Below are 288,358 nucleotides of genomic sequence, written 5' to 3'. Positions count from 1 at the left end.
ATTTTTAAACGGGTTCAGATTTAATATCTGAATTTGTGGCAATATGTGGTCTTTGTTCTCACATTCATGGCAAATTCAGATTTTCTTTAAACTGCCTTTGTACAAAAAGGCCTCACCCCGTTCGCCTTACCTCCTCCCACCCGCTCCCAGCCGCCAAGCCAGGCATTAACCCAGGCCTTCTCCCAACTTTGCAGAATCAACCCTGTCAGTCTCAGTTCACGCTTGCCCTTCTTATCGCGAGATGAAGCGACGTGATTTAACTACAAAGCACTCTATTGTATGGGAGGCCGATTCCTTTCAGGCCCACTTGTCACCGCGAAAAGGGTTGGTTCGTGGGGCAGGTCGGACTAGAAAGGGAACTTCCTTTCACCTCACCAAAGCACTGTAAAATAAATCAGCTTCGCCAAAGAAGTGGCCGACGGGCGAAGGAGGGCAAAGAAGGGCAAAGTGTGCCCGGTGACCCAAGAAAAAGGACCCGCTTAGGAGTTTAGCTTATTTTAAGTAGACTCGGGCACTAATTGTATCAGTACGGAGCCAAAGCAAGGTTAGCAGGAGAGACTAACGAGCCTGGGAGCCCGTCAAGGCTCTCTCTCCTCTCTCTCCCCGGACCCCACTTTTTGGCCCGGCCGCTTAGGCTCCCTCTTTCGCCTGCTGGGTTCCCACCTCCTGTCATTGAGCGCTTTAGCAATAGGTCTCGCTAACTTGAGAAAGAGGAGGTGGTGGTGGAGGAGGATTAGGCCTAGCGAGGGAAAGGCATCCTCGCCTGCAAATCCCCAGGCAAAGAGCTTGTTATCCGCTGCCCGGGTGAGGCTCTCCGTAATCATCATTTCCCCCAGCAAGCAAAGGGGGGGGAAATGTTAATAGGTCTGTCACTAGCAATAGGGAGCCGGGAACGAGCCGGCAATTGTGGCAGGGCGCGGGGGGGGGGGCAATTTAAGCGCGCCGAGAGGGAAGGAAACGAAAGCAGCCAATTTGTAGAACCTGCGCCTCGTCAGGGCCGCTCGGGGCCTCCACGTTTGGTTTCTGATTGGGAAGTGGCGGGAGGGGGGGGGAATACAAGAAGACCGTCGGACAGGAGCGGGGGGGGAGGACGAGAAGGAGGCGGCCCGGGGTCAGGATAACAACCCTAGAGCAGTTGCGGGAGGGAGGAAGGGAGAGAGTGGTGCGCTGGTCAGAGAAAGGCCGCTGCTGGATGGACGGGCAACCCTCCTTCCCTCCTTGGAGGAGGATACTCCGGCTGTAAAGAGAAGGAAATCCTCTCAGGCGAGGTCTCGGCTGATGCCTTTTCCATTGGGAACCGGCACACCTCTTTGCTGGGGTCGAGACATCCCGGAAGCCAGGTCCCTCCGGAGGCGATCTTCTGCGACGGGGCGGCAGGCGAAAGAAGGGCGGCGGGTGCAGCTTAGGTGCGGCAGGATCAGTCAAAGGGGGCCAGGCTTCCCCACCACCACCACCCCCAAACGCCCAAATCTCGGTGCGTCCCTGGCTCGCTCCCCCTCGACAGCGTTCACCACCCTGCTTGACGTCAGAAGAAACAGTGAAGATCTCCCGCAGGAAAAAGCCTAAAAGCTCCCTGCTCGGCCAGCGCATACCTGACTGGTGGGCTCTCGGACAGAAGCAAGGCGGGGCCAGGCGCTGCAGGGCCACGAGAGGGAGCGAAAGGGAAAGGCCTCCTGAGCGCCCACCCGCCGCCCTCCTCACGCAGGGCTCCGCGAGCGGAGTCTATATGGGACCCCTGGAGTAGAGCTAGAGCGCTCTGAGCTGAGGCGAACCAATCTTTTCTTGGCTGGGAATAAATATCGCCGGCGAACGAGAAGATCGAGACACACGGTAAGCGCTTCTCGGGCCAGGCGGGCGCAGAGAACGGACTGAAGGGAGAACTGCGGGATTCCGCCGCAACCTCCGGGGAAGTTGGATTTGTCCACTAGTTGTTTGGGGTTCTTGGAACAGCTCTCGTTTGCCCCCGCGCCGTGCCCGATCCTAGCCCTTGTATCCCCTCCCTATCCCTACTTAAGCTCCCTCTCCTAACCTCACAGGGCAGTGCTCGAACCTCACTGGTTTATGGGGTGCGGAGACTTGTGAGGGGGGTTGTTCACTGTTTTTTTTTTCTTCTTGTCATACTTCAAGAGGGTCTCCGAGGCTAGAACTAGTCCGCGACCAGCAGAAATTCTCCTTTAAACCCCTCCGAGAGGAGTTGCTCAGCCCGTCTAGTCGCCCCAGAGCTTGGCAACCTCCTCCCCAGTGAAAGGAGCTACGGATCGGCTGGGCAACCCGGTCTGCACGCCGCCCTCCTCTCCCTTCCCTTGCCTCAGCACTTTTCCCCCTCACTCCAAGTCGCCGTCGTCCCCGCGGCTTCCCTAATTGCAGCCTGGGCTTAGCCTTGAAGTTGCAAGTCCTTGACATCTTTATACCTTGTATAAATTCTCGAAGGTTCCTGCGCTTCGTCAAACCTGACAAATATACCCGAAAAATATAATTCCAAGGGGGTTACCTCATTTTGCATAAGGCGAAGTCTGAAATCAAACCAGAACGCCTTTGCTTAGGGGAGACTCTGGATGGGGCTGTCTAGCGTCAAGGTTGTGAAGAACAATTTTATTCCCTGCTGCTCCCGCTGGATCAGCGTGACAAGGAGCACGCTAGGACGTCGCTAATAAATGTTATATTTATATGGAATTCTATTTTCTTTTACCGCAACCACTACTTGATCTTGGAGTATGGGATTATGTATATTTCTAACACACATTCAAGTATTTTTCAGTGGGAAAAGTTTAATCTAATATTTCACAGGTGTGTTTTTCTAGAAGTTATGACAATCGAAATGATTTTCTTGCAATGTTTTTGCCAGATTCCGATAATTTGCTCAATGTTGATTTTTATAAGCCAAATAAAATATAACATGTATTAACCCCAAATGGAAATAAAGAAGAAAGTTCAACTCTTGTAAAGACCATTTTAATAAAGAGAAATTAATCTTTGTTTACATTACTTAATAGGAAACATCATTTTAATTAAAAAATACAAAGTCTCAGGTAAACTTTAAAGTTAATAAAAAATATTTATTTATATGGAGGAAATCAAACTTTCCTTATTTAAATTAAAAGTCTAATTAGAAATTATGGTACTAATAAGAACAGAAATAAGTTGATTCCAGAATTCAAAGTTTGACAGATATTGCTGTCATGTTAAAATACTGTTCCTTATAATAAAAATTCCTCTTAGTTTGGCTTTTTGGATGCTACATATAGTTTAAGACAGAATACTTATATTTAAGCAGATTTAGATTTAAATCATTCTCTTTAACTTAAAACATACACATGTTGATAGTACAACTTGGCATTATTTCGATGGATCCGTATTTGTTTGTTTAGGAATACAGATTTACTTGGAAGTAAATCCCATTTCTACCAAGGGTACTTGCTTTTTAACAAACATATGTTTCAAATTGGAGTGCCAATCCCACAATCAGTTTAAATCCAAACAAAACTCTGGCTTAAATGGACTGTGGATTTAAAATACTTCTTTCCTTGAAATAAAACAAGTACACAAGCAATTATTGTATCCAATCAACAATTGACATGTTTCTTTGGAATAGGACAGTTTACTCCCCAACCCACTCCCCAAAGCTGTATATCTCAATATGTGCCCTTCTGTGACACAGTTTTCAATCTGTTCATGTTGATCTAAAACTAGCACATACGCTGACAGTATATGACATTAATCTTTACACTGGAAGAAGGGGAACACTTTCATATCAATGCACTGAGACATATAATGTTTCCAAAATTGATTTTAAGATAAACTGGAATCTGCTGTTATAATATTAGCTTTTTCTGCCTGCCTTTGGCATTATATAATATTTACAGTTTTTAGTTTCAATTGTTCACTTTTGCTTTATTTTATATTTTCTGACTATCACCTAGTTCAGAATTACCCCATTAGGTTCCCATAGTATGCAAGTTTTCTGGAAAGCTGTTCTAATTCCTGCTCCATTAATACTCCATTAGGTCCTGGGGGAAATCCAGGAATTTTCTACTCTTTGGGACCTAAGGTTGACAAATAATTGAAAATGAGAATTTAATTGTAGGTAGCATTGATATAATTCTCAAAATATACCCCTTCCGAATAAAGTGAGAATAGGTCTGCAGATTTGCTAGTGCCTGTGGGGGATTTCTCTGTGACAAAGATTTAAAAGGAGTTGCTGGTAAGAGACTTGCCACAGCCGTTTTAAAACAGGATATTGGCCTCCCGTTTCATTAACAGCACTGGCTTTCCTTGCCAGATAAATCTTGGGCAGAACCCTTCCACATCCCCTTGTCTTCCGCCAAATCGAACTGAACCCGATAGACATCAGAGGGACAACTGAGCCGTTTTTTGTTTAGGACAGCTGGCTCCCTCATAGCTGGAGAAAGATGGTTGTTTCGGCTATGAACAAATGGCCTAAGAAGGACTTAAATTCAGCAATAAAAATGGAGAGTGCCCCCCCCAATCTTAAAATGTACTTTATTGAATGTTGGCTTTTTCAGGGTATTTCAGTTAAAAAGGAATCTTTGAGACATAGCCTCCTTTTTTTAAAAAAAAAGTGGGGTTTTTGGCGTTTATATTATTATTTCTGGCAAAGCAAACACTATAAAATAGTTAATTTAATCACGGTGTGTTTTGTTGTTCACAGAGTTTGTGCCATGGAGCTCGGTCGGTCCAAAAGTATCACTCCCTATGCGGATTTAGGTAAGAAGATGGGGCATTTTCGCAGTTGGGCGGAGTGGGGCAAAGGGATTTCGAAGTATAAGAGCCGCGATTCCTTTCGTGCCCTAATAAAACTCAGACGTGATTCAAATTCGTTGCTTATATTTGCTTCCAGTCTCCCGATTCCACAGGCCGGTGTCAGCGGCTGAGTACCCCGGCTCTTCCTCCGCTTCCCCAGTCCTTTAGCGAGTGATTACCTATATTAAGATCAAGCGGGGTTTTTTTTACAATGCAACCACAGAAACGAGTGGGGTAGAAGCAACCCTGGTTTTTGTCACAGTTTTGGCTTTCCGGGGCTGTTGCTTCCGTGACTGGAGGCGCCCAAGTGACACACCGGGTCTAATGACCCGGGTCAGGCGATCTGAAAAGAGCTTATTTATCTCAAGGGAAATGCATGTTAGTTGGGATTTATCGGTGGTGCGACCCAGTTTGCAGTGCCCTCTGGGCTGGGTGACCCTGCCTGGGAAATGAAGTTTCCAGTTTTTTCCCCCACGAAGGGCAAAATCCGGCGAAGTCCGAATCAGATTGGTTAGCGGAAACGCCCACTGGACTGCCGCGGATTTGGGGTTAATTAAGCCGATTTTCTCGGTAAATCGCCTAGCTTAGTTGCCCAGTGCCTGAGTTAGATTTGTGTTTGTGCTTGTTTTCGTTTAAATGATTGTTTTCTTTGAGGCGACGTTTTTACTCGGAGGCCATACAGCTTAGGTTTGGGGAAATGTCTATCATTGACCTTTATGAGTTTTTATCTTGAGTTTTCTCCCGATCAGAAACTTGTTTTCTCAAGTTCTTTTTATATAACGTCTTAAGTTTTTCTCCTCCCCACAAAATTGAGCCGGTTCGGGACGAAGCTTAATTATTTATCTGCTTGGGGCAGGAAATACGCTGGCTCTCCCAAACCTCGAATTTACCCTCAGCATATTAAAACACTGGGCATTATTAGAAGACTTCAGCTATTCAGGAAATGTCCCTTAAGAGAGAACTTCTTCCCCACTCCCACCCAACTCCGAATATGCCAACAATTGAGAGGCTGCTCGAATTAAACATGTATAAGGAGGATGGTTGGAAGGTGTGGGGGAGGGAGAAAGCGTGGAGATGGTGGAGGGGATGGAGAGATAGTCCCAAAGGGGACATATAATCTCTGGAGGTCCTGTTGCCTTTCTTTTCAGCCTGGGAAAGGGCCCTAACGAAAAGGAAAGGCTGGCTCTTCGGCCTTTGATTACACTGGATCAGAGAGAGACTGTTAATTCAACACATACCCCCTACGCCCACAAAGGCGCTCCAAGTTCAGAGATGCCCCGAGTAACCTGAGCAGCCCGCTTAACAAACTCTCTGCCCCCTTTTCTCCATGCATGCAATTAATCTAAAAGGCATGCTCTCCGTGGGGGAAAGCCAGGAATTCTCCAGGGCCCCCGATCCTGCTGTCCTTCTTTCCCCACTCTCCCGGGGTTTTTCTGCCTCTCCTTCCCACCCCTTCGCTCCAGAAGCCCCTTCGCCTCTGCGGATCGAGAATACGCATCTCTGGCTCAGCCAAGTACCGCTGTTGGCCCTGGAGTGGTGGATAGGAAATTGCCTGTGTGGAACCAAGGCAAGAACTACATGGGGTTCGGTTTCATTTGCATGGAATTCACATTAAACCCTGTTCACGTGATTACTTTCTCATGTATGCAATTATTTCTTCCTTCGGCTCCATTACAGATTGCGTGGTCCCAAGTCTGGGAGGTCCCTGAAAACCATGCCCAAAATAGACCAATAAAGCTGATCTGAGCAAACGGGTTGGCTGCTGTGGCCCTAAGGCTGTGCTTTTCATTGAAGACTAGTTGGTTGGTGTCTTTTAGGGAGACTCTTGGCTCCATGGAATCCTCTGCAAACAGGAGCAAGTAGACCCAAAAAGGTAGCCTCGTAATCCGAAGCTAAGTTTTTAAGCAGGTTAAAACCAAATTCGGAAGGATTTGATGCCAACAAGCTTTGCCATCAATTGGTACCCTCCACGGAGGGTTTGGTCTTATTTTTCCACTGAGTGGAAAGGTGTCCTTTGCTTTCCTTCTGATAATAATTCTTCATTTCTATGTCAGCAATTTATAGCATCACCTTGACATTGTTCTGGCATTGCGTCAATGGTGCCTTCTGCTTAATACCATTTCCTAGGTGTCCCATTAAAAGGGGGGTTCAGGTTTGTAGTGTTAATCCTATTTGAGATCATTTCCAAATTGTCCAAGAGGGAAGTGGAAGGCTATTATGTTAGGCCTGTTTGCCCATATTTAAACTTGGACTTTTCTTTGAAGCAACTTCTAGCCTACTGAATGGGACGTCAGCAAATGATTTTACCAAATTGCACCCCATATATCTATCTATACAGCTGCTGCTGCCTTCTAGGTATTTTGTGCTTCAACTTCTCTCATGCTCAGCCAACATAGCTGATGGGCATGATGGGAACTAATGCCCATCCCAAGAACTCCCAAGTCCGTACACACAGTTGTTCTTCCGCATTTCAGACCGGATTCTGGAATATTTTCCAACTCACCTAGGAAATTTCAGTAATTGGACCTTTTGATTAGCTCACTTTCCTGTTGCTAAGTCTTACTGGGAGAAGAATAACCCCTTAGATGTTTTCTCATCTTCTCTTTGTTTTCTGTCTTTAAAAAAAACGAATGAGCGGTCCAGGCCTCTGTGGGTCTTTTCCCCCAACTTTTCGCCCTGGCCACCCTCCTTCGGGTTTTTTCGTCGGAGCGCTCTGGAAATGGCACTGGGCGGGACCTTAGGATGTTCACGGTTGCTTAGTCTCCCGGTAGAAACTGACCGCTGTAAAGGTAAAGGTGTCGCTGGTTACCTTCTTTTGAGGAGCCTTTCTGTTTGTTTGCTTGCTTGCTTGTTTGTTTGTTTTGAGACTTCCTGGTCTAACCGGGAGGTCCCTATCCAAGCGCTAGTTAGGACTGAGTGGCTGAGATCACTCAAGAGCTCTCTGGCTTCAAGTGAAGGCGGATCAGCGCAGCCGGCCGTTTGTCCTTCGAAAATAAGCTTTGGGGTGCCGTTTGTCTTAAACTTCCCATTTCTTAGCCCTTGTTGTTTCTGTTAGACACCCTTCCCCCCAGACCTTTTTCGGGGCTGCGAGTGTATTATTAAAAATCTCTTTCTCTCCCCACCCCCCGTCCCTTCGGACCAGACCTAAATGGAAGACTCTACATGTTCGGGGTTGCTCCTCTTTCCAGCCACGCTTCCTCAGGACTTCCTCCCGCTTTCCTTGATATTCCTGCAAGAGAAAAGGAGGAAAGCTCCCGGCTTGTGATGCGGGGAGGTAGGGTGCTGAAGGGCTCCTGACCTCACCGAAAGCGGGAAGGTTGGAAGGTGCTCCTTTAGATCCATTTTGTTCTTTAATCGTTGCTGATCTGACCCTCTTCGGCTAGCAACGGCACCTGGACTGCTGAGTGGACCAGAGGATGCCCCCTTTCCCTCCTTCCCTGCCTCCGGAAGCGCGCCTTCTAAAAGTCGGGGGCTTCCAAGCTTCACTGGAGGAGTTGAACTCCTGGGCTGGAAAGAGGGCGGGCCAGTCGCCAGTGCGATCCAAAGCCTTGGCGCTCCCACAAGAAGCCCGGCACCGTGGTTGCCTTCCCCGGGTGATTTTGCCCAGCCATGGTGAGCAGGCTCTACAGCGGGTGTGGACCGTGCAAGCAGCCGAGGGGAAGCCAGGCCAAACTCAGTCAAAAGGAGCCCTACTGGCTCTGGAATCACCACCGCTGCTTTTCTGGCAAGCGGCTTCGACGGAGAGCCGCCAAGGATCACTTTCGGGTCGGTCGCCGTGGGCCTCGGAAAGCTCTTCCGCTTGGCTCTTCCCAGTACGCCTGAAGGGAAAAGTCCTGGCTGCCTGCCTGCGCTGACGGCGATCGCTTGGACGGGACCCCCTCCAGCTCCCGCCGTCTCGCAGGCCAAGATCCTCGGGGCGGGGCGGTCAGCTTTGAGCCGCTTTGGGAGGAACCGGGCTCCGAGAGCAACGGCCACCCGCGCCGAGCGGGCTGCCTGCCCTAAGGAGCCTCGCCACGAAAACGCGTTTAGTCTGCGTGTTCCTTGGAGGTGGTGGCGCGGGGGGTTCTACCGTCTAATCCCACCTAAAGGCTTCATTTTGCAAATCTACTTCCCGGGCCCCGGAGAGAATAGAAAGAATGGGAGTAGTTAAGGTGGCAGTTTGATGGGAGGAGGGGGCGATTTGTCTTTGTGCCCTGCTGGAGGTGCAGACGCTCGCAGAAGTGGTTCATTTTTGCCCCGCTTGGAGTGGCGACTTGGCAAAGGCCGCTTTTCCTCTTCGTTCAATGCTTTATTTTCACGGGGCTGTCTTAAGTTTCAGGGGCCTGTTTTGAGTTTGTATGCACGAGGGCGTGCACAGATGCCATGCCTTTAATCAATTTCATTACAGTGTGTCCTATCTATCAAAGTAAAGATGGGTGGGTGGAGTTTGCAACATTAATTTAGCGTGTTGTGTGTGTTCTGCTAATACTGCAGAATTCGCACATGCACAAACCTACGCATTATGATAAGCTATAATATAAGTATGCAAGTGTGGATACATAGATAATGGAAACAAGGATAGTTTGTGGAAGGTATGGAAAGGAATTGGAACTGATATATACATATACTGATTTTAGCTATGTTTCCTTTCTCTAAACCTTAATTAGTCTGGTTGCTTATCCCAAATGAATAGTGTGGTGGGCATGTATGTAAGTCCTATATGAAGAACTCTAAACAGAATGTGAATAACTGAGTAAACTACCCAAAGCAATGAATTCACATTCCATGCCTTTAACCCAACTGGAATTTGGTAGATTTAAATATCAATAGTGTGATTGAACAGGAGACTATCAGTGCACTATGAAGTGTGTGTGTGTGTTGTATGTATACATTGTGTATATTAAGTGTGTGTATACACATACATATATATTGTGTGTGTATGTATGTGTATGTAAATATATGCATGCAAGCAGGTAAGAAATCTACAAAAATTAGCAGTGTGCAGTATTATAAGATTCCTGAGGATAAACATGAATACTATGGAAGGGTTTCTCACTTTCCCCACAGATTAAGACAATGAGTGATTACATGTGGTTATATAAAATAGACATGAAATTTGATGTTAGGGCCCTAAAACCTAGGGGGAAAGACATGAAGAATGACCTCAATAAATCCATTGCTAATGAAAGAAGTGCAACGCAATCCTAAACAAATTTACAAGGAAGCAACCCCCCTCCACTTGCATTAAAGAGGACCTATGTCTGCATAAACAGTTCTCTGTCCATGCTAGGATACATATCCACCTGTGGCAGTAGATCAGTCCCAACTTTTATATATAGGTGTAAAATCTGCCGGTGTTTTTTGTTCAAGACCTTCTAAAATATTTTACTCTGATATCAAAAGCCATAATGTTTGGAGATCTTTTATTGCGAGAAATAGATCTCAGTTACAACTGGAGCCACTATCTAGAACATTCAAAAGAATGCCAATTCAACGTAAGTGCCATTAAAGTTGCGGAGGATAAGGCCTGTTAAGTTTGAATATAAGGCCGGGGTCAAAAGATTTTCTCTCTTCTTTTTCTTGAATGTCCACTGCTATGACCATTGTAGTAAGAAGATACTTGGGGTAGGGTCCATTTTAATTGCAGACTTGCTCATTTGTTTTGCTGGTGGAATGTTGTGGAAGGCGGCTTCTAGCGACAACATTGAAAAACCAACAGGCATCTTCTACAATATGGTATGCTCCAGCTGTTTTGAACTACCACCACCATTTTCCTGGCAAGCAAGGCTATGGTGTTATATTCCGAGCAGGTATCATTTTGGGAGAAGCCGAATTAAAGTTTAAGAAAAGCTCTTAAGAGTGAAGACCCTGTGCATGTAGATTTTGTCACTTCTTGGATATTTTTCCCTTTTACTGCATGTTTCCTTCTCTCTCCAGCCTCCACCTTTTTAGCTGCACCCTTGAAGAAAGTATTGTGCATTCATTAAGCCAATGACTTGTCCCATTGCGGATTTTTAGATAGAACTTATCTTTTCTCCACAAGATAGAAAATAGCCATTGTTCTTTTCTTGTTGTCTGCAAGAGGCTGATGGGCAAATCGTCATTCTATGCCGCACAGGGATTCATTGTCCTCTGATAAAATAGTTACATATTTCCCATAGAAATCCCGGTGTCACTTTGTGTTGTCAAAAGGCACACAATGAAGTCCAGCTCAGGAGCCTGCCATAGAAGGGGGAGCAAACCTTCCTTCCATGATAAGAAGTCAAAGCCCTTTCTCATAGCTTCTCAGATGCCCTTTACTCTAGGCCAATCTTCTTTAAGTTGGCGCCTTTCAGTTATCTTGGATTACAACTCCCATAGTCCACTAACCACTGATTATGCCGGCTGGGGCACAGGAGGGAATTGCAGGCTTGCCCATCTCAAGGGCACAAAATAACACTTGGCAAAGTTGCAACTGAAGACTTTTTTTAAAAAAGACTTTCACTTGTGTGGAATAAAATCTGCAAGTTTGCACCAAAGCCCTTCCCTCCAAGCCAGATCAATTTCATTATCAACTTGGATATTGGTATATCTGCATGACAGCATTCCTTCAGTGATGGTCCTACTGGCCCTTGCAATGGAGCCTCCTCTATCCCATCCAGTTAAGACTTTGTCTTCTAGAGACCATGCCACCATGTAAAGTGGGGGGGGGAGGAGCACATAGAATGGCTTATTAAATTCCTTTAAGAAGAGCATAACATGAAGCAATAAAGAAGCAATCATCTCAAAAGAGAGTCCACCGCCTTTGTTTGTTTGTTTTTAATTAGCTGTTCATTATAATAGGCTTCAGCATTAGTTAGGAAATGGCATCATTTACAAGTTAACAATTCTCTATAATTTATCAGTGAAATATGAGCTTCTGTAGCATTAATAAAGCTGTACAAAACCAGCCCAGGCAGGGAGTCTAGTGGTGCCCTACCAGGGAAGTGAATTGCTTAAGATGGTCATTTTCTTATGAAGATGCAGATGCAGATACAGATACAGATAAACGCAAGGATAAAACATGTTCACCACAACCCTGCTGTTTTTAAGCCTCCTTTGCTCCCACAACTGGTATGCATGCGTGAAAGATAGACACATTGCATCAGAGTTGTTCTTTCTTCCCTTTTTTTTTTAAAGTGACTGATACTAGATAAAGTTAGATTTGCAACCACACATTAGTCTCTTCTGTGTTTGTTGGGAACAGATGGTTTTTATCTGGATCACTCTGTTTGAGTGCTCATCCAGGCCCATTTTTATTCCCATGGAATGGTAGACATTTCAGACTGGCTTGTCATATTTTAACCTTGTTTCCTGAAGGGAGGGAGGAGAAAATCTGACCGATTGTTAATGTAGGTAGAAGTTTTACTGAACTTCTACCAGGTACAGATTGGTTTAGCTGTTGTTTTTTAATAGCAAGATTTCCAAAGTTCAAAATTGCCCAACCCAAGCAATTACATTTAAAAGTTTGTGGTTTTTCTCTGCTCTCTATTAATCAATTAATACAAATGTTCTGTCCATTCTAAACATTCGTTAAGGTTTAATTGAATGTAACAATTTAGTTAATTTACTTTAAACTCAGATTTCAGTTTGAGCTGAATGATCCAGAATAATAAATGATCCACTATTGGTTCTTTGTAGATGTCCCTTGTTTTATAGATTATAGAATATTTATACTCTATCATCTTTATAAATATACCACTTGAGAAATGACATAGATATATCACAACGTTGTGAACATTAGATAAAGGAAATTCTATGACCTTTACTCATAAATAATTGCATGCAAATGTAACCAATTACATGAGTGAATATATATGGCAGCCTTCTGTAGAATATATTTCCAGTAAGCATAAGTATAGGATCAGAAGAATGTAAAATTTGTTTCATAGATTGTTATATAAAATTGTGTTCTTAAGTAACATTTTTTAAATTGTCTACAGACAAATTTCACTTCAGGCAATAGAAGCTGTATCAGTCTCATAAAATCTCATTTTTAAAACACGAGGTTTACAGAAATGCGCATTAATCATTTGGGTCAAGGGAAAGATGCCTGCTATAAAATGGTCTGAGCCTGAGGTAATACTTATGAGGCAAGTAAATAGTTAAAAACAAGTCAGAATAATGGGGATTTTTCTGTAGGAATTCCATGGGTATACCTTAAATGCAAACTAACCCCAGCTTTCATGAAAAAGTATGGAATTGCATTAACCTTTGTATGGATCTGACCCACGAATCAGTTAAAGGGAACTGAATGAATGCTGATGAATCCGTTTTGAACCATACAAAAAGATACTGAAAGGTTGTAGGCATTAACTTGAGCAAGAAGATTCCTGGTGAAGTTTGACGTTTACACTTTTATCAAATCAGATTACAATTATTTATGATGGTGATAGTAGCGATGAGGATGAAGGAAAAGAAGGGGGATGCAGATTGCTGGCTCCGTGCCTACTGTTAGTACGATATTAATGCAGGATCTCCTCGGTTCTCAGTGCGCTCCCTGAAAGGCAGAAAAGTTACGTCCACCAACACACATTTTCGAGTGATCGAACCCGGTCCCGGCTGTTCACTTGAAAATAACCCCGCGATCTCCAATCACCTAATCCCCCCCCCCAAAAAAAAACTCCATTTCGTCCTATGTCTTTTAGTCTACAACACATGTTCGCTTAACTCTAAGACTCGCTAAGTTCGACCCGGTGACTTTTGAGCAGAAATGAACAAACCTATGCGGCGCTAGGATCTTTTCTTTGTTTAATGGAGTGGGAACTCAAGGCTGGATTGGGACAGGACGGGATGGGACAGGACAGGAGGGGCCGAGGTTGAAATATCTCCTGGCTTTGTGTGCCTACAATAAAAGCTTGAACGGGAAGAGAACGGCTTCCAAAATACAACCAACCTTAAGAAGGAGATCTGGAAGCCGGGCGCGGTCCTGGTGTTTATTCTGGGGGAAGGGGAGACAAATTGTGGAAGACCCGCAAAGTTACTTTGATTTTTGTACCAAACGCAATCTTGCAGACCTCTCATTTCCCCTCCTTTCTCCCCGTCGATTTAATCCATCTTTCCCAGGCCCGGCATCATCAGTTGTCGCTGCTCCCAGCAACTTCCACCTACCATCATCCTGCACCCCTTCTAAGAAGAGTCCCAAGGACTGTGGCGGGCGTTCTCCCAGATTTATCTCTTCTGGCCCCGCCCCCCAACACACTACCTGCCTTTGAACGAGGGCTCTTAACAAGCCACCATCAGCCTCAGAGAGCAAAAGCAGGAGGGCAATCTTAAAGCACGGTCGTATGAATCTTCCCTTCCAAGCGGAAGGTGACCGGCCAGCCCTACTCGAGCTTTCCTATCGGTGGTCGTTTTATTTGCTGGCGCTCCAGGATGCGGAGCCCTAGGGCGACCGGTGGAGGCTAGCGGGTGATGTCCCGCTCCCGATTAAATGACCCATCACATGAACCGTCGGGTCTCTCCGGGCACAGTTATTAAGGAGGAGGGAGGAATCCATGCATTTGGGGTTCAAGCAGACACAATTTAATCATCCATGTTCCTCATGCTAGATGAAGTCGTTAATCCAACCTGCGATCTTTGTTTTCTTCTTCGTAAGACGAAATAATAAGTGGTTTTACTAGCGTCGATTTAGAATCAAAATAATATGTCTAATTCCTTTCAATCAGCCTTTCCTAATATGGCACTAAATTCTAAAGCAATATGTTGGGATTCTGGGAACTGTAATCCAACTTCAGGCAAGCACTACCGGCATATTAAGGAAAATGTTTAAGAAATCTACACTCACTGCACAATCATAGTGAGTGATTACACCGGGTGCCATCCCCAATTATGCAAAGCGACTTGGATCTTAGCACAAGCAACAGCTATTTGCAAGCCAGTTGAGCCAACCTTCTCTCTAAATTATTGGGATATTTCATTGATTGATTGATTGATTGATTGATTGATTGATTGATTGATTTTGGTGCCATCAAGTCAGAGTTGACTCCTGGTAACTGTCTTGGCTAGTCCTTGCAGTTCTTTCTATAAAATGCATTGTTCTAAACTCTAGTCTATAACTTCATCAGAGTGATCCAATATCCCATATGGAGAGATGGTGCAGATATTAAATGATAAATGTAACATACAGGGTTCTTTTCTTCCAGAAGATCCATGGAACTGCAGGTACACAGCTTCTCAAGAACACATGCATAGACCAAGCATCTTCAAGATGAAATGAGGTTGGGAAAAGTAGGAATGTGGGGAAAATATAGAGTCCAACTGGATACCTGGGTTTAAAGTGCAGCCAACCTCTTCCCAAAGCCTTAAATCCTTATCTCTATGGAGCTCACATAAAACCTAAGAAATGTTTCGAACAGCACTGTTCAGGCATGGCATTGCTTCAGATGCCACTGAAGCCAAGCCAGAATGTTCATAGCAGAAATTGTATTGGGGGAAGAGGAGAAATGCTTTGAAACAGGAAGAATTAAGATAAATTTAAGTTACCACTGCTGTTAATTAGGAATGAGACAAAGGCAATGTCACAGTAAGGATATGTCACATTAGAAAATTTACTGCAACCTGTTAATGCCATAGGTAGGGGATATGCTTGGTAGGGGAGAAGGAATATTGATTGTGTTGACAATTGAAGTTTGTTTCTGCATGGTGAATTCAGTGAAAACTTAATGACTGCTGTGCTCTTGTTGTTTAGCTTGGAACATTTCTCCAAGCCACAAACCTGAGGCTATATCAGGAGACTGAACCACGGATCTATCTGTGTACGTACATGTGAGTGTGTGTGTGCACGCACACACACATGTGTTCTAGCAGTAGAAAAGGCTGCATAACTTTGAAAAGGAAAAGGAGAGAAAGGGAGTCCTGCTGCACAGTAGTAGCAGCAACAAAAACCCACAATATAATGCACATAGTGAAAAGGGCAGTGTTCACGCTTGAGCTACTTTGCAATTAACAAAACACAAATATTACAGGCTAAAATTACAAACTTAGCAGCAGCAAGAGTTACTTGGGGATCTTTAGGCACCAAAAGAAGCTGTGCATAGAATTCTTTCTGTCCATCTAGGAAATGGTCTAAAAAGAAGTATTAGTAGTGCCTTACAAATATCCCAGTAAAAATTACCCTCAAGCAAAACATGAGCACCTGATTCAATATCATCTTTGTCCTTGGAAAAAGAGGATAACTGATGGATCCATTTAGAAGGCATCGGGAGGAGAAACAGAAGCTAGGTACCAACTCAGAACCCATTTGGGGCACAGTTGTCTGAACCATTTGGTAGTGTAACCTCTAAATTGAACTAGCTAGCATCACATTTCGCTTGACTACCCAGCATCCTGTTATGGTGGGGAAATGGATAGGCAAGAAAAGTCAATAAAGGGGAAACAAGGACAAATCTTTTTTTTCCCACTTCAGAAAAGTCTTGTCCATCTTACAGTAATGAGAGTATAATAGTAAAGCTAGTAGCACTTTTATGCAATTGTATCTCAGCCCCACCTATATCTATGTACATTCTGTACTTTGGCTTTGAGGCTTTGGTGTCAATTGTCTTCTAATTTCACATAGAGGATTATTAGGATTTAAGTTGCTGTTAATTCTCATTGATCCTAATTTTAATAATCAGCTTTTGCAAGCTTGTTCTTCCTTGATCAGATAGCCTTTTCATGAAATCTAGAGAATCCCTACGAAGTAATATACTGAACAGATCATATCTAGTCTATCTTCCAGTATTAATTCTGAGATCATTAATGCAAAATCAGAGCAATCAGAGTGGTTGGTAGCCTCTCAGAAAAGGAAGTAACTAAAGCAAACATGAATAATGAAGGGTATGCATATCTCATCTCCCACACTTCCTTTTATCTTTATTCTAACTTGACCCAGTGGTCATTGGGTCATTCATGGGTCCTTATAGAGCATAATGCCCCAAATGGTGCATCCCTCCACTTCTCCTAAAATGGTCAGCCATTAGGTTTAAAGAACTAGAATCGATTTTCGTGAGAATAAGATTCCTTTATCTTTACAGTGTAAACATATAATTACAAAGGATAACTACTCTTTTTTTTCTCCCACAATCTTTTCATGATTGTCAAAAACTGAAGACAACTTTTTGATCAAGTGGTAGAAGAGGTTAAAGTAATAGTAAATATGTAAACATACTAAATTAGTTTATATTGAGTCACATAGATAACTGATCACACTCAGTATTTCCGCTCAAACCTTCCCTTACCTAGGAGCTAAAAGGGGGGTTGGACTTAAATCCACCATTGGCCATGCTGGCTGAAGGAACATGAAAGTTGAAGCCTACCACATTGTGCTGGACCTAAAGTCAGGGGAAGCTGGTCTATTTTAGCTTTTCCAATTGTGCCACCCAAGATCTGTTTTTACCTGCTAAAGAATGAATATACTTAAAGCTTTGGAGTTCACCTGAACTTTTTGTCATGCTGAATGGCATGATACCAGAGGGAAATGGTTCAGTCATGTTGAGGAAGCCAAAGTTGCAATAGTCCATACTTCAGATCAAGTGTAACTTTTTCATAATACTCAACAACTCTGTGTGTGTGTGTGCATGCACGTGTTTGTGTGCATGCGCGCATGCGTGCTTCCTCCCCACCCCTATTGTGTATAATTCAAAATGATAGAGAGTTCCTTCAACTTCCAACTTCATGGTGTGATTCTTGTAATATAAGAAATATATTATATGGGAGCCGTGGCGGCGCAGTGGTTAGAATGCTGTATTGCAGGCTAATTATGCTGACTGCCAACTGTCAGCAGTTCAAGTCTTACCTCTCAAGGGTGTCTCAGCCTTCCCTCCTTCTGAGGTCAGACCCAGATTGTCAGGGACAATATGCTGACTCTGTAAACCACTTAGAAGCAGTATATAAGTCTAAGTGCTATTTCGATCCCTACATTAACTACCATTACTTGGGAATAATTGTTGAGAGAATCATTTCCTCCTTCTTCTGCACGTAATATTGATTTTCTCCCCACCAAAATAATTCCAGGCAGCCTTGCAGACCGCACTAGTAACTGAGGAAATCTTCAATAGTTAGGCCCTTTGTTTTATTTCACTAAAACAATCTTTCCTCTTCAAAAACAAAACAAAGCAAAAACCAAAACAAAACAAAACAACCCATACATTCAGACTGCAGACTTGAATTACAAGTATTGTAAAGTAAAGCTCTCTGAGCTCAGTGCCATTTGCTCTTAAATAAACCACTTTAGGCTTATTTTGTTTGCAAAAATGCCTGAATTGATACTTGACACTAACATAATGTGTTGTTTCGCTTTAAAAAAAATGCTTCCCTTTCTTTTACATTGGCACTCTGATAATAATGATTCTTGTCTCCAAGATTGAACTTCAAAGTCAGTTTCACTGTGGTCACAAGCAACATCTTTATTTCAAATCAGGTCTGAATGACCACTCCTCCAATCATAGCTGTTTCTTAATCTGTTGCCCTGCAGATACATTGACCTAGATTACACATTATCTGCAATAAACATCACTGAAAACCATTACAGGAGCCCTGCTTGAAGAGTGTACTGTATCTAAATCTACGCTTGTTGTAAGATATAGTGCCCCCCCCCCCACACACACACCTTTTGACTCTGTGCTTGGGTGAAGTTTAGTACTGAGATTTACAAAAATTCTTTAAAAAAGCAAATCCAGAACCAACTGCTCAACCCTCTCTCATATACATCCTGATGAACCTGTTTCTTACCTGGCAGCCAGACCTGAGAGTGGCAAAGTAGCATAAGAGACTTGTGGTTGCTGGGTCCTCCTACACCACATTGACTAGGTGGAGCAAATCTTTTCATCTGGCTCTTCTGATCCCTAGACTAGAACCCTCTCAAGGCTGTTTCCTTCCTTTCAGGGCCTTTCTGGTCCCCAACAGTCCCTGTAGCCTTCTCCTTGGCTCACCTTCTCCCTGGCTCCATGTTTCCTTCCATCGTCCACAGCCCAGGCTGCCACTGGCCCTGCAATCTGCTTCTCCCCCAAAGGAACAGGTGAGCCAGGCCACTTTTGCAGCCTGGAGTTAAGAGAAAGAAACAGAAGGCAGGTACAGCTTGATTCTCCCAGGTAGTCCTGGGGATCTCAGTGTTTATGTTTCCTGGAAAGACCATGCTTAGAACCGGCATTTAGAGCCGTGGTGGTGTAGTGGTTAGAGTGCAGTACTGCAGGCTACTTCTGCTGACTGCCGACTGCCAGCAGTTTGGCAGTTCAAGTCCCACTCATCCTTCTATCCTTCTAAGATCTGTAAAATGAGGAGCCAGATTGTTGGAGGCAATATGCTAACTCTATAAACCACTTAGAGGGCTGTAAAAGCACTATGAGATGATATATAAGTTTAAGTGCTATTGCTCTTTAGGTATTTTCTGTTCTAAATGGAAAACATGGTGAGTGAAAAGTAAGAAGAATTAAAGTTCCTTCTTTCCAACGTGGGAGGGGAGGATGGCAAGGAAGCAAGACAGTTGCCCTCAAAGCTGTAACCCAGAGATAGGAAATTTGTCTCTCCCGGATAGCAGCTCCTGGGAAGTAGCTTCAACAATAACAAGAGACTCACCGTTTTGTTTTCCCTGCTGGTTAAAGCTGGCACACATAAAAAGGGCACACTGAACCTGCTTAGGGACATTTTTGTTACTTTGCTATTAAGACTGATACAAAAGCAAATGATAGAACTGCAACTTGGCACAGATGAGCCCCAACATGTCTCTTCCCAAGAGAGCCCCATTCATTGCAATGGGACCTTCTCCAAGAAAAGGGGATATATGACAATGGCTTGATCCTGTGTTTACCGGCCTGGAAGGCATCGGCCAATGCAAGCTGGAGAACATCTGTTTTCTAAAGGCCTTTGGACATTTGGTCTGCTGGCCAAGATACAAGTGTTCATGAAAACAGCAGCATCCTCTGAGGAGAGGAAAGGGAGAGGAAGTCTGTCTGAATGTTAGGAGAAGGTTGAGCAACTTTGTTGTGCCTCGAAACTTTGTACTGGGCTTCCCCACCCACCCACCCCCAACTTGCTGCTTTTCTGGTTTCTAAAATCCAAAAAGCCTTTGGTGTCCTCTGCTGCATTCCCAAATGACATTTCAGAAAAGTTATTCACTGTAGCGGTTAGAGAACCACAGGCTTAATTTGTGATACAGTTAGGTAACAGGTTTGCCCTCCCCCCCACCTTCCTCTTTAAAAGCAAAGGGTGATTACTTCAGGTATTTCTTAAGTAACAAGGCAGCTATATTGGAGTGGGGGCTCTGCTCCATTTATTGAGAGGAGCCTCTACATACCCCAAAGACTAGCCCTGACTGTTGGCATGAAAGGTAGTTAATGTAAGGTAGAACCCTAACTAGGTTCCTGAAATAATCCATTTTCTGGATTTCCTCAATATAGTAAGCCACTCCTAAAATAACACTTACAAAATAAAACCAAAAAAAACTAAAGAAGAATCTAACCCTAATCCAGCTTCATTGGTTGCATTGAAAACAGCCATTGTAAAGTCGGGGTCTTTCAGGAAAAGTGTGATGAGGCTGTGCTAACCTTGTGTCCCAATCTTCAGTCTTTCTTTGATGTATTTCCCACTTATTCGCTTGGGGGAGGGGGTTAATAGAGGAGGTCTAATAAGACCAGGGTGAAATGACTGGACTTTGGGAGTTTGTTTAATCGAAACTGACGTTGGGTGGTTGGTTTGTTGATTATTTGAGTACTTCAGTCAGAGGAATCGTTTCTTCTCCTCCTCCACGGTGGTTTTCCTTGTCTCTGAGCTCAATATAGACAAACATTAGGCAGCGTTGAAGTTCAGAGGTCATCTTTTGGAGCCTAAACATGGATGGGGGTGTATGTGAGTGGGGATAGAAGATAGAGAGGGAGGGAGGAGGGGAGAGAGAATGCAGAAGCTGCCAGGAATAAGATCTCGGTAGTGGGGCAAGATCTTCCTGGTGCTTTATCAAAAGGGCAAAGTGAGTGAGGTAGAAATTCTGCGTCCCATTGCCTTGCCAGGTGTCACTACTGGAAGTGGTGGTTGACCAACATCTAAAGAGCTTCAGGTTCTCTCTCCCCACCCCCTCCCTGGATTAATGCTCTTTGCCCGTCGCTGCAGCACAGTTCCGAGTCGAGTTCGACTTAACGCTGTATTTATTTACAGTTTAAACTTTAAAGGGGCTTCTCAGATCGCTCAGAAAGTCTGGATTTGAATTGCTGGACCTTAATGCGCAGGAATGACTGTCAGAGGAAATTGGGGGGGGGGGGTAATTCCTTCACTCGATCGGTTGGAGGGGAATCCAGTTTCCGAGACGAACTCTGGGGGAACACTGTGGAACCACCTTTGACAGTTGGTAGCGGAGTGTGGTCCTGGCAATAGTTTTCCTTGGATTTCTCCCCGTGGGAAAGCGCAGGGTGGAGGGAGCCTACAAAGGCTGCTGGTTTGGGAGTTACGGTGGGGGTCTAACCAGAGCGGTTGCGGCGGTGCTACTGGATTTCGGCAGGGTAAAGCAAAGGACCCCGAAGCGGGCCATGTAGGAGCCTAGAGGGCTAGGCGACAGAGAGAAGGCTGTGTTCTTAGGCTGTGGATCGGCTCTAAACTGCGCTCTCCAAAAAGCCATTTGTTTTGCGGTGTGCGCGAGAAAAATCAACCCGGCTGCCCTCCATCCTGAGCCCAGAGAGGATGCTGCAGAAGCTCAAGGAAAGAATGGGATGAACAGAATTTGTCTTCTCCAGAAAAGAGCCCTCACTTTTCCCTGTCTCTTTGTAAAATTCCATCAGTAGTATTTCTCCAACCCAGAAATGGGGTCTGAACATGACACCATCCCAGGTCCAGAAGAGGCAGATAAGAGAAATTCGCCCGACCTTCGCGGAATCTTTTCGTCTGTTTTGCCCGTGCAAAACTGGGTTGTAATTCACATTTTTTAAAACTCGGGGGGAGGGGGGATGACCCTAAGGTTTGCCCCTGTCCGGCAGCCTTGGAACTCGAGTTCTTCAGAGCCATCGCTCCCTGGAGAATTGCAGCCAAGTGCTCCAGCCTTGGAAAGGAAAAAAGACCCCCCAGAACAAAAATGGTCGTGTGTCCACTCCCTGCCCAATAAGCCCGTTAAGAGAAAGCTTCCAGCAAGCTCGGAACGTTTGGTCTTTCCTGCTAATTAATGTATTTGGTGCTGGATAACACATGATAAAGAAATTAGTAGTGCAATGGCAATTGCTGAAGGGCTGCTCTGTAATTTAAGATCCACCGATAGGAGCTACGTTCATTTCGCTTAATATGAATTCAATCCAAAAGCTACGTTCACAGAACTTGCTGTACCAAGACAAGACATGCACTTCCTTATTGTTATTTAGAAATGCTTCAATGAATCTTGCCATTGTGGTTGATGAGTCATAATTTACGGCATAGGTTCTTGTGGAATGAATTTGTCAGCTGTGATTTATTCACTAAACCACAGTTCAAAAGAAGCCTTGGCTTAATAAGATGTGTGAACTGAACCTCTGAAGGCGTCTTCCTTGAGGCGGTTCGAGAGGCAACGGTTGTGGACCATCCAAGCAGTTGTGAAACTGCGGTGGGGGTTTTCTTTAAAACAGCATTTTAAACAGTTGCCATCGGTTTACTAATGGGCCTTGTGTGCTGTTTTCATTAGCTCCCCCCTCAAAGACATTTCTGTATGTCATCATCCGAAATGGATATAGATATAGATATATAGGTGGGGTGGGGGTGGGGGGTGGGGGTGTAAAGTATAAATAACATGATAAATCAGACTTATTCTTCAATACCTACTCTAATACCTACTCTAATGCCCCGTTTTCTTGGTGGTGGGCAGAAAGCCTGATCCGATGCACTCTTCGCGGTATTTCTATACCGGCGATTTAGAGCGCTCTACAGTGGCGACAGAACAATAATGAAGAGAGGAGATGTCTCATCCCACAGCGTAGCTGGCGGGGTCTTCCTGAGGCTCCCATCCACCTTGCAGGTAGCCGGAGAAGGCAAGAGATGTGCCCAGGCGCCAATGCTCCCGACCGGCTTCTTGCAAAGATGGGAACCGTAAAGGCGGTGAGGTCGGTTTATATGGTCGGTCTTCGCCGGTGCTGTCATAAGGCAGCGGCGGCGTTCCAAGCCTGACCCCGTTCTCCCCCCCACGGAGAGAAGGAAAGGGAAGGTGGCTTGGCATGGCTTTGAGAGGCACGCGGCTTACTGTGCTGCGCCCTGGCCGGGTCTAAACCCCAGGGCTTCTTCCCCCCGCCCTCCAGGCTGAATTGAACGCGAAACCAGGACGCAGTGGCCAGAAGATAAGCCGCCCCTCTCGCCCCCGCGAACAAGTTGAAGAATATGCAAGCAGCTTCCTTACAGAAGGGTGGAAGGTCAGGCCGGAGACCAACGCTTTGGGCTGGAGTCCACACCCACAGCTCACCCCCCCACACACACACACCAGTAGTGCGAAACCCAAAGCGGAGAGGAGGATCTGTGTTGATCTACCCAGGACAGAGGAGGAAAACGGCTCCGAAGACCTGAGCTCTCCTCCTGAAGCTGTCGGTCCTGTGGCCGAGGGGTCAGGCAGCTTTCGCTTTGGCACGACGCTACCTAAATATCCCAAAAGTTTGTGGCGAAACTTTGGAAGGTAGGCGAGGGTGGCAAGTGAATGGCAAAAGCAGCCTAAAATAGCAGCTAGTCGGTTTTAGAGGAAATTCCGCGGGGATCCATAGTTGGAATTTGCACGTTTGGGAGCGTTGTTTATGAACGCGGCAAAATCCCATTTACTTCGACGGATTTGTCGCATCGTCACCAGATTTATAGAGTTGAAAAAAATCTCATTTAAGCACAGGGTCCTCTGTTACCCAGATGAGATTTCAAAAGGAGATGTGGCGGCTGTTCACTAAGACCGTCAATCATATTAACGGCGGAGGCACCTTACTTAGTTGTTTATAATGATACCTAAAAAACTCCTGTGTTTTTTTTTAAACCAAAAAACAAAATAATAGACGCAGTTCCACCTTGGTTTGAAGAAAATATTCCAGTTGGACTCAGAGAAGCCAAGGGATGTGGTTAAAGCGCTGAGGCCTAAAAGTCTCGATTTCCCTGTCCAAAGACATCAGGCAGGGATCCATGAAAACAAATTATTCTCAATCTATCGTACTATATTATATTTCCTCTCCCCAAACTCAGAACTACGGGGAAATTTCCCTGAGCCAGCATTTGCGGGCCACCAGAAAATTAGCAGAAGGCAAAAGGGGAGATCTACTCTGGGCTGTTCAAATGTTTGAAAGGTTTTTTCCTCTCCTAAAATTGGGAGAAGCATTCAAGAGGCATTGTTAGTTACACACACACACACACACACACACACACACACACACACACACACACCTTGTAGCTTTTCAAACAGAATACATCCCGCTTACAGTACTCCCTGGCAGTTTGCTTCTAAGCTCTGATGTAGTTTATAAATTGCACGCCTAACTCAAAAATCGGTCGCATTAAATTTACTAAAAGGCTCTCCGAAGTCAACCCTGTTGACCGGAACCAAAAATCCTTCTGATTAAATGTGGAAGGACTTGGCTGACTTATTCGAAATCTGAGTACACGTGCAGTCACTGGAAGAGTTGATTTTTTGCTTGCTTCTTCGGGAACGTGTCCTATGGTCATGGTCTTTTAGTAAATGCATTTAGGATTGCACTCTGCCTGAGTCACCTAGCTGAACAGCGGACTAGAAGGTCGACCTTGCACAGAATTCGCTGCAATTAAGCCTCATCAATCCCAGAAGTGACATACATCCTGAGCCTGGAGACTTTCCACAGCAACCACTGGGGACGCTTCTCTATATAGGACGTAGATGGATACAAATTGCTTTTTCTGGCTAAAATCCGCCGGGAGGAATAGACGTGTGAATGATCGCTCCGGTAAGACGGATTTCCATAGAAACCCTTCTCGAGTAAGCGATCTCCTCCTCCTCCCCCCCCCAACTCCCCCATTCGGGTGATTTTAATGACAGAAGTCCCCTTGCCTGAAGCGGACCTTGGAATGAACTACACCGTCTGGAGGGCGGAGGGGGGAGAGAAGCCAAGAGAGAGGGGGAATCAAACTGGCTTTGGGGAGAAGAGCTTTGTTCTGAAACTCGGCTTTTTAGCTTGGGGGAGAAGCGAGCCGCAAGGGAAAGAGAAGCCGACGCGGAGCGGGAGCGGTCTCTTGAACCAATGCGCGAAGCCCATCCTCGGGAACTCTCGCTCGCAGGGACCGAGAGCTCGCAGGAGGCTCCTTTAGGCGAAGGAGAGAGCCCAGTGGACGAGATCTAGGACGGGAAGATTTTGAACTTTCCTAGGCGGGTGGGGGCGGGGAGAGAAGGGAGGGAGGAGGGAGGGAGGAAAGGAAGAAAGAAGGGGCGGAGTCTTGCTTCAACTTTCAGGCGTTCGTTCCAGGGCAGGTCACTTGAATCTCGGCCACCCCAAGCGACTCGCCTGGTTTCCTCGCCCCCCCCCCCGCGCGCTACCTAGAAGGGGGGCGCCGTGGCTCTTTTTTTCCCGGGAAGTCGGACCGCTAGGAAACTCGGCGGTGCCTGCCCTACAGTCAAGCCACGCCGAATCTTAGTGGATTTAAAAAGTAAATTTAAAAAAATAATATCAATAGAGCGGACTTCGGTGGAACCCTCCTCGGCAGCCTCTCGCTGTCATTCTCTTTAGCTTGGTAGTTTCTCTTTCTCTTCTTAGTTTGTATGAACATAAAACGCTGCAAGGCGAGGGCACGCAGACTAAAAAAGGGCAGGCGCGCAAGGCTACGACTCAGCCTCCTTCTTGCTTATGGATTCCTTTAAAGGTGGGATGAATCTGGAAAGGCTTCCCGACAACCTGAGAACCCCGCAGGCGTCCCACGACATGGCTTCCAGCTTCCATTTGCAGAGATCTTCCGAAGGCAGAGAACCGATCGAGAACTCGGCCAGCGAATCTTCGGACACCGAAGTCCCAGGTAAACCCACAGTTTGGGGCGGTGGGGGGGGGGCACGGTTTACAGGAAGTAAGCAGAAAAGATCCCCCCCCGCCTGCCCTCTTCCATCCCTACCGACGAGGCCGCGATCAGGCGAGAGGATCCGCATTCAGAAGAGAAGCAGGGCACCCCAGAACCCCTTAGTTTCGGTATGGGAACGGGGAGGGGTGGTGAGATTCATCGGGCCCTCTCGGCTGTGCCGGAGTTTGCGCTCAAGTTTCCAAGGCTATCTGGCACTGTTTATTCTTTCTTCCCCCAAAATAAGCAGCTTCTGGGTTTCTTTGAGAGCCCTTCCATTCGGGCACCGGGTTTTCCAACTCACGGCACGTCAGGTTTGGGTTTATTTTCCAGTCTGGATAGCCTAGTAGACGTGGTAAAGGGATCTCTCTGTAGGGCCGGGGGAGAACACCCATTAAAACTCAGGCAGGGAAGAAAGAAAGAAAAAAGGTGGAGGAGAAAGGAAGGAACGTTTCCAGGCCCTGTCCAGGGAATGCGCAAACATCTTATTCCGCCCGGCGTTGCTTTTAATCCGTGATGTCTTTGTAGAGGAGAGGCACATTAAGGAGACGAGGTTGTGTAAAAGGATACCGGCTGCAACTTCCCTCCGTCAGCCCTATTTGGCGGTGAACGAGCGTCAGTTGCCAACCCCAAAGTAACGCTGTGCTGTGCTAGTTGTGCTGCCCAACGTTGGCAATACACGAAAAATAAGAAGTAGTTCTCTTGAATTTCAGGGCAAAGGAGGGGGTTGCAAAATGCCCCCCCCCGCCGCCGCCAAATGCAAGCGCCCAGTCGCGCTCCTTGCTTGAGAAAGTTACCCCGAGTGCTCCGCGGCTCAAATCTTGGGAAAGTTAACTCCCTATAAAATTGAGTAAGAGCAACGCCTCGATGACAGACTGTAATCTCAGGGTGAATCCTTAACACTTCTCCTTTCCCAACAACTATGTTGTGGCCGGCAACCTAAAACACCCAAGATCGCCGTGTGCCTTATTAGTGGACTCTTTGGCACTCGCGTTTTAGTGACGGCACCTCGAGTCTAGAGAGGCGTTCGGAGAAATTAGCAGCTATTTCTTTGGGAAAGGGATTAACTTTCAAATTAGTGGGCAGAAGAGTAGAATCTAATTATCGAACTCCGGAGAATTTCTGCATTTTAATGCGACAGTTGTTCTTAAGGGAAAATAATGGCATATCCGAATAATTCTGGCCGAGTTCAACCAAAATGAAATAAATTTAAGACGCAACCCTTCAAGTCCATCCTACTATTTATTGCGGAATTTAGGCTTGTGCTACCCTGGGACCAGCCCCTGGTAACGTTTAGGTATTTGGTTGCATCGGTTGGAGAAACAATTTTCCCAAGCCAGAGAGGAAAGAGTGAAGAGACACAGTTCCTAGATACAGTTACAGGAAAGATTAAACAGGAGCCTGGGAATTAGAACAACAATAGGGCAAGTCCAATTGCTGTGAAAAACACTTTTGCCTTTAGATTTCCTCTGAAATAAATTTTAGGCTTCTTAACAAGGCCACAGATAAATGAGGGAACGCTGGTAGAAGCGGCCCAGCGAAAAAGCAGCTAGAAGCGGCCCAGCAAAAAAGCAGCTGTTCCCAGAGTGGTTTGCAAATGGCAGGACCACCACAGCTGGATGTGTAAGTTGAGGCCCTTATGGTTGTGCCAGGCTTTAGTCCTAATGGTGAAAAGGGTCCGAGCAAGCAGCTCCTTCCCTGTTTAGGCCCACCGCAGCTTAGCTTTCACTTCTTGCCTGTGGAAAACAGTGCAAAGCCCATCAAACTGGTGGGAGCAGCGTCTAGGCCTGGGGGAGACAGCAGCTTTTTGGAGGAGCAGGGGTGAGGGGAGATCCCATTGGCGAAGGAAGGTTAAAGCTCACTGCCACCCTTGAGGACTGATAGGGATGTAAAGTTGTTTGGGGGCCCCCAGTCTCCCCCACTCTTCCCCCTCCCCAGGTGCAGCCTTAAGAAAAGCCAAGGCCACCAAACGGTCCAAAGCTGAGCCCTCTTTTGTGGCCTTGCTGGGAAAAAGGTGAGAGGTGTACACAGGCCTAGGACAGGCCCTGGTGGATAGGGAGGAAAAGGGGCCTAGCTTGAAATGGACTAGTTTCCTTAGGCAGCACCCAGGCCTTGTGGGTTTTGTGAACTGCTTCCCTACCAAGACAGCCTTCCTGTCTGAACTGCATTGAAAAAAAACTTCACTTTTCCTGATCTATTTGTCCTTTGGAAGCTGCCAGTGGCCTGGGCACTGACAAATCTCTCTGATCAGAGTCCTCCGAGAAGAATATCAAATCCAGACCTTTAAAATGAGGAGAGATTGTAGAGCGCGCATTTAGGTTTTCAGTGTACAGAGCAGGCTCCCAAGTCGATTCATACCGTGAAGTTAGCTAATATCTTATGGGATGGGTGGGTGTCCTGTTCACCACCACCACCAAGAAGCAGCTTGTTATACAAGGATCAATGTGAATTTAATCTTGCCGGTGCCTGCACGTGCTCCTTGTCCATTTTTCTTTCTTTCAAGAAGCATAAATAATTTCTACATTTTTATGTGGCATCTGATCTTGCCGAAATTAAGCCATTGAGCTCCTTGCTCTTTTCAGTAAGAAAGGCAAAGTACTTTTGTAATCCGCTGAAATCAGGGGAACATAAAGGGCTTATTTTTGGATGGATCCTGTCTGCAAATTGACTTTTCAATATAAAAAGGATGTATAAATATTAATGTGGGAGGGTGTAGGTCTGTTTAAGCATATAAATATAGTAGATGCATATGATAATAAGGAGACTTTCTTAAATGTCTGTAGAAGGAGGAAGAAAAAGATAATACTCTCTAAAAATCCCTCTCACTTTCCAGAAATACACGACTGAGACCCACAATTCCTTTACTACACACTTTAATCTGAGTCATGCATTTTATTTTAAGCAGACTATTAAAGAAAGCAATCAACGTGGATTATTAGCCAGGTCAACTGCAGATCCCTCCACAGAATCTTCTGTGTAGTTCCAATTACAATGTATTCAAACTGCAAATTTGATACACATCTGCAAGTTTCCAATACTCTTTTGAAATACTTACATAATATCAATTTAGAAATTTATGGCACATCTAGAATCATGTGAAGATGAATGACTGTTGCTTCCATCTCTCCACCACATTGCAGCCTGAATTACTTCAGTGACTGTTGCACAAGCAATGTAATTATAAGTATTTGGACCAAGAAGACTCTGCCTTAATCAACACAGGAAGCATTTCCAGGTTCATTAGACTTATTAGAATTATGGGCTATAAATTGGCCAGTTTGAATATAATTTAGTTATCAAAGTATTAGCATAAAGGGACATTTAGCTGAATTGCCGAGGTGTTCAATTGAATACCAAGCCTTTTCCAAAGTGGAGGTTCCCCTGAATTCAGCTACACTTTCTTCAGTAGTCATGGATCTAGGCCTTAGAATGGTAGAATTATCCTTTTTGTATTGACTCCTGATCACTGGGTGGGCAGATCCCTGCAGTTTCTTGGCAAGATTTGGAAAGTGGTTTTCCACAGCCTCCTTCCTAGGACCGAGAGGGATTAACTGACCCAAGGTCACTTAGCTGGCTTCCTGCCCAAGACAAGACTAGAACTCACAATTTCCTGGTTTCCAGTCTATATCAAACTGACTGTCAGAAGAATATCTCTGAAGAATACCCTTATGTTCTCTAAATATTCACTTCAGTTCCACAAATAATAAATTGCACCCATATTCTTAACTATATCTCATCCTTCCAGAGCATAGTGGGAGAAACCTTCAGTCCATTTAAAATGTGGGTATATGCTGGGAACTAATGTGAATTAGTTTGTATCTGGAAACTGCCATGCATTTTAAAAATAGGAGCGCCCTCACATTTCTTGCACTGAAGCCTATAAAACTTGGGGCTTGAGTGAATCCCGATTTCTTCCCTCTCCGATGTACCTGAATGGATCAATGCCAATTGGCATGCCACTTCCAACTTGTACAAACTTTTATGCTTTCTAGAGAACTTTGTGTACAAATGTGATTTTTGTATTTTTGAACAGAAATAAATCCACATTTTCAAACTATCCTTATCTCAATAGTTCAAACAAAAATGTTTTCTTAATGTTATGTCATTTTAATTAAATATAAAAAAGGATCCTTGAAAACTTATCCTGAAAGTAGAAATTCCAAATTCCCAAGCTATAGAACTGCTCCTGTCCTTTTCTTTCCACTCCTTCAGTTTAAGGGGGGTGGGGGTGGAGTTGTTGTCTAAGTAGTTATAGAGTAGTAGTGGAAGAAGTGTACATCGTATCTTTTGTAAATTTAAGTCCTCAGCATAAAAGAAAAATGCCCCAAGATAATCAAAATGAGCAGCGAACTTCTTTGCTTTTTGAGAGAACAAATGTAGATTTGTAAATGAAATTTTTCATTTTCATCTCGATTTTTCTATTACACATAAAAGCATAATTTTTAAAAAGTTTTTTTTTCTCTCCTGTATTCCATAGCTTGTTTTCTAGCTTTCTGAGTCTTCTATGCAGAACAGCACAGGTCATTTCTGACCCTTGTTTTTGAAGTTTGTAGTGACAAACCCTTCGGTTCTCCAAACTTTTTGAAACAGAGGAGCGAGCGGTGTGTAATTTACGGGAGATTCGGGTTACAGACTTTCGTATTAATCAGCTTGTTTGCAGGGGGGGGGGGACGGTTGCTCGCGCTGTCTTGGGTTAAAAGGCCTGGCGGGAGTCCTTTGATTTTTCTTTGCAATACTCCTATTAATCGCACCCCAACCGATCCTTATTGTGGTCTCGATCTCCTCGGCCCTTTTTCCTTTTCTCTTTGTAGAAAAGGAGCCAAGCGGCGCGCAGAAAAGCGAGGAAGGGAGCGCGGACGACCCGGCAAAGAAGAAGAAGCAGAGACGCCAAAGGACTCATTTTACCAGCCAGCAACTGCAGGAACTGGAGGCCACTTTCCAGAGAAACCGCTACCCGGACATGAGCATGAGGGAGGAGATCGCGGTGTGGACCAACCTCACGGAGCCCAGAGTCAGGGTGAGCCACCTCCGCGGTCGCCTCTCCAAAGCTTTCCTTCCTCTCCCCCTCCCTCTTGCCCGCTGTCTGCAGACCACGCAAAGGTCCCTCCTTAGAGCTTATCATTCCCTCGCAGTCCTCAGCAGCCTTTCCCGGGTTGAGCGGGCCTTGCCTGGGAGCCGTGCCCATCCCGTTCCACTGGGCAACCCCTCAGTAAGCTGGGTCTCGGAACCAGGAAAGCCAGGGGGGAAATTTGGTGGGAGCCAAAGAGCTCCGAAGCTTAATTGCAGCCGTTTCCCTCCGTCCGTAGAAGGTGCGGAACGTGTGAAGGGCGAATAGCCCCGCGCGGGAGGGATCTTGGCGCGGAGGCAATCCGCGGACTCGATCTTTGCACGCGAGTAGAAGGCGAGCCGTCTTTGCAGCCCTGTCCTTTGCAGCAGCGGGGCTAAGAGCCACTGGGCCGTGTTTGAAGGGGGCCGGAGGGACCCCAGGCCTGATGGAGGCCTGATCGGGGAAAGCGTGTAGGCCACGCAACTTCTCCCTCGCTTTGCAGACACCGCTTTGCAAAGCAAGTTCTCAGTTCTGGAAAAGCCCACAGAAGGAAATAAAACCAACAAGTATGTGAGCAAAAGTAAGGGGTAACACACAGACAGACGCACACACCCCGCTTGGCAACATGTATATTATCAGGCCTCCATTAGGGCGCAAGCAAGAGCGTATTGAATTGCTGCCTAAATTCGGGCGTCTCCCTGTATTTTATTGGAAGAATCTCATATCGTGGAGGTTTGCTTAACAACCAGGGTCTCTCAAGTGTGACTCTGTCTGAAGCCACTTTCTTTGAATTAAGCTCAAGGACTACCGATGCCTCCCCGTTGTTTTCCAGTACATAAACGTATACAGAAAAGGCTGCAAAGCTGGGAGCTACTTTAAACACACACACACACACAAACACACAAACCGAATTAAATCCAGGTTTAATCTCTGTTTAGAGGGGAGCCGCTGAAATCAGTAAACCGAACTGTCTGTCCACACAAGCTAAATCTCCTTGATTTCGCTGGGTGTCCTTTCTTAAATAGGATTATTTCTTGATTAGTTGTTGGAGGCTTTATTATTTGTTGGGTCCAACCCTTTGGACGCTCATTAAAAAGATCCGTCAAAGGAAGGGACGCTCAACACGTGCTCCTAAATCTCGCCTGCGCAATTCCGTGGAGGGGTCAGTCCTAAGTGCCGCTGTCTCTTCAAAGCGGACCTTCGGCAGAACTGAGCGGCGCATCCAAATCGGGCTTAATTTTTTCTCGGGAGAATGCCTCTAAGCTCCTCCGCCTCCAGCAGTTTTCAAAAGCCTGGGGATAAACGGATCTTGAACGGCAATCTTAATCGCAATTCCTGATAGGAAAAGATGCGGTTTTTTTCAAATGGCTTGAAATGCAATCTCTCCCGCCTTCCCTCTATCTTGAAGGGAACGCCTTGCTAAGAAAACACTAACAGAGTCACACAAGCCTTTTTGCTTATTTATTCATTTATTTATTTGGTGGCCTGGGAAAAGCAGGATTTTCCCCAAATAGACAAAAGTCGCCCAAGATTTACTGTTTCCTCTGGGCTGATTATAAATGCAGCCATTTCATAACAACAGCCATTCTAGTTCATCTTGGGGTGGAAGGAAAGAGGATACAAGCCTTCTGGGTGGATGGGCTTTGTGAGTGCGCTCTTTTTCACAGGAAGGCTGTTGCTAGTTGTGAAGTCGAGTCCGACCCATCGACCCATCATGAACATATGGATGATGTTCCTCCAGGCCTTCCTGTCCTCTACCATTCTCTGGAGTCCATTCAAGCTCACTCCTGCTGCTTTAGTGACTCCATCCAGCCACCTCATTCTCTGTCATCCCCTTCTTCTTTTGCCCTCAATCATTCCCAGCATGAGGCTCTTCTCCAGTGAGTCCTTCCTTCTCATTAGGTTGCCAAAGTATTTGAGTTTCATCTTCAGGATCTGGCCTTCTAAAGAGCAGTTAGAGTTGACCTTCTCTAGGACTGACTGGGTTTGATCGTCTTGCAGTCCAAGGGACTCACAGGAGTCTTCTCCAGCACCATAGTTCAAAGGCCTCAATTCTTTTGCTCAATTCTTTGGTGCTTTACAGGAAGGGGAAAATGTGTAAAATCCCCAGATTTCCACCCCCCCAAAGCCGGATGAAGGAGGAAACTGTTTTGGTCCCATTTCTTACTTCTGGAAACTGACAATGAAGCTTTGGGAAAGCAAATGTGTTTCTCCCCTGATTTCTATAGCCTTTGATAGCTTTCTATTGGTTCTAACCATAAATGGGAAATTAAGGGAGAAGTGTGAATAGGAAAAGGTTAAATAAACAGCTATGTCTGAGCCGGAGGTAAATGGGCCAGGTAACATGAAAACGGTCAGAAAGAACTAGAAAAAAAACCAAAATTCCCATCATGACTGAAGGGTTGACCTATCAATGGAGCTATAATAGCAAGGCTTTAAAAGCTTTGAACCCCTGGACAAGGCCAATTGTGTAGCTGTAAAACAAATGCAAGTATTGGGGTTGATTTGACAGGCAGAGTCAGTCCCTCCCCCTTCCCCCACTCACCTCTCTCTCTCACACACACACACAGACACACACACACACGCGTGTGCGCGCACACACACACACACACACAGGGCAGTTACCCAGCCACTTCTAAGCACTTTAGCAGATGTCCTCTGAGGTCAGTAGGGCTTAATTTCAAAAGAATTGTATCTAGTTCTGGAATGAAAAAAAAAAATCAGTTAGCAGGTTAAGTTGCAATCTTATTCATGGTGACACTGAATAGCAATCCCATGTTTAATGAAAATTTTACTCTACAGAGTAGCAATCAGTGCGCCTTTAACAGCATACATTGTAAAGGCAGGAACAGACAAATTCTATTACAATCACAGAAAAGCTGGTCATACATGTATAAGCAGGTTTCTGCAACATGCTCCATTAAACTCTATTTCTTTGAAATTGAATGTTTTGTTCACATCTAATCATTCGGATTTGTGTATTGACGTGCATGCAACTGTGAATAATACAATAAACCATGATAAAACAAACCACAATTTACTGTGTCTGAGATGGATATAAACCCGATAATTTGGGCAGAATTGTGCCCAATAATGGAAGTAAATCATAGTGAATCGGAAGGTTTTAGTACGTTACTTTCAGAGAGCTGTATTAATTTATCTATCTGTACAAGTGTAAGAACTGGACCAACTGTTTAAAAATAACCAAGAAAGATTAATTAAATAATATTAGGGGAGGGGAAGGAGAGACAGGTATTTGGAATGATATTTAGCTACTTCTTAACAATGATACACTGAACATTTTAATACTAACAGCCAGTTATTATATATGAATTTTTGTCCCCCCTCAATTCATGCCAAGCTGAGTTTATACAACAATACATCGCTGCAATGCAATGTAATGTATTTGAACAATTGCTGGGTAATAGATTTTGTTAAAATCAATAGACCCTCCAAATAACAGACAAGGGAAAGTTTAAATTCATCAGAGGATGGGATTGTTTGAGATTCCAAAATCAGTTAAGGGTTTCCAGATAGATATGGCTGCTTGAGCTGATTGTCAGGGATTTCCTGCCTTCAATGGCAGGAATTGCTTGAGTTTGTTTCAAGGGATCCAGTGTCAGAAATAACCTGCAAGACAAACAGGATTGACATTTTATTAGTCATTCTCTTTGCTTGTTTTGCATGCTGGATTCTTGGTTTATTGGTTTTGGGTCTCCTTCCCTCAACTTCATAGTTTGCTTTATGCTTTCAGGAGCGTGAATGAATCCTACACTCCTGAAGGTGTGGGTGTATTTAATTCCTATTGAGTTGCTGAATGCAGTTGTTCTTGATTTAATAGGTTCTAAAATGGAGATTACCCTAAAGGTATGACAATATTCCAGAGATAAAAAGTTATTGAGGATTCCCAATAATTTATTGGGCCCCACAGGAAAAAAGATCTACTGAAGTGTTATCCAAGATCAGCCTAGTGTTAGCTTTTTTATATATACCATAGATCTTATTAGATTTGAAGGGAAATCAGAGCTTTATCATGTCCACTAAGATTGTCGTTGACATCTATTTAAAATCGATATATGAGCCTCACATTTCACCCCCAAATGGGATCTACTGAAACTTAGCTTTGCCAAGAAGGCCTTTTCAACCCACCCACCCCCAAATGCTAGCAGGAAAACAGAGACTTAAGTGGCTTAAGGCATCAGGCTGCAGGGAAATCAAGAGGTTCCTCATTATTATCGTCTGCAAAGTAGAACCTTAGCTTCTTCCTGTGTCTTTCAAGATCCACCAAGTTCCATAAAGTTTTTTTCTCCTCCTGAAAAAGACAGCCTTGGCTTTCAATCTTGCAGCTGCTTACTGGGAGGAAATTAGTGGGATCTCAGGATTTGCCCAGCACTTTCCTGAAACTTTGAGGACAGAAGTCGTATCAAAGCAGTTCTTCCATACCTCTATTCTATGTATTTTCTTTTCTGCACTGTTTCTGTACCTTGAAGTCAGCAGAGAAATCTGAAATGCTAAGTTTAGCTTTATATTTCAGCTGATTAGTTATGCTGCCTTAAAGGAAAAATAGTAAACTATCAGATCCTTTCAAAGCCTAAATTAATTCCTCTTTTAACATAGCCTTAGGGCTGCCCCTTAATTAAACATTTTGAAAATTGCCTGGAAAAGTGCTTTTGTGATAAAAGACGGGGTGGGTGGGTGGGTGGGATGACTTAGTATGCTGAAATAAATTTTACGTACATTGAAAGTCAAAGAAATAAAAAATACACTTCTAATCACATTTGCTCTCAACATCAGTAAGAAATTCCCATTTGGTGTACATCCCTAGAGATACACTTCCCCGAAAATTGCAGCAATTCAATTTTTTTTGTTAATTTTGGCAGAATTCAGCCAAAGTTTGTATAATAAAGTGCAACTGATGCCATTTGGCCCATTCTGTCCATCCCCAAATTATTCAGCATATGATCTAATTAATTGCTAGAGAGTTAAAATCCTGCTGTGTATATTTTGTTTTTTCTCTGATGTACCATGATGCCTAATGAGTTTGCCCTGTAAGGAAGGAGCACTTCATACAAAGTTATTGACCCTAAGCATTTAATGTGGAGGCCGGGCTTGGCTTCAGTAGGGAAGGATTGCTTCCAAATTAAAGTAGGATGTTAGATATCTTCAAGCAGAAGGGTAGGCAGCCATCTGGTTGAGATGCTTTAATTTAGATTCCTTCACCAAGAGGTTCAATCCAATAGTCTACATTCCCTCCTTCAGCCCCTCCCCCATTGTTTATAAAGTAGGGGAAAATCAGTGAATTACTCCATTTCCTTCCAAATCTTAGCTCAAACTCTTCTGTAGTTGTATTTTTCTGAAACTTTGATTCAGCCAAATATGCTAAGAAGACTTTGTTTGAAAATATCTAGAGGCAGCATTAAAATGTTTAGCCTCAGTTTTGGAAAATCCCTAATGTCTGGAAATACTTTATGAGAAGTGCATTTCAAGCTGCTTTTTGGCTTTTTCCACATTTTTTTCTTCTAGGCCTAGCAGTTTCAGCTAATTCTTCCTCCCCAACTCCTCCTCTTGATCTTTCTTGTTGAAACTTGCATTTTTTGCTTTCATTTGGTTAAACCTTTCCCCAAACTAGCAAGCATGTTTGACCTGCAAGGAACTTTCTAAAACAGGAGACAGAATAGGTATCCAGAATCCTGTGAGCGTAGACTAACCTTAGTTGGGTTTCGGAATTACATAGCCAATTAAATAGCCCTTGCTTTGTTTTTGAGAGCCGATTTGGTGTTGTGTTTAAGGCATCAGACTAGAGACTGGATGGCCATGAATTCTAGTCCTGCCTTAGACAGAAAGCCCACTGAGTCACTTTGCGCCAGTCACTTCCTCTCAGCCCTAGGAAGGACAAACTACCTCTCAAAAACTTTGCCAAGGAAACTGCGGGGACTTGTCCAGGGAGTTTCTGAGAACTGGACATGATTCAATAGAGGAAGGGGGGAGTTGCAGAATTACAGGGCCACTGCTTTGTTTTTGAAAGTGCCTTTAGGGGGAAAAAAGTAGTTAGATTCCCAGTTTGGCTGGTTTTTTGCACCTGCTTGCCTTAGTTGGTAGCCAACTCCTATCAAAATCCTAACCTACCAATAATGCAGGCAGTTCCACTGGCCACGTCTTCCAGGAATCTCGTAGCTAAGGCCTACTGCTCTTAGAAGAGGTGGAACTACTGAGATTGCAACTGTGTCCTGCCTCAAGTTATGAATGAGATACTCTTGGGGGGGGTGTTTGAATCCCTGGATTTTTCATGAAAACAAATTAAAAGCCTTTCCTAAAAGATTATTTTCCCAAAGATTGCATCAGCTTCTCTCCTGTCTTAGACCTCCCCCACCCCAGGGCATCTAAACTGATTCCCTTTTTCTAGCAGCAGAACTGTAAACATTGAAAACATTTAGTGTAAAAGAAGATGCCACTTTGCCTCTGTGCTTACCTTTGGGATACTTGTCCCATCCATTTCTAATTTCCAGAAATAAGGAATTTTTGTTTGTTTTTTTAAAGTTGGATAAAGCCACCAGGATCAGTCTGAGAACAGCAATTTGAGCAAGAGGTTTGGCCAGAAAGTGGTTAATGGGAGGGAAACAAGTAAATGAAATCCAGAGGTCTTGAACACGAAACAAAGGAGATGCCAAGTCAAGGCAGCAATCTGTAAGCAGGGATTTCTCAAGGCCCCAATCGCAAAATGAAAAGGCCATCTCAGAGAGAAATGCCAGCTATTCATCTAACTAAATGCTATCTGGGACAATCTTTATCTGCTTTGGAGATAAAAGGGCAACTATTGAAAACATTGCTAAGATGTCTTTTTCCAGGACAGCCTGTTAAAAACAGGGGTTTTCTTTAAGGTGAGAATTTCTTTCATGGCAAGTTGCTTTTCATGGTGGCAAGTTGTTTTTCAAGACTGGAACAGTTTATCCCCACTTTAAAAACTATCCTCTTAAAAGTGTTAATTCTTATTAATATCAATATTAAAATATATCCCTTTGTTTTCAATCACACAGGACCAGGCATGTATAAGCTGTGATGGCAACAAATACCCCAAATAGGCAATTAGAATGATTTGCAGTCTTTCTTACTAGTGCAAAAGTGCAGATTTCTCATAGCTTACAATAAAGAAGTTCCAGAATGTTGCATAGTATGAGGCTGAAAAGAAATAGGAAGATTGGTATCTTTTTCCTATTGACTCCCCAAAAGCAGACTGAAATATTAATTAATATGCCTGTTTAATGTATTGAGTAATGAATAAGTTGATCTGATTGCAATCAGAGTTTTGCTTATAGCTCTCTCAGCCCAATTCATGTCACAGGGTTGTTGTTGTGGGGAAAATAAAAGGAGGATATTTTGGATATGTTTGCCACCTTGAGTTTATCATAAAAATAATAAAGGCAGGAAATAAAAAGATAAATAAATAGATAAGCCGAGGTGGTACAGTGGTTAGAGTGCAGCACTGCAGGCTACTTCAGCTGACTGCAGTTCTGCAGTTTGGCTGTTCAAATCTCACTGGCTCAAGGTTGACTCAGCCTTCCATCCTTCCGAGGGGGGTAAAATGAGGACCCGGATTGTTGTTGGGGGCCATATGCTGACTCTGTAAACCGCTTAGAGAGGGCTGAAAGCCCTATGAAGCGGTATATAAGTCTAACTGCTATTGCTAGATAAATAAATAAATATCTCCTCCAGAAAGAGTAAAATCTGGACTTTAAGATATCCAGTAATAAATAAACTGATCAGAGGTGTTGAGCAACAATTCCTTGTTGCTACAGGACCTTTTAGGAGAAAGCATCAGAGGGGTGAGTTGGCTGAAGAGACAATAGAAATCTAGACCCAGGGAAAGAATGGTGCAACAGAATACAAAATCAATGCAACAAACTTATCCCTTATGTTTACACCAGTCCACCTATCCTTTAAATCCCCATCTCTATGGATATTTTTTTAAGGTAATCTAGCATATCAGTAGATGTTTTCAGGTAAACTTTACACACCAAACCTAATTTAAATCTCAAGAGGCTGAACTCCAGAATGTATTTTCAGTCCTAGATCTTAACTTACATGAGAACAAAGATGCCCAGAATGGCCTTAGATTAGCTACATTGCCTTACATTAGCAGAACCAACTTTGTGTATGGTAAAAAGAGAAAGAATGGCTATTCAACAGATATGCAATTTAGTTTGGCACCTTTTCTTTCAGAAAGAAAAATAATGCTGAACAACTTTTCCATTAGGTTCCCTTCCCTTCCAAATTATTGTACCATATTCAATTTTGAGAAAAGATCCAGCAGTGGATTCTTTAACTAGCCAACTGAGACAGTTCTGAATCATGTAGATCGTAGATCTGGAATCGCTAGCCCCTGGGCTAGTGGGCAGCCATGGAATCTTGAGAACTGGGGGCAAAGAATACTGTCTTTGTTTACTCTTCCCCAAAGCCTCCTTCAAAAGATTGTCTTTTTCTTGAGCAGCATTTCCAAATGGGCTGCAGCTGCTGACCATTTTTATTTTGTATACAGATAGGAGAAGCATTCTTAGAAATTAAGGCATACTGGAGATGGACAATTTACTTTGCAAAATGTCAGCTGTCAATGTGATGGTTGATTTTTAGTGACCACAGATAGATTTTCTCCAGTGATCTATCCCTGACCTGGTCCTTCGGCTCTTCCTAGTGTATATTCTTTGCTACTGTAACAGACTCTAACCATCTTGAAACTAGCTATCCTCTTCTTCTTTTTCTTAATTAGATTAAAGTAACAATAATTAAAACTAAAGAGGAAGGGTGACTGTGCTATCGGCTGTGTGGGCCCTTTGGAGCCCAAATGCCATGATGGGCCCCCCAGTTCTGGTTGGAATCTTTAATCAGATCATTAATTGAGGGATTGCTCTCAGTTTCTTGCCGCAGGAACCTTGTTTTTCTTGGAACCCTTCACTGTGTCATGAAAGCGTGCCATTTGAACACACAAATTCCCATTTCGTGACTTTGCTCTATGTGTCTGAGCTTGAAGGGATCTTCCAGATCTCCCTGCACCCATGAAAATGCAGCCCTGGTCACTCAAAGCTTTATTCATTTCAACACTGCAACTTAGGGCAGGTGGGTACAAAAACAACCACATACAAAATTGTCCAATAACCATAGCGGATGATTTCCCAGCATTTTTCTCTTGCGTCCTATAGGAAAGGTAAAATCTCCCTCAACATCACTCCACTGGTGAATCAGATAGTTTCCTTACCAATATTACTGCACTGAAATTATGTGCCTTTGCCTTCTGAATCTAGGAGGTTTTTCCAACTTCCCAGTCTAGCCCACCTCTTTAGATGTCCTTGGGGGGGGGGGGGGAAGTGTCATTTCCAAGAACTAACCAGGTCCAGCCTTGCTTAGCTTCCTTAGGTCCTCCAGATTGTATAATGGCTTTTTCAGAGCTGAAATGACAAGGTGTCTGTCCCAGTAAGACTTCCTACCTTAGATGTCCTCAGGTTGTGTTCTAATAGACAGACACTTCTCAGGATGATGGGGCAGAGCAGGGACCACCTTGGAGAAATACTCACACTAAGCTTGCCAGGTTTCACCTGGAGGGACTTCAGGGTGGACCGTGGGCGGGCTCTCCCCCCTCTCCTCTTTACCTTAGGCAGACAGGTGCTCATTTTAGGCAGGGACACCCCCCCCTCCTCCACACACACACCATTAATGTCTGCGTCGCGAGCGTCATGTCTGCAGTTTCTAAGCCTCCGGGCCCCATTTTTTTGTGTGTCTTTTCTCGCCCCCTTCCCCCTCAGGTCTGGTTCAAGAACCGTCGCGCGAAGTGGCGGAAGCGGGAACGCAACCAGCAGATGGACCTTTGCAAGAACGGCTACGTGCCGCAGTTCAGCGGCCTGATGCAGCCTTACGAGGACGTCTACCCGGGCTACCCGTCCAACTACTGGCACGCCAAGAGCCTGGCGCCGGCGCCGCTCTCCTCCAAGAGCTTCACGTTCTTCAACTCCATGAGCCCGCTGTCGTCGGCCCAGTCCATGTTCTCGGCGCCCAGCACGCTGCCCTCCATGAGCATGCCTTCCTCCATGGGGCCTTCGGCCGTGCCCGGCGTGGCCAACTCCGGCCTCAACAACCTGAGCGGCTCGTCCCTCAACACGGCCATGTCGACCCCCGCCTGTCCCTACGGCCCGCCGGGCTCCCCTTACAGCGTCTACAGGGACACTTGCAACTCCAGCTTGGCCAGCCTGAGGCTGAAGTCCAAGCAGCACTCGAACTTCGGCTACGGAAGCCTGCAGAGCCCCGGCTCCACTCTCAACGCCTGCCAGTACAACAGCTGACCAGCCTCGTCCGCCTCCTGACAAGGGACCGCGGCTGCGCTCAGGGGCAGGGAAACGCGCCGGAGGAGGAATGGGGAAGAGCGGGCAGACGGACGGACGGAGGAGCCGTGGCTGGGGCGGAGGGAGAAAGAGAGAGAGAGACGGGCCCGATCGGACCTAAAACACAGGGATGAGTTGCAATGTTTTTTTTTTAATTTTCTCCTCTGGATGATGCGGGTTTTGTATGCGTGTTTACTTGAACTTGCACAGGACTTTCCTTCCTAACAATCGTCCACTTTATACGACCAGAAGATGCGGTAACGATGGAGAGGTGTGTGTGTGTGTGTGCGCGCGCGCGCGTGTATGGGGGAAGGAGGGGGGAGAGGGACGGAACAGTGACGTTGCTGAGGAGCTCCGAGCGCCCTTCGGGTGGGTGGGGGTTCCCTTCGGGGAGGAAAGGAGGCGTGGCTCCGGGTTCGCCCCTTTCGGGCTGGGCGTGCCGGGGATCGTTCGACGGGAGTGGGAGGGGTCGCCGGTGCAAAGCGGAAGGACGGATCCCTCCGAGCCAACGCCGCAGCCGCGGGGCGAACCCGCTTCTCCGAGGCGCTCTATTTATCTTCGCTTTTCCCTTTGCGCTTCGCCGTTGAATAGGCGGCGGTTCTCCAGTGCGTTTGACTCTCGACGGGATTTTGTTTCTCAAGCTGGAAGCGTCTTTCGGGGGGGGGGGATCCTACCGTCCGCAGCAGTTCGCGGCTGAAAAGGTTCCTTTTCCTACCTCTTCATTCTCTACCGAGCCTGCAGTACGGAATCCCTCTAGTCTCTCTTCACACAAAAAAGGACCTTTTATAGGGGACCCTCCCCCCTTCTTTCCTTTCAGAGTCTTATCCTGATAATCAAATTATCGTCCGTCCTTATTTAAAGGGGTTTTTTTTATTTAAAAAATTTAAAAAAGGGGATTCTCGTAGAGAATCATAGGGGAAATTATTAAGAAAGAAAGAAAAAAAGACAGAAAAGGAGCGTTGGAAAATACTGCATCTCAAATAAAGGAGAGGAAGTGACCTCGTGGATGGGTAAAATAAATTTGGGGTGGGGGATTAAATTACTTTGCTCTCCAGCTTTGGATTTAGATGAATCAATACAAGTAAGGAACCCAAACAAGAAATCTTTAAAAAGATGTTATGTGTTAAGTGTAGATAATACTTAAAAGGATTTTTTTTGTTGGAATTTTTTTAAAAAATATGAAAATGATAGATATGATCTTTAAATATTAATACGCATACAAAACACATATGAAGTTTTCTCGCAGACATTCTTGTTGCTTCTTCCTGTTGATACTTATTACCTGTAGATGACAAAGAAACATAATATAAAATGCACAAGGTACTTCTTTCCCAGTGTATCCCCACCTGTGGTAACCGTTACGCTGGATGTTTCAATAATGCTGTTGTGGAGGATGCAGTATATATATTGTTTTATAAGTTATGTTTTCGTGATTTTTTTGAAAATTAAGAGCATGGGAATAAAAAAAACTTCTTGAACCTCTTCGTCTTCCTTTATATTTACATTACTGTCTAGATCACCCTTCCTCAATTTAGGACTCCACAGATGTGTTCAGATTATAATTCCTATCATCCACAGCCTATATATTCATGATGGTTGAAGACACTTGGGTTCCCAGCATATTTATTTATTTTATTTTGTTAGTTTGTCAAACATATAAAGGATAGCAGGTATAAGTATGAACATGGACATGAATAAAGGATATATATTTTATATCTTCCACTTGATGGAAGTTCCTTATTGATCTAATTTAAAAACACACAAAACATTTTTGATAATATTTTTCAATGATACTTTAAAGCTATAATTTGATACTTTCAACACATTCAGACCTAAAGAGACCCCAAACAGTAAACATTACAGTGAGACCAGTTAAACAGAAATAAAATGATAGTGTTCATCAAGTAAAATGATAGTTCACCAAGTAAAACACTGTCACTTCTTATTTTTATATTAAAATTGTATGTGTTGTCCATCTCTGGCTGTCAAGTAACTTTCATAGTGAATACACCTACTTGCAGTTGAAACCCATAGATTTAATTATGAGGTTGGATGCCAGAATACTGATTTATCTCCTCAAGCATTTTCCCTCCAAACTCAGCATGGGGAGGATCCAGCTTCAAAGAAGGAAATCCAGCATTTGTCTCTGGAATGAACTTTCTATTCTCAATAGTTTGACAGCCCCAAAAGAAAAGTAGGGAAAGATGAAGCAGAGATATTCCAGGGCAAATGGCTCTCCAGGTCCATTTTGGCATGCCTCAGATTATGCCACCTGACCAGATTTTTAGCAGAAGACCATGCAGTAGCTCCACTGACTGTGTATGTAGATTTTCAAAGTTTCACATCTAACTCTCATGAGTAAATTTAGAAGAAATTGGAAAAAAGAACTTGTCATAGATTGTTAACTGGTTAAAAGCTGAAAATAGATGAAGGAAATATTTTTTTCAAAGCTGAAAGAAGTAGTATTTTTCAAGGATTAGTGGGCTTCTTAACCAGAAGTTATTTTAACATGGCTGAGCACTGAGATGGCCAGGTTTAAAGATAATACAAAATATTCAGATTAGTAAAAACCAAAAGGATCTGTGTAAAAATGTATAGTCAACTATACAACAAGCATACCACACACACACACACACCTATCAAACCCTAATTTCATGTTTTTTTACCTATGAACACCTGATAGTAAGACTTTCATAATCTTGATTTAATCACACAACATAATTTAAATTTTAATCACAATTATGATTTAATTTTTTTGTTGGATCTTCTTAAGTGTATTTTCAGAAAAAGTTCAATCAGTATGCAACTAATTTTAATTTCCTCTATTTAATAGACTTTCAGAATCCCCTTCAGATATTTGTGTATTATTACTGGTAAAAAATTCATACCAATAGAATGGAATATTCTAGCTCAGGGTTGAACTTGGAAAGGGGGGGAGAGTCCTTGGTGCTCTCTGAGCTTGGTGTGTGTGTGTGTATGTGTGTGTGTGTGAGAGAGAGAGAGAAGTTTATTTATTCCCAGGTGAAAAACCCATAGCAAGATTTATTCCGCATGTTCACTGAACTGTGCTTGACAAGTACTGGAATTCCTAATGAAAGAAAGAAAGAAAATACTCATGTTTTTAAATTCATGTAAATCAGAATGTAAATTAGAATGTTATTCTCAAGGGAGTTGCCTGTGTCTTGATACTGAGCATGCTTATTTGGGAGTACACAACCTTATGCCATAGAGAAAAGAAAATAGTTTAAAAGTTCAAATAAGAAACTAAACCCTTGCAGCCATGCACATCCATGATTGGTCATCCTCCAATTATTAATAAGGTGAGAAGATGAGGAAGGAAGAAAAGGAGGAGAAAACGCCAGGATGACCAATGGCAGCCAAGCGATTCAGTCAGAGCTAGAGGAGAAGGGGTCAACCATCAAGGCCCCAATCATCTGAGAGATCCAAAACAATGCCTGCTTTTTTTTTTGGCTACCCTTTTCCATCTCTGCCCAACCTTTGAAACAACACATTTGCAATGCATTGAATAGATTATATCTGTGGGTTATTTTGTTTCAAACAATATATTTTTTTGCAGAGGATCTTGGTCCAAGGTTGCTGTCTTAGAGCAGACCCTTCGCAATATTGCCTTTCCAATCTTTCCACAAGGCCCATGAAATAGGTGTGATTGTTATTTCTGAAGGGTGTTTGAGACCGGTGGAGAAACAAAGGGAGAATCCTTTCCATGCTTCCCATTAGCCCACTCTTAAACCTTACATGTCCAGGCTTCTTTTCTCCCTGGGGAGTTCTAAATGCGTTTCTTGGGATACACCCAACTGAGTCAGCATGTTTTTGCAGGCATCCTTTGGCATGCTGCACTTTCTCCCCTTCTGCTGAGGAAGGCTGCCGTTTGGCTGGTGAAGGTTTCTGGGAAGGCGTTGAAGTAGGATTCTATTTTAGGGCGGTGAGTGATATGTTTGCAAATAATAATAACTTGGTTCCATGAACAACGAGAATCCACCTTGAAGCAGAGAGAAAGTTAAGAAAAGTATTCTGGTTAGGTTAACAGATGTGTTAAGATAACAGAATACAGAAAGGAAGGAGGAAGTCTTCAGAAACAACCTGGGAATTCAAAAGAGCAGAACTGGAAGCAGCATCCATTTTTACCCTTTAAGCAGAAGAAAATAAAAGCACAAAGTCATGAGGAATGTGAGCAAGCGTAAGCAGCAACAATAAAGTTTTCTTTCTGAACAAAATCAATTACAAAGAGGAAGACTGCCAAAGAACTATTATAGTCCTTTTTAGACCACCCAGGTGTAAGAGAAGGACTTAAACAACACTCAGAATAAAAAGTGAATTCTTTTACTTCCACAAAAGATGCTTCTTATTTTTCAATTAAAGACCTAAATAGGTTGCTCACAAAATAGCCTGCATTTACAGCTCTCTCCTTGGTTTAACATGCAAAAACCTTTTTGTATGCAGAGGAAATGCTAATGTTATGCAAGAGACAATTAAACAAAAGACCAATGAGAAGGTCTCTAGCGTCTCAAATAACTACTTGAATTCTGTACCAAACTATGATTGCAAACATATCTGGCTAATATTTGTCCTATTCTACAAAAATAAAATATTTTCAAGAAAAAAAAAGTCACATGTCAACATGTGATCTGGAATTTATATTGTAGATGAAGTGAATGGTTAATTCCTTTCAAAAATGCCTGACTTGGAAGTCTTGTGGTTTTTTGCTAAATATTTGTGCTGATGGACAGCTAGTGCTAAGACAGAAAATGCTGCCCATATTTTAGTGTATATCTCTCTCTATTTTGCGTCCTTCCACATGTACATTTATCTGGGTTCTCCATTCACACAGATAGGAGTGTTAAGGAACACTGACTTAATCTTGAATATTTCAGTCAATATGTTATCCTTGAGTTTTCCCACGAAGCACTGAAAAGTTGTTTTAGCAAAAAATAAAACAGAACTGCAGTAAATGTCTGATAAATCAGCAAGGAACCAAAGAGAATGGAACACTTTATGGCAGATTGGTTTAGATCCATTCTAAAGTCCATTTTTATTCCCAGAGCAATTTATATATTCAGTAACATACATGCTATTTATACATACAATTTATAACAGCACTTAAAACCAAATAGGGCAAAATTATTGAAAATCAATAATCCTAAAATAAAAAATGATCCAGCAGTGAGAGAATGGATAACAAATAGTGAATGATTATGTAATCCTATACTTTTTATTTCTATAGAAGTAAATTCAATAGTGCGGGATATTTCTTGTGGGAAATGATCTTGTGGCTTCATCTTCGGTTTATTGTTGAGGATTGTGTTGAGAATAAAATATATGACAAAATAGATTTTCTTTAATTTTAGCAAGTTGGACTGACTTTTTAACTACCTGTCCTTTACATAAAGAAACTTTTTAAAAATGAAATCTTCATATATTTTGTAGATTTTAACTACTTGCTATCTAAGACATCGCAACATTTTGCTGGTAAAAAAAAAGAGATAGAAGCAAGTCTTCTTGAACAAGTTGTGATCTTTTGTTTTGGATCCTTCTGTCTCTCTAAAACAAAAACAATTTCCTGCTTATCCAGTAGGCTTTTATAAAAACAAACATATTATAAGAATTGCTAATTTGGAAGCCCAAAGTACATGGAGTATATCTAAGTGCACATCTACGTTACATTTATCTAAATTGCAGAGTATATCTGCAATAATAACATAAGCTTTGTGGAACTGCTGCTACTAAATATAAATATAAATTAATCATTTTTATCACCGGAGGACAGTTTTCTTCTACCAAAACTCTTGCTTATAATGAAACAAGAAGAAAAGAATATTGGCAGCTTTCAATGGATATCTTTGCACAATTTTATAGACACACAAGTGGGTACCTGATCTATTTGGAAAAAATTAGGTATTCCCAACTTGAGGTGCTGTAGCATCTTTCTGAGCATGCAACCAGGATGGGAGACCCCCTAGCGGAAACTGGAGGAGGACTTAGCTATTAAGAGACAGTTAATAAGAGACATTGATTTACAACAATAAGGGGAAAGGACAGGCTTAATAAAAAAAATAGTGTTATGATACAGGATATAGTAAAATAAAGGAGGGATAATGATGACAACCTATATACATATATATGAGTATAATATAAGGAAACTAGATGAAAATTGCCAACAGCGATTTGGAAAGGAGGATTAGAAAAGTCTGTTATTAAATATTATGGATGTTTAGCTAGAATAGAACATAAGGATTCAGTGTTATTGGAGGATTTTAGAAATATTAAATGAAATGCCAGTACGTGGTTATGTATTACATTTTGGTATATTTTATGATGAAGGACGTTTAAATAATTATAGTCAAATATAACTGGAGGTATAAGGGTGACATGTATAAATATTTGAGTTAAAATATTTGAGTCAATATGAATTATGTTTGATGACTGTGGAAGAGATGCACGAAAACCTTTTATAACCAACTGATACACTTTCTACAGTATGTAGGGAAGGAAGATTTTATGTGTTGCATTTGTTTTGGAAAAAAAATAGTGTTAACTCTTCATATGAAGAAACTTATATTTATATTTAAACCTTCACATTTTAGCAGAAGAATGAACCTCACTATATACAAAACAAATTTATTTCCTTGCAGATGAATGTATCTTCTATGGTTAATAGAAGAAAAGAGTTACAATTCCACCTCTGTCAAGTCTACAACATCAAATTATCATATAAATCATAAAAAATAATTACCTAACTTCTCATTAAAAAAAAAACCATTTAACCAAGAAACTATATTAATCAAATGACTGAAGGGGGCAGCAAATCAGGAAGGAATACCATAAACTACTTCAGCGTCTATCACATTGCTTGCCCTGGCATACTTCTTATGGAACCTCAACATAACTGTTATGAAATCCCAGTGTGAAGGCCACAGAGGCCTCTATGCCTGCAAATCTTTGTTTATGGCTCAATACTATTGTGGCTCAATGGGCCTTGCTGTGCACAACCCAGGCCAGGTAAGCTGATATGGAGGTGGTATTCAGCAGGTTCTGACCAGTTCTGGAGAACTGGTAGCAGAAATTTTGAGAACTGGTAAATACCACCTCTGACTGGCCCCGCCCCCATCTATTCTCTGCCTCCCAAGTCCCAGCTGATTGTGAGGAAATGGAGATTTTGGAGTATCCTTCCTCTGCCATGCCCACCAAGACATGCCACACCCACCAAGCCACGCCCACAGAACTGGTAGTAAAAAAAATTTAATCCCACCAGTGGGTTGATAACATTTTTTTTACTTGGCGCTTTGCAAATCAGAAATGAAAAGTCATTTTTGTCAAAAATACATATGTGGCTGGAAAATATGATAAAACAGCACATTGATTTAAAACCAGAAATATTTTTGTTGGGAACTTTACCTGAAACCAATAGTAAGGGGAATGCATATCTAATTATTCATATCTTATTATTCATTATTCAGTATTAACTGCAGCTAGAATTGTATTCACACAAAACTGGAAAAATGAAAAGCTCCCCTATTGATGAGTATGTGATTATGAAAATATTAGAATGAGCAGAAATGAAATAGATTAACCCTTGCAATTAAAGAGAAAGGACAAACTGAATATGACATGACATAGGAACGAAAGTTAGAAATAGGGGAATAAAAGAAGAAGATCAGCAAAATATAGAAAATATGTTAAGAGAGAGACGTAAACATTATTATTATTATTAATTTTAATACTACTACTATTATATTCTTATTAGAAGGTATGTTAAGAGGGAGAAATGAGTATATTTATAAAGTTTATCATTAGTATTGTAAAATCAGAGAATTAATAGTAATGTAATGAATACTGAGAATATTAATGTAATGAATACTGAGAATTAATATTAATGTAATGAATACTGGATGGATGGAATCACTGAAGCAGTAGGCGTGAGCTTAAATGGACTGCAGAGAATGGTAGAGGACAGGAAGGCCTGGAGCAATGTTGTCCATGGGGACATGACTTCGCAACTAACAACAACAATGAATACTGTTGTAAATTTTGATTATTACTGCACAAAGATATTTGTATCCAGACGACACATTGTTTAATGGAAGATGATATTATTAAACTAAAAAAAAAGTATAAAAAAAGAAAAGAAATGAAAAGTAATTATCAGAAAATTCCCTTTCCAAAACTGAACTTCTCACTGAAAACCTACAAAGAGCATTTGTGAGCATCACTGCAGCTGAAAAAACATTGTTTAAAGGGAAACCAAAACTAATTCCATTTTAATGATATACATTCATTTATTTATTAAGTTTGTGAGCTGTCCATCTCTGAAAAGTTCCTCTGGGCGGCTTACAATTAAAAGCATACACGCAAAAATATTTTGCAAAATTAAATACAGAGGCAAGAATGAAAAAGGCAAGATTGGTATGGCGGTAGCATCTTCTCAGTTTAAACCACCAGCAACCTTCAGACTGAATGTTTCCATCAGGACCCCAGGCTAACTGGCAGAGCCAGGTTTTAACACCTTTTTGAAAGGCCGGAAGGGTGGAGGCAGACCTCACCTCATATATTACACTTTATTATAAATAATAGAGCCGAGGTGGCACAGTGGTTAGGGTGCAGTACTGCAGGCCACTTCAGCTGACTGTTATCTGCAGTTCAGCGGTTCAAATCTCACCGGCTCAAGGTTGACTCAGCCTTCCATCCTTCCGAGGTGGGTGAAATGAGGACCCAGACTGTGGGGGCGGTATGCTGACTCTGTAAACCGTTTAGAGAGGGCTGAAAGCCCTATGAAGCGGTATATAAGTCTAACTGCTATTGCTATTGCTATAATAATATAGCATGGTAAGTAACAGTGACTCAATCCAAAACAGATGTAGAATGGAAAAAATAGTCCTTTCTATTGTTGCTTTGTAAAGGTTAAGAACTTCTGTCACTCCATGCTGAATTATAATATGGAGCAAAACTTAAGTATTTACCTGTGATTATACTTTCTCCTACACAAGCAGAAAGTCTTTACTGAACACTCCTAAACACACTCTTTGCTTACTCAGTAGTCTCCAAAGGATGTGAAACATTCTGCAGATACAGTTTAAGGGCACTGATTTTAAAAAAGAATACTGTGGACCAAACACCTCTGGAAACAGGAAAAGAAACATCTGGTGAGAGAAGGTTTGGCTGCTCACTGTACCAATTCAAAATCTATTTATGCTTCTATTTTCAAATTATATAAATGAAATAGACTTTACTGATTAAAACAAGACTCAGTGAAGTTATGTTATATCCTAGTTGGCAAATAGTGGGTGAAAAAAAGAATCTGATAATTTCAAAACAGCTTGTGATTCTAACATATAAACCAAGGTTTACTCATTCAATTTTTGAAAATTTAATTACATGGTGATTTTGCGAGCAAAAATGGTGTTTAACAAACAACACTGAGAAAGCAGTTCCTACACATGCTTTATATCTGTCCAGTAACAGAAATATCTTTGGCTGCTCCAAAACATCTTTCACATGCCTAGAAGGCATCAAATTGCCTTGAGATATAGATAGAAGATAGATGATGGATGAACAAATGGACGGACAGACAGATGGATAGATGATAGATAATTATATAAAATCTTTCTCTTTTAAAAAAAACTAAAAATCACTTACATTTAAGACAGTTGAAAAATAACACAGTTGCAGTTGCAACTGTGTCACTTTCTTGTTTTACAGTTTTGAAGAAAGTGTCAGCCAGATGTTTAAACTGGATTTGGCATTTTTATCCCCCTAGCAAGTCCTTCCCAAGTTGTTGTTTGATGGTATTAAATGATGTAAGCGTTTCCGAGTAAAGCTAACTTTTGCACTTGACTAATGGTGATTTTATCAGTGCCAATGGTGATTATCATTATGATGGTGAGAGGTTTAGACTGGATTTGGCATTTTTCTCCACCTCTCCAATCATTATTATTATTATCTCTTTGATCCTTACATTCTTTAATTTTCGCTCCTTTCTATTTTTTAAATTACTTGCTTCTTGCTTTATTTATTTATTTGGCCTCAAGTCAGATCTTACACTTTTGAGTTTGAATATGATTTTGGTTTTGGTTTTCTAATTAAAATAGCCAGTTCTTCTGCAACCACTACTGCTGTACAGTAGTCAAGCAGATTGGTCTATTTGATAGGTGTTATTTTAATCCTTTACATGCTTTATTATAGGCACCACATCTTTTTAGGGCACTCCTTTCAATGGTGGCACTCTTTGTCTATTTACTGGTAATCTGCATATGCCATAAACTTCTCTGGTTATTTAAGAAATATTTAAATTAATGGTAATAATAATAAAGTAAAGAAATAATTAAATTAAGAAATATTAATTTCTTGTCAGTTCACATGTTTCAGCGCTGACCAATAATGCTACTGTTAATACTCTTCTAAGTTATCATTTATATATCTCAGTTATCATTTGTATATTACATATCAGTTATTTCCTTTATATTTCCATCATTTTGTGTGGGTAATCTATGGTTAGATTCAAAGTTTAAGACTGATAGAAACTTAATAATTGAAGTCCTAACCAAGGGCCTAAAATTATTAAGATAGTGTCTAAGAATATAGGCAGTTGCAAGTAGGTTTGTTGGTTTGTTTTTTTAATAGGATATTCAGGTCAGATAAGTTCAATGTTTCCAGCTTTCAAGGAAGTCTTTTAGATAGTGCTCCCAGGGCTTTAGTCACAATTGGATAACAAGGGATTTATTTTTCCATAAGCATTCAACTTTGGTATGCAAGTTCCAATATTTCGTATTTGTTTCCAATTCTTTTTCCTCAATCCTAGTCTCACTAGGAATAGTAACATCAATAAACCAGAGAGTCTTCTTTTATGAAACTGTTATATCTGACATGTTATGAACCAGAGACCTGTTTGTTTGGATCTTAAAGTCCAAAATAATCTTAACCCACTGATTCTCTAAAACCTTCTCGACTTAATATCTCTTGATATTTTTACTACTTTTAAATCCGCACCTCCAGCAAAAATTTTCAGTGAGTAATTTTGGTGATTTGGTCACGATGCTACTTGCAGCAGTTTGTAGCTTGCTGCAGATACTGATCAAATAATCAATTGTTTCATCCTTTTCACTACAACTATGCTGTTGTTCACTACATGTTGAATTTTTGCTCCATGCAATTGGCTGGTAAAACTTCTTGAGAATGTGACATGAAACATCCTTGATTAGGAGTCTTATTCATGTGACATTCTGGTGAGAGAAGTTCCCTAAGGATGGGCTCCATCATGAGTCCAAAAGCTTGGAATACTCTGGTCTTCTGGACTCTGAAAATCTCTGGTCCCGGTGACTCATCCAGATTGGATCCTGCAATTTCAAGTATGTTTGCATTTCAACAATTAGTTTTGTGTCTCTTATTTAGTCTTTATCAAAAACCCTATTGTTAAAAAAAAATACTTCCATCTGACTATCTTAAAGTTATTCCCTGATTTCTAAAATGCTACAGGTGGTTGAAAAAGGAGAAGCAATGATTCTTAGCTTTTTGCTTTTTACAACTTCTCTTAATCAGAAAAAGAATTCCATGTGAACAGTTCTGGGCCAATGCCACAATATACACTTCAATGAAAATCACACACTGAGTAAAAAATACGGACAATCTATCTCAGTGTCTATATATGGCAATAGTTGGTGCCAGAAATTTCAGAACAATTATGAAATAATCCATTCCCATTCACTCATCCCTTTGACAAAGCAGAGACTTCCAAATACTTGAGTATGAAATTGCATCCCACAGTCATGTTGGCTCTCAGCCACTAAAACATTTAATCACTATGAATTTGTTTAAATCTGTGTTGAATTGAATGATACAGCCTTAACAACATGCTTTGAAAGTAGGTTCCAGAAGTGCTTACATGACCTAATTATTTTAAACTTGATACTTATTCATGTCATCATGTTCACCCTGGTCCTTGATTTATAGTAGGGGAGAAACAAGAGTTCTTCATTCATGTCTTCCCTACTATTTTTGATCTTTTATGACTGTACTACATGGTTGAAATCTGATGCCTTTTCAAGTGACAGACTGTCAAATTTTCTGTGATGAAGACTCCATGTAAAAGAACTGCTGAAACATGAAATCCAGCTCTATCTCTTTTTATTTTGCACTCTGTTAATAAACTAATCAGGACATCCTGCATGTATCCAATAATCCAACCTCAGTACTTAAGATTTGCCAGCAGTTTTCAAGTTATATTTAAAGGTAATGCAAATGTAAAAGCACAATCCTGATAAGAATGCTCAATATTTTTTTAAATTAAAAGCTACATTACCATGTGCCAAATAAAACAATAGAAAATATTACAGTATTACCTTTTAATTTGTTTTACAAATTTTTATATTCTTGAGAACCTTATATATTACCACTAATCTAAGGACTTAAGGTTGCAGCTCTATAATTATCCACTGAATTAAACAAAGCTTTACTTGTGATAGATGTGTATAGGATTGCATTAATATTGTGCAAACCTTTGCATGTTTAATTTCGAAAGGACTTACTTCCTTTAGTAAATAAGTATTTCACATGTGATGAAGCTTGATTTACAATGCTTTCTTATCACTTAATGAGTCAAGAGATGGCACTAGAAAGTCAGGGAATAAGACCACAGTGGATGACCAGCAGAGTAAGTCAAATTTTCCCCTACTTAAAAATATATTGGAAGGATCATGCAATTTGTGCCAACAACAGCACATATATAGAAATCTCCCTCCCCCTCCCCCCTTTCTCATAATATTGGAAACATTGAGGAATGAACCTCTAATTCTGATTTTCCCCAGCTGTTATTTTTCAAGGAATTATAAGGTACATTGAAAGTGTTCTCTGATTTGGCTCTTAAAATCAAATATACCGAGAATGGTAATGCTACTTCAATCATCTCTAAACACATGAAAACAAAGTTCTTCAAATATTTCATCCAAAGCTCAATATCTGCCGCATAAGATGGCTTTTGAAAAGTGGTTGAAAAGTTTGTGGTCCCTATAGATCTCAATATTGTCATCATCATTCCTTGTCTGGGAGAAGGATACATGGAACTTAAAAGGATTGATTGTTAAATAGAAAAGTAGAGTCATCTCAATTTTTTCTATTGCATAAATAGAAACTGGGGGGAAATCATGCATACATACATTCAGAAAATAAAGTTGGGAAAGCATCTTTTAATTAATGCAAAACCTCAGTTTTCCAAAGTACATTCAGTTTCAAATTAATCCTCAGAATCAGAACCTATGTAACTTGTGCCTACACAAATAGCAATCATACACCTGTGTAAAGTATTACTGGGGTTGCTAGATTGTGGCAGCACTTTTTAAAAAATATAGAAAGTTATTTTTTTAAAGTTCATAGAACATTGCCACCATATCTCAGGGTGCTATTAAAAAGCAAGCTAACAAGAAAATATACCCAGCAACACATAGTCTACCAAATCCTTTGTAAAAATAAAGGAGAATATTTGTGGCTTATGCATTGAAATTTTGAGTCCTTGGTGCTCTCTGAGCTTGTTTGTTTTCTTGCAGACATTGCATTAACCAACTAAGTCAATGCCTGGAACACACTACCTGATTCGCTCTACAGGGGGCAGCCCTTGAAGAGCATTCGGAGACTTCAGCTTGTCCAGAATGCAGCTGTGCGAGCGATTGTGGGTGCACCCTGGTACACCCACGTTACACCTATCCTCCGCGAGCTGCACTGGCTGCCTATTGGTCTTCGGATACGCTTCAAGGTGCTAGTTGTCACTTATAAAGCCCTTCATGGTATTGGACCTGGGTACTTGAGAGGCCGCCTGCTGCCAATTACCTCCAACAGACCTATCAGATCCCACAGATTAGGCCTCCTCCGAATTCCATCTACTGGCCAATGCCGCCTGGCTACCACCCGGAGGAGGGCCTTCTCTGTGGCTGCTCCAGCCCTCTGGAACGAGCTCCCCGTGGAGATTCGGACTATCACCACCTTTCAGGCTTTCCGCAAAGCCCTTAAAACCTGGCTGTTCCGACAGGCCTGGGGCTGATGAGTTCCCCGCCCCCGCTCGAATTGTGTGGTTGTTGATCGTTTTTTAAATTGTTGTAGTTGTTTGTCCATTGTCTCTCCTTCTGTTTGTATTCCCCTCCCCTTACTTTGGTTTGTGAGCCGCCCTGAGTCCCTCTGGGAATAGGGCGGCATAGAAGTGCAATAAAATCAAAATCAAATCAATCAATTCCGTTGTTAGTTCCTCAAACCCCCATATCTTTAACCTTCAATTGTCCACTGTGGACCTCACATGTTTCCTAAGAGGTCCCTAAGTGGGCTTGCATAAGCACACCAGCCTGCCTACCATCCCTGTCCTACTACCCCCATTGATATGTACACATTTTATGTGTTCATGGCCATATTATACTTATATATATCCATCTATTTGTACCAATCTCATGCGATAATGTCCATGTCTATACTAACACCTGTTACCTTGTACATGTAGACAAATAAATAAATAAAACAGATAACATCATCAGTGTTAGTGGCCAAGGGCCCCACCTTTGTAAAAAGATCCTTTCAATCTTGTCCTTGGAAAAACACTCAAATTATGTAATGCGTTGTTTTTCTCTCTTTCATGGTTACAAGAAGGAGATATCGACAGGCAAAACCCTCTTCCTGGGCTAATTCTTTCAGTCCTGGGAACATCAGAGGAAGAAGGATGGATGATGTGGGAAAGTTAAGGATCCACTATAGCAATAGCAATAGCAGTTAGACTTATATACCACTTCATAGGGCTTTCAGCGCTCTCTAAGCGGTTTACAGAGTCAGCATATTGCCCCCAACAACAATCCGGGTCCTCATTTTACCCACCTCGGAAGGATGGAAGGCTGAGTCAACCCTGAGCCGGTGAGATTTGAACAGCCAAACTGCAGAACTGCAGTCAGCTGAAGTAGCTTGCAGTGCTGCATTTAACCACTGCGCCACCTCGGCTCTTCACTAGATGCAATATCCACATAGGGGTAAAGATATAAGTATTCTTACCACAAACATTGTTCCCGCTAGTATCCTGGTCTAGTAGGAACCACTGAGAAAGTGAAAAACGTAACAAAGGACCCATTACAATTCTCTGCACAGACCTTGGAGAAATTATACTTTTTAAAAAGTGGACTGACCGTGTCCTATTCTTAGAGTAAGCACTGGGTCCTGACAACTCTGATGATTCTATTTCACCATCGCGTATTAAATGAGGGAAATGTTGTTCTACATCCAAACAGAGCTTCCATACGTATTCACGATTTATGAAACAGAGGTAGACTAAGTAGTTAGGAAAATCCCCTTTTGAAAACAACATCCCTTATAAGCTTGCCTTTCTGTTTATGTATGATGGAACTGGTCTTCAAATTTATGCAAATCCACGGCTACCTTCTTGAGGTGAGAGGTCTTAGAAGGTCTTTGCTATATGGGATGTTGTAACGGCTTTCCTTTTGCCCAAGGAGCAGGGGTAGTAAAATAAACATTGATACCTCCTACCAATGAGGGTCCAATATACATTAAAAAGTCACTTTCTTCCCACCAGTAACATGTACTGCTTGATGTTGTTCAGTGCTGCTTTAATAACGAACAGAGTTACTATTTGGGAAAACCTACAGGCTTTTGTTATTGCATGACTCCTTCTCCAGTGTACCAATAAACCCACTACAAAAGAACATGCCTTCTGAAGTGATAGTGTTTGAAATGTAGAGTTCTGTTTACGCAGAGCACAAAATAATAGTTCTGGTCTAGAATCCACCAAAATCTATGGCAAACGTCCCATTTCTGAAGCCATTCATTTTTTTTTTGAAAAGTCAAACAGAAGGAAGAACATATGTTCTAATTTCTATCCTGTATCAAACAGATAAGATATATTATTATTTATATAATAATATATATTATTATATATATAATATATATATTTACAGTATATTATTTTGGAACAGACTGCATCCACTGGTGCTCCTACCTCTTCCAAGGGCAATGTGTACAAAACAAAGATTCTTTTTAGTAAACATAAAGAAACCCCCATCTCTTCAGACCACACTTAATATGAAAGGAGTTCACAAAACAATGTAGTCTAATTACAGTTTGGAACTTCAGATGTTGTTTTAATTAACATCTTTTCATGAAGCCATATAGTTTTGCTCTAGATGAAGATTTCAATTTTCTGTTGAATTAGCATACAAGATATACTAATTTTCTGAACATCTTTGAGCTAATGAGTCTCTCAGAAGGGACCAAAGCAGGCTCCCAATTTAGGGCTTTGTCTTCATCCCTATCATATCCCTGAAAATCTTCTCCAAAGGGTCATACAGATACTTTGGAATTTTGTGGGAAGTGTGAAAAGCTGCAGAAATATGGAAAATTTATGAGCTTGACAAATAGAAAAAGCAATTACTTCAATGGAAGGGCACCTTTGAATTCGCTCATGGAACATAATCCATATGTTCATGTTAATGTGATAGTACATTTTTAGAGTCAAGAAATATGAGACATCTGGAATCTGATTTTTTTTTATCAAGTGATCAGATTATTTGATCCTGAGGAGACTCTGAAAGTATATTTTGATTTCAGCAAAGAATTTGATAATATTTGCCACGAAAACCAAAGATAGAGGATGGCAAAATGTGGTCTATGCTACCAATTGATGGATGCAAAATTGTTTGAATGTGTCCATGTCAAGCTGGAATGAATTGTCAAATACACAAAGCTGAGCTCTGAGTTCTTCAACATTCATTTTTAAGTTACTTCAATGAGGAGCTGGAAAACATGCTTATCAAATGTGTGGATGACAGAAATCTATGGAGGGTAGAGCCACACTTAAGAGGACAGCAGAGGTGGGTTCCTACCAGTTCGCACCTATTCAGTAGAACCAGTTCGTCAAATTTACCGAACCGGTTAGAAGAGGTTCCACCAGTGGACCCAGAAAGCAGGCCACACCTACAGAAGAGGTTCCACAATTTTTTGAAACCCACCACTGGTTCTTGGATATGATTATTCTACACTATCATGCTTATATTTATAAAATTCAGTGCCTCTGTGAAAGGTAAGGATGACTACTGCGTTTGTGGTGCAATCAGAACATTGCGTGTGTTGAAGTTGTTTTAACGCAAACCAAAGATGCCTTTTAAAAAACAAGTTTACATCATATCCTTATGCATGCCAGTGCTATGTGAGAGGTGATTTAAGGTGGTTCTGAGAAGTGTCGTCGGCATCTTCATATCCGGTCACATGGGCGGCAAGCCACTCCCATCCAGTCACATGGGCGGCAAGCCACTCCCACAAAGGAGGCCACACCCACAGAGTAGGTTCGAACAATTTTTGAAACCCACCACTGAAGGACAGCATTCCAATTCAAGAGAGTCTCAAGAAGTTGGAACAGAAAACAATAAGATAAATTTCAATAGAGAAATATGTAAAGTCCTTTGTTCAGATAGGAAATGTCATAGCAATGAATACAGGATGGGGAATATCTATGGGGCAGCAAGCTCATGCAAAATGATCTGCCTGTCTTGGTGAGTTACAAGTTGAGCATAAACCAAGAGAGTGATGCATTTGACACTCTCATCCCAAATATAATCTTGGCTACAGTATCAAAAGAGAATTATAGTGTCAAGAGCAAATGTGGAAATTTTAGAAAGTATGTAGGCAATCTAGTAAGGGGCCTGACATCATCCATGTCTTCAGTTACCCAAATGGCTGTCATGTGGGAAATTGGATCTGTATTCCAATTGGACCTGTTCAATGACATGTGATAACAGAGGAAATAAAGTATTTAAATTATGAGAAAGCAGATTACAACTGGACAATTGGAAAATTTTCAAAATAGAAAGATCTATTCAACAATTGAACAGACTATCTCAAGAAGTGGTGGTCTGTCCTTCAGTGGAAGTATTTTTTTAAAGAAAAGGATGGATGTAATTAACCAGTAGCTTTCTGTTCTCACCAAAGGTGGTATAGATAATCTCTAAGGTATCTTCCAACTTTCTCATGCTGCAATTCTATGAGAAAGCATCTGGTGTATATTATAACCTAACTATTTTAGAACATAGAATGACAGGATTTTGGACATTAGATCAGAGCTGTGATTGATCTTGCCACATTTCCAAATAGGAACAGCTCCATTTCCAAAAATGTGAGTGGAGCTTTTGCAAACTTTATTTCGACTTCCAGTGTGCCACAAGCATGCTGTTTTCATTCCAGAGATGAACAACTAAAAGTTCAGCTTTGTGTATGAGTATTTTTGTGTCTCCTTTGAAGAGTGAGACCTTTCCATTTGAAAGTGTCATAAAACTGAGAATAAACTCTAAAAGCTTTCAGATCAGTGAAGTATTAAGAGGCAAACCAGATCAGGGAAGAATAGATTTATCACATGACACTGTTGCTGATTCAGTAGAACAACACTAAGAAGAAGAAAAACAAAGAATAACATGTAAAGTTCCAATAATTTGCCAATGTTTGGAGCAAAAGCCTTTGAGAAACACTTAGAGAAGGATCATAAATTTGTCTTAAGATATACCTAAAGATCTCTGAGCTCACAACACACATTGCTGCATAGAGTTCCCAGGCAGAAAGATGCATTAAAATGTCCTTACCAATCAGGTTGAAGCCCACCTCAATTTGACTAATAAAAGCAGAAACAGAAACCAGAAACCAGCAACTCCTTGTCAACAGCAACAAAAGATGGCCACTTAGTGAAAATCTCAAAGCTGTCTATTGTTTGATAGATGACCCTGAGAGACTCCTAGTTAGTGTAATTAAGTGAGTTGGACTGGGGGGGGGGGGCTTGACTTAAATTTGAGGGGAGAGAGAGAGAGAGAGAGAGAGAGAGAGAGAGAGAGAGAGAGAGAGAGAGAGAGAGAGAGAGAGAGAGAGAGAGAGAGAGAGATTAAATTTAATCTTGTAGGATTATGGGGAGGACTTTTAGGGGCTCCTTTCTAGGGCAAAAACAAAGCAAAGCAGCTGGGAGGGATTAGGCCAAGCTGCATTTCCAAAGTGATTTAATTTAGCTCCAGTGAGACATTGTACCTGAATGGTACTCAAAGAAAATTTTGAAACGAAATAAAAAGGTACAAGCACTGTCCTTCAGTGGAAGTATATTTAACAAAAGGATGAATTCAGCTTGCTTTTACAATCTCTTCCCTCCCCACCCAAAAAAATAAAATAAAAGATAAGAATATTGACATGACTGCATTAAGGTCTTAAAGCTCTTAAGTTATGTTTCAAAGGGTCACCCACCAGTTATCAGATGGTTTTCTATTTTTGTTTTGCATAAATACAAAAACTACAAAAAGAGATGAAAGCTCTCATGTATTGTGTGATCAAAAAGGGAAGGAAATACGCCCCTTACTAGATTCCTGTGACAGTCAATATTGTTTTCCATTGGGTCAATAGGAAAACAAGCAAAGAAATAACTTCATGGTAGTCTAGTAAACAGATTGCAAGGGAGTAAGTTCCCTTCCTTTCCTCCCTTACCAGCTGCTTGGTTAATAATCATGACAATGGGCACTTCCTCACAGCATGAGGAATATGCTGTTCTTTCTGTCCTTGAATGGGTAGACATGTACGTCAACATAATTTGCCCTGCCCTCAAAGCTAAGCTTTATAGTTTCTCAGCAATGAGGCTGGGGAGGGGGGAACTTTCTCAGGATTTAATTTTCAGGCAGTCATGCTCCCACCCAGAGTCACCTACCAGCAGAAAAAGCAACCACCATTGGCCGCTTCCCTTCTTGATCGTGTCAACAATGATACAGTCCGGCAGCTGATGGGGACTGGATAAATAAGAGAAAATGCAGGAAAGCCACCTACAGTAGTATGACCATATTTTATAAGCAGCATCCCCCACTGTTACCTGCATCACATACCACTTTAAGATTGATGGAAAACACCCTCATGGAAAACCAAAGCAAAGATGGGAAGACACAATTGACACGGACATGAAAACCATCCAGTTGCTGTGCTTTATTGAATGAAATGGCATTTGTTGGTCTAAAAAGCAGACTTTGAACCACTGGGGAAATGCTAGGATAAAGTAGAAGCCAGTTTAGTGATTTCACCAGTCTAGAAAGCAGGAGTTCTAGTTCCACCTTAGTCATGAAAGCCAACTGGATGACCCTGGGCCAGTCCGTCTCTCTCTCTCAGCTCAACTCACTCATACGATTTTTGTAGGGAAAATAGGAGGAGGAAAGTGTGTTAGATAAGTTCACAACCTCAAATTATTTGCAAAAATAATAAAGGAAACAAATAAAGAAATAAATAATGTGAGGTGAGATAAGGTGAGATTGGAGAATTCTACAAGTATTCTCCCTTTGGCCCCCTATGGCTTTCTATGCTCATCAGTCAATCACCTAGATTTCTCTCCTTATTGGCCTTCCAGATCAGCAGTCCTTTTTTAGAAAACTAAAAGAAAAAACAAAAAGCATGACATCATTTGGGATAGATCAGGTCACAATTCTCTTCTGCTTCAGCTGTGTCCCCTCATAGGCCCCATCAAATCAAGCAGATTTTATTCAATTGTAGGACAATTCTGGTGTACTGGAAGCCTTTTATCATATATATGGCAAATAAATACAGAGTTCAGTGCAAGGCAAGAGGATAGAAGATTGCTATTCCTATGCTAAATAAAAATGTATTCCAGAAGACACATAAATCTCATATATATGGCTGAGATGCTGGCTATGTGTCTGTTGTTCTTGTGTGTTGTAATGACCTGGGTGGTGGGTGGGGCTCATTTGTTTTTTTTATATAATTTTTTTATTAGTTTTATTACAGAAAAAACACAAAAAGAAAAGCATCATCTTTCATTACATCTTGTAGAAAGCGTATCCATTGGTCACAAGTACATTTCGTGTGTTCTGTCCACAATCACATATATTCCATTCAATTTAAATTGTATATATTAAAAATTTATATATTTTACTATCACCATACCACAATTTTCATTTAGTTAAGATTCAAAGACACAGCCACCTGCTGGCATTTTTCTCTCCTCTTCTCTCCACAAACGCAAAAAGCAACCATCTCTAAACAACAATCTATCAATATGTGTTAACAAAATGACCATTTGAAGTCTAAGACAATCTAAAGGGAAAAGGAAAAATGTTGACATTTCTAGTTAATAATCACCAAAGTATATGTTAACCTTCCCTTTTGTTTTTATAGTTGAAAGACAGAAAAAAACCCAATTGTTTGCCATTTCTAATCCAAATTAAAATGTCTAGTTGATAATCTCCAAGATATGCATTAACATTCCCTTTTATTATTGTAATTAGAGAAAGACAGAGAAGAAAAGAAAACAATTGTTTGCTATTTACGTCACATCACCTCTTATTCTAATCCAAATTATTTATAGCTTCATAACAAGGTCTGAAACACAAATTAATAGGCTTTATCATACCACCAAAACTCAGTTGCAATTTGTGGCCTGGTTATTTATCCTAATTAATTAAGGTTATCCTTTCATTATTAATATCATGATATATTATATGTTAGCAACTAAACATTCAATGATAATCTATAAGAGTCTACAAAATACTAAATTATTAACCATCAAAAGTTAGCTAATTTTTATCAATTGGCATTATCAGCCAGTGTCTTTCCAGTAGCAAAATAATCCTTTCTCTCTCCCCAGCAGTTGTGTCATTTCACTTATTAGAAGCTTTTCAGAGTTTAACATTTCTCTCCGCACTCTGTAGCTTAAAGGATCTCTCATGTAGTTTCATTGCTCTTTAATTGTTATTAACGTAGGCTTAGCTTTGGTTATCAAACTTGTTTCTGGATATATTTGTCTTCTTAGTTCCATCTTTTTCATTCTTTTTTTCCCTCCTGCATCTTGAAGTTGAAAGAAAGGCTCCATGTTGTCAAAAACACTTTTCCAGCTTCCCTTCTTTTCACTTTCGCTCGTATTTAGTCCACTGATGGATTCATCTGACATCTTATCTTTATTTTCTATGTTTCCATTCTCTTATTTGATCTCTGGGGCCCCAACCCTTTCCTCTTTAACTGTAGCATCCCATAAACTGTCCCATTTCTTGTCAAATCTCTCAAATCCTTCTGCAATATTTTGAAATCCAGCCAGGATGTTTTGGATTATTAGATTTTCTTCCTCTGAATATTGATCCATTTTTCAAAATGCAAAGAAATATAAAGGAAAAAAAATAGGAAAAGGAATCTGCCACTCTAGCCTGTCAAAATTTTAGGAAATGTGTCTGTATTTATTTTGAATCTTAAACACCAGTTCTTTCAAAGTTTTTAAAGTAGGAAGGTTTTTATTCTTGCTTGTCTTTTCCATCTCTTGCCACAATATTTACCAGAAGCACTAACAAAAACAGGTTTCGTGCTTTGAGTCTTATCAAGTATTATAAGCAAATTCCAAACCCTTCCATTGCAAGGTCAGTGAAACCAAGTGAAGCAGAACAAAGGATACATTGTATTCAAAATAGAAACAAAGTTCAGACTTTGGCTTCCAGGTGGCAGATTCAATAATTAGTCAATTGTTTGTTTGTTTTTTGCTTTCCCTTAAATATATTTCATATAGTTTTAACCAATAAAAGAAAAAATTTGTTGAAGTAAGAGAAGAAATTTAATTTAGCCAACAAAAAAAATTAGGGTAGTAAAAAAGAAAAAAATAGAAAAAAAAGATCAGTCCATAGACTACAAGCAGGGAGACAGGAAATGTTGCAATTACTTCAATCCACAAAACATTGTTACTAACTAGAGCAGGAAATCTTCTAGTAGTAGTCCAATAAGTGTCAAAATCGCCGCTTTATTCTTACTTTGGGGACTAGTTATTATTATTATTATTTTTTAAGTTTCTTAACACGGATCTTCTGAAAGTAAAAAAAAGAAAAAAAAACCTCACCAGATGGAACGCTTTCGCTTCGTCTCTTCCTTCAGGAGCCGTCTCCGACTATGCCAGCCTAGGGGCTGCCTCTTTGTCCTCAGTTGGAAGCACTACCCTTGGGTCAAACAGGGACTTTGCAATGTCCCTGTGACCAGCAAGGCTTTGGCTTCCCTGTCACCATCTCTTCAGGACAGTTTAGGTCCTACCGGACTGTCCAAAGACAAAAGTTTCATCGACGGACCCGGACTGTCGGGTCCGTGCGATGTGTCGTCACAACGTTGGCTCCTCCCTCCCGGGGGGGGGGGGCTCATTTGTTGACTAGGGCTGGTTTCCAGATGTCTGGTAGGCAGGAGGTATCATCACGTTTATTCAGGTTGTGGGGGTGTTTTTCTATTTCGATGGCTTCCATAACTGTTCTCTTGTTGAAGTGTTTAGTTTTGGAGATTAATTTGGTTCCTTCAAAATCAATTTCATGTCCTGTTGCTTTAAAGTGCTGGAAAAGGGAGGAAGTTTTTTCTTTTTTTCCGAAAGCACTAACCAACTTGAAGAAAGACAACAACATAATCATTCTCCCAGCAGACAAAGGTAATGCCACAATGGTGATGAACACGTCTGACTACCAAGCCAAACTATCCAAAGTACTCCAAGACCCTGCTTAAAAACCTCTAAACACAGACCCCACCACCTACCTGGAAAAAACCACCAAATCCAAAATAAAAGCTTCTCCCATCAGTGAAGAGATCCAGCAAAGAATCATCCCCAGAGAGAAATCATCCAGATGCCCCAAGCTCTATGGCCTCCCCAAGATACACAAAGAAGGAACACCACTCAGACTCATGGTCAGCTCCATAGGCTCACCTCTACAGAATCTTGCCAAATTCCTCGCCAAACAACTTCAACCCTACACAGAATCCACTCCTTACACTTACAAAACTTCATAGAAATAATAAAGAAACAAAACCTACAACCCAGCGACCTACTTGTGAGCTTCGATGTCATATCCCTCTTCACTCAAGTGCCTATAAAAGAAGCCTTGACAGCTAACCAGAAGAAATACAACCCCCCTAAGCACATCCTGGACCTGACCAACCACTGCCTAACCAACACATACTTCATCCATAATGGACAAAGATACAAACAGATAGAAGGAGCACCCAAGGGATCACCCCTCTCACCCGTCATCGCAAACTTATACATGGAACATTTTGAAACTAACGCCTTAGATAAATCTGAACACAAACACAAAGTCTCGCTTAGATATGTAGATGACACTTTCATAATCTGGTCACAAGGGTAAGAAAAACAGGAAAACTTCCTCACACATCTCAACAGCCTACACCCCAAAATACAATTCACTATGGAAATAGAAGCAAACAACCAACGTCCCTTTCTGGACATCTTAATCTACAAAAAACCCAATGGCTCCCTAGGACACACCATCTACTGGAAAAAAACACATACCAACCGCTACTTAAATGCACAATCCCATCACCACCCTGCACAGATCAACTCTGTAGTCAAGACCCTCATCTCCAGAACCAAATGCCTAGCCAAAAAAGACCACCTGAAAACTGAATTACACACTCCCACAAACATATTAATCTCCAACGGATTCCAAAGAAAAACAATTACCAACGTAATCCAAAAGGAGACATCCCCCAAGAACCAAGACACAGAACAGAGCAATGGCATCGCCCTCCTCCCTTACATCAAAGGCACCATGGATAAAATCAGCAAAATTCTCCACAAGCACAATATCAAGACCATCTTCAGCACTGACCAAAAAATAGCCAACATCTTAGGAAACCCCAAAGACAAGATCCAGCTAGAAAACCAAGGAGTCTATGAAATACCATGCAAAATCTGCCCTACCACATGCATTGGACAAACTAATAGGAAAATAAACGCACACTTGCAGAACACAAGAATGCAGTCAGAAAAAAAAAGAAAAAACTTCCTCCCTTTTCCAGCACCTTAAAGCAACAGGACATGAAATTGATTTTGAAGGAACCAAATTAATCTCCAAAACTAAATACTTCAAGAAGAGAATAATTATGAAAGCCATTGAAATAGAAAAACACCCCCACAACATGAATAAACGTGATGATACCTCCTGCCTACCAGACATCTGGAAACCAGCCCTAGTCAACAAATGAGCCCCACCCACCACCCAGGTCATTACAACACAAAAGAACAACGGACACACAGCCAGCACCTCAGCCACACAGGATGATACGAAACAGCCAACCAATTTAAACACATCAACTCCATCTACCAATCAGAATGCAACTACACAGCCAATCAACCCACTTACAGCAACAAAGCCAGCACTCCACATACACCCACCAAGATTCATAGAGAGACAGCGGCTCCAACCATGCTTTACTCACATAAGCATGAAGTCGAAAACACCAGCCTGAAGATGGCGAGTGGGACGTCGCCGGAATGTTGCCAAGACAATCTTAATCTTATATGGGAAAAGACCCAAATACAACAAGACAAGCATACCTACACCCGTGAAAATCTACGAAAACACACATACACATACACACACACACATACACCTGTATGTATGAATGTATGGATGTATGGCTGTATGGATGTTTGGATGTATGGATGTATGGATGTTTGGATGTATGGATGTATGGATGTTTGGATGTATGGATGTATGGATGTATGGATGTATGGATGTATGGATGTATGGATGTATGGATGTATGGATGTTTGGATGTATGGATGTATGGATGTATGGATGTATGGATGTATGGATGTATGGATGGCTAGATAGATAGATAGATAGATAGATAGATAGATAGATAGATAGATAGATAGATAGATAGATAGATAGATAGATAGATAGATATAAAACCTTGTTCTGACATCTAGGAAGGAACTCACAGGAAGAATGGCATATCTCTTTCCTGCTTCCTATACAGTCCCTCCCAACTTCTACAAACCTATCAGTCAGATTTTTTTCCCCACGCTCATCAGTCTCCTGGAATTCAGCAGTCCTGTTTAGAATGACCCATGCTTTTCTAGGGAAGATGTGGCAGAAATTGGTTATCAGGTTAATGGGATGAGATAGAAGCCAAGGTAGTATTCAGCCAGTTTGGACCAATTCAGGCAAACTGGTAGTGGAAATTTTGAGTAGTTCGGAGAACTGGCAAATATCATGGGCCCTCCCTCCCATCCCCATCATTTCCTGTCCTATATTCCTTTGTTTTTAGCTCACCTGGTTCGTGTGGCAGAATGGATTGCCACACTTTAGCTGAGCTAAAAAACAGCTCAGGGCTGCATCAATGGCTGTCTTTGAGTGCTGTGCACACACGCAAAGTGCTCTCTAATACAACCAGTAGGAAAAGATTTGGGATCCCACCACTGGATAGAAGGTATCTGGAAAATAAAACCATTCATATTTGCTGGCTGCCAGATGCCAGTTGAATAAATCTGATGAAGATGACCGAGGCAATCCAAGGACAACAAACATAAATTAATCCCGTTAATAAGGTCATCTAAGTCCTCGGCTTTACCACTTATGGATTGCATCTTTGCCCTACCTTTGCCCTACCTGCTGGTTAATGAAAGCTGCCAGGGAAGCTACCAAAAGTTGGATAAGAAGTGTGGTTAATGCTTTCTTGGGAGAGATGTTGGTATTGCCTGTCTTGAAGAAGAAGAAAAAACCATCATTCACCCTACTGTTCTAAATAGGCATTGTCTTATCTTCTTTATATTCCTGGCGAATGTTGCGAAAAAGTCTTGGGATTGTCATTTCATAGAATTCTGGCTGAAACAGATTACCTGGACCTTTTTTAATCAGGGTTCAGGCAAGGTCATGGAACTGACATTTCAGGCAGGATTAAGATATGGATAAAGCAACCTTCCTGCTTTTTTTCTGAACCATCTTAGAGAATTGAGAATGAGAGGCATGAGAAATTTGGAGTATTCGCCTTCTCCCTAAGTAGGCACTTGATAGATCAATAGCTTTCAAGAGGAGAGGCTGAATCCTTGGGCTCTCCATTGTGAGATGGCTAAAGGCTCAAACTTTTTCCTACTCCTGTTTAACATCTATAGGAAGTCACAAAGAGAGATCATCTATTAGAATTGGCTCATAACTATCAAGATCCCATCTCTATACACGAAGGCTGTTAAGATATGGATGAGGAGAAACAGTATTAGTTTTTTTGTATTTTGTATTTGTGTATTTGTGTTTATTTGTATGCCGCCCTTTTCCCTGGGGGGACTCAGGGCGGCTCACAATCCAAAGGAAGGGGGGGAAACAAACTTTTACATATAAGACAGTACATGATTAAAACGCAACATTCATACCATTCGGGAGGGTTACAATCTTTAGCCCCAGGCCTGAAGGGATAGCCAGATTCTAAGGGCTGTGCGGAAGGCCTGGAGGGTGGTGAGGGTACGAAGCTCCACGGGGAGATCGTTCCATTGGGTCGGGGCTACCACCGAGAAGGCTCTCCTCCGCATGGTGGCCAGTCGGCATTGGCCAGCGGATGGAACTCGGAGGATGCCTAAACAATGAGATCTAATGGGTCGTGTGGAGGTGATCGGCAGTAGGCGGTCTCTCAAGTACCCAGATCCACTACCATGAAGGGCTTTATAGGTGGCAAGTAGCACCTTGAAGCGTATCCGGAGATCGACAGGTAGCCAGCGCAGCTCGCGGAGGATAGGTGTTATGTGGGTGAAGCGAGGTACACCCACAATCGCTTGCGCGGCTGCATTCTGGACTAGCTGAAGTCGCCAAATACTCCTCAAGGGCAGCCCCATGTAGAGCACATTGTAGTACTCCAGCCTAGAGGTCACAAGGGCACGAGTGACTGTTGTGAGAGCCTCCCGGTTCAGGTAGGGGCACAACTGGTGCACCAGGCGAACCTGGGCAAATGCCCCCCCTAGTCACAGCTGACAAATGGTGTTCGAAAGTCAGCTGTGGGTCCAGGAGGACTCCCAAGCTGCGGACCCTGTCTGAGGGGTATAATGTTTGACCCCCCAGCCTGAGAGATGGAATATTCGCCAAATTGGCGGGAGGGAAACACAACAGCCACTCGGTCTTATCCGGGTTGAGCACGAGTTTGTTAGCCCTCATCCAGTCCCTAACAGCTTCAAGTCCCTGGTTCATCACGTCCACCGCTTCATTGAGTTGGCACGGGGCGGACAGATACAGCTGGGTATCGTCTGCATACTGGTGGTATTTTATCCCGTGCCGCCGAATGATCTCGCCCAGCGGTTTCATGTAGATGTTGAAAAGTAGGGGAGACAGGACCGAACCCTGCGGCACCCCATATGTTAGGGGCCTAGGGTTCGATCTCTGCCCCCCAACTAACACCAACTGCGACCTGTCCGAGAGGTAAGGGGAGAACCACTGTAGAACAGTGCCTCCCACCCCCACCTCTCGCAGTCGTCGCAGAAGGATACCATGGTCGATGGTATCGAAAGCCGCTGAGAGGTCAAGGAGAACCAGGATGGAGGCATGGCCTCGATCCCTGGCTCTCCAGAGGTCATCGGTCAATGCGACCGAAGTGGTTTCTGTGCTGTAGCCAGGTCTGAAGCCGGACTGGAATGGGTCAAGATAGCTGGTTTCCTCCAAGGCCCGCTGGAGCTGAAAGGCCACCACCTTCTCAACAACCTTCCCCACAAAGGGGAGGTTGGAGACTGGACGGTAATTGTTAAGAACGGCTGGATCCACAGATGGTTTCTTCAGGAGGGGTCTCACCACCGCCGCTTTAAGTGCGGGGGGAAAGACTCCCTCCCGAAGGGAGGTGGTAACAACCGCCTGGATCCAGCCCCGTGTCACCTCCCTGCTGTTGACAACCAGCCAGGAGGGGCATGGGTCCAGTACACATGTGGAGGCACTCACAGCTCTCATGGCCTTGTCCACGTCCCCAGGGGCAACATCCTGAAACTCAACCCAGCGATGGTCTGCCAGATTATCCCCTTGTGCCTCAGCTGGATCTGCAGGATCGGAGTCCAACTCCGACCGAAACCGAGCAACTTTGTCCGCCAAGAACTGGACGTACTCTTCAGCCCTACCCTGCAAGGGGTCCCCTGTATCCCTCCTATTTAGGAGGGAATGGGTTATCCTAAACAGGGCGGCTGGGCGCGACTCGGCGGAGGCAATCAAGGTGGCAATATAAGATCTTTTACTTTAGTTTAGTTTTTATTTGTCTTGTATGCCGCCCACTCCCGAAGGACTCCGGGCGGCTCACAATAGACAAGGGAAGGGGGAAGACTAGACAAAGACAAAACTTTAAAAACAAAACTGCAACATTCACAATTTCCGCGGGGCTGGATGTTTCACAGGCCTGCTGGAGCAGCCAGGACTTGGTGGCTTTGCGGAAAGCCGGGAGGGTCGTAAGGGTCCGGATCTCAACAGGGAGATCATTCCAGAGGGCTGGAGCTGCAACAGAGAAGGCTCTCCCCCGGGGGGTCGCCAGCCGACATTGGCTGGCGGATGGAATCCGGAGGAGACCTAACCTGTGAGATCTAACCGGTCTATGGGAGGTAATCAGCAGGAGGCAGTCTCTCAGGTACCCAGGTCAGGATACAAAAAAAAAACCTTGATTTCAATAGAATTTCATGTTTGGTCCTAGATAAGATTGCACTTCAGTACAGTTCCGTAATTTGTGAGGTCAGCCTGGTATGTTCATATCACACCTCTAGTGTACTTTTTGAATTGCATTGGTTTACAGTAGATTTCCAGACCTTGGTTGATCACTCTCTCTCTCTCATCCCTAGGAAGCAAGCAATGACAAAGCACTTCTGAAATCTTACCAAAAAACCACAAGGACTTATTCAGGCAGTTGTCAGGAATCAACAGACTCAAAGGCACACATATATACACACACGACTTAGTACCTAAGTACAGTATCTTCAAGATTGCCTTGCCCAAATGAAATCTGCCCATCTGGTGTAATCCAGTTGGTATTTGTCATGAACCCAGACCCCCTGAGAATGTTGTCAACACAGACCTTAAGGACAAGCCTTCTCTATGGCTTCCCCCAATCGTCTTTTGAAAAGTATACCTCTATCCCTGCTCTTGTTCCACAAAAGAATCACGACCTTACTTGCTAGATAGTGGGTGGTTTCTGAAAGAACTGTGCTAGATTATAAAAAGAATTGCATGAATAGTATGATAAGAGATTATTTGATTGTGTGCTATTTTATTCCGGTATTTTTCTTGTTGCTGTTTTTTTAACCATATTGTTGAACTGAAGAGTTATTGCAGCACTCCTAGTAAGTAAACAAAAGAATAGCATAGCATAGCATAGCATAGCATAGCATAGCATAGCATAGCATAGAATAGAATAGAATAGAATAGAATAGAATAGAATAGAATAGAATAGAATAGAATAGAATAGAATAGAATAGAATAGAATTCTTTATTGGCCAAGTGTGGTTGGACACACAAGGAATTTGTCTTTGGTGCAACACAGAAAAGGCTGTGTAAGTCAGGAGTCTAGTCTTTCGCAAACCAGATCAAAATACCCACAGAGGGCAGTACTCAATAATAAGGTGGGAGGTGGAATGGTCATTTGTAGTGCAAATCCAAATAGACAGAAGTGCAAGAGACCCCCCCTGTCCATGTTATACATACACAGCCTTGACACTGTGGCGTCATACATTGTTTATGTAGGAAGTATGGGTACAAGTTAACAGACGAGCAAAATTTATTTAAAATTTGCAGAACAGCTAAATATTACTACTGTTGCAGCAAATTGGGGAATGGGGTGCAGATGACATCATGAGAATGTGCCCTTTATCAAGTCCATTCCTTTATTAAGTTCAAACAAGTCCTTTATCAAGCTCATCAGACTAGGAGGATGAGCCCCTTAGCCAAGTCCTATGGAATTTTAGTGCAATAGAATTCCATTGGCCACCTCCTAGACCATTAAGCCCAAGCAAAGTATGAACATAAAGTATATTTGGCAAATGAAATTCCAGCCTCCTCTAGGAAGACAGCAGTGGAGAGGAGTAGGATTGGTTGGGCTGGTTAAATAATGTTGCAATGTCATTTCACTAATAGGCTTTCTTTCTAATATATAAAGAAATAGAAAAACCAATGAAGCCTTGCCAAGTTTCCTCATTTATCCTTAGATTAAGTTACTTTGCTGCACTGGTTTCTTCATCACTTCATTCTCATAGTCTGTTGTTCACTACAGACCTTGGAAAATGGGACATTTGATCAGATGTCTTCTCTCATTCAGTGCCTCATTAGGCACAAATTGCAGCGCTGATACTGACCCTGGCTAAGGAAGTGTTGACACCTGTGGTTTACCCATGTGTCAAAAAATATTTGGCAGCCATTCTCAGCCCTTATGTTGTCAGAAAGCAGAGACTTTCTGTGGTGAGATTTTCAGTGCCAGCATAGTCTGAATATAAAGGCAGCAACTGATATATTTTCTAAACCACTGTAGTAGCCTACAGATAGTCCTTGGGAGAGTTATGATGTAATGCTGAGGAAGAGCAATATAGTGAGCATTTGGCCACACAATTACCAGGAGTAGAATCCACCTAACTGGAACCATAACTAACTAAATGTGTTAGTGTACTTAATACCTTCTTTCTCCATCCCCCTATTCAAGAATGTCAAAACCACACTTGCTTAGAGAGGGTTGTGCCTTTCAGACCTGATACTTAATACCTAGCAGCTGGCTCCTGGCTAATAGCAGGACAAAATTTAGGAAGTTAACATGTGGAAACAATCCCAGCTAGAGTGAACAAGGAGGGGGAAAACCCATTGGAACTAGTTAATCAAGCTTTGTATAGGATCCTTTGGAATGGGAAGAGGAAAAACTACATTGTCTGTTAATCCGCTGAAGGATTTTTTGCCATATTATCATCTCTTGACTGTCTCCTGAAATTACGAAATCCTTAGAATGAGATGAGATTAGCACTGCCTGATGAATTAGATTTCAGATCTCTATTTTATGAGGTTAAAATGCAGTCCTGTATTTAACTTGCTAAGGGGAGAGAGAAAGTTCACACGGAGACATTGATTTGCACTTTACCAAGTCACATAATATAATAGTGACCACAAGGGAAAATTAACTGGAAAATCTCTTCTAATTTTCTTTCGTCTATATTTTTTATAACCCTAACTATCCCTATTCTATACATTTTAAAAATTGGTCACTGTAATCAGTGTTTTTCAAGATAAAATTATTCCTTTCATACGCAACTCTTTCAAACTTTTGCCCGAGAAAGCAGTGCTAGCAGTACTATTTCTTAAAAGTTTATTGTCGCAATTCAGTGGCCTAATTTCTGAAGCAGTAGAGATCCAAAAACAATAACAGTAACAGAGTTGGAAGGGACCTTGGAGGTCATCTAGTCCAACCCCCAGCTCAAACAGGAGACCTGTACTAGGGATTCAAACCACCGAATTGCCGATCTTTCTGATCAACAATCTCAGTGTCTTAGTCACTGCACCACCTAGTTAGATTCAAGGAGTCTGAGAAACTCCATACAGCTCTCAAATTGTATGACGTTCACCCTCCTTTTCTAAGAATCACTAAAAATATATTGTTTTACCCCTGCTGAAATTAAAAGCAAAACGTTTAGTCTTGAACCACATCAAGTCCAAAATTATGAAATATAATCTGATCAATAGTACATAAAATGTTTACTTTAATTTAAATTCAGTCACGTCTACAACTAACAATATTGAGCAGTCTTCATTTACCAAGTCTAACGTAACCCCAGGTTAAACCTGGAAAATCATTAACATTTCTTTGAAACTCACATGTAATTTAATTTTAGGGAAGAAGTTTTCTTTAATGAATCAAAACATGATAGTAAATCTGAATTTTGAATGGTTCCATGAAGCATTCATGTCTCTTAGTTTTTAAGCATGCCAACCAACACCTATTTAGAATACTCATGTAGGTTGTTGTCAACACATTTAAACATGCTAATTTAACCTCAGATATAATCTAACATCGCTTCTCTGAATGTAGTCACTCTCCCAATGGGGGGCTTACCTAACACTTTTTATAGGCTTATAGAAGCCTTCCTATAGGATTATACTATAGCCTACTATGAGTATTCGTTTTAGGAGTTTCCATACAAATATCTCTAGCTGGCTGAAGAATAAAATGCATGTAAGATTTATGTGGGTAATTCCTGCCCAAATTGTTTGCCAAAATGTAAAACAATAGGTGAAGAGCACTAGGCTATTGGTTATTTCAGAATACCTTTTCTCAATTCTTTCTTATTTTTGTCTTATTTGCAGAATTGCAAAGAGCCTTCCACATAATTTTTTTGTGTTTTATTGTAGCACCTATACCAGTAAACGGTTCCACCACAAAACCGCGTTCAACTAAAGGGCGCTCAACGAAACCACATAGCTGATGTCATCACAGCGCAACAACAGCGCGGAGAAAAAAGCACGCTGTAAACGCTAAACCTAAAATTAACCCCTAAACCTAAACCTAAACCTAACCCTAATCCTAACCCTTAACCTAACCCTAAACCTAACCCTAACCCTTAACCTAACCCTAACCCTTAACCTAACCCTAACCCTTCTTTCTCCGCGCTCGCTGTTGTTGCCCTGTTGATGATGCCCTGGACCTGAAAATTAATGCTTCTTGATTTAGCTTCTATTCTTTGTACTTAAATCTACTACAACATGTTAAAGTATCTCCAGGGATCTTAATATAAATGTTACCTAATTTCCCACAATTTCTGTTTTTCACTTACCCAAAAATGTATACGTTTCACTGGAGGGAGTAAGAAGGATTGAATAAATAGGTAGAATTTATATTTTTAGAACGAGAAAATGAAATTTTCCTAATCTTGGCAAGAACCTAACTTCAACCAAAATCATTTTTTAATCTGATAAGAGCCATTGTGCAAGTTTACAGTCCACTCCAATAGTTGATATGTGGACTGGAAACTTGCACTTGCACAACATACAAAATATACATAATGTTCAAATTTGGCCATACATTTTATATGGAAGCAATTCAAATCTATAGTTTTTCACAAGCAATATGTCTACAATATATGGAAATAGGATCTGTATCTCAATCATCCGTCCATCCATCCATCCATCACTATCTATTTATCTTTATCAGATGCTTCATAATTGGCATTCTTCTAAAAATAATCACAAATCCTCTACACAAATGTAAATATAGTTCTATCAGTTCAGTTCAAGGGAACTATTTGTTTATGTTGAACATCACCATTGTCTTCATCAAAACAGCCAAACCTATTCATAAAGAAATAACATTAAAATTCTATGAAAGTAAGTTAACTGGACTTTGCCTGAAGGCCAAGTAAGATAACAGAAGAAACATACTTCAATAATGGGGAGATGTTTAAAAAATGGGACATGGTAGGATAACTTGTTTGACAAGCATTGTGTTGGTGAAGTAACTAAGATCAAGGGCAAAGGGTAAAAACTTCAAAGAAGGAGATCAGATATGGTAGTTTCAAGGTACATTTAAGCAACTTTAATTCTATTTACAGAGTACTATGGTAATAAGAGATACTAGCTCTTGATTGCAAATACCCAGATGATAATTAGATCAAGAGCCACCGTGGGGCAGTGGTTAGAGTGCAGTACTGCAGGCTACTTCTACTGATTTCTCCATCCATAGTACATTTTAAACAGTAAGACAAAACAACTTCGATGAGTGCTTCCACATAACAGAATAACAGAGTTGGAAGGAACCTTGGTAAGGGCTTCTAGCAATAAAGAATCAGCAGCTATGATGCTTGTTAAATATGTTAACAGAAACATTATTACTTGGAGGGGGGAAGCATTCTTAAGGGAAACAAGTAAATTAGACCTGGTTGCTGTTGTGACTCAGCAGAAGTTTACTGTGAGTTGAGTCGGGATGAAGGAATAACAATGCAGCTGGCGCTCGTTAGTGTGGTCTTCTGGAGATAAAAGGATTGATGGTGCCACGGGCTGGTGGCAGAAGTCAAAGTTCATCGTTCATTGGTCGTGGTTTGTTTGTGAGAGAGACTTGGATAAGTGATTTGCTTTCTGTAACCCTGATTCAAAGAGACACTTGGAGAAGTGATTTGCTTTCTTTCTGAACACCTGGTTCTGCCGTAAGAGATCTTTGTTTTTGCATTCTGTTATCTTCTTGCCAGAGACTTTATTTATGTTTAATTTTGGGCTCGCAGCCAGCGGAAGCCAGGATTGATAAAGTTATTTCCTTTTAAGTCTGTCTGCCTGTTGTCTGTTAACGAGCGAAGGAGGGGGTTCAGAACAGATTGACTTCTACCAAAACAAGCCTCCATTTGATTAATTATGGAGCAATTAATTGCTGAAAATAGGCAAATGGCTCAACAGATATTGGTGTTGGCAGACCAAATTACAGAGCTGCAGAGAGCTGCAACCCCACCCCCCCAGCCAAGGAGGAAGTGCCCAGTAGCCATGCCAGATAAATATGATGGGAGTCTGGCCATGTTTGCCATGTTTCTGGGACAATGCCAGCTGTTCCTGAGTCTGAGAGTGGAGGACTTTCCCACTGACTGGACGAAGGTGGGATTCATTATCAGTTTGCTCTCAGGCACAGCTGCCCGTTGGGCTACCCCCTTGTTAACTCAGCCGAGCCCTTTGTTGGATGACTTCCAGGGCTTTTGTCAGTACTTTAAATGGATGTTTGATGATCCTATCAAGGGGGAAACATCAGCTAGAAGTCTGAAGTCACTGCAACAGGGGAGTGGTTCATTGCAGGACTATGTTAGTGAATTCAGGCTGCATAGCCAGGATTCCACATGGAATCAACCAGCTCTAATGGACACGTTCCAGGATGGATTATCTGAGGCCTTGCAGGATGAACTGGCGAGGGTGGACAGGCCACCGACGTTCGACGCGTTGGTCCACTTGTGCCTCCAGATAGACGCCCGGCTGCAGAGGCGAAGGCCTCGGCATGCATTCCAGGAGACCACCAGCATGCCGGTTCAGCAAGGGACTGCAGTGGACTGGGAGGAGCCCATAGAGTTGGGTGCTGTCAGACCTAGAGTGTCACATACTGAGATGGACAGACGACGTGCTGAGGGATTGTGCTTCTACTGTGGGGATCTTGGACACCTGGCAGGGAGTTGCCCCAAGAAGAACAGAAGGGTTGAGCGGACTGCAGCCGTCCCTCAGCAACGCACTATCATGTCAGACAACCAGCACGTTTGTGCGGCCGTGATACCCTGTTCGCACAAGGTAGCGTGCATTTGGGGTGTGTGGAATCCCAGGGCGGATGCCCTGCCTAGTAAAGTAGAGAACTCTGAACCTGCAAGCTCGCTTCCATCTCAGACTGTTGCATCCTGCGCTGCCGTTTGTCATCCCGTGAGCATGCAGTCTCTGATACGGGATGCGCAGCGGGGTGACGATTGGGTGGAGTGACGAAAGGCGGAAGTAGGGCCGGCATCCCCATGGACTTTGGAAGGGGATCTTTTGAAGTATCAGGGCCGGCTCTATGTTCCCGTAGGGCACATCCGTCGACGGGTGCTCTCGCAGGTTCATGGCGCTTCTGCATTGAGACATTGGGGGTTTTTCAGGACGTTGCGCCTGGCTTCCCATCAATTTTGGTGGCCCCATCTGAGAAATGACATGCGGAAGTGCGTGGAGTCATGTGCCCAGTGCCAATGGGACAGGTCTGCAAGGAGAGCTCCGCCAAGATTCCAGCCTTTGTCAACCCCGGTCCCCGCAGCACTGGACTTTGTTTCTAGGTTCCCGGCGGGGTACCAGTGTCTTGGACTGTGTTCCGTGGAGGCCGTCACCAACCCTTCTGTGCCGCACCCAGATCGTCGGAACCGGGGGAAGGGCCCTGCGAGAGGGGAGTGTGTGGTGGCTTGGCAGGAGTTGGTGGAGCTGCCGCCAAACTCCAATGGTGAGTGGTCATATGAGTTGGCCTTGGAGGAGGTTGAGAACCATGGACAGGGTGTTAGGGCTCAGCCGGAGCTGTTGGAGTGGCCGTCAACCTCCGAGAGTACGGGGGCTGGTGGGTCGGCCTTGCAGAGGGTGAAGGACCCTGGACAGGGTGTTAGGGCTCGGCCAAAGCTGTTAGAGCTGCCGTCAACCTCCGACAGTAGAGGGGCTGGTGGGTCAGCCTTACAGAGGGTGGAGGACCCTGGATGGGGTGTCGATGCCGTGAAGGGTGGAAGGAGACATGGTGGCCACTGGATACATAGGGAGTTCCGGCTCAAGGGGACTATTCCTGCGGAGGTTTGGGACTCATGAAAAAGGCACCACAGGAAATGAGTGCGGACCATCTTGTGGACAAGCCATTCCGACTGCATCCAGATCATCGGAACCCGGGGAAAGGGCCCTGCGGTGGGGGATAGTGTTGTGACTCAGCAGAAGTTTGCTGTGAGTTGAGTCGGGATGAAGGAATAACAATGCAGCTGGGGCTCATTAGTGTGGTCTTCTGGAGCTGCATTAAAACTCTAACGGTTGGGTTGGCAATATATAAATCATGTAACAATGCTATACCCGTTTCTTTAAATCATACTGTAAAATGTGATTGGTTGCTGTTTTCCTCAATCGGCCTGTTTGTTAGATGCTGGAGTGATCTGATCTGAGTGTTTTGGAAACTGGCTGTTAGAAAGTGCCATGAGCTATTGTAGGTTTTGCAACTGCTAGCAAACTTTGAGTAGCAGACTGTTTGTATGATTATGGACTATGTTATTTGGATTAACCCTTAACTGAAAGACGTTGATGACTGACTGTCTTATCCGTGTTTGACGTGGACTGTTTGATGGACTCTGATACCTCTATTTCCACGAAAATAAAAGCCTATTTAAACTGCAGTGTCTCTGTATGCTGGTTTGTGTGTTCTCCAACACAACCCTCACAACGCTTCTCTGAACGCACTTGTTCTCCCAACGGGGAGCTTACTTAACAACTTACTTTTGCTCTTTAGTGAAAAGTTGACAGTAAGAACTCCAAGAAACTAAAATAAAGAAATAATGCACCATGTTACAGTAGGCAAGTTTCAATGGCCTATACTAGTGATGGCAACCCTTTTTGGCACTGAGTGCCCAAACCAGAACACACATGTATGTGTGCATGCCAGAGTGCTGGAAACCCAAAGATCAGCTGGCCAGCATGCACATGCTTTTTTGGGTTGTTTTTGGCCATTTTGGGGCCATTTTCCGGCTGTTTGGGGGCATTTTGGGGCCAAACTGCCCCAAAATGGCCTGAAACATCCTGAAAAAGGGCCCCAAAAAAGTCTGAAAATGGCCTGTTCTTTGGCCATTTTTGGCGCCATTTTCAGGCTGTTTTCTGGTGGTTCAGCACCTGTGAAGACCAGCTGCCAACAGCGTGTGTGCCCACAGAGAAGGCTGTGTGTTCCATAGGTTTGCCATCACGGGGCCTATACCAATTTATGCATTCCAAGCCTTAAGTTTCTACTTGATTCTCCATGATTATATGCATAATATTATTATATTATATTATATGTGTAATATTATTTACTTTAGAGTACAGCTGAAGTAAGAAACTAAGAAAGATGTTCTTAATGATGGCCTCTGACCTTCTATCCAGTATCTTCCTATGTGTGCAGCAATGAACTATATGTGTTTAATGGGAGTTTATTGTAAAGGCAAGGGATGTATAAAGAAATGACAATTTTAGGGTGTTTGCCACAATGCACTCTTGAGGGAAATTTGTCCAGCATCTGTCCTTGAGATTGCTCAGGTCAGTTCCTAAGAATTTCTCCCTGAGTTGTTGTCTAAGGAGGATTCTCTGCTGGGCTCCATATCTAAGTAAGGTTCTTCCCTGTAATTGCTTGCTATGAGATAGTTTCATGGGGCTTTTTAAGCCGCACTGACTCCCAATGGGCTTCCAAGTGTGATTCAAGGTGTGGTTATTACCTATAAAGCTCACTATGGGCAGAGTTGGGGTATTTTGGGGACTACCTGCCTTTAATTGTTTCTCCTTGCCCAGGCAGAACTGAGAGGATGGGAAAACTCTGGGCCTTTTCTCCTAAGCAATATTGTCTTCCTGGAGGCAGGAGTCATTCCTTCTCTATTGCAAAACCTGACCTGTGGAACAGCACTCTTCCAGCGATCCAAATGACCCAACCTGTTAGCCCTTGGGTAAAGCTTTGAAGATCTGGCTATTCTCCAAATCATTTGGCAGGTAGGTAGAGCAATCTCTGTTGGTTGATTAGTTTTTCTTGTACCCTTTGTACTTGCAATGATTTAATATTTAGATTGCCGGTTTTCCTTATTAGTTTTGATTTTTCTATGCTGCCCAGAGCTATTGCCGTGAGATATACTCATAACTAGGTATATAAATCATTTAAATAAATTAAAAAAATACTATAAGAAAGTTTGTGATCAGGACCAGCTGATACAGTAAAAAAATGGCTGATGAACTGGCTTTTTGAATATGGTCTTAAGGCAGTGGTGGTATTCAGCCAGTTCGCACCACTTCAGGAGAAACTTTCTGAGCAGTTTGGTGAATTGCTCAGAAATCACTAGGGCAGAGAACAGGTTGTTAAATTATTTGAATCCCACCACTGTCTTAAGGCATACTAAAAGTTTAAGGACAATGCCACTCGCTTGCCTTGTGTGGTGAGGTAGAAAGGACTTCAGTGGTAGGAGTAGAGCAATTTATATTGGCTTACTTCTCTATTGACTTTGGGACTGGAGAGCAGAGTTTTAATGCAGCCATGTCTAATTTACTTGTTTCCGTTAAGAATGCTTCCCCCACCCCAAGTAATAATGTTTCTGCAACATATTTAGCAAGCATCACAGCTGCTGATTCTTTATTGCTGTTCAGATATGAATGCTTTGATACAGATATGAAGTTCCCTGATTGGTTTTCTCTTCATTGAATTCATTGATAGAGCAGGAGCCAAATGTCATATAGATGTCTTTTAAATGTATATGTTTGAAATGAATGGGAATTTAAGTGATTCTGAGAGCATGCAGAGGAGCAGGCTCCAATATTAAAACTACTGTGTTTTTCATGTATTTCCTTTTTTCTCTTTTTAAGAACAGATTAGATAACCATTTGACAGAAATAGTGTAGAGTTTCCTGCCCAAGCATGAGATTTGACTAGAAGCCCTTACCAAGGTTACTTCCAACTCTGTTATTCTGTTATGTGGAAGCTCTCATTGAAGTTGTTTTGTTTTACTATTTAAAATCTAGTATTAATGGAAAAGTCAGTAGGTTTTCCCCTACATTCAGGTATGAATTTAGGATTTTTTTTAAAAAACTGACAGTGAGAACAATTAACCAGTGGAATGGCTTGCCTTCAGTAGTTGTGGATGTTCCATCACTGGAGGTTTTTAATAAAAAACAGGACAGCTATTTGTCTGGCATGATATAGGGTCTCCTGTTTGAGTAGGGGGTTGGATTAGAAGACCTCCAAGAAGACCTCCAAGGTCCCTTCCAATTCTATTATTCTATTATCATTGTGTTTTTTTTCATCTCTCCTGTCAGACATCCATGGATTTCTTTCAGATGAATTATTCTCTGATAAAAACTGAGAATTTAGAACCATTACATGTGAAGACTGCAGTCTTTGTTTCAGTATATCCACTGTCACTCACTTCACAAAACGTTTTCCTTGTTACAAAGCCCACATTTTGGACCATAGGTGTCAAACTCGATTGTGTCACATGACATATCGTGACCTATCATTACTTTTTTGCCTTTGCGGAGCTGGGGTAGGAGTAGCCTACGTGTGATGCATTTGGCCCGTAGGCTGTCAGTTTGACAGGCCTGTAATTTAGACTTGCTGGAGTCCTAAATGCTTTTTTAATGGTTACCCTAGCACAGTTCATTAACTCAGAAACAGGAACTAAGACAAAGTCCCAGGTTATATCTTCTGCAAATGTATCCCTTGATCCATTGCAGCTCTTCATCTAAATTTTTTAACAAATCATGAACTGATTTCATGATCCTCTCTAAGTGAGTATTTTCTAAGATGGAAGACAGTGTAGGCTATACTTAAGGAACGATCTCTTGAAGTAAAAATGCCATTTAGATGTCCTGTAAAAAAAAAACTGCTTTTTTCACTTTTTATTCATTGTTTTATTTTAGTGTTCTATATCTGTGAGATCAATAATGATTGATAGCATTCAACTCAAAAGCCTTTTTAAAATGCTACTTTAAAAACCATGTACCAGAGATTCGTGTCTTTCAAGCTTCAAAAACCATTGGTGGAAGTTCTCTTTGATACAATATACTGGTTGTTATCAAAATGGAAGTAGATAAAATATAAAAATCAAGTAGGCAAACAAGCAAGAAAAATAAATACATTTCTCAAGGCCTATGCTAGGGTTACCAGATGTCCAGCAAAAGAAGGACCTGTGTCCTTCTTTTATCCTCATGCCCCCCATTTTATAGGCATAGGCTAAAAATCAAATATTGCCAGGCTTTATCAGTATCCTGTGGGGTTTGTGGAACTGTTTTCAAAACAGTAGTAATTGAAACTCTTGTGCATTCTAACCTTGTAAATTGTCTGCTTCTTTCTTTCTCTCATGTTGTCAAGCTCCAGGGAAATTGGGAAATCCAGGCAGTTCAAATGAGTATAAAGTTGTATTGCAAACTTAAGCTTTCTCTTAAGAACCTGAGGTACTAACTGTAGATAAGAATCAAAGGAATTCAAGGTGGAGTGGATTTAGATCTCTTGTGGGCATGCAAGGACTCATGACTGATAATGCATTTGACCCCTCACTCAGGCTCAGCCTGGTCATATCCTACACATCTGTTGACAAAAACAACAGCATAAATTTACATTGTATACTTTATTTCCTGATTCTATGAATTAGCTTCAATCAAGTCTCTTCAAATCTATAATCTCTGTAGTCTATAAATCAGATTCCCCCTCATAATTTTCTATGGAGAAATTTGAAGAGTGACATCATCAATTCTAAATACAGGAGGGAGGGAGGGAGGGAGGGAGGGAGGGAGGGAGGGAGAGAGAGAGAGAGAGAGAGAGAGAGAGAGAGAGAATTTTAAGTTATCAAGTTTTGAAAAACATTGGATTATATCAACTTTTTTTTTCATCCATGCTGTTAGCCATTTTCATTCTCCATCCATCAAATCGTTCCCTTTATGCTACAAGGACTCACATGGTGTCTTCTGTTCTGCTGCTGTTATATAAATAAAAGGATTAAACCTTAATCATCAAAAGGGCCCCGCCCTGTGGGATTTTTCCATGCTAATTGCCCACAATATTGTTTCCAGAGACTCTGGAAAGTTTTTGTATCCTTTTGATATATATATAATGTATTTTTTTCCTGTTTTTCTTTGTCTTTTTCTTCTTTTTTTGCCTTTCCCCTTTGCTTTGCTAGTCAACTGCCTTTGTTTGGTTTTGTGTATTTTTTCTGATGTTTTATAAATAAATATCAAGTTACATAAATGTTGCTACCTGTTCTGAATATCGTGTGTGCTTGCTCTGATCTCTAGATATAGGGAATATAGGATCAAATGGGAGTATGCTGTATGCAATATAATTTGGAAATTATCCACAAAAATTGCCTGACACTATTGAAATATTTTAAGTTCTTGAAGTAATTAATAAAGTTTCCTCAGGTTTTTTTCTTTTGATATCAATTATTAAATCTCTCTGAAACTTGTAAGCATGTACTTTGTCTTAGGATGCTTGAAATTAAAAATATTATGCAAGATTTGAATGTTTCTTACTAGCTCTGTTTCCAAAAGGCTAGTCTCCGATTGTACTTTGAACAGCCAATAATAACCTTTTTAAATATATACATTTTTAAAAAGGTTATTATTGGCTGTTCAAAGTACAATTCATGTGTGATATTTGATACCCTTTAAAGCAAATATTTTCCAAATTGCCTTCTTTTTCCCTTTGGCACTTAAAAGTACTTTTCTTTTTGTTTTGTGTTTTGCTTTTGCAAGCACAAATTAACTAGAAGATTTCTTAGTTTAATCAAATCATGATAACAACTCCATATAAAATTGGCCATTGGAACGGAAAGTGTCAGAGTTTGCCATATACTTTGATTTTTTTTTTTAAAAAACTGAGACATCATTAAATCTTTACTATTACACAAAGTGCTTTCAAGGAAAACTCATTGGTATCAGTAACTAACAAGTAATACCAGTTAGTTTACAGACCTATTAATGCAATCTTTTAAAATCTGGGGCCCTTGAAATATTGGGGCCAACTCCCATATTTTCATAACACTTGGAAAAAAGGCAAATACATCAGAAGATCACGAGACTAGGGAAGACTGCATTGATGCAATGAGATGTCAGGTTGTTATTAATACCTCATTCTACTATCAGAAGGCTTCCGACAACTTAAATAAGTCACATCAACCTCACATATCAAAAGAACTTGAGGCTGAGAATCTGTAGAATATTTGCTTTATCCTCTGCCTGGGTGACAGGGAGAAGATTTTTTTTTCTGTATAAGGGAGGCACTTTGTGGATAAGACTTTCTCAGTAGAACTGGTTTCAAAGTTTTTGTGAAATACTCATATCTGAGTGTGTGAATTTGTACATGTGTGTAATAAGCCCAAATTTCTGAACAGTAGGAATTTTTGCAGGCATAGTCTTTTACACAGGCATTGATTTATAACTAAATTATAAACAAGTTCAGTTCCCCACTAAGAACTTAAAAATCTTAAGACAATTAAAAAACAACAACACACCACTAATCTATCTCTTAATATAGTGGTTCTTAAACTGTTTGACCCAATGACCAAATACATACTTTATCTTCCAAAGTTCTGGGTGCTCCATTGTTGGGGGTTTTCAAGGAAAGACTGGACAGATATTTGTCAGCTTTTGTCAGAAAGTAGATACAGAAGCTAAAAAATGAAAAACCTTAAAAATATAGCTATTTTTTCCCAGATAAATAATGGTTATTACGGATAAGTATGGGCCACAGCTTCTTCAGACTCTGCTTCAGAATCAGTAAAAGTGTCCAGTTTACTGGACAGCCATTGGATTATTCCTACTAGTTCTCTTGGGGACCAAATCCTGCCTTATCAACAGTACTTTGTGAGCCCCAAGAAATAAGAAGCTCAGGTCAATGACCAAATTTTCTGGCAGGGAACACAGCAAGACTACTGTATCAACAGCTCAGTTGCAACCGAGCAGCTTAATAAGCAAGGATCTTGCTATTCTCTTCCCAGTTTGCAACATTTTTTTAAATTTTATTTTATTATCACACCGTTATTATTTTTTTTAAGTAACTCAAGGTCTTCTCCTTACGTCTTCTTCCTATTTTCCCCATTACAACAACCCTGCGAAATGAATTGGGTTAAGAAAGAATAACTGGCCCAAAATCACGCAAATGACTTCCATGCTTAAGGCAGGATTAGAACTCACAATCTCCCAGTTTCTAGCCTAGGTGCTTTAACTATTAATCATGGCCCTATTTCATTGCATGCTTTTTCCTTATTAGTAGGGCAGAGGATTTGTTTCTATCTAGGTTCACCCCCTTTGAGTATGGTTCTTTATCTAAACTTTTGCTCCTGTAGTTCTAAGATGTGAGAGACAGATCAGATAGAGCCTATTGTTCAACCTCACGCTTCTAATATTTTGACCTCAGTGAGTAGATATTCTCCTCCCTCATAAACATCTCTTTACTGCACCTTCTGATTTCTCTTGATTCCATCCTATTCCCCAGAGACTCTGTTCTTCCTCCAAGAACTCACCCCAGGTAATAAGAGTTGGAGAATGATAAGACATTATACCAATTTGCATGTCATCCATGGTCCAAGGTTTTACAATTCCCATTGCTGATTGTGCTTCTATTGTTTATAGTTTCTACCAAACTTCAGTCAGGAGTTGAATTTTTCAGCATGAGGAGTAGAGCCTTCTACATTGTGAAGGTACACGTCTAGCAGTTCTAATGTTAGGGATTCTTTATAATTGAGTTTTTAAAACACTCGTGATATTATTTTTGTTCTATCAAACATAGTTGCCTCTGGTTAACAACCTATTTGATTAAATTAAACCTTTTTAACTACATTCCAAATAAATTCTAAGGCTATGTGTGAATCTGATGCCCAGCTTTTGAAGTTTAAAAATTAACCTATAGAAAGATATCAATCTGGTCTAGGAATTACTTTCATAGTTGGAATGTCAATTTTTATGATGAATTCCCCTCCATCTGGTCATTTACTCAAATAAGTATCATGAATACCGTACAGCACCAGGATTTACCAGATGAAAAACACTTTGGATGATAGTCCTGAAGCATTTAGTGATGTCCACTTAGCAATATAACTAAGGTACAGGAGAACGGAAGATTTGCCAGAGAGATGTCAAACATTGAATCTGAGAAGGAGTACCCTGTTATGATATGATTGCCCCACTGTGTTTGGAGTGGAAAGTGAAAACCATTTTTTCTCCCTAGCTGCAATTTTCAAAATACGCCTGACTCATTTTGATTATTGCACTAATTTTGCTTTTGCTTTTACTCTGTGGTGGGTTAGTTTAGATTTAATGCTTTATTTTGTTTTCATTGTGTGTTTTCATTATGCAGCGCAGCAATGCCTTAAGTAAATTATAATTCTTCATTTTTTTAAAAAAAAAATGCTTCATTCACATATCCTAGTCTAGAATACAAAGAGAATGGCTTGAGGACTATTTGGAATAAGGTTAAGGGGAAGGGAGAGCCTCAGTCGATCTATTTGTAGCTGAAGAAATATGAACACCCTACCCTACCCTGCTGATTGAATGGCCATCTGTTACAAGTATTTGTGCACACCTTGATCGGAAGACTCAGAACCAGTTTTACTAGTCTATTGCACAGCAAGTTCTTTCACTTCTAAGTCTGTAGCTAATTACTTCCAAAGTTGGCAAGATTAATGTTGATTTTCGTCCATCTACTTTTCAAAGTGTTTGGAGGAAGACTAGGAAGAGATATGATAGCACTCTTCCAATATTTAAGAAAGTGATTACATAGGATAAGTGCTTGCTCTTTGCTGCCCAAGAACACAAGACTAAGGGCTCATTTCTAAGGCCCCATTAATGTACATTCTGCCAGGAGCCTGCCGGAAAGTCTCCGGGCACATTTTTCATTGCTGTTACCAACTTTTTTTGGGCTTAGACAACTTAGAACTATGCTGCCTTCAGTCTGACCTGAGCGTTATCTGCTACAACGTCCTACCTGTCAATGACTACTTCACCTTCAACCACAACAATACACAAGCACACAATAGATACAAACTCAAGGTAAACTGTTCCAAACTCGATGCCAAAAAATATGACTTCAGCAACATAGTGGCCAATATCTGGAATGCACTACCCGACTCTGTAGTTTCATCCCCAAACCCCCATAATTTTAACTTTAAACTGTCTACTGTTGACCTCACCCCATTCCTAAGAGGTCTGCTGCCTGGAATACAGCGGTGGCGGGGGCTCTAAACCGGATTGCGCCTTTGCGACCACTCCGAGGCAGCAGATCCAGGAGGGCCCCTTGGTTCACCGAGGAACTCCGGGAGATGAAGCGCCAAAAGAGACGCCTAGAGCGCCGCTGGAGGGCCAGTAAATCTGAGTCAGACCGAGCACTGATGAGAGCCTTTATCAGAGCCTATCTCGTGGCAATACGGGCAGCAAAATGTTCGCATTTTGCCGCCCTTATTGCATCCGCTGAATCGTGCCCAGCTGCCTTGTTTAGAATAACCTGCTCCCTCTTGAAAGGGAGGGATGCGGATGACCCTTTACAAGGTAGAGCTGAGGAATTTGTTCAGTATTTAACGGATAAAGTCACTCAGATTTGGACAGAGCTGGACTCCAATTGCATGGTACCAGCCGAGGTACCAGGGGAAGGTCTTGAACGTATTTCATGGATTGAGTTTCAACCTGCTTCTCCTGAGGAAGTGGACAAGGCCATGGGAGCGGTGAGTGCCTCCACTTGTATACTGGACCCGTGCCCCTCCTGGCTGGTCTCGGCCAGCAGGGAGGTGACACGTGGCTGGATCCGGACAATAGTGAACACCTCTTTCTGGGAGGGAATTTTCCCGCTCTTCCTAAAGGATGTGGTGGTGAGACCCCTCCTGAAGAAACCATCTCTGGACCCAGCCATTTTGAGCAACTATCATCCAGTCTCCAACCTTCCCTTTGTTGGGAAGGTTGTTGAGAAAGTGGTGGCCTCTCAACTCCAATGGTCCTTGGATGAAACCGATTATCTAGATTCCTTTCAGTCGGGTTTCAGGCCTGGTTACAGCACGGAAACTGCTTTGGTCGCACTGATCGATGATCTCTGGCGAGCCAGGGATAGGGTCACCCCTCTATCCTTGTGCTCCCTGACCTCTCAGCGGCCTTCGATACCATCGACCATGGTATCCTTCTGCGACGGTTAGAGAGGTGGGAGTGGGAGGCACCGTCCTTCGGTGGTTCTCCTCCTACCTCTCGGACAGGTCGGTGTTGGTCGGAGGGCAGAGGTCGATCCCAAGGCCCCTCAATTACGGAGTGCCGCAGGGTTCGGTCCTGTCCCCCCTCCTATTTAACATCTACATGAAGCCACTGGGTGAGATCATATGCCAGCACGGGATTAAGTACCACCAATATGCGGACGATACGCAGTTGTACCTGTCCGCCCCGTGCCAACTCAGTGAAGCAGTAGAAGTGATGTGCCAGTGCCTGGAGGCTGTTAGGGTCTGGATGGGAGTAAACAAGTTGGCATTCAATCCAGACAAGACCGAGTGGCTACTGATGTTCCCTCCCAAAGATTGGCCAAGTTTTCCATTTCTCAGGCTGGGGGGTGAAATTATACGCCCCTCAGAGAGGGTTCGCAATTTGGGAGTCCTCCTGGATCCCCAGCTGACTTTAGAACACCATTTGTCGGCTGTGACCAGGGGGACCTTTGCCCAGGTTCGCCTGGTGCACCAATTGCGACCCTACCTGGATCGGGAGGCCCTTCAGACAGTCATTCATGCCCTTGTGACCTCAAGACTGGATTACTGTAACGTGCTCTACATGGGGCTGCCCTTGAAGAGTGTTCGAAGACTTCAGCTGGTCCAGAACACAGCCGCGCGAGCGATTGTGGGTGCACCCAGGTACACCCACGTCACACCTATCCTCCGCGAGCTACACTGGTTACCCATTAGTCTCCGGACCCGCTTCAAGGTGCTGGTCGTTACCTATAAAGCCCTACATGGCATCGGACCTGGGTACCTGAGAGACCACCTCCTGCCGATTACCTCCCATAGACCGATTAGATCTCACAGGTTAGGTCTTCTCTGGATTCCATCTGCCAGCCAATGTCGGCTGGCGACTCCCCGGGGGAGAGCCTTCTCTGTCGCAGCTCCAGCCCTCTGGAACGACCTCCCCGTGGAAATCCGGCCCCTTACTACCCTCCCAGCCTTCCGCAAAGCCATTAAGTCCTGGCTGCTCCAGCAGGCCGGGGGGCTTTCGAAATATCCAGCCCCACGGAAACTGTGACTGTTGTGGATTTTAAAGTATTGTTTTGTTTATTTATCCCCTCCCTTGTTTATTGTAAGCCGCCTGGAGTCCTTCGGGAGTGGGCGGCATACAAGACAAATAAAACTAAACTAAAATAAACTAATCTATAAGGGGCATGCATAAGTGCACCAACGTGCCTACCCGTCCTACTGTTCCCACTTATTCATATCCATTTCCTGTATTCATAATCATGTTTATACTTATGTCTGTTATCTTATACATGCTTGACAAAATAAATAAACAAAAATAAATAAATAAACTGAGTCTATTCTGTCTCAGTAACAAGACTAACAGGCAGTGGTAGACTTAATGTTTTACTGCAAGTTATGAAAACAGATCAGTAGATTCCTTTGGCTTTCTTCCACTTCCACCAAGCTTTACCTACCTGCAGGAAAATCACCCACCAACCACTAGAAGACAAGACTGTAGGTGAGTGTCCTGAGGGGTGGTATAGCCCATTGCCAGGTTGCCTAACACATTGCAGGCACCAACCTCTCTCTGCTCTCCTCCACACCTGTGATCTGGCCCTTCAGGCCATTTTTGTGGTGACAAGTTACCTCATCTTTCAAAAGATTATTGGACTGCCCAACTGACAGTTCCGAAACACAAAGGATGGCACAAGCGAAGCATCTCTCCTGCTTCATCATACATCCCTCCTCTGTGCTGATTAATCTGATGCAGAGGAGAAATACAGAGTGGAATAGAAGGACATGGCTGAGAATGAGCAAGTCTTGTCTTTGATTCTGCTGCAAAGGAATTGCAGAGCTGGTACTGAGTGGCTACAGTGAGTGAAGCGGAAAGTAGAGCAGGACCACGCAGAACAGTGATAAGTAAAAACAATAAGAAGCATGATCATGTTACACTTTTTGATGACAAAAGATATGAAAAGCACTTATTGGTGTATTACAACAAAAGATACTTGGCGGCCAAAATGTCCTTGAGCAATCATGTCCAAGACAAAAGATTTGTTGGTAGAAGCAGACCAGTGGAGAAGGTTGAGTTGACTAACCAATGCCATGAGGACATATCATTTTGACCTGTTTAGTGAGGTTTATTCATCTCATGATTATTGGATGTCAGAATGAGCTCTAATGAGTTGTCTAAACAGTAAGATAGATTATTTAATTAAAAGAGCAGTTTAAACAGGTAAATTGATAGGAATTTTGTGAAGGATTGAGGATGGGCTACATTTCTTGCACTGAATAAAGCAGGAATGGGCAACTATGCAAAGGGACCATACTTGGCCTTCTGGAGTTGAATGTTGGATGAATTTTCAAATAATCATTGATGGTGGACACAAGCCTATTTGAATGGTGCTCCTGTACAAAGCTTCCACCTCTGCATATTTGTAAATTCATAATAGGGCAAAGCATAACTGATTTGACTTAAGTATACTTAAGTATGTTTAATGTTGCTTAATCTAATAAGAGGTTTTTTTGGATCCCATAAAGATTAATGTACTTTTCTTGCAACCATCTTCTGCAATGTGTTCCTTGGGATAATTGACAGTATTTCATCAGTATTTATGGTTAGCTTTATTTTTACAAGGTAGATTTCATTTATTATAATGGTGAGAAAGAGAGTAGGTGTTTGATAGGCATCAAATGAAACAGATTGGGAAGATAGTGAGGAACAATTTTAATAGAAGTGCTTATTCATATTTCCAAAAAAAAAAACCAGTTGCACTGTTTTTAAACAGTAGTAAAATTCTTCAGAACATTTGATTTTACTGATTAATTTATTATATTAATTTCTCAACCAATTAAATTAATCTCAAATTATTCCTTAATTTTCTAAACAAACATGTCATACTGACAATTGTTTAAAAAAACTATACCTGATGTTACTTTTTCTTCAGTAATTGTTATTTTTATATCTATTTTGGCAAATATGCATTTTATATTTATTATTAGTCTGATTCCGGACAATCCATAACAAACTCAGAGAATTCTTGTTCTTATCTATACTTAAACACTGATTTTTCAAATTAAACCAAAATGTTAATATTTTACTTTAACTTTTATTGTCACTCCAAATGCTAAATTAATTCCTTAAAAAGTTGCTGGTGCATTTTTAAATAAAATAAGTGTCTGAAGAAATTAGTTTACTTCTTTCAATATTCTGTTTGTCTCAGATGCTTTCCATTTTCTTTTGAGTTTTGTGCTGCTTTTGTGCATATTCAGTTTTACAGCCATGCTCATCTTGTTAATCCATTGTTTCAACTGCTTTCTTAAAAGTTTTAAAATTGTACCTGTCTAAAAAAGGAACTGATGTGATGACAGCTCAGTAGTTCATAATGAGTTGAGAATTTTTGTGAGATGCTTCATTTTCTTGCTCCATTCTTTCTTACATCAATCCATTATCATGACAGTTTTTCACCTTACAGCAGAAAACAGCCCTGCCAATTGTATGATTGATTGGAAACCAGTACTGATCTCCAGTTCTTCACAATCCTCATCTCTCTATCTGCACATTTATATTTCAGCAGGTCCATATTTGTCTTTTTTTTACAGCCACCATCACTGCTAATTTGAAATCAATCTGCAATCATCTATTATTCCAAGTTTTTTTCAACAACACCAAGCAGGCGCTCCAATTTCTACTTATGCATTTGATTATCTCTTTTCCTAAAAGAAGAATTTTGTAATTGTTTCTTAATTTCAGTCCATTGCTCTAATCCATCAGGGTCAATTTGAATTTTCATTCTGTTTCCTAAGGTATTGGATTTTTTTTGCCAGCTGCAAATTTGATAAGAATTTTTTCCCCATCATTGTAGTTACTAAAAAATATTGAAGAGCAAAGGGCCAATACAGAATCTTCTGGTACTTTGCTACATATCTCTTTCTAGTTTGAAGCATCTTTAATGAACACTCTTTCATTTCTCAATACCAATGACAAGGCAACTTTCCATAATTTGAAGTAAAATTAAAAATAATGGGGTAATGTAATGTATTGTAACTCCTAAAATAGGCATATCACAATTACAAAAAAAAAAAAACAACGCACTTGAAATACCAGTTCAAAATTTTTTTTTTCAGCCCGTATTCTAGTACCACTCATCTGCCCAAAATGGTCAAGTATGACTTTTGATCATCAGAAGATTGTCCTTATGCACTGTTACCACCACCTGCTTTGAATCATTTTCACATCATCAATTCTTCAGGAACCCTCAAAAGTTATAAAGTTTCAGACAATCTGTTCACAACTTCCTTTAACAGCCTAGGATGCAATTCATCAGCTCCTTGGAAATTTAAATCATTCAAAATAAGGAGATTAATCTCTAATCATGCTTCTAACAATCGCAGGCTTTAGTCCTGTCCTTGTCTTCATAATTTATTTGAGGGACACACACTTACCTGCTGGAGAAGACAGAACCAAATAGTAGCTCCACGTTTTCTTTTTACCTATTGGCATGTTGCTGTCTTCATTGCACAGTTTGTATACCTAGCTTTATGTCTCATATTTACTTTGAATATATATGAATATGGCCTTTTCATTTTGAGCACTCTTCACTGATTTCTCTTTATTTTGAACTTTAGCCTTCCTGACATTCAATAAAGAGTAATAATTGAGACACTGGAATAAAAGATACTAGAAGAGCTTCTAAATTTGGGGCATCCAGAGTTACATTGAAAAATTATATTTGTAATAAGTAGGAAAACCAATTCTGCATTTGAATGTAGGTTATTCTTTGCAAATGTAGCCAAGCACTTGATTCCTTGAGCCAAGCTGAACTAGATATGTAGTTTTCTTGACAGCAATAAAATACATAGCTTGCCATTGCCTTCTTCCAGAATGTTTTATTGTTTTCTAATCCACTCTCCATCCCTGGGATTTTCTGGTGGTCTCCCATCCAAGTTATAACCACTTCCAACTTTACTTAGCTTTTCTGAGATTACTCAAGGTGAGGAGCATGCTGCCATCTACTGTACAGCTAACATACAATCCATATTGGGTCTAATGTAGAATAGTCACATACTATTAGAATTAATGCTCTATGAAATATATCTACAATAGAACTATATGCAAAGAAGGGTATCTTCGATGTTTCTGACAGTGAGGATCTCAACTCAAATGATTTACTATTGCAAACCAACTTTTAATGTGAGTTCTATTCCTTGAAATATTTGCAGCATGATAAATGAACTTGTTCCGTTAATTTATTTTTTAATAGTATGTTTCTCTGTTAGAAAGTGTCAATAAGTATCCTTTATGGCATCATTTTTCAAATGTTTAAGTGTCTAGAATCAGATACTATTTCGGTCTGTTTCAAATTTATTTTACTGCTAAAAAAAAAAACAGCAGCTGACCCAGACTAACCACTTTCTATTAAACAAGACATTTTTCAAGTGTTTCTTTATGTAATATTATATACCAATCCAGTATATATAATCACAAAGGACTTCACAGCTATAATGTAAAAATATGTGAGCCAGAAAATTCAACACCAACTGTGAGAATCCTTTCTGTTCCTTTAGGAGTAGAATTTAATCTGCATAGTTCTTAAAAGAATTTCAAGAGCTGATGATTTATTTCTCCATTCTATTACATATAAAGTATTAGTCCTTTTTCATTCTTTGGCAATAATTAAGGAATGGTGTGTGCTCAACACCTAATGGTACATTCTCTGTGAATGAGCAATGCCCTATGACCAGAATAATGGACTTGACTATTAAAAAGGTCATAGCAGACAGTCTGGCTTGAATTTCTCTTGGCATTCATCAACTTTGGGAAGTTTCATTTAAATACCAATTCCAACTCTTCTCTCACATGAAGAATAAGAACACTTTCAAGTAGACAGATATGTATGTGTATATGTGTACACAGATCTATTATGGTATTTTTGTATGTGTGTGTGTATGGGATAGATAGATAGATAGATAGATAGGTAGGTAGGTAGGTAGGTAGGTAGGTAGGTAGGTAGGTAGATAGATAGATAGATAGATAGATAGATAGATAGATAGATAGATAGATAGATAGATAGATAGATGAGAGAGAGAGAGATATACCATAGATAGATGATATATATATAGATAGATAGATAGATAGATAGATAGATAGTAGATAGATAGATAGATAGATAGATAGATAGATAGATTAGATAGATAGATAGATAGATAGATAGATAGATAGATAGATAGATAGATAGATAGATAGATAGATAGATAGATATAAAATGCATCTGTGTATGTATGTGTATGCTTTGCCATAAACCTATGAAAAATGAAGGAAATATCACCACCACCACCAAGATACATTAGCAAAGTAGTCGTATTATGTTTGCATTTTTCCAAAAAAAAAGGAACAAAATCAAAAATATCTTAGAGCATGGGAGTTTTGCATTAATCTGACCAGTTCTAAAACTTCAGTTTATATTCTTCTTTATTTTTCAAATGCAAAGAAAATATTTTTGGCACATTAATGACAGTAGATGTCCTACATTACTTTGGGAACAATGAACTACCTAGATTTTCCCCTAAAGCACTGCAGAGATTGCAAAGTCTTTTCATGGAATGGTATAGCAGGGTAGAAAAAATGGCAACAATTTCATAGTAGAGATCTTGCAGCCTGAAATTAAACATATACAATCATTGTATCAGTATTGAAAGGCAAAAAATAAAGCCAGGTTCATTGATTATCAGGACAACATAGAAATATTCCACTCAGCACTATATTCAATACGCAGCAAATGACTCTGAAAGTCATTTGGCTGTGACATCTCTAAACACATTCCTTAACTACAGTGTTCAGGGTAACTATTTCAGATGCTTTAAAAAGAATGCTTTCTACTTGGTTTTAGAATTGAGGACAGTGAAGCATTTGATCATTGCTGAATATTAGCATGTGAATAGGATCTAAATCCCAGACTCTATTTAAGAAAAGTTACACACTTGTATACAGTGGCATCCTGACGATCAAGGGATGCCAAATAGAGGTCAATGAATGGCAGGCTGGCACAGAAGTCTTCCAAGACCATAGGATCTGAATGAAGCAGGCTCTTTTTAAAGCTTTCCACCATTTCATCAAAAGTTTTGTACTCAGTTGATTTCTAGGGTGAAAAGAGAGGTGTGGAGGTTAATTACTCATTCAGAACTCATTCAGAAGCCAGTTTTGGTTTTACGGAACCAAAAGTCACTTCTCCAAATAGCCACAATGGAAAGTATGGAGTGGGTCATCAGATTTAGAATTTGCCTCATGAATAACCTCTTAAATATTTACAAATTTTGTCCAGTCTCAATCTTTAAGGTTGGTCCCCTCAAGTTATGCTGTGCTATCTCAACATGGAGAGGAAAGGGTGTTCCTGTGGGAGGGATGAGAAGAACATTGGGAATGTAAGTTAAGTATCTGTAATGACAGTAGGCTTATCCAAGGCATGAAGGTCATCCCAGTTCCCTAGCTAAAGCAAATAGACACCTACAGCATATGGGGCAGCAGCAACATAGAAAGATGATATAGGTGGATTTTAGTGACAATGGCAAATGCTTCATTTCAGACTGAGGTGGGATGGGGAGAGCCAAGAGCCAAGACAGTGGTGAACCATTCCTGTATTTTACCAAGAAAACCACATCAATGAAGTGATTGACAAGATAATGCCAGAGGATGGGTTCCCTCAGATCAGATGGCACTCAAACTGATATTGAGGAACAGCTGAGAACTTTCAGAATACCAATGATGTTTATGATTATAACCAATTCAATTGTATTTATTTTGTACAATGACAATAAAGACTATACTATGATGCGACTGGATTAAAGCTTTTGAAATGTCTGGTTGCTGATGTTGCCCTGACGAAAAGACATCCCAAAGCATAATTTCAGCAAAAACAGGGAACATAAGATGTGTGAACATGAGAAAGCTCAATCTAGTGAAAAATGAGATGAATCAACTCCAACTAATGAAGACTTATCTATTGAAAAACATTATATAAAATACAATTCCTACCTGCAGATTGAACAATTCAAATATTTCTTCCTGTTGCCTTTTTATGATGGCCTGCTTCTTTGCAATCAAAGTAATTTGCCTTTCTTCTTTCAGTTTTTCCTCATATTGCTCAGTTGAGTGCTACATAAATCAAAGGATGTTGAGACAAAGGCCCCACTTGGTTCTAACTTCCTACTAGGAATGGCCCCACTGGCTGGAGATGATAGAACAAACTACACAGCAGAAGTGACCAGTTGGAGCAATTCATTTCCCACAATCTACAACCATACTGGTTAAGCCAATTCTGAGTAACAGTAGTTTAAAATCAACTGCTGCATTGGCCAATGGCCATGTCTCAAATGATAAATTGTTTACACTTTGCAGCTTTAAGGAACTTCTCTCCATTGTGTACTCTCTCTCCTCCCACTTCCTCAGTTTCTAGGTTACCTAGCTTATCATTTTCACACTTTTAACTTGTGTCTTCAAAGCACCATCTAAGCCAGGGGTATCAAATTGGCAGCCCGCAGACCAGATGCATCATGCGCAGGCCATGCCCACCCCAGTTCCGTGAAGGAAAAGAACATCACAAAAAGTCATGTGAGGGCAACATGACGCTGCGAGTTTGACACCTATGATCTAAGCACTCTGAAATTATAACATCGTTTCTGATTACAGGTAGTGCTTTTAATGACCTCAACTGAGACTTGCAATTTGGTTGTTAAGTGAAACAATCCCTAAGTGAAATTGCAATTGTACTTAAAATCTTGCTTCAGCTGTCCTTTACATAACTGCTGCACATTGTAAATGTGAGGATTGGTCATGGAGTTATTTTCTCATAATCATTATAATGGTGAATAGTCACCAAATGAATTGGTCAATAAACAAGGATTATCTTTTTATGCTTTTCAGTTAGTGTGGTCTCCTAGTGACTGCTTGGACAAGTCCCTATAGTTTTCTTGCCAAGATTTATTGGAAGTGGTTTTGCCATGGTCTCTTTCCTGGGGCTGAGAGAGAGGGACTGGCCCAAGTTCACCCAGATGGCTTTGTGTTGAAGATGAGATTAGAAATCACTGTCTCACTGGTTTCTAGCCTGATGCATTAACATTACACCAAACTGATTGTATAAACAAGGTTTACTTGTACTATTAGTTTGACACAATTATGTTTGAATGACTGTAAATGACACTGTAATTTACCAATGGGAAACAACCTCTGAAATGACTTACTGTTAGTGGATAAAACTTATCCAATCTCATACAAAGTTTAAAACACAGTGTTTTCATTCAGATTTGAGATTCAAAAATCTGAAAAACCAATAAATGGCTGTGTGATTGTGTGTGTGTACACACACATATATACTGCATATAAAAATATATGATTTTTCGTACTTATTTATTAGATTTGTTTGCTATTCATCTAGCTTTGAGATGAATCTAATTCTTTGTTCCTATTTACTGGTTGTCTGAAGTTCTACAGTCCAGGTCTGGTAGACCTAACAAACACTTTTCAGCTAAGATAAACCAGAATCAAGGAAGGTATTATATACAGTCCACGTTATGTTAAAAAGCTCAAAATTAAAAATATAGAAAAATGAAAATGAACAGATTAAAGTTCAGTAACCCTGCAATAGTTGACACTATTTTTATACCCAATGTCAATTTCTAATAATTGGATTTCAGTAGAAATTTTAAAATGCCATATAAATGTCACTTACCTGGATATCCATAATGACAACTCCAATAAACATATTGAAAAATACAAAAATCCTAGCAGAATGAATACTATTGTGAATGTTCGGCTTGTAACAAACTTTTTATTATCCAATTCTTCCTGTAAGTCTGTCCATCCATCAACCTGAAATTTATCAATTCAACATTACAATCTAAAGATACCTTTTGTCAAACATCTGATAAATTATTTCTCTAGTCCAGAGATGGAACACTATGGCCCCTTTATGACTTTATGAAGTCATAAAGTCAGGAATTCTGCGAGTTAAAGTCAAATAATAAAAGGGCTATAGTTCCTTCACCCGTTGTGGCCCAATGCATTTCCTCTCCCCCGCCCCCAATACACAAACAAACTTAAGCAGGTATAAATGAACTACACTTGTTCATAAGTAACAAAAAATATCAATCTGGTCATAAAAACGTTGCATACATTTCACTGTACTATTGCATCTATGCCAGTTCAGTCATTTTGGTGTTTGTTGTATCTGTTATGCCCTATTGTGTTAAAAAAAAAAAGATTAAGCACGATAAGGGCTACAGTATTAAGCAGAAGTTGGGGAACATGACAAAGTAGAAAACTTCCCATGCTACGAGTGCTTGCAGGAAGCAGGCCAAAAAGTCAAGATGGTGGCTACAACCAAAATATCTCAAAGCATGTAAAAAGGGGGTACAGCTTGGGAGCTATCTTGATGTTTTTGTCCTCCTGGTCTATGTCCCACTTTGGGGCCTTCTATTAACATGGGATTGATCCTTCTGAAAAGAAAAGAGGGTTCCACCACAAAACCGCGGATGACAAAATCGCAGTCGACGAAAGCGCGCATTTGACGTCATCACAGCGCGACGAAAACATCGGGCTGTGATCGAAAAATGTAAAAATAAAGCGAAAACCTTACCCTAACCCCCCCAAACCTAACCCTAAACCTAACCCTAAACCTAACCCTTAACCTAACCCTAAATCTAACCCTAAACCTAACCGTTAACGTAACGCTAAACCTAACGCTAACCCTTAACCTAACGCTAAACGTAACCCTAACGCTCTAAACCTAACCCTAACCCTTAACCTAACCCTAACCCTAACCCTAACCCTTACCTTTATGTGAATCAGCTTGCTTTAATTTAATTTTTATTTCAATTTTTATTTTTTTCATCGCGCTGTGATGACGTCAAATGCGCGCTTTCATCGATCGCGCTTTTGTGGACCGCGGTTTTGACGGGTCACGGAAAAGAGTAGACTAAATCAATTTGGCCTGATCCATAGAGATCATGGTTACTCCTACATGGGTATTAGTGTGCTCAATCTACACATGCTGAAAAGCACCATTTTTTCAAGCCAAACTCATAATGTTCACTAAGGCTACTTAGACATTAGGATGATACTTGCAGGGGAGTATCTTTTTGCAACGCAAATTAAATCAAATAGTTCTAGCAACTACACCAGCTTGATTTAATCCTAAAAAAGCAATTAGTGGCATTATAGTCTGAATTTTCAGTGAAACAAGAAATTCCGTAATAGGTTCTCAAAGTATGAATTGTGAGCCACTGAAGCATCAGAAGTAACTTAGAGAAGGGTCACATTTTTTTTTAAAAAAAAAAAGCCTAATCATGCAAGATAGGCAAAGTTTGAGCAGTGTCAAAGCTCACCCTGGGCTTTGGACCTTGTTTATCTATGTAAGTCCACAAAGCTCGAGATTAAAATTTAGTTCTTGAAAAATGGCTTAAATCAAAGCAAACAGGATTGGAAAAACTACTAAATGCAATCCTGACAAGTTAATAACCTTGATCTAAATAAACAAGGTCTTGCCCTTTGTTTCCCCTTTTATAAAAACTCAGATGCTCTGTACTCCCTCTAGTTGTATTCCAAATTTTGTCTATCTAGGTTCATTTTGCTGGACAACTAGCCTGGAGAAACTAAGTCTTCAATTTCGGTTCCAATTATAAAACAATAACGTTAGTTTAGCAGAGTTGACTATCATGTGAAATGCATGAAAATTACCGTTACTAAGCTGAAGAGTGTAAAAAAGGCAGCTGCTAAGCTGCCCCAGTTCCGTGGATCTCCATGTTCATAGTCTCCATACAAACCATGTCCCAGAATAGCAAAGATAAACATTAGCAAGAACAATAAGACAAGGACATAGATTACATTTTTCACAGTCTGGCCCATAGCTGCCAATAGATTCTGTAGAAGGGAGGAACAAAAGGAAGAAAAATCAAGTGAATACAATTTATGTGCTTTTATGTCGATCTCTTCCAACCTGATGGTCTCCAGGTGTGTGAGGACAACCATTTTCAGAGCTGCTAGCCACCTCTGGAGGGCACCAGGACAGGAAAGATGATTTGCAGCTAGCCCTTCGTTTAGGAACATTCATTTAGTGACTGTTTGAAGTTATGATGGTGCTAAAAAGTGACTTATAACCAGTCATTGCATGAACAACTGTGGCAGCATCCCTGTGGTTAGGTAATAATGTGCTGAGCAATTGGCAGGTATTCATAATGGCTGCAGTGTCCTACCATGTGGCTGCCATTTGTGGCCTTCTCAGCAGGCTTCTAACAAACAAAGTCAATAGGGAAGTGGGGAGGGAAGGTCACAAATGACAATCTCATGATGTTTCACATAATGACTATGGCAAAATTGGGTATGGACCAGTGGTGGGTTTCAAAAAAATTTCGAACCTACTCTGTGGGTGTGGCCTCCTTTGTGGGAGTGGCTTGCCAGCCATGTGACCTGGTGGGAGTGGCTTGCCGGCCATGTTTTTCTCTCTCTCTCCCTCTCTCTCTTTCCTTCCTTTTGTCTCTCTGTCCCGTTTTCCTTTTTTTCTTTCATCTCACTTTTTCTTTCTTTTTTCTTTATTTCTTTCTTCCTTTCTTCCTTTCTTTCTCTTTCTCTCTCTGTGTTAGTCTGTTTGTGTTTGTGTTTGTGTTTGTGTGTGTGTGTGTGTGTGTGTGTGTGTGTGTGTGTCAGTAGTGGGTTGCTTTCCTGGTCCACTGGTAGAACCTCTTCTAACCGGTTCGGTAGATTTGATGAACTGGTTCTACCGAACTGGTAGGAACCCACCTCTGGTATGAACACATGGTACCTCACACTGACCACACTGCTTAATAAGGAGCTTTTCTTTCCCAATTGTGGTGTAAGTTGAGGACTATCTCTACATGAAGAGGGAAAAAAGGAATCTCTAAACTAAAAATAATGGAACAATAGGTTATAGAGTTGGATCTTTGCCCATCTGAAGCAAAGTTACCATCTTACACAATGATCAACAATGGCATGCTTAATTGTGGAAAAAGAAATCACAATAAACCAGCAGCCCCATAGGCTACTTCAGAGAAAGCAATTTAGGGAAAGCATATAGATCACAGCTTCTTGAATTCTCCCCATCCCTTAATAATAGTTCCATTTTGAATCACATGCCTGGGACGGAGGACTTAAAATGTCAGCAACACTGTGTGCCACTGTTCAATGCTTGTTGTAAAGGGATACATTGGGGATTTTTTTCGGAGTGTTTTTTCTCCACAGTCCCCAGCCTGATTTAGCCCTTCTTCTTCTTTTTTATTTGATTTTTTTTCTTTTGTTGGATTCTTCTCCTACACCAAATTTGGCCCCGTTCAATTCACGTTTTCTGAGAGTTAATGGGATGATAGATGGAATTTTGCTCCCTTTATGTAATTTCTTTCCAACATTCTGTTGACTTGGAAATTCTTTTTTAAAGAGTGTGAATGAATGAAGGCTTCTCAGCTGCATGCAAGTTGGTGTTTGCTTTTTCCAGTTATTGGTTTTATTTATTTGGCCTGTAAATATGAACATTATCATCATCATCATAATGAATAAATAATACCATGTGCTTATGTTTAGAACTCAGAAGGGGCTTCTGAAGTAAAAAAGTCATGTGCCAATACGTATGTCTGAAATGACGGCATTTGTAGTAACAGTCTCAATACTAAAAGACATGGGAGCTGCTAAGCTGGTAACGTCTTTGATCTGACATCACAAAATAATTTCTTTGCTATATCCAGAGGTACCAATGAGCAGCTAATCCTGGCTTTGCAGAAATCCATTAACTTTTTATCCATTAAACACCCAAATAGTCCAACAAATGGATTTGGGATTTGAAGTGTGAGATGTTTTTGGCACTCACAGATGTTTGTTCTGAAAGAGCTAGCAGATTGCAAAGGTTCCCTCTGGCCTCTGTATTTGGCATCTGTATGCTTATAGTAAAGGAAAGGCAGCAAGCCTATTCTTTAGTCACTCCCTAGAGTAAAATAATATGCAGGCTGCATGGGATTTTCTGCAATGTTAGCCAAAATCCATGACCAACACAATGAACTCAAGCAAAGTTCTCAAGTCAGAATTCACATCTGTTCCTGAAGAATCTGCTCTACTGTACTGATATCATTTCAGTTCTTTATAAGAATTAGTTCTGTTTGGCGTTCTTAGCTGATGACCCTGCACTTTTCAGTATTTCCTCTAAGGGATTATTAAGTAAGAATTATTACCCTGAAAATGGCATGCAATAGATAGTCCTGAAGAGTGGGAACAACAGTACTGTATTGTAGCAAATTTGTTTAAAAAGTAGACGTTCTATAGAAATTACTACTTTTGTGAGGTCCTTGATGCTCCCTGAGTGTGGCTATTTTCTTGCAGACATTTAATTACCAAACTAGGTAACTTCATCAGTGCTAGATGTTACCTAGTTTAATAATGAAATATTGGATGAATAGTGACCTGCCACAAGACTCATCACAAGATCCTCACTTGACACGACCCTCACCTGACAGGACCTCCCCATCACAAGACCTACTGACCACACAAAGCCCTTATAAGCAAAAGAACACTGACACTGACTTCCCCTAAACTCTGCTAAACATGTTACTTAACCTGGTAATGAAAAGTTCAGAAACCAACTCACAAGCATGGAGAATGAACCTCCACCTTCATCCTCCACCCGAGCTACAAATATTTGCCACTACTGCAGAGAGAAAGGCATTCCTTCCCAAAACCTACAGGTGACTCTTGCATTAATACTGACTGCAACAAGTGCAACATCACACAAGTGCACAAGACAGATGGGAGGTCCTTTGTGAACAGTAAAAGGGAAGTTGCATCTGATTACTTACAGTTATCCCTGGACTATAGTAGAGCAGCTTGAGGACTCGGAGAGCTTGGAATCCTTTCAGCATAGTTACAGTATGGTGCATTTTTGGGTTGCTGCGGTCAATGGTGTATGGGAGGTAAGCAATGAAAAGGACAGTAGCATCAAAACGCTTATAACCATCCTTCCAATAATTAACCGGATCCAAGTAAAGGCTCATTAGAAATTCTGTGGTATAGATGGCTAAAATGAGCAGATCTGCTACCTAAAAAAGAAATTGTGATATTGTTCAAAGGAATATGCTTGCATATATGCATGTGTTTGTATACACACACACAATGCATGTATACATTACATATACATATGATTCTTTTTCAAACTTTATAAAGTTAGTCATTTTTTCAGGTTTGACTGCTTATCTATCGTCCAGTTTAAACATTTACAACTAGATTATTTAATTTTATTGCAGTTCTGCCAAACAATGCAGTTTGTAGCAAGCAGTTTAAGAAGGGTGGGCTCAATGTGTCCCTGTAAGCTATCTTTGACAGTTGTGCCACCCGACTTCATTTTTAACAATTATTATTTTAATGAAAAATAAAAAAAATGAGAAGTTGCATAAACAAAGCGGAGCAGCCTTTAATTTCTTGATCCAGTGCTTCTAGACCTCACAGATAAGGCTTTACCTTAGCAGATAAATGCTGAGCACGTGCAGCTCACTCCTTCCTTTAGGAATGGAGTTTCCTGTTTAGAAACATACAAAAAACCTGGGGAGGCAGACAACGCAAAGGAGGGAAGCTAGAAAAAAGTAAGACACAACCTCAACAATTTGTAATAATCTGGTGCCATCCCAGAGGTGGGTTCCTACCAGTTCGCACCTATTCGGTAGAACCGGTTCGTCAAATCTACCGAACCGGTTAGAAGAGGTTCCACCAGTGGACCCGGAAAGCAGGCCATACCTACAGAAGAGGTTCCAAATTTTTTTGAAACCCACCACTGGTCCTTGGATATGATTATTCTACACTATCATGCTTATATTAATAAAACTCAGTGCCTGTGTGAAAGATAAGGATGACTACTGCGTTTGTGGTGCAATCAGAACATTGCGTGTGTTGAAGTTGTTTTAACGCAAACCAAAGATGCCTTTTAAAAAACAAGTTTACATCATATTCTAATGCATGCCAGTGCTGTGTGTGAGGTAATTTAAGGTGGTTCTGACAAGTGTTGCCGGCATCTTCATATCCAGTCACATGGTCGGCAAGCCACTCCCATCCGGTCACATGGGCAGCAAACCACTCCCACAAAGTAGGCCACAGAGTAGGTTCGAACAATTTTTGAAACCCACCACTGTGCCATCCAGATTATTACAGCCTAGATCTGGCAAGTCTAGCCATGAGGGGAGAGCAAACTGGTAAAGAACAACAGTCTGTATCTTAACAGAACACACACCCCCAGGGTTGTTAAGGGTGTCTTACTCCCCCCCACAGCATTTGTTTCCAGAGAGAAAATCATCTGTTTGGTTGAAATTGTTCTAGGCATTCCAGAGTTATGCTGGAACATACACAAACACAGAGAGAGAGGGAGAGGGAGGGAGGGAGGGAGACATTTATATATATATATATATATATGTTGCATTTGAGCCATATATATATCTACTGGAAGGTGATAATGTTGTATAAGGATCTGGGTTTGATAAATAAGCAAAACTACATGACTCACATTTTCAAAGCCCTTAACACATTATTTATTAAAAAATAAAGCAATGAACTGACTTCTTGACATTAGCCAGGCTTTTCTCTTGGCTTCTGTGCCAGCAAAATATAATTAAAGCCAAGAGGTTTGTGTTTATTAGCTCTCATTAAGTAAGTTAAGAGATTCTAGGTATGTAAAAGATACGTCCTTCTCAAGAGGAAGGTTAAATCAGGACGAAAGAGGATAGTGTAGTACAAACATTTTCATTTCAAGTTCATATTCTTGGAGTTTGCAACCAAAATACATCCAGTTCCGAAAAGATGTTTAGGTAAAGAGAAAACTATACTCATTATTAGGATGGACAATCAGTCAAGAGAAACCAATCTCCACCATACTGAGAATGCAGAATAATATTTTCCAAGCTTTATAGAATATTTGGCAGAGGGAGAAGGAATATGTGGAAGATCTGGATTCAAAATGCAGGCAATTGCTCAGGAATATATCCTAAGTTATTACCATTTTTTCTAGTTAGCTGTAAAGGCTAGTTGCTATGGGTGGGCATGGCCTGAACAAAGAAGTCTCAATGTCCTCAATTAGCAAGCCACAGACTCAGTGCTGATAACCAATGTGATAGATCAGGCATTAAATACTCCAATCTTTGCTACCAGTTCGAAACTGGGAGCACTCGCGCATGATGCTTTTGAGCATGCGCAGAGAGTCTATGATGACATCTGGGTGGGGGGCGGAGCCACCACCACTACCAGTTCACCTGAACCAGGGTGAACCGGCAGAATATCACCTCTGGATTAGACGTATACTAGATTGATTTGTGGGTTGAGTTTGGATTCAGTTTTCAGCTTGGTGTCCTATCAGGTTGAATCTTTGCTTGCATTTAGATCTCCCTGTTCTATGTAGGAAAAGACCGCAATGGCTTTACATCAGAGGTATCCAATCTTGGCAACTTTAAGACTTGTGGACTTCAGCTTCCAGAATTTCTGGCTGGAAAATTCTGGCAGCTGAATTGGACACCCCTGCTTTATATATTTGCTACTAATAATACTGCTTCCTGCTATTGAAGAGGCCTACTTTAGAAATTAGCATAAATAGTACAATCCAAAGACAAAAAAGGTGTTTCATGGTATGCAAGAGGGCTCTAACAATCCCTATCAACATCTTCTTAAAGCAGCTGTATCTTTTCTCAGAATTGCATCTGTCTTCTATAGCTGTACCCAAAACCAGGGAAAGCATTCAGCAAAATTGACTATGCCTCAGTCACTATGCATCTCTTTAAAGCAGTGTTTCTCAACCTTGGCGACTTTAAGTCCTGTGGACTTCAACTCCCAGAATTCTCCAGGCGGATTCTGGGAGTTGAAGTCCACAGGACTTAAAGTCGCCAAGGTTGAGAAACACTGCTTTAAAGGGTAGCATTGCTCAAAGAGGACTTATCCTTGAGTCGTAGATGATATTATGAAAGTTGTTCTTTAAAGTTTGAACATAAAAGCACAGAACCCTTGCTAGGCAAAAGCCCACCTAGGTTAGCTAATTAGAAGTGGCTAACTTCTAGTTAGCTAACCTAACTTGATGGCTAACTAGAAGACCCTCATAAGCTTCCCCTGGGCTTAAGCCCTCTATTATGTTCCATTATGACTAAGTTTACAAGTAGTCCTTGACCCATGATTATGGTACAGTCGAGCCCAAAATTTGTATTGCTAAGCAAGGCAATTGTTGAGTGAATTTTGCCCCATTTTATGATTATTTTTGCCTCAGTTGTTAAGTGAATCATGCAATTATTAAATGAATCTGCTTCCCCCATTGGCTTTGCTTGTTGGAGGCTGGCTGGGAAGGTTACAAATGGAGATCACGTGACCCTGGGAAACTGCAATTGTCATAAATACATGCCGGTTGTCAAGCATCCTAATTTTGATTACATGACCACGGGGATGATGCAACAATCGTAAGTGTGAAAAACTGTCATGATTCACTTTTTTCAGTGCTGTTGTAAATGAAAGTTGTTAAGTCAAGGACTGCCTGTACAGTCATAATTGCCTTGTTAGGGATCAAATGTAGCTACAGTTGCAAGAAAAAGTATATGAACCCCTTGGGATTACATGGAGTTTTGCATGAATTGGTCATAAAATGTACTCTGAACTTCATCTAAGTCACAACAATAGACAAACACAGTCTGCTGAAAATAATACTACACAAACATTAGATGTTGCCATGGTTTAATTGCACATCTAATGTTTCTGTAGTATTATTTTCAGCAGACTATGTTTTTCTATTGTTGTGACTTAGATGAAGTTCAGAGCACATTTTATGACCAATTCATGCAAAACTCCACATAATCTCAAGGGATTCACATACTTTTTCTTGCAACTGTATCCATACTGATAGCCTTTTGCTCAATGAGTTGGTTGAAAACTCTTTAAAAATTTGATTTCTCCTCATCTTCCTTGTCTTTTTTTCTGGGGGGAAAAATGTCATCAGAACAGTCAAATGAAAAATTGTGGCCACCTCACTCAGCAGTTTTCATTACCTGCAGGAACAAATGTGACTCGTAACGAACTTTATAATCAGTTTCTAAAGACAAGAATATCGCATTGAGCGTAATGCTGCTGATCATTATAGACTTGAATAGAGGATGATAGAATAAATTTTCCACAAACTTATACAGCTCAGAATCTCTCCTCCTGGAAAGGAAAAAAAAAGAAGACAGAATTGAATCTACAACCTGAAAAAAATCCTGTTTTCTTAAGCTACTGCTTGTTCAAACAAAAACAAATTCGTATCATGCAGAAGGTGTGGTTATAAACGAAGGGTTTTGGATTAGATAGAAGCAGTCAGATACTTAAAACAACTAACTACAAGTATAGACTCATTGGATTACCCTTCAATTATGATGAAATAGCAAGAAAAGAATTCAGATGTCAAGTCAACAGGAGAGAATTCAGATGTCACGTCAACCATGGGAAGGGCCAAATGCTTTTAGAAGCAATTCTACACAGCCACCAGCCACACCCCTTAAATGCCCAGAAGCAGCTTTGGATAACTGCAGAAGGGTCCATATAGCTGCACCCCATCTTTCAATGGAGCTGGGCCAGCTGATTCACAGAAAGATTGGATGGGCAGAGTGGGGGGATTGCCTCACCTCTGTTCAGCTCTAACCAAATTTGCTTCCCCCCTCCACTAATAAAAAAAACCTGGTTGCAGAAGCAAAGTATTTAAGTATTTAATAAATTTATAGGCCGCCCAATCCCGAAGGACTCCGGCAAAGCTACACCTGTGGGTCCCTGGAGGTCACAAATGCCAACAGCATCTTGATTACATGCAGTGGAGCTGATAAAATTCCAGTGAAAACTACCTGTCCCGCTATTTCAGAGGACTTGCTACAATTTTTTCTTGGATTCATCTCCTCTGGAATTGGAACAAAGCTAATAATCACCTTGGCTCTGAAGCCTCCTGGTGTTGTGGGAACACGAGAGCATTATGCCTATAGATCGGCCTGTAACAGGAAGTTTTACTGCTTGCAGTGACAGCCTAAGAAAACACTTTTATCTTTCTTCCAAAAGAAAAGCCATTGTAGAGGAAGGGAATTGTGAAGAAAGCAGCAACTAAAATGAATTGACCGTTTTGAATCCCATAATGGAAAAAAGCCAGAAGAGATTATTAACACGGAGTGAAAGGATAAAGCACCCTAGCCCCTGGGTAAATTTTCATTTTTTTAAAAGGTAAAAATATTATAGCAATAGCAGTTAGACTTATATACTGCTTCATAGGGCTTTCAGCCCTCTCTAAGCGGTTTACAGAGTCAGCATATTGCCCCCAACAACAATCCGGGTCCTCATTTTACCCACCTCGGAAGGATGGAAGGCTGAGTCAACCCTGAGCCGGTGAGATTTGAACAGCCGAACTGCAGAACTGCAGTCAGCTGAAGTAGCCTGCAGTGCTGCATTTAACCACTGCGCCACCTCGGCTCTTTATGGACTATGGCTGTATATAATTTGGTGTTTAAAAATATGTCGTGCTTTAGTCCCTTCTCCCAGCATTCATGTTCTAGTTACTGCCATTGTAGTTCTGTCAGCCTCTGCTTTGCTTACTTGCTTTCACCTGCCATGGCAATGGGGCGGGCATGGTATTTGGGATGGGAATAATTGGTGCAGGAGGGATAGTCAACCTGATGATGCTTCTTGGAGATGCAACCCACATGACACCTAAGGGAGTTGCAGATTGGGCAATGGGGTGGAGGTTGTTGGAGGGAGGGGGCTGGGCAAATGTTTGATATGTATGATTTCGTGCTTTTCTCACTCAGACTTTGCTTTACTTCGCTGCTATGTATTCATAACCAGTAAAAGTACTTTTAATTCCACCAGCAATGAATTGGAGAGGTTTCTTTCTTGGTTACTGAAGGAGGCATGCATGACAGGTTCTCTCTTTCCAAAAAAAATGAAACCTACTTCAAACTCTGCTTTCAAGTTCCTACATAAGTGAACCATGATTTGATTTTCTCCACTATCAGACTCTTTTAACCAGAATGCAGAATAATAGAGTTGGAAAGTAAGGAAGATTTTCCACTCCAATCCGTTTAAGCAAGAGACCCTATACCATTCCAGAAAAATGGCTACCCAATTTGTTCTTAAAAACTTCCAGTAATGGAGCACTCACAACTTCTGAAGGCAAGTCATTCCACTGATTAATTATTCTAAATGTCAGGAAATTTCTCCTTATTTCAAGGTTGGATCTCTCCTTGATTACTTTCCATCCATTGCTTCTTGTTTAATACTCTAAAGTTTTCCTCCTTCTGAAAAAGCAGCTTTTTACCCTATTAAAGTGTATGAGAATTTATTCCAAATTTTTATTGCTGGTGCTTTTGAACTTTTTTTAGTGCTGTAGATGACATTCTCCTAGTGCCCGCTGCTGTCCTTTTCCATTATGTGCCTTCCCATCACTCTGAAGTCTCTCTGGCTCCCTACTATGTTTGAAAAAGCCCAATTGGAAAAGGTCAACTTCTTCAATGTCTTATCTAGAGAATTAAACAAAGTATGAAAATCCAGGAAGGCTGGAAGCTGTTGGAGAAAGTATTCTACAGCATAACACAGTATTCACATATAGAACTTAAGTAACATGTTTCATTCTTGACCTGTTTTCAGGTCAAAATTAAATTTCATTAAATTCATTAAAATTCATTAACAATCTCTTTTGAAAGGAATTTTGAAAGAAAAATGGATTTCATCAAATTAAAAACCTTTTTTATGTAGGCTAAAAATAATGAGAAGTACACCATTCCATCAACATGGCATTCAAAAATATAATAAATTATTAAAATATAGTTTTGAGTAATGTGCAATTCAAAATTTCAGGAAACAATTTCCAGATGTGATATAAAACAAAAACAAAAAAATCCTGGCTGAAATCTTACCGGTATCCAAACACATAGCGTGTAATTTCAAGTTCAGATCCAGACTTAAATGCCTCAAATGAGAGCTTGTCAGTCAGACGAAATTTTTCAGGTAATTCTGAAGAATCCATAGCTTGCTTCCCAGAATATGAACTGTGCTTATCTTTTCACAATCAGAACTGTAAATTAAGAGAAAGTCTATCTGGAGAAGAATGAAAGTGCCAATATGACCTCGCTGTGACCTCACAATTTTAGAACAGCGTATGCAAAATCTAAGATCTGCTCCTTGGGCTTTTGACAGTTTAGAGCAGGGGTGTCAAACTTGCGGTGTCACATTGTCACATGACATATCGTGACTTTTTCCCCCTTCGCTGAGAGATAGGCATGGCCAGCAGGCAATGAGTTTGACACCCCTGGTTTATAGGAAAGCACATTAAATGTTCCTATCATTTTGATAGTGCTGTAATTTTTTTTTATTTCTAGTACGAATACTTTAAAGGAAATGATTAATGTCAATGTATAGAGGAAAATGATTAAGTACAATTGTTTGCACAAAACAATTTGCCTGCTTTTTAGAATTTGCAGTTCCTACCTTGAAATTAGTAATTTGTTCAAGTCTATGATAGTCTGAGGTGACATGACTAAGATGTAACTAGGTTATGACCTTCTTGAGGTTACGATTTTGTCTAGTTACCTGTTGCATGAAAAGTGCAACAGAGGCAACTAAAAAACTTCTTGGCTTAATTTAAGGCAATTGTAAGCAGGCATGGGGCTGCCCCTGAAGAGTGTTCGAAGACTGCAGTTGGTCCAGAATGCAGCCGCGCGAGCGATAATGGGTATACCTAGATACACCAATGTTACACCTATCCTCCGCGAGCTGCATTGGCTCCCCATTGGTCTCTGGACCCGCTTCAAGGTGCTAGTTGTTACTTTTAAAGCCCTACATGGTATTGGACCTGGCTACCTGAGACCGTCTCCTGCCATTCACCTCCCAACGACCAATAAGATCACACATATTGGTCCTCCTCCAGATGCCGTCGACCGGACAATGCCAAGGTGGCGCAATGGTTAGGGTGCAGTACTGCAGGCCACTTCAGCTGACTGTTATCTGCAGTTCAGCAGTTCAAATCTCACCGGCTAAGGTTGACTCAGCCTTCCATCCTTCCGAGGTGGGTGAAATGAGGACCCAGACTGTGGGAGCAATATGCTGACTCTGTAAACCGCTTAGAGAGGGCTGAAAGCCCTATGAAGCGGTATATAAGTCTAATTGCTATTGCTATTGCTGGCTGGCAGCTCCCCGAGGGAGGACCTTCTCTGTAGCTGCACCGGCCTTGTGGAATGAGCTACCCGCCGAGATCCGGACCCTCACCACTCTCCCAGCCTTCCATAAAGCAACCAAGACCTGGCTGTTCTGGCAGGCATGGGGCTGTTGATGAATATCCAGCCCCATTTGATTGAATGGATGATAGATTAATTTTAACAATTGTATTTTTAAATTTTTATATGTTTTTACTTTTGTTGTGAGCCGCCCAGAGTCCCAAGGGAGTGGGCGGCATACAAATCTTATTAAAGTAAAGTAAAGTAAAGTAAAGTAAGTAAAAGTATTAAATCTTATTAAAGGCATGTCTGCCTTTGAATACAAAAAGGACAGATTTGTCAAATAAAACACGTCTGTTTGTTTTGTGTGCTTCTTTCTTGATTGGAGGTTTTAAGCATTTATCAAGAGCAATTGAACAGTTAGAGCAGGGGTGTCAAACCCATGGCCCCAATGCATCATACGCTGTCCACTCCCACGCCCAGTTTAGCTAAGGGGGAAAAAGTCATGATGTCACATGACGATGCCATGACCACATGAGTTTGACACCTGAGGTAAAGGGTCCTCGGAGGAAGGAGGACTGTGTAACTGATAACCCAGCAGAAGCAGAAGCAAGTAGGATCAGAAATGAAAATTTGTAGAGTGGATTGGTTTGTGAAAAGACAAAACCCACATTGGAAGAAACAGAAGGAACAGTGGAAAAACTCAACCAAGGGGCTGGCTTTGCAGAAGGCTTAGAAAAGGTTTTCCTCTTCCTCCTCCTCTCCAGGAAAAGAAGAGGAAAGCAAAAGTAAATCTTATGAAGAGTTAACAAAGGAGGGGTAAAATTTAGCAACCCACTGAAGCCAGTATAGCTTTCAGAAGGTAGTGTAATATGCTAATAATGACACTGTTCAATGAGTACAAGGCCCACACTTTGTCCTAACTAAAGTTTGCAAGTAGTCCTTAAAGCTTCATGTAAAGCGAATTATAGGTAGTCATTGATTTATTACCACAATTGAGACCAGCATTTCCATCACTAAGCAAGTCAGTTAAGTGAGCCACATCCAATTTTATGACCTTTTTGCCAGTTATTAAGCAAATCAGGGCAGTTGCTTAGTGAATCATGTGGTCATTAAACAAATTCAGCTTCTCCCGTTGACTTTGCTTAGCAGGTTGCAAATGGCAATCACATGACCCCGGGTTGCTGCAGCTGTCATAAATATGGGAATTCTGAGAGTTGAGAAACATTGACTTATGAAGTCATCAAAATTTTATAAAATTAGACCAGGAGTGTTCAAGTCCAGCCGTAATTATTGGTACCTCTAACATAATGTTTTGCAACATATTGTCTTTTGTAGCATAACTGCAATAAATCCATTTCTGTAGCTTCAAATAAGACTTCCTTGCTTCTCATCTAAATGTTGGGTTCAATATCTTTATTAATTCCGAAAAACAACCGAATAATGTACCTTGGAAGTCATCCTTCCATTACTACCTTTAAAAGAACCGCTTTTGTCATTTGAATAAAAAGTATTAAGAAATTACAGAAAGTTTATCTGCATTTTAACTTCAATATTAACATGATTTTTCCACATGTAAAATGAAATTCTGAGAAATTTTAAAATCCACACAAATATCTTCGACAAGGGCTTTAAACAAATCATTGGAAGTACTTGATTTCTTTAAAGAGTGCAAAATTAACACACATCTTTTCAAAAGAATAAATCTAAAGCTTTTATTCGGGTTTTGACTTGGACACTTGAAGGGCTAAAAGTGGGAGAGGGGAGCATGTATGCAAGCACCAATATTTAATGTATTCATCCATTCCTGCAAGGATAGGTTTCAGTCTGACCTTTGCGGATTCAGTGCCTTATTCTGAAAAGGATTTCTGGGTACAAACTGACTTCTCAGTTATTGAAGGATGCTTAGCTAAAATCTATTTTCAAGGCCTTTATGTTGAATACATCAAAATCTGTAAAGAAGGCTGTGTGTTGAATTATTCTCCAGTACACTTTTAATTTATCCATGTTCTAACTACAGTAGGTTTTATTTCTAGAGAAGCATGTGCAGAAGGGTGCGATTTTTCACCAAAAATAGTCTTTCAGCTAAAACAATGGACAGTCTTATAGCACCCATTAAAACATGGACCATGTGTCATTTGTATTGGGGACCACTTTAAAATGTCAATCAAAATACTTTCACAAACTTTTATCATTACGGAAAATAGGCACCATATGGAATTAGCAGAATCAGAAACCAGAGACAAGAGTTTAGAAAGAGTAATATGAATTGTTTATTCAATTTAAAATATAGAAAATTAAACAAGGTAAGGATGTAGATTACACCAACTGGGCAACATCAAATTCAGCCAGTAAAAGTGAGGCCCATCTCTGGATGAAGATTCTGTAGCATCAGGAGCTTCAACTTTACTTTTAAGGCTGTATCCTCTTCAGACTCTAACTGAAATTATCCAGTTTGATTTCCATTTTTGACTTGCTACCAAAAATATACTTAGTTTTGTCAACAGAAATGCCCAAAACTGGTCAGTCTTTATCAAGGAACCTGTGTATTTTGCCTGAGAATTTATTCTATTAAATCTATAATTAAATAGTAACATATTGCTTCAAGACTCAACTATGTTTTTCTTCTGGAAATCTTGGGCCGGAGGAGAGCGCAGATCCTCATGCATGGACACGCCACCGAGGGCCTGCCTCGCCAGTGAGAGCACAGCTGCAGGGGCCAGCCATTTGCTCCTGCCCCTTGCCCTGCGGCTGTAGCTGCTGCTTTTCTGGGGCTGTGGGGCTGCGAGAAGCTGAGTCCGCGCGGGAGGAACGTCTATCCAGTGCCAGAGTAAAAGGTGCACTGGTGTTTGTGAATGTGTGCTGGCTTGTTCTCAGTGGCAGGCTGGATGGGGGGGGGGAGTGCTTCATCCTGGCCAGAGTTTGGTTTCTCTTCCGGTTTCCAGCATGTGCACCAGCCAGTTGGTCTTTGTGCACACATGCGCACTAGAAACCGGAAGACCAGGTGCCTGCTCTTCTGGTTTTTGGCACACACACGTGTGCTCCTGTTTCGGCACTCAGTGACAAAAAAGTTCACCAACACCGGCTCAGATAATTCCCAATAATTACATTGAATTAAAAGGTTTGGTTCACTGAAAAGTGCTGCATTTTCCATAGCATTTTTCATACAAAGTAGGGCAAAATACACAGGTTATGAGACTGAACAATATCATTTTTCTTTCCATATTCTCTTCTGGTGCCATTGAGAAAAGCAATGTAACTCCTTCGAAGAAATGTCCCAAGTGACTTCCTCCAGATGGATACGTAGGAGGAAAAAATGGCATTCATTGTATCAGAGAGGTTAAAAATATCTTTTTCCAGTATCAATCTTCAGCTGTAAACTGCCTCTTTAATAGTTGAATTTTGGCTTAAAAGCAGAAAGTTAAACATGACAAGGAAATGATATTTCCTTGTTATTTAGCTATAATAAGTAAGATTTCTGTTTGGTTTTAATTATAAATGTGTGTGCCTACGCTAAATGTGAAAAATATATTTTTTTAATCCTCTTTCTCCTGTAGGTTGTTGAGTAAATCAGACTTTTGGTCTACTCTTAAGCCTTGTTTCTACTACTCCTGTCTCTGGAAGGAGGCTCAAAATTGGCTCAGACCATCTTCCTCCAATGCTGCCCTCAAGGAGATTGGAACACAGTCCTCAAATCAGTATGATCAATGGTCAAGAATTTAATTTAATAAATGATAAATGGTCAAGAATTTAATTTAATAAATGATCAATGGTCAAGAATTTAATTTAATAAATGAAAGAAAAGGGACACATTCGGGGAGAGTCTGTTTTTTTACCACAATACGCTGCACCAAGACTCTTGTTTATATAGAAAGAGCCAGATCTGTGCCTCAGGAAACAGGAGAGTGGGAATCCCTCTTGGATCTGGCCTAAAAGTTGAAATCATATAGAATCAATCTGACAAACATGCTTAGCTCAATATAAAGTACCACCAACATGTGTTTTTTTTTTAACATTCATTGTAATTATTTATAATGTTGACCAAGATTTCCAAGAACATTACATGATTTTTGTCACACAATCAATTGTGGTCATTTTATTCCAGAGAATACCTGAAAGTTTAAACAAGTGGAAAATGCATCTGTATATCTACAGCAAGGGAAATTTTCTCTCAGCTATATACCTTGCAACTATGCATATTAATATAGGGTTACTGGAAACTCTCTCTCACACACACACACAAATTAATTCTTGACTAAAAATTCAGATGTTCACGTTGAACTGTGCCACTGTCATTGTGTATAGAATCTAAAAGATGAAACACAGGACAGGGTACTCAGATGCAAACCTGACCTACTAATCAGCCCAAATCATTCTTCTTTAGAGGAATTCCTGCCTAAATGGTCAGTGTTACTGAGGACAGATCACCACAGAGGAATTGTCACTGATAACATAGAACAAACAACTCAACTTTTTAATGCAGCAATTCTAGCATTTTAGATCAAACCTCTATGTATCTATATGCAAAAGCTTCTGCAAGAATGGGGGAAATTGAGGATTAACTATTTTTACCGTAAAAGACTAAATAAACAAATTATAGAATTTGTTTATGATTACTTTAGCACCCAGTTGTTAGACAAGACGCAGCAGCTTTGTCAATAAATTGAGCCAGCTTGACATCTCGCTTTGTCAGACCACCACAGTCATGGGAAATGAGTGTTATCTGGACCTTTGAACAAGAAGGAAAAAAGATAAAAAGTTCATCACCCAAACAAAAATTGCAACTAAATACATTTTTAATAACCATTCATAATTTAATGTATTTCCTTGCAGATTAGATTTAGTATGAAAATCTCAAGTACATCTTCATTTGTATATTTAGTTTAAAAAAACACTTGTCTGCTGTTCGAAAACTGGAATGGTGCTGATATTTTTTTTTTATATCTCAGCACTCAGATATAGACAGAACTTGGAGACAGTTGTACAACAAACACGTTTGCCAAAGGTTTCTCTAGGAAAAAAGTCCATTTATTTATTTTCATTAGTCATAGCATGCCCCAAACATAATGGACCCTGGGTGGGATATAACTAGGCCATATACAATACAAAAATTAAAGTTATCAATAATCAAACATCAAAGGTGCTAAATAAATGAGGGTTCAAACTTATATTGAAGCATGGCTATCTTAAATCATTCACAGAAAAATATCAAGCTTGATATCTCTCAGGGGGAGAGAATTCAATAAAGGGCTGCTACTGAGATTTGATATAGCTGTAGTCTCCAAGTCAGTTCCAAAAGCAGAACCATGCCATGTTGAATGTATTACAATAGCCCAGTTAGTTAGTGATCAGCATAAATTACAGTTGCCATGCATCTCATTCCTGGGAGAGATGCAATTGATATGCCAGCCAAAGTTAGAAGAAAATTCCCCTTGGCCACAGCTTCCATCTACTGTTTAAGGAAGAACTGGGAATCCAGGAGAAATCCAAGGTCACAAACCAACTTGGTTTGGGGGATGGGGAGTGTGAATAGCCTAGACAACTTTCCCAAGGTACCTATTGATAAATACCAACCAGTCCACCATAGTAGAATTTAACCCAAGGTTATTTTACCCAATTGTCACAGCATCCAGGCACCAGTTAAAGATTACTATGACATCTTTAGTTGGCAATGCATAACTGGTGCATAACAGCAACATATTGGTGACATCTTACTTCAAACTGATAAATGACTCATGGTTATGTATATATTCTGTATCCAATAACGTGGGAGAGAGTTCTGGGACTCTCCACATTGGAATTTGCAAAGGGCTACCTTCCCATGATACCAGATGAAACTGGCCACTTGGGAGAGGAATTAGCATAACACTGTTTCCAGTTTCCCAATCCATGCAGACAGTCCCAAAAGGTACCAGACCTGATGGTACTGAATGCCACTGAGTGTCCCAACAAAAAGCACTGAGCCAGGTGACCAATGCTGTTTTGGTCCTGAATACTGACCGAAATCCTATATCATTTAGGATTCTCTGTAGCTGATTTGCTATCACTGTCAAAAACCAATTTTACATGGAAGGACTGGTTGGAAACTTGGTGAATATAGTGAAAGATAGCCAGAAGGCCTCTTTAAGAGAAGACAAGACTACTGCCTCTTTCAAGGCAAGAGGCATTATGTCTAAATCCAAAGTGATACTGATTATATCCTAATGCCCTCCCCTCCGATCCAAAGAAACCAGGAGATCAAACCCACAAGTGGCAGAATTCATACTATCAAGGACCCAATTTACTTCTTTGGGCTTCAGAAGATCAAAAGTGTCCCAGATATAATGCTGCCTTTAACAGTGGATTCTGTCCAATTGACATTATATTTTCTTTTTAAAGTAATTGTACATATTTGCAGCACAAGAAAATTGGATTATAACCAATTGCAAGTGAGAAACTGTTCAGTGTAAAATAAAGATGAAAAGCCTGGCAACATTTTGCAGACCAACTCTAATGTTTCTTCCAAGGGATTATTCCCATATCTCTAGAAGAACACAATGTTCTGCTTTGCTAAATTTCTTTGTATCATCAGAGCTACTGGGGGAAGAGAAAAAGATTAAGTCTAATTCTTAGAAATTAAAACTGTATCAGGAGTATCAAGAAATAAACACACAATGTTACAATAGAAATAGTTACCAAAACTCCTGTCTGCACATGTTGCCAAAAAACATCTTGTTTAAAATCATGTTAAGTAGAGATTTAAAAGCAAGAATTTCTCATTAAGAAGTGAGAACTGTTAATAAACCGACAGATAAATTCTAATTGTGAGTCTATCCATATGAACATTTCAAGATCTGTAGAAATATCTTCATTTGGGGTTGGTTCCTCGCAGACCAGCATACTCATTCAGAAATTTTATTTTATTACTTAATCTGGAGATACATTTTGAAATCTAGAGTTTTCAAAAATATTTTTTGGCTTTTTAATTTGGAAAATTAATTTGCAATATCAGAAAGCAGGAATATCTAATACTATTATTTGTCTTTACTTTTGAAAGGGTCTGCTCCTGGGGACGGGGAAAAAAGAGCTAATAAATCTGGAGAGCCAATAAAAATCAGCTGCTCCCAACAGATTGCAAAGTTTGAATAACAGGAGTCACAAATACCTAATATCAGTTCCTAAAGATCTCAAAAATGTGCTACCAAATTAAAATGTATATATGGCAGAAGGGAAAATAATTAAATACAGTTTTGGAGAATAATCATATTAATTCTAACTTAATTTAATGTGATTGTAAATAAAAATATTATTTTTTTCTTGCTCCTTGTTCACTACTTTCTGGAATGAGGCCCGGTGTACATTTTAAAAGTCAAGAATGGTCCACAAAAGTTAGGCACAATCGGAATAAAGAGCATTTGCAGGGAGCATAAGGGAAAAGGGAGAGGCAGAGTGACACAAGCAGTGTTATGTCCCAATGTAAGCCCTGTTCATTTCTTGCATGTATCACAAATTCACACAACCCCCCAAAGGGGTGGAGCTTCAGTGTTATGTTTCTTTCTGCACTGTGACAAAAGCATTGAGACAAAAGCATTAAGAGCCGAGGTGGCGCAGTGGTTAGGGTGCAGTACTGCAGGCCACTTCAGCTGACTGTTATCTGCAGTTCAGCGGTTCTAATCTCACCGGCTCAAGGTTGACTCAGTCTTCCATCCTTCCGAGGTGGGTGAAATGAGGACCCAGACTGTGGGGGCAATATGCTGACTCTGTAAACCGCTTAGAGAGGGCTGAAAGCCCTATGAAGCGGTATATAAGTCTAACTGCTATTGCTATTGCTATAATGAAGTTGCCGCTGCCTGGAATATAGAATTATTATACTTTCAAGGCTGGTCAAACAAGGGTTTGTGGATTTTTCCTATTACTTCAATGAACAAACCCCAGCTATATGAGGAAAAGTAAACATGGAACCAAGCAATCATTGCAAAAAAATGGAGAACAAAAGTGAAATAATTTGAAAAAGAGTCCAACAAACAGAATACGACTGAACAATGCTCTGATTTTTAATCTATGGGGGTTGGGTTTAGAAATATAATTAGATCCTGGTAGTCACGAATGAAAAGAGATAAACTACTAGTTCATTAATATTAATTCATTACCTTATTATATACATTAAACCACTCAGGATGGTGATTCATCTTTTCAGCCTGAAGAGCCACCCGGGTCATAAAACCAAAGGCCTGCAAGAAAAAAAATAATTAAAGGCATGTGTAATTCTTAAAATAAAGCATTTTATTATACCGTATATACTCGAGTATAGGCCGACCCGAATATAAGCCGAGGCACCTAATTTTACCACAAAAAACTGGAAAAGTTATTGACTCGAGTATAAGCCTAGGGTGGGAAATGCAGCAGCTACCGGTAAATTTCAAAAATAAAAATAGATACCAATAATGTTTTTGAATATTTATTTCAAAGAAAAACAGTAAACTAGTGGTGTATTCAATGAAATACTTCACTCACCTCATGATGCTGATGTCCCGCTGTGATGATGATGTCCCGTGCAGCCGCGGGAGCGATGTCCCGCCTCCTATGACACACGGCACAGTGATTCCTATCATTGGATCACTGTACCAGAGGAGGTGGGACATCGCTATGTGGCTGCTTGCCATAACAAGGAGGAGGTGGGACATCGTTGCAGAGCGGCAGGAGGGGGAGGAAGGGGAATCGTAAGACAGCCCTGCATTACATTAGAACGTGAGGAGGGGGGATGGTGCGGTGCGCGCTGCGCGGCAAACTGACACAGAGGGAGGGGAAACTCACAGGGGCACTGGGCCATTCACGAGTGTCACCCAGCGGCATGGCCCCGCCCCTTTTTCTCCTCCATTTCGGGCAAATTTTTCACTGACTCGAGTATAAGCCGAGGCGGCTTTTTTCAGCCCAAAAAGTGGGCTGAAAAACTAGGCTTATACTCGAGTATATACAGTATTCTGCATATGCCAGAAGGGGAAAGTGTCAAAACGTAACAGTTAAAAAACAAAAGCATACATGTATAGATCTGATACTGTACACGCAGTTCTGAAACAAACAAAATGCTGGTTAGATTTTACTAGTATTGGAGAATCCAAGAAAGTGTGTTACAGAGATTATTTCAAATATTGTTACAGAAGTCTGATGAAGCAGATAAATGTATCCTTAAACTATAAATACAGAAAATTAACTGAGTTAAGAAGAGGTGTGATTTGATCCAAATCAAACAAAAGAAAATTGTATGTGCTCTATTTCACCTACTTTGTCTTGTGCAAAACAAATTCTACAGTTTACATACATCCACACAGTACACAAGGGCTTCAAGTATCAAGAATCCAATCTTATACAGTGATTTGCTTTTGCCAAAACCAAACAAACTGCTCTCAAAATAAGACTAAAAACCTAATTGAAATATTATTTTAACAGCAATAAATCTGTGACACATTAAGTGTGATCTTTCAAAGTCCACATATCTATCAAGTGTACTAAAGTGTCTCGTTATAAAAATTTGCAGGGGAAAAACCATGTTCAACCCTTTGACAGCAATTTTGACTAAACATATAATCAAGAAGTAGTATAATAGTTGATAATAGTTTCAGTATTGTTTTCCCCTACCTCTGCTTAAGTATGACTGCAAGCCACTTCTCCAATCAGATGAATGCAATCATTACAATCAGAGCAAATTATTCCAGCAAAGTTTTTTGTGTATAAATTATCAAAATGTTGGCAATTGAAATTATTTGCTCTCAAGTGAATCACAGAATTGCAGCCATTGTTTTTGAATTAAATTTCAAAGTCAAACCACTGTAAAAAGCAGCTTTGAAACTTAAAAGTTCTGAAACTATTTTTTAAACACTACAAGCTTTAGTTTTTAATAGTGATAAAATAAGGCATTTTCTACAATTTTACAATTTAATGAATGGCATGATTTAGAGTGTTTACTTTATTACTCTTTAAAAGACATTTACTAATGTTTCCATCGTGATTATTTATTTGCTAGAATGTGTATGTAATCTCACTTCCAGGTTACAGTACTACAATACAATACAACCCCAAAAAAGATAAAATCAAAAATAATCAGTAATTCTCAGTATAATTAACTACATCAACTTCCATGTTGCAAAAAAACTCCTAATGAACACAGTAAGTAAACGAAGCAGGCATGAGACTGGCTGTCCCTTTCTCGCTGAGATTGTTTATAAAGTTAATCCCTGCATTTTGAAGTTATATTGCCTTTATTCTACAAAGAAGGAAGCCAGCTCTAATAGATAGGGCACAATTGTATTGTTTCTTCACTGAAGAGATAACCAAGAAAATCCACAACTGTAATAGTTGGGGAAAAAACTAACCAACCAGCACAGAAGTTGACAACAGTAAATTGCAACTACAAACTATAACTATAACTATAAATGTGTCCATGAAGTCATCAAACCTCATTCTTGATTTGAGGGCCTTTTCCTTTAACTTGGACTTGAAAACGTTCTAACATTTGAGCAATACCATTAAATCCTTACGGGTGTGGGTATAAAACTTTTTTTCTCCATTCAAATTCTATAAACAGAGATTGATCACATGACTGGTCACAATATGGAGTCTGTTTTTCCTCCATTCCTGCCATTTAACTACCTACCCCTGACTTTCAACGATGAAACTTGTCCACTGAATCAATATTTAATTCAATCCTTAAAACATTACTAATGCCCCTTAAAATGATAATTATGGTGCAAACATTACATAGTGTAATAGAATACACATCTATCTGTTTTCCCAGGAATAAAAAATATGTTTGAAAATATAAAATTTGGGAATAATCTCTACTGGAATTATATCAATGTTTGCTACAGTCAGCAACAAATATAATCTGCCGACCAAATCTAAATCTTGCTTAACCCTGGGATTTATGGGCAAAATGATTAGGCAGCTAGTGATAAAAAATTATATCTGCTTGAGACACTGGAAAGATACTGCCAACAACAATACAAGTTAAATCCTTTTCTTCCCCCTAATGCTTTTTGGATTGAAGACAATGCATCTTTAGTTCCTGTCCAGGGAGGATTAATCAATATTCTTCTGCCTTAAAGATCTCCACTGGTATTGCTGAGGATAGATATAGATATAGATATAGTATAGATTCCCATTTACTTAGTTTATTTTTGTTTGTCTGTCTTTCTGTCAATCGATCTATCAAACAAATACATTTACTTTGTTTACTTTAATATGGACATCTCTTTGAGTATCTAGCCATGCTGGTGAAGGAAGTGCTTCACCTACCAATTAGAGTTATACAAAAGGAAAGCTTTATTTGAAAGACCAATAATGGTACATTTAATTCAGAGTAATCAACAAAGGCAACACAGTTAGCTTCTAGTATAGGCATCCAAAAGTAATAAAGAACAAAAATATAATGGGATTATTAAATCTGCCTAGGTTTTGGGGTTCCAACTGGTCTCTTATGAAATTTTGGATAAGAATGCCCAAAAAACCTGCAAGATCTTGAAAGTTTTGAGCTACTTACTTTTTTCACTCCTATGATTAGATATCACTATTGCTCTGAGAAAGTCATGCATGTCATGCTGTCCACAGACCCATGTTGCTAATCCTAGATCATATTATGGTCCTTAAAAAAAAATGGAAATTGTTGATGTAAATCACTATAAACAAATCAAAGGTTAAACGGTAGTAACATAACAAGTGGAATACTTTGGCTTTTTTAGTATTAGGAGTTTGATTATCCTTGAGTTTGGATATTTAATTTTATAGATCATTGAATGCAAGCTTATAAAAAAGTTAATCACATTAAATGAAACTATTAATGTCACTCAATTTATTAACCACAAGAGTTTTTGAAGGAATTCTTGTTCAAAGGTTCTATGACATTTTAAAATATTTTATGGGTCTTGTAGAATTATTTTTCTAACAGTGTACAAATTTACCTTGCTGCAGTCAGGTTTATCTATACATCTAAGAGACTCATACCTTTATAGTCCATTTTAAATCTGTACAGCTGTCTCCCCCTTACACATATTTTTTACCAAGAAAATGAAAAGCAGGTCTGTTGAAGCAATTTTGGTAGAGCAATCTCCATTAAGCCTTCTAAATACTTCCCTTGCTAATTAAATGAAATCAGAACTTTATTGTTTATGGATCACCTTTTGTATCTGTAGGCTTATAACCTTCTTTTTTTATAAAATACAATTGGGAATGGGGGAAAAGCTATTTAGGATTGATTATATATGAAAACATTATTACATAATCAGTTTGGACATTTCTTCACGTCTTGAAACATAATCAGTAATTGGGTGTAATTGGTGATCAAGGAAACTATCTGGTGATCAATTAAAGTAATTACCAGATTCCGGCAACACAACCAATCTTAATTTGAGCAAGAGTCTGCAATACTTCAACTTTAATTTAAAATAATGAATATTATTAAGCAGTCTGTGAGCCAAGATCATGGTCAAGCCTACATTGTATGTAGTAGTCAAATTAGTTTTGGTAAATTTTTGTTTACCAGCAAGCCAAACACTTCATGATAGAAAGTGTTTTGTTTATTTTGAAAAAAAATCCAACGTGGTCTTGACCTTCATATCAGCACTATTGTTAAGCTTACCACAGCAAGGATATTTTAACATCTGGATTTTTTCCCCCAACTCATTGAGCAGATCTTAAAATAATTCACTGGAAAAAGAGCATGTGTTGTAGTAAATAAGCTTACATCTTAAAAACCATTTTTCCACTAAGAATCAAAAATTGTCTTGGAGAGCATTCTGGGGCAATCTTATTACAGTAGGAAAAGTATGGGATGTATTTAAAAAAATACAATTTGCACATTTGTATTATACAATTTGCATTCAATTACATTTTTCTCAGGAAGTTTGTCCAACACAACTGCTACGCTTTTTCAGTTTAGTAGTTTATTTCCAATATTAACCTCTCAGCAGAACAAATCTTTTCTCCTCTTCGAAGAATTCCTTCTGAGTTAAGAAAAGTTCTCCCTTTTACACACCTTGTTCCTTAAATTTTATAGATTATAGCTTGCATCTTTTCTTCATTCCTTTACATTTCCGCATTGCTACTCTGAAGTACTGGAGTTTTCCTCTTTCCTTTTGATCCCATTACCTAATTACTCAGCTAAAGTGCTGTGTGATTTTGTTAATAGAAAGAATTCTCAAAGAAAAACAATAATAATATAAATATTTATTCATTCCTTGATATTCTTTAAGCATTCAATAGGCAAAAAATACATTAATCCCATGTTACTTAACCTCTAGCTTCCAATAGTTCAATATTCCATTGATTGTTCTATTAATTTTGACAGCAAAGGTTACATTTCTTGATAATTTTATAAATAATTAAAATTGCTGGTATATTATCATGAGTCTTTAGGCATACTATGTCAGAATATTTTTTATTTAAAAGGATGATCTATCATGCTACTTCTACTACTATATTAGAATTATTGCATCACTTTATATTTAATTAAATATGAAACCCACATACTAATCAATCTCAGAGTTAAAGTTTCTGAGAAAATATTACAAATCTTCTGAAGGTTATGCTGCTATGTTTAGAAAGTTACTTATTTCATTGTTATCTTTTATAAAATTGGATTCAACTAACTTCACATTCTAGAATACAAATATACTTTTTGTATTAACAACTGATTAAACATATTGCTGGAATTGCACTTAATTAAAATCAATGTTAAATGTGTTTCTATGTAAATGGCAGATAGACTGTAAAATATCAGTGTTTTATAATATTCCTAATGTCAATACTATATATACTATATTGACTGTATGACATATATATTTATAACTAATAATCAGATACAACTTAAATGTTTCAGTGAGATTCAGCAGTGTTAAGTCTACTCAATAACCACATCCAGAAAATAAGAAGAAACATATTAGACAGAAATGAATTATTAATGTATTATGCAGAGCAAAGGTTCAGATTGGGCTAAATGAATGGCTTTAGGAAATTATCAAGAAAAATATGAAAGATACAGAAATGTACCCTATTTTCCATGCAAATTTCTAAGCAGGAATTTTGCTTAAACTATGCAGGCAATACCAGGTCTGCATCTAGATACAAGTGTGCTGCCTATTACTAAAAATAACAGATTCTGGCTATGTTTGAACAACACAAAAGGCATAGGAAATAGGGGGGAAAATGACAATAATATAGATCAGTGTTTCTTAAAGAGGGGTCAAGGACCCATTGGGTCCCCCAAGATCCTCTCAGGAAATCAAAATGATTCGCCCGATATTGAAAATATTTGCAAAGATTTAAAACAATAATGCCCTTCTCCTTACTATTTTCATTTATGAAAAATAAAGCTTTCATTAAAATACTTTATTTTGTTAATATTTAATAGGTTTGACATTATGCTATTTTAATATTCTTGCACTTTGTTAATATGTTATCTTACTACCGGGTTTCCCAGAAAATAAGACTTATTTTCTTTTGACCCCCGAAATAAGTACTTAGCCTTATTTTCGGGGTGGTCTTATTATTTTTGAGGTGCAGGAGGCAGCGAGCATGGTCACCTCATGTCTTCTGCTGTGTTAGGGTATATTTTGGGGGAAGGATTTATTTTAGCACATGTGGTCAAAAGCCCAATTGGGCTTATTATCCGGGGAGGTCTTGTTTTCAGGGAAACAGGGTAGCTATGCTAAATCATACGTCATGTGTTCAGATGGGCAGTCACATGCATTGAATAAATAAATATTCCAAGAGCATCTATTATAATGTAGTAAATATTGGGAAATATAAAATAATTAAAATAAAAATACCTCTTTTGTGGTCCTCAATAATTTTAAAAGTGGAAAGGAGTCTTAGTGCCATAGCAAAAAGTTTAAGAAACACTGATCTAGACAACTAGCCCAGTGTGGAAACATGGGCTCTGCAGGCTTCCTTGTAGATTACATTTTACAGTAAGTGGTTCACTTTCAGGTACAAGATAAAGGTAAAGGAATCCCTGCATATTTTACTTCTCTAGCCACTGCCCACTATAGGGGGCAATGCTTAACTACATTTCACTTTCAAAAGAACATACAAATTATTCATGAATTCACTGTATTTTAACTTATTGCATCTACTAAATCATTCTGAACTCTAAATACAGATTTTTTCATTCTAATAGTGGCTTTATTTTCATAGCTTTTTCATATACTATACAAGAGACATTCTATAAATTAAAGTCCAATGAATGTCAGACAGAACCTAACCTAACTTCATCTAAGCTAACCTAAACTCTATTTCTAGATTCTTTCAAGATCTTACGTAAATTTACCCTTTTTACTACAACTATAGGCTATGGTTTACAATTTACAATACTTGTTTACAATTATTATGGTGAAGAAACTAGCTAGTCAGCTCTGTATCAAACATTTTGACAGCAAAAGCACAAACTCTGATCTATTTTAAGTACTTTGCCACTCTGTGTAATCTTGTAAAAGCCATTCTTGCCTTTGATATTTAGAATGTTTACACTTCATACGTTATTCAAACAATGTTTTACATATTAACAAATAATGTGAACAAAACTTCATGTTAAATCAAATTCTTTAACAAGTGTCTTGCCAAAATGCTGTGATTTTCCTATAAAATTATTCCAATTTGTTGATCTTACATTGGATGAAACATACTGTAACAATCTTCATAATTTCTGTCCTTTTGGGACACTGTGATTTAAAGTAACATAATACAGACCAGCACCACTGTTAATCTAAACCACCTGACCAGATAAACAACAGTTTCCCCTTCTCTCTTCACTGAGGACATTTCTGTTTATTGTCATATGGTTTGCTAATTTTCAAGAAATGAAGAATAAATGCAGCCAAGTCAAACTGTGGATAAGAAGAATTGGCTATTACACACTGGAATATCTTTACATTTAGGTATTAACATAATGTCAAAAGTTTCAGGAGTTTCAAGGAAAAGTAGGTTAAATGGTTACAAGTATTTATGCAAAAATATCAGTAACTGAAGAATAAAATAGTTTAAATCAATATAATTTAATCTCAGTTAGTTTTAGGAGCTACATATTTCAAAGGCCATCCAAACAACGACATTCCCATAAGGCATTTTCACCAGGTCCCTCAGTGATTTAAAACAGTGGATCAGAAATCAGGTGGAAACATGCATTTAAGGCAACAAAATTAGCACACAATTGGAATTAGGTAGAGTGAAAATGAATAGCAATTTTATATCAGAGTAATGGAGAGAATGGTCAAGAGGGAAGAAATATATTAAGTATGTTTTGCAATTATAACTTTATGTGTTATTATTATTGCAAACAATTTTGATTCCATTTTCGATCATAAGAAGAGATGTAAATTCTTTTTATTTACAAAAAAAAACCCTGGCAGTGAATGGAATATTTTACTTTATAAAATAGAATGCCATAAATTAATATATACATACCTATTCAATAGGTATGGATTTTCATAATCATTTAGAGTTACGTGATATAAAACATCTGAACAAAAAAAGAGGAATTTGCAAAGTATGAATAATTTCAACTAAAAGACAGATCAACATAATATGCAGTTAAGTCTTTGAACACAAAAGAAGCTAAAATTTGCTTTATTCAGACAACATTCCTTTTTTTCCCCATCTCCCACCAATAATGCCAAATTGTCTTTAATAAAACTGAGACAAGTTATGGTATGATTTGAAGGTCAGCTGTCTGCTGATATATTTGAATGAATCTAAAGGGGGGGGGGGAGTCCGGCCCACATTTTAAATTCCTAAACTCTGCTGTTGTTTAGAAGAGTTGGGAGGAAATGGCTCTTCCTCTAGGCTTTTGGCAGGGGAGAATGAAGCCCCTTTGTTCATTTCTCAACTTCTATCTTTTTTCTTCTTTTTAATTGATTTTATTTTAATTTTCTTGCTTTGATTGTTGAGAGTCACACAGAGTTGTTGGGAATCAGGAGGGCATCCAAGGTAAATACATGAATAGATTTTCTGGAATACTATTTTCACATATCATATTCATCTTTAAGTTTATTGCCTAAATACATATTTATTTTTCTTAAATGATGATTTGCATTTCTTCAAAACAAGACATTTTCCAGATTCAAGGACACAGGTTGTTTTTAGTTTATTTTCTTATTTAAAGCATTTAAAATAAACCTTCAAATAGAAAAATAGTGGAAACACCATATGAAGCTTTAAAAAAACTAAATGCAAACATCAGATGTTCCAGGTTTGATTACAGAATATATCTTGCCAACCAACATTTCATTTCTCCATATGTTAGTTATCATATATTACACTTAGAATCAGGAAATAAAGATACCTTTTTCTTCAGAAATACTAGAAATGGGTGATCGTTTATATTTTTGTTATAATAAATGGACTTTTCAGTTTCTAACCAAAATATTGTACCTCAGAGTTTGCCAATATAAATATCCAAGTTCTAAGCAGGAAAGCACCTGTTCACGTAACCAGTTGCTTAGCATAATGAAGTCTGTGTTAAATTTAAAAAAAATACAGTTCAAAGTTTACTGGATAGTTAACTCCAAGGGATGCTTTGTTACATCTTTCCAGGAAAAATAAAACATTTGAGATCTTCTGATTACAGTATAAGTTTTTGAACAAAGCTTTTGCATGACTTATTTACCAGAATATTCTATTTGTTACAACAAAACATTATTTTACATTGATTTTAATTAAGTCCTGTTTGATAGCGGCATATAAAATATTTCAAAGTATCAGCTATTCTGACATTACTGGAAATGTTCCAAAACTACTTTGATCATTTCAGACATATTCTGAGCTGAATCTTAAGATTCCAGGTATAAATTCAGATAGTTTTACATTATAAGATATTTCATTATAAACTCTGAAAAAATAGAATAATGTAATTTTATTTATTCATTCAATTAATATAGTCATCAATCTCACATAAGTGACATTAGGAGTTACCTAATAGCCATTAAACTTAATTTACTTACTTAAGGTATAGTATTCTCAGTGTAATACTGCCTTTCCTCCACAAAAAAAAATTTAAAAGGCCATCCAAAAATTATGGTAGATACTAAAATGCAGACAAAAATACAAAGAGATGGATATAAAAACACATTCAATCCATTTGGATTTATATAAAAAGCTTTTGAAAAATATCAAGCATATCATTCAAGAAAATAAATAGATGATAAACATATTTTGGGCAAACTATTCATGCAAATACATTTGGGCCACTTCCATTCCATCTGGCTGGGGTTAAGGTGAGGGGTTGCAAAATTTATATTCAGGCAGCATACTCCCATCACAATTCTGAATTCTAAACACAAATTTTCCAATATTCTATTTCCATCTTATATTATCCAAAACGTATTCCATTCCATAAATTAGTAGAACATGTAAGTGCAATGACCTTTCCACACTTACAGACTAAGGCTGCAAAGTGTAAATTCCTTCCATTAGTTTCCTATGTGCAAAAACATTATATTATGTTTTGAAACCAGAGTGCTCTCAACAGAGACTCGGATTCATCTTTATGGCCACTGATTAGAATTAGTTTTTGTTCCAATTGATTGAACTGTTAATCTTGGCTGACTATTTCAAATTGAAATGGAAGAAAATTCTGTCGGACAAACTCTCCAGATTTTGTAGTGAACTGAAGCTCAATTCAGAAAAGCTGAAAAGATATTGTTAGTAGATAGTTTCTCTGTCAGAGGAGTAGGATTCAATTTCCTCTAGATGGGACCCATTCCGCCAAAACAGAGTTATCAAACTTGCCGCGTCACATTGCTGTCACTTGACGTATTACGATGTTTTTTTTTCCTTTTGCAGAGCTGGGATGGGCCTGGCATCCACTGGCTGCCAGTTTGACACCCCTGTCACAAAACAATCTGATTCATAGAAGAAATGCATTATTTTTATTTAATTGTTTTTTAAATTACTTTGATGTAGTAATTAAGGTTTGGGTTTGGTTTCTGACTCAAAAACCAGGAGACTATGAGTTCTAGTCTCACCTTAGACATGAACACAGCTGGGTGCTTTGAGGCAAGTCATTTTCTCTCATTGTGGGGAGAAAGAGGAGGAGAAAGGAATATTATGTATGTTTGCCACCTTGAGTTATTTATAAAGTAATACATGTGGAATAAAAATCTATTCAATAAATAAATAATAAATTGTTTGCCAAGATATTTTTTATTTTTCCAAGCATCTTAACAATTTTGTTCTTCTAATGTTAGTTTGATGATTGTTTTATTTTATTTCTTATTATATGTTACAAATTTTATATCATGTTTTAACTTATGTTTTAACTGTAGTAAATTGAGAATTAAGTGCTGATTTCTTAACTCTGAAGTGCTGTGAGATTTTTAAAATAAGGATCTTTAATCAATCCTTACCCCTGATGGCTATAGTCCTTACAGTTTTCTTGGCAACTTTTTCAGAACTGAGTTGCCATTACTTTCTTCCTAAGACTGAAAGAAGCCCAAAGTCAACCAGAACTCACAATGTCCCAGTTTCTACCCAGTGCCTTTAATCAGTACACAAAGCTAGTTATCTCTTTAATAAGTAATAGATTTAATCTCACTCAATCTGAAGAAGGTAAGATAACTATAAAAAATATGGAATTCTGATCTAGCATTATTTAAATACTGCCTGTAAGTAATATCGACACCTGGGAATAAAGCAATGTTTTAATCCAGCTGCTTGTCTATAGCCTGCCATACAGCACAGATTATTTTTCACATGAGTTGAATTCATAATTTTGCATGTAATAATATTTGGGAGGGTAGTTGTCATGAGTCATGACTGGGGTTTGTGGCAAAGAAGAAACTGAAACAATGGAACACGTCTTCCTTTGCTACTTCCCTATTCTTAGAAACCTGACAAACTAATTTCATGGTCCTTTAGATAATAATAGATAATACTGTGAGAATGTAAGAATGATCAAAGTTTGTGTGGCTGCCAACTCTATAAGGCAGGGTATAATGAATTCATTGGAGGCGTTCTTTAAAACTATACAGAATTTTTACAAGTTACAGAAACATATTTTCTTACTTTGTAGACCATTTTTAGTGAGTGGTAAAAAAAATTCTTTGTGAACTTTTTATTTTTAAAAGTTTACTTGTAGATGGATAGTACTAGTAACATTTGCGTTTCTACAAGTATTTTATACTCTGGCTGCTTCTCCTCTCTTTTATGTTTTTTAATGCTATTTGCTACTCTGAAGACAAGTACTAAACAATCATTTGTATGACTGCATTCAACTGATCGTATCAATAATATTATTTTAAACAAGATTAAAACTACAAATGTTGTAATAGTTACAACTTGTAGCAGCCAAAGATTGCTTTGAAAACTTTGATTCCAAATATATTTTAACTTTTATTACCACTGCTTTCTAAAATAAATTGCCTGAGAAATGCCATCTTTCTTAACTTTCTTAAGACAGTAAAGTCATTATCTCCTTTAAATTAATTCACTTGCGATAAAATAATTATTTAACTATCAGGTCATAACAGATCTCTGTTTAGGGCAGGTTTATCCAAAATAATTTGCTTTTGGAATTCAGCTCAAGTAATTTTTAAAAAAAAAAAACAATCTTAGACTATAATTCATTTCCCAGCATGAGATTGTCCCTATCATATACAACCAATCTGTGGCTTAAATCCTTCAAACATTATCAAGCTTATGTGGAATAATTAGCCTAGATCGCTTTCTGAAAAATGGGAGAAATTATAATTGCTGTCTCACAGCTTGCTGAGATGGTACATTGGCCCAGAGGTGGGTTCCTACCAGTTCGCACCTATTCGGTAGAACCGGTTCGTCAAATCTACCGAACCAGTTAGAAGAGGTTCCACCAGTGGACCCGGAAAGCAGGCCACACATACAGAAGAGGTTCCAAAAATTTTTGAAACCCATCACTGGTCCTTGGATATGATTATTCTACACTATCATGCTCATATTTATAAAACTCAGTGCTTCTGTGAAAGGCAAGGATGACTACTGCATTTGTGGTGCAATCAGAATATTGCGTGTGTTGAAGTTGTTTTAACGCAAACCAAAGATGCCTTTTAAAAAAACAAGTTTACATCATATTCTTATGCATGCCAGTGCTGTGTGTGAGGTAATTTAAGGTGGTTCTGACAAGTGTCGTTGGCATCTTCATATCCGGTCACATGGGCGGCAAGCCACTCCCATCCGGTCACAAGAGCGACAAGCCACTCTCACAAAGGAGGCCACACCCACAGAGTATGTTCGAACAACTTTTGAAACCCACCACTGCATTGATCACATCTGGATGTGGACAGAAATGGTACCAGAATCTAGCTGGAGTGTTGTTGTTTTTTCACAACAAAATTCTCCTAGTGACGGAACCTACATTCAAAGCTGGATCACTCCAGCACACTAAATCATAATATAGTTTGTTTGGCTTTGCCTTACTTTATCTTGTAAATTCAGCCACTGTAGTTTTGTAATATATAAATAATAGTTTTTCATTCAGTGTGGCAAATGAACATATACAAAAAAAATTAGTAAAAAAAAATAGTGTGAACCTATTTGTGACTATCCTTGAATTGACTGACTGACTGAAATACATTCTAATAAAATTGTTTATAACTAACTTAAATCGTATTTTCAGTGGATGTGTTTGCCTATAAGTATGGATGCAACTCAATATTTAATCAATTCATGGAATGTATGTGTTATTTAAGAATAAATAAGACTTTAGATCAAATAAAATAAGCAATCAGGAAAGACAAATTTAGATGAACCCATTACGGTAGGTAGGTAGGTAGGTAGGTAGGTAGGTAGGTATCTCTCTCTCTCAGAATGTTGCTTTGTACAGTCTTTTTAATGTTCCATCTAAATTTAAATGAGATTTTCTATAAAATATGTCCTGAATAATGCAAGGTAAACAGGAGGAAAGTCTGAGATGCCTTATTTTGAGAAGGTAAGGTGGAAAGAAGCATCTAAACAAAGACATTTGATTTCATTTCACTACCTTTGTAGGTTTTCAATTGGATTCAAAGATACCGGCATTTAGTTCACTAAAACCAATCACTCTTAAGCAACTTATGACTTTTATGCCAATTTTCATGGGACTTAACTATAACTAATTCATTCTCTGTTCTACATATTATCACTTTGATTACTCAAGCAAAATATTTAAGCTATGGTTCTATCTCTATTGACTAGAAAATAAGCCCTGTTGATACTTACTGTCTTCAATCCTATCTGAGTAATGTAACTGATAAACAAATATTTTCATATTTGGAATCTTTAACAAACTGGCTAAACAGCAAATATATTGCATGCTATGCTGTTTCTCTTTTATATCGATGAAATTAAAAATACAAAAAAACTATAATTGTTCAGGAATCTAAAAGAGACCTTTTGAGATTCTAAAATATATTTACCGGTAATTGAATAAGTGAATATAATCAATCACATTTATAGCAAGCCATATAAAAACTAACCAATACAAAGGATATCACCAGTTAAAAAAAATATGTTATTTTGTAAAGCAAGCAACTACAATTCATCTCTAGTTGTCCCACTTGGATCCTTTTGTAACTGTCAAAGTAGCATTTTCTACAAGGAAATAGAACCAAACCGTAAGTAATAATGCCTCTTAAAAACTGCAAATGGTAGTATTTTATATTTATTTACTACGCTGCTCTATTCCCAGTACCTCGAATCAGCACACAAATAAAAATATCTAGAAATTAAAATTAACAACAAAACAACACACAAGAGTATGTTAAATGCAATGGCACTAATCAGCAGAGGTGGGTATCAGTTATACTATTTATAGAGACTTTATCTTCATAATATTAAAAACAAAATCAAGGAACTATAGTTGTAATTCATTAGATTATCTCATAACTATAACTTTAATCGGTCCTCGGTTTCAAGAGGAAAAAAATAATAATACAATCCATCTCACCACCATCACCCCCAATTTTAGACATGTTTATGTTTCTTTGACATAACAGCAAGTTGTCTTTCTTGGTCTTGCCAAAACAAATATATCGAAACACAAAAGGGCAGGAAACAACAAAAATTGTGAGCTCTAGCAAACATATCTAAGGCTGATTTACAGCTTTCTGAAAAACGCCAAATGAAAAAAAAAACTGCACTTGATCTCCACTGATAAACTGTGGTGCTGCCAGTGGTTTTGCAGAGCAGATGTAACATTTTAGCAAACGTGATTGTTTGTGAAAGAAATAATTTTGATCAAAAACAAAATTGCAGCCAGCAGAAGTTCTGCACTTTGTCATTGTAATCTGCTCTGACAGGAAGCTGTAAGTGGAGATTCCTACCGTGAAAGGAGCAGATGTGAAAGGTCAGCCTTGGCCTGGAACTTCAAAACCGTTAACGTGTAAAACAGTGTGCATTAAAGCCTGAAACAGCTAACCACTGGATTAACGGATGTCCGCTAAGTGGGTTTGATGCTCTTTTTGGCAAGTAATGGTTAATTTTTAAAATAGGTATAATTGTAGTTTTCTCTCTCTCCTTCCCCCGCTCCCTCCCAATATCTTTTTACTGGCCAGAATCCATTTAATTACAAAGTAAGGTTTTGAAATAATGTTTTTAGGAAGAAAGAAAGAAATATCTACATAATCTTTATTAACTTGTTCATGACAACCATTTCAGAGTAAGTAAAAGGGATGACAGAAAATTACACACAGCATTTGCATTAAAAGATATATCCAAAATATCAGATATTTATTCCAAAGTGCTTATTAAATCTGAAAGACAAAATATTTAACTTTCTTTAAATGTCCAGTTGAGTTGAGATATTGCTGGGAAACAGAGACAATGGAAGTATTATTCAATCTTCCACATAGTGGAAGCAAAGCAGCTGACTATAATGCACAGTAAAGATGGAAGAAACATGGAAGGGTTTTTTCAGACATGGCAGAACTCCAAATTTTAGTTACCGGTAATTAATCAAGACATTTTACAAAGTATTCAGCGGATCAAATTAAGAATAAATGGCTACCTTCATTCTGCAACTGACTCAACCATATGTGCCTTCTTCTGAATGTAATGAGGAATTGTAAGAAAACAACTACTGAGATATCTGCAAACTTCTGTTAGAAGCTGAAAGGGGAATTTTAAAATAAATAACTGTTAAATTTCTCTGTTAAATCCAGATCATTAAATCTATCATTCAGATTCCTAAGCCTTTAAAACAAACTGAGAATGAAAAACTATTTCAACAGAAGGACTTTTTCCTCATTTAAACAAAAACAAAATGCCAAGTTCAAAATTCCCCCAAATGTCAAAAAGAAGTGGAGTACATAGAATGGAGGTTTTCGGATCATTTATTCTAATTTCCTGCATTGCTATCAAGTTGTTCTTCTAAAAACCATTGATTTATCTTTACATGAAGCTTGTGAATACTTTAGGCTGCTGATGAGCTTTATGGTAGAATTGCAATTTCATCTTTTTCCAATTATTTTCCAATCATTTGTCCTTACTGATTTTCCAAAGGAAACATTTTTTTAAATGGATGCAGCTCTATAAAAAAACCTCTTCAAATTTGATTAATATTTTAATATGTATTTAAATATTAAAATATTAATCAAATTTGAAGAGTTTTTTTTACAAATTAATTAATAATCTATAAGATCTTTATAATGTGTGATTGGTTAAATCAGGTACAAAAGCCTGGTTAACATAAGATAACATAATTATCTCTTAATGTGATTTTATTTGGTTTTGTTTGATGAGAAGAACCATCCCAAGAAAAAAGCCACAATTTATAAACCATTATAAATCAGTTCACTTGTCACACTTAGCAAAAACAAACTGTAAGTCTTAGGGCCATATAAATAGGGTATGAATAAGTCCACATACCACACATAAGATTCAAATCACTGTTGATACAAAACTCTCAAAGGTATCCTATGTAAGATAATGTATCTAAGATTAATCTTAAAATAAAGTTTACTGTATATACTCGAGTATAAGCCTAGTTTTTCAGCCCACTTTTTGGGCTGAAAAAAGCCGCCTCGGCTTATACTCGAGTCAGTGAAAAATTTGCCCGAAATGGAGGAGAAAAAGGGGCAGGGCCATGCCGCTGGGTGACACTCGTGAATGGCCCAGTGCCCCTGTGAGTTTCCCCTCCCTCTGTGTCAGTTTGCCGCGCAGCGCGCACCGCACCATCCCCCCTCCTCACGTTCTAATGTAATGCAGGGCTGTCTTACGATTCCCCTTCCTCCCCCTCCTGCCGCTCTGCAACGATGTCCCACCTCCTCCTTGTTATGGCAAGCAGCCACATAGCGATGTCCCACCTCCTCTGGTACAGTGATCCAATGTTAGGAATCACTGTGCCGTGTGTCATAGGAGGCGGGACATCGCTCCCGCGGCTGCACGGGACATCATCATCACAGCGGGACGTCAGCATCATGAGGTGAGTGAAGTATTTCATTGAATACACCGCTAGTTTACTGTTTTTCTTTGAAATAAATATTCAAAAACATTATTGGTATCTATTTTTATTTTTGAAATTTACCGGTAGCTGCTGCATTTCCCACCCTAGGCTTATACTCGAGTCAATAACTTTTCCAGTTTTTTGTGGTAAAATTAGGTGCCTCGGCTTATATTCGGGTCGGCCTATACTCGAGTATATACGGTATATCATAACATAATGGTATAAGACAGCAATTTCATCAGGAAGAATAAAAATTGATACATTTGAGTCACATTAAAATTGTACATTATTAATTTTCATCTGTGGCTTTTCCCTCTTTTTATGTTTTGATGGAGTGGCATCACATGGAAATAATCTCTGCTTGGCATGCCTTAGAAGCTTGCTGTAGATTTCAAAAAGGTATTTCTAGATCAACTGCACTCTGCATGAATTTTCACTTATTAGCCAAGAAACAATTCACAGAGTTTCCCTTTCCAGTCAGGATTCAAACCCAGGTATGGGATAGAAATGATGCTGGTTGTTTATGCAAATGACACACTTGGATAGGAAGAGTGCAATCACTTGGCTCCTGCTAAATCTCTGCACAGCTTCCAATTGTGATATCCTGGGTCACCTACAAGGTTAAGATTAGACACACTGTTCTGCCATTGTTTTTACTTCTTCCACAGCAGGCACTTCCAAACAGTGGCAATTGGGGTGGGGGTGGGAGGAGAGACTGAGCCCTGGATATTTCAATGCAGGGTGCTACAGATCTCATTCTTTTCCCTCGTAATGCTCAGCACTTACATGAAGCTGCTGGGAGAGGCATCATCTTTATGCTTGTGATATGCAGTAGTTTATCTCCATTCCAGATCAAGTAGGAGATGAGGCAGAAGTCTCATCTCAGTCAGTCGTGGATTAAGACTTACCGGTGCCCTAAGTACGGACAAATCTCGGTGCCCCTCCTTTGTACATACTGCACAAATCTTCATTGCGTTTTTTCTTTCTTTCTCAACATTGTGGTGCCCCCTTTGGACCTGGTGCCCTAAGCATGTGCTTAGTCTGCTTAATGGTTAATACACCACTGATCTCAGTGCTTGGAAGTTGTTACTATCTGCTTAAGAAGAAATTAACTCAGGCTTCATACAGCAAGATAGAATGGCTCCTCATTCAAACGTCATCCAATTCCAAGATAATTTGTATTTGGTTAGGACTAAGAATGACGTGAAGGTCAAGGAATAACACGATAGCAGTGTTCCAATTATCTAAGAGACTGCCACAAAAAAGGGTGGGTGGGGGGAATCAATCTATTCTCCAAAGCACCATAAGGCAAGACAAGAAGCAGTGGATGAAAACTAATCAAGAAAAGAAGCAACCTAGAACTAAGGAGACATTTCCTGATAGTTAGAACAATTAATCAGTGGACCAGCTTGCCTTCAGAAGTTCTGGGTGCTCCATCACGGGAGGTTTTTAAGAAGAGATTGGCCAATCATTTGTCTAAAATGGTATAGGGTCTCTGTCTATAGAGATTCTCAATCATCTAGAATCTGGCTTTTCAAAAAGGTAACTGCACTCCCTTGATTTTTTTCTTTGAAAACATTTGAATTCTCATCTTCAGAATTGAAGAAGCTTCTTTGATGGGAAGCAAAATGGTTTCAAAGGGGGGAAAAAAGAAAGTCCAGTTGCCTTTTGGGGAAGCATCTTTGTGTATAGGGTCTCCTGCTTGAGCAGGGGGTTGGACTAGAAGATCTCCAAGGTCCCTTCCAACTCTTTTGTCTATGGAGATTCTCAGTCATCCAAGTCCAAAAAAGCACCTTTGGGACTTTCAACTCTGTTATTCTATTCTGTTCTGGTTCTGGATGTGATGGCATTCCTTCTGCATACACCTGGAGGTTTTTATGGGTTTACAGTTCCTGCAGGAATAGCAGGTAAAAGCTGCAGAATAGATAGAATATTAAGTTATTGAATGTAGATAATACAGAAAAAAATGTGCATTTTAGATTTACTTTAGTCTTATGAATCTTATAGCTAAATGAGCCGAGGTGGCGCAGTGGGTAGAGTGCAGTACTGCAGCCACTTCAGCTGGCTGCTAGCTGCAGTTCGGCGGTTCAAATCTCACCGGCTCAAGGTTGACTCAGCCTTCCATCCTTCTGAGGTGGGTAAAATGAGGACCCAGACTGTGGGGGCAATATGCTGACTCTGTAAACCGCTTAGAGAGGGCTGAAAGCCCTATGAAGTGGTATATAAGTCTAACTGCTACTGTTATTGCTAGCTATGAAATGTCAATACTTAAAAATATATGATTTGCTATTGAGTACATGTTTTACATCATGGCATGAATAAGTGTGAAAGAACATTGATTATCATTTCAGGTTTTTTAAATCACTATTTAAATAATAATTCAGGGTATTTTAAAAATTATTTTTAAATAATTGCCGATGAAGGCAACAATCTTTTTAAAAATCTACCCTTCCAGAAAGTCCTATTCACTTAAGCAGGATTTTCTACAGGTATTATTTACAATTGTTCTGTTTTATTGGGAATCTTTCCCTAAACCTATTATTTTATTGAAAAAGAGCTAGTTGGTGTAATAGTTAAAAGCACCAGACTAGAAATTAGAAGACTCTGAGTTCAAGTCCTACCTTAGGAACGAAGTGTGCTGTATGATTTTGGGCCATTAGCTCTCTCCCAGCTCTAGGAAGGAGGCAGTGAAAAACCAAAATGTTGCAAGAAAACTGAATAGATTTGTCAAGTCAGTTGTCAGGAACCAAGATTGCCTTGAATATTCACATACACATATATGTAACATAATCATAAAAGTTAAGCTGGCAACCTTGGAAAGATGTTCCAATTTTAGATATTAGATGCAGCCCTGATACACATGTAGAGTTTACTTTCTCACTTTTAGATATAAGAGCTTGAAAAGTTTCGCAGAAAGCTAAATCAAGTATTTAACTTGAAGCCTTTATTTAATAAACATAGCAGTTTTGTAAACAGCTTTCAAGTACTCCAGCCAGTCCTGTAATTCTTCAACATGAAGAATTTCTAAATATCCTTGTCTCTTTTATTGCCATTTGGCCAAAATAAACAGGAAGCCCAGCTGATCATACAGCAGAAAAAGGAAACCTCCTAAGAGCATACAAAAATAAGGAATACCATGTCTTTGACCTTTCAACTATACACTTTATAGTTCCACCTAAAAAAAGCCAAAAGAATATTGTGACAGTGAGTGAGTGACAGGCCATTTAATGTCATTCTTGTCTGACTTCGGGGGGTGGGTGCCTTCTTCTTGGTTTTCCAAGTTTTCAGAATTGGTCTGCTAGAGTGTCTCTTGGGATTTGGGAATGTAACTTTGAGCGTAGAATTTTTTAAAATTATGATTTGTATGATTTTTCAACAGGCTTTCTGCTTTGAGCAGGGGGTTGGATTAGAAAAGCCCTCCCCCCCAAGGTCTCTTCCAGCCCTACGGTGTGTGTTTTAACAATATTAAAACTATAAAAAGTTCAAAAAGAAAAAAATAGAAAAATAGAAAAAAAATTAAAAATACATTTTTAAATTAAAGTCAAATTATTCTGAAAGGGATTCTTTTTGAGAGGATATTCACTTAAGTAATGAAGTTACTTTCAAAAGGTAGGCTGTTCAAAATAAACATGAGTGATATGAAGGATATAAATATATAAATAGTAAAATAGTCTTATATCTTTGTGAGATTCCTCAAATGCAGAGGTGGGTTCCTACTGGTTCGGCCAAACCAGTAGTGCTTTCCAGGCCTGGGTCCTAGGCCTGCCACACCTCCAAACCGGTTCTCTGGTGGGGACAACATGTTTTTTTCTCCTTTTTTAAGGTTCTGCACATGCACAGATCTATTTTTGTGCAATTGCACACGTGTGCGTGAGCGCACATGTGCAAAATTGCACGTGCACTAAGCCAGCAGTAATGCCGGCAGCAACCCACCTCTGCCCATATGATGCCACAATGGTGCCCATAGATACCTCTCAGGGCCAGAGAATTATATTTTATGCATATAGGTAGTCCTCGACTTAAAACAATTCATTTAATGACCATTTAAAGTTACCATGGACAGAAAATAGAGATTTATGTCCATTTTCAACTTACAACCGTTGCAGCATTCCTTTTAAATCCCATGATTAAAATGCAGACACTTGTCAACTGACTCATCTTTATGACAGTTGCAACCGGGGTGAAATCAAGTTACCTTCTCTACTGGTTCGCAAATGTGAGCACTGGGCCAAAATTTCTGACAAGCAAAGTCAATCTTGAAGCCAGTTTCACTTATTAATCATGTTACTAACTTAACAACTGGGGCAATTTTCTTAACAATTGTGGCAAGAAAGGTTATAAACTGGGCAAAAATTCACTTAACAACTGTCTTGCTTAGCAGAGGAAATTTTGGACTCAATTGTCTTATTCAGTACAATGTTCTATCGTCATTTAAACAATGTATCAATTTTCAAGAAAAATCATTTTTAAAGAAAAATCATCTTCATCATCAAGCTGTAAAACTTTAAATAACGGGGTCTGGTAGCATATGGGATTTTTCAGGTACAAGGGAGAATCAAGATAAGTGTATTTCCCTTAAATCAAGATTAATGGTATTTACCTGATTAAAGGTTTTGAATACGAATTCTCTGAATATAGCATCTCTTTCAGTGAGCTCAGACCAGCCAGCAGCTTTAAGATCATATAAAGCTTGGTTCCTTTCTTCGGTGCTCAACCAGCTAGATTGTGAAGACTATGATGGCAAAGAAAGAGGAAAAACACATCATAAATCTACATTAAACATACAGATGCTTATTAGATTAAAAAGACCACATTGCATTAATTATTTGTAAACATACTGGTTGTGTCTTCACAAATAGAATTGTAGAGGACAGGTTGATACTGCTCCCTCCCTTAAAGTCACATCTGGATTCATTATATTTAGAATATGAAGTCAAGTAGCATCTAAATTAAAATATCTTAGGTAGCATCTTAGGTAGAAAGCAAACATCATTGATACTTGCATTTGAGTAAACATGGTACAAGGTAACTTTGCATTGTCCTAGAGCATAGGAGGTGGCAGCAGATGCTGCTGTATACCGTATTTTTCAGAGTATAAGATGCACATTTTTTCCCTCAAAAAAGAGGCTGAAAATCGGGGTGCATCTATACACTAAATACAGCATTTTTTGCCTCCAGAAACCCTGCCCCTTCACCAAAATGGCTGTGCATAGCCTTTAGGAGGCTTCCAGGGTGCTCCTGGGGGCTGGGGAAGGCAGAAATAAGCAAAAATGGGCCATTTTTTTGCTCAATTCCTCCCCCCCCCCCAAGCAGCACTAAAGGCTATGCATGCTCTTTTTTTGACAAAAAGGAGGCAGTTTTCACACAAAAATTTGGTGCCCCCCCTAGGAGCACTCTACAAGCCTCCTAAAGGATATTCATGCCCTTTTTAAAAAATGGGCCATTTTTGGGAGGCCTGCAGAGTGCAAAAACTTTTTTTTAATTTGCCTCTTCAAAATCTTGGTGTGTCTTATATTCCAGTGCGTCTTATACTCTAAAAATACAGTAATTAGCAAACATAGTCCACTAGAATTGGATTATGGAGGGGACAGAGAATTGTCCCTTCTCTAGCAACTGTTGTAGGTGAACCCACATAGCTATCTATAGGCATCTGTTTTCCAATTGGACACACTGCTCATCATCCTGCTTTATTTCTCATTTTCTCCTAATCCAGTTTGGAGATATCTACAAATTTAAACTTTTTTTTAATCAGATGCAATGAACAATGCATTTACAATATAAACTGCGAAGATTCTGTTTAACAGTATTAAGAATTCCACAAAACTGTTCCAAGCACTCTCTTAACATTCCCCTTCACATCTTTTAATATGTAACATTTTACTGTATCAATGCAGAGGGTGAAAGAAACAAAAGGTATGATATTTATGTAGTTACCAAGCACATCTAAATTACATTAAAGTAACCAAAATATCTTTACAATCCCCAAGGCATGTCACATTTTTTGAGCACTAATGTTAGGAAATTGAAAACTGAAAAATTTGACATACCCTAGTTATAGTCTTTATTAACAAGAACAACGATCACAATCCTGTACAGTTATCCAAATCCTTACACCTGGGTGATCCACAAGACACATTTATTGAAGTTAGAATGATGAACAAACTTTGTGCTTTTTAGGTGGCATTCCAATATAAGGGCCCTGCATATTTCTATATAATCACAGATTTTCTTTTTTCCAGAAGCTTGGTGCTAAAACAGCAGATGTTGTTGTCTAAGTGTGAAAACCAGGAATATTGCCAACACATAAAATTTGAAAGAAAAATATAGGTAGGTTGAACTGCCATTTTTTTTCTCAGCTACTGGACAGCTGGAATGGAGTGATTCCTAAAAGCATTCTTTGTACATCCTTGGCAAAAACATTTGCAAAGAATAATTTATTGGCAAAAAGAATATTAAGTATCCTTGCCAGTCATGCAGGATAAAAATATTGATGATAAAAAGACATGCATATCTTCAGGGATGCTTTGCACACGGGATGGAATTATACAGTATCAGAACTCGCAGTCTGCAATTCAACAGAGAAAGAGAGAGGACCTACTGGAATTTACTTTTGAATGGAAGTAAATAAAACTGTAATGTTAGAAACCAAGAAAAAATAAACTGTCTTTTCAAGTCAAACTAAACATTTGGGAGGGGGGAGAAGGATTATGTTATTTAATGTAGCTAAAAATAAAATGATAAAACAAACTAAAATTCATATGCAGCCATAAATTTAAAAATGGTATAAGAAGAATGCCTGGAGTAGTTTGATTTAATATATATTCTGATTTGTTTTAACATTTCATTTTATATAATTCACTGCCTTCTATCCCATCAATCAATTTCCTCAAAGGAAAAAACTAACAGCACTACTTCAGGACAATCTGGCATTCAAACAAATAAAACATTTCAAATAAATCAATTAAACATCTCAACTTTATGAAATTCAATTGAAACTTCAGATATACATGTAAAGTGGACAATTTTTGAAACTCCAGTCCTATGAATTTGAATAATTACATTTGTTATACACAAAGAGCATTTTGTCCACTAGGTGACACTATACTTCAAATTTAAGTACTTATTCAAGGTGAGGTAAACAAGAAATAATAGAGATGTTATATTATATAGGGAAAAATTAGGATTAATCATGTGGTATATAGTATAACAGAAAAGTAGCAGTTTCAACATAATTATATATCAAGTAAATTATTAATATAAAGTCAGCAAGATACAATATAGAAAAGCTTCATATTATATTTGCAAAGTTAAAATATTCAATTATTTTTACATGATTAAAATATTATAGAATAAAATAATGAAAACAGTAGTAATGCTTTACTATTAAACAAATTAATTGTTTATTAAAAGATGAAAAGATGAGTCATTATCAACAAGCTTAAAGTCTGAAAATGACTAATGAATCATTTCTATTTATTAATCATTAGTATATAACATAAATACTGTTAACATTAGATGCTGCTGAAATATTACTATTTATTTTAAGAAAATAATGCCTATTTATTTATTAGGAGCAAAATACTTCTATTGGGGCACAGGGGTTTTTTTTTGGTAGTTTGATTGAATTTAACATATAGCTAGTCCTCGGTTCACAACTGTAATAGAGCCTGTCCATTAGTCAGAAATTGTGACAAGAGTTGGACTATGATCACCTCACTTATGACTCCCCCATCTCTATTCTTGGTCATTAAACAAGCATGCAGGTTGTTTTGCAGAGCATGGGGTGTCTCAGAGGCAGCCTGGGAAACCTAGCTCAGGCCTTGGCCCAGCCCCCCCCCCAAGCTTCCCCCACGTTGAGGCACCCCATGCTCCATTTCCTGCCTCTCTGGGACCCTGCAGGCCTTGCGCCTGCTTCCTATCCCATAAGGCCTCATATCCATCTCCTCTCTTTTCGAGGTCTGGCTTGTGAGCTCAAGTTAGGGAAAGAGGGCAGGCTGTTCCTTGCTGATCTGGGTGGCACAATCCTGGAAGCTGCCACATTGAATTGTGGCCACTAGGACGGTGGTTCCCAAACTTGGCAACTTTAAGACTTGTGGACTTCAACTCCCAGAATTCTCCAGCTAGCTCTTCTGGCTGGAGAACTCTGGGAGTTGAAGTCCACAAGTCTTAAAGTTGCCAAGTTTGGGAAACACTGCACTAGAAAATAGCCTCCGATTTCTGAACGCTTCCCTAACATGAACAACTTGCCTTCAGAAGTTGTGAATGCCCCAACACTGGAAGTTTTTAAGAAGATGTTGGATAACCATTTGTCTGAAGTGGTATAGGGTTTCCTGCCTAAGCAGGGGGTTGGACTAGAAGAACTTCAAGATCCCTTCCAACTCTGTGATTTTATTCTATGAGCATTCTGTGGAATGCTGTGAGGCTTCATTAGGAAAGCAGAACAAGTTGTTCTGCAGTTTGTTCCTTTTCCCTAACTGTAACTCCAACACTCTTAGAAAAGTGAGAAGGATGAAGTGGAGCCCAGTGGGGAAAGGGAGGTAAACGGTCAGTCATAAGGGGACTCTGCAGCAGCCGTAACTTCAGGACCAGATTCTAAGCAACTTTGGGGAGGGGGGAATCTTCCCTAACTTCATTAAACAACCAATAAGTAGAGGACTATCTGTGGTCCATGTGTTTTTCCTGCATATAAATAATATCACACACTATCATTTTCAATAAAGGCTAAAAACCAGACAAAATAATGATAATAAATTGTTAAGAATGTAGAGAGAATTTGAAAAGGAAGATATGGCCATTATCTCTTTTTAATTCTTCCAGACATGTCGTCTGCATGCCATTTAATATTAACCACTAATTCTACATGAGTAAGCGATAATAGAGATAGGATCGATTGGCCCATGGAGCTGTTTTATTTTTCTTGGAGGACTTCAAATGTCTACTTTTATTTACATACCATCTTTAACCAGTTATGTGGTAGGATGCAGTTATAGTCATGAGTCATATATGGCTTTTTGTTAATTGTTGACATTTCAATGTCCACTTACCATTCCTTTTTTATGTTGTACAATTCCCCCTTCCTCTTTAGCAGTTCTTTCCTGGAAAACCATGTCAAATTATTTTGGGTCTATGCTTATTTGAAAGTTTTTTCCTATATATTTTTTGAAGTCATTAATAAAATATATTTTGCAAAATGTAAAATAAGAAAGCAGATTTCCTTTTTAAGAATAATCTGGTGTATGATATAGAACAAAATCAAGTTTTTTACAGTTTGAAATATGTAACTCAGATTAGCAGATCAAATAACCCATAAGTCTTCAGAACCACCAATTGCAAGCCTCAGACTCACACTCTGAGAATATATCTAAGAAAATGCATTAGAGATTCTTGATTGTGTACGTTAGCTATTATGTACTATTATTAACAGCTTCCTACATTGCCATTACTACAATGTCTGCTGTTCAATGCATGCCTCAGCTTCATTCTTGAATTTCAACACTAATGCACTACTTGTTTGCCAGCTGAATGAATACACATAGGCTTGGAATCTGTTCCTGAATTCAAGGTTACTTAAAGTAACTATTGGGCCATTAATACACAAAGTGTCATATCGCAACTTCGCCATTTCTATTCAGCTGTTTGGAAAACCAGCTGTGAGCATTCCAGTTAAAATTAATCACATTATTTGATGCACATTCTTCTCAAGATGTCTGATGAAGCAATTACATAAGATGTCTGTGGGTGGGTGCATAAAACAGACAAGGAACAATATACTGAATCAACAAGAAAACCATATAATAATTTAGATAAATAAGCAAATTATATGGCCACATGTAAGAAGGCTGCATCCATCTAACACAGAGACCCCCAACCTTTTGGGTGCCAGTGACCAGTTTCGTGGAGAGAGTTTTTTTCCACAGACTAGAGGGGGCATGGACAGGGGTGTGTTCCAGATGACACTATTGCCGGTTCGCTTATGTGCACGCTTCGTGCTTATGCTTGATGCATGCTGCAATTAAAATTGTTCTGCACATGCGCAGAACTGAAAAACAAGATGGCGGCCCTAACAGTGCCAACCGGAAAACTGGTTTGGGGGCGTGGCAGGCCTGGGTCGCTGCTGGTTCCAGCAAACCAGGCCACCAGACAACTACTGGTACAGCCGAACCTGTCTGAATTGGTAGGACCTCACCACTGGGCATGGTTGCGTGTGCTGCCTGTGTCCCACCGACTGGGGGTTGGGAACCCCCGTTTAACAGATGGACTTTTAAAGATGTGATTCATAAGAATGCAGACATATAAAGGATACTTTTCAATAATTTTATTCAGAAATATATTCCATTTTTTTTAGCACATACTAGATTGCAAATTGTGCGCATTGCCACAGATGCTTACTTGGGAATTAGTTCTGAGTGGGATTTCATTTTGCATAAACAAGCACTAGATCACTATGTAAAAAAAATTCTCATTAGTTTCCCAAAGTAGAACAAATTTACACTTGCCTAATATGCTGTTACTATGCATAATTTGCCATAATAAGCAAAGCAACTGGTAGTCACTTGATTGTAGGAAAACTGACCATCACATATGAGAAACCGCAGATGTAGGTAATAGTACCTGTGGCGCTAGTCTGCTGTTTAGTACAAGCCTTCATTAACCCATGTACAAAATCTATAAGGAAAAAGAACCAATCTGGCATTTTTTTTAAAAAAAAATTAATTTGTAATTTTTTCTGGACTATTTTCCACAAAAACATTCATAGTAAATGTGTTCAATTAAGATGCTCCAATATCTTTTGCTGCAACAAACAATGATTATCCCTATGAAAGCTGTTGCAAGGTCAAATAACCATTTTCCAAGCAGGGAAATATTGGGAGCCATGCAGCAGCACAAAAAGACTTTGTGAAGATGGTATTTTTGTCCTCCCTTTTTTTTAATAGGTCACTGGTGAACATACCTAAACTATTAGTATTATGTATTAAATTTGTACACTGCTCGCTCCCCACAACTCTGAATCGTTTCACCCGGAGGCACAAGAGCAGAACCTGAAAACCGATCTAAGGATTAAGCTGGTAGGGATAATTCTTGAGGGCAACTGAGCTACCTACTTCCTGTATTTAGATGTAGGATCCTGATTCCCCGAATCTGAAGCAATCCCAGCCAGACCCAGGTTTAATGCAAAAGGACTTCCTGTAATGAAAGATCCTTAAATCAGGACGAAAAAGAGAAAGCGCCAATTGCAAACTTGATCTTCGGATTACACGTGCGAGGAACATTTTGAACCTCTCTCCCTTGCAAAAAAAAAAAAAGAGCCCAGAGATCCAAATATGGATTTCCCTAAACCTCCCTTGTAAAAGGTTAAAACCGCAGTTAAGAGCTTCAAAGAAAGCAAACCAATCTGAGTAAAGATCAAAGGGCCACGTTTTTTACGTGGACGATCCCGATCCACCCCTCCTTCCCCCCCACCCGCCCCCATCTGTCAAATCGTTCCGAGGAGGATTTTTTTCTCCTTTGCTGCTCAGCCGCTCACCATAGCTGAGAAGTTGCTCCGGCTTCCCACAGCCACCAGGCCCCCTCGCAGCAGCTGCAACAGCCTCCCCAACCCTGACCCGCGGGGGCTCAGCATGGCTCGGGCGGGCATCTCCGCCCCCTCCAGCCAGCGCCTGCGCCGCGGCCGCCCCAAAGTGTTCGGCGGCCGCCAGAGGGAGGCTCTCGTCGCGATAACGCGCCAGTGCAGCCCTTTGCTGGAGTGTGCAAATCCATCCTCCCAGGCTGGGTTCCGAAAGTGTGGCGGTCCTCGATTCTCCCCGACGGAAAGCGCTTGACTTGAGCCTTTCCCGGATGCTCGAAATGATCGGCTTGGATTCATCTGATCAAGGGCTCCGACCCTTGGATATTCTCAGAGTTGGTCGGGATTGAAAAGCGCCTGCATCCCTTTGGGTCCTTACACTAATTAACGAGGGATCAGCGTTGGCTGATTGGCCATTTATTACTGCAGGCGGCGGCAGCTACAGGTGGCGCGCTTTTACGGAACTTGCAAGGAAAGTTCATAGAAAAAGATTGAAAAGTAGTATTGTCTGAAGCAAGGAAAATATAATTTATCTAGTACTCTTCTGTTTGTACTAAATGCTACAGTATTCTCCGGAGCGTAGAGACAACAATTACCTTTACAAGCAGTCCACCATTCTTTCAGCTCATGATCTGTAATTTTTGTACAAAAATATTCGGCTAGGAGTAAGCAGCAATTTGGTTGTCAAATGTAAGAGGACAATAAGGTATGCCTGTATTATCTCTTCCAGGTCTTGATTCACTTTTGATTCTGTTTTCTATGTCTTGTGTGCGTTTGTGGCACTTTATATTAGTCTCTTATGCTGGCTTTCCAATTAAGCTTTTAAAACTTGAAATATTCTACCATGAATGGATTTATTATGATGTAACAGTTCTAAAAATCCAGCTGTATTTAATGCAGCCACAATGCCATAACTATCTATGCAACACATTCTTTTAATTTCTGTTGATTCAAACTCTTACAAACACAAACATCAAAACAAAAATACCATTAAAAAGGCAGTGTCCATGAAATTATACATTTACACCCATACTTAATTTAAATATCACAGTATCGTGCATGAAATTATATTTCCTCTTTTCAACCTACTGTGACATTGTTTTATGTCCTTTTAAAATACTGAACTATGTCTTAGTTTCCAGTATAAATGACATGAAGATTAGGACCTATTAAATGTTTTCTTAATTCTAACCACTTTAATCAAATACTGTGATCAAAGCACAAATATGAAGGTGTCAGTAACTTATACATTTATTAAATTGCATTCAATTTTCAAAAAGTGTACCTCATTAAAGCCAAGATGTTTCTAAACCCAATTACCACTTAAATATGTTATTTTCTTTCTACAATCTTACACACCTGCAATTATTTTCAAAGTATGTAAGAACTTATAAAATAGGAAACAGAAATATATTCACTCTATCAAGATTATCAGGCGTATGTGTGTCTCTGTGTGTGTATTTTTTCATTTCCATTAAAATGGATTCTGCAGAGTATAGATTCTATAGGGTAAAGCTGCCCATCAACATTTAATTAACAACTACAGTGTTCATTGTTTACATTAAGAAATTTCTTCTGAATCATGTGCCATTTTTAATATACAATAAATGTAACAGGACTCGACTTCACAAGACATTGAGGAATTCACATGTTTATCAACTTATTCTGAAAGCAGACAGTACTGAAATCACATATCACTCCTGATGCTCCTGATCGTGACCAGGTATTAACCAACGGATGCTCTCTGTCTGAATAGTAGCATACATGATGAAACTGATAAGAAACAATAAAGAAAACAAGAGGAGCCAATCTATTCCTTTACTCTGTGTGCTAGGCAGGGGACCAACATGGTCTTCCGTGCTCACCATCACATCAGATTTAGGTTGTATACCTGAAATGAAATATCCAATTATTACTTTGATGCAAGGTGAAGCATCGTAAATCATACTTAGCTATTTGCATGTATAAACCTCCATTTTCTAGTTTGAAAATAGCATACTAGTTATAATTGCTAAGACGTTTACTATACTTTAAAATTTATTCACTGAAGTAAAAATATATTTCCAGTAAACTATTAATGTTACATATTTGATTCTTTGTGGGATACTTTATTTTCATTTCATTTGTTAAGAACTCTTGCAGCTTGTTTTATCTCTTCATATTACCAGGGGAAGGTGACAGAAAATAAACAGGCAAACATTCTAGTCTAAAAACATAATAGGTTTAGGTTTAGGTTTATTATATTTATATGCTGCCCTTTTCCCCCGAAGGGGACTCAGGGTGGCTCACAACTCAAACCAGGGAAGGGTGATACAGACAAAAAAAATTAAAAAACGAAACATAACAATGCATAATTTAAAACACACAAGTCATACCATTCGAGACGGGGGCAACAGCTCTTTAGCCCCAGGCCTGTCGGAACAGCCACATTTTAATAGTGCCAGAAACAATAACTCCTGCTGTCACAGAAAAACTTGAAATATATATACATAACCAACATTGACCTTTGATGCCAAGGTATGGTTACATTATCCAAATAAGGCTACTGAAAAGCAAATGACAGGATGTCACGATCCTCGGCTGAACCAAAATCACCAGAAGTAGAATATTATTTGTCTAGTTAGGACTGCTATCTTATTTTGTATTCATCCAAAATCTTAGGTCTTGATCAACAATAAAACTGCTTCCCATAAAACTGTTTTGTCTCCAGTACCTTCCTAACTGGAGACAAAACAATGTTGTTCCTGGAAATAGTATTTACTAGAGTTAGATAGTGCTATATCAGGCTATGAATTATCCTGAATCATAGTTCATTCTTACCGGTCTGATTAAAAATAAATGCTTTCAGTGTTTCCAGAGTTCTATCTGTATGGTTAAATCTTGCCATTGGTTTAGCACCTTGAAAAAGGAGGATGTTAGGAACAGCCACAGTTCCAAAGCGAGTTGATAAACTGCAAAGAGTAAAGTAGAATTAATTTTGCTAAACAAATTTCTCATCTAAATTTTAAAAAACTAGTTTTCAGTTATACTTCATTAAACTAGAATCACCATGTAAAACAAAAACAAAAAAAATTGAAGGTCCCGGAGTAGGGAGCAGTGGATGGTCAGAAAGCATTTTCTGCCCTCGTGTGTCATTATTACTTTATTATATTACATTATTATTATTGTAAACTCACGTTATGAATGTATAAATTAAACGTAACAATTATCATTCAGAAAAGAATAAAATTTACCTGCTATGTTGGGAGGCATCCAAGGCCAAGAAATTTAGTGCTGGGAACACTCGTGGCAGACAATTAAAATGAGGAGCCAAATTGGCAGAAAAACGACACCAAGGGGTATAAAATAAGACCAAGGTGCAGTCACTGCCATTTGGATTTAAAAATTCCATTAAATCCTAAAATAGAGATTAAAATATTAATTTTAAAAAGCAAGTGCTACTCAGAAAAGCAATGAAGTGCCTCTACATAATGGGTGTCAAACTTGATTGTGTCATGGGCCGGATCGTGATGTATTGTGATGGTTTTTGCCTCTGCGGAACCAGGGTGGGTGTAGCCTGCACGTGACGTATCCAGCCCGTGGGGCGCCAGTTTGACAGGTGTGCTCTACATGAAAGTTCTAACTAGCCGTTCTATTATAAAACATATTTCAAACTTAAACAATAAACATAGTATGTATTATAATTACATGTCATTAAGTCATTGTCAACTTTTAGCGACCACATAGATTTTCTTATGATGACATGTAGAATGAATTTGAGAACTTTAATTTCCTAATTTCAAAAGTAAATATGCATACTAGCCAGCTAGTTTATTAGTTTAAATATCAGTCATTGCATAGTTTCCTGCAAAAACAAAGACACAATCAACCCCATAAAATCCTGTGATAGTTTTGATTCTGACAATAGTTTTCAAGAGTAAACACCTAACAGAATCCAAATAATGTGATGTATCATAAGTGTGATGTATCAAATTAAACACTATCTAAATCCAGTAATGTCACACTGAAGGCAACAAAATGCCTTTGGAATAGCAATCAATATGCAGAACTACTTTGCCTCCAATATTGCAGATAACGTTCACTTTTTTATGATACCTCAATTAAGCATTCTATGAAATAAGTACTATCCCTCATAGACATTTTTCTTCTTTACAATTTTAGGATCAATGCATTTCGAGATTAAAGTTGACATCAGTTGAAATACCAGCCTTCAGATTTCATGACAAAAAGTTCAGAAAAAAAAAACAAAATAGAATCCACCGTCTTTATTCTCAGAATCATTTTACATGGTTACACCTCTCAAGTTCCATAGCATTGTGCTCTGTAGATTGCTGACAGTAAGAAAACTATATATATAGTTTATGTATATGTATATGTATAGTATATGTAGATGTAGATGTAGATGTATATGATGTATATGTATATGTATATATATATATATATATATATATATATGTATGTATGTATGTATGTTGTATTTGTGCTGATAAATAAATAAAGTAAATAAATAAAAGATAAAGATAAATAAAATAAATATATCTAATATTTATTTATACACACACACACACACACACACACATATATATATATATATATTCACACACAAAATTAGTAGGATAAGACTTAGCTTAGTTAACGTGCTTATCCATGTAGGCTAAAAACCCAAGGGCTGCATTCACATAACGCCTTGTGGACTAGTTTTAAAGTTGGTTATTTTTTAGAGACTTGATTAAAAAAAACAGGTTATGTGGTTAGGTTATTGTTCAATGTTTTATTCAAGCCAAACAGGGATTAATTGAATAACCATTTGTTATGTTATGTGAATTCGACAATCTAGTTCATTAGCTCTTTCTCTTAATAGGAACACTGCTGTTCCATTACATTTGAAAGAAAACCAGATTCAATAGCATGCAAATTAAAGAAGTACTGTAATAGCATAAAGAGACCCATTTTTTTACTCTAGTCCAGTGTTTCTCAACCTGGATCACTTCAAGATGTGTGGACTTCACCTCTAGAATTCCCCAGCCAGCAATGGGGAATTCTAGAAGTTTAAGTCCACACATCTTAAAGCTGCCAGGGTTAAGGAACACAGCTGTAGTCCTATCCAGGCCCTACTTTAGTTGCACCTAAGCAAGACCAATGATGTCAACCCCAATTGCCAATTTTTAGCTTAAGGAGAAATATATCAGAATACTTATCACTTACTTGTGAAATATTCAAAATCTGTAATGTGAAATTTGTCATTCCTGTAATGTTTCTTTCTTCACAGTTCACTTTTGGGGTTTTCATACCATCTGTGTTATTTGAGTCCTCTGCTGATGAAGGATGCACTGCTTCTAGCACTACTGCTGGATGTACCATTGGCTCTTGTGCATGAGACACTTGCTGAGATACAGATGCCATGTTATTTGTACGGCATTCACCATCTGCTGATGCATCACAAGTACCAGTATCTGCTTCAGAGAGATGTGCCGTTGTGTCGCTTGGAATAACTGACAATACAACATGACGGTCCGCAAGAAGGCTACCACTCATCATAGCATCAGCAATTTCTGCAGTCCTATATTGTACCGATTCTCTGTGTCCATCACTGCTTGACTGGACAGAAGTGCTTTCCAGATTTAATGGTAGGGAAGTTTCACTTAGCTCTTCTGATAGCACGTCAGAAGTTTCATCTGTTTCTGCTGCAAAATATACATGCATACAGGTGTGTACATATAGAAATAGACATCATTTAAAATTTCATGCAGCATAACCACACATCCTTAATTTGCTCAATGTGAGAATCCAGCCATAACTATAATTAACTTACTAATCCTTAATGGTTAAAGCTTTCTCATTTTGTGCCCATCTCTGCTAAATGCATGATTCAACAGCATTTAAATATAGCAAGAGATATCTGATTAGACACTTTCACCTTGCCTTTATTCCCTTTAACACCAGAAATGAAAATATTTATTTCAGGAGAGAGAACAATGCAACCTGAAAACCACGGAAATGCAGAGTGAGCGGAATGCATTTTTGCTACCTAGTTCACCCAGATAGCACCCAATGATTAGATAACCATTTGTCTGAAGTGGTGTAAAGTTTCCTGCCTAAGCAAGGGGTTGGACTAGAAGACCTCCAAGGTCCCTTCCAACTCTTCGATTCTATTCTAAACCCCACCCGCGTCCTACTTTGCCTCTCCCCCCCCCCCCAGGAAAAAAAAACACCAGAAAGCCACGACAATCAACCAAACAGGCCGTCGGGGCGACAGGTGCGTCTAAAAGGCAGCTCTTCCTCCACGCTATTCGCTCCTCCCCCCCAACCATTCAGCATCGCCATGGCAACCGAACCCTACTCACCTGCTGCAAGGAAGGCGAGTAGCCAGAGCACCCCGAGGCGCCACCCCCACCCGCGCGAGGCCAAGAACATCCTCGCAAGGGAGGGGGGCCGGCCGTTTTGCCCCGGCCAAAAAAACAACACACCGGTAAAGCGTCCGGGAAAAAGGACCTAGCCCCCAAATGAGAGCTTCCGGTTGTACTTCCGCTTCCGGTTTTGCAACGCCATGGGAAAGCCTGCGTAAAAGTGCTGGCCTGGCTCTTCTTTTGTCCGCAACCCGGATATTGTAGTCTCGGAGAAACCAAAGGTGAAATTCTGCGCCGTTTTTCTCCGCGATGTTTTGGGAGCTCCTGTGCTTCCCCTCCCCGAAGGAATTTTAATAAAAATCACCATCACTTATTTTCCTCGCGAAAAGCGCTTCTTTTCCCAATTAATAATATAATTGCTATGGAGAAACGAATGGCTCGATTTTATAAACCCTGGTTCCTTATTTTCACTTTGCGGAATGTTGGGACAGAAGTGTGATCTCAGGTCGTAGCTACTCATGTTGATCTTGCCCTTCCATCTTTCAATAAACAAATAAATAAATCAGAATAGAGCTGGAAGCGACCTTCGAGGTCTTCTAGTCTACCCTTCTGCTCAAGCAGGAGACCCTATACAATTTGAGAAAGGTGGCTGTCCTGTCTCTTAAAAATCTTTGATCGAGAGTATATCTAATACTGAAGAGCGCTAGGGTCACCGTATTTTTCTTACGAGTTAGGAAATCAACACAAATATCAAAATTTGCCCTGTTGGCTTGTTTGTTTAAATCCCACTTCTCCCAAGCAAAAATTAACAAAAACCTACAGCTTTCTTTCACTTACTGGTGATTCGGGTTCTTGCCGCAAAGTTAACTTTCAAGAATGGTAAAGAAGTCCAGCTGTGATTTCACATACTGTATATGTCTGGCAGTGGTTGCTACAGGTTGCCATTCATTCATTCATTCATTCATTCATTCATTCATTCATTTATATACACACACCATCAAGTCTCCAAATGAATAAAAAGTTAATTTAAAATAATGAACATAAAACTAAAACTTCGAATATTATCAAAATTAATCCCACATCACTCTGCAACCCTATAAACTGCAGATGGCCTCAGTGCTCAGTTTGTACATCATAGAATAATTTGTTCATAAAGATAAAGGTTCCCTTCTCACATACAAAAGTGAGTACATCCCTCACATTTTGTAAATATTTAAATATATTGTCACATGTTTTCATGTGACGACACTGAAGAAATGACACTTGGCTACAATGTAAAGTAGTGAGTATGCAGCTTGTAAAACACTGTAAATGTGCTGTCCCCTCAAAATAATGCAACATACAGCCATTAATGTCTAAACTGCTGACAACAAAATGTGAGGGGGTGTACTCACTTCTGTGATATACTGTATGTGCTAGTCATTCCTGACTCTAGGGGGAGGTGCTCATCTTCATTTCAAAACCAAAGAGCCAGTGGTGTCTGAAGACATCTCCGTGGTTATGTGGTCGGCATGAATAAACGCCAAAGGCACATGGAATGTTGTTATCTTCCCACCAAAGATGCTTCCTATTTTTTCTACTTGCATTTTTACATGCTTTCAAACTGCCAGGTTGGCAGAAGCTGGGACAAGTAACGAGGGCTCACTTACGCGGTACTAGGAATTTGAACTACCAAACTGCTGACCTTTTTGATCAACAAGCTCAGCATCTTAGCCACTGAGCCACCATGTCCCTTAATTTGCTCATATACCAGTTATTCTTTTACAAAGAAAAAGAAAAGAAAGTGTATTTGGAAATATTATCTTATACCAAGTTTTTAGAAATAGTAGTTCTCAACATATAAATCATTCAGGAATAGTTCAAAGTTATAATAGCACTGAAATAAGTGACTTACAATCAGTGGTGGGTTCCGGATCCCATTCCAACCAGTATGGTTGGAACGGGCCTGGCGGCATCCACATGAACAAATGCAGCACGCATGCATTCGTTGTACCTGCCAGCAACGCCTCCACAAGCTTCTGCAATGCTCCAGCTGCTCAATGGAGCATCGCACAGGTGTTGTATGAGCCGTGCGCAAAAGCGCCGAAGGCTTTAAAGGACAGGTAAGGAGCTCAGGCTGGTGAGTGGGCCCTCCGGAGCACCGTACCGGAACGGTACCTGATGCTCCAGGCAGGCTCTGGTACACCCGTACCATGGCGTACCTCCTGCAACCCACCACTGCTTACAATCGATCCTTGTAATTAAGATGGTTACAGCATCCCAGCATAACAACCACATATTCAAAATTTGGGTTCTTTGCAACCAGCCTGTATTTATGATGGATGCAGTTTCCCATGGTCATGCAATCACCATTTGCGACCTTCCCACTGGGTTTCTGACAAGCAAGTCAATGGGGGAAACCAGATTCACTCAATAACTACACAATTCACTTAACAACTGCAGTGATTTCTCCTCAACCATAGCAAAAAAAGGTCATAAAATCAGGCATGATTCAACTGCCTTGCTTAGCAATGGAAATTCTTTTGCAATTGTGGTCATAAGTTGAAGACTACGTGTAACTATGTACCTACTTTGTGCTTGACAACTTTCTCTTATTTAAAACCCAGTATCACCTTTATACAGTGTGAGTGCTTAGTAAATTGATATGATGATCAGTGTTTGCTGTATTATCATAATATGAAAAAAATATAAAATTTGATTTCATTGATTGAAACAAAAACGTTCAGGGTAGAAACTTCAGTATGTATCATAAAAGGAGGGGGAAGGAAAATAATTGGTAATATTCATGTGCAGCCTATTTTTAAAGCATTTTTTTTCTATAAGCCATGTTTCCACAGTGTTATAATACAGGTCTCAAATTATCAAGATGGACACTTGAGGATTGCTTCACTAGTCTGAGGGCTGCAAAACTTATCATACAACGATAGAAAATTTTGAAATGAGTAAAAACTGAAGAAATGAAAATGAAATAAAAAGTATAACAAAATCATATTAAGAGATCTCTTTAAAAATATTAGTGTTTTTAATTGAGCACTTTGACTATTTATCTGACAACATTTTCGGTTAACTGAAACATTTAAATTTGGTTTTATATCTAGATACAAAATTGCCAGCTAGGTAGTCCAGACCAGGAATCAGCTCCACAGGAACGCTAATACTATTTTTACTGGAATGGCTATTATAATAGAATCTTGAAAGTTTGATTGTGCTGAACTTTCTCCACTTCATATATCTATGTGAATTAGGGTGGCGTCTGTCTGAGCAGTTTCTGCATACTTTCTGCTTGTTTTGGACGTATGTTATGCTTTTTGTCTTTCTTTTGGTAACTGGTCTGACTTGTCTCTATCATGATCATCTTCCTTGCTCTCACAAATCTCACTTTTGCTTGCAAATGTTCATCAGTTAGCTTTGAGTATTAATTATTACAGATGAGAAAAATGCACACATGTATATGTCCATCCAAATATTGCTAGGTTTCTTGTGGAAGCAATAAGTAACTTGGAGAATCTTTTTCAGTAAGACACTTGTAAACACTTCCATTTCCTTTTGCTTCACAATGATCTCACACTGAAATTCCATTAACTTCATCTATACTTCCTTTGCAACACTGCCAATATCCACAGCAAATGGTGATGGTACTAATTTAAATTACAAAGGCTAAATTTCAATAACAAAGTACATTCCAGCTTAATGTGCATAAGACCTTGAGTATATGCCCACACAGTAATTCCACGGAATTCAGCACTACTAAATAAGCATTCCATGGTTAATTCCTTGGAAGTAAATGCAGTTGAGCTTAATGGGGCTCCATTTTGTATAGACATTCATAGTATATCACAGTTTATGGTATGACATTTCTTAATTCTATCCCCCTATAAAAAGCAAACTAATGATCCATTTCTTTTTAAACAGCTTTCTTCAATTGGTTGTCTTTCATCTATATTGACTGCCGCTCTGAGAATTCTGATAATGCTGGTTCACTTCTGAAAATTGAAGTCCAAGGCAACTAGAGAGCACCAATAAGAAGGCTACCAAGGAAGTATGGCTATTAATCTACTCCATTTTTGTTGTACAGGGCGGGGCATAACCTTTTCCTAGGGGGTCACAGCAACACTTGTAATAACAACACAAATAATTCATACACCATTCGAAAGCCCATCAAAAACTGAGTTTATTGACACGATTTAATAGTCAGTATGACCACCATTAGCCCTTCGAACAGCATTCAAACGAGGTGGATAAGAACACAACAAATCTTCAAACAGTTCCGTTCGATTTTCCAGATTTTTCAACACAGTTTCCAAATTCATTCTCAAAGTTTCAACCGAATATCGATTTTGACCTTGCTCCTGAATCATCAGAGCTTCCACTTCATCCTTAATTATGGCCCCAATGTTCTCTGCCGGATTGAGATCTGGCGAATTTCCCGGCCAGACGTCATTGCCCCAAAATTCGACATTGTTTTCCTTTAACAATTGCTGAGTCGCATTTGCACGCATGCAAGGAGCTTTGTCATGAAGAAAGACAGCCTCACCAACCACCAAGACATTGTCTGGATCACTGAGAAATGGAATGACATTCTCCAATAAAATTTTCTCACGGAAATAACTGCCATCCCAGGATTCCCCTTTATCCTTCAAAACCCAATGCAGTTTCTTGGCTGTGAAAATGACGAAAATCCCGATGCAAGTCGGATTGCGAACGATTTGTCGATATCGTTCATGTTTGGCGATGTCGTCGACGTCTTTAGCCCAAATTCGATCGTTCTGGAAATTCGGTTTTCGAATGGCATAAACGAAGAATTCGTCAGATGGCGCCAAATGAAGAAAATCTTCCTCGGTCCATTCAGACAACCAATCGCACAACCAAAGCCGATCTTGAACGTGTGTTTGAGTTTTCAATGGTTTGCAAATGACGTGGAATGGCTTCAAACCTTCTCGTTCTCGATATCGGCCGATTGTCCTTTGATCAACTCGTTTTCCACGAATTTGAAGGATTTCTTGGGCCACTTTTCGGTTTCCTTTTCGTTGTTTGCGACTGCCAGTTGCAATGATGGCTTTGCTTTCTTGGGACAGTTGCAGAGGACGCCCTTCTCCAAATTTTGTGAAACATTCTTGGGCTGTTTTGTTCCAATTATTAGTAACCCAATCCGGATGACGTTTCAATTTGTTTGCAATCCATTTTCGATTGATAAACGTCGCTCCAGCATCGCGAGCCTCTCGAAAGGCAATGCATTTTATTCTGTCAATGATCCTTTGTTCTTCCGAATCGAATTTTCCAGCCATTCTTAAAGCAAATTTAACATTTAATAGCTCATTCAATTCAGTTTTTTATGGGCTTTAAAATGAGGTGTCGCGGAAGTTGTAAACTGCTGTCGATCTTGCTGTGACCCCCTAGGAAAAGGTTATGCCCCGCCCTGTATTGGGCTACAGCTCATGTGTTCCTCACCCATTTCAGAGTATGAAACTGACCCATACTTAGGATGGAACCTAAATTCCTTTCTGCTTGCAAAATAAATATGTAAGTCAGCTTTTTCTCTTGCACTAAATGCTTTTGCACACTCTTTGGATACTGTATATCTCAACTGATCTGCAGAAACTCCCCCAGGAAGCTCCTCCTCCAAAATGCACTTTGAAGAGTCTATTTTGGCAAGAATTGTATTAACACAGTTTTCCCAGATGCTTGGCTCAGATTGATAACAAATTGGGTAGAACAGTCTGCTTCCTAATAAGTCCAGGATTAGAGTTCCCTGGAAGCAATTGGATCATCTGGCTAAAGGGTATTCCCTGCTTTGCAAGCCACAGCAACAAAGATTAGCACTTTCAAACAAGAAAAAGTGATAGGTGTCTTTTTACATTCTAGCATTTCCAAAAAAATCGCTTTTACGCATAGCTACAAATGCTATGCTAGCCTCTACTCAGTTCATTTATGTTTCTAGACCATTCACTACATTCAGTTTTGAACATTGTATTACTTGTCAGCTAACCTCAACATCACCACCTCCGCTCGCTATCAGCAGTCGGCTCATGGGGATCTGAGTTGGTGCGGTAGTAAATGTGTCCTTGAGAAAGGGCATAATATATAAACATAACATATAATATGAAAGTGGCAGTAATGTGCCATCATTTGATCCAGTTGCCCTGGACAATTATTGACTTGTCTCCAGTGGTTCTTTCTGTGAAGAAATTGGATGGACTAGAACTGAAATGGCCTGGGGGGAAATGAAAGTTATGTTTCAGTCCAATTTTAGGCCCATGTTCAGTAGAGAAACATCATTGACTTCACCTATAGAAAAAGTACAACCTTCCTGGTCTTGCTTAATATTTCAGTGGCTTTCAGTGCCATTGGTCATGATATCCTTTCAAGCCTTCTCCAAGATCTAGCAGCAGGGGACACTCTATTATACTGGTTGTCTTTTCTGAAGAAAGGGTTTCAATCATGGGGAGAGACTCTTGGACTTTTAATAGGGAGATACTGCAAAACTAGACATTTTCCTATTCAACATCAGCTATACATGAAACCATTGGATGAGATCAGACATTGGCATTGAGTCAGGTTTCACCTGTCTGCTGATGTCAATTAATATGCCCATTTTGATGATATCCAGTTGTATATCTTAACTTCTGACTAAGTTCATGATGCTGTCCAAGAGATTCCATTGTTCACTCTCCTTGGTAGTTAATTTACAATTTGGGGTTCTCCTTGAATGGCTCCAGAGGAGCAGGTGACACCTCTGGCCAAAACATCTTGTATACCAATCACAAATTTCCCTGCAATAGCACTTAGACTTATATACTGCTACATAGTGCTTTACAGCCCTAAGCAGTTTACAGAGTCAGCATATTTCCCCCAACAATTTGGGTCCTAATTTTACCCACCTCAGAAAGATGGAAGACTGAGTCAACGTTGAGCCTGATAAGATTTGAACTGCCAAATTGCAGGCAGCCAACAGGCAGCAGAAGTAGCCTTAGTACTGCAGTCTAACCACTGCGCCACCAAGGCTCTGATGATAAATGTTACTCTCTGCAACCTAGGCCTCAATCACATTTTTATTGGACTACATTGGGCTGTTCTTGAAGAGCATTCAGAAACTACAGTTGGTCCAGAATGCAACAGCTCAGGTAGTGATATGAACAACATAAGGGATTCACGTAACGGATCTGTTCATATTTGTTGCTGGTTGGCTTCTGTAAGTCCATGGTCCAACTGCTGAGCCATGGAGTGGATGTATGGAGTTAAGCATCATCAATATGCCAATGATACCAGTTGTATATCTCAATCCCATTCCAATTAAGTGATGCTGTCAAACTAATAAGATTGAGTATCTGTGCGTTCATGACATAAACTGTCTGTTTCCAGGGATTTCCCAATTTTAGTTCTGGATGGACTTTCCCTACCTGGTGCAGGTAGACTTCAGTTAGCATCCATTCATTCTGTGAATATTTGAAGTTGCAACAACACTGAATACGTGTTAATTACAACCAGTCTTCAAAGCTCGAGCCAGCATATCCTCTACATGGACATATGACCACAATCCAGCTGTTTGGCAACCAACTCACATTTACCATGATTGCTTTGTCCCACAGATGTGTGCTGGCCGTTTGTAATGTTCCCTGCTGGCTTCCATAAGCAAAGTCAATGAGGGAGCTGGCAGAGAAGGTTAAGCTGGCAGAGGAGGTTATGATGCAATCTAGCCACTTTTTCTCCTGAGGAGTTCCTGTCAGAGTAGGATGCTCCAGGGATCTTGTAGGCTGTAGGATGCTTGCTCTTGCTCTGTTCGTAAACTACGGTACCTGAGATTTGCAACTTTCAGCCATCTTCCCCACTAGCTTTGTGGAAAACTGGCAGGGAGTCCCAAGTCACAGTCATATGAGGTCCTCATTTAACAATCTGCAACTTTTATTTAATGATGGCAATGAGGACTGCCAATTGCCATGGACATGGTTAGCATGGAAATTTAGGGCCAATTGCCATCATTGAGGACTACCTTTACTCAATTTGGGGATGGGGGCTTCTGGATTCATAGCTCTTGCTTGAGAAGCAAGTAATAACTGTAGCCAGTAAGGCCTTTGTGTAGATTCATCTTGTGCACTCATATTCCAGGTCATTTCAACTTCTTCTCTGTCAGGGCTCCTGCCCTCTGGGAACAGTGTCTCCCCAGATAAGTGGACAACCATTTAAATATGAGCCAGCAGTGTGCAGCAGCTGCCAAAAAAAGCCAACACAGTTCTAGGCTGCATAAACAGAAGGATAGAATCAAGATCACGTGAAGTGTTAATACTACTTTATAATGCCTTGGTAAGGCCACATTTGGAATACAGCATTCAGTTTTGATCGCCACAATGTAGAAAAGATGTGGAAACTCTAGAAAGAGTGCAGAGAAGAGCAACAAAGATGATTAGGGGACTGGAGACTAAAACATATGAAGAATGGTTGCAGGAACTGGGTATGTCTAGTTTAATGAAAAGAAGGACTAGGGGAGACATGATAGCAGTGTTCCAATATCTCAGGGGTTGCCACAAAGAGGGAGTCAAACTATTGCCCAAGGCACCTGAGGGTAGAACAAGAAGCAATGGGTGGAAACTAATCAAGGAGAGAAACAACTTAGAACTGATGAGAAATTTCCTGACAGTTAGAACAATTGATCAGTGGAACAGCTTGCCTCCAGAGGTTGTGAATGTCACAACACTGGAAGACTTTAAGATGTTGGATAGCCATTTGTCTGAAACGGTATAGGGTTTCCTGCTTAGACCTTGGACTAGAAGACCTCCAAGGTCCCGTCCAACTCTGCTATTGTATTGTATTATAAGTGCATAGGTTCCTTAGACCTTGCTTGGTTTCCAGGCTTGGCATTAAGGTGTTTCACAGCAACAATAACATTATGTTTGTTCGTAACTGCATTTTAAAATGATGTATTTGAAGTATTGTAAGTTGCCCAGGATCTTTTTGGATTCATGCAGCATTACAAATCCAATAAATAAATAAATAAATCTTATGGAACCTAAAAGATATGCCTTTTGTGTTACCAATCTTTCTCTTAGAACAGCACCCTTCTCACTCCATATTGCCCCAGTCCTGCTATCCTTCAAGGTCTTAAAATCCCAACTCTTTTCATAGATATTTGGTTGGGATAATGTATGAATTGATTCATGTTGTATATTTTGAGTCTGTATTTTTCCCCTGGTATGGTTGCTTCTATTATTGTGATATTTATATTAATTTCAATACTGCTATTATGTTAATGTTGTATAAACCACCCAGAAACGTTTGGTGAGTGTAGGTACAGCATTAGAATTTGAATGAATAAATGACTGAACAAACAAACGTTAGACAAACATAAAGAAGTTAAAAGTAATACTTGACTCATTAAATAAGCAACTATTGCTTATTATTAAATAAGCAATTAAGCAACTACCAAAGCCTCACAGGCCTCCCAACCAGCTCTTTGGTCATCAGAATAATGGTTGTCATAAAAATAGGTGGCAGATCTAGAGTCTGTCCCATAAATAAGTTATATAGTAGTTCTTCATTGGGCAGAGGTCCCTGTCTAGAAACCAAAGGAACACATTGCCATTCATTCAGAATGCGGCAAAGAGGTTTTCACCACCAGCTGAACAGTCTGCTATGGTGTTTCCAGGGGACAACTCTTCCTTTGTATATACCAGAGCTAAGCTTGCAGTGTTTCTTTCAAAGCCAGTGTTTTAACATGTGCAATATATAACACTGTTGGGCATTACCTATTTTGGATTAGGTATTTCTGTTATGGGTTGGGAAAGGATCATAACCCTTATACCAAATTGTGACAGCATAAATATTTGTGCATACCGAGAACAAAATTGTTTATTGATTTAGTGTTATTTTGGTAACAGCTTTAGAGTTTAAATTTTCCAATCATTTCTATAGCTGCAGTTCTAACTGTATAGATATTGAAATAATACAACATTTTCAAGTAGCATTGTTTCATTAAAAATATTTAAAATCTACCTAATAGTATTATTTCTTCAGGGTTGTCAAAAGCATCTATCTCAGGATTCTTACCCTCCACAAATATACCCTCCTGATAATATAGTATGTTGTAAATCTTAGTATGTTAGCCTGTATAATGTTTACTGCTGACATAACTTGGAAATTAGGATTGAGTCACTGGTTTAACTTGAAATTTCTATATTATTCCTATCTATAAACATTTTAGTGAAGGACTATGCCAGAAGTCTTTATACCAGAGATCCCCAAAACTGCAGTTGGTGGACTGGCACTGGGCTGCCGCATATCAGAAACTGGGCCATGCAAACAAGTAAAGCCCCATCTGCAGGATGCAGACAGCACACAAAACCTCACCCCCTCCGGTCCCCAGAAAAACCTCTCTCCATAGAATCAGTCCCTGGTGCCCAAAAGGTTGGGGATCGCTGCTGTACACCAATCGTAAAAAAGGAGGAAGGAAAGAGGAAAGAAAATGTGTAACATTAAGATTATGGAATGCATAGCTGCTGCAACTTGGTCTGCAACTTGTGCATCATACAAGATTGCTGCTGGGTGGGAGGTCTCAATTGCAAGTTAAAACAAAAGTTCAAAAGCTGCTTAGCATGCAAGAGATAGAGAAGATCCAATATTATGAACATTTGAAACTCTGTTTTTTGAGGGGAGATGGAATTAAGTGTCTATAGAGATTCTCAGTCATCCAGGTCATGGTTGTCCCAAAGCTGCTTTTTTTCAAAAGGCAACTTGAAAGTCCAGTTGCCTCTTGGCGGAAAAAAAACATCTTTGGGAGAGGATTAAGTGAAATTTTGCACAAGAGCACCTTGTATGCAACAGTAGCCCCAATAGAATGCCAAATTTTGTTGATCTTGATTAGCCTCTTAAGTGCTAAGAGTGGCAGATAGGTTTCAATTTACAGAGATTGCTTATTTTGACCCCCTGCAAATGTCCCTTGGGCAAACAAACATTATGAGCTATATTCAACTGATGAAAGACCTCAATTATTGCATGTCAGCATCCAACATTAAATGAAGTACACAGTATTTTATGAGACAGAGTTAGAATAAAGAAGAGATTCTCTTGTAAGCAAAGCTTGAAAAGTATTAATTTATTTTCTGAATTCCAATTTTCAGGTCTAGTCAACCTTAAGCATACAAATGCATACAAACTTAATACATGTCTGCACTATTTTAATTCTACCTCTCTCTGCTCTAGTAGAAGAAAGAGCTTACACATACTGATTACCAATTGGTTTCTCAATCCAATTCAGAACACAATTAAACAGGTAATCAAAATTTAAAAATCTTATATAAAATTTCACAAGAAACACTATTATTGGCTGAAGTATCTGAGATTTTACAATGCAAGGTTTTTTTTCCATAGGATTGTGTAACAAATCAAACAATGGTGTATCTATTTTAGGGCACTTACTGAGCAGCAGCTGCCTGGAATTTAAGATAGGAAGGTTATCCAGTCTTAAATGGAACTTCCAGGGATAAAACCCAGGATGTTCTCCATGCATATAATGTATTGGAACAAACAGCTAGGCCTCTTTTCTTCAAAGGATGTCATGTGTCTCTTAAAAGTTACAGGGCCCATCTACTGCTATAAGACATAAAGACACAAAAAATTAAATTAAAAATTACCCATCTTATTCTAATGAAGAATCTAAAAAGAAATACCACTAAAAACTCTCCATTGTGACGTTGCAATATTTCTGAAAGAGTTTCAGTAAAGGAACAGTGCAGGTCTTTTTTTTAAAGCAAAAGGTTCATATTGGCCATGGAACTGACAATTGACAGCCTATTCAAAATATTTTAAAAGTGAAAGATTTAAAATGAAAGATTGATATTAAAATATATTGTTCCATTACTTTTAAATCAACTATTACATTTTTAATCACAAATTTACCATGGTACTCAGCCCCTCGCCACTCATTCACACTTTTGCTGTCACACACACCTAGTCTCACACATGTTCATAGAAATATTATTAACCAAATGGTCACCAAAATCAATAGCCAATAACATTGGTGGGCATTGTCCTTCAATTAGACTTTGTAAGAATACATGAAGAGCAGAAGAAAAACTTAAAAGAATTTAGTTCAATATGTTTATGGATAAAACAAAGAAAACATCAAGAGATTAAAAGTTCTTCATTCTGTTAAGTAGGCTTATTGCATTATTTTATAAATTTAAGAAGTTTATGAAATTTATGAAAGACAGATGCAATGTATGGCAAGAAATGAAACATTATTTTGTGTTTAAAGTAATTACTTTATTAATAAATATACATCCAAATGATGACATAAGTACAGTTCATGAATACTACTCCATTCCCATACAGACAATTGCACATGAGTAGCTGAGGTTCATGGATGTAAGAACAAACACAGTTACCTAATCAGACTTTTTACACCAGAAGACAGGATGATGATATTAATGATTTTTTTTCTAATAAAATAACCTGTCCATGGAAAAGCAAGTCGTGAAAGTGAAAATCTTAAAATAGCCTACAGTATTTAAATATATATTTTTAAAAAAATTGTTATGCTATCATAATTTTCAAGATGAAATTGATTACACTTTGCAGAACTTAAATTTATCTATTTGGGAGAGGAGACCAAAAGGAAGGGCTTGTTCTAATATTTTCATTATAATAATGAACTATATTTAATATATGTGTAATAAAAAGCATTTGAGTATAAGCAAGTCTAGAAGCTTTGATTGCAAGCAACTGTAGTTAGTGAACTACATGATGCTCCGCTGTATGTACAGTCATATAAAGTAGAATGACAACTTAGGGAATAATTGTAGATTTCTCATTCTGAAAGTTTTTGCCTTTAAAATTCTTTTAATGCCCTGACTGTAATCCCTCCTGCCTCATTGGTCATGGAATTTCCCATCCCATATACATTACTTTCCTGGATTTCTTGTGACACCAAAAGAAAATGTGTAATTTCTTAAAAATGGCCCATTGCAGAACAAAGATCCTGATCAGTAATAAGTAACCTTAAAAAGTTATGAAACAAAAGTGATTTTTGATATAGTAGACAAAGCTGTATTTAGAAAGTACTACCTATACAATAATTTTGAACATATCCAGTGCAAGACTTAAAAAATAGTAGTAAAGTTATTTGGTTCTATAGTTTATGTAAAGTTAGTTAGAAAGTAAACAGCATTTTTTTCTGTCTTTTAAGTAGTATAGGTCCCTATTAATGCTTAATTATTTATTTATCAAAAGATACAACAAATATCTATATTTAACCAAAAGATAAAGCACAACATGTAGATGTTTTGAGCAGTGTGAATACACATTAACAATCCTAGCTTATGTAGAGTACAATTTATAGAATATAAAATTATCATTTGCTTTACAAATCATGTATCAATACTATCGAAAGAAAGGACACTCTTCCTTCCCAGTAATAACAAAGCATAGGAATTAACATGCTGTTGCAGTGTTTATCATGACAAGAGATAGTGTACCAAAAAAGCACAATGTATTCAGAAGATTATATACAGCAGTAGCAAAAATATTTGAATTTATCATTCAAACATCTCAAATCGCTGACTTCTGTTTTCTCTATAGCAAGGCCCTTATGAACTGCAGTAGAAGGTAAAATCAATTGAAATCAAGAAATGTCCAACAGTGCTCTCCTGGCCTGGTTAATAAATCCAATGAGTATATAACTACCCTTTCTGCCTATTTTATCTGTATTGGTCTTTTTAATGGATGTTTTCTATTTTATAGATGAGCATAAATTGCTTATTTTCTCATCATATATTTTTTCAGAATACATAATTCATCACATTAGAACTATAATGCATTGCCTTACCTCCCAATACACCGTATGGCATCGTCAAACAAACTCATTTATGAGAAGTTTTTTAAAAAGGGTAGCATGAGAAAAACAGGAGGTAAGAAATATAGTTAATTAAAAATACACTTCTGGCATGAGATAAATTTGTATCTTGCCGTAAGAGTATGCCGGTTTTTTTAGATTTTACATTCAGCTTCTCTCCAAGCAGCTTTTGGGAAGGGGGAGGCAGGGGAAGTGTAATAAAAGAGACAGTACAATATATGTCCTGAGGGAGAATTAGCTCACATTAGCACTGTGTGTCGAAAGTTGCACCTCTGTGAAAAAAAGTTTAAAAAAAACTGATAATTCCAAAGTTTCTCAAGGAAACATAGCTTGAGCAAAAAATAAGACAAAACAATTTAGTAGCAGTTTAGCTGCCTTAGTTTACATGACTAAAAAGCCTTCCAGTACTGTTGAGGTTCATGGTTGCCAGTGCGTACAAAGTCCCCTCAAAGCAATTCAATACTCTGTTATAAAATATAGGATAAAGTCCAGCTCATTATGAGTTAGGCTGAAACACCTGAAGGCTTGCTGTTTTTTTCCTGATAAAAAAGGCATGAAATGACACCCATTTCTTAAGTTGTCATTACAGGAATCAGAGCTGTCATCAAAACATCAGGAGGCTACAACATTGATCTTACAAAGAAAAAATTCAATACTGTTAATTTTCACTTGTACGTAATGTGAAAGAGGTCTATTCCAAATGAAAGTTGCAAATATTTACAACCTCTCTCAAGTGAATATAAAGATAAAACATTTAAGAATTAACTAAATGTAAACTTAGTTTTGGAATAACAATTATGAAATCCATTTAATAGAGTGTTTTCTGGTCAATTATAATGCAATTTGTGTAATACTGAAGAGACAGTCTATCATTTTTTGTCTTTCCCCCTTTTTCTCTCACACATACATACATACGTACACACTCATATACAATCTTAAAAATAATAACACATACCCAGCTCAAAGCAGAACATTTATTTTAGGTGCACAAAATTCAGAAATTGTATTTATCATTCTGCACCTCCATGCATAGATATATTCCTTAAATCTGTTATATATCTGGGTGTCTATAAACACATCAAATCACAACTTGCTTGTGCATTTATCTGTATCATTTCCAATTATGAACCATGAAATGTCTTCCTTTGGTAAATATATGCTCACTTAGCTCCAGAAGTTTTACTGACAAAATTATTTTTAAGATGGGAAGATCATGTATCTGAAAAGTGTAATTTTCAATTACACCAAATTTTTAGACTTTTTTTAAAAGGCTGCTAGCTATGCAGATATTATAAAATCATTTTGAATTTGTATGTTTCCGGACAGATTTTAAAAAATACAGGGCAATTCTACAACTCCGCTTATGCTATGTATCAATCAAATTAATTGAATTAATACGGGAACAAAATCTCAAAGATAACCTTAATTATGCCCAATAAATACATATTTGATAGCACTTTTAAGATTAAAAAAAATTCTGATATTTCATTATTTATAATTTGGTGTGTATAGTCTTAGGCTTTATAAACCATAGTCAGCAGTTCCAAGAGAGATACCATACTGTAATGGAAAAAAGTAGCACTTAGACTATAGATCAAGTGCTGCATACAAACTATTTCTTTAACAAAGTATTTGAATTGCTTGTAACTGATAGCACTTCAATGAATGGCTGCCTGGAATGATAACTTCCTAAAAATATAGCTTCGAAGTTTTGACATTATCTACAAGTTCTGAGGTCCGTGTTAAATTCCAGCAATTGTGGAAAAAATTCATTTCTACTCATTCCTATTTAAAAAAAGAAAAAAAAAAGAATCATATACATTGCAAAATTTGTAGAACTACTGTTATTTATAAGACAATCTTGAATGATTGATTTCTATTAATCTACTCTGATGTGTTTTAATCAAGTCTCTGTTGCAATCTTCAAAACCAGGGAGCTGGAAATCTGCTATTTGAATTAATAGCTCCTCAACTAAAATGGCTAGGCAATATTTTTTGTCGTTCAGAATATTTGCAACTACTTTTTGAAAATACACAAGGGCATCACTGGGGATTCCACTTGTAAACAAAGAAACATTATATGGTTATGATATGCCATCTTTAAAAAAAATAAGAAAGGAAGTTGTGAAAAAGTTACAAAAGAAGTGAAAAAACATGCCACAACTCAGATAATTTAAAAATGATTACTAGAGAAATATTTATCAACCTATACATATTATTCAGTGGGTTGTTTGATTTTGCTACTTGTTTCACCAGTAGCATGTACTCCTCTGTTATGCACCACAGAATAAGGAAAAGCTGCACTGCTACAAGTATAACTTAGATTTGGAAGCCGTGATAGAGCTTTAATGCTGCCAGGAGGTCTCCCCGGGCTGACTTTGTAACCTGCAGCTTTAGTTGTGCCCAAGGGTCTACCTGGACTTGTCTTAAATCCAGCTGCTTTGGTGGTCCCAAGTGGTCTGCCTGTGCTTGTTCTGTACCCCGCTGATTTTGTCGTCCCTGAAGGCCTTCCGCGTTTTCCAGATCTGTTGAGATTTTTCTTTTTTTTAAGTTCATCTTTCGTCTCTAAATTTCTGCTACTTGTGGTCTGCAAATGTGGTTCATTTAATGCATCTTGTCTCTGGCATGGTATTGGCTTGTGCCCAACTGTGTGGCTATACTTGGTTTGCTGTGTGGAATATAAATCAAACTGATCGGTGGGTGTCCCATTGTCATCATTAAGGCAAGATGTTTTTCCAGTCCCGCAGAAAGGGGAGTTGCTACTGGCAACAGGGTGCATCATTTTCTGCTAAAAAAAATGAAATAAAAGTTTAAAACCAAGATAACATTTTTTTTAAAATTATGTTTTGCCTTAAATTGTGTTTATTGCCTTATGAATGATTTCCAATGTTAAAGAACTTCATATAGGATACAAAGTAGCCCAACACATTATTTAAAACAAAACCATTTCAAATCATTGCCAGTGTATACATGCAATTTGTATTTGTGTTCGTTTCATATGTTTGTACTACATAAACTCAACTTTTTATATTAAAAATACTTTTAAATTCACAGCAAAATTCTAAATCAAAATAAGCTTCACAGACGTGAAGCTCTTTTCGGCACTATAAAATGCAAACAGTAATTCATAATCAAGCAATTGCTTCTTATGGACACTACTAGTAAGTTATTATGTGATCCCTCTGAAATCTTGCCAAGGGCTTAGACTCCTTCGTCAGTCAAAATTCTACCATTTCCAATGCTAAAAATTGAACACACATTTGTAAGATGCCAGGTGAGAAGTACTGTTATAATATTGATCTTTACTAATATTCCGGGGTTCTAATTCACACTTTTGGTTAACCCTAGTCTGAAAATGGCAGATATTTTTTTTAAAATTGTGAGCAGGGCTATTAATACTTTATGTCAGCTAATCGTCAATCATATTTTTTAAACAAATGAAAAGGAATCTGGATTACCTCAACACATAGAATGGCAGGAGCTTTCAATTAAAACATCTAATATTGTAATTTAATTCAGGTAAATTAGCAAGATCCAAAAGTCTTGAATTATGATCAACACAATATTTTAAATAGTTCTAAACCTGAAGGATTTTTATGTACAACTGACTTGTACTGTTTTAAATGAGCATTAGTTATTTACAAGAGTTTTGAAATAAATTCGAAAATACAAAAATTACATTTTATAATTATTAATATATATACACATACAGTACATACATTATACAAATCGTGTATGTTTACAATTATATAAAATACAATATAAGTAGTCCTTAACTTACAACCATTCATTTAGTGACTGTTCAAAGTTACAACAGCACTGAAAAAAGTGACTTATGAACAGTTTTCACACTATTACAGCATCCTTCCTCATGGTCCCTTGATTAAAATTCAGGCACTTGGAACAAGCATGTATTTATGACAGTTTCATTGTTCCGTTGTGATGTAATCACAATTTGTAACTTTTCCAGGCGACTTCTGACAAGCAAAGTAAATATAGGAAGCCAGATTTGTTTAACAACCATATGATTCATTTAACAATTAACAAATGCAGTGATTAACTTAATAATAGCTATAGCAAAAAGGGTGTAAAATGGGGCAAAGTTCACTTAACAATTGTTTTCTTAGCAAAGAAAAATTTGGGCTCATTTATGGTCATAATTTAAGGATTACCTGCAATTATATTATACTTGGAAATAAAGGAATTTACTGACAGTAAAAACAGTAAGAATTATTAAGCAATGGAGCAGCTTGCCTCCCGGAGTTTTGGGCTCTCCGTCGCTGGATGGTTTCAAGAAAAAAAAAAAGTTGGACAACCGTTTATCCAAGATGGTATGAAGACTTGGGCAAGGAATTAGACTTGAAAATCTCCAGGGTCCCTTCAAGCTGCATGATTCTATTTATACAAAATACTGAACCAAAACCAAGCAAACCGCACTACTAGTCTGTAGAGATTCTCAGTCATTCAGGTCATGGTTGTCCCAAAGGTCCTTTTTAAGGAGGCAACTGGACTGTCTTGGGTTTTTTTTTTCTTTGAAGACTTTTTGCTTCTCATCCAATTGCCTCCTCAAAAAGCACCTTTGGAAAAACCATGACCTAGATGGCTGAGAATTTCTACAGATGTTTTAGCTATACAATTTGGGATGAACATCCTTTGAATGGTGTGGGAGTAGGAATGGATTTCTAGGAAAAAATTGCAGCCTACAGGAACCAGGAGCACTAATCAGGTGACCCTGAGGACACATATAAACCTCCAAGGACCCTCTCCATTTTAGAGTCTAAAAGGATGCAAATGACCAGCTGTCTACAAGGAATATAAATCCTTCCATTCCCCACCATCCAGTTAGAACCGAAGAAGCTTCTTGATGAGAAGCAAAATGTCTTCAAAGAAAAAACAAGAAAGTCCAGTGGCCTTCTGAAAATAATAATTCAATTACTGAATTATTGAGATAATCAATAATTCTTGACTTTTTGGGATAGAAAACACTTTTATTTTCTGAACACAAAAATCCTTTCATTTCTCTCTTTGTCAACCACTATAGCTAAGTGTTTCAACTTTGGTTAATTTACGATGTGTGGACTTCAGCTTCCATGAATTTAAGATGTGTGAACTTCAGTTCCCCAGTCAGCATTCTGGGAGGTGAAATCCACACAACTCCAAACGCTTTGCTATATTGTAGTCCAGGGGTCTCCAACCTTGGCAACTTTAAGATTTGTGGACTTCAACTCCCAGAATTTCTCAGCCAGTAAAGCAAAACTGGCTGAGGATTTTGGGAGTTGAAGTCCACAAGTCAAAGTTGCCAAGGTTGGAGATCCCGTTGTAGTCTACTGGAAAGTTAATGGAGATCAATAGAAAAGCAGACATTAGCATAACTGGTCTTAATTCCCTCCAACCCAACCATCTCTGATAAATGCAAACTGCATTTAAATTTAAAATAGTCTAGTCATGGCTGCAAAGAAGCATTCATTGTGCCCACAAAGTGCCACCTAGAAAAGCTATTGTTTTAATTAATTGGATTAATGAATCAGGTTTGACTCCATCTAGAGATTAGTATCATCTGTCTATGATGCTACTTAAGGAAATTTGAGGGAAAAGATAATCCAGAGTTGCAAACTAAGATCAGGACAGTCAGACATCATTCCTGCTGATTTGGATGGAGCTTACTCATATTTAATGGTATTCAGTAGCAGTCTTAGTGAGTATCAGAGTTCATGCAATATTAAGCAGACTGCTATAATGCAAGTATTTATATCAGAGGACGACAACCTCAAGTCCCCAATTTTATTTTCTGCAGCTGTCACCACTACAGTTCTTCAATCCAATATTCAAAAACTGATACCTGTAGAATGATTTCCAGCCATACTAAATCAGAAAATACACAAAAACAATACAGGTAGTCCTTGACTTACAACCACAATTAAGTCCAAAATTTGCTAAGTGAGCAATTTGTTAAGTGAGTTTTATCTCATTTTATGACTTTTCTTGCCATATTTGTTAAGTGAATCATTACAGTTGTTAAATTAGTAACATAGTTGTTAAGTGAATCTGGCTTTCCCATTGACTTTATCTGCCAGAAAGTGGTAAAAGATGGCCACATGACACTGCAACCCTCATAAATACTCACCAGTTGTCAAGCATCTGAATGTAAATCACATGACCATAGGGATACTGCAAAGGTCATAAGTGAAAAATGGTCATGTCACTTTTTCAGTGCTGTTGTAACTTCACTAAACTGTTGTAAATCAAGGACTACCTGCACTCTAATCCCTGAAACAGATTTGGCAAAGGCAATATGCCAAAGATAACGCTACACTATTCCCAAAATGGATTGTACCCCAAATCTACCCATGAAAATTTGGCCCCACCTATTGCCAATTCTAAATTTTCCCATCCACAAGTTTAAAGAACATAGACAGCAATACAGTCCATGTTGAACTAGACATTCCTGACTTATATAAAGTACAGCTGGTAAGCATTTTGATAAGCATTCCCTATTTTATTTAGATAAGAAATAAAAGCTCTTCTAAAATTATACCTGATACAGTGCAATGTATTTACTCAAAAGAAAAGCAACTTTCTAAATCAAGGCACCCGTATAAAAGAGTAACATTCTCTCTCTCTCTCTCTCTCACACACACACAGACAAATCATCAGTCTCTATTATGATGTTCTCAGAAATATTACAATCAACATCCTATTTTAAAGTTAAATATTTGGGAGAAAAAAGAATATATTTTCCTTTCTAGTAAATACAATGCAGCTGCATCATTTTAAAAAAAAATCCTCTGCACTAAATGAAGATGGATTTTTTTCTTTTATTGGAAAGCACTGGATCCAATAAATTTTCCTCTTGAAAGAAGAGATGAAGGCAATCTTGACTACTGTAATCCTCTCTGCTCCAGCAATTCATTATATTATCTATCAGTCTGTTCCAAAGAGACTGTTTTCCAGAACAGCTTTTCAGAAAATGCAGCAGAGGTAGTTCTCGACTTAATAACTGGTCACTTAGCAACTGTTCAAAGTTATAAAGGCCTCCCCCAAAAAGTATGTATGACTCAGATTTGAATTCTGTCAGCCCTCCAGGGTACATGACTGCATTTTGGAAAGTTAGGAACTGGCCATCATTTATGGTTGTTTGCAGTATCCCACGGTCACATAACCACGATTTATGACATTTTTGCCGGAAACCAACATTTACTTCCAGTTTAGTTTAGTTTAGGGCAAAAATATGTCAATAGTGAACAATGAGTTCACTTAATGACCATGATGTCCATTAATGACCATCACAAAAAAGGTTGTAAAATTGGATGCAGTTCCAGGATGACCTGCTTAATGACAAGTACAAATTACAACAGTAATTGTAGGCTCAATTACAGTCATAAATTGAAGACTAGTTGTTCGCAGAAAAGAATCTACCTATTTCCTGCCCTGCAGAAGCAGAATTTCATTAAATCATAATCTGAATCCAAAACCCACCACTTTGTAAACTTGTGTTATAATTTGCCTTTTTTATAGTTTAGCAATGTTATTTCTAAAAACTATTTCCTAAACAAGAGATGATACAATGTTCCCATCTTGCCTTAGAATATTCCTATGTTGACCCTTCTATATTTGTAGATCAGTGGTGGGTACCAGCAGAGACTACTGCCGGTTTGCTCAGGGGCACAGGGCGACTGGCTTCGCAGGCTTGATGTGCACTGTGTGCGCATGCGCAAGACAACTAAAATTGTTTTGCGCATGAGCAGAAACCAAAAACAAGGTGGCGGCATCTACGGCTCCACCGGGAGAACTGGTTCAGGAGTGTGGCAGGCCTGGGTCACTGCCAGTTCCAGTGACCCAGGCCGCCAAGCTACTACCTGTTCGGCCGAACCAGTAGGAACCCACCACTGTTGTAGATTCATAACAAGGACAAAACATTATGGCAATACAGTAGAATTCTGAATTAGCATTAGGAAACTCAATGAATTGCTCTGGAACAATTATTATCTCTCCATCAAACATACCTTACAAGATATGATGCAAGAATAAAAGGAGGGAATATTAATAAGCAAGAATAAGAGTAAGGAATATTAATTATCGGCATACTGCTTTGAAAAAAAGATTACAAATAAAACTAATAAGTTTGTATGTCTGTACATATGTTTCTATTAAATCACTAAAAGCTAAGGACCCAAAGAAAAAGGAGATATATATTTATAGCTTCTCTGTCTTCATAATATAATTCCAGGAGAAGAATATAAGATTCTTAAATATCTTCCATTTATCCATCAATTAAATCTAGATCTGTTTAGCTATATCCTGAACCCATAGACAATATCTTAGGACTTAGATATAAGTAAATAGACAGTGGCTGGAATAGTTGCATTAAAAGAAATCCAAGGATGGAGATCACTTTTTCTCAACAGCTATCTTGTGGCCTAGTTTGGGGGGGGGGGGTGTTTCCTAAAAAGGTTGATCTATCTGTATATGTTTCACCATCACCACAAGAACAAGGGAGATAAAATAGACCTGGTGGAAGATATAGTCTACAGATGCTATTGTCTCTTTAATTCTACAGTGAACCTGAAAAAAGTGAAAGAAAAAGAAAGAAAAACAGAACTGTAAAGGAAGCAAAAAGCTACCTTGAAATTTTGAATGTTCATGGGGCAGGGAAAATCTGCAGCCATATCTTGAAGAGAAATAAGCAGGAGTTCATTCTTTTCATTGTACAAAGTAATACACAGCCTCCTCAATTAAAAAAAATGCAACGGATACAAATTTAATGGAAAAACAACAATATAATTCTGTACATATGGGACCTATTTCTGTATTATGCTCAGGGCTATAGACTAAATATTTAAAAACAAAGACTCAGACCACATGTATAATCAAAAGGATTCCAAGTACAGTAAAAGTGCAACCTAGATAGGAGTCAAAGCTAGAGATATGTAAATAATAGGTTTTAATAAACATGTGCTGTGTTTATTAAAACCCTTAATTAGCAAGTTAATATTCATAACCTTATTTGTGCACATAGAGAAATATATAAAACATAAATAAGGAGAGGAAAAAATATGCAGCCTATTTGTAATAGGCAAATTAAATAGGGCAGTTAAGAAAATGAAATAAATTCCAGAAAGATGCTATGCATGAGAGCTGCAAGATGTGAAGCTCCCATGGCTGCTGAATGCAAAAAGCAATAAGTAACACAAAGAACTACAGCAGCTTTACCTCCTTCTCTTTCACTCACCACTGCCCCCCAAAGCACCGGAGTGTCAGTGGCCTTCCTAAGATATTTACAGGGAATATTGCATTGGGATATGCGAGTGAGAGCATGTGAGAGCATTTTATTATAAGCTCGAGGGAAGGATAAATCAGGAAATGGGGGCACGGGACTTAATGAGTTTTTGCTACTATACCACAAGATCAAAACCATTAGGACCCGCCATCTGCTTTATTCAAAGCAATTTACCCAATAAACAAGTTACCTTTTTGATCTGTTCCCCCCCCCCTTTTTTTTTTGCTACTTCTAATTGAAGAGTTAAAAACCAGGGCTGGGTGGAGGATCTCCCTCTGTTTCCAGACTCCACTTATCAAACGGGGTAAGCGATCCCGACCAATTCCTCTAAAAAACGCCGGATTCAAAATAATGGCAACAGTTATTCGAAGTGTTCCGAAGTACTCAAATGGTACTTTGTCTCCCGAAGCTCGGTCGGAAGAACATAACGCCCCCCCCCCCCAAGGAAAGGGCAGCCGGTCGCTCCGGGGCCCAGAGAACCGGGAGGGTGGGAGAAAGGGGTTGGTTGGGGGTCGCAAAACCACCTCCCTCTCCAATGCAACGGGGCGCAAACAAGAGGCTCGAAAGCGATTCCAGACGGCGGATGTCGCGGTTCCTCCCTGGAGGTGGAGAGGAAGATGGGAAGAGGGGCTCACGCTCCTGCCCCAGAGGAGGGAAGCGTCTCGCTTCGTCCTCCTCTTCCTCGGGTCCAGTGACAAATGGACGGGTGGGCTTTTCCCGAGCTCAGGAGCGGCGGCCGCGGAAGGGAGACGGGCAGGCACCGCCGTTCGGCCCTTTCCCTTCTTTCTCTCGCACGGAGCCAACTGGGCGAGGCTCCATCTTGCTCGCCTATGCAAAGGAGCGGGCGGAGAGGCGACGCCAAGCCCGCGGGCGACTCCTACCTGTGGGATCCGGAGAGGGGTGACGCTGGGGAGGGGGGGAAATCGCTTGGTCCGGGAAGCGCGAGCTCAAGCAGGGTCGGAGCCGGTCCTTGCGGGGCGCTGCGGCCCCTCCCCGCCGCCGTCTTCCCTGCCTTCCTCCCAGGCGGGCAGACCGAGAGGGAAGGCGAGCCGGAAAGATCCACGGGCGGGGGAGCGGGCCTGGCCGAGACCGAGTGGGCCAAGCAGCTGCAGGGAGCCGCGGCGGCAGCGTGCGCGCTCCGGGGTCTGGGTCTCTGCGCCGCGGGAGCGAGCGAGGGGGGGAAGCTGAGGCTGAGCTGGGGGAGGAGCGGCGGCGGCGGCGGCGGCGGCTGCTGCTCTGAGCGGAGGAAGGGAGCGGCAGGCGGACGCCTCCGAAAGAGGCCGCTGGCTGGGGCGGTCGCTGGAGGGAACAGCCGCCCGGAGAACCTGGCCTGGCGCGTTCCAGGGGCGACGGGACGCGGCGTCACATGTGTCTGGGAGGCGAAATGACGGAGCCGGCGAGCTGTGCTTTTGGGCCGGGCTCGGGCTGCCGGGGGGCCTCAGCTGGCAGGCATCTCTGCGGGGGTACGGGCGAGCGAAATGCGGGGAGAGGGCCCCCCGGGAGGGGGAGAGGGCAAGGTGACTTCGAGGGCGAGGGGCCACAGGCTGTCACCTTCAGAGGCGGACCCTAGAAACGCGGGGGTCACTCAGCGCTGCAGAATTTGATAAGGACTAGCTTAGCACTGATAAGGGTTGGGGTGCAGGTCTGCAGCCCCAATTACTACCCGATACCATAAAGCGAATTGACTTGTAAGCCTATGTGCTTCAATATAATTATTTTTTTGTGTGCTTGCTAAAGGAAACCGCATATATGCATAAATCAGCGCTTAAATATCACCACATCCTGATGCATTTTTCGTTTATGTCTTAGGATTTATGAGCTGCCCTGTGGCTAAAATCTCCCTGGGTGATGGATAATAAAAACACTAAATCAAATCTGAGTAAGCCATAACAAAGGCTGCAAAACAAGGTATCAGATGAAAAGATAATTAAAAACACAGAAATTAAACTGCTTAATAGCAAAACAGAGTGGAAATATATGAAAAGGCACACTGGTCTAATAAAAAAAATAAAAGACCTGCTGCCAGCAAAGTAGGCTTTAAGTGGATCTCTTTTGGAGAGAGACTCCATAGCATAGAGACTAAAGGAAGCGAGAACATTCTCCTCTCAGACAACAACAATTTCAAGGCTTGGGTAGAATTGCAAAAAAAAAAGGGGGGGGAGAGATTTAGCTGCAGATTTTACCATAAATATGTTGAATGTTGGTTTTATTTATATGCTGCCCTTTTCCCCCGAAGGGGACTCAGGGCAGTTCACAACTCAACCAGGGAAGGGGGATACAAACAGAAAAATTAAAACGACACAAAAACAATACATAATTTAAAATACACAACAGTCATACCAATTCGAGACGGGGGCAATAGTTCTTTAGCCCCAAGCCTGTCTGAACAGCCAGGTTTTAAGGGCTTTGCGGAAGGCCTGGAGGGTGGTGAGGGTTCGAATCTCCACGGGGAGTTCGTTCCAGAGGGTCGGAGCAGCCACAGAGAAGGCTCTCCTCCGGGTAGTCGCCAGTCGACACTGGCCGGCGGATGGAATTCGGAGGAGGCCTAATCTGTGGGATCTAATCGGTCTAGTGGAGGTAATTGGCAGCAGGCGGTCTCTCAAGTACCCAGGTCCAATACCATGAAGGGCTTTATAAGTGATGACTAGCGCCTTGAAGCGTATCTGGAGACCAATAGCCAGCCAGTGCAGCTCGCGGAGGATAGGTGTTACGTGGGTGAACCGAGGTGCACCCACGATCGCTCGCGCGGCTGCATTCTGGACAAGCTGAAGTCGCCGAATGCTCTTCAAGAGCTGCCCCATGTAGAGCACGTTGCAGTAGTCCAGTCTAGAGGTCACAAGGGCGCGAGTGACTGTTGTGAGGGCCTCCCGGTTCAGGTAGGGACGCAACTGGTGCATCAGACGAACCTGGGCAAATGCCCCCCTGGTCACAGCCAGGCCTCCCCAACAACATGTGTATTTCCATCCATTTGAGAGGCAGTAACAATTACTGCTAGTCCTGTCAGAATTAGGCTTCAATTAAAAGCTAGAAAATTTGTTTCTATCAAAGAGTGCTTGAACCTCATGAGCTGTCACCCCACTGGAGTATCTTGCCTGGTCAGGCTTTCCTTCTTTTACTGAAATCCTTATACATGATAAAGCTGCCACCTTCAGACTCAGCTATTGTGAGTTTGGAAGCAATATCAATGTGTACAAGTATCAACCAACTGAAGTTAATCCGCCATGTTTCTGAAAGTCCTTCATAAATAATAAGATTTTTGTAGGTTATCATATCCACATCCTTTCAATGAGCAAGTATACAATTCTCATGGGCTGGCAAGGGCATTTCTGTACAATTGATAAGCTTAATCCAAAAGTTCAATAAATATACCAAAAAAATTAATGTTTCCTTAATTGTAGATTTTTTTTTCTTTTCTGGAGGAGATTTGAGAACAGGTCTCTCAGATTCTATATATATCACTCAGGGCAGTGTTGCCTCTTTTAGATGAGCAGTTTATAATTTTGAAAAGGAAAAATAAAGTTTGATTCCACCCTTCAAAAAAGTCATTAGTATTTATATGTGCATATACTATTTCTGATTATTGGTGTTACCTATTATAACTAATCTATCATATTACATATAACTAATATCAGGATTGCAACTTGTGCCCATCAGCTTTGAACCATGTCAGTTTCCTCAAGTATCCTATTTCTTGGGTGTCAAACAGATGCATCAACTACTGGCCACGCCCATCCCCATTTTAGTCAAGGAGAAAAAGTTGTGATATGTCACATGACAACAATGTGTCATGAGTTTGACACTCCTGTTCTGAACTGATTTCATGCAGCCTCAGGTTGTTTTCTTAGGCCACACTGATGGATAATTTTTTTGGTTCAATGCTATCCAGCCAGGCCAGGATACCCTGGAAGATGCGCAGGCTGGGCCATGGAATCATACCAGGGGTCTGAGGGGCCTGGGGTCAGGGGTTGGGTGGTTCAGCTGGATTCATCCCAAAGAGACTTCTGGCAACACGGGGTTCACAGTTGATGCCTTGAGGCCTATTCTGAGAAAGTAAGTGCTGTTTTTGTGGCTGGTCTGGGTGTTTGGGCAAGGATAGAGGCAGGCAAAGCTTAGCCAGGAAATATGGGATTTCACCATCCTCATTTGATAGATTTGCTAGATTGTATCATTCATTCTGGATAAATCTTGGGGAAAAAACAACCCAGTAATAAAACCAAGTCTAGAGTCTCTGGTTTGAAAAATATTGCTAGGTATCACACTAAGATACTTTTCATTTTTCACCCAGTAGCGCAGTTTCTGAAACTCAGCAACTTTTAAGATGTATGGGCTTCAATTCCCAGAATTCTCCAGCCACTATGACATCTGGGCAATTCAGAGAGTTGAAAGCCTCGCATCTTAAAGCTGCAGAGGTTGAGATGGATTGATTTAGAGACTTGTAACAATATATGAAAAAGATTCAGTCTTGCCGCCTGATGAACTTCAGGTTAATGAACTAATTCTCCTCCAGCACTTGGATGGATTTTAGATGGATAGCCCTGCTTGATGTCAATCTGCCAAGTTCTCTATAGAAAACTAATAATAGTACATCCAGGTAGATGCACCCTTTGTCTCTTGGCTTGGTCAGCATATGCATATCCCCTGTACTGTGGGAGACTATTTAATTTAGGTTTTCCTGTTGAACTAAAAATAAAAATCCTTTGTGGCAATCCTTTTTTTCAGCCAGTTCTAATGATATTAGTTCTGACTAAAAATCTGGTGTTGCAATTAATATTAAAAGTGCCTCTAAAATTTTTAGTTTGCCCACTGTATATTTTTGTTATACTCAGCTGCAGATTCTAGGCATATACCAAAATGTTGATTTTTAACAGCATCAGCTATAGACAAATTTAAAACTCGTCTCATGGATGTAGCCATATGAAGGGTTAAACTCAATGGAAAACCAAGGTTGAAACATTTGTTTTAAAGAAATCTGTTCAAAAGAAACTGCTTTTCTTGTCTTCTACAATACAATATAAATAAGCATTAAGATTATTTTAAAGCAAATCGTAGGTTGTTGGGGTTATGTTTTTTTAACTATCTTGTGCTTTTGAATAGAGAAGACGTCATCTGTTCCCCTGCTGGCACACATTACATTTAAGTAGCTGGATACATACAGCATGAGACAGTGGAGTCTCTGCAGCAGCAAACAAACAATTAAATATTAATCTACTGCACTTTTCATGATAATGCTTGTAGCTGAATGGAGCCAGAATGCAGTTCCTTTGCTATTTTTTAAAGAGAAGCTTGTTACAAAATGGACTCCCAGTCTTGCTCAGCTATTTAGGATAATTGGCTGAAGCACAAACTCAGTAATGCTAAACTCTTCAACCTAGTATCAAAATCTTCTTTAAGGATTATATAAATGTTAATTTCTTTATGCACATTCCTGGTGGCAGCTGCAGTTCAATATTTATGTTTCTTTAAAGAAGTCTTTAATATTTATGTTTCTTTAAACAAATATTTACCTTTACAAATCTCTGTTCCTAATTTAATGACCTAGATAGAAATGTGCATGTATATAAATGATTGTTCCAAAGAATTTGGTGAGATTTATATAGACAGCTATGTTAGTTTATGATAGCCAAAAATCAGGAGGAATCTGGTACTCCTTTTCAGACCAACATATCTTAATAAAGGGCATAAGCTTTCATGAGCTGTGGCTCACTTCACCAGATATATGGGGTGAGTAAATTGATCAATTTTGCCCCCTGCATATGATGAAATGAGCTCACAAAAGCTTATGACTTTTAATAAAATAATTTAATAAAATATTAAAGGGCTACCAGACTCCTCCTGATTTTATACAAATATAGAATCCTGTACAATATGCCTGTTTGCCAGAGCTAGTTTGGTGTAGTGGTTATGGCATCAGGCTAGAAACAAGGAGACTGTGAATTCTAGTCCTGCCCTACACACGAACCCAGTTGAATGTGTGTGACCTTGGGCCAGTCATTCTCTTTCTCTCCACTCTAGAAAGAAGGCAAAGACAAACTGTTTCTGAAAATCTTGCCATTAAAACTGCAGTTCTAGTCCAGACAGTTGCCAGGAGTCAACACAAAATTAAATAAATATACCTGTTTTCACACCAAATTGCATTTACATCAGTATAATTCATTTCCATATAACTATGGAGCATTGTAGAGGGAAGTGATTACAACTCATAAGTACATGGTATTATCAGGCCAATGCAGAAATACTTTCATACACTTCATCTTGAATCAGCATAGTTCGTAAGCTACTTCATCTGATTCTGGATCTAGTTCATGAGATGAAGCTGAACTTAGTAAAATTGCTTCAAGGACTGAGAAAGGCTGTGCTTTCAAAGTATCAGAAGGCAGCATACTGGATAAGCTTGTATATGACTAAGCAGCTTCTTTAGGGCTATATTGCAAGCCAGTTCAGTGGAAGATTTCATTTTCATTTTTCATTTCATTTTTTTTTTCATTTTATTGACATTTATAGGCCGCCCTTTTCCCTAAGGGGACTCAGGGCGGCTTACATTTCATAGGAGGGGAGTGTAAGACAGGACACAAAAGAAATGTGAATAAAGGAAAATAACCAATAAAACACAACATTCATTCGGCATTCGGGCGGGGCGAGATTAGGATCTTATCCCCAGGCCTGACGGGATAGCCAGATCTTGAGGGCTGTGCGGAAGGTCTGGACGGTGGTAAGATACTGATAGGCTACCATCTCTACAAAGGTCACACAGAACAGGCTCAAGTCTAATTGGGAGTCTGATTGGCTTCAGAATGCTCAAAGTTGGTTTCTGAGATAAGCAAAAAGGCTGGCAAGTGAGGGAAAGAGATCAGATCCGGCTCTCCTCTTGAGTCTGCAAGACTTCAGCTATGGATGGCGATAGAAAAAGTAGGAACTATCCAAGAAGAGATGGAGAGATGAGGTTTTTCTTCTCATTTCATATGAGATTTCTGTACTGAAGCAAACATATTACTAGTCCAGAAAATCCATTCTTGGGAAAACTGGAGAACACACAAAAAGGGAACCAGAACCATTTCCATCTTCCTTTTTGTTACTTAAGAAATTTCAAGGAAGAACAGATGAATTATCAACAAGTTTATGCCTACTGCTCCAATCAAAAATTTTGACTCTGAAAATAAAACCTCAGTAGATACCTCTTTTGCTATATCTACAGTCAATCAGTACTAGTTTCCAATCTTCATTTAGAAAGGTCATTCTTGGAACCTATTAAAACCATTAGGCTTTTCTTCAAACTGGATTCTTTTCCAAAACTCCTTATAGCTCATAAATGTACCAGTTTTACTGAGAAGAGGAATTATTCCAGCAGTGGTTTTGACCATAATATTAAGTGTATGTGTGTGTGTGTATAATTGCTCTTTGTAATGTCGTAATCTAAACCAAATACTTGATTTAAAAAAAATAAGATTTGGAATAGCAATGCCATGGTTGCCTTACCTATATTGGTCCACTAAATAATAGAAGAAATATAAAATGGTTTCAGCGAAACCTACTTTTGTACTCCATAATGATTTTGTTAATTATGTATGAGATTTCTTTCTGCCTCACTGATTTTAATCTCTTATCTCTGGCATCCATTGAAGGCTGCAGCAAAACAGCAAGTATTCAAATCATACTTCAGTTGAATGTGGAGATAGACAACTGTGTTTCTTAGAAAGGTGCTTTCCCTCCCGTACAGTAAATATAAATCTGTAAGCTGAAAGCTTTTTAAAGAGTTTTTCCTTTCTTGTAAGACTTGGACCATCTTGCATATTATAATCACAGATTTTTTCTTTTTCTTAAATAAAATGTACTTTTCACTGCTTCAAGCATCAATAAAAAATCAATACCAGTTACTGAAAAGCAGCTTCTTTTAATGTTAAAAAAAGTGATATTTTCGTCATCCTGCAAATTTCTGGGCCTGGGGTTGGGGGGACTTCTCCTTACAACCAGATGTTGAATTGACCATCAATTTACCACATCTCAATTTTAATTTTGAACAGTTGTTTAGCTACAGTAATACTGGTTATCTACGATGAAACGAGTATTGATTCTTTTATCCACCAGTTTCTCCAGGATTTTGTGATATTATCAAAATGCATTTTCTTCAGGAAACTGTTCTACAGTCTGCTTTTCTTTTTTTTTATTCAGGATTACCTTGAGATAATTAGCTATATCTACTAAGTTTCATAGACAAGTTAGGCTTTCCACATGAAATTTTATTTTCAGTTGTTTCTGAAAATAAGACAGTGCAGATGCCCAAATGTACAGAATATTTATTCATTAAATGTGAAATCCAATATATAAAGTTTCATACATGACTACACTATTAGCTGTATTTTATAGGGAATATCCAGATATTTTTGCATTTCATTTCAATCTATCAAACTAAGGGACAAAAATACCGATCCAGAGTTACTATCTCCATAATTACCATTTATCCAAAAGCAATCTGAAATGTATAATATTGTATCAAATGTCCCATAATATTTTTCCAACTATCTTTAAAATATGTTTTTTCAGTTAACTGTGCTGAACAGAAAGGCATTCTTCCTGTCCTAAACTAGGGTGAACCAGCAGTTAGAATTTTTCTACAAAAACCTACCCTTTAAGAACACAAAGTTGTTTAAGCAGATACCATATTTGGAAGTGATCTTGGTCAAGAAAAATAATCACAAGAGCAGCACATTCCTTTTCACTCATGTGACTGGGAAAAGTAAGCAAGCAAACTTGTCTTAAAAGGTGGGGCAGAAACAGATTATACAAATCACAAATGTGCATGCACACACAGGCATCACTTCTCTTACAATGTTTAAAAAGTCAAATGATTCCTGTAAGGGGAAGCAGGATAACATGAGAATATATCTGCAGAAGCTTCTAAGTCTAATCACTTTCCAAAGGTCTTGTCTGACGAGTTACAATCTTAGGCAAAACACAGCAGGGAAAGAGACTGGGGCAAAAGGATATATATTACATGGGATTAGTTAGTAAGTGCCATTGTAAAGAAGATTCCAAAATCGGATTTAATTTATGTAAAAAAATGCACACCTTGCCCTTACCCAGTAGCTTTCAGTGGAAGCCTTGTCCTTACTTATGCACATAAAATTTCCGTACTGGATGTGGCTACTACCTCTCATAAATATGCAAATAATTCCTGTAAGCAGACATTTTGATGTTTATTTAAAATATTTTTATTCCACTTTTCTACTTAAAAAGTATTCAAAGAGACTAAATCAATTGAGTCAACAAGGTCTAACATAGTCTTGCATTCAAACACTCATTTGCAGATGACAAAAGAAAATACAGTTTAAATAGTGTTAAGGTTTCTAGATTGCAGATTGTATCCAATTAAGCTGATTGTTCTGTAAACCACTGAGTCTGTGTTGATTTAGCAGTATATCAGTAGAATGACTACAGTAAATTTATTTCTGCTATACAAACACTTCTCCCAATTTTTTAATTCAATGGACGCTTCCGTGAATAGAAAAATAGGTGTTTTCTGCAAATTTCTTCTCCCATTTAACTTTCCATTTGTTCCAAAATTTTCTCCAATTCTTTGGAGTACATTTGGAGAGAAAGAGGTTTGACGGGTTGAAGCACCAAAGGAGAATTAGCAAAAATGCTTCCTTGTATCTCACTAGAATCTCTGCTGAATCAGAGCTTCCCATTAGCAGAACTGGACAGATCTGAAACCACAGTACTTACACATTTATCACTGAAGGTTTTTAAAACCAACAGACTTCTTTAATGAAATGGTTATGTATAAATAATAGTCCGTGACCATGAAAGCAGGATATTTTTTTTCTTATTCAATATGTACAGAAAAGAATTAAACAATTCTATTTATTTAATGCAGTTAGAAAACATGTATATAGTGAAACACATTTTTTTACAAAGACTTGCATTCCTTCTAAAACTGAAAGTGTATTTTTCTGATTAGCTTCATATTCTTCTCCAGAAACTCAAGGCAGACACCTAATAGTCCCATTCCAACTTTCCCCCCTAACAATAACCCTGTGAAGAAAATTGAGCTGTGAGAGATAAGAAGGGGAGAGAGAATCTACAGCTGAGAGTGGATTTGATCTGTTTCTCCCTGGTCCTAGCCAACAACTAAACCACTGCAACACACTTTTAAATATAGTAAGAATTAATTTTTGCCCAATGGAAGTGCCATCAGAGTTTTTCTAAGAAATTTACCAACACAAGAGTATTTCAAATCAAAACCATACTCTTACTTTTCTCTTTCCAGTACTTCAAAATTAAATGTCAGCTTTAAAACAAAAACATAAAAGAGCCACAATATACCACAAAGAAAGATGTCACTGTCTAAAAATGAAACAATTAACAATTCTCAATCTGTTCAACTTAATGTTTTGAAAAATATGAGTGTTTGACATTTTAGAGAGGATGTCCCAGGGCCATCTACCTGAATTGGCAACAGAAAACTTCACTGACAAAGTTGTCATGTTGCCAATGGCCTATAGGTAATAGGAATGAGGTACAAAATTAGAACAGTCCTAGAATTGACATATACTTTCTTCTTTCCATTAAAATCTAAAGGTAAATTTTAAAAGCCAGTGAGCAAATGAAACCTAATATTAGTCCTTCTATTTTTTTTCCTCCTGGATAGTGAGACAAGCAGGTTTGTGAATTGGAAGTTCCTTTATCAATAATTCCCTCCTCATTGCCATAGATTCCGGCTCCCCCCCCCCCAATTCTTCCAATTTCTGGGCATATTCTGCACGCTTTTAAATTTAGAACTGCTCTAAATTGTTTTTGAAATTTTTTTCTTGTACAAGGGAGCATGCTTTTTCATAGGGAATTTCCAAACTGGACTACTACATACCTACCGATAACTCCAATTATACAATAATACTAAAATTAAAACTACAGGAATTTGAAAAAGCTATTTTGACAGTTTAGCAGTCTGAAATCAAATGTGATGCTCAAACAGATTGCTGTCTTCCAAAAAAATAAAAAACATGCTAAAGGTGCTTGAGTAATTATTTTTATGTAATCATGAAAAAAGTCTGGAAAAATAAACTCCACTATCTATGCTAGATTAAGCTAGATTAAATCCATACTTCTCTATAAAAGTGTTTTCATATTACAGAAGTACAATATTCTTCTTAATTAAATACACATTTGTATTACTTAGTTGTTTTCTAAAATGTAATACTGTTATTCATCAGCCAACTCAACTCTTTTTTGACATGACATTTCAGAAGATCATAAAGTTCTTAATATCACCAGGAAGTGGAGGAAAGGAGGGGCAAAAATCTAACACACAACAGAGGAAAATTTAATTTTAATTCTAAATCATTTTTCTTTTCCTAAAAATGACCAAGAAACAGCTGCAACATCCTACTCCTGCCTGAAATATTTTGAACTGAGATTGTACTATATACTTTTCATGAATATTATTAACTGACTTTATGCAGTAAATTGAAAAACATTACAAATTAAAAAAATAATTATGCCCATTTGAAACTGTGGTTCTATATGCAGAAAACAATCCCTCACCAAAATAATTGTGATCTTGATCTTTAATCAAATTACAATATTTTTAAAAAGCAATGTACAAATAAGCAGTAAACAACAAAGGTAAACAAAAATGTTTCACAAATGAGAAACTAGTAGAGAGAAAGTTGTTCCAAATATTTATAAAACTTTGTATCTTCCTTTGTTGGTTGGTTGGTATGAATTTTGCTGCAAGAGAACAAATGAGTATGTTATTAATCAAAGATCCAATTGATAATGATTAATAGAACAGTAAGTCAACCTAACCATATAAAGCAACAGAAACACATGTTTAATTCAGAGTTGCACAGAACAGACCTCCACAAATTGGATTATTATGAAGTAGAGCAGGGGATGCAGCTTTCATTAATTCTTCCCAATAGTCTTTAAAATCCATACTAAGTGGTGAAACATATTTAAATCATTATATATGAACTAGCGTTTGGGGGGTGGGGAATACTGTTGAAGCAAGCAAAAACTAGGAAAAAATTGCCCTCTTCTTCTTATATAGAAAATTCCGCTACCATCAGAAGGACACTTCTGTTCAAACAGATAATTCTGAATGCAATCTTATGAAAGGAGTATAAAACAAAGTTCAATAAGCATTTAACTGTGTTAAAGCTATTTCACTTCTGACATCATCACATTAGATAAAGACTCCTTCAAAATAAAACTATACATGTGAATTGAAAATACAATGATGCATAAAATAAGCAAATTTTTACTTAAAATAAATATATACAGAAAGAAAATTGCTCTACTTTTACAGAAAAATGTAATATAATTCTAAAAAAAACTTCCCAGATTTTAACTACTGAAAAAATATGTTTGTTTTTAAAAAGGCATCCTGTAATAAAATGTTCTTGATATATTACTGCTAACAGTGGCTAATATGAATTATAAAGTAGAAATTCATTACTTCAAGACTTCAGAATTTGCAATATTGAATAAGTAAATTTAAAATATTACGATAGATTTATGTTACCCTGTCATCAAAAATTCAGTAAAAATGGTGCAATGTGTTAAATCAAGAGAATTCCCAAAAGAACAGCAATCTTCTTACTTCAACCTCCCTCAACCACTGGAAATGCCAAAACAGCTGTTCCAGCAGCTGTTCCTTACAAAATCTTACAAGCTGATTCTTTGGAACAGGTGATCCTGTAGGTACCCAGGTATCAAGCCACAGAGGGCTTTATAGGTCGAAATAATGATCTTACATTGAATTCTGAAACTGATCAGCAGCCAGTGCAGGCCTTGCAAAATTAGTACTGGAGCATATAATCACTGGGAGCTTGTACATACGGATGCCTTTTAACATTTCATACAGAAATCATGAAATCATATTTTACCTACCAATCGGATAAGCTCTTCTTTGATAAGCCTAGTGATTTCTGCCTTTGCTTTCTGAACAGCCAATTCGTTGGCACCTGGAAATGCAAAGCAACCCCCATTAAAACATCTGATTATTTAAACATAATCTTAAGTAGTTTGAAAGATTTTTAAATAATCCATTAATTGTATATTAAATGTATGCTTTAAAATTGATTAGTATCATTTTGTACTATCTCACAATAGTTGGTCAGAGTTGTTAGGAGTTAGGCAGCCTATACAGTGTACAAACAAACATACAAATAGATAAATAAATCAAAAGTCCTTTTGCATCAGGATATACTCATTTAAGTAAATATAAATAACAGATATAAAGCAACAGTTGTACCAAGTTTCTTATGCAGCTTTAAAAGTCTCCTTAACTTTAAAAAGCACATTCTCTGAGGCTATAGATCTCTGGCAACTTTTTTTCATATTCCCTTAGTAAGGAAGCCCAAAAAATCCACACTCTTTTAAAGCAGAAAGATTGTGTATTGGCTGTTTCAGATCATGTTCCAAGAGAGTGTAATCCTTAGCTCAGTGATGGCTAACCTTTTTGCCATTGTGTGCCAAAACTCCGGAGGGCAAAAACCAGCCAAAAATCAGCTGGCCAGCACACTGGAGCTGATAGAGCAATGCCTCATGTGCCCTCAGAAATGGCTCCACATGCCACCTGTGGCACACACGTCATAGGTTCGCCAACCTGTCCTTAGCTCATGCTAGCCCAAAACCCATGCAAGGGCTGCGAGTATGCATGCGCTGACCTGCCACTCAACACACCCAGTTCCCTTGTTCCCCCCACCCAGTTGGGCTGCCAAGCCACAAAGGTCGGAGACCACTGTACTATGTCATAAAACAGACCTGGGCATTTTACAATTCTGGGACCATATCTTGCTCTTTGGTTGTCCCTGTCCAGTCCACATAAGGTCAATCAGAAATTAGAAATCAAATGTAAATAAGTGTACTTTAAGCATGTAATAGAACTGCATTGCTTTTATTTTGAAGGCAACTGCTGTTTTCCCCCCCCCAATTTACATATATGGGTGTGTGCCTATGTCCTTTTGGTTTGGACCCCCACAACAGTCCTAGTTTCTTATGTGGCTCCTTGGGAAAATTAATTGCCCTGGCATAAAAGAACATCTATGTAATTCATCTTAACACTGCAAGCTACTTTCTTAGAATCGTTACAGTTTTCAAAATAGCCTACAGTGCTTAATTGTTTATTTATAAGATTCACTTTATTTTAAAGGAATAGACTTTTGCAAAATATATTCAGCAGTCATGTGTTTTCCATCAATAATTACCTCATTCCATAAAATATTCTATCTTCTCATTCCTTTTACTGAATATATTTACTCTGACTGAAAAATGAGAGAAAAGGAGAAAAGCCAGGAGGCAGAGATTGTTTTTTCTCCAAATATTTAAAACAAGTCTTAAGAATATTATTGTAATTGTAGATATTAATTCTTTAGTGACAGGCAATTTAGAGTTATTTTAAAGAAAAGGGAGCTCAGTGCTAATTCAATTTGCAACTATTGGACAATATCCAAATAAATGATAAGAGCCATCTTTCTTGAAAGGCATCAAAATAATGTATCAAATATCATACAGCTAAACTTCTATCATGCTTTTGTTTATATTGAATGGAAAGAAAATTCTACCAAATCAAGATGATGAAAAATATTAACTTCCGTTTGAGGGCAAATAAAAGATTAAAACTATAGTTCATACTAGAAAATATACAGCGTGTGTCACACACATACATATGGATGTGAAAATCCCCCAAATCTCTTCTCCAAATAGTCACTTTCACTATTTATTACACTATTTCTATACTATCCAATTCCCAATTGACTCTAGACACTTTACAATAAAACAAATATAAAAATAAAGCAATAAACCAAACAGATTGTAAGCAATGATTTCATAAAACTTTCAAAATACAAATTACATGACCATAAAAATATTACATGCAGGCTTATGAGCACAAAAAGATTTCCAGTGTTGCAGTAAGTTCAGTTTCTTTGTATTTACAATCAAATCCTACTCTGGGGAAGGTGCAGCCAAATCCATTGCATTCAGCGGGCTGTGATTATTTATTCTGCTTGTATCAAATTCATACTTGAAATATAAATCATAATGTACCTGGAACAGATTGTTTTTAGTAAATAGCCATTACACTACTTTATCCTTTTTAAAAATAATTTTCAACAATAATTTGCAACAAGGAAATGTACAAGGAAAAAATAAGAAATATCCCCATGCCTCTTACAAATTACTCAAGAGGCAAAAAATAATCGGAATTGACAAAAATGAACAGAAACCATAGACTTATTCAAGGATAAAAGCTGTGGTTCATGACACCAAGGGAGAGTAACCTATACATCAGGCTACAAGCTAGAAATAGCTTGTGTTCCAGGCTAGAAATAAAACAATCTGTTACACACGAGACAGAGAAAAAGTAAACTCTAGACAAAAACACGTTTCTGCAAAAATAGACAGCTGAATCCCTAGCTGCCTCTCATGCAGGAAGGCAGATTCTGTTATCTTTCAACAGAACTGGGAAAAGATACGTATTGCTCCCTAAGAGTGGAATGTAACTTGGCTGGTACAGGAAGATGAAAGGGACAGCTGCTGATAAAAGCACCATGCGTTATTTCAGCAATTGGGCCAGCAGGGCTGGATTTTGATTTTCATAAGCATGTTTGGGGCAGGTAGATAGTGGAGAGACGAAGCCTATAATCTTTCTCTATCAGCAATTGAGAAAATATTAATTGCTATGTAAGGTGCGGGTTCCTCATTAGATCGCAAATGTAGCCAGTGCCAAGAATAAAGAAAACAAACAAACCAAACCCGATGCCCTGCCGCTATTTTTTGGTTTGCTCAGCTGGACAGAGCTTGAACAAAAATGACAAAACAGAGTTAGTTCTCTTGCAGTCAAATATGCATGCTTGCTCTGCTGAAATGTAAAACTGCCTGTTTTCGTGACCGTTGTCCCCCTCTCTTTATGTCTCTCTCCCTTTCTGTTGTATCTGTGCACACCCTGTACTTTTGTTTAAAAGAGCAAACTGAATCATCAAAAGATTAACCAACAGGGAAATGGAATCTGGGGCACGATTGCAAGGGAGAGCTATTATTGTTTATTTTGCTCAACTTGCTACTTTTCTTTCCTCATAGTAACAGTTTTAAGATTCTGGTTAGCAGCAGTGGACCTTTTTGCTGGTGGGGAGGGCACTTCACATAAACAATGTTCTGAACACCTGCTTACTTAACATGTAAATCAGGAAATATACAAAGCAATGCTCAGTTGCAGATTTTTCACACCTAAAACTCTTTCCCAAGGTTGGAGCCCTAGTTGATATAGGGTATAAGTTAGCATTCCTTCTCAGAAAGTTGGGGTATTAGTCATACTCACTCTCAATAGCCAAGTAAATTTTTCTTTCCCCCTCCTTGGGTTCTTTGCCTGGAGGAAAATAGGTTCCTCTGATTGTAATGGCAGCTTCAGAATATTCACTTATTCTGTGCAGTGCTTCCTTTGAAGTCACCTTCCATCTAGCAGTCTGCAAAAGAAAGTGATAAAAAAATAAAGACATGTGAAATTCTAAATAAGATGAATTCCCTAAAGTTGCATGATAAAATTATCAGATATTTAAAATCGCATCTACGTTTTTAGCTTCTATTCATTGGAAAACTAATATAAGATCCATATGCATAGCATTTTATAAAAATCATTAAGAAAGCTGGATTTAATAAATTTATCTTTCTGGAAACACTGTTTTGAGCTAACTTTTAAATGTTTAGCATTTTTTCTATGCCAGAGTTCATCTATGCCCTGCTATTGTGTTATTTACTTAATGCCTCATCTCAATTCAAAGAATAAAATTTCCCCCACAGGGTTTTGTGGGTTTCATTTACTAAAGGCAGAGGTTTTTTAATTTATATAGTTATTTATTTATAATATATATGTAAGCAGCTTTCAGACAAACAACACAATTTCAAAGTGTTAAAAGGCACTACAGAGCTTTATGCTTGAAAGCATGAAACTGGACTTTGTATTCCTACTAAAGTTTATGCAACAGTCTGGTTAAGGGCCATATTCTGGGCATGTGTGCTGTCAAAGGGCAAGCAAAATAAAGTAAAACAACTTGATTAAGAGCCAGACTAATGAAGAATGCACATTAATAATTTTGCAAGACTAAAAAAGGCAAAGAATAGGGACCACTCATATATCAAAGCTCTTTTGGATGCTAAACAAGCATCTCCAAATTGCATATTAAAAACACACCCGATTGCTTCCAGCATTTTTCTGAATACATATAACACTGGGGGCTGGAATTCTAGGAAAGCAATTGTAATTTCCAAGGACAACATTTTCACTGCCAATATAGCCAAACTGATTTGTGTGCTGTTGAATAGCATCCAAATGCCCCTCATTGTAAACTGAATCTTTTGTTTTTCAAATACCCCATCATTCTCCATATTTTATTTGGGATGAGAGCTTATTGAGAGCCAGTCTGATTTAGTGGCTAGGTCACCACACTAGAAAGCAGGAGACCGTGAGTTCAACTTCCGCCTTAGTCATGAAAGCAAGCTGGGTGACTTTGAGCAAGTCACATTCTCTCTCACTCCAACCCACCTCACAGAATTATTGTTATGGGAAAAGTAGAGGACAATATTCTACTTAAAGTTAGAAAATCTAAGGATACTGAAGTACTATTGCTACTGCTGAACCATTTATAGTTCTTGTTTTTTCTTTCTTTCTTTCTTTCTTTCTTTCTTTCTTTCTTTCTTTCTTTCTTTCTTCCTACCTACCTACCTACCTACCTACCTACCTAATTTTTATATCACTCATTTCACCTTGTGACTCTATAATTTTAAAATAAAAACTCTTAACACGGATGATTTCCCCTCAGTAGTGAAGGGAATAGCAGGACATCCTCTGCCAAAATATAACTCTGCAGACCCTTATTAGCCAGCAGGAGAGAATAGGAGACAGTGTCAGGTAACCCATATAACTGAGGAGTTGTCTTCATTTAGTGACACTGATTGCAGAACTATTGATTAAATAAAAGATCCTTCAAGACAACTCTCATTGGATGGTGCTAATTTTGATTACCTAGCCAAAATCCCCAGGCACAGATGCAGGATCTGTATGACATAAGCCTGGGCAGAGTCCTGGTTCCCTGTCGCTGGTTTTAAAATCATCACAATGACTTTACATCACTAGATTGTGAAAATCAAGCCACATGACTGGATCTGAATGATGATGCAATCTCTTTTTTATTCTGGAATATTGAAGGTTGGTCATTAAAATATCACTTTTTTTAAGGATTCCTCAAATATTATTTTTTTCCGTCATATCAGAGATGGTGTTGAATAGTTACTGGATTAACTCAATCCTGATCCTAGAAAGGCGGGAGAAAGACCCAAAGGCAGTAGAGTGGACTATAGTTAGTACTGCCTTACAAGTCCATTTTTATTCTGATACTAAGATTTTAAAAATGTGATGTGATTATAATCAACAACATTCCTTAAAAATTAAACATGTTACTGAATTATACAAACAAGCAACATAAACACAACAGAAAAAAGTTAGTTACATGGGAGCAGAAAAACATTATTATAAGAAGAGTGGTAGCAATTAAAAAACTCTACAATTTAAATGAAAATGAAAAAAGCAATCCTTGCCTGAGGGAAATCATTGATCTCCAATTCTTCCTCATATCTCTTAAAAGATTCATTTTGTCCGCCCTCCTGCTTCTCCTCCTCTTGTTTTTCGATGGGCACATAATTGAGCTTGGCGTTGATCTTCTCAGCGAGTTGCTCCGCAATCGTTTTTGCAGAAACTGTTGGAGCCTGAATTGTGCCACCCCTCAGGATAGCGTTTGTCGCTTGCTGCATCACATCCTGAAATAAGGTATTTAAAATAAAAAAAACTAATTTCAGAAACACGTACCACTTGCAATTTTATATATCAAGATTTTGGTAAAAATGTATAATACAATTGAACAAAATGAAAAATGAAAAGCTTGTCAAATAAACAAAACTGGACATAGCTACTACCTAAGGGGATGCTAATATGACTTGCTTTATTTCTGCTTGCAGAAATAAAGGCCTTCACACTGTTTCAGTCTCTTAATTATTCAAAGATCGCTGTGATTTTAAAGTGTGATACTTCAGTCACCTATCTGTCAATGCTGACAGATGGGAATAGGAAGCAGATTGCTGCTTCATATTGGAGTCATAGCATCAGTTCTCACATGCTGTCTAGTACAGAGAAGGAAGGTGTAAAGAGCGGGCAAATTTGGAAAAGTCAAGTGTCTCCCTTCTCTTATTGTAACCATGATAGTTTCAAATCAAAAACCTGATTACAGAATTTTTCATATAACATTTTTAGCAACAATTGGCAACTCTTATTTCTATTCCAATTATCTCATTTCCCAGTCTCCAAGTAGATAGGAAAACAGAGATAAAACAAAGGGTTTATTATAAATAAATTACCAGTTGTACAAACAAAAAAAGGGCTTGCAATACCTTAGAGACCAACCAATTTATTCTGGAAGAAATGATATCTACTTCACTAAAATAAATGTGCTAACCTTTACAAGAGTCTTTGTTGTTTTTGCTGTAACAGATAACATTACCATCCCTCTAGAAATTATCTGGAGGGCTGCAGATAATTACAGCATTCAAATTGGCTTTTTTTTTTCAGGCAAAACAAAAAACAAAAAAATAGGCACACAGGACACATAACAAATCTGGTGTGGGGCCACCAGAAATGTACTATCTAAGAAACATCACAGAATCGACTGGAGGAAACACTGCCTTTGTTTGCTTACACTGTCAACTAAACAGCTCCAATGAATGTCCCAAACTTAACTGGACTAGCACCTGAACGAAAAATTAAACTTTTCCTCCAAATAATTACCAGTGACTTTGGGGGGGAGCAGAAAATAGTTTGTATTTTCTGAATAAGAAAAACAGTAATGGAAGTGAGCAAAGATGGGGACTGAAAATAATGAAAGAAGATGACTAAAATAGGGAGGAAATAGTGAAAAGGTCCTAGAGTCTCTTCAGTGGCTATGGAATGGAGCATACTAGCACCTTCCTGCTTTTTTTTTTTGCCTTTTGCTTGTGAGTCTTACACTTAGGAATTTTGTCTTTCTGTGAAAGCTGTCTACATAAATAAGTATTCTGAAAAGTCAGAATCCCTGATCATTAGATAATCTCCATGCATAAAGAAGTTGACTACAGACATTCTCCTAACAGAAGTATCTCATGTATAATTGTAAATGTAAATGACTGTTGGCTTACCTGAATGGTTGTTCTCTAGGCGCTGCAGGAGTGTCCAAGCATGGGTTAACTTCAGCTGAGTTCAAATCTTTGTGTAGCTACGCCTCCTGTTCCCCATAGAGGCTCAGTTTTAAAAACGAAGGTATCCGATCCAAAGGTTGCTGTATAGAAAAGTCTGTGTCTTATAGGTGCTAAGTCCTGCACCCACACAAGAAAACCCCTAGGGCGGGGTTGGACACTCCCACAGTGCCTAGAGAACGACCATTCAGGTAAGCCAACGGTCATTCTCCTAGGGCGCTGCTTGGAGTGTCCAAGGATGGGACATACCCAAGCTATGTGGTCCCAGGGTGGGAAGAAGGAATATCCCAGGTAACAGGGGTCGCAAGGACCCGCTGTAAGACCCTCCTTCCAAACAAAGTCTCAGCCGAGGAAAAGGTGTCCAGTCTATAATTTAGAATGAACGGAGACGGCGAGGACCAAGTGGCCGCCCGACATATCTCCTCAATGGGCGCTTGAGTGGCCCAGGCGGCCATTGTCGCGGCGCTCCTCATGGAGTGCGCTGTTATATGAGGAGGAACAAGCCTGGCTTGTTGTTCGTAGGCCAATTTTATGCATGAGCGCAGCCAGCAACCTATGGTGGAAGATGACACTTTCCTGCCCATTGAAGTAGGTTGGAATGAGATGAAGAACGATTCCGACTTGCAAAAGGAGGCCGTCCTCTTTTTGTACACCCACACAACGCGGCGCACATCCAGCTTGTGCCAGACCCGCTCCCTGGGATGGCTAGGGTGCGGGCAAAAGTTGGGGAGGATCACCTCCTGCATTCTGTGGAATAAACTGTTAATTTTTGGTAAAAAGGCTGGGTCCAATCTCAGAATGACCCTGTCCAAATGAATGATACAAAGGTCCTCCCTAACGAAGAACGCAACCATATCTGAGATTCTGCGCGCCGAGGTAATGGCTATGAGGAAGGCAGTTTTGAGCGACAAATGTCATAGACTAGCCGAGCGAATAGGTTTGAATGGCGGTGATGTTAGGGTCTGCAAGACAATTGACAAGTCCCAAGTTGGGTAATGGTGCACCGTCGGAAGGCGTAAGTTCAGGAAGCTGCAAACCTTTGGGTGTCTGCTGAGCGGTTGAGAATCGTCTCTGGACAAGATGGTGGCCAGGGCTGCTGTCTGCCTCCAAAGTGTGTTGGGGGCAAGGCCCTTGTCCAAGCCCTCCTGCAGAAAATCCAGGATTCGTGGAATTGTCGCAGCTGTGGCGATGATATGATGGGAGTGACACCAGGAAGAGAAACTGGTCTATGTTGCATCATAGATCCGCACAGTAGAAGGTCTGCTGGATGCCTGGATAGTGCCGCTATGTCCAGTAGATGCTGGATCTCCGCCTGCATCATCTGTTGCTTGTGGGGCGACTTTGGGATGGGGCAATGAATGAAGAACCGAGGAGGAAGGGAAAGGAAGTCTAAGGTGAGGCTGTGACGAATGGTGTTCAGTACCCAAACGTCCGTCGTTGTCTCCTCCCACTGGTTGGCGTAAAGTTGTAGCCGACCCCCGATGGAAGGGGACCGGTGATGGTCACTTGGATCTGTGAAAGAAGCGGTTGGAAAAAATGCCTCAAAGGGACCTGCGATTCCCCTGCTGGCTGGGTTTGTCCATGAAGGACACCCTATCTTGGGTGCAGTCCTGTGATTGAGAATAGGACCTGGCAAAGTTTCCCGAGATGGAAGGGGAGTCATTGTTCCGAAAGAACTGCTTACAAAAATAGGACCGGCCTTTGTGGTCCGGTTTCTTCGTGACCGCCGGTAAAATCTTCCGTTTGTCCTTGGACTCAATCAGGACAGAATCCAAGGCCTCCCTAAATAGCTTGCCACCCTTGAAGGATGCCGAGTCCAACTTCCACTTAGCCTTCATGTCTGCCTGCCAGTGGCGCAGCCACAGCAAGTGGCGAGTGGTCACATTTGAAGCCATGTCTCTTGATGAAAATTTGGTGGCGTTAAGTGAAGCGTCGGCTGAGTACTCGACCGCTGCAAAGATCTTGTTCACGTCTTGGCGTGACCTAGTATCCCCAGCAGGGAGGTTGGCTAACAGCTTGCGAAGCCAAAATATTGCTGCCCTGCTGAAGTAGGAAGAGGAGGAGCAGGCCTTCATGCCCCATGCAATGGCCATGTGAGTTTTATGACAGGCCTTCTCCACCTTTTTGTCTTCCGCTTTCAGACCTTTCAGTAGGTCGTCTGGAAGGGCCGAATTGGAAGTCAGTGCCACTATGGGATCATCCACTTGCGGAAGCTTCAAGAGCTCCTCCATGGCAGTCTCTACCGAGTAGAGCTTCTTATCCACCCCACTAGGATTGGCCAATGACCCAGGTTGAACCCATTGTCACTGGATAATATCCAGGAAGAGCTGTGGCGCTGGAACCAACTCCTGAGGAGGTGAGATTTCCTTAAAAGAGGCCCGTGCCTGGATCCCCTGGTCCTATAGTCTCGTTATCCTGATCAGTGGTATTCTTGTCAGATTGGGCGGGAAGTCCCATTTGATGTCAGAATGGCCTTGAACATTGTAGCTTAAATAAGCCAGAGAATGCAGGGGTGTCAGGGGCCGGATTCTCGTCCTCCGACAGATCAGGGGCATCTTGTCCACCCTCCTCCTCATTAGACACCTCGCTGACCGCTGAGAAAGCAGGAGGGGAGATCCGAGCCGAGGTGGCGTAGTGGTTAAATGCAGCACTGCAGGCTACTGCTAGATCAGCAGTTCAGCGGTTCAAATCTCACCGGCTCAGGGTTGACTCAGCCTTCCATCCTTCCGAGGTGGGTAAAATGAGGACCCAGATTGTTGGGGGCACTATGCTGACTCTCTGTAAACCGCTTAGAGAGGGCTGAAAGCCCTATGAAGCGGTATATAAGTCTACTGCTATTGCTATCCCAGAGGGTTGAGGGAGAACTCCAGTGTTCTGCCCTCTGGCTTTGGCTTTGCTCAGGAGGGGCAAGGATAAACCCAGTTGTTGGATGCCGTTAGAAATCCCCTGTGATATTGCCCATTGAACCACCTCCTGCATTGCTTGGGACAACTCAAGAGCCTCCCTAAAACTAGGGCCAGTGGGAAGAGCCTCTTCCCCATTAGAGAACAAGCCTCTTCCATGTCTACCTCCTCCAGAGAGGAAACAGGAGACCTGGGGGAAACCCTGAAAGGGTTGGCAGAAAATCCAAAGTCCTCTTCATCTGCCAGAGATGGAGAGTCCTCCCCTGGAGTTTCCACCAAGGGAATGTCTATAGAAACTGGTGGTGGAGGTGGTTCCCTGGCTTGCACAGTTTGTGCCTGGGCACTAATTGCCTTTTGAAACTGTCTCTCCAGGGCCTTTTGTCTCCTTTCAGCCAACCTTTCTGCAGCTTTCGAGACTTTCTTGGCTTGGGGCTGTTTCCCTTTTGCAGGGCAGCCTGCACCTTAGCAGCAGGGTTGGGCCTGCTGCGTTTGTTAGCAGGAGGTTCAGCTTGATCCCTGGCTTCAGACACGTTTCTGCTGGCCATGGCAGATTTCTTTCTCAGTCAGAGCTTTAGATGTGATAATCGGAGTAATGCAATAGTTCTGGAAGTATGCCCCTTTAATTCTGTCAAAGTTCTGAGAAAAACGGGGCCTTGTCAGGATCAGTAGCAGTCAACAATATTTTGGCGCCAAAAATTGAAGTCTCAAGGCACTGCAGATCTGCGCAGTGATAAAGCAAGGAATGGCCCGAGAGAGCCAAACTCCTTTAAGCCGCTCTCAATAGTCTTCCTGGGGAGGGGGAGACCTGCCTGGAGACCCAGAGCGAGATCCCAAATTAAGCTCTCCCAGCGGCGATCTACTGTGGAAATCAGGTTGCGGCAAAGCAAATGGCTTGAGAATAAAGTGCACCGCTTTTCTGTCCAAAATGGCCACCGCAAGCTATGGAGCACACCGGGGAGCTGCCGGCAGTTCGGAGAGCTCAGTAGAGCCTCCGTTCTAAATTTAGACCACCGACAATGAACTCAGAGGGATCCCTACCTGCCTACCTGCCCCCAGAGCTCGCCAGCAGCCGTTGATGAGTCTCCCGGTGGTACCTCAACCGCGGTGGTCACGGAAGGCAGCTGCGCTCCAAGCACCTGTTCCACGCTTCAATTAGGAGTGAACTTTCCTCCAGTGATTTTTAAAGGAATCCTAACACTATATGCTAAACACAAAAATAAGAAAAAAGGCTACACTAACTGCTTGGAGAGTCCAATTTGCTATTCAAGGACTGGAACTCCCCAACTGCATCCTTTTAGGGCGACTGAGTTTTTAAAACTGAGCCTCTGTGGGGAACAGGAGGCATGGCTACACAAAGATTTGAACTCAGTCCTTGGGCAGCAAGCTCAAGTTAATCCATGCTTGGACACTCCAAGCAGCGCCTAGGAGAATTCTTATGCCTAATTATCAGTGATTATTCTTAAGCATGCAAACAGCCATCTACAAAATGTTCGTTCAGAAATAATGTTCATTTCTTTTTATATCAGAATACTTAACTTCCAAAAACATTTAATGCCAATCAAACCATGTTTATCAGATCTTTTTATGTCTTTGTAAAGCACTAAAATATTTATTAAACTAGATAATTTTCTTTTATTACTGATAAAGCCACATTTTGAATGTACGGATCAGCCATTAGATCAATAACACTTCAAATATTGGCAATAAATATATAATAAAACTTCAGTTATCCGTATCCCCCATATACAAGTTTATGAATACTATCTAAGTTTAATGTACCATAGCTTCTATACTGCTGCCAACCCAAATACCTGGATGGTGTTTTGCTATTATACCAAATACTTTCATTACATAGATGTTATTCAAAATATTTTGAAATATTTGTAATGATTTCGTGTATCATGTACACAGTTAAGAGGAATTTATAATTTAGAATGGGGACTGGTTCATATTTTTCTGAATAGAAATTCAAATTGGGTTTCTAATTCAACTGCAACAATTTTTTCTTAAATGAATAAATAAAAGTGTTTCATCCCTCTTTCCTGCTAATGTCTATGCCTGCAGAACTGTGTGGATAATGAAGATTGTACTATATGAACATAGCAAGACATAAAGAATTTAACATGAAGACTATAAAGATTGATTTGTAGAAGAGGATGACCTTAAACTGAAAAGAGACCAATACTTGTGCCTCGGCTCCAAGATTCTTCTGTGCATTGATTCTCAACGCCAATCTCTTAGCAATTTCTAATTTCTCTGCATTTCCTGCTGTTGGGGCAGGAACATTAGATGAACCACCAGACGAGGCCATGTCCTTCACTCTTTTCTTTGAATTGAACATGCTTTCAATCTGCTCGTCAATCTATTAAAAAAAAAAAAGAGAAAGTTCATATTTTTAGGGTAAACACACCAAATGATTAGAAGCAACATGCTAATGGTTTAGATATCTAAACAACTGATTTCTTTTTCAAGTACTAACCTGAAAAAAAAAACCATTCAAAATAAAATTTGTTTTAAAAATATCCGAAGTAAATCAAAAAGTAGGGGGAAAAAAAATTGAAGTTGACTTTTATGGCAACATCAAAAATTGTGAAAATGATAAGACACGTATTGATGAATGAAAAATGTTGACGATAATTTATAAGAAATTGGGCTCACAAATTCACTCCAATATAAGACATTTGTATAAGATCAGCCAGAGGACAAGAAAACAAAAGTGTCAGCACATTTTACATGTGAAATGTCTTAACTAAAAGAAATGTATGAAATACTTGCATCAACTGCTGTATCTTCATCATCTGAATCCTGCAAGCCAAGTGCCGCTTTTTGTAACTTCTTCCGCTCATTAGCCAAAGCTTCTTCTGTTTCATCAAATTTGAATCCTTTACCAGAGAAGCCGCTACTCTTTTTAATTGTTTTCCCCTCCTATATATGCATAATTAAAGTCAGCCATCAAATATAAAAATGTTCTAGATGTTTACTGGCAAAAGTTTTAACATGTAAGATATTTTAATATGCCATTTTAGAGAAATGTGGTTCCTTGATACCTTATGGTATCTGGTACCTTGGCTGATACCAGGTTGGCTTTCCATACTTAGTAAGAAGTGGTTTTTGGGAGATGAATATTGAAGTACTGATGAGATTTTCTGCCAATGCTTTGCATTGCACCCCACAGAATCTTCCATAGAAACAAGGATTTGCCTTGCAGTATTTTTAGAGTGTAAGATATGAAACCAGAGGGTTGAGGGGGTGATTGGAGGTTTCCTGGGAACTATTAATTATAACTGCTGGAAATTTGACTAGACAAACTCATCTGTTTGGCTGGTTTGGATCAGTTGCCTATATGACCGATTCCTAACAACCTCCCAACTGGGATACAGATGAAATATCTGGGGGGAAAATTGACCAGTACCTCAGTATTAATTTCCTGAAGACCAACTATTAAATAGATAAAGAAATGTGGGAATTTAGTATCTATCACAAAACTAAAACAGTATATTTAAAACTGGAATTTTAAGAGATCAATTAAGTTATGTTCAAAAATTTAACCATCATTCAAAGAATAAATATATTAGTTGAACAAACTAATTCTAAGAACTGTTCTTTGCATACATAAACAGGATTTAAGTAAGCAATCTGAAACCAACAACTATAAAATGGATAACTCACAGCTTTCTGCTGATCTTTGAAATCAGTCCAAAGTTTCTCTAGCTCAGGAGGAACTGTGGTACCTGACAACTCCAAAGCTTTAATTATATCACCAGCATACCGTGCTTGATCTTCAGTTATAAAAGTATAGGCATAACCCTGTAATAAAAGCATAAACATAATATAACTGAAAGTACATTTATTTCAAGTTATTTTTTTCTTTTTGTGAAGTTTCCACTATGCTGGGATGAATTTGCAAAGTCTGATTTCCCTCTTCAAAATTAGTTATCTTTCTCTATTTTCAAAGAAACAGATCCACACCAACCTATATAATTATGTCTGATCATTGGTCAATTTAAATACATGTACACACACACACTGAAACTTTTAAACAAGTTAAAAAATAATACTAGTACAAAAAAAGAAAAAAACAAAGAAAAAAAGATCCAAGAAAGAAAAATTCAAAAAAAGATATAAAGAAGTAGCTTCCAATATTTTTTCTTAGCAGTTTTATAGAAATATATTTGAATTTATATCTCTAAAGTTACATATTACTCTTCTTTGTATAATCTATACTGTTTAACAGAACTATAAATCTCAATTTTCTTTTTTCGAATGCAAAATGTTCATAAAAGAATGTTATGTTTTTCATATTTTTACATAGCCAGTGAGATCAACTAAATTTTAAGACGGTGTGAAAAATGTGCAGCATTAATTCATGATTTCTAAAGTACTAAATATATACCAAACAAATGAAGTAAAAAAACAATCACAGTATGAAAACTTGAGTCTTAAATATTATGAAAAATTTCTGATGCTGATAAAAATCAATGAAAACAAGCATTAGTTTCTGAAGAATTAGACAACATTCCAGAAATGATTAAACATGTTAAGCTTTAAATAATAGGATATAATATAGGTCTAATCTTAGTTTTATTTTTTTTAAAAAAACTGATTTAAAAATAAACCTGAAATCAATGCAAAAATACGGAGCATGATTCAGAATGTGTATCCTGTGAATGAAAGAGTGATACCTATCTTCAATTGTTCAAAAATCAAATGAGGAAAAATATAACCGTTAACATTTTTTTTCCTTCCACAGCTTGGGTAATCCAGAACTGAGTTCTCCCTAGTTCAATGGGACATTTTCAAACAAGGTTTCACAGGGCTGAATCTTTAAAGCGATTCGCTCAGGATCTTTGCATGTGCACGTATCTTATCTATATCTTATCTATAAACTATATTATAATTCTACAACCCAGTCTTATTAAGCACATGGTCAACAATTTTCAATTTGGTTTCAATCACAAAATCGCTATTTAGTTGAAAATGAAAGATACAAATAACTGAGTCAATACAATTAGGCCAAGGACTGAAGAACATTAAATCAAGGATCACACATAGTCTGAGGGTTTCGAGTTATTCACCACTGCTCTATTTAATTGGAAACGAGCACATTTTTATTGTTAGTAAAGCCATTTTAGATCAAACGGCTGCTCAGAAAATATATAAATCAACAAAGCTATAACCCATCCGAATGAGATTTATCTTTTAAGTCATCAGTGGGGAAAAAAATATTTACATACTTTGTTGCCTGCACGCCCAGTTCTGCCTGCCCTGTGCACGTAATCCTCATAATGATTAGGACAACTGTAGTTGATTACAAGCATAAGATGCTTTACATCAAGACCTCGAGCTGCTACTGATGTAGCCACAAGGAGTTTGCATACGCCACTCTTGAAATCATTGATTATGCTGTCTCTGTCATATTGGTCAATACCTGCAGAAGAAAACATGCAGAGGATGCTGATGAATATTTAAGGTTCAGTTATTTTGTCAAATAATTAAAAGACGAGGAATGCCACTACCTCCATGAAGTGAAAGACAGGGGTAAGAAGCTCTCATCAAGTCTTTCAATAATCCATCAGCATGCTCCTGTTTATCCACAAATATAATGACAGCTCCTTTTTCCTGATAATGTCCTAGTAGCTCAAGCAATTTCAAGAACTTGCTCTCTTCCTCTATGACAATCTGAAAGATCGGAATAATTGGTGAAGGAAGCAGTACAGTTAGCTCCAATGGAACTTCTAGAGATATCAGTATGGTCTATAATAGCAACAAACCTGATTCAATCATCGTAGTAAATGTTCAGTGGAAACTTACTTTAATTTACAATAAAAAGCATTATTTTTTTATATATAATCTATAATTGCAACTACCAAACAGCTTCATTTTTCTTGTCTTTGGGTGGGAAAAGACTGCCTAGGTACAAAGTGAGTACTACAAAGATATACCATCAAAGACCTGTTCCAACCCACACAAAATTAGTTTGTTCGTTAAATGATTTTTAGGGTTACCATTTCACTCACATTGTGTCAAAATTGTACAATATCTACCGTATTTTTCAGAATATAAGACAGACACTTTTCCTCCAAAAAAGAGGTTGAAAATATGGGTGCGTCTTATACACTGAATACAACATTTTTGGCCTCCTGAAACCCCACCCCCTTCGCAAAAATGGCTGTGCAGAGGGTTTGGGAGGCCTGTGAAGTGCTTCTGGGAGTTGGGGAGGGCAAAAACAAGTAAAAAATGGACCTTTTTACTTGTCCCCCCCCCCCCAACAGCACTCTACAAGCATCCCAAAGTCTATGCATGCCCTGTTTTTGTTTTTTGCAAAAAACAGGCTTGTTTTCTGTGAAAAATGGGCCATTTTTTCCTCATTTCCCCCCCCCCCTAAAGCACTCTACAAGCTTCCCAAAACCTATGCATGCTCCATTTTTTGCAAAAACCAAGACGTGCAGAGGGGATGAGAGGCCTGCAGAGTGCAAAAACTTTGGTGCATCTTATATTCCAGGGCCTCTTATAGTCCGAAAAAGACAGTAAATTAACCTTAACTCAAATTAAAACTATAACTGCATAATATACTAAAACAAGGACACAGAAATTACTCATCTACAAATCTACAATAATTTGATTGTTTAACCAGCCTTAATCCAGGCCAAATATTTTGGCCATCCACAGCATATTTGAAATAATTTATGAAATGTATGTAAAATCTATGTAAAATTCACTATGGGCTACTAGTGGGGGAAAAAAACAAGCCTTAAACTGTATTTCAGATCACATAAAATGTAAATTCTGGCTTTTGACGCTAAACTGATAAATAATAGCTATGGATATTTAGAAAAATAGCTTTGGATCCAACTTTTTCTTTGATAATGCCACAGTCTTCTTTGACTCTGGTACAATAGAACCTCTGGTCGCGACCATAATTCATTCCATAACATTCGTCGCAACCCAATTTGGTCATGACCCGAACCTAATTTTGGAAATTTGGTGCTTACAAAAAAATGGAACGGAAGAGGATATCGGCTGTGGGGAAAAATCGTGAATTTTCTGGTTGGAACCCAATTTGGTCATGGTCAGAAGCGTTCGTGACCAGAGGTTCTACTGTACTTTGTGATAACGAAGTGCCAGTTCCAAACTGACTATGTTCCTTTATAGTAGCATATGGATTCCTTTGACAACAATACTGTATGAACTTTTTAGCACAACAGATTATTGGATAAATTTTACAATAAAATTATATATCACTCTGCAGCACAAGAAAATAAATGTTATCACTAGTGCTTTGATGAACTGCTTCATCAAAGACACACAAAACAACAAGAATTACTCTCTACTTTATATGGTTAATACATTTCAGAAGTCAATGCCTGCAAAATATTTACAAGTAAAGTTATCTTGGATATATAGCTTTGTTCTAAAGCTATCCTTTGAAGGCTGTCATTAAGACAGGGAATACAAAGGTTACATTTCTACATCTTACCACTTTCTGTTCAACATCTGAACAGACAACACTCCGGCCACCAACTTGGACCTCAATTGGTTTGCTGAGAATACGGCGCGCTAAAGCCTCCATGGCTCTAGGGAAAGTAGCAGAAAACATCACGGTCCTGGCGATCAAGTCTCACATTGTCTACAATGCGCATAACCTATCATGAACAAAAGTGGGTTAATAGTGAATTTCCCAAATCAGCTTATTGCTTTTCTGTGGAAAGACATTCTTCTACAATATCCAATGTTCACACCAGTGGTAAGCAATTATCTACTACTAAGGTATTTACAAGCGGTTAATAGGTAAACTCCATTCTTTTTTTCTTTTTTGTATAATCTTGTACCTAATTTAATGAATTGGATAACAGACAGCATTGTAGTATAAGTAGGTATCAGATAATACTTTGGACTTTTCCAATGCCCATTTCGGTACTTACATTAGAGATTAAACATTTACTAGACAAAAATAACATTCTAGTAATCAATAGCTATGCCATCATAGACCAGAACATGAAATATATTGTGTAAGTCTTCGTTAGGAAATCTGTAAAAACTAGTCATCTCTCTGGTTACCTGAGGCTCAAAGCCCATGTCAAACATTCTATCTGCCTTCATCAAGGACAACATATGTCACTCTCCGAAGATTTGTCACCCGACCTATAGAAAGGAGAGAAAACAACAAAAGGAAACAAGAATAAATCTAAAAGCTATTTTTCTTCGTAAATTATATAAATAAATGGTACATATTCTGACTAGAGTCTAAACAAAATTTAATCATTTATTTAATTTTAGAAAAACAATTCACTAAGTGCCTTATCTTTTGTACTAGCAAATGTTTTCGCAATTGTGTACTGATGCACAAGGCCCATTATTTTGTCAATTACTTCTCTTGCATATCAGTACAAGGCCAGAAGGACCTGCAAAATTCAGAAAACAGCCCTCACCAAAACACATCATAAAACTAAGACTAAGGTGAAAGCAACGAGCCACATCAGCCATTATCTGTGAGCGCCACCTAGAAAAAAACATATTAGAGATTACAGCGCATGTGTGGAAAGCAAAATTCAAGTGATAACTGAAGAAACCTTACAAAATCTTAGCATCACTATTGCAAATACTTGATTCAAAATTTAATTACACTGAAGTCAGGGAAAGTGTTATCTCCAATTTTCTAAGCAGAAAGTCTCATGCTGGTTCACAGAACCTATTCACAGAAGCTACCATCATACTAATATAAACAGAACTGCACATTTTTTTCTGATCTACAAATATAGCTTAAAATTAATGAACTTAATCTTAAGATAGCTATCTCACACACAAAGTGACAAATAGCCCATGCAAAAGACATCTTTGCCTTGTGTAATGATCTAGACCAAAAAGATTTTTTTAAATTTTAACTAAAGATTTTCAAAGGTGCTGATAGAAAGTATACCTAAGCCCAATTTAATTGTTTGAGAATCAGCAATTCTATACTAAATCTTGTATTCAAAAGCACAATGTGCATACATCAGTAATTCTCCATCACTATTTAATGTACTTTGTATTTCCTCCCTGTTGATTTATACTGTATGGCAAAGAAGAGAGAATATACATCTGTATTTAACATACATAATGCTTTTCTTTTAGAATTTAATTCTATGGGGTTTTTTTTAAACAGAAGGAAGCAGTTTGAGGATTTGACCTGAGAAGCCATGAACCCTTAAACTGGAAAGAATTACAGATTTCTACTATGGGTTTCTATTGGTCTACTATTTGATGGATCTAGAGAGAGTACAGAAAACATTCTTGACTACTTTTGTATATAGAGAGACGAGAGTCATTTCTAGCACAAACAAGAAGTTACAATCCACAACAGCCTGCTTTCTATTACTTATACAAACTGCTACTCCCATTTCAATAAAATGATATCAAAGTGAATGTATTAAAAACAATAAAAACACATAAAACATCTGCAGAGATGCCCTAGCCATGTCACTTCTATTTCACTTAGTGAATATATACAGGAGGTCTGAGTTTCACCTCAGCTACTGATGCTTATTGGTTGGAAGCTGGATTGAGTTAGACCTTACTGCAGCATCTTCAAGCAAGTGGATAGCTCTTTTTAAAAATCTGAAGGAGGAAATGCTATTTTAATGTAGTGTAAAAGTAAGTAATTCAAAGTAAACACAAGATTTCTATTTATTTTACCTTTACTTCTGAACACATTTTGTAGCATGTTATTTCTGATAGATCAAAATAAGAAATTTGCAACACTTTTTTAAAAAAAATTGGCTCTTACTGTAGAAGTGTACATTACTTTGGAACAGCATTGCTGTACCTACCTTTGATGGCTTAGTCTTTGGAAGCCCAGTTCTATAACTCTTGAAGGAACTTTTTCCACAGAAGTCAAATGTCAACAGTTTAGTAAGAGTTTTTATAGAAAAATACATAAACAATCAATCAAACATTGTGTGATAAGCACATAATGTTGCAGTAAAATGTACTTTAAAGCTGCAATATCTCCGTTTAGGTTATTCATTGAATAACCTAACATTTTGAGAAAAAAAAGCCGTTTTTTAAAACTCAAACCATTATGTTTTGTTCCCAAATTTAGAGATTAAAACTTCATTGTACAAAAAGTTAACAGTGTCAACAACCATTAGATAGGGAACACGATTTAATATAAATGATAGATGACAAACAGCTTTTTTAGAAAGTCAATTCTAAAGTTGAGCTATAATCCCAAAATGAGTATGTTTATTTTAAGAAATGCTTCAAAGGTTTCCATTCATCAAATACTTTTGAAATTTATAATGAAAGATATTGAAGAGTCATTTTTAAGACTACATTCTACATTAGAATAGATACCACAGCTTCAACAGATCTACGAATTTCATTATTGAAGGGGAGGGAAACAATGTGCCATAATTTCTTTACAAATAAAAAGTATTTCTTACCATTATTAGCTGCTAACATATCAATCATACGGCCAGGTGTGCAAACTATTATTTCCGCACCCCTTTTCAGTTCAGCAATCTGAATATAAAATAAGCAGAAGAAACTATTTTAATGTGTAAAATTTATAACAAGTAATACTTAAAATTATCAATACTGGGTTTTAAAATATGCTTCCTTCTGTTCTCAATTATTAACTGATACATAATGTCAGAGAAATATACAGCTAGCACAGAGAGAGGGAATTGGGGGCTCACATCCACCGGTCCCCTCTATCTAAGCTCACATTTTGGATAAAGTCCATCTATTTTCCCTTATCCCACCCTCTTCCTAAACATAGGGAAAAATGAATTGTCTCTGAAAAAATGTGTAAAAGCAGCTAGAGAGGAAAGGACGGAGTTTCTGTACACTGCCATCACATTGTTCAAATGGGTTATTTTAAATATATAATTGTTGTGTGATATGTAGACCTATCTCCAATATTACTTTGTTACCAGAAAAACCAGTCACTAAGTATGTGAACCTTTGACTGAGGAAAACCTCACTAATCAGATTTTACAGCATCTGTTGAACAATTGACTAATTCAAATCCACTATACTCTGAGTATTGTAAAGTTGTACATATTCTTTCTCTTTGGAAAGTTGGCTAAAACAATCTATGTTTTCCAGTGCTGTGATGTACAAAGTAACACTGTGCAGACTTTTTAGATTCAGTTTGAAAATGGTACTTTGAAATGCAAACATTGCACCTGTCTGCAAAACAGCTGGGTCTTTCCCCAGAATCAATTAAAGAGTGCAAAGAAGCCCAATATTTGTAATATTTGTAACACTGAAGTCTCTTTTGGAATCAGATTAAAAACAATCTGATTATTTTTGCAAAAAGCTTATTTTTTTTTCTAGAAAAAATATTTTTCTGTTAAAGAAACACTATCTAGACTTCTTGTATCTCTTAACCATCAGAAGCAGTCTGAGGAAGTATGGTAGATGCAACAGAGGACAATCAGGAAATTCACTGCAGGAGTTACTTGTTTCTGGTATCTAATCCAGTACAAAAAATCTTAATAATTAAGTTATGAAGGAACTGCCAAACTGACTGTAAAAAGACAAGAGTTGTTTATTACATAGGTGGCAATATAATCTTATTGGCAGCTCTTCAGCATTTCAGATTCAATCTAGGAAAGATGTTTCACTATGTCTATATCACCTTATTTCCTAGTTTCAGGTTGCTAGTTTTCTGTCCATCTGGGAAAAGGTATGACTGTTTAAAATGCGTGCTGCACTAGTAATTGTATGTTCAAAGCACTTTTTGGAGACCGAATGTAAAGTCTGGCAATCCTAGATTCTGTCATTGTGATATAAGTTTGATAACATACCTGTTCACTTATTCCCGTTCCTCCATATACACACACGACCTCTAACCCCAAGAGTCTTGAGAATTTTTTACACTCCTTTGTAATCTGTAGAGCTAGTTCTCGAGTAGGTGTCATAATGACAGCTGGGGAAAAAAAACCAGAAATTTAATCCAAAAGTCCTCATCATGAGCACACCAGAAGTTTCAATAAAACTGAGACTCTCCTCAAGATTTTCACATATTATTGTGACAAGAAAAAAACATCTTGTTTTGTTATACTTTACAGAACTCTCTTTCTACTAAAGCAAAACCATCACTAATATTTTCCAGCATGAAGCTTTTTCCAGCATGAAATTAAAAATATGGTTATTTTCAACTGATTAGTTTATGCTCTGCATTGTTTCAAAACCTGTTTATTATTGCATTTTGTTTCTTTTAAGGAACATTTTAGGAGTCTGTGCATAAAAATCCTGTTTCTCTACATGAGTGATTGAATTAACAACCACATCCATACAGCGGCAGGTTTCACATTTTGTTATCACTGGTTCGCCGCAGGCACACTCACTTCATGGCACACACGCCCTTTATGCACATGCGCCTGGCCTTTCATGCATGCACTTTGCTCACGCACCTTCCGCGCATGTGCCCGGCCTCAAAAATGTGCCTAAATAGGATGGCATAGAGCCAGAGTGGGTGGGCAGTCCCACCTGTAATTTCCGCTACCAGTTCAGGTGGACCAATCTGAACTGGCTGATTACCACCTCTGCATCCATACCTATTGGACCTTCGCCTTCTTCTAATGATCTCTGATCCATGATGTGTCTGAACATGGGCAGCAGAAATGCAATAGTCTTCCCACTTCCTGTTTTAGCAATGCCGATTAAATCACGTCCACTCATAATTGCAGGTATAGCTTGGGCCTGGATAGGGGTGGGCTTTTCATAGCCATGTCTTTAAAAGGAAATACAAAGATACTTTATGGACATGAACAATATCATATATGGGTCTACTAAAGCACTGATTTTCAGTTCTAATATCACATAACATACTTCACAAAGTACAGCTATAGATTAGTGAAGAAATTATAATATAGGGAACTATTACCTATTCTGATACCTTTAGATGATGTCCAAGCTATAATTCATAGTAACTGCACCCAAACCTAGGAGGTTTCTGAGAATTATATTTCAGCAACACCTGAAGAATCACAAGTTCCTAATTTCTGGCATGTGGCATGTAGCAGAACTGCCTTATAAATATTTGACTGGAGCTAATAGGTGTTTACAGTTTGATATGAAGCAGTACACTCCCCCTTTTTTGCTGTACACTGCAAATTTCTTCACAATTTTTCCTAATCATAAAATATATAAGCTACTATTTCCATATTGCTTACTTACTTTTTCAGGGAATTCAGGATTTTCATAGAAATACCACACTGTACCCAGGTTTTGATTGGCTTGGGACATCCTTTACCCTTGACTATAATTCCTTCCATTTCCAATCTGTATGCATTCACCTCTGCAACATACAACCTGAATTAATATATGAATCACTCATTTGTTGACTTTTATTAATGTCTTCTATATGAAGAATGCTATTCATGTTCGATCACTTTTTTACAAGATGGTATATTCAGGTATCTTTATGAGCAATATAAAACAAAGTTTTTAACATAACTGATGAAAATCATGCAATCAGCATCATTCTCTACAACTATTGTGCATCTTCTTTGTAATACAAATAATTAGTAGCTTTTTAATTAGACAGACTGTTAGCCTAGTTAAGACCACAGTAAACCATAATCTGATTAGATTGATTCTGGATAAGTAGACTCTCTCTTATTATAGCTTGCACAAGAAATGCCTAAAAAAATCCTGGCTTTGCAATTCACATGACTGCAATTAACTCTGGAAGCTTCCAAAACTCTGAGACTACGCAAATCACTTTGAATAATAATTCTCTCTCCATACTTTATTTTTTAACACACACAAAAAACCTGAAGGTTTTATTTAGGGCAGCAGGTACTTAGGACTTAGCCAGGAAAGAAGAGAAAGCACCCTACTTTGGGCTCTTCAATAAGAAAGCTGTGAGCAAGGATCTCAAATTGATTCTTATTGTCCCAATATTGGAAAAGGAGCTAAAGACTACAAATCATATGAACATATGGCTCATAGTACACAAGAAAGAAGCCTGTTTGTGGAATGGCTATTCTGAATCCAAACTAATGACATTCTGGCTTTTTCAATAGAAGTAATGTGTTCTCCTGTTAGCTTTGAAAAAGAATCAAATACTATGCAGATCTATAAATCTCTGTTTCCTGACTAGAAGATTTTTTCTCATTTTTTTTTACCCTGATGTGATTTCATCAGGTGCTTCTTATTCTCTCCCAATAATCTTTCCAGATATAAGAGCAGGAATTTGTAGTTGTGGTGTAGAAAGTAAAATGCCATATTTTTCGCTCCATAAGACACACCTAAGTTTAGAGGAGGAAAACAAGAAAAAAATATTCTGCTCTGTTGCGCCCACTACCGGTCAGCTAAACGAAGGCTGGATCCTGGCCTCCAGTAGCCCCGCTGATCGTGGGCTGGCCGATCGAAAATGCCGCCATTGCTGTCTCCTCCATGTCTGCTGCCTCTGCCAGGGAATGCTGGAGCCTTCGCCTCCCAGAATACCGCCAATCAGCTGTTCCAGGTGGTGCTGACATATTAGCTCCATAAGACACACAGATATTTCCACCCACTTTTTGGGGGGAAAGTGTGTCTTATGGAGCAAAAAATATGGTACATTTATTATTAGACCAATGTTTCTCAACCTTAGCAATTCTAAGATGTGTAGATTTCAATTCCCAGAATTCCCAGCCAGCATGCTGGCTGAGATGTTGGCTGGTTGAGGAACTTTGGGAGTTAAACACCACATACTTCAGAGCTGCCACAGAAAAACTGTATTACCACATAACAAAAAGACAAGACAATCCAGAAGACAGCAGGCTGACAGGAGTGTAGAGGATTCTCTGCAGCCTCCTACACTATTCAAGGAGCTTTCAGCCTGAAAATTTTAAGAGATACAAGAGTAGTAGGATAAAGAAACTGCCACTTTCTCATTTAATGAGGACTTAATTTGATGAGGAAGTAGTATATTTCTTGAGATGAACCCAATTCACAAAATCTCACAATTTAATTTACTGAATTTGGTAGCAGTTTCTTTGACACTGCTGATTACCTTCCAGAGTCATTTTGGCTAGCTCGGGAACTTCAACATAGAAATTTTTTCTGTAAGACTCATATTCAATCTTCCCATGATCCACTGGTTCCAGCAATTTCCTATGTTTCGTTTGGTAGCCTGTCAGTGCAGTCTGGAGATCAACTTCCTCCTCTTCAGAGGAATACTGGTGGGTTACAAAGCAGAAAAAGTGACCTTTAGGAAGATTTTTTAATATATATAAAGCATTTCTATATTTTTATAAAACGTTTGAAATTCTGCAGCACTACACATCATAAAACCAGATAATAAAAAATAAAACTAACAAGGTAACTACAAAAGCATGACAGCAGTGATTAACAAAGATTTGTTCATTATGAAATTTGTTACAATGTTATTTAATTAACTTATATATTTAGAACTTCAGATGCCACCTTTTACAATGTACTTTTTACTAAGGTAGCTTGCATGACTCTTTTCCTCCAAATCTACACATTTACTAGCTTTATCCTTCCTAGTATCTGTACTTTTACTACAAAACCTACATATCCTACCTATCTGTTTTGCTTTTGCTTATTAACTATCATAGCCCTATGCTGAGGTAAGAACTGTTCAAGCAGTGAAAATAGCACTTGACATATGCTCCCCTTTTAAAGGGGAACCTACAAGCTCTTCAACTGTCCTCTCTACATTATTTTAGCCGATGGAGGAACATAAGTAAAAACTCATCTCCCATAATATTAATAGTATTCTGACTATGCTGAGCAATCCCACTGGATTTCCTTCTGCTCCCTTCAGGGATACCTCATTTTGAAAAAAGTTTAAGTCCTAAGCATTCACAATACAAAAGTAACAACAAATTATCTGATTCCAATCTAAATATGTTCATTATTATACAGATTGGGAAACAAAATAAAATTATCTCCATGATTGAAACTATCTCTTAAAACACATAGTATTTCCTGGAGTTTCATGTGAAATCATGCAACACAATTAATTACCTCCATTGCATCTTGATCATTCACCATGAGTTCTCCTTTCTTCTTTTCAGTCTCTGGAGAAGCTTTTTGGGTTTTCACTACAGTTACTACTTTTGTAACTGTTGGACCTGATTCTTTTAAATGAAAATAAAAGGGGAGGGCATTTTACTGAGTTTGGAAGCACACAAAGCAAATCAGAAACATGAATTACTTTAATACTCTAATTTTGAATTTATGTGTCATAATATTCAAAAAGCTATTTCAAAATCTGAATCAAATCCAATTACCTTTTCCCTTCCAGCTCCACCTTTACACTCTCATATTAAACTTCTTGACCTCTTCTTTTACTTCTTCCATATACGCATCTAGTGGATCTAACTCTTCATCTTCAATTTCATTACCTTCTTTTCTCCTTCTGCAGTTTTCTTCATCATCATCTAACATGAAATATATTTTTAAACCATACTAGGATACAATCTGTTCCTATATATGTAACTCATACTTTCCTAAGTATATTTTAATGGTAAAAAAGATGACTCTTTTCTATATAAACAGTGACATTGATTTTCTGCACCGTCTAACTGCTGAATGTGGAGATTGTTATTTTTTTCTACCTATAAAAGTACTGTATTTTTTAGAGTATAAGATGCACCAAGATTTTGAAGAGGCAAATTAAAAAAAAAAAGTTTTTGCACTCCGCCAGACCTCCCAAAAACGGCCTGTTTTTCGCAAAACAGGGCCCATTGGTTCCCCCCCCCCAAAAAAGGGCATGAACAGCCTTTAGGCGGCTTGTAGAGTGCTCCTAGGGGTTTGGGGGGGGGAGCAAAATTGAGCAAAAAACGGCTATGCACGGCCATTTTGGTGAAGGGGGTGGAGTTTCGGGAGGCAAAAAATGCTGTATTCAGTGTATAAGCACACCCAGATTTTCAGCCTCTTTTTTGAGGGAAAAAAGGTGCGTTCTTATACTTTGAAAAATACAATTCTCTATATTCAAATTCTCTACAAAATATAGACTCTGTGCATAAGAAATAAAGTGTAAAAACAACATGCATAGACTGTTATATGGGCAGAACACCCAGTTTCAGATGGTTTGGGAACCAAAACATGCAACTTTGGGGTGTTTTCATTTGTGTAAGCCTGATTTGCTCTGCACAGTAATAGCAGAGAGAAGCATATAAAAACTCCAAGGTTTCAGCAGCTTCAGAGAGAGGATGGAGAGGAACAGTTGAGAAGTTACAGAGGGATGTGCATTTTGTTCATTCCAAATCCATTAAAAACAAAAAGCATTTTAAATTTCAGTTGTCTAACTAGAGTTGATCCAAAACAAATTGATATAACCCTAGAGAGCAAAGGGATTGAAACAACATATTTTCCCCATTTCATACAGAACTTTAAGAACCACTGTGGCTATTGTCTTCAGTTATGTTCAAAAGAATATAGCTTATTTCTTCACAAATAATTTTAATGCAAAGACATTAATACCATCATCTCTTCTAAACTCCATTTCTTCCCTGCTTCATCTCTTCAATTTCTTTCTTCAGTTCTCCTATATTTTCCATAGCTTTCTTGCGCTGCTCTTCTCTCCATTTTTCTACTCGTTCTTTTCGTTTTCTCATTCCTCTTCCAATTTATTTTGATCAAAATTCTATTCCAGAAAAAAAAATCATCCAAAAGGTAGTATCAAATTTCTAACACAGCTTAAAGAGAAATGAAATTGATCTAGATCCTGGAAGCATACAATTAGTGAAACCTGATTTTCAGTTCTATCCAGTACAACAACTTTTTCAGAAAGTAAACTTTCTTCAGAATGAAAATGTAGTAAAACTACGTTCTAGACCAGTGGATAACAAAGGAAAAGGAAATAGAATATACATCTATTTTGTTAAATGGAGTAGTATGGTGTAGCAGCATACTAGGAGCTCTTTACAAAATTAGATTAAAAAAAACTTATCTTTCTAAAAGTCTACATGGTGTTTTTGATAAACAAAAATAAGAAACAAATGTCAGAAAGATAAAATAGGTTAAGAGGTTTTAGTTAACAACACATTATGCAAGTTATTCAGATTTTAAAATACATTATCATTATGATATCAGTTACTGCCTGGCTACATTGAATAGAAACAACCTTTAAAATTGATGCAATATTACAATTACTTATTTAAATATTTGTTGTGCTATTTCTCATTAAAACTTAAGAATTATTTAGAACCTTCAACATTATGGTTTTAAAATGGCTTGTTACTTTATAGACCTAGAACTCTTCGGTACTACATTTACATCTTTATCCTTTCTTCTTCCTTGTCCTCTTTCTCTTTTTTCTTGTCTTTATTAACTTCCACACCTTCTATCTTTTCTGTAGAACGTGATCTGAAAGACATAGAGAGCATTGTGTATTGCATAATGCTTTCTGTTCTCTTGACAGACAATATTAATGAATACAATAATTGTTTTTATTATACATTGTTTCATGAATGAAATTAAATTATAATAAACAAGTCTTAAGTTTCTGAACTCCTTTTTCTGCCCTTCTGGCACATGCATGCAAGGAAGACACTTCAATTTTTTTAATTGAGATTCAGTATTATGTCTATACCTAGACAAACTCATTTATTATAAACTGGGCTAGGGAAATAAGCCAATTTAAATTGTGCTTTCCTAAAGTTAGAACAAATTAGATACCCTTTGCCAGTGTGTAGACAGCATATTCATGGCCTAATACCGCTGCCCAAATATGTTCATAGTTCTTTATGTATAGCAGAATCTTTACAACCCTTTCATACTCATGCTTAAAAAATTGCAGACATTAAATCTGTAGGTACTGGGAAAATAGAATCAGTCTTCAATTTATCTCCAGTTGCTATTGATGGTTCAAAGTTACAACAGATCTCCTCAGAGCTAGTTATGATCTAGTTTTAGTGTTACCTCAGCCGGAATGCACATTTCTGTAATGATGTGATGGGCATTTTAACTACTTGGCAACCAGATCATCTTTATGGCTATTTGCAGCCTATGGCCAGATGGCTGCAATTTGTGGATTTTGTTTTGCTAGTTTCTGGCATTCACTTTTGGTTCCTGGTAAAAAACGCCCATTGCAGAAAATGAATTTTACAATCACTGTGTTTGCTTAACAACCCCATAACCTTCAATTCAATCACATGATTCCTGTATTCCATACATACCTTTCCCTTAAACTATTTTGTGAAAGGGGTCTCTAAAGTTTGGATGCAAACTTAAATTGCAATTAATCAAAATTGAAAATGGAGGAGCCAACGTTGCGACGGAAACGGACATGCAGTCTCGATGCTCCGAGACTGCCGCCAATACTTTTGCCGGGTGGTCCAATCGGACCTAAACTGTCCCGAAGAGACGATGAACAGGAAGACTACGTCTTGCTGATCTCAGGGACCCTGCAAGTCCCTGATTGATCCAAGAGAAGGTTTTCAAGCTGGTGACAAAAGGCAGCCTAGGCTGATGAAGTGGGATGGCTCCGGAACGGAAGGAAAGCGGAAAGAGAAAGTGTGTCCATTTGGTGAGGAATCCTTTGTTTTGAAAAAGACTGCCCAAAAAGTTTCTCTTTTTAAGCTAAATTAAATCCTTAAGCAGAAGAAGTAAGCGGCGGAATTAATTTGCATTGGATTGTTTTGGATAGTATATTTTTTTCCTTTTTTGGTAATTATACTTTGCGGATTGAAGTGCTCGCAACTTTTTTTTCTCTCCTCTTTTTAAAGTAAACGGACGGTTTTTTCTTCTATTTTTGTTGCTTTACTTTTTAACTTAAGGATTAAATCTCCTTTTCTATTTTAACAAAAGTTTCTACTATTTGCTATTAAATTCCATTTAAGAACTTTGTTTCCCTTAAGCTGAGACATTAGAGTGAAAGGAACCAATACTGCCGCTCGGACGGTTAGAGTTTCTGAAACTACGCATTTTCTCCTGTTTCTCTTTTGATCTTACCTTTTTCTGTACTTCAAAGTTCCGTAATCAAAAGTGATAAGAGCCAAGGGCACAGGTGTCCTTTGAGAGCTTTATCAGCACTGGGAGAGGGAGGAAAAAAACTGGAACCCCTGTCTTGTGAAGATTACAAATGATCTTGCGTTTAAGTTAAATATTAAAAAAAAGGTCTGGAAGGTAGAGTGGCAGCAATTTACAATTTGGAAATACGGATCAATTTTCAGAAGAGGAAACTTTAATTTTGCAAAAATATTTGGGATGGAATTCAAAATTTACTGGAGGTAACTGGGAGAATTGAGAAGAAGATAGAGTTTTTACTAGAAAAAAATGGTGGAGATGGAGCACCAAAAATTGAAGAGAAAAATGAATACAAAGATAAGAAACTGATTATTTGATTTGTGGAGTGAATGTGGTTTGAAAGCGAAAAAAATGGGAGTATGAAAAGGGAATTTGATGAACTGGAGCTCTACTCCAAATTTCAAGGCACAGAAGAAAAAAGGGGAAAAAATGATGATTTTAAGGAGAGAAACCTTACCAGAAGCACGATCGACAACCAAGATAAATTAATTAAAGTAGCAAATGGAGGGCACCGAGACTACCTGAGAGATGCAACAAGATAACAAGGTGCTGAGAGATGTCCACAAAAACCTTACTAAGGAAATAACAGAAGATTCATTCCACAAATGGCCAAAAGAAATAAGACTACATGCCTATTGGAAGGACATAGGTTGATATATGAAAGTTGATAATAAAAGTAGCTAAGTCTGATGATTAGTAAGTAGTAATTTTGTAATTTTTAGATTGCTATGTTAAATAAATAATTGATAATGGCAACAAGGTACATTTTTGTGTTGGCTGGATGTGAGGAAGTTGGATATAAATAGTAAATGATTTGTTAACAAATATTAATGATAACAATAATAATGAATGATGAGATATAGTTAATGATATACATATGTACTGGTTTAAGGTACGGAATTTGAATATAAATTGCAAACTGACTTGGAAAAAAAGCCTTAGAAATTTTGTTAATTAATCCTTATTTTGAATGTGTTATAAAGGTGTAATGTTACTGGATATATGAACGTTGATACCAAAAATAACTAAGTTTTATAATTAATAAGTAATAATTTAGTAACTTTTAGATTGTTATGTTAAATAAATAATTGATAATGGCAATAACGTACACATATGTGTTAACTTGATGAGAAGAAATTGGATATAAACAGTAAAGGATTTTCTATTAACCAACATAACTGTAACAATAATGGAATCATAATGATAAGGGATATAGTTAATTATATATATATATATATATATATATATATATATATATATATATATCTATATATATATATATATACACACACACACACATACATACATACATACATACTACATATATATATATATATATATACTACCATAACAAAAGGAACTTGGACACAAATTGTAACCAGTGACTTGAAAAAAAAGGCTTAGAAATTTGTTAACTAATCTTTAATTTAGAATATGTTATAAAGGCTTAAGGTTATTGGATGATTTTTGTAATAACTAATGAAATGCCATCAGGTGGTTGTGTTTTTAAACTATGGATTATATTAGGCAAAAGGACGTTAAAACAACTTTAGTCAAATGAGAATTATGCTATGTTGACAGTAAGATTCAAAAAAAAATTGATATCTGATATGAATATAAGCAATGACTGTGAAAGAGATGCACGAAAGTTATTTGTAACCAATTTACACACTTCTACAAGATGTAATGTAAAATGATTCTTTTTTTGTGTTGTTTAATGAATATAAAAAAATTGCAAAAAAAAAAAATGACAACGAAGGGAAATTTCTATCTCTCTTTTTTGAGATGATGATAAAATAAAATTCTTGAAGGCAAAATTCAGCTCTTCGGAACAAAAAAGATGACCATTCTATCCAATGCAGAGTTAGCCACACTTAGGTCCGCTGATTTTAAAGAATTAAAATGCATCAAAATCTGCAAAGAAACAGCTTTATGTATACTTATAGCCCCCCCCGCCCCAAGTTTCACTGAGTTCAGTGGGATTTACCATCAAATATGTGATAGTATAAGCAAGAAATCTAACAACAGTACATAGATTAGTTTGTTCAGTTCCTTTTCATAAAATCATTCCAAACATCAGATAATTTTTGCAGAGCAAGCTCCAGACTGCAGTACATGAGTAAGATTATGATTTTTTTCTAGTCTATTCAATTATACCAGTGGTTTTGACCAGGTAACTCTGGAGGCACCAGGATATTACAAGGGAACCTCAAGAGAAAAATATGTAAGGGAAGGGTCGGCATGGGCCCACAAAAAGCCAAGTAAATGCTGTCTTGTTGACAGTGAAAACACACCAGTTATACTGTCCTGTGTCTGTATCTGAGACATGGAATTGGCCATCATTGTCAGCCGATTCATTTGCAGATGGTGGAAGCCCTCAGTAAACAACTGACAAGGGAGTGTGTTGAGTTACTAAATTATTATAAATAAAATATATATTCTGTACAAACCAAGGTGGCAAGTGATGATCTTCTTCATGATAATGGGACGTGGATAGGGGATCCACAGGAAAAAATCAAGGTTGGAAGGGGGCCACAGGCAAAAAAGATTGAGAAACACTGATTTGTATTACTGTACTCACAATAAGCATTAAACTAGGTGTACGAAAAGGATAGTCTCATATAGTGAACCGGATGTAGCAAAAATAATTTTTGGCATATTAAAATACAATATAGAAACAGCATTCCACAATAGAATTTCATACCTACATAACGGAATATGATCAAAATAGCAGCTATATTATTAGAGTTAGAAAAAAATGCACACACTCAATTACCTGTTTTCTACTTTCTTGCTCTTGCCAGGGCTGGAAGATCGGAGACCGTCTGCCTCTGCTCCGGCTTCTAGATCGTCTTCTCTCTCGGCTGCGTGATCGTTCTTCTCTCTCTACTCCTTTCCCTCTCTCTACTTCTTGAGCGCCTGTACAAAGCAGATTTGAGGTACAATCTTACGTAAAATATATTTTTCTATTTCATAAAACATCACTCCCCAAGAGTCAGTAGAAAATACTCATTTCAGAAAATAAAAGAGCAATGAATTCCAATAAAGCAGGAGTGTCAAACATGGCACGCGAGCCAGATGTCTCACGTGCTGGCCATGCCCACTCCCATTTTAGTAAAGGGGAAAAAAGTCACACTATGCCATGTGACAACAATGTGATGATGCAAGTTTGACACCCTGCAATAAAGGAACAACGAATTCTAATAAATTAAGAACCAATTTTTACAGTGACAAAAGAATATTCCTTCTCCATATCGTCAATTTGTTTAGAAAAATGTTCAGCATTTACTAAGATTTTTTCTTGCAGGAGTCTATTAAAGACTGCAACTTACCTCACCCGTTTTCTGTCACGTGATCGAGACCTTCTCTTGTCCCTGCTCCGCGATCTCTCACGCCTGCGGTCTCTCTCTCTACTCCTAGAACGCCTGTCATCTCCACGTTTTGCTCTTTTGTCAGATGGTGAACGACTGCGTGAACGGCTACCAGAGCGCCCTCGTGATGAGGAGCGCTTCCGATAATGCCTGCAGTTGTATATTAAAAGAAGGGTGAATACAAAGAATACAGAAACTCAAGTGTAAAGGATGTGATAAACAAATACTGAAGACTATGATTAAAATCATTCAAAATGTTCCAAACTAGACTGTGAAATATGTGATTTATTTTCAGTATTTTTACTATTGAATTGATGTGATTTTCTTATAAGAGGATTAGTCCGAAACTGAGACCAAGACTGAAATCTTTACAAACTTCTGAGTTTCTCTGGATAGTGTTTTCTAGCAATCGCACTTGATTGTAACTGTTAAAATACTAAATGGGAAATACTAGCTATGGAGTCCTAAATTTTCTAGCAGGAGTAAATAAAATGAAATATAATTTGTTAAAAGAGAATTTATATACATTCCAGGCTATTAATTTTTGGATTCAAAATAATGTGGAAAGTTAAAGAGCCACAACAGTAATAGCAAGGAAGTAGCTTATGAATTTTTCATGAAGGAAAGACAAAGCAAAACAAACAAATATATCTCCTGTCAGTTAATACGTATATATTCCCTACTCTTTTTCTCTTTAATAAATACTGTTAATTTCTGGGGAAGGATAAAATATGCTCTTGTTTATCTATAGAATTATAGAAAATACAACTCTATAATTAGCTATTTCCCCAGGCCCAATGCAACCTCCAATAAATGTTGCTCATCACTCAAGTGACAAGTGATGTGCTCCCAAATGGAGGAGAGGGAGACTATATTTTCAGCCCAGGGTTATTGAGGTGTTGGTCAAACATGTATTTTACTTCTAGCATATATGAATACATAAGATAACAATGCTCAAATAAAATACAATCTGATTCTGAAGTAGCCAAGTTTGCTGAACACAATGCACCCAAAATATAAATATAGGACTATACAAGTAAAACAAATTAAAAACTACCCTCTTTCCTATTTAACTAACTGTCCTCTTTGCATTTTGCAAAGCATAGACTATAGTGGCACTTCATATAAAATAGGAATCCATCATACACTGAAGGAAAAACAGAATCATGAAATCCCAATGAACATCTGAACTGAATGTCACACACAAATATTGAAAGAGGTGGCAACTATTTGATTAATACAATCATTAATCATTTACATAGTACATTTGTGCTTAGAAATTGTGAGATAAAAACTATTATTTTAAATAGATGAACTCACTGTTTTTGCTTGGACAACTGTTGCTTTGTTGATCTAAAAAAATGAGAGAGATTAGGTAAGCAAGATGGTATCTTCAACTAAATCCATTTTGGATGATTTCAGCATGAAACCTTTCAAAACCTGCCAGCTACAGTTAGGCTCTGCTTTTTTTATAATACTGAGCTTCCCCTATGAAATATTCTATGCAAACTACTGCAAGTTTATTATGTGATTGACCAAACCTCATATCTGAAAATCATGGATGTTTTCCAAGATTGTGCTATGCAACTGACTTTTCACTAATGACTATTTCCCATTTGGACAGACTCCAACATTTGCAAAACAGCCTCATTGGACAAGAAGGATCTCTCTATTAGAAGGAAAACATAAATGGCGAGAGGACAGTTGTGTTCTCAGATATTTGATCCAATTGTTCTGAAATTTATTTATGCAATTATTCTGACAAGCAATCCCTAGCAATCTAAAACTCATAGAGTTATCAGTGCATGTAACACAGATGTTTGTGCGGTAAGATTATCACTCCTGTTGTCAAGCAAAACCAAGCATTTAATAGTCAATGCCATACCATGTGCATGAATCATGCAAGTGGCAAGAAAAAAGGGCAGTCAGGCATAACAAAGGTTATGTAGACAGTAAACACAGTGTCAATCAAAATTGACTCAAATGTCCATACACCAATGCACAGAGTATGAGGAACAAACAGGGTGAATTAGAAATTCAAGTAAATGCGGGCAGATATGATATTGTTGCCATTACAGAAACTTGGTGGGATGAAACCCACAAATGGAACATACAGCTAGAAGGATTTAAATTATTTAAAAGAAATAGACCAAATAAAAGAGGAGGTGGAGTTGCACTATATATAAGAAATAACTACATCTCTACAGAAATAGAGCACAACAATGATGAGAACTATCTTGAATGCATTTGGGTCAATATTAAAGGTGTGGGGGGGGGAATGACATTGCCATAGGTCTATACTACAGGCCACCCAACCAAGCAGAGGAAGTAGATGAACTTTTTGCTAGTCAGCTAAGGTATGTAGGAAGCACACCACAATAGTAATGGGAGATTTTAACTACCCTGACATCAACTGAGAAACAAACTCTGCACCAAGTGAAAGATCCAACAGGTTCCTAACGAACCTAGCAGACAACTTTGTTTCCCAAAAAGTAGAGAAGGGAACAAGGGGATCAGCCATATTGGACTTAATTCTCACTAACAGAGAGGAAATGATAGGTGTTGAAGCCATAGGAACCCTGGGGCAAGTGACCATTCAATATTGGAATTCAACATTATGCAAACACACGTAGTAGAACAAAGTCAAACTAGAGTCTTGGACTTTAAGAGAGCTAATTTCAATAAACTTAGAGAGAGCTTGGGAAGAATTTCATGGATGAGAATCCTCAAGGGGAAAACAACTCAAGAAGCTTGGGAAATTTTGAAAAATGAGATTACAAAAGCCCAGTCTAGCAGAATACCAATGAAGAAGAAAAATAATAGCTCCCAAAAGAAACCAGCATGGCTGCATAAAGAACTCTCTGACAAATTGAAAGACAAAAAAGTTAAGTATAAAAAGTGGAAAGAGGGGGACATAACTAAGGCAGAATATCAGCAAATAGCCCAAGCCTGTAAAGATGAAGTAAGGAAAGCTAAGGCTCACAATGAAGAAAGGTTTGCCACAAAAGTAAAATATAACAAAAAAGGCTTCTTCCAACATGTTAAAACAAGAAAAAAAAGTTGAGGAAACAATTGGTTCATTGCTGGGAGAAAGTGGCAAGAAGGTGACAAGCAACAGGGAGAAAGCAGAACTATTTAACTCATTTTTTGCATCTGTCTTTACACAAAGGGATAAAACAGTCCAACCTATCAAAACAGCACCACAAAAATCAGATTAGGAATACAAATTGAAATAGGGAAGAAAATGGTAAGTGAGCACCTGTCTACCCTAGAGGAGTTCAAATCACCAGGACCGGATGGATTACACCCGTGTGCAGGACCTGGGTATGTCTAGTTTAATGAAAAGAAGGACTAGGGGAGACATGATAGCAGTGTTCCAATATCTCAGGGATTGCCACAAAGAAGAGGGAGTCAAACTATTCTCCAAGGCACCTGAGTATAGAACAAGAAACAATGGGTGGAAACTAATCAAGGAGAGAAGCAACTTAGAACTGAGGAGAAATTTCCTGACAGTTAGAACAATTAATTAGTGGAACAGCTTGCCTCCAGAAGTTGTAAATGCCCCAACACTGGAAGTCTTTAAGAAGATGTTGGATAGCCATTGTCTGAAATGATATAGGGCTTCCTGCCTAGGCAGGGGGTTGGACTAGAAGATGTCCAAGGTCCCTTCCAACTCTGTGTATTAAGCAGCCATGAATGACACACACACACACACACACACACAAAACCCACATGCAACATTTTTAAGCCTTATTATACTTCATTGTACAGGAAAATTTAAAAAAATCTAAGGAGAAGCAGAACTAATATCCATCCAAATGTATATAAAGTGCATTGCAATAATGCCAGAATAATGTTAGCACAAGGGTTTGAGAAGTCTTGGTGAATCAAGATGTTGCAATAATGGATTTATTTATTTATTTTTGCTTATAATAATGCAGAAGCATCTTTCACAAGGAGCAATCTGACAATCTTTTCCTGAACTTGGCTCTTATGTATTGTTCTCTTAATATTACACTCTAACTCGTTTTACATGCCATCCTAACTCGCCTAGCAGACGAATACATCGATAAATGTGTAGCAGAAAGGATTACAGTGGAAAGCCACCGCCAGTAAGGAAGCAACCAAATTAAATAAAATCTGCGATAATGTTTGACGCCCAAATCACAACTATAAGGGGCATCAAATACGAGGAAGCTGGGGGAAACGTGACCACAGATTCGTCCCAATAGACCGACGACCTAATTGGGCTTTAACGACGAGAAAGAACGTGGCCCCATGAGGAAAAGGCGGCCAGAGGCTACCCAGAGAGAAGCCAGAGGCTTAAACCCAAAGGCAACACGGACCGCCCTTATCCTCCATGTTGCAAATCGCCTCGTGATGAAGGCTTCTTCCTATCTTGAAGCACCGGAATTTAAACTGGCTGCGTTATATAGACTGTCCAATCTTCAATCGGGCGACCACGCCAACGTCAACGAGGCCGACTTCTCGGCCTTCTCCTGGACTGCCCCGGCCTCCTTCCTACGCGGCCTGCGATCCCCTCCCTTCGGCCCCAGTTGCGGAGAGAAGGCCAAGCCGGCAAAGCCCGCAGTAACGCGACAAGCCAAGCTCCTGAAATCCGCCGCCCCTTCGTCGCCCTTTACCTCGATTCCCGACCCATGGCAGCCACCCCCGGAGCAGCGAAGGAGGACGGCTTTCTCTTCCGCCTCGGCTACTCAAAGCCAAGCGGCGCCCGCAATCATTTTCCGAGAAGCAAGCGAAGCGGAAATGCATCACCGACGCCGAAAGGGGAAGAAGGCGAAGAAGAGGGCCCGGATGATGTCCTACAGCCGGCCCACAGCAGCCTCTTCTGCCCGGCGGAGCACCAGCAGGCGCTCTCCGGGGCAACTGCGTATCCCGCCTGAATTTTAAGCGGGTGGTAAGTTTGTCCTAAGAACACTTGGTGTACAGTGACTAAGTCGCAGGCAAACTACGGTACCCCTGTTGTTAAGCCCATCATGAGGAGAGAACTGAGCATACCTGTGCTTTAATATTTATTCGTAGTCTGCTGCCAACTGGTCACACCCAAAGGGTGCTTTTTCAAGAGGCAACTGGACTTCCTGCTTTTTTTTCTTGAGGAAAAAGGAAAGGAAAAACCAGAAAGTCCAATTGCCATCTTGAAAAGGCAACTTTGGGGCGACCGCGATCTGGATGACTGAGAATCCCCATAGACAACTGTTCATTTGTTGTACAATGGAAACGCCTATGACTTCTGATCCTTGGCATGAAATGTGGATCCTCGATTTCATATTTTTGAGGGATATGCCTGGAATCACCATCTCTGATTACAATTCTCTGTGTGGCGTACATCCCAACAATTTTTCTCTGTCCTGTTTTGATTCCACTGCGGCTTAAAAAATGGATCAGAAAAAACTTTTCTTAGTCCCATAAAAAAAAATCAAGGTCAAATCACGATCCATGTGTGCCCAAGCATAAAAAATTACCAAATTACTGTTGGGCAACTTGGGGCCCTGCAACAATACAAAAGAATGTCCTCTTGACTTCACTTAACTTTTGATGGGATTCTAATCTGGATCAATTCACAGAACACATTTGTTTGAACTGGGTGAACCACTGCAAACAGTTTAAGTTCATACATGGTGCAAAACCAAGGATTTGAGATCAGGTTGCCTTCATGTGTTATTATTTTTGTATGTATCTGCATGAAACACAAATCATAGTTCTTTTATTACAATGTTTTGTAATTAGATTCATTGTTATTGTATGATTGTAATCATACAATGATTCTAATCTGATTGTATCTTATTTGAGTAGTTATCCCAGTGGTGCCAACATGTGGATCTGATGCATGGCTTCACATGATTTTACATCTAACCCAGATGAAATCAACGTAGACAAATCAGAACTCTTTGCAAAGAACCAATTTCCAGAATCATAGCTCTAAGGATTTTTACCAATATAGTACAAAAAACTTGAACTCAGCACATAAATCGTCCTGGACATTATGTGCAACTTTCCAGAAAGACCCCCAAGCGGTGTTATCTTCTCTTTCTCAATAGACAGGGAAAATCAGAGTTGGTAAAATTTGGTATTAGTGGCACAAAATCAAAGGAACTAATTTTCTAAAAAAAACTAATTGCATGTGTTTTACCTGAAATCCTAGACTATCTTTACTCTTCCATTATAGTCAGTTCTGGAAATTGACATTTTCATGGCAATAGCTGTATCATATTCTCAAGAATCTTTATGGTATTCACATTAAGAGATCATCAAGTCAAAGATAGCGGTTTTGAGGAATGAATTCTTATGGATCATATGGGGATAAAGGATAAAGCTGTTCTTATATAACAAGTTATTACCAAAGAAATGTAGAAATAACCTGACTTTCTGAACATTTTGTTTTGTTTTATAGATCCAGGAAGTGTTCTATCCAACAAATAGTACGTAGGACACTGTTAAGTTCAGCTATAAAGCTTAATCCTCTTGGAACCAGAATGTTGTATGCTAAACTAGTAATTCAGAAATAAGGAAAGTTAACAAAATCTGATCATTGCAGACATTTTAATGTATATTCAAGTAATGCCAAAGCATAAATAATTGTAACATAGCTTCAATGCATTTAACAGAATCAATGCAACAATTACAACAATATCAGATTTTTACAGAGAAGTCAAATTATTGAAAAGTAACACACAAAGCAGCTTATTATTTCATCATATACATACTTTTAGACAGCATAGGAGAGCTGCTCCTTCTTTGTGCTTGGAAAACTTATTTTTAAACCACCAGGCTCTCTGCCCATTTATTTTCTATTTGCATTTAAATATGTAAAATATATTAAAATAAGGATGCCAAAAAAACCTATGACTATAGTGATACTAGCAATTTTCTTAGAAAGGGGCCACACTTGAAGATATTTTGAACATTTTTCAATGCAGTATTGATTTTTTTAAACTTCAATCTTGTTTATGATGTTTCCTATCGCCCTCCCTTACCCCCACCCCACTTTTTAAAAAAAGTATAGATGGGTGAATAGTGTTTTGTTGTGGTGGGTTTTAACACATCAAAATTTTGTTTTTATAGAGCAGGCATTTGGGGAAAAACCTGCAGTTCTCCATCTTAATGTGTTGGTCATTAATTTTCCTACTTTTATCTGTTTTATCTTCTATGGAATGAGTGCTTTTTTTTGCATCTTCTAGAATCACTATCCAAAAACAGTCTATCCTGTACCTGGAACTTAGATAAGATTTAACTGTCAGAAATGTCCATATTCACCATGGCAGTCATTGGACAAAAATGCCTAAGATACTATCAAAATATCAAGAGTTGGGATTGATAATTCTATACCTACATTTGCTTTTTGAAGTAAAAAATATATCAAACAAGATCTTAGATTTATGCTATTTTATCAATATTTGAAGGTCCATCATCAAAAATATGAATTATAGGAATTTAGAAAAATTAAATGTGCAAAAACCTAAAAATAGACTTTTTTCAAGGTGTTTCCATTATAGTTCATGTTGTAAAGAGTCAAATTTGTTTTTTAAACCGAGTGAAACTGCATTGCCAAAATATGCACATTTCTTTGTGTATTTCAGCCATGACTTGGTCTCCAAAACACCTATTCCAAGGAGCAGTGGTAAATTTTGGTTCAGTAAATGCAATCACTGAAATTACAATGTAAGGAAACTTATGAGTCCATTACAAAGGAAGAATCAATTTAACTTTCTATCAAGTCTTTAAAAACCCAGTTATGTTTTAATTTAGCCTGTAAAATTAAATTATCTGTAATAATTGTAGGCAAAGCAAAAGATATTTCCAGTTTAAGTCAAGCTACTTGACAGCAGACACTTCAAAAATTAAAATCTAAGAAAAAAGTAATCTCATTTTTCAGAATAATGAAAATGTTCCACTAGTATAATTTCTGTCTTCGATTAATTTCCAAATCTTTGCAAGATAGATCCACTTACGGCTACTGAGAATGGGCTACATATACATAACAGTGACAAGATGAAGATAGGGAAGAACTGTAACATAAGAAAGGATTGCAGATACATGACATCTCCTTCAGACCATAATAAGGTCATAAAATCTAATGCAAATTAAGATTAACTAATAAAGTCTGCCACATTTTATGATTTATAGCTATTGTGATTGGCTACATAACATGGGAAATTGCTTGTATAATTACAAAACTATAAAAGGGTACCAATTTTAAAACTGAGTTAAGGCTTGACTATAGAGAAGGCCAAGAAACAAAACATTTCAAAAAGGAACATCAGGATTTGCTAACTTCAGTGGATGATACTTTGTTTTCAGATGGGTTTATAAGAACCAATTTATGTATTTTAAAATTAGCATTCTACTATATAAAGACCATATTTTCAGCTACCTGTTTTCTAAAATAGTATGCATATTAAACACTTGACTAACATTGGGGCAAAATACTAATTTGCACCTTCTTGCCCTGCAGTGTACCTTGGTTTAGGTAAAGATGCTAAACATGCACATATTCTTGAAAAGAAAATATATGGGATAAGATACCAAAGTTTAACCTAACTTGTCATACAAAGAAAAAATCTAACATTGACTGAAATGTCAGAGATGAATAAAACTGGTGACACTTAACTGTTCAAAGGGCTAATAACCCAAAGACCAGTATTTCAATCTTCAGTGTCCATTTAATGCAGCATATTCATAATTCATGTAAACAAAGTAGAAAGATTCCAATTCAAATGGGAATGTGCACAAATGTCAATGCACTGCTATTTTTAACTTCAGCTTTCTATATTATCAACAGAACATTACCACTTGTAATGAAGACAACAAAAAAATAATTTGACTGTCTAATTACATTACTAAAACCAGAAGCCTCTGAATTTTATCAGCATTTTTTCAGCATATGCCACTTGCTCAAAGTATGAACTAGTATATTGAAGTGACAAATATTAACACAGAGGAATGATCTTAAGAAATCATTCTGGATTGATCCACAGTAGATCTCTTTCCATTTGTGGAAAAGGTCATTTTTTAAGAACGGCTTCTGATGAGAGGAAGAGAAGCACCCCTTTCAACTGTCTGTGCCCTTTATATGATCTTGCAGAGGGTACTTATCCCAGTGTTTTGAGGGGCACATGAAATGGAGGAACAGGCCAAAATAGCTTTCCCCACCTTTTGCTCAACATGAGCTTCAATATAAGTTCTGTAGACAAGTATTCTGGAACAAAGCCATAAAATGTAATTCAGTCAACCACACAATACCTTAGTTATCTTGGGGTTTCATGTCCAAAGAGAAATATTAAAGTACAAGGTGGCATCTGCAATAGTGGGAAAATTAATGTCTTCCTTAATAGCAGGAAAGGCCTGCTTTTGAAACATTGTTACTCTGTCTTCCATGTTTGAGATCACACATATGATACTGTATCTAACCTGTAATAATTCACCCTCATCGTTGGGAATGCAGCTTTTCCTTCATAGCTGTGATTAAAGTGTAATGAATTAAGAAAGAATAAAGAACAATGAACATTTAACCCTGTTTGTATATTTACAGAGGGATGTGGATGAACTCAAGACTAAAATAGTCCCGCTGATGTATTGAATCCCACAGCTATTATCATGGCACTTCTGAGCCAAAAAACACAAGCAGTTCATGACAGAAAATGAAAGTAAAGAAATAAACACAAAGGTCTGTAAAGACATCTCCCATTTTGCTGTAAGTGTCCATGGAACGACTAATTACTTCTGCAGGGATCCCAGACAATAAAGAGCAGCAGTTAATACTGTAGTTTTTGTTTTCTTTTCACTCTGCAAAAAAAAAAAACCAACAAAGTTTAATTTTTCAGAAATTTCATCTTAAAGCATCTTATTTCATTTTAAATGTTATAGAACCTATTCTTCTTCCCCACAACTTGTGCCAAATAAGGAAACAATTAGTCTAGGATCACTCAAGGACTCTATAGTTGACTGAGAACATGAATCTCCCAAGTCTAAGTTTATCACATCAGTCATCACTAAAGGGAATCCTCCATCCTTGGTCACTCCAAGGTAGTAATATTAAGGATCTGATTTTTCTAATAAAACACTTACCTTAGGGAAATACTTCGACAGTCCCATATATGCAAGTTGTAAAGTAAGGAATGGAGCAAATATTGACTGTAGAAAAAAATGAAATAAAAATTATATACTTTACCAGATAATCATGAGAAATTGTACCAAATAGATGCTTTCAAGGAAAGCTTCTATTTCTTGTAGAACATAAAAAATGAGAAAGCACTTTTTAAAATGCTGCTAATCAAACATATTGCATTAAAGAATAACTCATAATGTTAAATATATTTAGACAATGCTACAGAGATAGGTGGAGGCTGGATATCTGTGATAAATTAAATATTAATATATTAATGATTAATTAAATCAGGTTATCACTTATTTCCAATACAAAGTTCTTTGAACATCCAGTGCATAATATTAAAATGCATTAGTTAGGATTACTTTGAAAGGGTAATTGTCAGCTGTGCTTTAGGACTTCAAATGGTTAACAAAAAGAGGGTACACAGCCACTGCTTTCTACCTAGATTTCCAACCCCTTCTAATGCTTAATTGATGCCAAGAACGAAGTGCAAGAGAGGAAGTCCTCAACTTACGACCAAAGTTGAGCCAGAATTTATGTTGCTAAGGGAGAAATTTGCCCCATTTTTTAACTTTTCTGGCCACATTTCTTAAGTGAATGTGGCTTCCCCATTGACTTTGCTTGTTAGAAGTTCACAATAATCAAATGACCCTGGACACTGCAATCATCACAAATAGGAACCAGTTGTCAAGCATCCAAATATAAATCACATGACCATGGGGATGCTGTAGTGTGTGAATAATGGACATGTCACTTTTTCAGTGCCATTGTAACTTCAAATGGTCACTAAATGAACTGTTGTAAGTCAAGGACTACCTGTAATAAGTTACAATTCCCTGACATTGTTTCTAGTACAATTACATCACCATCAGGCGCTTCACAAGTGGCGCACATTTATAAAAGTCAAAGCATCCCATGGATGTGTAATTGCCAATGGTCAGCTTCACAGCTGGATTCTGTCAAGTAGACAAAGAAACATGATGTCATGCTTAATGACCACAAGTGATTTGCTTAATAACCATAGAACTGACATCGTAAGTCTGGCATAATCACCTGATGTTCTGCTTAATTGCTGCATCACTTAGCTATGTAATGGCCAGTCCCAACTCTGGTCATTAAGTTACTTACTGTAAAGATGCTCTGAAGTACAGACTTTCACACAATTCTTAACAATTACTGCTAAAACAATAGATGGGTTTTATGGATTTGAACCGGAATCTATTTAGCCATGAGAAAATAGTTGTTCAGCATAATTATTCCATACATATACTACTTTACAACCTGTCAGCAAGGTAACCAAGTCAAAGAAAAGGGAGAAAAATGAAAATAGTAAGATTTTTTTTTAAACTTACCAAATATTTGCATACAAAAGCTCTAACGCCAATAGCAAGGAGTACACAGCCCACCAATCTAAAAATGTGAAAGGAATCAAATTCCTCCACAATGCTTCCATTTTCTTGACTTGGCTTCTCATTCATCAGCTGGTTTCTAAGCTTCATCGCTTCATCAAACCTTGATAAATACTGATCTAATCCATGGCGTGGTGCTCGCTGTGGAACGTCCAACAGTTCCCCTCTATTGCGTTGCCGGAGGTCACTGCTGCCATCACTACCAACTTCATGAGCTTTGCTAAATAAGTCTATTTTTTCTCCTTTGTGCTCTGCTAAACTGCTTGTGTGGTCAGCCGTTCCTGATAAGTTGCAGACTGTATCACCAAGCACAATCCGTTTGGAAACAAGAGCAGGAAGGGAAATTGGTTTATCCAGTTCCAGTTGAAGCTTAGTTTCTGAATGAGTATCATCTTCTAAAGAGAACAGAACAAAAACTGAAATCATACCACAGATTTGAAGTTGATAATAATTTCTTAGAGGTGTAGGATAAAGTACAGGATGTCAACAACTGATACAATGCTTCAGTTAGTCAGAGTCCTTTTCTACCTAATCACATTTAAAATTCATACTTTCCCATGTGCATTTCTTTAAATATAAATATATTATAAATTGCCCATAATTGCAACAGATTCAGCAGAGGAAAGTATAAGAGGTCCTTGATTTGAAGGTGGAAAATGGTGAGCATATGATCCTGGGACACCGAAATACGGTATAAATATATGCCAGTTATCAAGCACCCAGATTTGATCACTGTGATGGTCCTAAATAGACCACCAGTCATAATATTTTTTCAGTATTGTCATAACTTCAAATATTTGGTAAATGAATAGTTGTAAATTGAGTATACCTTATTGTATGTATGTTCAACAATATTTTCAACAATGTACTTTTTTCTAATACCTTTATAGCTCTCAAGAGAAATTAGCAAATATATTTATGCAGTAAATTTTAGAAGTGCATCCCAATCTGAAAAGGATGAAAACTGTTTAAATAGAAAGAAGTACACACAGATACTCATAAATATTGTTTATTTTGTCACAACTCCCTCAATTTTTCTTGCTTCTCAAAGAATCATATGCCCAAATGTTCCATTGTCAATAATAATGAGGTTACAGAAATTATCTATGTACATCCTAAATATCATTATAAAACAATGTTTTATGCAAAAATACAGTGGTGCACATCTTTTGATTGCTCAAAAAATGAACAAATCCCTCCTGTAATAATCATCTCTCAAACAGAGTTTCACATTGGCTTATCATTTATGCATTGAAAAAAGTATTTAAAAGATCAAAGATAATCATATAATATACTGCCTAGAATAGGGTATTGAACTGGCAGCCGCAGACCAGATGCATCACACACAGGCCCCGCCCACCCCAGCTCCGTGAATGGGAAAACCGTCACGAAATATCACATGACAGCAACATGATGCAGCGAGTTTGACACCTGTGGCCTAGAGAGTTAGACTAGTCACTTATTCCCATATCCTGTTAAGTACAGAATTAAGATATTCTCTAACCATGCTTAGAAAACCTCATGAAGTCACTTGTAATGCATCTGTAGCTCACAATAAAGTCATCTTAAAATGATACATATTCTGTCACAGAGAATACTTGGCTTATATAATTCTGATCTTTCTAGATAATAGAGAGATCATGGTACAAGAACATATTTTCCAAGACCTTCATGGTTGCTCTGCCTTATTCTGTGGCATGTCTTGACTGCTGATTTCCTTAACTGTTGGTGGTTGATCCAAAAAGCAGAGGCTATCTAGCACTGCAATATCTTCCAAGGCTGGTTACTCTACCTGATTTAGAGTCTTCTTGGTCTTCTTTATGTTCAATTTTAGTCCCATTTTTCCACTAGGGTACAAGTAGTCCTCCACTTATAACCATTCATTTAGTGACCATTTGAAGTTACAACGGCACTAAAAAGTGACTTACGACCGGTTTTTCATACTTACAACCACTGTAGCATCCCTATGGTCACAATATCAAAACTTGGGGACCTGGCAACTGGCATGTATTTATGGCAGTTGCACTGTCCCAGGGACAGGTGTTCACCATCTGTAACCTTCCCAGGAGGCTTCCAAGAAGCAAAATCAAGTGGGAAAGCCAGATTCACTTAAAACCAATGATTTATTTAACAACTGCAGTGATTCACTTAGCAACTATGGGGGGGGATGTAATAAAATGGGGGCAAAAGTCACTTTACTAAGTCTTGCTGAGCAATGGAAATTTTAGTTTTAGTTGTGGTTGTAAGTCAAGGACTACCTTATTTGATTTTATTATTAGAGCTTTTCAGCTGCAAGGGCAGTGTCCTCAGCTTAGCATCCATTGCTATTGGCAAGACTAAAAATGTAATAATTTTCTTACAAATCTCGACTCCTTCACTAAATTTAAGATAGCAAACAAGATACTACCAATTATGCTAAAAGGCTATTCACTAACGTACGGTTTTTTTGGTTGGATGAACTCACAGATACTGCGTTTTTATTAAAGCCATTCAAATTTGACTTTTTTTTTTCCTTCCAAAAATGAAGAATGCGGTTCCTGAACAACCTACACAGTGTAACTATTTGACTGGGCCGGTCCCATTTAAATGAATAATGGGTTTAAAACGTATCAGAAAGCAACTCCATTCAATTTCCATTATCCAAGAATGACGACTCCTTTTATATTTGAGGAGCTCGGAGCACTAAACATCTGGCCGCTACCTTAAGCCAGCCGTTTGCAGTGTTGCTGGAAACAAAGTTTTGCTGCAAAAAAAAATCCCGATTTTTAACCTAGGCGAGGGGGGCGGCGAGGAACCGGGCGTGAGGGTTTTGAGACGACGGAGGAAAAGGGCCCAACCGCCGAATTCCCGCCTCCCTCCCTCCGGCTGCGGCCTAGGCTTTCCTCGCCCGGGGCCCCCCGACCCAGGCCACGCCCCGTCCTTACCCGCCTTTGGCCGATTGAAGCCCATGATGCGATTGATCCGCTCCTCCGAGTTCATCAGGAGCTTTCGTCGGCGGATCTCGGCCCGCCGCTGAGAGGCGGTGAGTCCGCTCAGCGGTGGGGAAGACCCACCGGTTCCTTCGCGGTGGCTGCTACCATACCCGTCCCCTTCCACAGGATCTGCCTCCATGACCCGTCGCTCGTCGAAAGAGCCGCGAACACTTTCAAGGCTTTTCTCTCCTCAAATAATACAATGGAAATCACCAGCCCTCCCCCCCCTCACTCTCCGACAGCCGCCCTCTAACGCGCAAGCGTAACTGACGCCATTTGAGGACCGCCTTCGGACGCTGAAACGACCGACGCCATCTTAGGTGAGGGTCTCCCTGTTAGAGCAAAAGCGGCAGCGCGGTGACGGCGCCGGTTTAAAGCCGTTGTACAGAAGCCGCCGACCCTAGCAAAAGATGGCGGAGAAGGCTTCGGGAGTGAAGCGGGTGAAAAGGGCTGAAGTTGAGTATGATCTCATCGGTTAGGGGAAAAAATCATAATCGCTTCCGTCATGGTCAGCTCCGGGCTGCTTCAGGCGGGGCTCCGCGGATTTCAATTGGCAGTCACCTGATCGCGGGAGTTGATGGTTTATCCCCCAAATAATTAAGGAAACACCAAAATTATTTTCCATTCTAATCCCAAAAGGCAAGGATTTTGTTTTCCTAGCCTTTGGCTTGCAGGCTTATTTCATTTTACTCATCTTTTATATTGATTTTTTTTAAAAGTGATTTTGTGCTAGACTTGTTTTTTATTAGTTTATTAAAATGGTTTAGATTTATTTGGTGTTTTTCATGTTTTTTCAATGTCATGTTTTTACTGAGTTACATGTTTTGCGAACCATAGAGCTAATGTACTTTAAATAAAAAATGCCACAAATGTAATGTTTTGTAATACTTTTGGATATAAGTGGTTAGGAATTATTTATTATTAATTTTGAGTGCTACAAATAAATTCCAATATATAGGCATGGTTTGGAATAAAGAATGGTGAGGAAAAAATAGGAAGTGGAAGCAGGAGTGTTGGGAGTAAAAGATTCATTGTTGGAACTCTGGCTTTTAAGAGGAAATAAAGCTGAGCATAGTCTTGGTAGAAAAATCCATCTGGTTCAGTTCCAAGCCGTGAGAAAAGCACTGGAGACAAAATAGAGGCTGAAGACTGGATTGGAAAGATGGTTTAATGATGAAGCAGAACCACCAAGCAAGTGTGATTGTGGGCAGCTGACCACATGGAGTTGAGAGTGAGGGTATTTATACCTTTTCATGGGCTTTGAACTTAAACTTTCTGTATGCAAGAACATGCATTCTATTGGCTAATGTAGGAGTTATAACTGGCTCTGTAGGTTGTCTCAACTCCCAGGTTTGATTGAAATTTGGCTGATGCATTGAAGGGGCATGTTGGGCAATTCCTATTGTGGCTGAGGGCTAACCCTACCTTTGTTCAGAGCTTGATGCATGGAATTTGCTTATGAATAGAGCTAGAATAGAACTTATCTCTTAAGTGCTGACATCTGCTGTGGGCTATTAAGGAAGGTGGGGACTCCTTTTCAAAGCACGTTTTTCCATTTCTCATCAAGGGAAATGTAATATTCTACCTTTTTAATATTCATTCTTCTAGGAGAGAAGGTGCTTTACTTTCTAGAATAGCAAATCATATGTAAGATTTTAAACTGGAACTGTGAAGGTTCGTAGGCATGCACCCTCACATACGCACTGAAATTGCAGTCACCTTCAAAATAAAAGCAACTCAGTTGTATTGTGTGTATGGACTACACTTATTTACATATGATTTTTAATTTCTTATGAGCTGTATGTAAACCATAAAATACCCAGGTCTGGCTTAGAGAAAGGGATTTAAAAAAAACTTAGCAAACAACAAAAGGTAGGACAGTTAAGTCAGGGCTTATGAAGAGAAAAAAAACAAATTTTGAAAGTAAACTATGTTAGGCTCATGAGCATTTGGATGTATCATAACAATCATTGTTCCTTTGGTACTAATATGACTTGCATGAAAGTATGGAAGTTGTATTGCATCTTATTTTGCTATTTTGACAAAATCTCTGCTTGCTTAAATAAAAAGGTCCACAAAAAAGTCTAGTAACTCAGAATAGTACAGCCAGTCCAAAAATCAACATTTCAAAATGAGCTGAGGAAAACATATAAAAACAAAAGGATCCTTTCAAAATAAAATATTCACTATAATAAGTGCTCAATAAAGAAGTTCAAATATTAATAGATAGAAAAGAAATCTCCTCAACTCCATCTTTGGTTCATACTAAAAAAAAAGTTTTATCAAGAAACTGACGGGCAAAATTGAAGTTTGAGTTCAGCATAAAGAGGATCTAGAGAAACTTCCATGTTTTGGATTATTTTAAAACTTTAGGATCAGATGTTTGCATCCAAGGTTATTGAATGAACTACAGTAACTACAATATAGATGAATTCTTACATACTACTGGAAAATTTGGAAATTTCTAAAGTGCCAGATGGCTGCAGAATAAATGTTGTGTATCTTTAAAAGATCAGCATATTATGGACCATTCCAACACAGATTCTAGAGTAGATAATAAAAAGCTACTGTAGTACTTGCCAGATGCTAGCATGGATTTGATCTAACAAATTCTTCTCTAAGAAGTTTATCAATTCCAATCTGACAACTTCCTTAATAGATTATTAAAATGCTGTTGAGAAAATATGCTTTGAGTTAAATGAAGTTTTTGATAAAGACTCCCACATTATGCTGAATAGCAAGCTTCATGGCATGAAAATAACTGTCTTGAAAATTGTAGTCAGAAAATGCTTTAAAAATTTTGTTCTTTAGATTTGAGGTATCAAGTAAAAAAGTGGTCCCCAACCTTTTTATCGCCGCGGACCAGTCAGCCTTTGATAATTTTACCGTGGCCCGCTGAGCGTGCGCAGGGTGGGGGGGCGTTGTTCGCGACGACACATTGATTGCGTACCTGCGTGGGGCTCTCTTCCCTGGAGCCTTTGCGCACGGCCCAGGAGCTTTTGCGCACGGCCCAGGAGCCTTTGCGCTGCAGCGATCATGTCCCCTGGCCGCTGCAGCGATCATGGCCCCCGGCCGCTGCAGCGATCATGGTCCCCAGCCGCTGCAGCGATCATGGCCCCCGGCCGCTGCAGCGATCATGGCCCCCGGCCGCTGCGCGCCCGGTGCCAGATACTCCACGGCCCGGCACCGGTCCGCGACCGGGGGTTGGGGACCACTGAAGTAAAATACCGGTAGGAACAGTTCTGGGTCTTCTAATTTTAATTATTTTATTAATGATTTGGTTTTAAAGATGAGTGTACAATCATATTTTTAGCCAAAGGTTGTACGTTGAGTGGAGATTTACAGGTACTCCTCAATTTACAATCATTCAGTGACTGTTCAAAATTACATCAGCACTGAAAAAAGTGATTTATGACTGATTTTCACTTACAATATTGCAGTATCGTCAGAGTGATGCTCGACAACTAGCATGTATTTATTATGGTTGCAGTGTCCAAGGGACATGTGATCACCTTTTATAATCTCTGTTAAGCAAAATAAACGGAGAAGCCAGATTCACTTAACAACCTTGTTACGAACTTAACAACTGCAGTGATTTGCTTAATTGTGGCAAGGATTGTAAAATGGGGCAAAATTCACTTAATAATTGTATTGTTTAGTAATGGAAATGTTGTGCTCAATTGTGGTCAGAAGTTGAAGACTGCCTGTATAGGGAAGGATACAAAGAATTATAGGGGAAGAAAAATAACCCCTCCTCCCCATTGGATCTATAGCTTTAAGCTTATTCTTCACTGAACCCAATCATATATGTTCAGTTACTTATTTTAGCAACTTTGTAACCTCAGAAATATAGTTTTGTGTTGTGGCCCAGCAGGAACCATTGCAGTTGCAAACAGACTCCGATAGCAAGGGACCCCATGAGTCGGCTCTGGAAGATGTGGAGGACCCTGGACAGGGTTCAGACTCCGAGCAGGGACCAGAGAGGTTGGTTGGCCACCAGGAGGCGCCTGAGGCATGGAGCAGCGTGAAAGCCAAAGGGAGCTTGTCCCTGACATCAGGCCCTGGAGCAGTGGGGAGGAGCTAAGGGAGGTGGTCCCGGACGCCAGGCAAAGGGGGCAGATAAGCACCGACAGCAACTACAGAGATATAGAAGATAATTGGGGGCCAGGTGGTTGTGATTAGGCTCCTCCCAAGAGAGTATATAAGAAGAGACTTTTGGAGGAGGCTTTTTGCAGGACACCACCGTTATACTAAAGCTGGAGAAGCTCTTGTATGTATTTCTTATCTGTGGAAGTCTGGGTTGCTGCCAAAGTCTTGTCAGTGTTAATTTACTATGAATAAATTGTCTAGCAGTAATCTTATGTTGTCGTGACTCATTGTACGGAGGGGGGTGGTCAGAACAGTTCTAGATGTTAATTTTTGCCTTCTGTTCCATCGTTCCTTGATATAAATACTTTCCCTCTTATAAACTGCATGTAATATGTATTCTCAAGGCTGAAGGAGTTGATAATTATCATGGCTTTGATTGTTGTAGAAAGATCCTTAAATATAAGTTTTCTATCAAGTTTATATGTGCAGAAGATAATAGGATCTTGATAGGAAAAGAGAGAAAAAAATAGTACAGATAATAATATACTACTATAATTGATAAAAATCTTCCAAGCCAAACTAAATTCCTCATGATTTTAGATATGTTGAGAATAAAGAAGTGATTTGCCATTGCTTTTTTGTGAGATAACTTCCCAGTCTCGTTTAAGCTCTTGTTTTTCCTTAAACTTCCTGTCCAGTTCTAATCAGGGTCAGATATACCCAGTTAAAGTTAAACGCTTTCACTGCTAAGGCTTGACTGTATAATATGTTGCTTATAACCAAATGTGTTTCCTGGATACAGGACAAAATGATTTAAGTAATTATAATGAATAAGCCATTATATGTAATGTAAGAAAAAGCTGGCTGAGCTACCTTTGTGAAAAATAATAAAATACTTCCAAAAATCTTAATCTTTCATGAAAAAGTCTGAGTTAATTTAACAAAATGATATACTATTCCAAATAGATACTGAAGTTTTTTTCACTTTCCAAAGTTTTTATGTACATAGATGTATTGGTTAGAATCGTGGACAAGTTGAGATATATAATATTTTCTGATATTGTGAAGAGTCTATTATGATTACTGAAATTTAACTGGCTTAAAGTTGATTAATTACAATTCTCAGAGGAGCATTCTAATTAATGGTCAGACCATCATATTAAGTCAATGACCCAGCAATTCTTTACATTATAATTCTGCATATTTATTGAAACTAATTGCTGAATGTGAAGTTTCAGAAGATAACTGCTTATATCAAAATACTTGTATTTTCACATCAATTTGCACTGCATTTAAATAGCATTAATCCCCAGGTTTAATCATTCATAGAAGTACCTCTTTATGCACTGAAAATCATTTTATTCATTAAATGGTCAGATAGTCTCTGCATATTCCATTTTGTTTAAAAACACCGATAAAATTCTATGCAAGCTCTTTCAATTAATTTTATTGAGTAGCCAATTTGATAAATTAGCACAGCTAAAATAAGCATTTGCATGTGTTACAAATGACTTTTTACAGGAATAAAAGTGAAAATTACAAACTGTAAAAAGGGGAACAAGTAAAACCTTGTCTTCAAGTCAGAAGAGCAAGGTTTACAATTGCACACTAAAGATCAATGTCTGAGATCAGAAAACAAGGATTAATATTACAATATTTTTACACTACTTTACAAAATCAAATTGACTGTAAGATTTTAATATGTAGTTAGTGGAGAGAAGGCTAGTCACATTTGATGGTCCCTTGATATTCTGAATGAATGAATGAATAATATATAATATATGAATAATATATATATATATATATATATATATATATATATATATTATTAACCTTGAATAAACAAGTTTTTCCACATTATTGCAAAACAATCAGAATTTATCCAAACGCAAATTAAGTTACAGAAAAGTAAATGCTAATATGTTGTTGCACGATCAAATCTAGAATATTGATAAATTATACGAATTCTTTAAAATATTGAACTAGAAAAATAGAGAACATTTGCTGGTGACTGCCATGCTGAGATGGGAGCATCAAGGCTACTCTTGATTACTTATGTTTTAAAGAACCTAAAACATATATAAATTGTGATTTAACATTTATACATGGATTTGCCCTGGATTTCTTAAGAAGTTGAGGAGGATATCAATTTTCTCCTCAGAAAGAATTAGAAAATTCACTTCTATTTCAAAGTGCATGAACAATATTCTATCCAAAGAGCATAATATGCTCAGTTAACGTTTTTTTAGAGTTAGTTAGGGATGCATTCTTGAAATCTGTTTATCAGGTTCCATAATTCAATCAAAGCCCATTATTTTTATCCCACATGAAGTAGACCTATGTCAACATCATGCTTTCCCCTCCTTTCCATGCAGAATATTTTTAAATACAGATGTTAGGCAGGGTGCTGCTTGTCTGGATTTTACCATTCAGGTTCTACAGAATCTGATCACACCAATTCTCTGCTCCAACTTGAATGAAGCAAGGAGGAACCCACAGCCAGCATGAGATGCCAATGGTACTTCCCTATACTTAATCTTTGCCTATACCTTCTTTCAGAAAGCTGGCTTATACACGTTTGTGTATATTTTTTGGAGAAGAGTTAATTAATCCTCCGTTATATATTGTATTTTAAAGCACTTGACTGATTTCTATAACTTACAAGTGCATATCTCATCATGATCATATGTTTCTAAATTAGATTACCAGTGTTCTAAAAAAAACATTTCAAAATAACTGAATTTAAAAAATATTAAAACAGTGAATTCAGTTATAAGGTTCCTGAAGTCAGTAGGTAATTTTTTTAGATATCTGAATTATTTTAAAGAAATGTCCCCCTTTCTTTCAGATGTTGAGCAACCATTTTCTACAGATCTTCATAAATCATTCCAACAAACTAAATAGATCATGATGCAGACAGTATCGCTAACATTTCTTACAATTGCTATTCCAGTTGGCAGTTGATAAATACTATAGTTCATGAAAAAAAACTTCACTGGCTTTTTGCATATATGATGATCTAGTCATTCCTCAAATGGGTGAAACTGTATAAATTAAAGCAATGACCAACAAATCAATGCAAATGATTCTACCAAAACTACCAGGAAGGATTTGCAGCAGAAAAATATTCCATTCAATTTGGGGGCTGTGTGTGTGTGTGTGTGTGAAGTAAAGGGCAATGTAGAAACCAGTGATTGCCATAATATACCACCAGAGTTCCTTCTGTTTTACAAATGTCAATACACTTATATTACTTAAATTATAGCAATTTCCAGGGAACCATAAAAGTAAGATTTCTCTTTCATAACTGCTCAGTATTTGAACATTCTGAATTGAGCAGGGTTCCTGTCTATAGTTTTTCCATTAAAGCCTCAAATGTTTGAATAGCAAAATTATTATTATTAAAACTGATGTCCTTTGGATCTCAACAAGCTATTAAATACACCTCCAATGTATTATTTAACCAGTAAGGATTTTATGAAAACCTCAGCCCATTATAAAAAGATGACTGAAAAAATAATAAACAATACGAAAATAATGGTTTTTGGTTTACTGTCTGTTCCCCTATTTACTTTCAATGAATTAAGACCAAACACATCATGCTAACAGCCAAGACTAGGATCAAATATTGTTCACTATTTTTTTCAGCTGCATCAGATCTTTTTAAATTTTAATTCTTACTGAATATAACGTAATCTCATTAATCTTTCAAGACCTAGAATACTGACACATCCTAAAGATATTCAAATGAATTATTTGATATTCATTTAAACCCAAGTAGACTACTTCAAGTTTACTTTTGTTCTTATCATAATCAATGTTTAAAAGAAATGGAAACTAAGCTCATTGAAACTGCAGGTATTTTGTTCACAATGTACTTTTCATTGTTCCTTTAAAAAGGCAACTTTTAACGAATAATGTACTGTATAATCAAGACAATATAGTTTCCTGGAAACTCAAGTCTTGGAATTTTTAATTCTAGCAGCAAAACACAAGCAGAAAATAAAAATGAAAGGTAAAAAAGTTAGTTTATAAACATTTCTCCAATATTGCCTTTTAACTTATGCCACAATTACTTACTGTGAACATTTTTGCAGTAAATTAAGATGACCAACATATTCAAATTTATTTTAAAGTTTTAACGTACAACTACACAATAGTGTACTTAAAGATTCCACAGTCCTTTTTTGCTTTTCTTTTTTCTTTTGCAGCCGGGGAGGGGGGGGGAGAAGAGAGGGAATCACAGTGAGATTTTCATCAACTGCACCAGGCCAACAACTTATAGGAGCATTACAGGAATAAGAGTTTTGCACCGAGGGTACATTCCTTTGAGCAGATGAACCATTTAAGAAAGAGATCATTTATTCAATTTTTGCTGAATATGCAAAAGAAATTCATAATATGATAATGCAGATTCTGTTCTGTCTTCTATCATATTTTAAGAAACTTGGTTTCCATGGACTCTCATCCCTTCAAAATATAAACAGAAAGCCATATAAGTACAGCTTATATACTTTATTCCTTTTAAAACTATTCATCATGGTAACTGACCAGCAATGATCATATTTAGTTAACATTTATTGTATGCATAGAATTAATGTGCAACATTTACACTAAAAACTTTGTCTATTTTAGAGTCTAAATAGCTAACAATCCTGCAAATAAATTTAACAATGTCATAATTCCATTTGCATCATCTTCATTGTCCTCTTTTATTCCTTTCCATGGTGTTACTTAATACTTTTGGCTAGTAGTTTTTTTTTTCACTGAATATGCTTTCTGTCTCTGCAAAAGTGTCTTGTTGTGCCAGACATGAACTGAAGGAAGTTTGCAATTTAAGGTACTTGCATGCATGCAATTTTTAGTGTTCAGAAAGGCAATCATGCAAATTTTCGTTCAATCTACCAATCAAATTCCACAAGCAATCTACTTACTTTAAAATATAATATGGAAAGAAAGGCCTTTGCTCCCTTAGCCAGAAATAAAAGCAAGAACTCTAGACGATTCAGCTGTGTTCAATTCTGGAAGATGTGTCTGTCAAAAACAAACAAAAATGGGGGTAATAATGGAGCAAAATATTATAAAATTTCAGAATACTATACATCATGAACTGATTCTAACTTTATTAGCTACCTCTGCAAGAGTATACTTTTTTCTCTTTGAGAACACAACAAGTAAATCTTTTTTCTGGTGTTTTTTGTGAGACAGAGCACTGTAAGTTCAGTTCAGTTCAGTTTATTATATTTATATGCCGCTCTTTCCCCCCGAAGGGGACTCAGGGCGGCTCACAACTCAAACCAGGGAAGGGGGATACAGACAAAAATTTAAAAAACAAAGCATAACAATTGCATAATTTAAAACACACAACAGTCATACCATTCGAGATGGGGGCAACAGCTCTTTAGCCCCAGGCCTGTCGGAACAGCCAGGTTTTAAGGACTTTGCGGAAGGCCTGGAGGGTGGTGAGGGTTCGAGGGTAAGAATACTTAAGCAAACTTAACTTCTCAACTATGACTGTTTTTTCATTGACCAATCAAAGTTACAGTGACACCAGATGAGGGGAATTTAATGGCAGGTCCTTACAACTCCCACAGACAAAGGACCACAATTTACGACATTCCCTGCTGGTTTCCCACAAGCAAAGTCAATGGGTAAGTCAGAAGTCACAGCCAGGCAAGGGCTTTGCTTAATGATAGCATCTCAGACTGCCAGAATTGCCATTGCTAGAGGTGAGGTGGTCACAAGATGTCACACTTTATGGCTGCATTGCTTAGCCACAATAATTATGGTCCCAACTGCAGTCATGAGCTGAAGTCTACCTGCATAGAAAATCTTTTTCGTTATTACATTTAAGTTGGAAAGGAATAACTATTAAAGTAGAAAGTCTGTTCTTTCTCATGTGATATTACACACACAGACAAAGGGACTGGAACTGTAGGTAATTTTTATGTACATAACATGGCAAATGGAATGTTACAATAAACAGAAACATATAGCGCATAAACTGTTCATTTAATGATAACATTTTGAGAAATTGACTTAGTTCTTCTAAATTATACAGTGCAAACTCAGGCATTCATAAGGATAGCTAAAAGCCAGAATCACAAAGCTCTCTGTTGGTCTATTCAATAAAACTTCAGTTTGCACAACTGGTACTTTGTTGGCCACACTTAAATAATTTTGGGTAGTTCTAAGGAGTCACATTATCAAGGAATAGAAGTAGGTAACAATATCCTGACTGATACCTCATCTTAAATCTCGAGTCAGTTCAGGTTTCGGCAACGATATTTTGTTGTTTTCTTGGTAGCAATATAGTATGAAAATGGCTTGTTCTTACCTTTTGACATTTTTTAACTTTGCCTACTCTACAATCATTCTTAGGATTTCATGGTGATCTCCCATCCAGCTGCATATTGGATCTGACCTATTTAACATTTCAAGACCAGGTTGACTAAATGCTGCCATCTGCTGTAATGGTATTGTCCTACAACTTTGTAAATCCTTAGCCATTATCATATTGGCTGGGCTTGATGAAAGTTGTAGTCCAAAACTATGAAGGAGCTCAGGCTGTCTATCCTTGCTTACCGTCTTATGTTCTTACCATATTTTGTGGTATTGATGCATAGTTTGGGGCTCCAAGTACTTGGCTTATAAAGTTCTGTCCACAATTCTTTCCAACCCATAAAAACATGACCTGTATATTCAAACACAGGAATTAGTAAATAATGTATGCATTAAACCTTTACCTCAATAAAATACTAAAAGTAAACCAGGCTAATAAAATACTGCTATTTTATAAGGTTTATTTATGGAGAATGAGATGACTCCTGCTGCTCATAGTATATATAAAATCCTACTTACAGAGCCAGCATCCATAAGAAAGCACCATCCCGGTTTAGCTTTTCTACAGAGAGCTGAAGAATGGGTGGCTGAGGTACTGTTCTGTCACCAATGTTGAGGGCTCCTAAATAGATAAAATGATTTCTAATAGGCAAATAAAACAATAGATCTTATGTATTATAAACATGGGCTGCCACACCCTGACCGATATCAAGTGTTAAAGCATATATCATTAGCATATATCTATAACATAAATAGAAATATTTTTAAGCAATTGTTAATGTTTCCAGATAAAGTGGTTTGCAAATTGAACACAATTTCTGTTCCTTGCACTATCAAAAGTGTTTACATTTGCACTAACCAATCATAGTTGTTCTTGAAAGAAATTTAACAATGTTTAGTTTGCATATAAATAATATTGTTACATATGTTAAAATGAAGGAATGCATACCATTTAAATTTAATTCTATTTGTAATATCAGATATTCTACTTGCATACATTCAATTTCAATGTCCTTTGCAATTTACCCATTATAATTTAATATCTCCATTCATTTAAACACACACTAAAACACTGAATTTGATGGCTAAATGATTAGTATATCAAGCACAAAATTAGACAACTACATACAAAAATAGAAACAGTTTATAAAATTTCTGGTACATGCCAAACTAATAATCCAATTCATAAAAGTCACAATTTATACTATAACTTAACAGCTGTTATATTTATATCTACTCTCAAAGTATGTCATAATTGCTATCTTCATAATTGTGCCTTCACCTATTATGTCAAATATCGGTACCTATTTGCAATGTTCTTGATTGTCAATACTCACATAACTAAATCACCCCTCAAGGCTTAGATAGGGAAGGGGAAAAAGTTTCCTTTTTCCAAACTTCCAAGAGTTGAGGTCTGGAAAAAGCAAGACTGACATATAATATTGAATAAAACTGCTCCCTGAATCTGAAAAGCATACCTTTACTATAAAATATGCACTAAAGTCAAATGTTTTAGTACAATTTTGTATAATATCTGAGACTAGGAAGATACATCCATGATTTCCAGACAAATTTAGATGAAGAACTTACCTCATCTGTAAGATTGTCAATTCTATACAGATTGGGATGCATAATAAGCATGATGTACACTATATGGTTGGCTTTTCACTTGACACGTTGTAAAGATGCGTTCATCTAAACGGGTATTTGTTTTACTTGGAATGCTTTCTGTAAGCAAACGTAGCAACAGAAAAAACAAGACAACTAAAAGTTATTCAGAGTGTCAAGATCATAAATTTAAACCATACCTTTTTTTACTTCAGGCTATATTTCTCAATATAGAATAGTTTTTTTTAAAAAAATTGTTACTGCATAAATATCTGGAAAAAGTTACTAATATACTATAAATGGTCATCATTAATTTAGCAAAATTTACTTAGACCAACTTCTATTTCTAAGGCAATTTTCTGTTTTTATTTTTACCTGTTTTAAAAGAGCCAGGATAAACAATGGAAACAGACGTAATGATGCAGGAGCCATAAGACCTGGTTGCTGAATGGTTAGGACAGATGAGCGGTATGCAGAAAGAGAATCTATTACAGCATTCACCAATGCATCTCGAGGCATCACTCCAAACTAGCAGAAACTGACCGATCAACAGCTGAAAAGGAACAAAATATAGTCAATTGAATGTCAAAAAGACAATCACAATAAAGAGTATTAACAATGGATATTAATGATTCATTCACATTGCTCAATCTCTCTCTCACACACACACAGAGATATCCAATTTACCAAAAAGAATACAAAGCAACACTGCATAGTATCTATATCTCTTTATGCTGTGGCAGTTGCCAAGCTTTTTAGATACATTTTTATAAGCACCTTTATGCATTCTAACAATCTCAACCAAAACATTCATTACCACCAATCTTTAAACTTTGTACAAGATAGTATCAACGAATCAAAAAATATTGTGCAATTCAATCAACAATTCAGCACATACCCATATTGGCTAAAAGGCCTGTAATAGCTTGTACATCAGCTCCTAAATAAACATCACTCAATGGCTTACAACAGGTAAACACAGTGTGTGGACACGTATTCTTCTTTCACCTGTTAAAAAAGTAGTTTTTAATAGCATTTAAAATAAATCCAGGGTATCCTTCAAAAACCATGATACATTAATTCTATTGCGGACATGGGGTGTATAGAATTCGTATAGAAGTTGTATAGAATATACAAATTCATTCATCTTACAAATTTAAATATAAGCTGCTGTTTCTAACCAAATTTGTTATTTTCCGCTTTTTTCAAACCCAAAGCACCATTTAACAGTGAAAGTCATGAGTATCTGCCAATAACCTATGAAGTTCTTAATCATGAAAACTGCAAAAAATCTAAAGATTTTAATAACAACTATTTTTTGTTAAAAGCATGGAGGATATGGCTTTGAAATGTATACCAGATGCCACAGGCTGCTTACCTTTACTAGATGTATACAGGAGGGCTGACTGAAAACAGACCACCTGCATATCTGTCAAGCTCTCCTCTACTGACATTTGGACAGCATATCCTGCATCAGGATTCACGTTTGGCAGAGACAATAGATCAGTTGACCGTACAAAGAAGTGCCATGGAAGGTGTGAATTGAAAGGCCTGGAAAGAATTATAATGTTTAAAACATTTTAATTAAGTTTAAAATTACTAGTATTCACTCTTCAATTTTCAACAGATTATGTTTAAGCACTGTCACTAAGTAAAACGGTTCCACCACAAAACCGTGGTAGACAAAAGCCGCGCTCGACGAAAGCGCGTACGTGACGTCATCACAGCGCGACGAAAACATCGCGCTGTGAGCGGTAATTTAAAATTAAACCGAAACCTTACCCTAACCCCCCCAAACCTAACCCTAAACCTAACCCTAAACCTAACCCTTAACCTAACGCTAAACCTAACGCTAACCCTTAACCTAACGCTAACCCTAACGCTTAACGTAACCCTAACCTAACCCTAACCCTTAACCTAACCCTAACCCTAACCCTTACCTTTATGTGAATCGGCTTGCTTAATTTTATTTTAATTTTAATTTAATTTATTTTTTAATTTTTTTTCGTCGCGCTGCTGATGACGTTAGGTACACGCTTTCGTCGATGCGCGCTTTTGTCGACCGCGGTTTTGACGGGTCACAGGTAAAAACATCAAAGCAGAAGCAATGTGTGGGAAATGAAATTTCTGTATGGCAAACACCCCCCATTGTTATAAAGCTTTTGTAATATTATTCTCAATGTAGTGAGCAACAGTATTTCTTTGTGCAAGCAGAGAGGATTTTACCACATAAAAAGGGCAATCTAAATGCAGCCAGTCTCTCTTGAACGGCTTAGGTTGGTTACAATATTCTTAAATGAGTTATGCAAATATACTACTAGCATTATCATTATAAGTCTCTTTATGTTTTCAATAACTGAACTGAACCAAATTAAAATATGTATTTTTTTTATAGTAAAGAAGAAGTATAGACTTAGGGCTATGTTATTTTGAAGCGGGAAAACATTTGAAAACTGTGCTTAAAATAAGCCTAAATTTAGAAAAAATCATCTCATTCATAAATACAAAGATAAAGGTAAAGGTTCCCCTCACACATATGTGCAAGTCGTTCCTGACTCTAGGGTACAGTGCTAATCTCCATTTCAAAGCTGAAGAGCCAGCACAGTCTGAAGATTTCTCAGTGGTCATGTAGCCGGCATGTTTAAACGCCAAGGGCGCATGGAACGCTGTTACCTTCCCACCAAAGTGGTCCCTATTTTTCAACTTGCATTTTTACATGCTTTCAAACTGCTAGGTTAGCAGAAGCTGGGACAAGTAATGGGAGCTCACTCCATTACGCAGCGCTAGGGATTCGAACTGCCAACTGCCAACTTTTCTGATCGACAAGCTCGATCAGAAGTCTTAGCCACTGAGCCACCGCATCCCTATAAATTCCAAAGCAAGTTCATTCCTGTGTGCAGCTCATTTTGCATTACCTTTTGATTCAAGATGTCCTCTTTCTCCCAACCCCCCAAAATCTATCCTTTTACCAAAAAAGAACATTCAAGGCATAAATTTACCTTTGGATTTACAATGCATTCTTTAAAAATCTTCCTAGCAGTACCAATCTGCTATGATAGGCATATCAGATTCCCCTGAGCCAATTTATTTAACAATATAGCAAGCTCTAGGAAAAGGAGGGAGGGAGAGTTGCTTCCACTGTAACCATCCAATATATGAAAGACCTTGCCCCTGGGGAACAGGATGCCATGTTTCCATGATCTTTGAGATCAACAATCTCAATTTACACATGTGGAAATAGCCTTCACTGATTATACAATTGGTTTATAATATTCTATGACAACTCTCTCATAAAAGCTCATACATAAGACTGTAAAGAAAGAATAATAACTTAAGCAATGCTGAGTATCAAACATCATTTGTCAGAATTCCAAATTCAAGGCTACTTAGAATTTCAAATATTTACATGCACCTTTTAACTTATTTAGGCAATTATGACAATGCTTCAATTAACACTGGCAGGCTAAGGGTCTGACCTTTGTACATCTTATCCTCATGGACAGCTTCAAAGCCAATCTTCCTAGTTAAATATCGCTTTAGTTCTTTCTGTAATTTCTCCACCATAAGAGGATTGTGTTGATGATGGTAAGCTTGATAATAATATACACTACCAGCAGAATACCTTGATATACACCCTAAAAAAAAGTAAATTTATTTCATTTTTAGACTTAAAAGTAATATAATATAAAAATAGAAGTTTTATAGTAAGAAAAATAAACATGCACATTTTTTTCAAGCAGTAGTCTCACTACTGAAGTGGAATACATTTCTTTCCTAAAAAAACAGATTTTTAAGATTATGAACTGGAAATAGATCATTACTGAAATGTATTGCTCCATCTTTTGATTGTAATGTTTTAGTTTTTACAATTTAAAATCTGTAATTATACCTTTATTAATCAAGCAGGAAAGAAAGCAAACCAGTAGAACAGGGTTCCTCATGCATATATAGTTTTACGAAACAGTTTCGATAAACGACAATCATATTTTATTATAATCACCCCCTGATTATAATCTGTAATCTACAGATTATAATTTCAACAAAGCATTTTTAAATGGAGAGCAACAAGTATGTCTTACCTAATGAAGCCAAGTCAGAGTACTGCCCACTAAGAAGAAACAAGTCAACCGCAACCTGTTGTCCTGAGCAATCCAAGGCCAATTTTTTATAGAAGTCAGTAGATGGTGTCAGAGGAACATCCTGGTAAAAGGCAAAAAATGCACTTGAAGGGGTGTTTCATTCATATTCATTCACCAACAAAGCAATATTCATTAAGCACTGAAGCAGCTGCATCCTCCCAAGGGTTTTAGCACAGCTTTTTTGTGCTAAATTGCCTCCGTATGCTTGTGTATGTATGCGGTGCATACACACCGAAACAATCTTTGGTGTGTATGCTTTCACCAGGAACGCTGGGTAAAGGAAGTTGCAGCTGTGTAGACGGTTGAAAAGTGAGGCTTTGTTCACAGCCTTACTGTAAGGACAGCATTGTTCAAATGATTTACACTAGCTATTGCCCAATATTTTTAAAAAATACTAGTAATGTTCAAACTAACGCAAGGATTTCATTATACAATGGCTTGAGTCTAGGCTTCTAGTAGTCAATCAAAATTGAAAATGGCCATTTAGGCATTAGGTTCAATAGCCTTTTAGTATAGTAATGAAATTAAATAATCTATAACAGCTCATACTTATATTCATCCTGTAGAGACAATCAAAAATTAGTTTGGTATAGTAGTTAAGATATCAAGCTAGAATCCAGGAGACTGAGCGTTCTAGTCCTGCCTGAGGCACAAAGCCAATGGATGACTTTGAGCCAATCCCACTCTCATCCCTAGGAAGACGGCAATGGTAAGCCACTTCTGAAATCTTGCCAAGAAAACTACAGGCATTTGTCCAGACAGTCTCCAGAGTAAATACTGACTTATAGGGTACATATGCACACCCAAAAATGTTCACCACCTGTCTAGAAATAAATTCTACAGTTGAACTGCTCTACTTTTAGCAAGTTTTCTAATATGCAGTCAGACTCTGCCTCCCTGTAACATATATCTGTAATTCTTATAGCGGTACATAACCTGTTCTGTGCATTATCTTTTCAGATATATGAATAGTGGTATTATAGCAATATCAATAGCAGACTTATATACAGCTTCATAGTGCTTTTACAGCCCTCTCTAAGCAGTTTAACAGAGTCAACATATTGCCCCCCCCCCCCCCCGCAACAATCCAGGTCCTCATTTTACCCCCCTCAGAAGGATGGAAGCCTGAATCAACCTTGAGCTGGTGAGATTTGAACTGCCGAACTGCAGCTAGCAGTCAGCTGAAGTAGCCTGCAATAATACACTCTAACCACTGCACTAATATTTCTTAGTTTTCTTTCTCAGGGCTAAATATGCCTAGTGCCTTCAAATGTATCTTCAAAGAACAGTTTCTGCTCTGTTGATCATTCTCACTGCCATGTTTTGAACCTGTTCCAGTCTCTCTGAATCTTTCTTAAATTATAGTACTCAGAACTCAATGTTAAATCTGACCAAAGCAGAATAAAGGAGAACTATAGTTTCCTGTGGTTTAGAAGATATTCTTCTGTTGAAAAATTTGCATTTTTGCAGCCCCACTGCAGACTAGAACTATTTTTAAAAAGAACTGTTGCAATAAAAATAGATTTTAAGAGACACTTAAAAATCAGGCGTAAAAGTTTGTTTTGCTAACCTTTGTAGATGCTTTTTGGTTAGGCTCTTCCCGTGGTTTGAGTGCACCTGCTCCTAAAGATGGAAGCTGAGTTTGGAAGACAGTAATCCGACCCCCAGTAGATGACATAAGTTTAAAGGCAGCCTGTAGTGCAGGTCCCAAAGCACTTTGGGTTTCCAAAGATTTAATGAACATCTGAGGCAAAGTTCTCAATAAATCTTGAATCAGCTGAAATCAATCAAATTTCCATCTTTTTATTTGCTATATTTATCCATTTTTATATTATCCAATATTTGAAGCTCACACTGCAGCTTAAAAAAATAAAACTTAAAATAAAATCAATAGTAGTTTTAAGTGAAATTTTTTTGTCTAGTGTTAAAATGTATGTGCCAATGTACCACCATTGGAAATACCATCCACAATCAGGGTTTCTCCAACGAGGAGACCTTAATCACTCCGTGGTTGTTTATTTTGTTTATTTATTAAAGAACGTGTAACAGCATCATGTCATCTGATAGAACTGAAAGCTTCAAAAGTTGATTTTCGGTTCCAAGCTTATCAGTACAATAACTGATCAGATCCTTAGAGCTTTAAAAGTCAGTTATACAGTACAGTGGGCGAGAGTGTAGGTTACACAAATGAACCAGAAGCTCAGTAGTTGCCCTCTGACTATAACAATCTGGTGTAGATAACTCAGACCCAGTCTTGTCCAATTATCTGGGAAGATTTTGCTTTGGGTGTCTCTTGAAAAGTGGACTGGAGTCACTCTTCAGACTGATGGCTGCCATTTGTCCCATTATTAGGTATCAAACATTTTAACTGAAGTTATTTTGTTCCTTAGGCCAAAATATGTTTTAGATTTTATTACATGGAATAGGCAAAATAATATTTCAAAGTCTTAAAGTGTAGTTTTAAATTCTTTCAATTGCTTAAAATACACTTTTGCTTATACTTACAACATATAATATTACTCTTACCTCTTTGCTTTCGTTAAATTTACTAATAAGTTTTCCGGCATGGGTATAAACACATCTACAAGATAGATAACAAAGTATTTAGTATTCATTTTATCACTGGATTTAATGATTATTCAGTTATGATAGCCTTGGAAAGGCTGCTTTACACCCCATAAAGCACTTCCACCCTTGATAAAACATCATGATATAATATATAATATATTTTCACCTATATTCTCCACAACACAATCCTTTGAGGTGAGTTGGACTAAAAGAGAGTGATGAGCCCATAGTCACCCAGTCATCTTTTAATCATAGCTGCCTGTGATTAAAACTCAAGAGTATCCCATTTTGACATCAAAAGCTGTCCCCCCAGGTTTAACCCCAAGGTGAGATCCACACCCACCCTTCTGACTTTCTGAAAAGCCTAAAGCCCTGCCTCTGTCAAATGGCCTAGTATTCCAATGGGGGCAATCTTTCTGGATGTGGTTAATGGACTACGACTCCATCTTCCACCCATATGTATGTTGCTTCCTATCTCCCTAATTTAATGTTACTATTTATTGATGTAATGTTTTATTGGTTTTTAATTATTAAAGTCATCTCCAGGCGAAATAGGCAGCATATGAGCTGAATGAATAAAGAGATAGATAGATAGATAGATAGATAGATAGATAGATAGATAGATAGATAGATAGATAGATAGATAGATGATAGACAAACAGACAGATCTGGATTTGGGGAAAAATACTGAGGAAAAACAACCTTTTAAATTTCTCTCTCTCTCTCTCTCTCTCTCACACACACACACACACACACACACACACACACACACACTCACTCACTCACACATACACACACACACAAAATCTAAGTGGGCAAAACGTCCACATTACCCCAATACAAACTACTACAGTCCTGAGAGATCTTCTAGAAACTACAGAAATAATAGTATTTATTTCCTGGACCTATAGCCAGAAAGTGACAGTGAAATTGAAAAGCAAAAAAAAACCTCTTGAGAGGTGTGTGTGAAGTGTTTTGCTTCTTTGACATTCCCTATAATGGAAGTGTGATAAGACATAATTTGTAAGTGACCTAAGTGGTATCCCTAAAATGCCTATAGCAAATGAGACAACTATCACAAATCTACTGCTCCAGATAGCTAGTTTGTGTGTGTGAAACAAAATCTGCAATGAAAAATTTTAAACCCTAGGGTGGTTTTTTTTTTGCAAAACAAAAATTGAAAAACAGGAAAGACCCTGAGGCATATTCTACCTAGGAGTGTTTTTCTAGCTGTGTTTGACTAGAGGACATTTGCTCTTTTTCCTTTCTTGTTCTCCTAGCTTATAGTATGACTGAGAATCATCTTTAATAGCAAAGTACCAAGACTTGTCCTGTAACTGTTTTTTTCTTCTTTGAAAACAGAAAAAGTGTTGGATTAATGTTCCAATTTAGGAGTATATGACAAGAGTCATAAAGCATACTTCATAAATTTAGTATTTGAGATTATTTCTTCTTACCTTCAATATCTGAAATGATTAACATTTGAGGCTGTGAGAGACCTTCCTGGAGGCTATAGAAATGGATTGTGCTGTCAAATGTTATGAAGCCTATTTTTGTTCTAGTGTTCCCTGGGAGTCTGAAAATGAAGCAGAGAAATTGAGGGCTAGGCATTAAATATATAAAGTGTACACATTTAAGTTGAACTTATATATTTTCCTAAAACAACATTTCATGTAACATGTTAAGTGTAGATAAATAAATTATTATTCCATGAACAGCTATAAAGCTCACATTCAACTGGGTTCGTTATTAATTTTCAAAGTAGTGGAATAGAATTTTAGGGTGACAATAAGATAACAAAACAGAAAGACAGAGAACGACCCAGGGGAGATATTCTGAAATGGAGAAAAATTCTACCTTCATTACAGAAAGAGACATTTTATTTGTTTCTTATAAACATTGCAACATACAGAGTTCCTTAAGCAAACTGTCCTTTCGGATTATGGACACATTTCCTAAAGAATGTACTTCAGTTCAACACAGTTCATCCATTCTTATTAAAAGATGAGCCTCAAATCACGTTGCGAGTCATGCTACTTGGATTACAGATAATTCTAAAAGGTCCATAAACTTTCATCATTGCAGGTTTGTGTAAATTTATGTTGTCTGTATACTGATGTCAACGTGCAATAAGCTAAACAATTGTTTATGCTATCTTGTTTTTCAATTCTGTAAATATACCTTAATAACGAATACTCTCGTAACTATAATTTTATACATTCTGGTGGGCTCATTTTTGAGTCAGAGGAAGGAACAGACAATAAGCAGCCAGAGCCAGCTTCAGAAGTGCTGACAAACAACAAGCAGCCAGCCCACGTACCATCAGACAGACCGCTGCCTGAGCAAGCAAAGAGGTAAGTCCAAAACAACACACACAGCTGCTGTCACTTTCTGAAGATGACAGTGCAGAATTACTTCCCCCTTCTCAACACAAGAGCCTGACAGGCTGCAAAGAGAGTAGAGTCTTTGTGCTCTGTGAGACTGCTCACCACAGAAGAGGTCTCGCCCTAACATGAGCTGCACTGGGGTTGCTTCTATTAAAATGGAGCAGCAAGTACAAGCTGTTCCATGAAGACAAGCACCCTAACTTCGACTCCGTGTGCCTTGACTTGTGAACCTTGCAACCCTGACTTTGATCCTAAACAATTTGTCATGATCCTAAACAGATCCTGACGAATCTGCTCCATGCTTTGATCCAGGGACTCCACCTGATAACTCTCCTGTGTGTTGCTTTGATTTGGAACACTTGTAAAGCAAAACTGCTGAACTTCGGGGGAGGGAGGACTTTATATTGCAAGGGCATCTGTTTCCAACTCTTATTTATTTAGTAAACAGAACAAAATTACCCCTTCGTGTGTTTGTGCTTGGTTCAGGATCGGACAGATATGAATTTTAAAGATTACATCAATAGATTGAAAAGATGCAAAGGACTCACAGATCTAAATTATCCAACAAAGTCTTGCAGACAGTGTCTAAGTATCCTGTTTCTATTGCATTATGTGACACATCAAATACAAAGAGGTACACAGGAGGCTGAGGTGGACGTAGCTGAAAAAACAAGACACAATTATAAACATTTAAATGTCAATCTAGGACCGCTGACTTTTTTACTTGGCTGTAAGGTAGTCTGAATTTTTAATACCGTAAAAATACAATGCACTTTTACATATTATAATCTATTTTTGAGTAGTTCTCTATTGTGAAAATGGAAAATTTTAATTGTAGCAAGTTTACTGAACTCTGCTTTCTAATTTGTGTTAGAAAAATGAAAGAAAAAGCATAGTATGTACACCACACAGTGTTTTAAAAAGCTAGCAAATGGTAGTATACTGGATTGAAAGATTTAGAGGACTGAGAACCCCTATGACATAAAAATATATATTTATTGTAAAGATGCAATACATTAGAGTCAATATTTCTTTCAAATCTTGAACAGTATGGATGGAGGTTGAAGTGTTGGATTAGAAGCAGAGAGGCCTACATTTTGGTCCTCCTTAGACCAGGGACGTGCAGTCAGGGGAGGCAGAGCCTCACCACTGTCATCATGAAAAGAAAAAAAAATGTAAAAGGAAAAAGGCATGAGCTGAGGTCAGGCTGAGCTAGCTGCTGCCAAAGTCACCAAGGATGACTCTGCTTAGTGCTTAACTGTTTAAAAAGGCGTCTAAAAAAAGCGCCCTCTACAGAAGGCGGCAGGAGAATGACGTGCCTCATCTAGTCTGGCGTTTTATGATCATTCGAGCAGAGTTAAGCAAGGGTTAAAAGCCGAAAAATTTCTGACATAGATGAGGCACATCGTTCTCCTGCCTCCTCCTGTAGAGGGTGCTTTTTAGCAGCTTTTTAAAATAGTTAAGCAGAGTCATCCACGGTGACCCTGGCAGCAGCTAGCCCAGCCTGACCTCAGCTCTTGCCTTTTACTTTTTACATTTTTTTTTCTTTTCATGATGTCAGGCAAGAGCAGAGTTGAAATCCTCTTTGAAACAGCTGGAAAAGGTACGTGTGGGTCGGAGGGAGGGGGAGGAATTCAAACTTCATCCTCCTGGTACAACTTTGTGTGTTTGTGTGTGTGTGTGTGTCAGTGACGTGTGGTGAGGGTTACCGTTGGTGAGGCAAGAGTGCAGCAGCAGCAAGAAGCAACGTCCTCGCCGCTGTGTCCGACAGGCGTCTCGGGTTTATGACGGACATAAACGCGAGACGCTTGTCGGACACAGCGGCGGGGGTGTTGCTTCTCGCCGCTGCCGCACTCTGCTGCCTCGCCCCTCCCGCCTCCTTCGTCCCCGCTGACATTCGCGGGAGCAGGTCAGGTGGGGGTGGGTGGGCTGGCTGGCTGGGAGGAGAAGAGCGGTGAGTCTTTGTGCCGGCCGGCTGGCCAGACAGGGAACAAGTCGGACGGGGGTGGGTGGGTGGCTGGCTGGGAGGAGAAGAGCGGTGAATCCTTGTGCCGGCTGGCCGGCCAGGCAGGGAGCAGGTCGGGCGGAGGTGGGTGGGTGGGTGGCTGGCTGGGAGGAGAAGAGCAGTGAGTCCCTCCCCAGCCAGCCACAAGGAATCACCGCTCTTCTCCTCCTCCTCCTCCTTGTCCTCCCCGCTCGGTGCTGGGCTGGCTGCAGGCCAGGGCAAGCCACCCAGTAGAAAATGCTGGGCAGAGAAGAAATTGCTGCTGAAGAAATGGCGGCTGGTGGCCAAAGAAAAACCTCTCCAGAATCACCCTTGCACTTGCGCAGTCGCTCAAGTGCAAGACATGATTCGCTGCTCCCAGATCAGGAGGCGGGAGAATCAGTGCCTCTTTTGCATATTAAATTTTTTGCTTTTTAACTCCTTCTTAACTTTTAAAAGGCGAAAAATTCCTTATGCAAAGGAGGCCCCGAGTTCTCTGGCCTCCTCCTAGTTAACACTGAGAGCAGACACCAAGCCACTGTGACTTGAAATCTGGTAGCAACTATCCTGGCTTTAATTATTTAAAAAAAAATATTTAAAACTCTTTCCTTTCCCTCAGGAGACTGGTGAGGCCCCGCTTCCCTTGCCTCTAGTGACTGCACGTCCCTGGTGTGTGCGTGTGTATGTGTTTGAGAGAGGGGGGAGGGAGGGAGAGAGGGAGAAAGGAGGAGAAGGGAGAAGAAAAAGAAAGGAAACTTATTTAGCAAAGGAGAAAAACAAATGCTACCACTTTAAATCGGAACTGAGCCTGGCTGGCTGTGGAATTCTGGGAGTTGAAGTCCACAAGTCTAAAAAAATTGCTGCTTCACCAGCCATAAACCTCACCGCATGTCACTGCCTTAGACACAGAAGCTGGTGGAGTCCGAAAGAAGGCAATGACAAACTACTCCCACATTTCTGTCACAGAAACTACATGAACCCATAAACTGACTGAAAAGTGTGTCTTCATTGAAAAATAACTCTTTCTCTGGTGCAATGTAAGATCAATAAGCTTTCCTAGAACTACAGTGCATAAGCATCAACAAGTAAGGGAAAATGAGATAACTAAACTTGCGGAACAAGACACAGTTCCATAGAGCCCGATTTGTTCCATAAGCAAGGACACACTACTTGACTTTTCTTCTAATAACACTTCACAGTATATGAAAGGGTGCTGTTTTTAAGAGCAGTTTTTAATAGAGAAGGAAGCTGCTGATAAAGAGTTTGAGAATCCAACCAACTACTTGAAAGCTCTAAGAGGTAGCAAAGTTCTCTTACAACTATATGCAGTCACTTTGTCTCATAATAGCTTGTATAATAGCTATACAAGAATGGATAAATAAAGGTTAAAAAAAGAAGAAAAATGTTGAGCTAGAGTAGTTCTGCACAAGGTATTATAACTACACATTATATAACATGGAGTGAGGGGAAGAGAAAGAAAGGTGGGGAGGCAGAATCTCACCATATATTCAGAAGGAGCCATAAACTCAATAGTGGCATTTTGAACTTCAGGTCTTTTATGAGGTTCTCCATAAACTCTTGTGACAGGATTATACATAAACTCTTCAGGAACTATAGGAGGAAAATACACTTTATAAACCAGTGTAACTCTCAAGGTTTACAGTATTTTATATAATATTTTTCAGCCTAGTAGTCTTTTAAAGAAATATTTATTCCCATAATATGTTCAATTACCTAAAAGCAGCTAGAGATTGATGTCATAAATGTATTTTACTGGAATCAAACAGCTTATTTGTATGTATACATGTGTACAATTAAGAACTTAACATGAAGTCAACTGATTCTTTATTGGATTTAAACTCATAAAAAAACTCACCATCATTCACTCTGTAGCACAAGTTGCATTTCCATCTCCTTTGATCAAGGAAGCTGACAAAAGGATTGATATACGTTCTACAGCTACGACATCTCACAATTGTACTAGAAGTTACTACAGGCAATTGCTGAAAAGAGGAACGTTTGAGTCATTTGTTTAAGAACATTTGTCATCAAGTATAATTTAATTCTTTTTTTTTTGGCATAAGACTAAATAATGATAATGACAATAAAAATGGACAGCCTTGACAGGTATGCTTGCAATGGCAATTCTGATTTCAATCTAGTGTTTTTTCCCATGAGATTCTAAATTAAGAGATGGCTTTAAAGTCGTGTGCCAGTGGGAGACATGGCTTTGCAGTTTTCATACTTGTAGACAAAATTAAAATATTCATTTACTGCTTTATTTTGAAAGCAGAAAAAAAACCTGAATGTTCATAAAACATCTTATAATATATTACCAATAAATTACTTGGACTTGGACAACACACTTAACAATGTATGTTTATGCAGAAGATGAGAACCTATATAAAATGTTGTATGTTGCATTCAAGCAGACAATTATGTAAAAGTTATGTAAAAAATAAATATATTATGAGGAGACAAGATAGACTGTTTAATTTGTAACAACTGATGTCCCATTTCCCACAAGGTTATTCCCTAGCCTAGTAACTCTTTATTATTTGCAAACACAACCTTCACAGCAGATTAAAATCAGGGAAGAAACGATACTAAATATACTCCCAACTTTGATTAAATATTATCTATTGAAATGCCTTAAAAGATAAACATATAGAAAAAACTGAAAGATCCAATCAATCAATCAATCTTTAGTTCAATCTGTGTAAAGTTTCATCACTGTTGGAGCACTGTACATTCATACATACATATGAAATAAATAAATGATATTTAAAATACCGTATGGTGCTGTAACTGGACTATAAAAAAGCAACTTACACAAAATGCCACTTTTGGTAAAGTCATTTCATTTGAATTTCTTCTAATTTTCAATTTCAATTCCTCTTGGTTAAAGGATTTAATTTATTTAAATAATTTGTACTATACCCAAATCAATAAACTAAAATTCCTAAAATTTAAGAGAATCATCCAAAAACAAAACTAGATTTTGGAATTTTTATTTGTAGAAACTGCTGCAGCCAGAGTTTCTCAAATTTGGCCATGACAACAGATTACATACATCAAAGGAAATTTCTGGAATTAATCTCTGAGACAATTACGGATAATACATGCATGTAGAATTCTATTATTATCTAGAGCAGTGTTGAGCAGTGTCAAACTTGGCAACTTTAAGATGAGTGGCCTTCAACTCCCAGAATTCTGGGAATTGGCTGCAGCTGGAGAATTGAACTCCACACTTCTTATAATATGAAGAATATTGACTAGAGTAATTTGAATATAGGCTATGTATTTCTGAAAATCAACACCCTAACATTTTCAAACATTAAATAACATACCGATAAATCTTTGAAAGGGTGAAGTAGAAGCCCCAGGGGTAATTTGGCTTTATTCAGTAAGGCCTGAGTCTGAGGAATGTTAGTCAAGGTGCACCGGAACAACCTATATGGAAAATCAAAGGATTAAAGAATTACTAAATGTGTCAACCTTCCTGATCTCCACAGTCAGTCATTACTTTTCTCTCTCTTTATGTTTGAAGAATGGGGACCACCCTATATCTTATGCAGCATTCAGTTTAGGGGGGGAAAACTATAACAAATGCTAAATTTTAATAGTTTGTAGGATTTTGCTACACCAGTTATTTTTTTCTTTCCTAGCAGGGATCTCTTTTTTTTTCTTTTGATCAACCAAATGCCAACCAAATTGGTTGTAACAGGAATTAAACTGACTGGTTTGTCACTTGAGCTTGACGTCATGGGTTAAGGGTGTGAATGGTCCAAAGTCAGCTTTCATGCCTAAGACAGAACTAGAACTCACAGCCCCTTGGTTTGTATCCTAGCGCTTTAATTGCTAAACCAAACTATCTCCTGCTACAGTCATTTATTAACTTGTAAAGCAAGTAGATATCCTGACCAAATTAGAAACAAAACATTAAAAACGTAACACCACACTTTGAAAAATATACTTCTGGATCTATACTATTTATTCACCACCAGAATCCAAAATAGCCTTTGCAAACTGTTGTTTTTTTAAATATCTACAGTACAGCCTTACATCTAACAGGATATTTCTGAAGCTAGAATACAAATCTATATATAATTTAAATATTCAAAAGCAAACCCAAATAAAAATAACAGAAACATATGAGGGGTAAAGCTGGCAATTGAGAAAGAAGAGATGCAGAAAATAGCAAAGTTGACCTCAGGTTTTCATTGCTTCAAACAAAATATTTTCTCACTGAGGAAAACAAATGAATCCAATGCTTAGTTCTAATGAAGCCTTCATAAATTGCTAACCAAGCATTAGATTCTATTCACAAAACATAATCTAACATAATTGATTAATTACATTCATACAGATGATCATGTGTAAGCATACAAGTATGATATTAAGCATACAAGTATGAATAATTTCTATAACATTTGTCTTGATGGACACAGTCACTTGGGTGGGCAATCCATAAATCTGTAGTTAAAGGTGCTTACAATTTTTGCAATTTGGGGAAGAATACAGCTTCTACAATATTTAGTTTTTTGTTTTAAAAGAACTGTTACTATCAAGCATCAAAACAAGATTCCTTATATTCTTTTCAGAATCTATTTTACTGAAAGCATTTAACTTTCAAATGTTTAAACATGTTTACATTTCTCAAAACTTAAATGTGCATTAGCAATATACTCAAATATAGAAAAAGTGCAAATAATCCTTTTTACCCAATGTTCATTTTGCTTCCTATTATAACAAACCACTGAAACCCACAGCAAGTTAATAAGAGCTTTATTTTGATTCAAGCAATTAGTAAATTGGGTATTCCCCAGTTGCAAGACCATAATTTGTATGTACTAAGATTAATCACGAAGCTTTGGCTTATCAGCATTGTAGAAATTATCTTCTCAAACTCTTTGGGCTATGAAATTGTGAAGCAGTGCCTTGTGCAACTGACATTCCAGCAGGACATACCAACACAGCTGAAAAATACTGCTATATTGTAGACTTTAATTGCAATGTAGTGGCGTAGGTAGTGCTTGACTTACGACTGTAATGGAATCTGCCAATTCCTATCAAGTGTTGTGATGGTCGTAAGTTGGGTCACTCACATAACCAACCTGATTTTTTGTGGTGGTTGTTAAGTGAAAGTTGCACTGCAGTTATCAAGCAAATCTAAGTAACTTCTTGTTTGTGGCAAAACTGTCATATAATGTGATCCATAGGACCACAGGATGCTGCAAACAATTGTAAATACAGCTATGTTGCCAAGTGCAACCATGTGATCTGGGAATGGGAGAAGAAACCACCAAAACTTTGGAATAAGGCCACAACTCCCCTTTCCCTCCTTTTTTTTCACATAGGTCGCCACTAAGTTGAAGACTTCCTGAATACAAATATAAACCTCAATATCATAACCATCATATAAAATTTTAACTATCTGAAAATTATTCAAATAACCCACAAATGTAATTAGTATACCCTATCACAACAGAGCCAAATAAAGTCCATACATTTTGCTATCTATTCTGTTCATCCATGAACATAAGAACTGATAACTGTTTCTTTACAATCTCTCCCTGCTCTCATATTTGAAAAAGAATATCATGCCAGCTTTTTAATTTTTATTTTAGCTTATAGGATCCAATCTTAAATTCAGCTATCATTTTAATAACTTCAACCTTCTTACAGAAAGTATTCAGGTACAATTGTTATGTATAGAAAGAACCATGTGAGCCTACATTTTTTCCTTTACATAGGATTAATTGGAACCATCAAAAACAGATTACCGTATTTTTCAGAGTACAAGACGCACCAGATTATAAGATGCACCAAGGTTTTGAAGAGGCACATTTTTTAAAAAAGTAGGTAGGTAGGTAGAGGAATAGATAGGGAGAGAAAGAGAAATACAGTAGGGAGGGAGGGAGGGAGGGAGAGAGAGTAGTTAGCTAGGTAGATAAAAGGGATAGAGAGAGAGAGAGAAATAGAAAGAGAGTGTCTGTGTAGGTAGGTAGAGGGATAGAGAGAGAGAAATAGAGATAGAGAGAAATACAGTAGATAGGTAGGTGTTTCTGCTGGCACAGCACTTGATCAATGTAATTCTCATCGATCAGTTAAAGAGCTTTCCAAAAGGAAAAAAAAGTTTTTGCACTCTGCAAACCTCCCAACGGCCCGGTTTTCACAAAAATTGGCCCATTTCCCCCCCCCCCCCAAAGCATGAATAGCCTTGCAGAGTGGTCCTGGGAAGGGGGGGAAATGAGCAAAAAATGGGCCCGTTTTTTGAAAAACAAATTGCATGCATAGCCTTGTGGAGGCTTATAGAGTGCTGCTAGGGGCTGGAGGGGGGGAAACGGCCATTTTTTGCTTATTTCTGTACTCTCCAGCCCCCCAAGAGCTCTCTGAAAGCCTCCATAAGGCTGTACACAGTCATTTTGGTGAAGGGGCGGGGCTTTGGGAGGCAAAAAAATGTATTCGTGTATAAGACGCACCCAGATTTTCAGCCTCTTTTCAGCCTCTTATACTCCAAAAAATACAGTAAATTTTTATTCACCAGTGAATAAAGAGTTGTATTTTTATCAAGAGTTGTGGCAGACATCTAAGTAATGATTTAGGATTTATAAATGTGATTAAAACCTAACATTTCAGGTATCTTCTTGTTGATGTACTAAAATTAAACCCTAACCCTAATCTTTCTCAGTCTGTTTTTGTTTAAATACTTTAAAATACCCAGAAAGACTAGGGAGAACCTTCAAAATAATAGAAATTGAAGAGATTTATTATTTTACAAGCAGTATTAATTAATCATACTCGGGATTGCAGTTGAGCTTTTGAATATCTTGATGCAAATTGGGAATGGGTGCTTGCAAGGGGGTTCCAGGAAGAATATTTCTCTCTTGAAGAAGGTTGATAGGTCTTAATCCTTCAGGCTGAAGACTTAGTCCACCCATAGATGCAGCTAAGGTATTTGCTCCCATGCCAGGCTGCACCCAAAACAAAAATTAAAGTTAACCTTTATGAAACACATTTAAATCCATGCAGAGACACAATGGAGGATGGTGGAGTTAATATTAGATGTAAATACATAATTCATAAAGCACTTATAGTAGTTTATTTACAGCTCATCCTCAGTTACAACCATTTGTTTAGTGACTAATCAAAGTTACAATGGCACTGAAAAGTGTCTTATGAACAGTTTTCACACAATGACTGTTGCAGCATCCCCAGTCATGTGAACAAAATTGAGACATTTGCCAACTGTCATGTGTTTATGACGGTTGCAATGTCCCCAGATCATGTGATCATTATTTGTAACCTTCCCAGCTGGCTTCCAACAAGTAAAGTCAATGGAGGAAGCCAAATTTACTTAATGACCAGATGATTCACTAAACTGCAATGATTTGCTGCCTTAACATCTATAGCAAAAAGATTTTAAAATGGGACAAAACTCACTTAACAACTATCTTGCTTAGCAACAGAAATTTCCGGCTCAATTGTGGTCATAAATTGAGGATTACCTGTATTTTATTATAAACTAGTTCACCATCCTATTAGCACTCAAAAGTAATCTAGATATAAAAGTCCATATTTATTTTTAATAAATTCCAGTAATATTAGTTATTTGCATTTATATCATGTTTTCCTTGTGCAAGCATACCTGGGGAAACTCATTTTATCTGAATAATAACGTAAGTAGCCTGGGTAGAGTTCAAAATTATCCACTGATAATTCCAGTCCAAGTCCAACATCTTAAATACTGCACTATACTAGCACTAAATTAAAAAATAAAGTATATTGAATTATGCAGTCCTATTATGTAGACAACACTGATTATTAAAAAGACCGGAGGAAGTAATGAAGGCTAATGTTTAGATGAAGTGCATTTTTTCAATTTCATAATGAATTATTAATAACTAAGGAGAGTATTGTAAGAGGGATGAGATAATTTTGAAATATCTATCAGAATCACATGAAGGGGAGAATCTAGCCAATTATATGTGTATCTATAAAGCACAAACTTGAATGAGAAGGTGGAGCTCACTTGAGTGAGAAAATATAACGCCTGATGCTTAACTCAAATTGGAGGCATATCTCCTTTTATACAACAGCAGAAAATATTTAGCAGTGGCTTAATATTGCCGAGCTAGTCTTACTCATCAACTTAATTGGCTCTAACATATTTCTGTTTAGAATTGGAAAAAAAGACAGGAAGGACAGAAATGTAATAGAGAAACTCTTAATGTAACATAGGAAAATTAAAAACAGCTCTTTTTCATATAAAACACATTCTTTTTGTAAACCAACCAGTTCTAATCTAGCTATAACTAGGAACTGATTAGCCAGAGAATAGAAATATCATGTATGCAAACAGCTCCAACCCCTTATTGTAGATAGGAATCAGAATATCCCTGATGACTTTCTAGCTTCTGTTTGAGCGCAACTAATGAAGAGGACGTCCACCAATTCTGGATAATTGGTTCCAGAGTCAAACTATTGTTACTATTAGAATATTTTTTTCAAATATTCAATTTGAATTTACATTTTCATAACTTTATACACAACTTTCATAACATTATATTGAATGTGATAACAAGCATATCACAAGTGTGTGCTCCTTCTAGAGGAATACAATTCCATCCGGAACCAGAATCACATTAAATTCCTGGTTCTGTTTGTTTGGGTAGCATTTCACATGTGGATTCTTGATACCTTGCAAATCAATCAAGACTGATTTGTAGGTATGGCATGTGATATTTCATCAATATGTTTGGTCTTGATGAAAATGCACATCATGATATCGATAGTCCTCAATTTATGACCAATATTGGAGCCCAACATTTCTGTTGCTATGCAGGACAGTTATTGAGTTTTGCCCCATTTTACAACCTTTCTTGCCATAGTTGTTAAGTGAATCACTACAGCTGTTAAGTTAGTAACCCGGTTGTTAAATGAATCTGGCTTCCCCATTGACTTTGCTTGCCAGAAAGTCACAAAAGGGGATCACGGGACCTCAGGGCACTCAACTGTTATATATATATATGAGTCAGTTGTAAGCATCTGAATTTTGGTCACATGACCATGGGGGTGCTGCAACCGTAATAAGTGTACAAATGGTCATAAGTCACATTTTTCTTTACCACTGCAACTTCAAACAGTCACTAAATGAACTGTTGTAAGTTGAGAAGTACCTGTTTACACTTCTTGGCAGAAACTGAGAATCTCCAGTTTCTCTCCATACTATATCTAATTATTAGTGTGCTCTTTCGTTGAACCAAATGCATATATGTTCAGAAATCTCATCCTTAGGCTGGTCAGGGTGGGATTAAAAGGAATCAGTGTAAAGCCAACTGTGTTTTCATATAACAACCTAAATTTAGGGAAGTTGCAATTCAGTTTATAATTTTTAATTTGCATAACCATTTAATAAGAAATCTAGTGCATTTTTCACGTCTAAATAATTCCTCAGGAACCATTAATTTAAACCATTTAACATTTTGTTCATGTATATTATATATGTTTCAAAAGCAGATTTCCACTTATACAATTTAAATATCTTTTCCCTCTTTTCTCTATCTATATAAAATAAATGGTAGACTTATTAGCCACCAGAAAAAGGGTGACCGATCACCAGTTCTACCCATTCTACTATAAAAAAGACTTTCTGGATACAAATCTATGTATCTATCCAATATCTTGTCTACTGTCTTTCTTGTCTAAAAATGCAAATTTACCAAGCAGGAACTTCTATACTTTATTGTAGCACTGAAAACAAGATTTACAGCTGATTTCTATTTTTAAAAAATTTGGATCTACCACCTCAAAAGGCATTTTATCAATATCAGAAATTTGATTTTTTTTTCTAAAATTTGAGTTCTTTAATTATGGAAGAACAACTTTTACAAGGCCAACAAAGCCTTTGTGGAACCTAGAAATAACATATGAGTAAAATTGGGGGGGATTTACCTGAGGGAATTGCTGAGGGAATTGCTGAGGTCCTCCTGGATACTGCATTCTTGGTCCTCCAGGTGGAGAAGCATTTTGGTAGCCTGGGGGCAAGCTGGGATAAGCAGTCCCAACATGTTTGTTTACTTTAGCATTTTGAGAAGCAGGATTATGTGGGGTTGCTGAAAGAGTAAATACACTGAATGGTAAATGATAACATTTTTTTTTACCATTTTAGTAATTAAATACAATGTACAGTATACACAGTAAACAGATCATGCTATGTTATATAGCATTACTTTACAGACAAATAAATGTGGTGTGTTTTTAAAAAATAATTTTAAACCTTAAATACTTTCAAAACAAAGTAATATAATTCAAACTAAAACCACAAACATAACTTCCAATTTTAGTTCACCTCTCCCACCCCTGGCAGAAATATTGCTAACTTAAATCATCACAATCATTTAGCTGCCTCAATAAAGCTTCAGTTTATGATGTTTCTGCTTTGGAGAGCCTCAGCATGCTCAGTCTAAATAAATACAGTTATGTCACCCTATTCTTTTTGTTTTTATTAAACAAAACATTGACCTTTTTGTAATCACAGCTTTTGAAGGCTTTAAATTACAAATGGAATTCTCACGTTGAACAAAAATCTAGTCATTATACTGTAATATTTATTTATAGGTCTGACATGTGGCACCAATCTAAAAGAACTCTGAATGGCTTATACTGCTCTCTTTCAGTAAAAAAAAGGTTAAAATGAAAAGTAAAAAACAAAGAAAACAATTAGCAACTGTAGCTGAAATTTCAAAATGTTTCACATCTGAGGCTGCCGGACAAAGAGGCTTCCAGACAGAGAGTCTTCCAGCAGCCAGCCCACAACCATAGAGCACACTCCTAGAGTGGCCGCTGCTGGAAGACTCGGCAGCTGAGTTTTGGAGTTTTGAAGCCAGAGAAGAAGTTATGCTCGGAGCGCGGTGGGGGCGGAACAGGCGCTCGCGCAACCCCCCTCTCCAGCCGGGCAGAACTCCATGCACTGACCTAGAGGGTATCCCGAATGTACCAAGCCACGGGAGCTGGGGAGCGGGCAGAGCGCTACGTGCCTTGGTGCCATAAGGATACTCCCTAGGTCAGTGAATGGTGCTCTGCCCAGCTGAAGAGGGCCAGCCGGTTGCTAGTGAGCGTGGTCACCTCAAGACTGCTTCGCCCCGAGGATGTGCCCGGCTGTTCGGGAGCCAGTTCACAAGGGAGCAGCTGCCCAACAACCCCAAAACAATAAGCCCTCCCCCTATAATAAGCCCAAGGCCATATTTCGTGGGGCAAAAGAAAATAAGACCATGTCTTATTTTCGGGGAAACACGGTATCAGAACATGAACTCACCAATATTAAACCAATATTGGCATACAAACAATAGTTTGAGGACAGTGTACCTGCACTACTCTCAGTGCCATCACTGGTGACTATCATATCAGAGTTAGTGTTAGTAGCGTGAGTAGTGTTCCAATGAAGACTTGGTATAGTATTCATAACTTTAAAAAGAAATTCTATCACACAGAAATAGGAATAGATCATTTAACAAAATATAGATTACAGCAAGCATTTTTTGCTGGGAAAAAAAATAAAGATTTTGTTCAATTAACTTTCCTTTTCATATGATTAAGAACAGATACTTGAACATATAGGTAGTTATTCCCAACAGTAATTGAGACTGGGAATTCCAACGCTAAGTAAGACACAAGATCATGTGATTGCGCTGTCTTATGATAGCAATTCCAACAGTCCCAAATGCCGTTGAATCTGGTTGCAGAATTCCATGGTCACATCACCATTTGCGATCTCCTATTAACTTTCCCATTGACTTTGCTTGTCACAAGCCAGCAAAGAAGGTTTGCAACAATGATCATATGACCACGGGCCACTGTGATGTTGTAATTACAAGCCAGCTGCCAAGCAACCAAGCTGCAATCGCATGATCTTGATGTCTAATAAAACACATTATTACATTATCTGGAGGACCACATCAAAAACTGCTAACGGAAATCTGGGAACAATATCATAAAGAAATAGATGGAACTATCAGGGCTACACACTATTTCCAGGTATTTCTCCTGGCAATATTCTCAATAACAGCTAGGCCCATCCTTAACTTGGGATTTCAGATACAAGAGACTATTTTTTTGCTAGGACTTCACCCGAATGTATTTTTTACATTCAAAGTTCAATGTTTTTGAAGTAATCCAGCCAGTGCTTAAATCTGCAGATTCGCTAGCATCATATCTTTTGCACATGGATTAGCTGTCTTTTGTACATTATTCTGGAAAGTGTTGTCTTTAATTAGGAATGCTGGTAACATGTTTTCAAAGTTTCATAAGAATTCTAAGTTGAATCACGGAGTGCTCAAGCATATAGTTCATCAGTAGGCAGAAAAATGGTGGTTAGGAAATAGACAAAATAAATTTTAACCACACATTAAAAATAGACTTCTTAGGTAACTAGGACTTGGGGTGACTACTGCATATGTTTAGGAAGAGCACAGCAAACTGGATCTGATATTCACAAAGCAAAGAGAAAGCTGAACAACTATGTTCTGCAGTGTGATGCAAGCTTGAACCTGGAGCCAGAAAGTGGAAAGTAAATAAAAACAGCAGCTAATGCAACTGCAAAATCACATGAATCCAAATTTCCATGCCAGCAAAGGGATTTCATCAACATTGTGGAACTTTGGACCTTTTTGGTCCTGATGTTTTAGACACTGAAACTGATGAAAAATGTATATAAAACCATGCAGTATGAATGCTTTGTAGTCTCAAATCTGCAATAAACAAGACTGGTTTGCGCTGCTTCTTTGTTCCAAATAACAGACCTTCAAACATGGATTAATGTCTTGTTACAGAAGGTCAGCAAGGAGACAGTTTGCCGCCACTTTGTATAAATAAAAATGGATCGCAAAAGTTGTTATAAAAGTCATGTCATGTTGTCCAAGATTGTTGGAAGAACCAATTCACCAAGGACATGACTTACTTTCACTTTTCCCAGATTATTCTTCAAACCCTCAATGCCCAAAGCTTGAGTATATCAGAATCAGAATCACCTGAGCATGCTGAAAATTTCCTAACTCTTGACAATGAATCCAGCCATTTGTTATTAAAAATATCAAGCACAAAAGATGGAGAATTTTAAGTACACTTTATTGCCCTGAAACACAATACTGTTTCCCTGAAAATAAGACCTCTCCAGATAATAAGCCCAATCGGACTTTTGAGTGCATGCGCTAACATAAGCCCTCCCCCGAAAATAAGCCCTCCGTGAAACTATTGCAACACAGCAGCAGCCATGAGGTGACCACGCTTGCCACCTCCTGCACCTCAAAAATAATAAGACATCCCCGAAAATAAAGCAAAGTGCTTATTTCGGGGGTCAAAAGGGAGGAACACAGTATTAACCAGCAAGCTTGTGAACCATTCTTGCAATCAAAGACCATGAGGGTTGTGGTAGTGGATGAATTAGATAAAGATCATACAATGGGGCAAAACTCAATAAATGTCTCATGTAGTAACAAAAAAATGGGGCTTAATTGTGGACATAAGATAAAGACTACCTGTAATGTCTTTCATTAGGTTCTTGTCAGATCATGAAACTGCTTTTCAGGAGATAATTCAGAAACAGATTGTTTCTAAGATCCAATTAAAATTAAACACTTTTTTTTTCAAACCAACCATAGCTAAGTGGCTTCCTCCTGTATCAATTGTTACTGGCCATTTCCCCTGTTCTGTAATTAAGGTAAAACTGATTTTGATAGGATACTTAATGTATGTGAAATGTTATACAGCTGTAATTTGCTCAAACATAAAATGAATTACTAAAAACTTTTTACATTCTACATGTACTTAAGGTGGATTTACTTTTGTTTATTTTTGATTAGTTGTGTTCAGAAGGGCAACATTTTAATGAATATTCAGATTACTGTACTTTTTGGAGTATAAAACACACCTTTATTTTGCAAAAATGGCCGTGCATAGCTTTTAGGAGGCTTCCAGAGTGCTTCTGGGGCCTGGGGAGTGCAAAAATGAGCAAAAAACAGGCCGTTCCCCCACCCAGGAGCACTCTATAAGCCTCCTAAAGGCTATGCATGCCCTTTGTTTGACGAAAAGCGGGGCATTTTTTTCCTTGCTTTTGCTCCTCCCCTCAACCCCCAGGAATACTCTAAAAGCCTCCTAAAGACTATGCATGCCCTTTTTTTAAACAAAAAAAGGCCCATTTTCACGAAAAATGGGATATTTTTTGGAGGTCTGCAGAGTGCAAAAACTTTTTTTAAAATTTTCCTCTTCAAAATCTTGGTGTGTCTTATACTCTGAAAAATACGATAAATAGTACACATAGTTCTTGATTTACAACAATTTATTTGGTGACCGTTCAAAGTTACAATGGCACTAAAAAAGTGACTTATGACAGATTTTCACAGTTATATGTGATCACCTTTTGCAACCTTCTGACAAGCAAAGTCAATGGGCAAGCCAGATTCACTTAACAACAGGGTTACTAACTTATCAATTGCATTGATTCACTTAACAACTGAGGCAAAAAAGGTAAAAAAAATGGAAACTCAACAAATGTTTCACTAAACAGAAATTTTGAGCTCAATTGTGGTCATTAGCTGAGGACTACCTGTATACCCTCCTCTCCAAGGTCATTAAACCAAAAGTGAGCCATTCAATATATATTTTTCTTGCTATTTATAAGAATCTAGAAAAGTGATGGTGAAAAACATGTACTGTATTTTACTTCAGAGATCATTGAGATAGAAACCCCACAATTTCTTAAAAGAATTCATTTTTAGTACAAATTAAAGAAATCTAGATAGAAAAATATTTGCAAATTTTAGAATTCAAGAACACCTTCCAAAAATGCAGTTAACTGAACTGGAACTGGTCTGGTTTCCAATATCACAAGTATTTATCTACTTCTTTGGTTCTAAGAGCATTTTTGTTCTAAAGTAATATTACCCTAAAAAATTCAGTCTTTATTATTCTACTTCATATTTACTTTTCAAAAATGAAATACAAAACTGCATCTTTGATTACTAATACCTATTCACATACTGTAGAAAAACTATTCAGATTATATCAAAAAGAATAGAGTTCTTTTAGTAAAAAATGAAGATTTCAGAACTTTTCTAATGAGTAAATCACAATTTAAATGAGCTGCCCCCATTAGTGATTTAAATCTAATATACCAAGCATTACACATACCTAACAATTATTGTAATGTATAATATGTTAGTTTTCATTAAGATTTAACCAGCATGACAAAAGTTAAATCACGTGATTTTAGACCAAATCATTCTGCAAGACAGTTCATTTTATACTACACCCCCACTTAAAGATGAATCATGCAGGGGCAACTTCTTTAATTTAAGGAAAATAGAAATTGTTATTAATAGTCAATCACAAAGAAAAATATTTTAGGTCTAATGTTTTAATGGATAAATTTCAAAACTGTTTTGCTTTGTTGATAGTTAACCTAGCATTTTCATTGTTAACTAATTATGACTACAGCTTTGTCTTGAGGTTTTAAACAAATCCATTACATCCTGTTTAAACACACATTTCACATCTTGATTAAAACCAGACTATAAAGTGCTGCTGAGTGAAGTATTATAATATTACTAAATGTCTGTTAAATTACTGCAGGTGTCCATATCACTTTTAAGTCACAGAGTTATACATAATGTATAAATATATATATTCAATTTTCAATTCCAGAAAGCACATTTCCTCTATACCAAAATAGTTCATAATTGTGTTGTGTGGCTGTTTTGAAACAATATATGGACAGGCACAATAGAAACAATTAATTCCCCATTTAACTTACTTTTGAGCAATGGAAATAGAATAAAAACTATCTTACCCAGGAAACCACCTCCTTCTATTGCATCAAAATTGTTTGGGACTGATAGTCCATCATTAGCAGGGCATGTAGTATCACCTATTAACAAAATAATCTATTAGAAATAAGTAACACTGATCACAGCTGATATCATAATGTAGATTGTAAATCATAATTCATAGCTTAACATTATGTGTAAATAGGGCCATTATGACCCATTCAATATACTATGGTTAAAATAAATCATGGCTCAGTAGAATATATAAACTCAGTCCTTGCTTATGAAGTTAAAAAAACTTGGTCCATAAAAAATTATGCTACACTATCATGTTTCCCCAAAAATAAGACCTTCAGGAACTTTTTCTGCGACCAAGGCTTTCCTGAAAGCCTCTGCAGTTGATAAGAGCTCTGGATTGATCCGGAGCTCTGTTATCGGCTGCAGAGGCCTTCAGGAAAGCCTTGCTAGCTATAGAAGAAATGGGCCGGCAAGGCAGCTGCCAGGGGGTGTGAGGTCTGGCTGCAACTCTCCAAAGTTAAGTAGTAGGGCAGGTCCACCCCTCCATCCCCACCCTAGCTTAATTTTTATCCATGCACATTGGAGTGGGTGGGGTCCTAATTAGGGCTTATTTTGAGGGTAGGGCTTATATTGGGTGCATGTGTAAAAATCAAACTAGGGCTTACTTTTGGGATAGGTCATATTTTCGGGGAAAGTGTTTTTTTTTTCCTTTTCAGCTGTTAATAGGTTTCCTTTTCTCCTAAATAAAGTATCACCACTGGAATTGAATCATATTCAATTACTCTTACATAATTCACATTTTTGCTCTTAACTGGATGAAAGCAGTTATTCCTCTAATAACCACGTTAATGCTTACCTTCTTGCATACTTGATGAGTTCTGTACAGCCTGGGATGCAGTGCTTGCTGGGGGAGGAGCTAATGGGGGAGCAGAGGGGTGTGTATAAACTGGACTTCCAACTGCAGAAGGTCCTAAAGGAGGTTGAACTGGCAAATAAATGTAACTGATTAGCTTGCGGTGGAACAGTATCCACAAGAACCAGTAGAACTTACACCTTTTCTCAGTTTCTCAATGAATTAATTTTGATACAGAGTCTGTTTATTTCTTAGTTAGCACAATAGCAATAGCACTTAAGATTTATAAACCACTTCACAGTGCTTTTACAGACCTCTAATTGATTTACAGAGTCAACAATATTGTCCCCAATAATTTGGGTCCTCATTTTACCAAACTCAGAAGGATGGAAGGCTGAATCAACCTTGAGCCTGGCAAGATTCAAACTGCCAAACTGCAGTTAGCCAGCAGTACTGTACTCTAAACACTGTGCCACAGGGGTGGGCACTATGGCCCCTTTACCACCTATGGATTTCAACTCCCAGAATTCCTAGCCAGCTACTGTGTTGAAGTCCACAGATCATAAAAGGGCCATAGCAGCCCACCCCTTCTTATAGTTTAGTGCTAGGTATAAATCAAATCATTATTGCAGATTTGGAAAAAAAAAACTACAGTAATTTAAGTTTAATGTTAACATAAGCAAAATCACAGATCTTACCCAATGCAATTATCCCATGAGAAGTTGCTGACGAAGACGAAACGCATTACTACAGAATCATACAGTGTGTTTCTATAGCTAGAGATGGATTATTAGGTTTTCAATTCCCTTAAATACTACAATATAGTGACTCACATACAGTTGTTCTATGCAAATATATGTTCTATATAAGTGTATCATATCATTTAATAGACAAGAGACAAGAAGTACAGAGAATGCAGCAAGAACGAAGTTCAGCAACCCAGGCCAGCATATCCATTCTACAGCAGGGATAGAATGTTCTTTATAGCTACCCTTTTTCTCATCACCACATCAGCATTACTTATCTGTGGCAAGACAGAATCAATACAGGTAGTCCTCGACTTACAACAGTTCATTTAGTGACTATTCAAAGTTACGATGACACTGAAAAGTGTGACTTATGACCATTTTCACAGTTATGACTGTTGCAGGTTCCCCATGATCATATGATCAAAATTCAGACGCTTGGCAACCAGTTCATATTTATGACCGCTGCTGTGATGTGATCACCTTTTGTGACCTTCTGACAAGCAAAGTCAATGGGGAAACCAGATTCACTTAACTAACTTATCAGCCGCAGTGATTCACTTAACATGGGGCAAAAACTCACTTAACAAATGTCTCACTTAACAACAGAAATTTCAGGCTCAGTTGTGATCGTAAGTTGAGGACTAACTGTACTTGCAAGTTCATATTACAGCCCATCTATATATTATATTCTACCATGCCACACAGTTCTACTATAATTTCTTAACCCCCAGAAATATCAGAGAGCTGAAAATTCACTAAACAACAAATCAGTTGCCAACTAATGACTCACATTAAACAGCAAGAAAATTTATTATTGCTAATGAAATAGAACATTATTGCTAATTAGGGTTTGAAATCTTATTTGTTTAACCTACTGGATTAAGGAATCTGCAACCCTCCAGATATAATATTCTTTATCTTTGGATATGCTGGTTGATGCTGCTGAATACTGTAACTGAATTACAACTTGCAGTACTGTCAGCCAACAGAGCATTTGAAACAGACTAAACTGGTTTTCCAACTCTGTCATGAAAGGGGAATCCTTCTGACACAAATTTGTGGAATCTTAGAAGTTGTAAAGGAGGAGGAGACTGAGGGAATCCCATTATTTTAGTACAAGCCCACTTATACAATCCTTGGTTTCATGTTCATAAGCATTTTCTGGGATGAAAAATACCTAGGATTTTTCCCTAGATGGGATATGAGTCTTGGAATTGCTTCCTTTTTCTTACCTTGCCTTGTATAGGTGTTGTGAATTGGAGGACCTCCAGCAGAAGAAACATAATGGTAGTTTGTGGGCAAATTTGTATTCCCTGATGGCAACAAGGGCGAAGTTACCGTGTGAGCAAAATGATTTGGTTGAGATACTATATTAGGTTGAGTCAAAGGATTCTGCATATATTGCCAGTTTGAATTAGCTGAGAAATTATTTCCAGAATAAAAACTACCATCAGAAGTTGATATAGCAGTTGAGTTCTGCAACAAAGAAGGCATTTGGGCAACAGGACTTGGCTGTGATGCTGTCAGAGAAGATCCCATTGGGGTTCTATTAAGAGTCTGACCAGAAGGTATATTCCAAGATGTCCCATGGCTATATTGTCCGGAGGTGGCATGCAGAGGATTCTTTGTTGCAATTTGCTGAGTATACATATTTGGGATCAAAGAGTTATGTCCCTGTCCATCTGATAAGTGTGATGAATTCATCAATGAGCCTGGCACAGGACCTAAAGGAAGACATTTCCAATTAATAAATGAGAAACATTTTTGTTGAGAAACCTTAGGTTATTTCAGTAATTAAAATAAAATGAATAAGGCCAACCACTAACTTTATTTGGCTTTACAAACTGCTGAACTACTCAGAAATCCCACAGCTTCATTACTGTATGTAATTCCATAATAAAAGGTACGGATACTTAAGATGTGTAAGTGAATCCCGGCAACTCCACAACTGTACAAACCCTCTCTTTAGCAATGGTTTAAAAGAAGTCATAGGGAAATGCTGGAGAAGTAATAAAAAAAAATCCAAATGAAGTATTACCCATGGGCACCATCAACTTCAGCATTACATTAAATTATGTAATTTTAAAAAGGATGCATTTTTGTCAACAGAATAACCATTACCTGAAAATAGAGAACAATTATCTGCACATAGTGGGGAAACCTGGAGGCATAATGGTATTACAAGACCTCAGGGAAGGAACTGACAGAAAGAAATATATCAGCCACCTTCTTTGCTGTGGCCAACTAGATATATTTTCTAACAGCATGTGCTGTTATTTCAAAATAGCTATACGGATTCTATATTTTATCAAAAGAATAATAACCAGATAAAATTAATATGTTCCTGTATGAAAAAGAACATATTAGGTATTTCTTCAAATTTTCTGCAACTTGAAACAAGAGTCTCAAACTGATGGCTAACCTCATATCCAGTGACAACAGGAAATAGGCCAACATCTTGTGTGGCAGCTTCAAGTAGGCCACGTGTATAGACAGCTGAACTTTTAGCCTCACATTGAGGCATCGCCAACCACATCAAACAGTAGCAGTGCCTGTGGAAGCAGGTCCTGTCCCTGCCTGCAATTTACATCAAGCTAAGGCTAGGGGTGCAGCTGTGTCTTGGTCTACTTCCTGTGGAAGCAGATGCTTTTCACCCTATTGTTAGGAGGGGTCACAGCAAACAGTGGGCCGAGCAGGCTCTAGCAGGGTTGGACTTATGCTCTCATTTTCCCAAGGTGCCTCAAGGAAAGACCTTGCAGAGGGAGACAGTGGTGGGATCTGTAAGCCAACTGCAGGACAACAGCTGGGCCTGGCTGTGGTAGAACAGAGAGATCCCATTTCCCCCACCTAGACATTCAGTGCTTTCCCACTGCAACTTCTCCTGCTCACATATTCTCCATGCAAGAGTGACTCACTACACACCTAGCTCTAATATCAGTAACAATTGCAACTGTCACTGCATAGCAAACATGGTAGCCAAAGTGAAATGATGAATAAGGATGGATAAAAATGATGGATGAAATTTAAATTAAAAAGTCAAGTTTAAAATGAGATGGTACACGTTTTCTTAAAAATTTCTTAACAAATACAAAATGAAAAACATAACTTCTTATAATATACTAATCTTTATAATATTCAGTAGAAGCAAGCATGATAACAGGCTTGTTAACTAGACTTCTCAGTAAAAGAGCAATGACTAAGAAGGTTAATGAATAGTGAATATGAGTACAATTTATACAATAAAGAATCTATGCAAAGAATGGAGGAAAGAATACAAAACGAAGCAAAAAGAGAACAGAGCACACTATTGCAGTTTCAAGGATTTGAGAACTAAATTCCTTATCCAAAGCTATGTTTAGTAAAAATTAATAATATCAATGGACAATTAATTCTACCACCTTTCGGAAAGTTCTCAACTGTAGGAAAAACAGACAAATCATTTTATCTAAATCTGAATTTTCTGATTAAGTACATACACTTTCTAAAATTGTACCTACCTTTCTCGGAATTCTTAAGACTATTCATTCAAAGTTATATCAAAGAATATATAGGTACAGGTGGTCTTTGACTTACAACAGTTCATTTAGTGACCGTTCGAAGTTGCAGTGGCATGGAAAAATGTGACTTATGACCATTTCAGTTATGACCTTTGCAGCATGTGATCAAAATTCAGATGCTTAGCAGCTGGTTTATACATATGATTGTTGCTATGTTCCAAGGTCATATGATCACCTTTTACGACCTTCTGACAAGCAGTCAGTGGATAAGCCAGATTTTCTTAGCAACCAGATTAGTAGCTTATCAACTGAAGTGATTCACTTAACAACTATGACAACAAAGGTCGTAAAATGAGGTAAAACTCACTTAACAAATGTTTCACTTAGCAACAGATATTTTGGGCTCAATTGTGGTCATAAGTCAAGGATTATCTTTCAACGGTTCTTTTAGTGACTGTTTAAAGTTACAAAGGCATTGAAAAAAGTGAGTTATGACCATTTTCCACACTTACAACCATTGCTGCATCTCATGGTCACATGATCAAAATTTGGATGTTTGGCAACTGACTGATAGTTACAATGCTTGCAGTGTCGCAGGGTCATCTGATACCCTTTTGTTACCTTTGACAAGTAATGTCAATGAGGAAGTCAGATTCACTTAACAGCTGTGTTACTAATTCAACAACTCTAGTGGTTCACTTAAGAACTATGGCAAGAAAACTCCTAAAATGAGGCAAAACTCACTTAACAAATGCTAAGTGACATAAATGTTTGGCTCAGTTGTGGTCCTTGGTTGAGGACCACCTGTAATTTTATTGAGAACTACAGTGAATAAGATGATTTTAAGTAATTAAATACAATGCTACTGACTATGGATTTATATCACAAGGTAATCAAACTCATCTGACCAAAAGCCATTAGAATTAAATCAGCCAAAATAAGAACCTATAGAATACGTACAGTATGGACAGCTTTAAATTCAATAGGACCTATAAGAAATTTCTAACTGGAATTGCCTTGAAATCACAAAGTAGGGAGCCTCATAGCAACATTTCTAGTTTTTCAGAGCTGTGGCAAATCACAATGACAAATGACTTTTGTGGGGGGATGGATAGTGCTCATACTGTGACAATTCAAACATCAGATTCTAAAATGTGCTATGCCCGTGTAACTAAATACAGCATCAAATTATATAACAAGTCTAGAGTACATCTCCTTTGGGGAAAGCGTAAAAGCTTAAATGTTCCCATCATTCCATATAAGAATTTCCATAGAATGTTCAGGATCAGAACCCATTTCTCTACATAGAAAATGGCTAATAATTACAAGGCAGCATGAACATAAATTTTCCTATTACTTCAGAAACAAATTGGAATTCTAATTATGTTTCTTTGTAACACTTTAGTCTTCCAAAGCAATATTCAGCATTAATGCAAATAAATTAATGACTTAAAATTTTCTTGGATGCTCAGAAAATCAGAGATGAGAATTTCTGCTACATACTATGCCTAATTCCATTTCCTCTTCCTTTTTATATAGGATGTCAGGTCTTATTTTCAGTTTTATAATTACAGAAATGTGATTCCTTTAAATATTAAAGGAATTCCAGTTTTCAAACAGACAATGAATACTGCCACTACTGGGTTAGAAAAGCAGAAAGGTAATGGAGAATGATAGTTTACTATTTTGTCTAGCATAAGACGAACATGTTTTCTCTTTAGGCTTGCCCTGATTGTAAAAACAAGTGGAATCTATAATTCCTTAATTCAGAATTATACATTTTTAATAAGAGAGCATTCTTATATCAACCAGTCACCTAGTATCGTCTGTATGTATATTGTTCTATTTAAAACTGCAGTTTATTCAAAATTACTGCCTCTATTGCCACAGAAGCTGCACAAGATTGTGGGTAACCACAAACCACATTCAGAATTCTGTGCAATTAAGTCAAATGAGTCTTGGGATATTTTTTAAGCTAAAATACATGTAATTAATTAATTAAAATATAATTTAAAGAATTACTTCTAAAAAAATAATTTTAATTGACAACACCTAAAAGACTTTAGAGTGCAAATTTCAAGATTTTCCAATATTTTAAATCATCATAAATCCACACAGACAAACTAAAATATAAGACCTATACAAGTTTAAAATCGTTTCAACTAAAGAAAGATAATACACCATATAGGTAATCCTTGACTTGCAACCATTTGTTTAGTTACCTCGAAGTTACAATGGCACTGAAAAAGTGACATGAAATTTTTTCATACTTACAACCATTGCACCATCCCTGTAGTCACACATTCAGACACCTATTTAATGATGATTGCACTGTCCTGGGATCATGTGATCACCTTTTGACAAGCAAAGCCAAGTCAATGGAGAAACCAAATTCACTAAACTGTGTAACTAATTTAACAAATGCAGTGATTCATTCAACAAGAAAGGTTGTAAAATGGGGCAAAACTCACTTAACTGTCTTGCTTATAGCAAGATAAATTTTGGGTTCAATTGTGATTGTAAGTCAAGGACTACCTGGAGTATCTGGGCCTTCATTTGAAGTAAAGAAAGATAACATGATAGAATATAAAATTATACATGGTATAGAAAATACGGATGGAGCAGGTTTTTTCTTTCAATATTAGGATTCAGAGTTACTTATTGAAACTAAATATGTTGAGAATTCAGGAGTGTTAGAACAAAGTATATTTTAAATAATGCAAAGTTAAAATGGGATTCACTGCTTCCTTTAGCCAAATTTATAGCTAATAGTTTTGGTAACAGGTAGTACACCTAAACATCAGCTAGAATTGTAAGTCATGAACTACCTGTACCGTAATTTGCATCAAGACAAAACATATTGATTAAAAATCACACACCATGCCTATATGTCCATCTTGATTGATTTGCAAAATATCAAGAATCTACAGGCCAAATGCTACTCTTCCTAAATCAGTTTGCAACACACTAAACAATACCATTGGCTTGCATTCTTTCTACATCTCTATTTGTTGCCCATCAGCTCCAGCAATGATCCTGTTGCAATAAACAATCATGTCATTTCCAGCTAACTTTATGTCACTATCACTTTACAATACAGAATGCCCATATCAATTTAGAATTCTACACTTCATGTTAAATAGGAAACTCACATAATGTAACCTATGATCATTAACTCCAAATTGGTGTAGTAAAAGGGGAAAGGACAAAGTTCTGTATTACAGAACCATGGAATCACAGTTTCAATCTCTTAAGAAACAAAATTTGTACAACTCCTATAAGTACTAATACACCTTGATTCTCTTCCTAGACCTACAATCTTTAAAAAAAATAGAATACTAATTACTGTCAACATCCAACTATGAAACTATACAGTGAAACACAGCTAAAGATTGGCTATTGCTCTATTTTTACCAGAAGAACACACAGGTCGGCACACAGTTGAGACACAGTTTACAGTTCCTCAGCCAGCCTCATTTGTCAGCTTTCAGTTCCAGAGAGGAGGAGAAATTGAGCAACTAGTCAGCTGAGAGATTTTTCTGATTATACCAGCATAATGAACTCCTTAAACCAGGAGCATTTGAATTATGCACAGCATTCTTTACACCCACAGATCCCAGAAAGCAAGTAGCATCCATTCTGTTTCTTCACAACAGTGCTTTTATATATATCTGTAGGAAGACTGGTCAGCTGGGAAGCCGTCTCAAAAGAGTAATTGATCAATTAATTGTACAAAAGACAAATATTGTAAACCATCCCGTTTTCTAAAGATATATAAACTCATACAGCGTCAATAGGTTGCAAGCCACATTAGGGTACTGCCATATATATTAATATATGTATATATATATTCTGCTACGCAGATTAACCTATTTCTCCCTCTGGGAGCCGCTTCCCGTGTCTTCGTGTTAAATTCTGGGAAATACTCTCAAGCGGCAGAGGCGTTTCATCGTTAGGAGCATCGCCAGGGAGTGACACAGGGAGCGCCCATCGCTGCCTCGTCCCCAAGAACGCTAAGAAAATGCTCCACAGCTGCTACTAGTGCGGATGCCACGGCTGCAACTAGTCCCTTCTCCCAGGACCTCCCTATGACCCTCAACGCCTTCCAAGCACGAGTGCCATCGCGAAAGGAAAGCAGGGCCTCGGGATGGGAAACCAGGGGAGCCCGCCTAGCAAAAAGCCCGTCTTCTGCTCGAAGTGCCATCCAGCTCCTCGAGGGGCGACAGCCGAAGGGGGTCCGCGTACCGCCGCCGCCACGTACACGGATCCTCCGCGCTCCCGGCCGCCCTGCCCCTCCGCGGCGTGACATACGACTGTCCTGCCGAGAGGAGCCAGAGATTCAAGCCCCCTTTAGAGGAGCCAGTGATGACCCGGGGTGCGGCCGGGTTCACTCACCATTGCTGTACGGCTGCTGCGGTGGCGGCGGCTGGCCGGCTCTAGTAAGGCTATTATACGCGGGCCTTCCCGGCTGGGCCATAGCGGCAAGCAAGAGGATCGCTTCGCGGGCGTCTCTGAGTCTTGCTCCGGCGCCAAGCCCAGGAGGGGAGGCCCTGCTCTTCACACCGGAAGAAAGTAAACGAAGGCCGCGCAGGCGCACTCGGTACACGTGGCACTTCCGGAACGGAGGATCCCGCAGCCGTAGGCGGGGCTTAGGGTTGAAAAACCGTGGCCTTGGAGGCGCGGTAGAGATTTAAAGGAATAGCACTCTGGGGACATCATCGGGGCGGGGTTTTGCTTTAAAAGCGTTGAATTGACAGGCGGGATTCAGTGACACCTAGGCTCACCTTGCTCAGAGTCCAATTTTAAAGAAAAAAAAATCGACCCATAGCTGCTCAGAACCATCAGTGGGTAAATCAATAAGTCTTCTAGGATTCGGAGAGTGAATTTTCTTCAATCCTGGGAACTCAGCTCACCCAGAGTTTGAGATTTAGTATAGTGTAAGGTCAAGTCAAAAATTGACAACACTGTACAGAAGAGTTTGCCACACTGCATCATCTGGCCTGACTTTTCACCTTTCCAGTGTAGGTTATGCTGCAGCTGTGATATTTCTTAGACTTCTGCCACCTAAGCAGAGCTGATGTGGCTCAGTTTTTTGACATCAGCAATGGCATCTGCAGAATCTTGCACTATGTTGCAATACAAGTTCCACCTCTTATCTACATACAGAAGGGAAGGGCTTGTTTCACAATAGAACACTGCGTTCAACTTTCTCTTGCTTCCATGGCACCCATTACATTTCAGGCAGGTTTAGCTAGGCGACAACTTCTATAACAGTATTTTAAAAGATAAAAGAAAGGTATTTTTAAGATTCTGCAAAAGTTTGATAGT

General features: G+C 38.6%; 8 protein-coding genes across 12 annotated transcripts; 1 reads left to right on the top strand and 7 right to left on the bottom strand.

Moving 5' to 3' along the window:
• Nucleotides 1-25,503: 25,503 nt before the first annotated feature.
• On the top strand, nt 25,504-41,405 carry PITX1 (paired like homeodomain 1). Its single transcript, XM_032211454.1, has 3 exons — nt 25,504-25,677; nt 30,525-30,730; nt 40,552-41,405. Exons 1-3 carry the CDS (start codon nt 25,512-25,514, stop codon nt 41,083-41,085), a joined length of 906 nt encoding a protein of 301 aa, XP_032067345.1. The 5' UTR covers nt 25,504-25,511; the 3' UTR covers nt 41,086-41,405.
• Nucleotides 41,406-94,724: 53,319 nt separating this feature from the next.
• On the bottom strand, nt 94,725-111,009 carry CATSPER3 (cation channel sperm associated 3). The gene is given in 9 exon segments (XM_032211681.1): nt 94,725-94,928; nt 95,252-95,409; nt 96,303-96,422; nt 97,996-98,045; nt 98,048-98,135; nt 100,002-100,184; nt 103,118-103,357; nt 107,318-107,471; nt 110,198-111,009. Coding segments are annotated over 9 exon segments (1,230 nt in total). The 5' UTR covers nt 110,308-111,009; the 3' UTR covers nt 94,725-94,801.
• Nucleotides 111,010-113,748: 2,739 nt separating this feature from the next.
• Nucleotides 113,749-148,872, bottom strand: PCBD2 (pterin-4 alpha-carbinolamine dehydratase 2). 2 transcript variants are annotated; one of them, XM_032210222.1, is made up of 5 exons: nt 148,435-148,872; nt 145,955-146,005; nt 141,511-141,642; nt 119,623-119,703; nt 114,074-116,222 (listed from the first exon to the last, which is right to left on the bottom strand). In XM_032210222.1, exons 1-5 carry the CDS (start codon nt 148,771-148,773, stop codon nt 116,112-116,114), a joined length of 714 nt encoding a protein of 237 aa, XP_032066113.1. In that variant the 5' UTR covers nt 148,774-148,872; the 3' UTR covers nt 114,074-116,111. The 2 variants fall into 2 exon arrangements, with proteins under 2 accessions (XP_032066114.1, XP_032066113.1); XM_032210223.1 differs by lacking the exon at nt 145,955-146,005 and having other exon boundaries at nt 113,749-116,222; nt 148,435-148,581.
• Nucleotides 148,873-149,581: 709 nt separating this feature from the next.
• TXNDC15 (thioredoxin domain containing 15) lies at nt 149,582-155,002 on the bottom strand. The gene is made up of 5 exons (XM_032210221.1): nt 154,818-155,002; nt 153,679-154,157; nt 151,707-151,870; nt 151,294-151,424; nt 149,582-150,364 (listed from the first exon to the last, which is right to left on the bottom strand). Exons 1-5 carry the CDS (start codon nt 154,885-154,887, stop codon nt 150,168-150,170), a joined length of 1,041 nt encoding a protein of 346 aa, XP_032066112.1. The 5' UTR covers nt 154,888-155,002; the 3' UTR covers nt 149,582-150,167.
• A 12,624-nt stretch (nt 155,003-167,626) lies between these two features.
• On the bottom strand, nt 167,627-180,191 carry C2H5orf24 (chromosome 2 C5orf24 homolog). 4 transcript variants are annotated; one of them, XM_032208962.1, is made up of 3 exons: nt 178,819-180,191; nt 177,282-177,328; nt 167,627-171,448 (listed from the first exon to the last, which is right to left on the bottom strand). In XM_032208962.1, exons 2-3 carry the CDS (start codon nt 177,324-177,326, stop codon nt 170,876-170,878), a joined length of 618 nt encoding a protein of 205 aa, XP_032064853.1. In that variant the 5' UTR covers nt 177,327-177,328; nt 178,819-180,191; the 3' UTR covers nt 167,627-170,875. The 4 variants fall into 4 exon arrangements, with proteins under 4 accessions (XP_032064853.1, XP_032064855.1, XP_032064856.1 ...); XM_032208964.1 differs by having other exon boundaries at nt 167,627-171,445; XM_032208965.1 differs by lacking the exon at nt 177,282-177,328 and having other exon boundaries at nt 178,819-180,190.
• Nucleotides 180,192-187,781: 7,590 nt separating this feature from the next.
• DDX46 (DEAD-box helicase 46) lies at nt 187,782-229,245 on the bottom strand. The gene is given in 33 exon segments (XM_032210693.1): nt 187,782-189,661; nt 190,826-190,899; nt 194,256-194,400; nt 196,529-196,747; nt 203,276-203,476; nt 203,890-204,039; nt 204,784-204,921; nt 206,349-206,542; nt 206,631-206,793; nt 208,592-208,717; nt 208,719-208,757; nt 209,173-209,208; nt 209,210-209,256; nt 211,536-211,614; nt 212,907-213,028; nt 213,660-213,835; nt 214,282-214,402; nt 216,104-216,269; nt 217,084-217,196; nt 217,282; nt 217,350-217,377; nt 217,379-217,499; nt 217,637-217,646; nt 218,562-218,680; nt 218,683-218,707; nt 219,334-219,353; nt 219,356-219,429; nt 223,868-223,908; nt 223,910-223,966; nt 223,968-224,010; nt 224,424-224,612; nt 225,783-225,815; nt 229,106-229,245. Coding segments are annotated over 33 exon segments (3,135 nt in total). The 5' UTR covers nt 229,123-229,245; the 3' UTR covers nt 187,782-189,613.
• A 1,761-nt stretch (nt 229,246-231,006) lies between these two features.
• CAMLG (calcium modulating ligand) lies at nt 231,007-239,719 on the bottom strand. Its single transcript, XM_032210692.1, is given in 5 exon segments — nt 231,007-234,227; nt 234,230-234,266; nt 234,549-234,614; nt 235,944-236,395; nt 238,925-239,719. Coding segments are annotated over 5 exon segments (894 nt in total). The 5' UTR covers nt 239,112-239,719; the 3' UTR covers nt 231,007-234,075.
• A 4,762-nt stretch (nt 239,720-244,481) lies between these two features.
• Nucleotides 244,482-287,611, bottom strand: SEC24A (SEC24 homolog A, COPII coat complex component). The gene is given in 31 exon segments (XM_032238896.1): nt 244,482-247,500; nt 247,502-247,531; nt 247,996-248,044; nt 248,047-248,095; nt 249,663-249,755; nt 249,923-249,945; nt 249,948-250,026; nt 250,994-251,056; nt 251,058-251,119; nt 251,122-251,131; nt 251,387-251,530; nt 251,533-251,564; nt 251,910-251,972; nt 251,975-252,019; nt 252,390-252,536; nt 252,539-252,562; nt 254,488-254,646; nt 255,091-255,211; nt 256,721-256,949; nt 257,677-257,731; nt 259,176-259,294; nt 260,654-260,766; nt 263,591-263,700; nt 263,966-264,092; nt 265,440-265,542; nt 268,894-269,066; nt 272,047-272,207; nt 277,937-278,014; nt 278,788-278,916; nt 280,766-281,257; nt 287,426-287,611. Coding segments are annotated over 31 exon segments (3,246 nt in total). The 5' UTR covers nt 287,508-287,611; the 3' UTR covers nt 244,482-247,418.
• Nucleotides 287,612-288,358: the final 747 nt, after the last annotated feature.

Source organism: Thamnophis elegans, chromosome 2 (genome assembly GCF_009769535.1).
Source record: "Thamnophis elegans isolate rThaEle1 chromosome 2, rThaEle1.pri, whole genome shotgun sequence".
Taxonomy (NCBI): Eukaryota; Metazoa; Chordata; class Lepidosauria; order Squamata; family Colubridae; genus Thamnophis; species Thamnophis elegans.
Note: the sequence above shows the minus strand (reverse complement) of the source record. Positions and strands in the feature narration are given on the sequence as shown.

Bases quoted from the DNA above. Each gene is read 5' to 3' on its own strand.
- PITX1 (XM_032211454.1), top strand. From the start codon at position 25,512: ATGGATTCCTTTAAAGGTGGGATGAATCTGGAAAGGCTTCCCGACAAC. The intron at 25,678-30,524 runs GTAAACCCACAG...TTCTCTTTGTAG, and splicing joins TTCGGACACCGAAGTCCCAG to AAAAGGAGCCAAGCGGCGCG. The intron at 30,731-40,551 runs GTGAGCCACCTC...CTTCCCCCTCAG, and splicing joins TCACGGAGCCCAGAGTCAGG to GTCTGGTTCAAGAACCGTCG.
- PCBD2 (XM_032210222.1), bottom strand. From the start codon at position 148,773: ATGAATCCAAGCCGATCATTTCGAGCATCCGGGAAAGGCTCAAGTCAA. The intron at 119,704-141,510 runs GTAAATACCATT...TTTTTCTTGCAG, and splicing joins TATTCAAAACCTTTAATCAG to GCCTTTGGTTTTATGACCCG. The intron at 116,223-119,622 runs GTAATGAATTAA...TCTTGTTCAAAG, and splicing joins GGTTTAATGTATATAATAAG to GTCCAGATAACACTCATTTC.
- TXNDC15 (XM_032210221.1), bottom strand. From the start codon at position 154,887: ATGTTCTTGGCCTCGCGCGGGTGGGGGTGGCGCCTCGGGGTGCTCTGG. The intron at 154,158-154,817 runs GTGAGTAGGGTT...TATATTTTGCAG, and splicing joins ACTCGCCTTCCTTGCAGCAG to CAGAAACAGATGAAACTTCT. The intron at 151,425-151,706 runs GTAAATTTTATT...TACTCTTTGCAG, and splicing joins GATGCCTCCCAACATAGCAG to TTTATCAACTCGCTTTGGAA.
- C2H5orf24 (XM_032208962.1), bottom strand. From the start codon at position 177,326: ATGGCTGCAGATTTTCCCTGCCCCATGAACATTCAAAATTTCAAG. The intron at 171,449-177,281 runs GTAGCTTTTTGC...CATTTTTTTTAG, and splicing joins TGAACATTCAAAATTTCAAG to CAGAAAATGATGCACCCTGT.